Source organism: Diceros bicornis, chromosome 25, assembly GCF_020826845.1.
Source record: "Diceros bicornis minor isolate mBicDic1 chromosome 25, mDicBic1.mat.cur, whole genome shotgun sequence".
In the NCBI taxonomy this organism is placed as follows: domain Eukaryota; kingdom Metazoa; phylum Chordata; class Mammalia; order Perissodactyla; family Rhinocerotidae; genus Diceros; species Diceros bicornis.
The window spans coordinates 19871041-20159398 of NC_080764.1; the positions used below are offsets into that span (position 1 = coordinate 19871041).

General features: G+C 43.4%; 2 protein-coding genes across 3 annotated transcripts; one reads left to right on the forward strand and one right to left on the reverse strand.

Moving 5' to 3' along the window:
• The first annotated feature begins 4302 nt into the window (after positions 1 to 4302).
• On the forward strand, positions 4303 to 62663 carry NT5DC3 (5'-nucleotidase domain containing 3). Of its 2 annotated transcripts, XM_058568545.1 has the most exons (14): positions 4305 to 4548; positions 25902 to 26086; positions 33382 to 33456; positions 33916 to 33971; positions 39762 to 39852; positions 40798 to 40935; positions 43316 to 43376; positions 43768 to 43870; positions 44014 to 44115; positions 46633 to 46714; positions 47794 to 47880; positions 53741 to 53881; positions 59501 to 59565; positions 61820 to 62663. In XM_058568545.1, the coding sequence occupies exons 1-14, from the start codon at positions 4368 to 4370 to the stop codon at positions 62070 to 62072; spliced, it is 1620 nt and encodes a 539-aa protein (XP_058424528.1). In that variant the 5' UTR covers positions 4305 to 4367; the 3' UTR covers positions 62073 to 62663. The 2 variants fall into 2 exon arrangements, with proteins under 2 accessions (XP_058424529.1, XP_058424528.1); XM_058568546.1 differs by lacking the exon at positions 47794 to 47880 and having other exon boundaries at positions 4303 to 4548.
• Positions 62664 to 68579: 5916 nt separating this feature from the next.
• On the reverse strand, positions 68580 to 221571 carry STAB2 (stabilin 2). The gene is made up of 69 exons (XM_058568547.1): positions 221494 to 221571; positions 218331 to 218464; positions 216989 to 217104; positions 206385 to 206470; positions 205460 to 205529; positions 197254 to 197349; positions 191338 to 191463; positions 190178 to 190374; positions 188450 to 188583; positions 181627 to 181760; positions 179818 to 179900; positions 177802 to 177951; positions 176271 to 176414; positions 175644 to 175700; positions 175368 to 175493; positions 170842 to 170895; positions 170451 to 170531; positions 168295 to 168447; positions 165208 to 165270; positions 162422 to 162508; positions 161511 to 161597; positions 160077 to 160188; positions 157451 to 157631; positions 155514 to 155607; positions 154099 to 154257; positions 150113 to 150208; positions 148302 to 148394; positions 145695 to 145742; positions 144079 to 144215; positions 143532 to 143646; positions 141080 to 141157; positions 138377 to 138475; positions 138181 to 138288; positions 134968 to 135099; positions 131753 to 131881; positions 130409 to 130465; positions 129818 to 129913; positions 128747 to 128942; positions 127160 to 127255; positions 120746 to 120791; positions 119679 to 119755; positions 116621 to 116746; positions 114511 to 114584; positions 112764 to 112835; positions 106692 to 106811; positions 105692 to 105739; positions 104790 to 104873; positions 103050 to 103196; positions 102071 to 102211; positions 100939 to 100998; positions 99446 to 99622; positions 97980 to 98069; positions 95745 to 95891; positions 94408 to 94464; positions 93160 to 93286; positions 91647 to 91796; positions 89482 to 89586; positions 87806 to 87913; positions 85886 to 86079; positions 84586 to 84727; positions 80273 to 80406; positions 78521 to 78683; positions 78270 to 78376; positions 76129 to 76248; positions 75131 to 75271; positions 73577 to 73687; positions 72497 to 72625; positions 71324 to 71440; positions 68580 to 68723 (listed from the first exon to the last, which is right to left on the reverse strand). The coding sequence occupies exons 1-69, from the start codon at positions 221569 to 221571 to the stop codon at positions 68673 to 68675; spliced, it is 7647 nt and encodes a 2548-aa protein (XP_058424530.1). The 3' UTR covers positions 68580 to 68672.
• Between the last annotated feature and the right edge of the window lie 66787 nt (positions 221572 to 288358).

Here is a 288358-nt window from a genome sequence, read left to right on the forward strand (position 1 = left end):
AGAGGCAGCCTAACGTAGCAGCCAAGGGCATGGGCTTGGGGATGAGGCCCACTCGAGACTGTTCCACCACCAGCCGGAGCCAGTTACTTAACGTCTTTCGGTTTTCTCATCTTTATAAGTCAATGAACACGCACTAAAAATTTTCTGGAAGGACACATGTTCTAGGAGAAGATTGCACAGATGGGGACTGAGATGGGAAAGATGTTTCACTTTGTATCCTTATACTTTTTCATTTTTGAACCATGTGGATGTGTGTTCTATTAAAAAGAATAAATGATAAAAAAAGACAAGTGATGATAGTTTACACGTTACAGGATTACACAGGCCTGGTAGATGGTAATTGCTCACATAAACTGCAGTTATTATTATAATTAAGACAGGGACACTGGCTGGGTCATCTGTCAGTGTTTTTTGTCGTTAAATACCTGGCAGTCTCTTTATCTTGTATCCAGATGGCTGTCCTACGTGGACTGGCCTTACATTATATTATAATCAATGGTATAAATTCAGCCCCTTAAAAGCAGTCTTGTAAGTGGGTAAAATGAATAAATGAGTACCTCTTGCAAATTAGATTGTAAAAAAAAATATATATTTTTTTACTTTTAACACATTTTAGAAAATCATATTAAATTATTGACAATGGCATCTGGGATTGTATACTGAACACCTATATACCCTTCACCTATATTCACCGATTGTTAATGTTTTTGCCACATTTGTGTTCTTTCTCTCTTTCACACACAAATGCACAGACACATACATACATACACATACTTTTTTCTGAACTATTTGAAAGTTAGTTGCAGATCTGACATTTTTATCTCTAAATACTTCGGCATGTGTCTTCTGAGTATAAGGACATTCTCCTGCATAACCACAATACAATGATGCAACCCAGGAAATTTAACCATTACCTAAGACTGTTATCTAACGTACAATCCATATTCAAATGTCTTGAAGTGTCTTAGTAAATGTTCTTTATAGCTGTTTACTTTTTGATTTCGGATCCTATGTAAGATCTTCCATTGCCCTTGGTTGCCTCCTTTAGTCTAGAACATTTCAGTAGGTTTGTTTTGTCTTTCAACACACTGACATTTTTGAAGAGTATAGGTCAGGTTCTGCCCTACCCTCCCTGCCCCGACGTCCTTCAATTTGTATTTGTCTGACTGTTTCCTTATAATTAGACTCAGGTTAAATGTTTTTGGCAGGAAACCTCAACAGGTGATGTTCCAATGCCACCTTTTATAAATGTTTTTTATCCTTCTCTTTTAAATATGTGAAGCCAGGAGTAATTTTTAAAAATTCTAATATTCTTCTTTTTTTTTTTTAATTTTATTTATTTATTTTTCCCCCAAAGCCCCAGTAGATAGCTGTATGTCATAGCTGCACATCCTTCTAGTTGCTGTATGTGGGAGGCGGCCTCAGCATGGCTGGAGAAGCGGTGTGTCGGTGCGCGCCCGGGATCCGAACCTGGGCCGCCAGCAGCGGAGCGCGCGCACTTAACCACAAAGCCACGGGGCCGGCCCCTAATATTCTTATTTTCAAATATCCAGCAGGTCAATTATTGGTAAGTGCCTCTTGTCATCATGTCATGACTGAGGCAGTGGGCTATCTGTACAGATCACTTGATTTAAGGGTGACCTACCTGGGATCTTCTCATTCATTGATCCATGGAATCCTGCAGTGAGTTCCTCTTCTATGTCTCAAAAAGAAATACGCTTCTGGTTATTCATGTTATATATATGACCTCTTGACAACCTCTGATCTTTTGCAGCCTTCTGAGGGAAACTGAGAAGATCTGGGGCAGGAGATATTGGCCTCAAGACATGATCTAGCAATGTTCTGAGGGTTCTAGGAATGGTGCCTCATTATGGGAGCACTTGCTGAATTGAGCTACCACAGCGCTCAGAGTTCTAGTACAGTGAGCTCTGCAATGTGCATGAATGCAGATAAGCTAAAGAGGGCCGAAAGGACAGACTTGGCACCTCATACAGTTTCAGATAAATCAAAATGTGCTTCCAGAAAAGGGAAAAATGTATTAAGACCCATTATTTCCATTTCTGCTGAGGAAAAGACCCGACAGAAGACAAGAAATAATGATGAAATATGGAATGGCCCAGAAAAAGAAGCATCAAAGAGAAAGAAAGATTATTCCTCTAAGATTTTATCCTTGGGTAAAATGGATGGTGCAGTAAAGCTTTCATGGCAAAGGATTTTGTCAGCTAAAAGCATGAGTGGAAAAGGCCAAACCGCTGCAATTTACTGGCATCTCCTCCCACGGCCTCTTCGCGCAAACAATCCCTGGGAATCCATATCTGAGCTCATCTCAGAAGAGCGGCTTTTTCATAGCCTAGACTACAGTTCAGTTCCTCAGAAGTGTTTTTTTGCAGAGAAGATCTCAGCTTGAAACAAAACTGTTGAAGACCTCAAATGATACAATAAAGAATAAAAATTATCATGGGCTCTTTTGTGTCGAATTTTTTTCTACTTTGTTTAGAATTCTTTGATGAGATATTTTCCTTTAAGACTCTTAGGAGTGATGATAATCAAGGTCTGAGGTTTAGCCCTTTAAACTATTATAATAGATTTTAGCTAAAAAGAACAATTTTTCAGTGATTCACATTTTTAGGATAGGTACAAGAAAGTTGATCTTACAGGGTTCCATAACTAAAAATATACTGAAATAATGTTATTAAAGTTCTAATTGTGTTACTGTTACATTGCTATAGTTTATCTATTTTGAGTTTATGAATTAATTTTCTATGTAAACAAAATTTACAATTGCTCTCACCAAGGCTTTTATATGAAACATAAATAAGAAAAGATGTGAATTGGAATAAACTAAAACCATAAAGTAAGTTTAAAGTACCAGAGTCCATGGATTTGATGTTATATCTGTTGTAAACATTTTAATTGCCTCTCATTTTATCAGTGGTTTGTAAGATATTACCCATTAACTGTCAAGGGTTACTTATTGGCTACCTTCTTCCTTGTCACCCAGCTAAGTCCTACCTACTACGTTAGGAAGCTGAATGGAAGAATGGACTCAGCCGTGTGACCTTATGAAAGTTATTTCACTTCTCTTAGCTTCAGTTTTCTTACTTATAAAATGGGAGAAATTATGGCACCTACTTTTCAGGATTACTGAAAGGATTGCATGAGATAATGCACACAGCAATAAATAGTAGTTATTATTGTCTGTCATGGTCTAACCCAGAGGCCACCTTTATCCATGAAGCATCTCCTGACCCCTCCAGCCCACAATTTAAGCATGCACTAGTGCTTTCGGTTTTCTTAAATCATGCCCCACCTATCTCACATAAGGCAGTATGGTCTGCCAGGCAGAGTGCCAGCCTTCTGAGTTATTCCTGGTACTCCACCCAATGCCCGGCTCAACAGTAACCAACAGTTTGGGAAGTCCTCGCAGTTCAGTGATGCTCAGCCGGGTTCTGGGTGGGCCGCATCCGTCTTTCCTGCAGGAGGCATGTCTGACTCAGTCCACACAGAAATGTCTCATGGTGGGGGTTACTGTTTAGTATTTGGCTTTGGTGGAACCACAAGGCACAAAACAGATCTGAGAGAAGACAGGTGCGCTGGGCCCGTGAGCGGGGTCAGGAGCAAGAGCTGGGTGGCAGTGTGCCGCGGGTCTCCCTTGCGAGGCAGAAATCTCGGGAGGGGCACTGGCCTTCTAGGCTGAGCAGCGGGGGTACCCTTCAAACACATGAGCCCACGTGTGGGGCCTCGGTCCGTTGCCCCGTCACGGGCGGCACCGGAAGGATCCAAACTGGGGATCCGGGGACGTTTCAGACCCGCCCCCGCAATCCAGGGAGGATCTAGAATTCAGAGGCCACTAATGCGGAGTGAGGTTACCTCCTGAAGCCGGGGCCAGAGGCGCACTGTCAGTGCAGCCAGAGTTGAGGGACAGCCCGAGACCACGGAGGAAGGTGCTGCGGAGCTCGGCGGGCGGCGCCGGGGTCACATCTCGTGGCCTAGGGCCGACGACGAGTCATCCCATTCCATGTGGCCTCAGCGTGACGGGGCAGCCGCCCCACCGCACGGCCACGTCCGCGCGCAGCAGGGTCAAGTAGTGACCGCAGCCAGCTCGGCTTTGGCCCCCGCCGCCCCGGCCCCCGCCCCGCCCTTCCCAGGCCCCGCCCCGCCCTTCCCAGGCCCCGCCCCGCCCCCTCCAGGCCCCGCCCCGCCCCCTCCAGACCCCGCCCCCGCAAGCCCCGCCCCCCGACGGCCGAGGGGGCGGGCCGCGCCGCCACGTGCTCCGACGCAGGGAGCCGCCTGCCCGCCAGTCCGCGGGGCTGAGCGCGGGCAGAGCTCTTGCTCGGGGACGCCACTTGCAGCAGGGCGGCGGCAGCATGGCCACGGCGGCGGCCCGCGGGGTCGGGGCGAGGGCGGCGGCGGCGGCCCTGCGGGGCGGCTGCGGGACCGCGGCCCGGGGGCGCCCCTCCCGGCCCCTGTGCACAGCGCCTGGGACCGCCCCGGACAGGAAGCGCTACCTGTGGGAGCGCTACCAGGAGGCGAAGAGGAGCACGGACGGTGAGTGCGGCGGCGCCCCCGACCCCCGGAACCTGGGGGGCCTTCCCGCCGGGCTGCGGCGCCAGGTCCCCTCCCAGGCGGTCTGCCGGGAAGCGGGCACCCTCGGCCCGCGCAGGTCCCCCGGTCGTGACCCTCGGTCGCCCCCACCCCCCACTGTGGGGGACCTCGCCTCTGCAGTGCCATTGCGGGAGACGCGGAAAAATGCGCCTCTAGAAACTTTACAATTCTTGCCTTTCTCCTTATCCGGAAAGCTGTTTTATAAATTCTTGGGATGTTTTAGCCGGCAGTCTGTACTGGAAGCGCTTTGGGCTCTCCCGGGGGGTCCACAAGACATCGCTTGGGAGGCGGTCACCCTCCCGCACCGTTAGGTATTGTTATTAACAAACAGTAATAATAGTAACAGCCCGAGTCCGGCAGGCGGCGGGTTACCCTGGAGCCGGGCTGCTGGGCAGGTGGCGGTGTCCAGAGGCTGATCTGTTTTCCTTCTTTTTTTTTAGGGGATGGGATAAGATTTGCTGTGTTTGAAATAGGAGGGGTCCGGGATAGGAGTGTTCTGGGCTGTCTACTAACCTCAGTGAGGAGAGGATTCCGGGAGTGACTCCTTTGTGGCCGGGTGAACATAAAGTCAGCTTGGGTCGGTTGTTACTAAGGGAAACGGGGAGAGAGGGAAAGAGAACCGAGTACATACTAGTGCCAGACACAAAGATAGTCTCCCTCAATTCTTCCCATACCTCCAAGGGAGGTGCTGCATCCCCATCCTGTAAATGGGGAAGGCGAGACTCAAGGTTAAGGAACCTGGCCAAGGTCACACCTTGACCTCTGGTCTGTCTCAGCCCCTAACCCACTGTCATGTTGCATGCGCTGCTCTGCCTTCCAGTAGCAGCTGACCATTTGGGAACTGGTGTAAGGCCCAGTGATAATCCATTGGTGCTGCTTCTTTCAGGGAAGATTTAGAATCCTATTTGTATACTGATTTTTTTGGGGGGAGGGGTGGAGGTGGCACATAGAAATAGGGAGAGAACATTTGGAGGGAGAGAACTTTTTGCAGGATCACATTTTCCATCTTTTGGCCAGAAGTCAGTCTAATGAAAGAAGGCAAGAGGCTTATTTTCACCAATTGGAATAATTTTCTGAGGGAACTCAAAGTGGCTTGCAATGCAGGATTCTATGAAATAGGGCTTATTTTCTTGGTTTTCCTTGGCTCAGAGTTTCTTTTGCATCAGTTTTTGAAGTGGTTGTGTGGTATGTTGGAAAGAGGACTGGCTTTGGAGACATTGGAAATGGCAGATCTTAGATGAAAGAAATACAGATCATCTAGCCCAGCTTTTGGGCCAGCAAGGCTTTTTTTTTTAATTGAAATTTTAAATTGAGAGAATTACATGCAGTTGTAAGAATGAATTCAGGGAGATCCAGCACACCCTTTACCCAGTTTCTCCCAATGGTAACATTTTGCAAAACAATAGTACAGTATCACAGCCAGGATATTGACATTGATACAATCCACAGATCTTATTCACAGTTCTCTAATTTTACTTGTATGTGTGTGTATTTTGATCTATACAGTTTTATCACATGGAGGTTCATGTATCCAGCATCACAGTCAAGATCCGGAACAGTTCACTGCAAGGATCCCTCATATTGTCTTTAAAACCACACCCACCTCCCTCCTGCTGCTCCCCTTAGCCCTGGGGCATTATCTGTTCTCCATTTCTAAAACTTTGTCATTTCAAAAATGTTATATAGATGGAATCATACAGTATGTGATCTTTTGGAATTGGCTTTTTTTCACTGAGCATAATTCTCTGGGGATTCATCTGAGTTGTCACATGTATTGTGTCAATAGAGCACTCCTTTTTATTGCTGAGTAGCATTCCATGGTATGGATGTACCACAGTTAACCATTGTTTAACCACAGTGAACCGTTTAACCACAGTTCACTTGTTGAAGGACATCTAGGTTGCTCCCAGTTTTTGGCTATTAGGAGTAAAGCTGCTCTTAAACATTTTTGTACATGTGTTTGTGTGAACATACATTTTCATTTCTCTGAATGCCATGCCATTGCTTGGTTGAATGGTAGTTTCATGTTTTATAAGAAACTGCAGGCAAAAATTTTTGCCTTTCTTGTTTTATGGATAAGGTTTGCCATTTGCAGGCTGTGAGACCTGGGGACATCACAAAGGTTCACTTTCCTCATCTGTGAAATGGGGATGCTGGTAGTACCAGCATCACAGGGTTGTGGCCAAGAAAGAGTGAGTCCATCATGGAAGGTGTTTAGAACAATGCTTGATGAATGAGCCAGCTGAGGCGTTGGTGATAGCGATCAGCCTTGGCCAGAGTTTGGATTTTGGTATGTGATCATCCCAGGGGGATTTTGGAGTATGACAGCTTGAGGGAGATTTTTTTTTTGTGAGGAAGACCAGCCCAGAGCTAACATCCATGCCCATGTTCCTCCACTTTCCACAGGACGCCGCCACAGCATGGCTTGACAAGCGGTGCGTCGGTGTGCGCCCGGGATCCGGGCCGGGGAACCCCAGGCAGCCACAGCGGAACGTGAGCACTTAACTGCTTGTGCCACCAGGCAGGCCCAGCTTGAGGGAGATTTTGAGATGTATTAGCTCTGTGACCTTGGTAGCAAGTTACTTTCCTCTCTGACCTCAGTTTCCTCGATTGTAATAGGAGGATAACGTGTGAGGAGTTTTTTTGTGGGCTTGGCACCCAGCAGATGCTCAGTAGAGAGTAACTGTTGTTATTGGTTATTAAATAACTCACTTTTAGACACATGCTTAGTAAGAGGTGGAGATAGGTTAGTTAGCTCTAGGGTCTGGGTCTCCTTCAGCTTAGGGCAGCACTGTAACTAGCTGGGGGGCCTTGAACAAGCCATCTGATCTGTCTGGCTTTGGTTTCTCTGTAGAATGAGGCCACTGGACTAAATAATGTCTGAGTCTTTTCAGGTGGTACAGGTCGGTGAATCAGGTGTCAGGGTGCCCCATCCCATCTTCACGCCCCCAGCACATGGTCCCTGTCTCCCCCCCGAGAGCACAGGGACTTTGGTTTGACTTTTCCTTCTTCACCCTGTCTGGGGCTGCATCATCTCTAGCCCCCTTGAGCTGAAATCTGTACTAGTGTACGCACTGAACTTGTGTTCATTCACCAAGCATTTACGGAGCATGTAGCAGTGGGCTCGAAGGCTGTTGATTCACAGATGGACATGTCTGAGAGGGTGGGGCCCACAGTGGCTGAGCACCAGCCTGTCCCAAGATTGGGACCCATGTTGCCTGGATGAGGAGACAGATAAGTGACAGTCCAGGTTGGGGGAGATAAACAATGGGCCCCCTGGGCTCTGACATCGGAGCAGATAACCGCTCAGGGATGCTGGGGTGCAGGAAACGCTTGCCGAGGCTGACACTTGAGCTGTGTCTGTAAGAATGAGAGGTCAGAAGAAATGTGATATTCATACCAAAACATACAGATTTTTTTTTTTCCAGTTTACAAGAGGACAACAGAATTTTGTTTTCTCACTTCCTGATTGTTGTTTGCTGGCCATTTGATCTCTTGCCGTAATCCAAACAAACCGATCAGGTGTCTTCCCTTTGAAGGTTTCCCAGAATGAAGCCTGCTCAGGGAAGAGATGATTTTTACTCTCTATTTTACCTTTTCTTTCCCACCCTTTTTTTTTTTAATTTTAATTTTTAAAAAGTTTTTTTTTTTTTTAAATAAGCTTTAATTTTTAGATTAGTTTTAGATTTACAGAAAAATTGTGTGGTTTCTCTAAACCCTATACACAGTTTCCCCTATTATTACCTCTCACAAGACTATGGTACATTTGTCACAATTAATGAACCAATATTGATACATTGTCAATCTGTATCAATATTAACTAAAGTCCATACTTAATTCGGTTTTTAACCTAGTGTCCTTTTGTTCTGCAGGATCCCATCCAGAATAGCACACTACATTAATATTTATGCATCCTGTATCAAACTCCGCTCAAAGAAAATGTTCTTTGTATTTTTAGGGAAAGAAATATTAGTTTAGAACCTTTAGGAAAAATTTCCCATAGAACCGCGGTTCTCACCCAGATTTGGCGGGGAGGGGCAGTTCTGCCCCCTCGGGGACATTTGGCAATGTGTGGAGACCTTTTTGATTGTCTCACCTCTGGGAGAGGGGCTGCTGCTGGCATCTAGTGGTGGCGGCCAGGGATGCTGCTAAACATCCTGCAATGCGCAGAACAGCCCCCGCCACCCCAAGGATAATCTGGCCCCAAATGTCGGTGGTGCCAAGATTGAGAAAGCTTATCCTAAAATGGTGAATTCTAAGAAATCATTGTGCGATTATAATGTAAAGGGATGGATATATTGGGGTGTGGTCTATTTCCTGTTATGCTGCATGTTGTGTGCATCTTTTGGACTTAATCTCTGGCCTGCCCTGTGCTCTCATCAAGTAATTATCGTGTCCTGTTAGGTACAGAATGGAAGCGTCCTACTCCTCCAAGAGGAGTTGCTCCAGCCATACATTTGGAGAGCCTGGTGGATTTTTCCCTCCACTTTAGAAGTCATCTCAGAGCCAGGTCTAGTTAGAACGTTTGGTTCCTTTGCTGGGACTATGAAGTTTATTAAGTTGTGGAAAGAACTGTGGGGATTAGTGTGAAGTGTTAGAAGCTTTTACAGCATGTTGAAGGAGTTTTTCAGAGTTCTTGCTTGAGAGCATTTAATACTCAATCAAAAATTATGTATTTAGTAAGGACTGTGTGTAGCACAATGATGTAAGCTTAGCATGTGTCGAATCAGTGTAAAATGGAAACCCCTCCCTCAAGGAACTGCAGTGGGTTAAGGAGATACTTGTGAGATAATTTTTATATTAGACCAGTGTTTCTCAGACTGTGTTCCACCATCTTCTGAGACATGTGGTTAAAGAAATGTGGGGAAGATGTGTTAAGCTTCTTTATAGGTAGGCTTATCAGAGCTGGTGAATCAGAACCTTTAAGAGACGTGGATCTCCAAGAGGGAGGATGTAGGTGTAGCACTTTCCAAATAAATTTGACCATGGAGCCCCTTTTTTGAGGTAATAGCCCAAAATAGAGGTTCTAAAGAATATACTTCGGGAAGTTTCGGAAATATGGGTAACAAGAATGTATATTAATAATACCCAAAGATGCTTGACTATACAACCATGTGCTTTTTCTATGCAACAGGGATATAGAATAATGGAGTCAGGGATCCTTGGCGAATCTGGAGAAAGCTGTGTATTCTGTCTTTAGAAAAATACAGATTTGTACAGTTACACATAGCACAAGTACACACAAACTAGTTTGTGTATAATTTTAGGGGTTTCTGGAGCATCTCAGTCTCATCTGGTGAACGCAGTGCTCACTTAAACCTCTGTTACCCTTCAGGAGAGTGGGAAGGACTGACATGCGGTGGGAGGTTTATGGAGGTAGAACTCATCATGGAGACTGTTTTCTGGATTAAAATTTGCACGTAAGATCCAGAAGTCTGCCTGGAATGATGACGTGTCTTTGGCCTTTTGCTGCTGAGTGTTGAGTGTTTCTGTAACTGTTGTGAAGGTGGCGGGGTGACCCACCAGCAGAGAGTGAGGGGTTGAAATCTAGAATTCCTTGTCTTCTTTCACTGGGGCATCCTGTGGGGCATCAATAGGAAGCGAAAAGAGATAAAATGTAAAAAAGAAGATGAAATGGTAATTTTGTTGCTAGTCTTTGAAAGTACGTAGAATTAAAATTTTTTTTTAGTAGTTCTCAATCTTGGTGGCACATCAGAATCACCTGGGGAGCTTGTTCAAAACTGGAGATTCCGAGGCCCTCACCCTGGAGATTGTGATTCATCGGCTGTGGAGCGAGGGCCCAGGATTCTGTATTTTCACAAGCTGGGGTTGGAAACCAGTGTTTTATTGAGCTCTTGAAGATGTGGAAACACAGATATCCTCTATGTTCTAGAGTTCTTCTTTTGGATTTTGGCTTTTAACAATCTAGTAGACCAGATAGATAGTCTAAAAACCTTTTTTTACAGGATACTCACATGCTGAAAAATGTACAAAGCACATTCTTTTGACGGCATAGCTGAGCTCTGACAAATTGGAGTCACAGGGACTGAACATGAAGAGTGGGGAGCAGCCCTGACGGTGTCACCGTCCTGGGGTGTGGTGGGGCTTCATTGGGTGTGCCTGCTGGGAAGGAACCCACACGCTGCCTTGGGCCCTTACCCGCATGCTGTCTGGGACTCCTGTGAATCTGGGCCCCCCAGAGCGCTGCCCTCCATGCAGGGAGACAGTAAGGACACTCGTCTCTCTTGGCCTCTGCTCTAGGTTTTTCCTGTGTGTGTGGGGGGGGTTGTGGGTGTCTCCCTGTGACCCTGTAATCACAGGCTAGTCCTCACATGGGTTTGGGTTGGAATTTATTCTGTTTGTGTGGTCTGGTAATCTCAAGCTGAGAAATTAACTAAGAGTGGTCCCGGGGTGACAGTGTCCTGGGATTCCTGATAGAAGCAACGGCAAACTCCTCGTGGTTGAATAGACCTTCAACCCAGGCCCAAATGGAGAAATGGTAGACAGGTGAGTTAACCTAAACAGATATTGACAATATAGAAATCAGTGCAAAAGAGAGCAGGAGAGGAGATAAAAGAAAGATAGAAAAAAAAGGAACTATCGTAAAATGTGGTGGTGGAAGTAATTCCAAATATATCAGTAATCACGATAAACTCAGGTTAAAAGATTGTCAGATCAGATATAAGAAACAAAATCTAGCTGGGTGCTGTTTATAAGAGACATACCCCAAAACAAAGATGCAGAAAGGTTGAAATTAAGAGTGGGAGCAGATAATCTTGGGCAAATGCTAACCAAAGAAAATCAGCAGGTGTTAATATCAGACAAATACTGAAATGGCATTGAAAGGAAAGAATGTTTACTATAGGAAGAATTGCAAAGTACAGTCCATGGGCCAGATCTAGCCTGCTGTCCGTTTTTGTATATTAAGTTTTACTAGAACACAGTCATACCCACTCCTTCATATATATATATATATGTATGTATTTTGCCTCCTTTTGTGCTCAGAGTTGAGTAGCTGCAACAGAGACTGTATGGCCTGCAGAGCCCAAAATATTTACTAACTGGCCTTTTGTAGAAAATGTGTGTTGACTCCTGGACTAGAGCTATGCATATATATCATCATGGATGACTCTCACAAAAATAATACTGAGTAAAAAAGGCAAGTTGCAGATGTATACCAATCATAAAAAGGTTTGAAAACACATAAAAAATGCTATAGATTACTTGTAGGGATCCACGTGTGTGTGGTAAAAATCTAAAGAAATGCAGGAGTGGGCCAGCCCCGTGGCTTAGTGGTTAAGTGCGCGCGCTCCGCTGCTGGCGGCCTGAGTTCGGATCCCGGGCGCGCACTGACGCACCACTTCTCCGGCCATGCTGGGACCGCGTCCCACATGCAGCAACTAGAAGGATATGCAGCTATGACATACAACTATCCACTGGGGCTTTGGGGGAAAAATAAATAAGTAAAATTATTTAAAAAAAAAACAAGAAACAGGAGGATGATAAACACCAAAATCAAGGCGGTGGTTACCTCTTCTGCAGGAGGGGAATGAAGGTGAGGGCTTCAGGAGTTAATTTCCTGAGCTAGGTGGTGGGGATGTGGGTTCCTCTGTATTATCTTTATACCTTGCTTTGTGTCTTAAAAACAGCATGATACATTTAAAAGTCTTCTTTTGTTTAGGTGTATGATATTGATGATCCTGTGGCCACAGGAAAAAGTAGCAGAAAGGCTTGAGAGAGAAATATGCCACATAATAATTTTCACATTTTCAGGTAGGAAAGAAATTCCTAAATTAGGAGAGAACCAGAGGGGCCCCGAGTGGCCATAGAGTCCAGTCCTCTGCTGGCAGAAGGAATCCCTTTTCCCATAGCCCTTGTTAGTGACTATCTGGCATCTGCTTGAATTTGCCATAGGATCGCAAGGCTGCCAATTTTGTTTTGGATGGCCTGAGTCACAGAGACTAATTCTAATTCCCCTCCCATATGATGGCTGCTTAAATACGAAGATGGCAATCATACGTCGTCACTGCCTCTCCACTTTGACTTCGTTGTTTTGTTTGTCGATATCCCTTTGTTGATACTTGGTCCTCACCACGGGAAGCCACCTGTGGTCTGATTGGTTCAAAGTGGAGGGAAGCAATCTGTTGTTCCCTGGTGAGCGTCGTACTTCTGTTAGAACACCTTAAGAGTCCAGTGTGGGTTAATTTGTGTGAAGTTTCCCATCAGCTGGATCCTGACTGTGTCATTCCTGTATTGACGAGATCTATTTTAGAGGAAGGAAAAAAGAAAAAAAAAAAAACCTTTTGTAACACTTCTAATTTCCTAAATGTTAAAAAAATGCGCTTAGCCGGTTGAAGAAGAGGAGCACTCTTTCCCCCAATGCTTCTTTATATGCCTGTCACACATTTGCAAGTGCTTCAAAGAAAATGATAGTTTTTATTTTTACTTTTTAAAAATGTTAGATACTGCATGTTATGTAGTTGAGATGGTGCAGAGAGAAGAGAGGCGGAGGTGATTGATCAGGCTGGGTTTAAAGGAAATTTTTGTACTTTAATGGGTTGGTCCTTGGAGAAACTCATCTTTTTCAGTTTACTAGGGTTTTGGGGAACTGTTTTATATAATAAGTGAATGTATAAGATTTTGATATATAAACCTGAAAAAAATTTTAAATTTGTGTTTAGAAATATAACTGTCCAAGTAGATTGGAATGTTCTTTTGCTCCCTTGAGCAGGAAAATCTACTTGAGAAACACAATTAATATGACTATCAACGTTGTTTGAGTATCCATTTACTTAACAAATATTTTTTGAGTATTATCCATGTGCCGGTTACTTTAGCTATAATAGTGAGCAAGGCAGGCATAGCTAGGGTATCAGTTTTCATACTTTTTGCTCTTAGAACTCTTTGACACACTTAAAATTATTGACGATCCCAAAGTTTTTGTTTGTATAGGTTATTCTGATACTGACTGTGTTAGAAATCAAAACCGAGAGATTTTTAAAATATGCCTTTATTAATTTAAAATAATAAATCTGTTACCTGGTAACATAAGTGACATACTTTTTATGAAAAGTGACTAATTTCTAAAATAAAAGAACTTTAGAAGGATGTCATGGTTTCACATTTTTGCAAATTTCTGTAATGTCTGGATTAATAGAAGACAGCTGGATCCTCAGATCTGATTCTGCGTTCAGTCTGTTGCAGTATCAGACATCATGTGGCCTCTGGAAAGCTCTGCTGTACATTAGTGAGAGAACAAGAGTGAAGAAGGCAAATAATCTCTGTATTATATTCTTATCGCTCCTGTAACAAATTACCACAAATTTCGTGACTTAACACGAATTTATAATCTTGTATTTCTGGTGGTCAGCAGTCAATGGGTCTCACTGGGCTAAAACCAAGGCATTCGCGGGACTGCATTCCTTTCTGGAGGCTCTGGTAGAGAATGTTTCCTTACCCTTTCCAGTTTCTAGAGGCTTCTCACGCTCCTTGGTTTATGGCCCCTTCCATTTTCAAAGCCAGCAATGGCCGGTTGGTCTTTCTATATCACATCACTCTGACACTGAGTCTTCTGCCTTCCTTTTCCACACTTAAGGACCCTTGTGATTACATTGGGCCCACCTGGATAACCCAGGCTACTTTCTTTAAGGACAGCTGATAAGTAGCCGTAATTCTGTCTGCAACCTTAGTTCCCCCTTGCCATGTAGGGTGACCCATTCACAGCCTCCAGGGATTAGGATGTGGATGTCTTTGGAGAGCTGTTATTCTGCCGACCAGATTTTAGTATTATTATAAAAATAGTTTTGACCTCAAAGATCCCCTGAAGGGGGATGGGGGACGGACATGGAGGGTTTCCTGGATTATGCCAATCTAGGAAAAATATTAATTGAATGGATGAGTAGAGAAATGGACTGGCATTTATGAAGCATCTGTTATGTGCCAAGCACTCTGCCAGGCATTCGACCTGCATTTTATTGTTTGATAGCTGTGCGACCTTGGACCAATTACTTCTCAGCCTTATTTTCTCATCTGCGAATTGGGAATAGCAGTATTTACCTCATGGAGTTCTTGTGACGTTAATTAAGATAATGAAAAGTGCCCAATGCACTGCACATGGAAGGCATTGATATTTATTCCTTTTCTACTTCCTCTGTATTTCAATGAAAAACTCTTGATAGTTTGCCTAGTATTTGGTCTTTTGATATGATTAGATTTTCTAAGAAGTTTTTCCCTTGAAACAAATTTCCTTTTTTTTTTTTTTTTGTGAGGAAGATCAGCCCTGAGCTAACATCTGTTGCCAGTCCTCCTCTTTTTGCTGAGGAAGACTGGCCCTGAGCTAACATCCGTGCCCATCTTCCTCTACTTTATGTGGGACGCCCCCACAGCATGGCTTGACAAGTGGTGCGTCGGTGCTCGCCCAGATCTGAACCTGCGAACCCTGGGCCGCCAAAGTGGAGCACGCGCACTTAACTGCTACGCCACTGGGCCAGCCCCCCAAATTTACTTTTCTTTAGAGCAGTTAAGTTTGTTTTTTATTAAATGACTTATCCTAAGATTAGGTTGTCATTAAACCATTGCTGTGTATACAGTTGGCCTTCCGTATCCGTGAGTTCTGCATCCGTGGATTCAACCAACCGCAGATTGCGAGGTCTATGATGGATGGTTGTGTCTGTACTGAACACGTACAGACTTTTTTCTTGTCCTTATTCCCTAAACAATACAGTACGTATGACAGCTATTTACATAGCATTTACATTGTGTTAGGCATTATAAGTAATCTAGAGATGATTTAAAGTATATGGGAGGATGTGTGTAGGTTGTATGTAAATACTACGCCATTTTATGTAAGGGACTTGAGCATCTGTGGATTTGGGTATCTGCGGGGGTCCTGGAACCAAGCTCCCTCGGATTCTGAGGGACGACTATAATTTTATTTCAAATGTAGTTGTGTGTAGTTTTGTATTTGGAACTTTAGATGCATACTGAATTTCTTTTTTTTTTTTTGGCTGAGGAAGACTGGCCCCGGGCCAACAGCCGTGCCCATCCTTCTCTATTTTAATGTGGGACGTGGGACGCTTGCCACAGCATGGCTCGATACACGGTGCGCAGATCCGTGCCCGGGATCCGAACCTGCGAACCCCGGACCGCCAAAGGGGAGGGCACGAACTCAACCACTACGCCACCGGGCTGGCCCGAGCATACTGAATTTCTATGGAGCAGTCAGAATTACAGATATTACTTACAGAGTAATGAAAGATGTAATTTTAACTTTCGGTGGAGGTAGTATAAATGTCATATGCATTATTTATTCAGATGAGTAATTCTGTTTGTCGTGGATTGATTTTCCCTGGAGGTGATGCAAAATATCTAAACTAATGGAAGAATGAAAGCTTCTTTTTAGATGAATAGATGCAATAAAAATGACTTTTGAGTTGCTGCTCCTCAGGGGGCACTCCCAGCCCTGTGTTAAGTCCCTCTCATCTCCACCTGTCAGCATGCCATTTCTCCTTCTCCCTCACTGCCTGTGATGTTGCTCACGACAGAGTTGGTGCGTACTATTTTATTTATGTATAATCCCTGCACAGTGCCCTGTATGGTGTCTGGCATATAGTAGGTGTGCACTAAGTGCTTATTGAAAAAATTCCTGCCAGTTGAGTAAGTGGGAAACCAATTTACCAAAATACTACATGCTGTATGATCCCATTTATAGAAAATTCTAGAAAATGCAAATGAATCTGACCAAAAGAGGAACAGCAGTTGCCTGGTGATGGGCAGGGGTGGAGGGAGGGGAAGGGATAAGATTCAAAGGGGTGCAGGAAATGTTTGGGGATGTTCGATATGCTCATAATGTTCATGGGGGTGTTAGCTTCACAGGTATATCCATGTTTCAGACCTCATCAAACGGTATACTTTGTGTGCAATTTATTATACATCATTTGTACCTCAATAAAGCTATAAAATGAAAACAAAGAAATAAGGGAAGGGCTCTGGTTTAGCCTAGCTTGAGGCAGGTGCCTACCCAGGTGGTAGGCCTCCAGGAGAGGTCCAGCATGAGGCCGGTATTCTACCCTGGACCAACAACGGCGGCTGGAGAGGTGGGACAGGGTCCTGGAAGAACCCAGAACTTCTGTTTTTAGAGTTGGGGAAGGGTCATTTCTCATCTAAGAGTTGGGGTGTGCTGGGCAAGGAACCCTATAGATGTTCATCTTCGTTGTGAAAAGGATACCTTGGACACTTGGTGTCTTCTGTTGTGGAGACGGTGGGGGAGATGTAAATACTGCTTCACCCTAGAAACAGAAAGTCCCTATACTTTTTTTCATGTATTTTTAATCTATATATATACTTTTAAAAGAAATTTTGAAACCTAGTTGTTTTCAATCTGTATGTAAACTTTTAAAAGAGAATTTGAAGCCGTGATAAATAAATATGAAATAATTCATAAAATATTTTTAATATTAATGAATATTCATGAAATATATGGGTATTATGAAATATAAGCACACGTTGAGCTTTGGTCAAATTAGGGAAAAACAAATATTTTTAAATCTGCTCTAACTTTTGTTGATGTAGGAACATAGAAATACATTACAAAGAAGTAAACGTGACCTTGAGCTGGTAATCTCGCCTCATCCTCATTTTCCTCCTCTGTAAAGTGGGGATAATAACTAGCATTCGCATTAAGTGAGGTCCATGTGCGTTGCCTCATATGGTGCCTGGCACACAGCAGATGCACATAATTGTAGCCTCTAGGATAATTTGTCCATTGGGAGCTGGGAGATGCACAGAAAGCTTGTTGGTGGTATGTGGGGGGAGAAGGGAGGCTTTTCCTCTTTTTGTGAGCTCTGAAATTCTCTAGAAAAAAATTATTTCTGTCTCCCTTTTTCCTCCCCTTCCTTTTCTTCTTCAGGGACTTCATATCTGTATATTCTTTTTTTCTAGAAGAACAGCTTGAAGTATAGGACGTACACCAAAAAGAAAAATCCTAATTAATTAAAAATGAAATCTTAATGTCTCTAGGATTGTGGTTTGCATTACCAAAAAATTGAACTTAAAGGATTTTCAGGTGCATTTCAGCTTTTCTTACTGATCATATTCTTGTTAGACGTTTTGGTTCCTGAGTTCAAATGTCTGAGATGTACGTCTGCTCCAAAGGGAGCATGTTTTCCCCAGGTTTTGCTTTATTAATGTCACTGTAAGGATTTCTTTGTATATAAATCTTTTTTTTTTTTTAATAATTTTATTTATTTATTTTTCCCCCAAAGCCCCAGTAGATAGTTGTATGTCATAGTTGCATATCCTTCTAGTTGCTGTATGTGGGACGTGGCCTCAGCATGGCCAGAGAAGCGGTGTGTCTGTGCGCGCCCGGGATCCGAACCCGGGCCGCCAGCAGCAGAGCGCACGCACTTAACCACTAAGCCACGGGGCCGGCCCTGTATATAAATCTTTATCCACATCTCTGACTATTTCCTTAGTGTAGATTCCTAGAAGGAGATTTACTGGGTCAAAGGGTATGAATATTTTTAAGATGATCTTGATCCTTATTGCCAGCGTGCTTTCCAGAAAGCTCGAACTGATTTATATTCTTAAGCAGCAAGGAGTGAGGCTGCCCTGTTCCTAGCACCAACTCTGTGTTCTGTTGCTAAAAACAAAACAAGAATAGAACCCCCCTAAAACAACACCTACAAATAACAACAACAATAGCCACAAAAACACCACTGCAATCTGAGAGGGGGGAATGGCATCTTACTTTTATTCCTTAGCCAAGGAACACATGCTTATTATAGAAAAAAACGTAAATGAAATACAGTAAAATCGTTTGCAGTTCCACCTTTGAGAGAGAGCTACTGTTAACTAATTGTTTTAATTTGCTTTTTTTTTAATAATTATAATGGTTGGACATTTATGTTTATTAGCCATTTAATTTCCTCTCTTGTGAGATATATCTTATCTTTTTATTTATTGGATTTGTATGGATTTTTTATATTAAGGATATTAGTCCTTTGCTGTTTATCTTTTAATTTTCTGTCCAATAAATAACCCTTCCCCCCAAATTATTGTTTTTGATATTTTTGGGTATACAGATGTTTAGAAGTTTTATGTTGTAAATCTGTCGATGTTTTCCTTTTGTGATTTATTGTATTGCTTTTACATTTCAAAAGTTATGTTCTATTCAGAGGTGAAATCAATATAATCTGTGTTTTTCTTTTAAAAATGTTTTTAAATAAATTTAACTCTTCGATAGACATGGTGTTTGTTTTGCAGTATGGTGTGAAGGAAAATCTTGACATTCTTTTCATAAAGCTAACCAGTGTTTATTTAGTTAGACGATGAGACTGGATATTCTAGGCAAATTTAATTTGTTGGTACTCAACTACAATATATTGTAGAGAACACAGAGTAGTAGATTACCCATCTTGTTGAAAATAGGGCATATGAAGGAGAATTTAAGATTGGAAAGGAGTATTAAAGTCTAAATGGGGACTGCTTTTGATGCCAGGTTAAAAAGTTAAAACTTGTAGGCAGTAAGAGTTTAAGAACTTTGAGTGGCTAAATATCTTTGAAATGAACTTTTAGTTAGGACTTCTTCAGCTGCAAGCAATAAAAAACCCAACTCAAAATGATTTAATATAAGCAAAAAAATTTTTAAAGAAGAAATTTTATGGGCTTGTGTAATTGAAAAATCCAGAGGTAGTACTGGCTTCAAGCATGGCTTGATCCGAGTTTAGGTGATGTCATTGGGTGGCTTCCGTCTGTCTCTTGACCTTGCTTTCTTCGTATTGGCCTCTTTTTCAGGTTCCTAGAAGTGGCCTCTCACATTTCCAGATTTATATCCTCTTAGGTCCAAGTTTGGAAGAAAAGAATGCCTCTTTCTTGAGATTCCCTTACAAATCCAGAAATTTCCTTGATTGGACTCATTGGTTCACTTTGGCTGATGGTGATTGGCTAGAGGGGGTCCCATGCCTGCCCCAGGCTAATCAGCATTGGAAAGGGAATCCAGGTGGTCTGTTTGACCAGGCCTAGGTCACATGCTCTCCTTCTGGAGTTGTAATGGATCCTCACCGAGACCATACAGTCTGAATGTTGGGGAGGGGCAGATTCCCAAAGAAATTCTGCATACTAAAGAAACAGGAGGCGTATCAGTCAGGTTATTCCAGGTTATGCTGCAGTGACAAGCAACACCAAAATCTCAATGGCTTACTACAGACATCTATAACCAAAGTTTATTTCTCACTCTTGCAAAGTCTACTGGGGCCTCAGGCAACTCTCCAGGGCAGTTGTCCTCCATTTGGTAGCTTAGCTTCTAGGCTTCCTCTATCTTGTGGTGTTTCCATAGCACATGTTTCCATGATAGCTACAATAGGGGAAGGGAGTGCTCTGGTCTGGAAGTGATTCATGTCACTTCAGCCCACAGTCTGTTGGCCAGAGCTGGCCAGAGCCAGGGGTGTGAGGTAGAGGGAGACTGTAATCCTCCCCGTGTGTCTGGAAGGAGAGACAAACTGAATGTGAGTGAGCATGAGATGGCAGAACCACCCTGGGGGAGTACCAACAACCAGTGCCCACAACCATTGCTTACCACAGGCTGCCTTTAGGACCTCAGTTTGTCAGACCCATCCCCTGTGCCCCTTCTGTCTTTATCTGACTAGTTCCTGGGTTAATGCTGAGAGCAAGTAGTATATTTGGTAAACTTTTAGAGCTTTCCAGTGCTGGGTACCCAAGGGCTGAGTGATAACCATGTTGCCTTTCTGAGGACATTGGGAATATTCCTTGACATGACTCAGGCCGTGGATTTCTACTTGGCACTGTCCCCACACGCTGCTCTGTTAGGCTTGAGGCCTTTATTAAGAGAGAGTCATTTAGCATTTCTGAGCATTGAAGGGGATGAAGTACTTGGCAAAAATTGTTTTCCCAAACTCAGATCTTTATGCAGTTTAAAAATATTTCCTTGAATAGGTGCAAAACGTCCAACTTCTATACCTAAGTTCTGACTTCATTTGTATTCTCTGTCAATAGTAAAGATGAAATTTAGGCAAGGAAGGAATTCTTCTGTGGTAGTCTTAAAAAAAAACAATATAGAAAATGCAGTGGCCGTGGAAAGCAGTATGGCGGTTCCTCAAAAAATTAAGTCAAATTACCATATGATCCAACAGTTCCGTTTCTGAGTATATACCCTAAAGAAGTGAAAGCAAGGCCTCAAAGAGGTATTTGTACACCCATGTGCACAGCAGCGTTATTCACAATAGCCAAAAGGCGGGGGCAACCCAAGTGTCCCATTGATAGATGAGTGGATAAACAAAATTTAGTACATACATACAATAGAATATTCTTCAGCCTTCGAAAAGGAGGAAATTTCTGCACATCCTGCAACATGGATTAACATTGAGGACATTATGCTACATAAAATAAGCCAGTCACAAAAAGACAAAAAATACCATAGGAGTTTTCTTATATGAGGTACCTAGAGTAGTCAAAGTCATAGAGACGGAAAGTAGAATGGTGGTTGCCAGGGGCTAGGGGAAGGAGGAAATGGGGAGTTATTGTTTAATGGGTACAGAGTTGCAGTTTTGCAAGATGAAAAGAGTTCTCGAGATGGATGGTGGTGGTGGTCGCACAACAATGTGAATGGACTTAATGCCACTGAACTGTACGCTTAAAGATGGTTAAGATGGTAGATTTTGTTATGAGTATTTTACCACAATAAAAAAAGAAAAAAAACAAAAAAAACCCAGCAGGCTTATGAATTTTTCCTGTAGGTTGTTGACCACATTTCCCAGTGCTCCATGGGATTAGCAGACGAAAAACTGGGAACTGCTGAGTGCCCGTGAGTTCCCCGTCGGCCGCACTGTCCCCTGAGAGCTCGGCTTCCCGCTTGCGGTGGCTGCGTTGGCGCCGGGCTCCGGTCAGAGCCGTCTCTGCACTTCTTTGTACTCATTGTGTAGTCTTGCTGTCATCATCCCTTATGTGCAACGGAATTCACTTTCTAAATGTGTACCCACTCTTGTTTCTGCTGTGGGAAAGTGCGTAACTGACTCGTCAAGGGCCCTTCCGTTCGTGCTTTAGAGTCTGCAGTCTTGACAGGTCGTTTCCCTCTTTGTGAGTGGTTGGCATTCTTCTCTCTTGCCTTATAATTATTCGTTTTCTTCTTAGCACTTTCTTGAAGTGGTTGCATGGGGTGTTGAGATCCCTTTTAAGCTTCTGATATTCCTCCCGTTTATTTTGAGTGATGACAAATGAAACAGCCAGGCTTTCTGGGAATGGTGTTATATGAGTAACGCACCTCGGCTTTCCCTCCAGCGGGGATTCCTGGGCAGCTTTCGGAGATGTGCTGTTCGTGATTTTCCATCGTGGTCGTGTTTCCTTGAGGGCTTCACATATCCTTCTCAGGTAGTAGAAAGGGAGATAGACTTTATTGCCGACACCGTTTCTAAATATAAATTTCTAATTTAAACGGGCTGTTAGAACTTCCCTTGCAAAGGTCATTTGTGAAAGTAGAGCTTTGGGTCACTCTGTAAGTGATCCCGCTTCACTTACTTCGCAAGGACAGGGCCGTGTGAAGGTCATATTCAGAAAATAGCATCCTCTGCAGTGGCCCATGGATTATGTAAGACCAGGAGATCTTTGGTGTCGGATGCCAAAGAGCTCGAGACTGCCGGCTTCTCCCTTCCTTAGGACTAGTTCTTGTGAACCGTTTGCCTTCAAGTTTCTTAAAATGTTACTGTCTGTTTGCTGTCTTCAGATTGGTCTTGTTTGCAAAAGAAAAAAAAGCCAAGGTTATTGTCTCATTGATTTTGACAAAAGAAGCTAATGAAGAAGGGGAATTGTTGGTGTATCTCGACTCTTTGGATTTCCAGTAGACTCTGCCATATCTAGGTTGTCAGTGGGAGAGAAATGCATTCCTTTGCCTGGATATTCTGTGTGGGGATGTAAAGGCTTGGTTTTAAGTTAGTGTAATATGACAGCTTACCTGGTGATCATGCATAGGCTTCAGGGGTCAACCTCCCTGAAATTTTCTGCAAAATCTGTATGTACATTTTTCTGGAGAAAGGATTCTGTAGTCTCTGTTAGGTTCTCAGGGAGACCCAAGCCCCAAAGCTGTAAGGACCCTTCTGAAGTGCTCAGAATACCGCGTTGCGGCTGGCACAGTCCCCTGAATGGAGCTGTCACCCTGCGAAAGTAGTACCTTTTGGGTATTTCAGGTGCTTACCACAGGGTCTACAGTGCTCCCCCTGCCCTTCTGCTCACTTCTTTCTGACCAGGTATTTCACACTCAGAAGGGCAGGGGGAGCACTGTAGACCCTGTGGTAAGTACCAAAATGGTGAAAGATTGACTCCATTTTATTTTGGAAAAAATGCACCCTTCTCAATTGCTTGTTGATTCCCATGATCCTGGGCAAGAGACTTAAGAGCATAGATTCTGGGCCAGACTTCCTGGGTTCAAATCCCAGCTCTGCCATTTAGTGGTTGTGTGTCCTTCAGCAGATTATGTAAGTTCTGTGTGCCTCTAGTATCCTCATATATAACATGGGGATATCATAGTATTTGCTTCATAAGGTTGTTGTAAGGATTAAATGAGATGATATGCTTAGGATAGCATATAGTACATGGTAAGTGCTTAATAAATATTAGATCTTATAGTGGAGTCAGGAGGTTGTCCTTAGTAACATAAAGAGTAATAAAATACGGACAGTTGGATTTTAGTAGTAAGACATCGTTCGATTTTTGGGTGCATGTGTTGGTTATTTTGTATCTATCTCCAAAAAGTCACCTCTTTTCAGCATTTGCCTACTTTATGAGCTGTTTCAAGTAAATTTTGGTGCACAAACATCATAAAAGGTGAAAGAATACTGTCACATATCCTTTTAATAAAATAGGGTGGTCTGTTCTTGTCACAAAATATTAGATGATGAGATTCTTATTAAATGGCTCACTGGATGAGAATATCGCATTTCCTTTTTGTCTTTAGAAATGTATTGTGCAGTCCTTGATCCTAGATTTCCTCTAGGATATGGTGAGTGAAGATTCATAGTTTGAGATTTTGCTCATGTGATCAATTTATCCATTATCGTTAGAGCCTAGAGAGCTGCTCTCGGTCTCTTTGTGTTCATCTAATAATTGTGAAATGTCCTGCTCTGTCAGTTTTATTCCTTTTGCTCTTATGGATGGAAAATTAAAAATTATGAATGAGATGATATTCATTCATTTAGCTTTCCATGAAAGCTAAAAAAAAATGACCGCAAAGATGGTATCTTCAGACCTCTTGTCTGCCTTCTTGAAGACGATGTAATACTTTGGGCAGTGCAATGAGGAACCTGAAGGATGATGTCGTGGTGATGATTTATTTCACATTGCACCATCTTAGACGATCTTCTGTCAGTCTCCTCCTTTCTTAATTTAGTCTTTTTAAAAAATCATAGGTGGGAATAGTTGATGAGTAATGATGAAATCATTCCTACAATGATAAAATAGCAAAATGTTTCAAGATGTCAGAAAAATAAGATCACTAATATCTCATATTGCATTTTAGATTTTTAAAAGGGTCCAGTGGACTCATGGAAATTGTAAGGTAGAATGAGTTTTTGGAAGACCTCCAAGAAAGAATGAAAGTCATGAAACAGCAATCCTTACAAATAGGTAGCAGTGCTCAAAAAAGAAACTCAAAACTGACTTTGGGGGCCGGCCCGGTGGCTTAGCGGTTAAGTGTACGCACTCCGCTGCTGGCGGCCCGGGTTCGGATCCCGGGCGTGCACCGACGCACCGCTTCTCCGGCCATACTGAGGCCGCGTCCCACATACAGCAACTAGAAGGATGTGCAGCTATGACATAGGACTATCTACTGGGGCTTTGGGGGGAAAAATAAATAAATAAAATCTTTAAAAAAAAAAACAAAAAAAAAACTGACATTGGATCCAGGGGACCCTGATGGTATGCTGGGGGTTGATCACACTTTTAATAAACCATCTGAAATAAATAATCTGAAAGGCAAAGATTAACATATGAAGATGCTCATTATAGTGTTATTTTTTTAAAATAGGAAAAAACCTGAATGTATAACATAGAGTAATAGGTTGATTATGGTACAGTAATATACCAAAATCTTATGTACTGGTTTAAAATTATATTCTCAGAAAGTCTGTAATGATGGGAGAATACAATCATGATAGAATATTAAATTTAGAAAGCACAGTACAAAGCTGTGTATACAGTGTGAGGTCAACTATGTAAAATATATAGTCACGTACTGGCTGCATAACAACGCAAATATGACGATGGTCCCATAAGATGAGTACCGTATAGCCTAGGTGTGTAGTAGACTGTATCATCTAGGTTTGTGTAAGTACCCTCTATCATGTTCACACAATGATGAAATTGCCTAACAACACATTTCTCAGAATGTATCCCTGTCACTAAGTGACGCATGACTGTACTTAGAACAATATTGGCAGCAAATACGTAAAACGTTAATAGTTTTTTTCTGGGTTATGAGATGATGTGTGATATTTAAATTATCTATACATTTCTGTATCTTCTAAAATCTGTAACTAGCATGTATTATTTTTTAAATAAAACAAATCTTTGTGATGTTGAAGCAAATATTCTTTTTTAATAACAGTTTTATTAAGATATTATTTACATACGGTATTTGACCTTCATTAAGTAGTAGATAATAACAACAATAAACAAACACATAGGGACAGAGACTGGATTGGTGGTTACCAGAGGGGAAGGGGGGAGGGAGGAGGGTGAAAGGGATAATTCGGTACATGTGTGTGGTGATGGGTTGTAATTAGTATTTTGGTGGTGAACATGATGTAATCTATGCAGAAATAGAAGTACAATGATGTACACCTGAAATTTTTACAGTGTTATAAACCAATGTTACTGCAATAAACAAAAAATTAAAAAAAAAAGATATTATTTACATACAATTCACCCACTTAAAGTCTCTCATTCAGTATATTCACAACCGCTGTTCAGATATCACCATAATCAATTTTAGAACGTTTTCGTATCCCCAAGAAGAAACTCTATACCCGTTAGCAGTCATTCCATTTCTCCCCTTCCCCCCAGTCCTAGGAAACCACTGATCTACTTTCTGTGTCTATGATCTGCCTATTCTAGACATTTCATGTAAATGGAATCATACAACGTATAGTCCTTTGTGACTGCCTTCCTCCACTCAGCGTAATGTTTTCAAGGTAAAGCAAATCGCTCTTGCACTTTAGTTTACTCATTTTATTTAGGAATCATGCTACCCGTATTTGTTGCATGGTATAATGTATTTTTTTCTTTACTTCTAGAATTGGTTCCTTCAATTATGAACAACTTGTTGAATCCAGATGCCATTTTCTCAAACAATGAGATGAGCCTGTCGGACATTGAAATCTATGGCTTTGATTATGACTACACCTTGGTGTTTTATTCAAAGCACCTCCACACACTGATATTTAATGCCGCTCGAGACCTCCTCATCAATGAACATCGGGTGAGAGCATGGGGACCTTTCCGTCATCCTCCCCCTTCCTGTAGACATTTGGAGAACAGCTGTGAGCTGACCTGGTCTCGTGCCTGGCAGATAGACGCCATTTAGTAAAACAGTGCTGAATGAATGAGTAGATTTTGTTCCATGCCAAATGACTCTATCTGAAAGATAGTTTTTTTTAAACCATTTTATTGAGGTACATTGCCATGTGAAAAGCTGTACAGATTTAATGTATACAACTCGATGAGTTTGGGGATAAGTATACACCCATAAAACCATTACCCCCATCAAGGTTTTAAACTATCCATCACCTCCCAAAGTTTCCTCCTGCCCCCTTTATTATTATTATTGTTATTTTTGTGTGTGTGTGGTAAGAACACTTAATATAAGATCTACTCTCTTAGCAAAAAGTATATAATACAATATTGTTAGCTATAGGTACTGTGCTGTATAATAGATCTCTAGAACTTATTTATCTTGCATAACTGAAACTTTGTACCCAGAAGATAGTTGTTTTTTAAAAAAAATATTTAGATGTCTCTTTGACAAAAGACTGTCCAACGCATTACTGGAGATTCAGCTGAGATGTTGGCACGATTGTTTCTTGCAGAGCAGATGTAGTTTCTCCCAGGCCTGATGAAGGGGCAGCCTGTTGAGTTCCTTTTAAAAGGAATTCTTCAAATGATAGGCGGTGTTTTACCCTCATCACTGATTTGAATTGTGTTCTTATGTAAAGATGTTTGAATGTCTTCTGATGCATAGTATTGTCAAGAGCTTATAATAAGGAAGGAAAAAAGAAACACTCAAAATCAAACGTTCTTTTCTCTAGTCTAGTTTGAGTACACATTGCAGGAACCAGGATGAGAAGCATCCTCAGAGGTCGTCTGGACTAGTGCCCTTTGTGAACCCTCCCCTCCACCCCCCACCCCAAGCATCCTGAAAACGGCAGCTCGAATCTCCATCTCAGACTGGAGTGCCTTACTCCTGGAGGCAGTTCTGATTTTTGGGAAATTCTTCCATGGGTTGAGGAATTCTGCCTTCATATAGCTTTCTCCATTGTTCTCTTTTCTTCATTCCTTCATTCCAGTTGTGTAAGCAGATGAATTATGCAGCCCCCTGGTGGAGGCCTCTGCAGGCATCTCGACAGAGAGCTAGGGATGTGTAGAGGATGCTGGGAACAACTTTCTCTGCCTGAGAGAATCGGAGAAAACAACAGAGAAGGTGCTACTTCATTGGGGTCCAGAAGGAGTTTGTCAGCAAAGGTGGACTGGGGTGGGTGGAGTGGGTGGGTGTTGAGTAACCCAGAAACCCAAATCATGGAAACTCATGTTTTATTCTTGACTGCCCAAGTAATGGCCTGGGTATTGAATAGAGCAGCCATTATGCCCACCAAGACTTCTCTTTTCCCGGGCCGATCATTCTTGTTCTTTCAACCATTCTTATTTGTCCTGTTTTCTAGTCTTTTCCTCTTCCTGGTCACCCTCCTTTGTGTGTGCTCTGGTTTATCCCTCTCAGATGTGAGGCCCTGAACTGAAGATGTTACTGCAGGTCAGGTCTGACTAGTGCAGAATAGAGGGAGACCATCACCTCTGTGCAGCCAAAGTTTCCATTAGTTTTGGATCCTCACCATTTGATCCAGTATATTTCCTGATCCCCTTAGCTTTTGATTATCAGTGGATTTAATGAGCAACTCATTTTGTCCTTATTCAAAATGCAGAAATGGCATTTGCCAAAAAATAACCTTCCTTTCTGCCACTAAGCCAATGGCCAGCTTTCTTTAGGAATGGCCTCTTTGCTAGATGTAAACTCATCTAGCCACTTGCCATCCAGCTGCATTTCTCCATTTGTTCAGGAGATTCTCTCCTCTTCCAGTTAACCCCTGATCCTTTCCCTTGGCTGTGAGGATAGATGCAGAATAAGAACTAGGTGGTCCTGCCCTTGCTCTCCCATCTGCCAGCCCACACCATCTCTCCATCACCCCGCTGGGGGTGTTGTGTTGGTGCAGGCATTCTAGTCCCAGGTCGTCTGCAGCGCTTTCTGTGACTGCGATACCACTTATAAAATGAGGGTCATAACACTAACAGCACCGTCTGTTGATTGTCTGCCGGGTGCTGAAAACACAGATTCTAGAGCCTGACCACTGGGGTTCAGATCCTGGCTTTCACCACTTATTTCTTCAGTGATCTTGAGCAACTCACCTAATTTCTCTGGGCCTCAGTTTCCTCCTCAGTGAAATGGGCTCAGTAACTTTCCCCACAATGTTATTGTGATAATTAGATGAGTTAATTTATGTAAACTGCCTGGGGCATAGAAAACACTCAATAAATGTTAGCTATTACTATTGTTATTTCTAATCTGCATGACAACCCTGCAAATAGCTATTGTCTGTTTTACAGATGAGGGAACTGAGGCTTATAAAGTGAAGCCAGTAGTTCAAGGCCACAAGACCAGTGGGAGGCAGAACCAGGATTTGAACTTAGATCTGTTTCCAAGGTGCAAATGCTCTCTCATTTATTCCACGTTGCCCCTTGTGGGACTAATAACACCTTTTGTTTCTACTCTATGGGTTTATTGTTCATATGAAAATAAATATTCATGAAGATAAAAAATTTATGAAATTTGGGGAAAGAGAGACGAAATAGTTCTGGGGAAAAAAGGTACAATCGGTATAATTAGAAAACCTTCTAGATTTAAGATCATTGAAATTTCATTCCCTGTTTGTTGCTTTGATAAAAGAAGTATGTCATCACACTAATTATATCAGGCATATTAATAGAGTCAATTATGCTTGTGCAGATTTTTCTCCTGCTTTGGATTTGAAAGTAATTCTTTCAAGATGCTGCTGGAAGCATTGAGTTTGGTGCCATTTCTCCTGGCAAGACTAAATGTACTTGTAGAGATGGAAAGGCATCTGCTCTTGAGATGCACAGTCATAGAACAGTAAGTTTGCAATTTAGCATCTTCCCAAAAAGCAAATCTAAAAGTTGCAGCCCTTCTTAATTACTCTTTTTCTTTTTTTTTTTACAAGAACAAATTTTTACAAAAATGGAAATAAAAAATATTGGATGGTAACTGTATCTGTATTTTCATTTCTTACGTCCACCAAAGGATACAAAGGGAGGGTTAGAATAGTTCCTGTATACATACCCTACACCTGGTTTCCCCTAATGCTAACATTTTACATTATTGTGGTACATTTATTACAACTAAAGCACCAATATTAATAAATTATTATTCACTAAATTCCTTACTTGATTCAGATTTCTTTAGTTTTTATCTAACATCCTTTTCCTGGTCCGGGACCCGTGGTCCGGGACACTACATTGCATTTAATTGTCACGTCTCCTTAGGCTCTTCTCGGCTTTGACAGTTTCTCAGACTTTCCTTGTTTTTGATGACTTGGACAGTTTTGAAGATTACTTGTTGGGTATATTTTAGGATGCCCATTTCCTGGGATTTGTCTGATGTTTCTCTCTTGATTAGACTGGGGTAGTGGGATTTGGGGAGGAGGACCGCAGAGTTGTAAAGTGCCATTCTCACCAGTCGTGTCCAGGGTTCATACCATTGACGTGACTTATCACCGATGGTGTTGACCTTGATCATCTGGCTGAGGTAGGGTTTGTCAGGTCTCTCCACTGTAAAGTTACTCTTTTCTCTCTTTGCATGCTGTACTCTTTGGGAGAGCATCACTCTGTGCAGCTGTGTGCTCTCTTCACTCATTCAAAAGGTGTCCTGACTCCATCCACTGCTCACCTCCCCCACTGCCACCATCTGGTCCAAGCCACCATCATCCCACCTGACGGTACAGTAGCCTCCTGCCTGGTCTCCCTGCTTCTATTCTTGCCCCTTAGTCTGCTCTCCATTCGGCAGCAAGAGAGAATCTTTAAACATTAATCACGTCATTCCTGGACTCAAAACCCCTCAAGCTTTGCCATCACACTTGGAATGACAGAGCAGGCCTCCCAGGCCCTCAGCTTCCTCGCAGTCTCTCCTCCCACCTGCCCTCATTCTGCTCCAAACACACCAGCCTCCTTGCTGCTTCTGGAACCGCCAAACACGTTCCTACCTCTGGGCCTTTGCACTTGCCATTTCCTCTGCTTGAAAACATCCTTCTGCCCCCAGGCAGCCTGAGGCCTTGCTCCTCTCTCCCTTTTTTTTTTTTTTTTCTTTTTGGCTGAGGAAGATTCACCCTGAGCTAACATCCACTGCCAATCTTCCTCTTGTTTTTTTTTGTATGTGAGCCACCACCACAGCATGGCCACTGATAGATGAATGGTGTAGGTCTGTTCCTGGGAACTGAACCTGGGCTGCCGAAGTGGAGCATGCCAAACTTAACCACTAGGCCACTGGGGCTGGCCCCTCTCTCTCTTTTTCTTTATTTTCAGATCTCTGAACCCTTGTACTACCTTTTCTTCATAGTACTTATCGCTACGAGGCACTGTAGCGATACTGTGTGTTCCTTTGTTTATTTATTTATGGTCTGCCCCTCACAGCAGAATGGAAGCATCTTAGGGACAGAGACTGTGTCGGTTTTGTTTGCTACCATATTCCCAGGCCCTGGCACAAAGTATATGCTCAGTAAACCTCTGACATCTTCACTGAATTCTGCGGTTAAGTGAGAGTATCGTGCTTCATGTGGAATTGCCACTCTGGTGCCGGTCATTTTGCCCAAGCTTCATGTTTTGTGTGGGTTTCGCAGAGCTTGTTTTTATGCCCTTCTGCCCTGCCTGGAATTAGACTTATAATTTAGGCTACTTTAAATATCAAACTGAAACCTCTGAACAATGGATATATTTATGGGCATCTGGACCTCAGGAACTCAGGCAGTTTTGTAATGTAGAGGTTACTAGCTGTGTCCAGAGCTCTGTAATTAGCCAGGAAGAGGGCACACAGCCAAGCTGCAGAACTGTAGGAATTACACATGGGGAATTCCTGGGGTCTCTGCAGTATTTTAGTATTAACTTTGCTTGAAGCTGAAAGGGACCTTTCTGTAGCATTTTCTGGGGGAAACCTTGCTTTTTCTTTATCCCCACCCACTAGCCTGCCCAGATTGCACCTGGAATTAGAAAAAATCCAGGTACTCAAGGAAACCAGATTGGGCCTAAACAAGAAGATTTTTTTTTTTTTTGTGAGGAAGATTAGCCCTGAGCTAACATCCATTGCCAATCCTCCTCTTTTTGCTAAGGAAGATTGGCCCTGGGCTAACATCCGTGCCCATCTTCCTCTACTTTATATGTGGAACACTGCCACAGCATGGCTTAATGAGTGGTGTATTGGTCCGCGCCCAGGATCCAAATCTGTGAGCCCTGGGCTGCCGAAGCGAAGCACACGAACTTAACCAGCACGCCACTGGGCTGGCCCCTCAGCAAACTTATTGAACCCCCTGAGGCGTCACCACTAGGTGACAGGCATCTAGTATGGTGGTTCAGGGTTGGTTCAGAATTGGTTACAGGCTGGGTAGGTGTGGGCTTGGGTGTGACACGGACCTGGTTTCAAGTATTGACCTGGCCACTGTTTTCTTTGTGAACCTGGGCAGCTTCGTTGACTCTGCTCCTCAGATTATGCAACAGTAGAACAGGCATGAAGTGCCCTACCTCCTTCTTGATGAGGTAGTGAGGAGTAGATAAAGTCACTGAAAGTGTCTAGAACAGTGTGTGGAACATGGCCGAGGCTCAGTAAAACACCTCTCTCAAGAATATTTTAAATATCTCCCTCCTGTCGTACCCCTTATTCAGTACTCCCGAGTTTAAAAGGAGATTCCAGAGATGTGAAGTTCCTTGGCCTCACTTTAGTTAGCAGAACCGTGGTACCATGAGTTGGGTTGTGTGTGTGTTTGTGTGTGTGTGTGTGAAGTATGTCAGTAAAAATGCAGAATCGTGCACAGTGTGCAGAATTCTTGGAAACGCCCATGAGTGCAAATGTCATTTAGTGATTTCTTGGCACATGTGGCAGGTGTCAGATAAATGAACCCAAATGTGACATGTGAGTCAGTGCTTCATGCAGCCTGAATTGAAAATTCACCACACGTGGTTCAGCCTGGTGGTTCTGGGACATGTTCTCACACAGGTGTGATCCTGGCTGTGAAAAGTTAGTGTAGTCATGTGAAGAGGTTTCCTGTGTGTCTTAATAGTTGTCTAGGTTTTCACTTAAGCAGTTTACATCATGATTGGAAGATCCTGGTGACATCACCTCTCTAGACTCAGGAATAGGTATTCTGTCCTGCAGGTCTGTGCTCAGAGGGTGGACGGGAGTGGAGAGCAAGGGCAAAGGGCCGAGCCTGACTCCCCGCCCCACCGTGCCCCTGCTTTGTGGCCCAGGCCAGTTGTTTTATCTGGTTCCTCTGATATCCCGTCTGTAAAACGGGCATTGTAGAGCCTGCTGTGCCGTAGCAGCAGAATCGGGGCCCGGCTTATCAGTACTGTTGGCGGGATAGCTGGGGTTCTAATTCTGAGATCTGGGGAGGGAGGGAGGGACCTGGATGTCTGGCGCAGTAGATAAGACAGGGCTGGGATTTTTCCATCGTTTGAGGAATGGCTTAATAATTAGGAAATGCCAGGGGAGCTGAGCTGCCTCCAGAAGTCATGTGTGTTCTCAGACAGTGTTGGAGCAGTGACTGGGAGCCACGTGCTGAGAAAGGGCCTCTCTGGGACCCAGTGGGAGGAAGGCTGTATCGACAGCTGAGGGCCCCCTCCAGCCCTTGGAGGGTGGGCAGCTGCCAGCTGTCCAGATAAGAAAAGCAGTGAAAGCCAAATGGAGGGGGCATCCCTTTGAAAAGTTTTCACCTTGGGTTTCTTCATGAAACCTGGTAGTGGGGCCATCCAGGGATCTGCTACACTGAGGGGCTCAAAATGTAAGATGAATGGATGGTTGACAACATGTTCGGAAAAGTCATGCTTCTAACTGAGGGGACCTTCCAGCTCCTTCTCCTCGGCAGCCTTAGATACAGTAGGAGGAAGTGACGTATTGGAGGCAGAAGTGGATGCCTTTCTGGGGTCTCAGGGATCTGGGAGTCTAGGGGCAGAGGGAAGGGAGGGGAGGGGGATTTAAGAGGAGAGGAATTGGAGGGTATGAGGTATGAGGCCCCACCTGTGCTTGAGCGGATACAGGGGATGGAGCAGGAGGGATGGCTCTGTGGCCAGGAGGTGCTTGGTCTGGAAGCAGAAGGACAAGCTGTGGTCCGCCCCTTCTGTCCCAGGCGCGTCAGCCACCTCGGCCTTTGTGCAAGGATCAGATCTGGACACTATCTTGAACTCAATGCTACATTGTTAACTAAAACTGGTTCTTTTCTTCCTTCTTAGTATCCCGTGGAAATCAGGAAGTACGAGTATGACCCAAATTTTGCAATTCGTGGACTTCATTATGATGTGCAGCGGGTAGGTTTAATTCTCATGTTTTCCTCCAGTGTAACGGTGTTTGGGAATAAAGCGTACTCGGTGCTTTTCTTTGCTGAGCACATAAATTGATTGTAAATTATGTTCTTTGAGCCTGCAGAACTGAATTATTCAAAACATCTTTGGATAAAGTCTTTTTCGAGAAACTATGTATTAGAAAAGCATGACTGCATTTAGCTATTTGGGAGACACTGTTTATTTCCAGTAGTCATTTTTGGTGTTTTGAGGAGGAGCCAGTTGTCATATCCTCTTTGCAGATAGACCATGTCCTTGATGAGGTGCACAATGCTTTAATCAACAAGCAAACCTTTCAGAAACATACGGTGTGCTTATTGTTACAACAACTTACTGTTGATCGGATTTATAATGGCACCAGAATTCTCATTAAATATGCATATTGTTGTACATTATTTACCTGCACATGTGTTTATGTTTTCGAAGGCAGTGTTGATGAAGATTGATGCTTTTCATTACATCCAGCTGGGAACTGTCTACAGGTAAGAGTAAGAGGAGGTAAATTTAATTCACCCAAAGTAACCAAGTGGCTTTGGGTTTTAAGACCCGCTGACTGTTTAGTGATGAGAAGGGCTGTAATGTGTGTTTGTGATTCATTCATTCATTCACTCCTTCCCTCGCACCTTCAAGAACATTTATTGGGGCCTACTGCCACGCTAGATGCTAATGGTTTAGCTTATAAGGATGTCCTCAGGGAGCCCAGGGTGTAGATGGGAAGCCACACAGTAAAGCAGTGACTGCAGTCGGGTGACCGAGGCAATGATGGACATGTGCTCAGACCATTGGGGGCACTCTGGAGGACTCTGAGGGAGGACAGGCTTTCCGGAGGCAAGGGTGGGCCAGCTGAGTGAGGGTCCTGGACAGGAGGTTTGGGGGGGAATACTGGGGTGAGGGAACAGGTTCTTGTTGCCACCGCGGTAGTTGATATAGTTTGTATTAAGACTTTTTTTTCCTGTTTTTTAGAATTCGTAGAAACCCTTAGCTCAGTTAGAAATCTTTGTAACTTTGAAAATGAAGAGTTTTTTGCCTTTTCTAGTTCTCAAATTTGGGGGTGGGATTAGGAATGTCGTTTGTATTTAGATTCATATATTGTATCTTAAAAAATGATGTGTGCATGTCTTAGATTCTTCTCTTACAAACTGTTAAAATTAATATGTATATATATATTTTTTATCAAAGTAAAACATGCACAGTTACAATCAAATAGCATGAAAAATGTCATAGTGGACAACAGTCCTCTGTCCTCCCCTCCTCCCCACCCAACGCCTGTAATCTCTTAGATTGTTTTTTTTTTGGTATTTTTCTTCCTATTTCTAATCAATGCTCATACTTCTATTTCCTTTTTTTTTTTTGGTGAGGAGGATTTGCCCTGAGCTAACATCTGTTGCCAATCCTCCTCTTTTTGCTGAGGAAGATTGTTGCTGAGCTAACATCTGTGCCCATCTTCCTCTACTTTATATATGGGATGCCGCCACAGCGTGGCTTGATGAGCGGTGTGTAGGATCGCTTGTTCAGATCACAGAACACGGCGGTGTTCAGATCCTTACCAGGGATCTGAACCTGGGAGCCCTGGGCCGCCAAAGCAGAGTGTACAAACTTAAACCACTGTGCCACCAGGGTGGCCCCTATCTAGTTCCTAATTTATTAGTTCTGGCCATCGTCCCTGCTATGAGGGATGAGGATTTAGCTCTCTTGCACATGCACTCCCTCCTCCAGCCTCGTCCTCCCAACCTCGGCAAGATCTCAGTATCTGGTTGTTTCCCCATCCTCGTTTGCATCATGACTCTGCAGGGCTTGTTCATTCTTAAGCCAAGCAGTGCGCTGTAATTGTGTCCTTTCTTGCACAGTGTTTGGTTTTTCTTAGATTTAATAATAACTTCATTTTTTCTTTGCTTAGTTTTCTGTGTAGGTATCTCTAGTTTTTTCTAAATGCTCCCTCACAGATATCAAGCATGTATTTATTTCCCAACAATTCAAATGTTTTAAGTAATCTATCACTTTTTTTTTAATTGATTACCCCCTCCTGCGCTAATCTCTCATCTGATTGCGTTTGCCTCTTTCTGTGTTCGCTGGTTACCATCTCCTCCTCTTGCTGCTTTTACTCCCTCGTTTTGCTGGAGCACATCCTCCAGTAGCTTCCTGGTGCCTTCTAGGGCTGAGCCTTTCTGGGGATCTTTGGTGGTTAATCAGTTCTTCTCGTTGGTGTCCCCCTTGCAGGTCCCTGTTCTCAGTGTTGCTAAGTCAGGTGCCTCCTTTTCATCCACTATTTCTCTTCCAAAAATGTGTTGAAATGTCTTGTCTGCCGATGTCTTTTCTCTTATTTCCTTTGACCTTTTAAGCAGTTTATACTTTACTCTTCTACTGTTGCTTTAGTGGTGTTTCAGGAGGGAGAAGAGGTGGTGGTGATGATGAGAATAATAATATTAGTAATACTAAATAGTGACTGACAGAGTTTGAGTCTTGCAGTGGGACAGGCGTTGCTGTAAGGGTTTTGTTTGAGTTAACTCATTTGATCCTCAGAATAACCTGATGAGGTAGATACTATTGTTAGTCCCAGAGATGTTAAGTATCTTGCCCAGGGTCACACAGAAGTAAGTGCCTGAGCTGGAATTTAGACCCAGGCAGTTTGGCTTCAGTCTGTGCCCTTGCCCAGCATGCCGTGTGGCCTCTCTGAAGGTACAAGGGTTAACTGGAAGTCCCTCACCAGATCTTTTGAATCTGTCCTTCCATCCCTGCTTCTACCGCCAGCTCCCTAGCTCAGACACTTACCCTCCCTCTCCCCTGGCTCTTGCGGTTTTCTGTAGTGCGTCCCATCCTGGACATTGTCGCTAGACTGACTTACCCAAAGTATTACCCTCAATAACCCCCTCCTGTCTTCTGAAATCCTAGATGGCTCCCCGCTGTCTAGAGAATAGAGCCCAAGCCTCTTAGGTTTTCAGTCAGCCTACTCCAGACCCTTAGCTTCCCCATTTTCCGTACACAGCTGCCTCACTTCCTGGACTGGTTAAGACTCTTAGTTGCAAGTGACTGAAACCCAGCCCCAACTGGCTTAATCAAGAACGTGGTATTGGCTCCCTAGTTGTATAGTCCAAGGACTGTGCCAGTTGCAGGTGTGGCTGGCTCCAGGGGCAAAATTGATGTTGTCAGAACCCTTTCCATCTCTTGGCTCTTTTCCTCTCTGGGTTAGCTCACTCTCAGGGAAGCCCCTCCATGTGGTGACCTCTGGCAATACCAAACTTCCATCCCCCAACCAGGTCGAGAGGAGAGGGGTGCTTCTCTTCCCAACAGTTTCAACCAGTCTCAGAGGGAGTGGGTTCTGGGCAGGTGAAAGCCACACATATTCCTTTCTTCTGAGTTCTCCTTTCTCACCGCTTGCCATCTCTTCATGCTGGCGTTCATGCAGTGTTCCTTCCTCTCTGCTTCTCGAAATCCTAGCCCTCCTTCAGGGCCGACTTATGGTGAGGCCTCTCCTCACCCCTCAGCCTGAAGTGGTCTCTCTCTCTCCTCTTCTGTGACCACATGATCCTGTGACTCCTAATTGTCTTGTTTTTTCTGTAGATAAATTGTCCATCGTGTTAAGGAGTATGGACAGGGCTAGAGGAGGAGCCAGTGGAGGCGTTTAAAGGGAGGAAGTGTTCAGATTTAGGTCCGGGGAAGGTCGCTGTGGCCTCAGGGCTGAGAGAGGAGGGGGTGTGGTGGGCTGAGGGGGCGCGGTTGTGTGTGCGTGGGCTCTGGAGTCACACTTCTGAGGGTGAGCCCAGGCCCCACCGCTCACATGCAGGTGGCTTGAGCAAGCTCTTGACCGTCTCAAAGCCTTGATTTCCCCCTCTGTAAAATGGGCACGATTCCAGTGCCCACCTCAGGTGGCTTGTCCTGCAGACTAAAGCATGCTTGGAACAGTGCCTGAAGCATTATAGGCTCCCCTAACTGTCACTTCTCTTCCTTTTCCCCTCAGAAGGGGGAATGGATGCGCGAATGGCGGGGAAGAAGGCTTCAGTCTCAGTCTCCCCATTTCTGAGACCTGCTGTGGGTCTCCAGTTCCTACGTTAGGCTGGATTTTATGTTTTGGGCTGTGGGAGTGGGTGCCGCTGGGCGGAGGAGGGGGAGGACTGGTTCTCACTGCAGGCCATCTTGTGCCTAGGTTTGAAGTTCTTAATAGGAACCTGGTGAAAAGCCAGGGTTGTTCCTGTCACAATCACACCAGCAGACTTGGATAGGCTTCCTACACACTGGTTACTGTTCTGTGTGTGGGAACTCATGTACTCTTCTCAGTAACGCCGGGAGGTAGGTGCTGTTATCGTTCCCCATTTTCAAAATGACACTGAGACCCAAAGAGGTTAAATTGTCCAGGTAATACCCCTAGTAATTAAGGGAGCTGAGATTTGAACCCCGGGCCTACTCGTTCAGATCTGTGCTCCTAACCATTATATTTTTCATAACCACACAGGGCAGTGTAGAGTGGTTTTCATTTTGATTCCAGCGCTGGCATGGGCTGCATTGCAGCGTGGCCGACAGTGCGCCCGTCCTGGTGGTTCTGGGTGGTGCTCCCGCTGCAGGAGCTGCCTCCTGCGCATTCAGCCAACTGATTTCGTCGCTGCTCTGAGCTGACATTTGGTTACTTGGGCCTTAAAGATGCAGCTTGTGCGTCCACGTGCCTGTGAATGTGTCTTAGAGGTGGCAGTGGCTTCCGAAGGACTGGGCAGAGCCTAGTGCGCGGGCAGAAAAATAACTCAGCCAGCAGCAGGATTCTCTTACTTCTTCTGTTTCTAAGTGTTAGAGCCTTAGGAGTGTGCACAGCTGACTGCTGCTACTTTAGCAAGAGCTGTTTTCCAAGGTCACTGTCTAGAATGATCTGGTTTAGTCCCAGTGTCTTATCTGGTTTCTGGAGCAAAGATAAAGGGAAGTATAGTGCCTCTTTTCTTTTCAAAGTAGTTGTAACAAGTTAATCAAGATCAGAGGCAAAATATTAGTGAATCCCCTTGGATATTTTTAAAAGTAATATGAGGGTGGAGAATGGAGGAAAGAGGCTGAAGTTATATTTTCATTAAAGTTATATATCAAGCAAAAATGATATGTATTTTGATATTGGCCAGGTGATTTTGTATGATAAGCAGCCTGTTTGTATTAGTAACCAAAATTCTTACTGGATTGTTTATCCTCCCACGGTGGCCCAGTGTGGAGTCTCCATCGTTCATTCTCTGGTTTCCTCGTCATTGGTGTCTGTTTCTCAGGCACCTTCACTAGAGAAGGGGGTTGAGGAGCAGACATCTCCCTTCAGAACACTCTAGAGTGGGCGATCCAGGGGACTGTGAGACCACTGAATCCCACTGAAAACAGCTGGTGGCAGAGGCTCGGGTGAATCCAGACCTCTCTGACTCCAGAATTCATTTCCCCCCGTGTGGAGGAGCTGGTTCTTTTGTGGATTCAGCTGCAGCTCCCGGAGGCAGGGAGATGGCGGATGTTACCTTAGCTTTTTACGGATGGAGAAATTGGCCTTCACTGTCACAGCATTTGGGGTCATCCCTCTCGGAGGTGGTGCCCAGGTTTCCTGCCTTGTGTCACGGGGTTTAGTCCACCCGAGCTACATGCATGACTTTTTCTCCTTCAGCACTGACCTTCTAAGGGTAGAGTATCAGAGGGCAGCACGATCTTGGAGATAGAACCAGCCTTTCTTTCCCTAATGTATTAAGAACATTAAAAAAAACCCAGCCCACCCAAAGCAAGTCGTTAGGAGGCGTTGTACCTTGTTGAGGGAGGCAGTGTGACCTAGTGGTTGAAGAGCCTGGGCCATACAGCCAGAAAGCCTGGGATCCAGTCCTCACCCACCACTTTCTACTTTGGTGACCTGGGATCCAGTCCTCACCCACCACTTTCTACTTTGGTGACCTTGGGTCTACTTTGGGGACCTTTCTACTTACATGACCTTTCTATGCCTCAGTTGCCTCTGCTGAAAAATGAGAAGAATAATAGTGCCTCCTAGGAATGCTGAGAATTAAGTGAATGACTATGTGGAGTTTATATCTGGCATACAGGAGATGCCGTGTAGTGTTAGCTATTATCTTTCCTCCTCTTAGTGCCAATAGAATGGTAGCAGTAGTAATAGTAGTAGCATCTTGCCTGTTGTTTGTAGCAATTACTGGTGGCACATCTCACCTGCTTGTGATTACAACGTCTCGCACCTTGGTTGAAAAGTCCCAGCAGTTGCCAGAGGTCTGAAAATCATTGCCGTCTCTAGTTGAGCTCTTTAACTGCACTGCCTGTGATTTTTCCAGAGGCCTCAGCGTTGTCCCTGATGAAGAAGTCATTGAAATGTACGAGGGGTCCCACGTGCCTTTGGAGCAGATGAGCGACTTTTATGGAAAGGTAATGAGAAATACTTTGTTTATTTAAAGTAGCTTGTCTTATTTAAAAAAAAAAAAAAAAAAGTAGCTTGTCTTTTTCCTTGAAACATGGTCTGATAGATTGAGGATCTTGAACTGCTGGACTCGGACTGCACGTATAAGGGAATTTGGGGTTGTGTTTTGAGAGAGATCCGTATGTTAGAGTCTCCCCTGGTTCTTGCACGATTCTCCCTTCTTAGCTTCTTCCGTCCTACCTGTTGAAGGCTCTTTACACCTTCTTTGTGCCTACCCCTGTTTGCCCACACCTCCCTGGATGTGTCCCCACTTTCTGGATTAAGTCACTAGCTGTCACCCCCCCCGAGACTGAGAGCAGCAAGTTACCCTCCTGAAGGGTAAACTGCTTTTCTAACTTTTGTAGTTCTCTTTGCTCTCGAGATTTTTGCTTCTTGTCTTTTTAGATGCACTCTCTTACTTGCGTTGTCAAAATACGGTGGCAGGTGCCCGGTCAGCTGGTAAACTTGGTGTTATAAATTGCAGGAATTCAGAGAAATGCCCTTTTTCAAGCTGACATATGGGCTGTGTGGGTGCTCCAGTTCAGGGGAGTTACGTGGCTTTTTATGCCATTCCAGGGGCGATAATCTACTTGCCAGCTTTCCTCTGTGTTTGATGAGGGTGTGAGCTGGAAGTTGGACGGGGCACCAAGGAGAGTGGAAGGAGAAGGGCGGTTAGACTTTTGGGGGAAATCGGGGCATGTCTTGGATTTCCCGATTGTGCTTAGAGTGTGGTGTCAGCTCTGCCGTGAACCATAAGAAACAAGGTGAATATTTTTACTTTCTTATCGTTAAATTTTTTTGTCTTGTGGAGTGAGATCCAGCAGTTGACGACCAGAATCCCCCTCGGTAAGTGCAAAGTCTGGCTCTGCTGTGGTGTCAGCCTCCGTTTCTAAAGCCTTCCCCCCTGCCTGCAGAGTTCTCATGGAAACACCATGAAGCAGTTCATGGACATCTTCTCCCTGCCAGAGATGACCCTCCTGTCCTGTGTGAACGAGTACTTTCTGAAGAACAACATCGACTATGAGCCTGTGCACCTGTACAAAGATGTCAAGGTGGTGTTGACAGTGAGGGATGACGATGCCGCATCCCTTTCAGCTTCTCAGCAGAAGTAGCAGAATCGTTAGCCTCCTTTGTAGGTCAGGTGTTTGAAACAGTCCTTCCCAGGGGATCTCTGTTATTTGCAATTTAACTCTGAAAATTGTAAGAAAGATGTTATGTGAGGAGAATTGGAAATCATTCAAATTTGTTGTTACAAGGAGAAGGTGCTCATATTGTTTATCTGGATTTCTAATTCTTTCTGACCAAAGGCCAGGGCCAGTTTACCCGGCCCGAGGGGTGAGTGGTGGCTGAGGTCCAGCCTGTGCCCAGCTCACCCCTGCGCCTGCCCTTGGGGAGGGGTGACTCCTCATACAAGGGTGGCGTTCATGGCACAGGCTGCAGGCCCAGGCTGCAGGCTCAGGGGACTGCAGTTGCCCAGAGGGGGCTTCTTTTTCTCTTGCACACAAAGGTTGCGTACAGGCTTTCCCAGGCCCTGCAAAAGCTGTGCAAAAATCCAATCAGAGAGGAGTGTAGACAAATATAAACGTTTATATGCATATATACACACGTCATTTATATAACTTTTTATATATTTTAGTTTATATTCACATTCACATGTTTATATATATATTCTTTAAGCTGTCTGAACTTTTCTCAGTACTTAAAAATATGTGTATATATTACTTATTTAATGTATATTTCTTTCTTTTTTCTTTTCTTTTCTTTTGTTTTTGCTGAGGAAGATTCGCCCTGAGCTAACATCTGTTGCCAATCTTCCTCTTGTTTTGCTTGAGGAAGATTAGCCCTGAGCTAACATCTGTGCCAGTCTTCCTCTATTTTGTATGTGGGTCTCTGCCACAGCATGGTTGATGAGTGGTGTAGGTCCATGCCCGGGATCTGAACCCGCGAACCCAGGCCATCAAAGTGGAGTGCGCTGAACCACTACACCATGGGGCCAGCCCCAATATATATTTATTTCTAATATAAATTTCTAAGCATGTATTTAGAAATACATATTTGTTTATTTATAATTTATTTAAATATGTATTTTTAAGGATCCATATTTATATACTATAATGTTTTTATTTTATGTTTATGGGTAACTTAAAATTTTGATACCCTGAAACATGGGTTTTAGGAAGGTAAAGGATGATTATACTTTTTTAATATCAGTGTCGTGTTATTTGAACTAAATTTAAATATTTAGTTTCTATTTTCCTTTTTGTGCACAGAAATACTTCATCTTTAAGAATCTTTAAGAATCACTTGTAGTTATGTAACCCTTTGCATTCATGAGGAGAGGTGTTTATTTGAAAATTCAGTTTTTGCTATAAATATTACAGCCACCACTGGTAAACACTTACGTAGAGTATACTATGTCCCAGGCACTGGTTTTTCTGAGTGCTTTATGCATATTAACTAATTAAGTCCTCACAAAAATGCCTTGAGGTAGGTACTATTATTACCACCCTCATTTTAAAGGTGAAGAAATTGAGACACAGAGAGATTGAGTAGCTTGCCTAAGATCACACAGCTAGTAAGTTGCAGAGTCTGGATGTCAAGCCAGGAAGTGTGGCTCTGGCTTGCTCTTAACCACTGCCTTCTGCTGATGTGAAGTTGAAACAAGCCCAGGCTGGAAGGTATTCGAGGTTGAGTTCACAGTCCAGAGGTGCTCACTCTTGGCAGGAATCTCCTACCAATTTTCTAAGGCTTATAGCCCAGTTTTGTCTGAAGCCCAGTCCCCTGCTACAGGCTCCAGAAGGTTTCTGTGTGCCTCCAGGAGTGCCACCTATGTAGTAGACCTGCATAGTGCCACCTGAGAGTGGGGTTGTGCTCTGATACCTGCCAGGTATCAGGCTGCCACACCCCTGGGCTTCAAAGGGATTGGCTGCCCCCTCTTCCTGGTGCCTGCCGTCTGGACCGCGTCTCGGCCTGAGTTATGATCTCTGACAGTTCCTCGCGTCACTGGTAGCACTGGAGAGAGGAGGATCCTGTCATTTGTCTCTGCCTCTTTTTTCTAGATTACAGAACCTACTGTTGGGGTGTAGGGAAGGATGCCAAGGTGAAAAGAGCAATAATTCCCTTTGTTCAGATGACCTGGAATCATTTGTTCATGATACTGCATATAAATTACTATTTATCGTCTGGAGCTTTATTCAGAATTGTTCACGAAAATTACCTCCTCCGAGTGACCCTTTTGAAAATTGCATTGGAAACCGCCACTATCACCATGGAAACTTAAGTTTTCCCTAAGGGGCTGCCTATGCGAAATGGACCAGAATTTAGATTTCCTTTAGTGCTTGCCTTGCCAGGCTTCTCGAGACAGACATCACCAATGCCATTTCAGGCTGTCTCAGCGATACCTTCCCTGATTAAAAACGTCTCTCTCGACAGGACTCCATTCGAGACGTGCACATCAAAGGAATCATGTACAGAGCGATCGAAGCCGATATTGGTATGTACTCGACATTATGGGGAAGATCGGTTCAGCCTTTCCCGTTGCTGTGCGACCCTGCAGGTGTCTTGTCTTCATTCCAGGGACGGAGGAGGGGCTGCAGTACCTCTTCTGAGTGCAGGGCGAGGACCTCGCGTCCTTGCGTCTCAGGCGTCTCCTCCCCTTTGTCTTAATCCTGACTCAAAAGGAGATTCCACCTAGACCGAGGAGGCAGGGTCTTGGTTACTGATGCACTGGGCCCTGCTAGACCACCCCGAACCAAGCTCCCTTAAGGCTTTTCTTCCCCCAAGTGCCCTGGACAGTGCTGGCCCCGTATGCCCCATTGAGACAGCACTTGCAGATCGACTGACCTCATGCTGAGTCTGTGTGTGAATTTTTCTCTTGCTCTTAGAAAAATACATCTGCTATGCCGAGCAGACCCGTGCGGTGCTGGCTAAACTGGCTGATCACGGCAAGAAGATGTTTCTCATCACCAACAGCCCCAGCAGTTTTGTGTAAGTTGTTCTGTGTTCCTTGCTGACTTCTGGCTCACTTATCTTGTATTCCATTTATTTTAACACTTGGAAATTTGAAGAAAAAATTGCAAAATAATTAATCCCTTTCATGTTAGACTAACCTGGCTGACGCATTGTTGCAGGGACAAAGGGATGAGGTATATTGTTGGAAAAGATTGGAGGGACCTGTTTGATGTGGTCATCGTTCAGGCCGAGAAACCAAACTTCTTTAATGATAAGCGGAGGTGAGTGTGTGTCTTTCTGGGGACTAGATTTGATTCATTTGCTGCTGTGAATACCAAGGTAATGTGTTTTGGTGAAATCCAGTTGGAAAATCGCAACATCTGACATTATAGCTTTTGATTTTTAACCATTCTAGCAAGTAATTACACGGAGGGTGGGATCAGTACATAACAGACAGCTTACACCTACTAAAATGGTTCTCGATTTAACATGGGCTACTTCGGTCCTGAATCAGACTTGAAGAAAGCAATTGAGAGCAATGAAAAATGCAAACTTAATATTCCGTGGTAAATTAGATCTCTTGATGCAGATGCATCGGGAAGCATAACAAAACTACAGCAACAGCAAAGCACCTGGTGGGTATCGCTTTAATTAGAGCTCTAAATGGTGCATTTAAAATTGCAGTTGGAGTTTGCAGAACTTCTCTGCAACCTAGGTTTTGCATCAAGTGGTATACGTCTCTATCGAGACTTACAGGTTGTCTTTCTGCCACCGTAGCCTTGGGAGATAGAGGAGCGGGGAAGTTTTGGGTTGTGACGGTGACTGGAGTGTGCTCTTAGCATTTTAGTGGGTGGGGGTCAGGGATCCTAAAATGTCTTTTAACTTGTGGGACAAACCTGTTCACCAAGAGTCGTCCCCCGCAAATGTCAATAGTGTTGAGAGTTATTGCACTAGGGTTGTAAAAATAACTCATAATATTTATAAAATAATGGGCTATCGTTGAAACACTTTTACCCACATTTATCTATTCTGCAGTTGGTAACCAGGCAGCCTTTCCCTCCTCTTGAGTGATTTACAGTATCATAATGCCAGCGCCCTGTAGTTGGTGTTGAATGGGTTAAATTCCTCTTGCGATGCTAAATGCCAGTTTTCCAAGTGTGGCAGTGACTCTTGAAGAAGAGGCAAACCCAAGAACCATGTGCAGAGAGTGAGTGAGAATTGGAGAGAATGAAGGAAAAACTCGGATGTTGATTGAAAGCAGCAATAAATACTGGCTTGCTGCTTTGTCACTGACAAAACGCTCTCCTGCATTTTCTCATTAGATGTCAGGGTGTGGTCAGGAGAAGGGCCCTGTCTCTCCTTTCATCGCAGACCTCCTCTCCTTTGTCATCTAGTATGCACATGCAGAACAGTGTCTTGGACTCATTTCCTGGGGTGCGGGGCGTGGAGAGGGTGTGGGGAGTGGTGTCCAGCACAGCTCTCTCCCTTGCTGCACCTGTTTATGTTGTCTTTGCTCCGGATACCTGGAATAACAGCTGAATGATCCTCCACACATGTTCATCCCTGTGTGATTTATTTTATTTTTTTATTTTTTTGTTTTTGTGAGATCAGCCCTGAGCTAACATCCAATGCCAATCCTCTTTTTTTGCTGAGGAAGACTGGCCCTGGGCTAACATCCGTGCCCATCTTCCTCTACTTTATATGGGACGCTGCCACAGCATGGCTTAACAAGTGGTGCGTCGGTGCGCGCCCGGGATCCGAACCAGCGAACCCCGGGCTGCCGCAGTGGAGCGTGCGCATGTGACCGCTTGCACCATTGGGCCGGCCCCCTCTGTGTGATTTATAATTATGCGGGTCAGAAACAACCTAAAGGAACATCCATATGAGGGGATATTATGCAACCATTAAAAATGATGTATTTGAAAAGCAGTGGGCATGTTTTATGACTGTGAAAAATGATGTATGAAGAATATGTAATCACATGGGAAATTGCTCACAACATCAGAGAAAAAAAGAAAAATCAGTATACACAAATGATTCTCATTTTATGGTCATAAAGAAGAGAAAGATAACAGATATGTAAAGACTGAAAGACCATCTATTGAAATGTTAAGTGTTTATACCTGGGTACTGGAATTATGGGTGACTTACCTTTTCTTCATTATATTTTTCTGCATTTTCCAGATTTTTTGCAGTGAGTTAATATTTTTCTAATCAGGAAAACAATCCAAATAAGTGTTACCTTAAAAAAAAAGACAAACCCTGTGCCCTTTGGACTAGCACCAGCAGGGCAGGGATGAGGCCTTATTCTTATTTGCCATGTTCCATCATAAAATAGTACACCTGGTCCTCTGATTTGTTTTATATCTAGAGTGGCTGGATTTCAAGTACAAAGCAGGGTAAATGGACTGAGGCAGTATTTCCATAAGCTTTTCTTGGGAAACATTTTCTGTATGGTCAAATAAATTTAGGAAATCTGGGTTAAAGGAAGTTTCTTTACAGGAGGGCTTTTCAGAGCCATCAGTGACTTTTTAAGAGGGGCATAGATAGTGCAGAGTGTCTTCTAAATTTAGTTGACCCTCGAGTTCTTTTTTTCTAATCGCCTTTGGACACCGGGGTCCGCGGTTTGGCATCTGTTGTACCAGGCCCGGGAATGTGGGGGTGGAATTTTTGTTGTGGGGCCTTTTCAGGTTTGTGGAGCTCCTCTCTGTTTCCAGTGAGTAACCATGTAGTATTTCACACAGCAGACAGCCTGCATTACTGCCACATGTCATAACATTTCCCGTTTCTGTTGTCAGACCTTTCCGGAAGGTGAATGAGAAAGGTGTCTTACTCTGGGATAAAATCCACAAGTTGCAGAAAGGCCAGATTTACAAGCAGGTATCTCATGACCAATTTATCTTTTTTGTTGCTTTGTGGTCAGTTGTAATGATAACAGCTAACGTTTGTTGAGGCTTGCTGTGTGCCGGGCATGGTTCTGAGTGCTCTGCTTGAATCGACTGTTTATAACTTGGTAGCAGAATTTAAGCTTAAGTCAATATATTTTCAGTGTGCTATATCTAACTCAGAATTGAGCCATTTTTTAAAATGAAATTTAAAGCATTATGTTCATAGTATGTAAAATTTAAGATGCCAGTAGTAAACCTTGGAAATTTCTCTGTAAGAAGCATTTAATCATGTGGCATATTACCCAAATTAGTAATTATTTCCTGATGAGCTTTGTTTAATGCATAATTTTAATATATTTTGTTATCACGTAAAGCTAAAATATTTGAATAAATGATTGAATTACCGGCCATTATTGTGTTATTGAAGTTAGTTTTTTTAATCTCATCCTTTAAAAATTTTTATATTTGTGTAATATTTGTAACACATAAATTATAAAAGAGTACTATACAGTTTTTTAAAAAAATACTGATACATTCCTGGTGGATATATAACAAACTGCTGGATTTGGCACTGAGTATATTTTTTAGGCCTTGAAAGATTAGCTTTGATACAGCCCTTCCCCTTCTAGGCAGTTAGCCTAAGAAAATGAAGATATAGCTAAAACTTAGCTACAAGAATGTTTATCATGAAGTTATTTACAAAATAGATAACAAGGTAAATGTCCAACATCAGGGAATTGGTAAAATAAATGAATCGTGATACTTCTCAGCTACTGAGATTACATGGCAGATTAATATTTATTGATGTGGTCACAGAATGTTAAGTATAAAAAGATCATTACCAAAGAGGTATATACAACATGAATCCTTTTTGAAAAGTACATTTGGCTTAGAAGAATGGCCTGAAAGATTTCACATGAAGGTATTTTTATCTTTATATTTTCATATTTAAAATAAATTATAAAAGCACAAAAAAATTTTTAAGCTTTAAAAAATAGATATTTTGGGCATGGGTTATACAGTTCTCTATCTGTCATATGATATAATATCTATATTCTTCTGTTATTGCAGGGCAATTTATATGAGTTTTTGAAGCTTACTGGATGGAGGGGATCCAAAGTGTTGTATTTTGGTGACCACATATACAGTGACCTGGCGGTGAGGAGCCTTTCTTCCTGTTTCTTTGTTTGGGGACAGATATGTTAGTTCCACTTATTAGGAAATTTATCTTTTGTCTAAGATAATTTTTATGCTTTCATAAAAACCAGGAGTAGGCCACATTTTTTTTATATCTCATTTTTTACAGAGCAGGATGGATCAGAGATGTGAAAAAGATAAATTTTTTTGGAAATGATAGAAATTAGCAATGTATTCAGAATTTCTCAGAAAAATTTTTCCGGTTAAGTAATGGCAAGAAAGAAATGCCAGTGTTCTTTCCTGGTGCTCTTATTATTAAGCATCAGAAACGTACAAATGCAACATAAAAGCTCTTAAACATCAGTTAGGGCTTCTTTTGCCAGCCACTCCCTTGGAAAGAGTATAAAACTGGCATTTCTAGGAAATAGCGATTATGTGAAAAATGAGGCTTTTCATGCCCCTCTGAGTGACCAGGGGAGTGTGGCAGGACTTGAATTATGATTTAATCTATAATTGGAACAAGATGGAGTTAGTCTCATTTATTACCATTCTTGGTTCCCTGTGGAATGAATGTGTATTTAAGTGACCCTAGGTTAAGCTGGGTTGCACAGTGCGCGTGTGTAAAGTCTGAATGAAGCTCACTGTCAGGGAGGTAACCAGAATGGGGTTGTGGTGGCGATCAGGCTCCATTGTTGATACTGCTGAGTATTTTGGCCCACGCTGGATTGGCCTCGTGTATACGCGCGTAAGTCTCTGTCTCTCTTGTGTCTGCCCACCGTCGAAGCAGTGGGCTTTAACGGGCTGTGCAGTAGGTCCGTCTGGGGAGCGTTTTCAGAGCATAGTGCCTGAGCCCCACCAAAGTCGGTGGACTCAGACTGGTGGTTGTGGGGGTAGAGGGGTTGATTCCAGCATCTGTCTGTGGTGACGCTCTTCCCGGGTGATTCCAGCACACTTGCTGTATCATCTCATCTGTCCAGTGGGCTGAGGTCTAATGGAAGGAATCATGGGCTCAGAATTAGAGGACTGAGGTTTGCATCCCAGCTCTTCTCTTTGTTAGCTGTGTGACCCTGGGCATATCCCTCAAGCCCTGATGTCCTCAGCAGAGTGAAATAAGATAATGTATATGAAGTGCTTAGTAAAGTGGAAACATGAAGTGCTACTATCAGGATGTTGGCACCCTCAGAAAGTCTGCCCAAGAGATGTGGCATCATGGGCACCTGCCTCTTGCTAAATGGGGGCTTTGGGTCCTGATGAGATAACTGACTGTGTGCTACCCTTGAGAGACGTGAGGTGACACAAGGCCCTGCGAGGTGACACACATGCATAGGGGTCTTAGCATTATGTGAGGTACCCACAAAGCAATAGTTCTTCAAGTGTGGTCCCTGCAGCATCAGCATCACCTGGGAACTTGTTAGAAATGCAGATTCTCAGGCCTCACCCCAGACCTACTGAGTCAGAAACTGTGTTTTAAACAGCCGTCCACACTAAAATTTGATATCCGGGTAATGCTGGCCTCATAGAATGAGTTAGGAAGTGTCCCCTCCTCTTCCATTTTTGGAAGATTTTGAGAAGGATTGGTGTTAATTCTTCTTTAAGTGTTTGGTGGAATTCACCAGGGAAGCCATCTGGCCCTGGGCTTTTCATTGTTGGAAGGTTTTTGATTACTAATGCAATCTCCTTACTAGTTAGAGATCTATTCAGATTTTCTGTTTCTCCATGATTCAGTCTTGGTAGGTTGTGTGTTTCTAGGAATTTTTCCATTTCATCTAGGTTGTCCAAGTTGTTGGCATACAATAGTTTATAGTACTCTTTTATTTTTTAATTTATTTTTTTATTATTATTTTTTTTTGTGAGGAAGATCAGCCCTGAGCTAACATCCATGCTAATCCTCCTCTTTTTGCTGAGGAAGACTGGCTCTGAGCTAACATCTATTGCCAATCCTCCTCCTTTTTTCCCCCAAAGCCCCAGTAGATAGTTCTATGTCATAGTTGCACATCCTTCTAGTTGCTATATGTGGGACGCGGCCTGAGCATGGCCGGAGAAGCGGTGCGTCGGTGTGCGCCTGGGATCCGAACCCGGGCTGCCAGTAGCGGAGCACGAGCACTTAACCGCTAAGTCATGGGGCTGGCCCTATAGTACTCTTTTATAGTCCTTTTTATTTATATAGAATCAGTAGTAATGTCACCACTTACATTTCTGATTTTAGTAATTTGAGTCTTCTCTCTTTTTTCTCTTAGTCAAGCTAAAGGTTTGTCAATTTGTTAATCATTTGAAGAACCAACTCTTGATTTCGTTGATTTTCTCTATTATTTTTCTGTTCTCTATGTTATTTATCTCTGCTCTAATCTTTATTATTTCCTTTGTCCTGTGATCTTTCAGTTAGTTTATTTTTCTTTTTCTGATTCCTTAAGGTGTAAAGTTACGTTGTTGATTTGAGACCTTTCTTTTTTAATGTGAATGTGTATAGCTGTAAATTTCCCTCTTAGTACTGCTTTTATTAGCTAGCCCTGGGGATCTAGTGGTTAAGATTTAGTGCTCTCGCTGCTGTGGCCTGGGTTTGTTTCTGGGTCAGGGAACCACACCACCCGTCTGTCGGTTGTCATACTCTGGTGGCTGCATGCTGCTGTGATGCTGAAAGCTATGCCACCAGGATTTCAAATACCAGCAGGGTCACCCATGGTGGACAGGTTTCAGCGGAGCTTCCAGACTAAGACAGACTAGGAAGAAGGACCTGGCCACCCACTTCTGAAAAAAATTGGCCATGAAAACCCTATGAATAGCAGTGGAGCATGTCTGCTATAGCTCTGGAAGGTGAGAGGATGGAGTAAAAAGCCCGGAAAGGGGGGCCGGCCCGGTGGCGCAAGCGGTTAAGTGCGCGCGCTCCGCTGCGGCGGCCCGGGGTTCGCTGGTTCGGATCCCGGGCGCGCACCGACGCACTGCTTGGTAAGCCATGCTGTGGCGGCGTCCCATATAAAGTGGAGGAAGATAGGCACCGATGTTAGCCCAGGGCCGTCTTCCTCAGCAAAAAAAAAAAAAAAAAAAAAAGAGGAGGATTGGCGGATGTTAGCTCAGGGCTGATCTCCTCACAAAAAAAAAAAAAAAAAGCCCGGAAAGGGTTCCACTCTGCTGTCTGCAGGGTCACTAGGAATCGGAATCAACTTGATGGTACTAACAAACTGCTTTTGTTGCATCCCATTAGTTTTGGTATGTTGTGTTTGCATTTTAATTTGTCTCAAGATATTTTCTAATTTCCCTTGTGATTTTTTTCTTTGACCTGTTGGTTGTGTTTAAGGATATGTTGTTTAATTTCTACGTATTTGTGAATTTTTCAGTTTTTCCTTCAGCTGTTGATTTTTAGTTTCATTCCTTGGGATCAGAAAAGAAACTGTGTGTGCTTTCAGTCTTTTAAAATGTATTAAGACTTGTATTGTGGCTTAACATATGGCCTCTCCTGGAGAATGTTCCATGTGCACTTGAGAAAAATGTATATGCTGCTTTTGATGGGTAGAATGTTCTGTATATGTCTGTTACGTCCAATTGTCTTTAAAGACCAATTGTTGTTAAACAGTTGTTTAACAATAGATTGTTAAAGTCCTATATTTCCTGATTGATCTGTCTGGTTTTTCTTTTTTTTAAATTTTTTTTTTTTTTTTTGAGGAAGATCAGCCCTGAGCTAACATCTGCCAAGCCTCCTCTTTTTTTTTGCTGAGGAAGACTGGCCCTGGGCTAACATCCATGCCAATCTTCCTCCACTTTATGTGGGATGCTGCCACAGCATGGCTTGCCAAGCGGTGCATTGGTGCTCGCCCAGGATCCAAACTGGCGAACCCCGGGCTGCCGCAGCAGAGCGTGCGCGCTTAACCGCTTGCACTACAGGGCCGGCCCCTGTCTGGTTGTTTTTTATCCATTGTAGAAAGTGGGCTATAGAAGTCTCCTACTATTATTATAGAACTATCTATTGCTCCCTTCAGTTCTATTAATATTTGCTTCATATGTTTTGGAGCTCTGATGTTTGGCACATACATGCTTATAATTGTTATATATTCTTGGTGAATTGACCCTTTTATTGTTGTATAATGCCGTTCTTTGTGTCTTGTAACAGTTTTTGACTTAAAGTCTATTTTGTCTGATATTAGTATAGCCACTCCTGTTCTCTTTTGGTTATTATTTGCATGGAATATCTTTTTTAATCCTTTCACTTTCAGCCTATGTGTGTCCTTAGATCTAAAATGAGTCTCTTGGAGACAGCATATAGTTGGAGCCCCTGCTAACGTTTGAAAACCACTGTTATAAAGTGATAAGACCATTCATTAACTAACGTCAGAAATTATGTGGTCAATGAACATTATCTTTCAAAGGAGTCACCTTGGGAATGTAGATACTTCCAGTGTTGCTGCTGTTTCTCAAAATACATTTGGATGCCCCCTTTGTGATAGATTTGAGAGCCAGTTTGAGGCATAGAAGAAAATTAGTTTTATTATTATTAGTTTATCATCATGTACTTTAGTCTTAGGAATTTTCCAAATGACTTTTTACTTATTTTCAGAAATAAAATCCACCTTCAAAAGTTTGTCACCATTGGGAATATTTAAAAGATTGTGCTATAGGTTTTCATGTATTATAGGAGAAAGAGAGATATTGAAAGGTTTAAAGAAATTCAACCAGTGAAGAAGGTAGGCAGCCTTAAGACTTACAGAGCAGGGATTCTATCTTTAGGTGAGTAGCCAGAGTGAACTTTTAAGATTGTAAACCATATACCACTTCTCTACTTAAAACCCCAAAGCTTTCCTTTCTCTCTCAGAGTAAAAGCCTGATTTTCTACAGATGCTCACAAAGCTCTGCTTGACCTCTCCTTCCCCAGCATACCTCTCTGAGGGCACCTCCTGCCTCTGCCCTCTCTCCTCCTCTGCTCTAGGCTCTCTGCCTTGCTGCTCCTTAGCACCCCCTGCCCCAGCATGTTCCTGCCCCAGGGCCTTTGCACTTGCTGTTTTTTTAGCCAGCATTTTTCTCCTCTCACATATTTTCATACTACCATTCTCCTTCTCTTTAGATCTCCGCTCAAATGTCTCTTTATTAGATGGTCTTCCTAACCACTCTGTATAAAATGGTCACTCTTTCCCCTCCTACTCTGCTTGATTTTTGTCTATTGTATTTATCACCACCTGCCATTGTGATTTACTTGCTTATTTTTTGTCTGTATTTCCCATGAGGGCAGAGATTTGTCAGTTTTTGTTCATTGTTTTATCCTCAGTGTCTAGAACAGGGCCTGGCAAATAGTAGTATTTGATAAATATTTGCCAAATGAGAAAATGAATGACCATTTAGTATGGTGATTGTCTGTCTTAGATTTTCCAGGACATAACTGATATCACATATTCTGGCCTATTGTCAAATCATGGGGTTACAATATTTGGGATGAAAAATGTGATCATGTGTGTTTATGTCGTGTGATCATTCCAAGTCTGAGATTCCAGGGATCTGCGTAACCCCCAAGGCCTGGCACACAGTGGGTGCTCCCGGCCGTCTGCGGATGAATTGAAGGAAGACCTTCAGTAGCATTTCGGTTGAGCCTCTTCCTGCCCCTGACCTAATTGTTACTTTGCAGACCTTGGTTAATGATTCCAGACCCTGTGTTTCTGCAGGGGCTGTAATTCACAGCAATTATTTCCAGAACAGCAGAAACTTTCTTGGGGTGAAATGATCAAAGCCTAGGACTAAATGGGTTTTAATAAAATGTAATTCATTGAATTTGGCTTGGTTAATAACTAACCGTTACAATTAAAAAGTAGTTCAGTGAATATCTGTTGCGTCTGGAAAGGGTGGTGAAATGGTTTAAATTCCGTTGAAATTAATGTTGACTTTTTGTGATCTTTGCAATCAGGATTTGACCCTGAAGCACGGCTGGCGAACTGGTGCTATTATCCCAGAATTAAGATCTGAGCTCAAAATCATGAACACGGAGCAGTACATTCAAACCATGACCTGGCTGCAGACCCTCACCGGGTTATTGGAGCAGATGCAGGTTTGGGATTTTTTTCTCTCCTACTTTTTCTTTAAGCCTGAAGTTAGTCCACTGGTCAAAGTAATTTCAAATATTCTCTGTTTAATTGTAATTATAAGGAATGAGGCTTAAGTCATCCTCAGTAAACTGTAGAATAACTACTGGGGTTATTTTGCCCCTAAGAGACTTTTGCCAACTTCCCTGAAGGGACCTTTAAAAATGCCCCCAAAAGCCATTTGGAGAAAGAGCCTGTGGAAACGCAGGTGTTTACCTTCCTCTATCAGTGGAAATCCGGTGTCCTTACGTCCCCACTGAAGCCGTGTAGGGAGATGTCCTGTGGGGTAGTGGGATTCAAGAACCTCTGCCAATGTTTGGATCTGGGCCTGCTTCTGCTGTCAGCCTGCTGTAGGACTGCTCCATTCTCAGCCTCAGTTCCCCCATCTGTCAAATGAAGGGTCCTGTGGAATGAACACTTCAGTCTAGGCACCATGGCTTAATGGAGTCTCAGAGCAAAAGTCGAGATCCCTGCGTGCAGCCTCCATTTGATTTTGGAGATAATACTTGCAGTTTGCTGGCTCATTGGAGTGCAGTGGCAGTTTTTTCTTTCTGTAAGTTATGTGGCCCATTTTGGACAGGTGGTGAGGAATGTTGTTTTTAGCAGTGATTTCCAGGCCCGTGGAAGCCGCCCCTCTGTTGCAGCGGTGTCCTTCCAGTCTCATGAGACACCTTGCTTTCTCACTTGGTTCAGCTGGCCTGGCCTGTGGCCATCTCAGTTTGAGTGCCGACTGAGGACAAGGGGCATGGATGTCCGCTCTCTTGGCTAAAACACCTGCAGCCTCTGGCCTGTTGCCCACGGCCTGCCAGCCCCTTTGGGAATGGCCAGGGAACTGCCTTGCCTGGCCCAGCTGGCACCTGTGTGGAAGCAGCTGGCAGTGAGCTCAGGCAGAGCTGCCAGGAGTGGCAGGCCAGGTCCTCACTCCGGGGCGCACACATTCCCGAGCGTGGGGCCCCGCACGTCCCCCGGGCCTTGCTTCCAGCGTGCTCTGGCTGCATTGGCTCTTGGCTCATCTCTGACAAGGGCTTGTTCTGTTTCTCTTACTGTGCTTGTCTGTGAGATGACTTTCTAAAAATAAAAGGCATCCATTCTGCGTTTGAGTAGCTTCGAGTCTGCGCATAGGTCATACAGTAATAATAGTTACTCTTGATGTGTCAGGCATTGTGCTGAGTCCCTGCTCTACATTATTCATTTAGCACACATTATTCATTTAACAGTGACAGCTGTCCTGTGCGGGTGGGTGCAATGTTTCCACTGTAGAATAAGGACACTGGTGTGTGAGAGGTTAGGTAACATGTCCAAGGTCAGAAAACGACAAAGCGAGAACTTGAACCTGGGCTTGTGTGATAACGGAGTCCATCCCTTGAGCACTACACTGAAGTGCTGCCCTGCTGGGTGGTTTAGAGGTCTCGGGGGTAGCCAGAAACTTCTTTCCTTGGGTGCAATCTCTCTGTGATGCTGGTCAGAGACACAGATGCAGCCTCCATGTGGATGGTGTCACTACATGTTAGCTGTGGGGTCAAAGTTTTTGTTTTTCCTCTTTCTGACCTTTATAAAAAGTTTGATGATTAAGGAGTGTGTGTTTTAGAGAATGGAAGTACGGAAAATATCTCTGTGATTTATAGAATTAATTATACAAGGAGTAAGGTGAAGGAAGGAAGAAAAGGGAATTAACATTTACGTTGCCACTTCATTTTACGGGAGAAGAAACTGAGGCTGAGAGATGAATAACTTTTCCAGAATGCCCAAGTTAGTGAACAGCAGAATCAGGCTATTCAGAAATGAGAACTTACTGTGTTCCAGATACTAAGGGCCTTACATTTGTTTCATTCTCACAGCAGCTCTTTGAAGGGGGCACTGCATCATCCCCATTTTACAGACGAAGAACCTGAGGCACAGGGGAGAAAATGAGCTGCTCAAGTCGGGGGTGATGCTGGGACTTAGACCCAGGCCCCCTGGCTCTAGAGTCTTCACGTCCATGCTGTGTCACCTCTGGTGCTAACACTTTCTACAGCATTCTGTCTGGTTGGAGTCACTAGGGTATAGAGGAGTGTGGCTGATAGTTTAAAAAATATCCACATGAATGTCATTTCTCACATCTGCCCTGTTCCCTTTCCACTCTCCGCACGCCCCCGTGTTCATCTGAAAAGCTAGAAATTATTCCAGTGATCCTGTGTCACATGTGTCTAGAACTCCCCTTTGGAGATGATTTCAGAGCATGTAGCACGTTATTTGGACTATTTTCTGAGGAGAAAGATTTGTCCTCGGAGGTTGGGTTTGATTTTCTTTGTAGCCAGCAGAGTGTCATTTGGAGCCAAGTCAGATGAATTAAATAGAAGTATATAATTTTTGGTTTTAAGAAAGTGGCTATAAAGAATGATTTGTTAACGAGCCTTGAAGTGCACTCCAAAGTGAGTGTGGTTGATGGTGGCAGTGCTGGTTAATGGTAAACTTTTGCGAAGGCCCGCAGAGTCAATATGTCAGGCTGTGCGGGCCATCTGGTCTCTGTGGCGACCACTCAGCTCTGTACTTGTAGCACAAAAGCAGCCGTAGACAATATGTAAACCACTGGTTGTGGCTGGGTCCCAGTAACTTGATTGGTGGAAACTGAAATTTGAATTTCATATCATTTTCACGTGTCATGAAATTATTATTTTGATTTTGTTTTCAACCACTTAAAAAGGAAAATCCATTCTTAAGCTCAGAGGTGGATAGAAAAATGGGCGGTGGGCTGGATTTGGCCTCCCCTGGTGTAGGCTGTTGGGTTGGCCAGACTGTAATTTCCTGCCCACACAGGGGTGGGAGGGCCGGTACGGTACATGTAGCCAGTCTGCACATTTGTAGACTGTAGCGATGAAGAGCCGAGTATGCTGATTAACCGTGGGGGCTAAAGCTGGCTGAAGTGTCTGTAGGATCAGCCTCTGGTATGGGCTTCCGGGTAGTCTTTTCCGATGCAAACTACCCACCCTGGAGTGCATGGTTTCACTTAAAGATTAATCCAAACTAATTAACACATACTGTGTTGGAAGTATTTTAAAGAAGATTTTAGACACCTAAGGCTGTTGTTTTCCAAAGTTTGGCTTTGTAGGGGAAACAGCTGGAGAATGGAGTGGTTCAGGGAAAATAAATATATATATTTTTTTTAATGGGAGAGACTTGAGCATGTTTAAATGCTCGTGGGAAGGATCCAGGTGAGGAGGTTGATCGTATGGGAGAGATGATGAATGATGGAGAAAGGTTCCGGGAAGGGAGCCAAGCGCTGGGTGGGCCTTGGATGGCAGGGCCTGAGGTGAGGTTGGCTTAAGGCGTACACCCACAGAGCTCAGACATCTCTCCCCTGGGGATGCTCGCTGGCCCCAGATCTCTGGGGCCTTCCTCCTTTGCATGTCTCTTTAGCAACCTTGGACTCCATCATCCTTGGCTGCCCTCGGATTCAGGACTTGTAGGGAAACAGGCAGATGTCAGAGTGGGGCTGACATAATATCTGCTCCATCACTGGAAAAACCTTGAACTGGGAGAGCCCTGGGGGCCCACTTGAGGGGCAGGAGTGGAGAGGAGAACTCACTTGGCCTGTGGCAGCTAGTTTCAAAAAAGAGAGAGCAAGTAGATTAACTTTGGTAATCCTTATCCTGGTCACCAGTCTAAATTCCCCCCGCTTGCAAATACAGGCCAGAGTAAGGGAGCAGAAGCTTCTCCTTCATACTGGACACAAGTGCCTAGTTCATGGGCCAAGAAGGGTGTGTGGGCAGAGGTGGAGGGAGGGTCCCTCCCACAGACCGACATCAACCCCATTCTGTGCGTCATCACGTTGTTTTCTCATGGTCTGCTTACCTGGGTACGCCCCCCACCAGGGCCTCCATCTTGTCTTCTGTTCTATCTTCAGCATTTAGCACAGTGCCTGTCACATAGTAGGTGCCGAATATATATATGTGTGTGTGTGTGTGTATGTGTGCATATGTGTATGTATATATGTGTGTATGCATGTGCACATGCATATGTAAATATATGTGTATATATGTGTGTGTATATGTGTGTACATGTATATGCACATGTAAATGTAGGTGTATATCTGTATGTATATGTGTATACACGTGTATGTGTATATATGTGTGCATGTATATGCACATGTATATGCATATGTAAATGTATGTGTATATCTGCATGTATATGTGTATACACGTGTATGTGTATATATGTGTGCATGTATATGCACGTGTATATGCATATGTAAATGTATGTGTATATCTGTATGTATATGTGCATGTACATATAGATACATGTGTATATATATAAATTCCTTGTGGCACTCTACAGATTTTTGATCTGGTAACATACTTTGTGGTACCTAAATTCTGTAGTGAGTAATTTGTTGATTTACAATGTGACAGCTAATTCAAATTATGCTCACAGAGCCTATATCAACACCCTCAGGAGAGCCGGACCAGGCTTCAGGTGCTCCAGTAACACACAGCCAGTGGTTGTTCAGTGGTGGCTGCTTCCTGGTAGTGGAGGCAGTGGTGTTAGGCGAGAAATCCAAGTTACAAGCTCTGTTGATATGGGCTTTGTCTGAGTGACAGAGGCCTTTAGCGGGTGACCGTGAATCAGGCCGTTGAGCTGGGCAGACGTGATAAACAGAAGGGCCTTGGCTCCCAGGTCAAAGCAGATGGTTTGCTTGTTTGGAGTTTTCCTCCGGGTTCTAAGGCTGCCCCCGTGACCGTGAGTCGCAGGGAGCCCCACCTGTCCCCTGCAATCGTGTGCACCTCTCACTGGCGTGAGTGCTTCTGTTGAGCCACGAGAGCCTGGGAGAGAGACTGTGAGATTCCATGTGTTAGCTTGTGGGCAGCTGTCATTTTCTGTTTGCCGTTTGCTCACATTCAGCCCAACCAGAAAATTCTCTGCTTTTCCATCGGGTTGAAGTGCTTCCAGCGCTTTGCCTTTTATAAAAACAATTTATTTTTCTTTTAAATGCTTTAAAGATAATATATTAAAGGAAAAAAATTAAGATCGATTATAATCCTACTACCATTGCACAAATTAAAGAAAAATTTCCACATTAATTTCCAAATATATGCACATATTTTTACAGGCTTGCCATTAGTTTGCATTTAGAATGTACTGTTATACCTGCTATTTCCACTTAACTGCCATTTTTATGTTTATACATGTGAATATATAATATGTGTAATAGTATGTTTTAAGTATATGTTTATATATGTAATCCATATGTGTAATGGATACTTACACACATATATTATGCGCATATATTTTATGTGGATACATATGTTTATACAATAGCCTTTCGTAATGCTTAATATCTCTAGTTTAATATGGGCCTTATTTAATAGCTTCATAGTATTCCACCTTAATTTGTTAAACCATGTTTCTAATGTTGGACATTTAAACTATTTTGCTGAAGAAAGGAGAATTATAACTGGGAAGTCTGAAGATATATTATTTCATCCAAGTGCCTACCTCTTAGACCTGAATGAAATTCCTCCAAGAAAATTGCCTATTAAAAATTTCTCATTACTTAATGAGTTTATTCACAACCAGAATACTCTCAATAATTAGCTTGTGTCCTGCAGGTTCACAGAGATGCTGAGTCACAGCTGGTTTTGCAGGAGTGGAAAAAGGAAAGAAAGGAGATGAGGTAAGAGAGGCCTTTTTTTTTTGTTTTGTTTTGCTGAGGAAGATTTGTCCTGGGCTAACATGCGCTGCCAATCCTCCTCTTTTTTTGCTTGAGGAAGATTAGCCCTGTGTTAACATCTGTGCCTGTCTTCCTCCACTCTGTACGTGGGACACTGCCACAGCATGGCTGGTAAGTGGAGGAGTTCCATGCCCGGGATCCAAACCTGTGAACCCGGGCTGCCAAAACGGAGCGCATGGAACTTGAACCACTCGGCCATGGGGCCGGGGCCAAGAGCGGCCTGTTTTGAATACAGTGAATCCACCACCCCTTCTGTCTGTGCTCAGCTCACAGCTTCCCAGGGCTGGCCCAAGGCATATTTCAAAACATCCTTTTTTAGCTCCCAGGTATGAATGTGATACCCCACCCCCACCTCTGCCCCCCTGTTATCCAGAACCAGCCTTCTACTGTTAGTGATGTGTGACATTTCCTTGAGGCAACAGTGACCTCCATGGCACCTCCTGCCCTTGGTTAGAAGGCCACGGTTGAAGGAGCTTGTCCTTCCCATCCTTCCTCCCTGCCTGCTCCACTCTCCCATTTGGGCAGCTGGTGGCCAGTTGTTGGTAGTACTGGCCGCACCGCGTGGCTGCTGGGACAGCCGTGGAGGTGGGCTCTGAACGACAGTGAATTCTTGGGGCTCCTACCACCCAGGTGCTTATTTGTACCCGCGGCTATTTCAGGAGTGTGTGCACACTCAGTATCAGAATGTTTACTAGTGAAGAAGGCCCACTTGCTGTCAGAAAAGTTTGGTGGGTTTGCGTCTTAAGGGAATGGCTCTTCAAAAGAGGCCTTGCGGACAATCGTGCTTCTCTAAGAGGATGCTGTGTATGTGGACCATTGACATGACCATTTCTGCTCTTGTGCTTGGCTCCCCTCCCCTGGGCACAGCTGTCTCTGTGGTTTGGAAGTACCAGTCACTGCCTGGGTCTAGCCTCTGAGCAATGGACAGCCTGATTTGGGGGGTGGGCATGGAGAAGGGACAGACTCCATCCCTCCCAGCTGTATTGAATCAATCCTTCCTCCTCCCTCTCAGGGGTTGCCTGTTGGGGACCTATCCTAACTTGATTATTATTGTAACATTGGTATAAAACTGTTGGGTGAGAGGCTGATGGGAAGAAGGCATATAATGTGATTTGACTCCAGGCGCCTTGCCCCAGAAGGCTAGACCTGGGTCCTACACTCCAGGGACCTCAGGTTATTAGATGAAGGAGCCATTTCACCCGTCAGAGATTTTGTTTTGGATTCTAGTCTTGAACAACTTCAAATCTCAATGAGATTTTTCAGTAAAAGTTTAAAAACCATTTATGTTGCTCAACTCTCCAACCTAATTGAGTTCTTTTAATTTCCTACTTTTTGGTTGTCGTAGCATCTCCTGTCACTATATGATGACAGACTACTACCAACTAGTGGCTTTTATCACACAGTCGTGTAAAGGATTACATTTTCTGCTGTCTTTGTAACTGATCGATTAACAGTCAAATGGTATTTATCCATTTTGCTGGAATATTCTGTGTGTAGGGGTCCCAGCCATCCGATGGTGTGCATATCCTGTGTGTGTGTGTGTGATGGGGTGTTGATTTACACACAGATGCATGCATACATTCCTGCAGGGGCCTAGAGCCTGGGGTGGGGTGAACAGCCTTGCAAAGTTCTTGTAACCTAGGCTATGAGGAAGCAGTGAGGTGTGTGAAGCTGTGTAACAGATGGTGGAGATTTATATACATTGCTCTAAAATAATCCTTAATTTCTCAGACATCAAAGTACTTTAGAGTTTACAATATGTTTTTATTTCACTTACCTTACTCAGTTCTCACTGTAACTTTATAGAAAGGGGGTCTTGATCCCATTCTGTAGATGAGGGAAATTTGGAGACTCTGAGAACACTCTACGTCTCTCTGTGTACCTTCAGAAGCAGCACGTGCCTCCTCTGTTTTTGTTTGGAAAATGTGGTGCACATATTTAGAGGGCATATACATTGAAACCGGAGCCTTAAACACTGTTCTCTCGGGCTGCCTAAGTGGGAAGTGTGATCAGAGCCATTTTGATGGGCGGATGGACAGACTTTTCCTGATTAGATGTTGGGGCTGCTCTAGGCTAATTTTCCTCTCCAATGAGTCCTATAAAAATGAAAAAGTGATTTTGATTTCAGTAACTTTGTTTAAAAACAAGTCTTTTTTGAATCGTTCTCTGTTGCTTCGCTCTTTTCTTGCTTCTTCAGAGAAATGACCAAAAGTTTCTTCAACGCCCACTTTGGAAGCTTGTTCCGCACAGACCAGAACCCCACCTACTTCCTGAGGCGCCTGTCGCGATTTGCCGACATCTACATGGCATCTCTGAGCTGCCTCTTGAACTACGATGTCAACCACACGTTCTACCCCAGGAGGACTCCACTGCAGCACGAACTCCCCGCCTGGTCTGAGAGGCCCCCCACCTTCAGACTCCCCCTCCTGCGGGAGGCCCAGGCCAAGTAGCAAAGTGCCCACCTGTGGAAAAAGCCAGAAACAGTGACAGTTCCAGATTGGGCGGACATGATGGGGTTGACTTAGTGTGGCTATGGGTGTTGCTTCGGAAAAGATACAGATATGCCTTTTGATATTTATTTTGTACATTATGAGAATACTCTCCCGGTGGTGAAGACAGAAGCCAGCAGCCCCCTGGTCACGCCTTCCTGTACATGCAGGGCTGAACGGCAAGCTTCATATTGAAACTGTGATCAGCCTTCTTGTTTACTAAGGTACTGTGACTGGTGTCAGTTTTTCTGGAATAGGTGAGACTTCTCGATGCCCTCTCTGTATTCCAGCAGGTGACATTTTGCTTGACTCCTCCGTGGAATGTCCTGGGCATTTACGGGCCGTGCATGGGGAAGTGCAGGGCCACGGTGATGTGCAGTGATAAACTGCCTGCAGAAAGCCGATGATTTAGTGAGGTCTACGATAGCAGAACACGACAGTCAGTAGCAGGATGATCCCCAAACAGCAGCGGCTCCCACATCGTTCGGCATGAGGGCTTTGGGATTCTGGAGCATCACTTGAAAGGAGACTCAGCCTCCTGGAAAGTCTTAGTGAGAAAGAACAAGAGATGTTGCAGGTCCTTGGCCCCAAATTGTCCTCAGTATCCGCTTCCTGTATCCTGCCCCACCCTGGGGAAGGACAGAAGGTGCTGCATGTGCTGGGCGGGTTCACTCTTTTCCTTGGAGAAGGAGGCGAGGAGAGAAGAGCTTCTGGTTAAATTTCCAGCTAGTAGAACAGACATTGTAGAACAAGGCTGCGAGAAACGAGCAGGTCGGAAGAGCCAAGGCATTTGTGGTGGGTTTCCCTGGAGATTCTTACACCCGAAAATGCCACCCATGTTGGTTTAATGTGCTCATTGGAGGGCAGAAAATGAAATAGAAAAAAAATGTCCTTGTAATGAAATACCATGCCATGACCCACACTGGGTTGTGTTGGAATCTCGGTAAACGTATGCATCACCAGAAACTCTCCCTGTCTGGAGGGCAGCTGTTAGCTGCCTGCCTCCCTCATGGACATCAGCTGAGGAGACGTGCTTGAATCAGTGCAGAGAGGAGGGAGGTGGACCTCTCCGCTTAGCCATCTCCCACCTCTCCTCCCCTCAAATTTCTTTGCTGCCATGTTTGTGTGGCTATTTTTGGAGTTTGGATGCTTTTCTTTAGGTGTCTGTGTTTAAGGTGGGAGAGGATAAAGGGCATTCAAGCTAAGGGAAAAAGAGTTGGAAATGACTTAGCTAACTATTTCTTGTTTCTTTCTCAGGACAGTGAAGTGACACATGTCCTTAAACCTAAAGGATGGCAGATACAGGAAGGGGGCTGTGCAGAGTGCTCACTTATTCAGCAATGTCAATGTGTAAATGTATCAGAGCCAGCTATTAATGAAATGCTAGCCTGGCATTCTATAGGCTTCCTTCCAGAATGTAAAAATTGAGCGAGTGAGTTATATAGCATGCTTTGTAATGCCGCTCATTATCATGGGATTTTACCTGTGATATTTTCGTGTATTTAACTCTAATAGTGAAGGTGACCTTTTAGACCCAGTAGACCCAACTAGGCCCCTTTTTTCTTCTAAATTTTATTATAAACACAGTGGCTCATTCCTTGTTCGGAATGGGGTGGGCATTTTGTTGGCTATTTGTTAGTTCCTAGGTGTTTTAAGTATCAGAGTGTGTTGCAGACTGGCACTTAAGGGGTGCGGGGGATGCTCAGAACTGCTCGGTGTTGGGGTCCGCAAAGGAGACGCTGGTGCTTTTGTCTTACGGTTTCTGCTTTGGAGAGGCTGAGTGAGGAAGTAGGTATTATTTTTTTAAAAATTTCTTAGATTTGATCTACTCAGATATTCATTGGATATCTCCTAGGTGCCAGTTACAAGGTGTTTTGTTTACTCAGGAATAAAGTAGAACTACTTTTAAAACCTGCTTTCATGTATGGCTAGGTTAGGTGACACAAGCCTTAGGGGAGAAATACATTTTCTGGGTATGAATAATGAATTTTACAATTTATTACCAATTAAGGTTTCAGTCTCTGGGCCACTGAACATGGCAGTAGGATTGAGAGCTGCTGTGTGGCAGAAGCCTGGCATCTGTCTCAGCAGGGCCCACCAAGCGTGCGCCTGGCAGACTGCAAACCCATGCCAGAGCCAGCAGCGCCGGGCAGGACGGCCATCTCCATGTGAAGGACAGAGGCATTCTCCTTGTCTCTGCTCCATCAAGATAGATTTTAATGTGTTGCTGCCATGACTCTACTGGGATTTGGTGCACTGCACTGGGCATTTTCTTCTTTCCAGTTTGTTCTCTGGTGTGCACGTTGTTGAAAGCATATTGGTATAAAGGAAGTGAGTCTATTTTCTACCACTTAAAAAATCAATTTGGAAAGTGAACAGAATAAAATTAGTTTGCACGTTGAAAAATATTTTCTGTTTTTAGCGTTGGTTAGACTGATTTTCTAAGAATTATGTGAACAAAAATTCATAGTCCAGGGACAGTCCATGCCAGCTGGTTTTATAGATGAAACCTGGCTTTTATAATATTTTAGGAGTTTGGTTTAGAGCTCCCACGTTCCTCCTAACATAGCCTCTTTTTTCCTCTTTTAAATTCTCTTCAGCTCCGTTTTCTGCTATCACCGTGTGACATAAACCACCTGTTACTAATTTGGGCATATCTCAGACTGAATTACTGGTTGCTTTGAATGCGTTGGCCCTCTTAATTATTGCAAAGGAGAAGTGAGGAGTCATCTTTCCTCTGAGCTAATTTAGCTTTGAGTGAACTGAATGGCGTTTCCTCTCTCTTCCACCCCAAAGGCCTTTGAAGCAGTAGAGAGTGCGCTAAATAGTGGAATTGAATTCCACTATGCCGAGTGCTCATTTGCTGCCAAAGACCCACTTGGGGGCCCTTGTCTAGAATGCTCCAGGACTAAATGTGGCCAGAGCCAGGGCTGCTGATTGCTCGATTCAACTACTAGGGAGCTTGTGTTTTGCCCTCTTCATATCGATTTCCTTTGGTACCAGTTTCCTTTTTTTTCTCACTAGTGTTTGGGAATTTGGCTCCAAGTTCAGCTAACTTTTAACACCACTAGTGGGTTAAGGAAAGCAAAGGGAGTGAAGTTTCTCTAATGCAGTGTTCAGCCCTGTAAAGGGCCAGGTGGTAAACATTTTCGGCTTTGCGGGGCATATTCTGTTGCTGCTACTCTAGGAACGGGCACAGCTGTGTTCCGTTACAACTTGATTGACAAACACAGGCTTCAGGCTGGATTGGTCCTCAGGCCATAGTTTGTTGACCCCTGCTTTAGTGGGTTGAGTTGGTGGCAGTGGCAGGATCACCCTGTTGAAAGCCTGTAGATGAACACCTTACCGTTGGGTGCAGATGGAAGAAAGAAGCTCTGTAGGTAAGTGCCCCATCCCCCAAGAGCTGCTCTCTGGGCCTATGTACTTGTGTGGCCAGTGGTAAAATCCTGTGTTCCCGGCCCATGGCGTTGCTGTCCTTGTGTGTAATTGAGCCGCCAGGCTCGGGCACTGGTTGATATACCTCTCATTGCACTAGGCTGTGATGGTGCTGGTAGTGGGTGATGGGCGTGGCTGCCCAGATAACCTTCAGGACAGAAGGACTTACTCCCCTAACTCCTGGGGGCGCTGCTGGCTGACCGTCCGCAGCTGCTGGCCCTCTTTGCGAGTTCCCCTCTGAGGAGGCCCTCGGACAAGGTCACGCCCGCTTCCTGGAGCAGCCGGAACCTGTGACTGCTCAACTCTGAGGGCCCAGCCCAGCTCCAGAGTCCCCGGGATCAGCTGAGGCCTGTCTGTCTGCATGGCAGCCCAGCTCCTCCCCCTTCCAGCCCTGCCTCCTTCCCTCTTGTCCCTTCCCTTCCCAGCCGTTGACCCCAAGAGCACTTCCCTGTGAACTTCCTGCACGTGAATCTCCATCTCGGCGTCTTTCCGGGGAACCCAGCCGGCAACAGTGCTTCTGTATTCTTCTAGTTCTGCAGGCTTGAACTCTGACTTCAGAAACTGTTTTCTAATTATTTAGCAGAATGACAAATTGTGCCTGTATGACATCAGGCACAACAAATGCAAACTAGGTAGACTTACTATTTATTCTAAATGTGAATTTGCTATTCATTTTGAATGTTGATTTTATGTCATATGATATGGAACTTATTGCCAAATAAAAGTTTGAATTCTATCATCCAGTTTTATTGTAAAGCATCTGTTTTGTGTGCTTAAGTTAGAGGCAAAGCCATATCAAATCCTAATATGCCCAAAAAAGAATATCCCCATGAGGAGGGGTGAAAGATTTGTGGTTCATTTCTCTGCACCTCATCCCATCACCCCCAGCAAAGCACACTTGCTTGTGTTCAGAGCTTGAAGACTGTGCAGTTGGTGTGAGCTTAGCTATGGGTGCGCAGCAGGTGACCCATCTGGAAGTTCTGTTCTCCCAGACAGTTCTCTCCTTGAGAACGAGAAGATGGTGATCCACAGGTTTGTCTGCAATGGAATTACCAGGAAAGCTGGAAATTGGAGGCAGTATTTTAAGGGAAGAAAATACTGAATTAGGAGTAGATGCTGTGAAGTCAATTCACTACTGGGTTTTGGATAAATTTAAAAGTATTTTGAAGAGTTTATTTTTTTTAACTGTTTAAATGTGTGTGTGTGTTTCAATATCTAAATATCCTTGACCTCTCATTGTGTCTGTCCCTTACTCTCATTCACTCCTCCCACGGGTAGCCTGCTGCTTTTCCTCTTAATCATGTGCCTTTTTGTGCCTGTGATGGTGGTAGTGGTACTCCCTAGGGAATCCGTCTTACGTTCTTTTCGGGGAGCGATTTCCTGGAAAGGCGGCCTTGCTCCCATCATGGTGTGTCGTCCTGGAGGAGATGGTAAGCTGTTCCTCTGCCTGAAGCCGAGACTTCTTCCCTTTCCTGGAGGTGTGAAAAAGCTTACAGGACACTCTGGGGCTTCCAGAATTTTGGACTGGGCTCAGGAAAACCCCGATGAGGTGGAATGAAGATATTTGGGCCATGAGGGCAACAGAGAGGAGAGTCTGAGATAGCTCAACCCAGCCACTCACTTCTCTGTCCCCAGCAGCGATTCCCAAGCCTGGCCAGTACTACCCCCGAGGGACAATTTGGAAGTGTGTGGGTTGGGGGGCGCTCAGTTGTCACTGTGACGGGGAGGGCACTTCTGGCATTTTGAGGGCAGGGACATGGTGTGGTAGACATCCTGCATTGCGCAGTGAAGAACTCTCTGGAGCCAACATATCACCACTGTAAAATTCCAGAACATTTTCATCACCCCAAAAAGAAACCCTGAACCTCTTAGCAGTTAATCCCATTCCCTGCTTCCCCAGTCCCTGGGAACTACTAATCTACTTTCTGTCTCCATGAATTTGCCTATTTTGGAAATTTCATATAAATGGAATCATACAGTATATGGTCTTTTGTGTGTCTGGCTCCTTTCACTTAGCATAACGTTTTCAAGGTTCATCCATGTTGTTGCACGTATCAGTACTTAGTTCCCTTTCAGAGTGGAATGATATTTCATTGTGTGGATATATAATTTATACAAATTCACTATATGATTTGGTTATCCATTCATAAGTTGATAGACATTTGGGTTGTTTCCACGTCTTGGCTATTATGAATAATGCTCCTATGAACATACATAGTATATAAGTTTTTGTGTAGACCTGTTATCATTTCTCTTGGATATATAACTAGGAGTGGAATTCCTGGATCATATGGTAACCTCTATGTATAAGTTTATGAGGAATTACCAAACTGTTTTCATAGGTGGCTGCACCATTTTACATTCCCACCAGCAATGTATGAGGGTTCCAATTTCTTCACATCCTTGCCAACGCTTGTTATTGTCTGTCTTTTTGCTAATAGCCATCCTAGTGGGTGTGAAATGGTGACTCATTGTGGTTCTCATGTCTTCTTAAAATAAGCACACAAATAAGCAAACAAAACAGAATTAAGAAAGAATTCATAAGGCAGATGTTGGCTAATTGAAAAGGCCCTAATGAGCCCTAATAAGTGGATTTTACCTTCAAAGTTTGAACCGTGCTGTGGCAGACAATTTTTGTTTCCCAAAACACTAGATATATTCCATTGACTTTATTTCTGTTCCATAAACATTTATTGAGCACATTTTATGTGCCAGACACTGGGTTGGGTGCTGAGATACAAAGATGAATGAGGCAGGTCCCTGCCCTCGGGAGCTTACAACGTTAACAGGGAAACAAGACAAGGTCACAGTTACTATAGTGTTGGGTAGAACATATTAAGTGCCACCTAACGGTACACAGAGAGGACAGCAGAGGGTCAGAGGAGGGAGACCAACCCAGAGGGGGAAGACCCTGGGTTGGTGGATGGATTTAAGATGGTCCTTAACCCACAGAAACAAAGCAATCCCCCAGATTAACCAGAGAAGATGAGGTATGGCTTCTGAGTGCTTCCTACTTTAAAATGTTACAGGACCTTACATTCCCCAAAGGCAAGTGGTGCTGAGGATTCACAGTGGACAGCCTTGTTGAGGCCGTGAGTGATGGCTGACTGCAGCAGGTCTGGGCCCTCACAGGGCCCCCAGGGGGTCACTGCTCTCCAGCTGCTGGTCTTCCAAGTCCTGGAAAAGAGAGCTCTGTGAGACACACGGAGAAGGCACAGGAACTTCTGCTTGCCAAATCTTTCCAGGTCAAGTGTTTCTTGTGGCCACTGGTCCGAGGCCTTGATGAGGTTCAGGACATGCTATCCCAAAATATGGCACCTGGGCCTATTAAATATCTGAAGCTGAAGGAATTTTTAAAAAACAGAAGCAGGAAGGTCACTCTGACCTATTCCTGCCGCCCTTCTTCCCTGAAATGTGTTATAAAAGTCCCATGTGAAAGGTACCCTCCTTCTACCAGGAGGAAAGATGACACTCATCATCGGAGATGGGGAATTTGGGGCCAAGAAATCTGTACAGAGAAACCTTGTTAAACTCACCTTACCTTCCTAGTTACTTCTTCACCATTGACTCCCCCAGCCCACACCTCTTTGTCTTGTCACTTCTTCACAGATGTATCGTTTGTCTACAAGGTATAAAAGCTTCCTGCTCTGGTCACTTCTTTGGTTCTTTTTTCTCTTGTGAAGGCTCCCGTGGACATGTAAACATTCAATAAAATTTCTACGCTTGTCTCCTGCGAATCTGTCTTTGTCGGTTTACTTTTCAGACCCAGCCAGGGAGCCTAAGAGGGTGGAGGAAAACTTTTTCCTCCCCTACAGCCTCAATGCGATTCTTCCCCAAGTGCCCTGTGAACATGTGTATGGTGGGAGGGTTCCATCATGCTGCTGTCTCATGGCTCGTGTTGCGAGGCGGGATGGTAAGGTGGTCAGGGCCTCTTGTTCTGGGAGAGTCTCTGTTGGAAGGTGTGTGGCCCTGGATAAATCATTTCAACTCTGCTATAGTTTTCTTATCTATAAAGGGTCCTAAGAATATCTACCTCACAGGGAGGTGGTAAATTAGATAACTACCTTGAGGAAAGTATAAGCACCCCACAAAAGGTGGCTATCACTATGATTACAAAAAACTCCTTTCGAGTTGAAAATTCATCGTGAACCAGGGGCGGCTCTTGAGCATTTGAGAAAGTCGAATCGGAAGCCATACTCCAGAGGCAGCCACCCGAAGCCTTCCACTGTCTATAGCTCTGATCAGCACAGAAGCTGTGTTAATTAGCATAATGGATGTGTTCAAGATGTCTGGATTGGCTACAAATATTGTGTAGTCACCCCATCCTTCAATGTAAAAGGCATGAGAACCTAGCACATTACTGTTTGGGATGGCATCCTTGGCTTAGGATTCCTGTTACTGGAACATTTTTGCCCTCTGCTCTGACTAGAAGGTTTAGCTGACTCCTGCATCTCAGACACTCCCTCTCCTGCCTCAGGAGAATCTTCCATGCACGGGGCTGAGAAGGCCTGGAGAGCAAGGACCAGGATGGATAACTTTTTTCCCCCTGCTTTTTAAATGAGGTTGGTTTCAATTTAGTAATGCTTACAGAAATAAACTATTAGTTAATAAATGCAATCTAGCTGAACTTAGCCGTGCAATTTGAACCGGAAACTTTTACATGGGTTTGATTAAAAAACAAAATAGGATTTATGATCTGGTTCTTTTGCAATCTATTGCAACTATATTAAATCTGCTACCACAGGCACTAAGAACCACAAGATATTTACGTTTGGTTCCCTGCAGAAAAATAATAACATCTATTGCACTATACAAGCTTAAAAGTGGTGCAATAGAATATTCTTAATGTTCCAGTGCCAACTTAATAAAAATTCAATGACCATAATATAGTCTTGCGTGGGGAGGGACAGCATAGGTACATGCACAAAACAATTACAGCAGCCCTCTGGCTTTGGTTACTATTGCATGAGGGTTCTAGAACCACACTTGCCAAGATTAAAGTAATTCCTGGACCTGAGTAATGCTGTCAGCTCAGTCTTCTGAGGTACAAAAGGACACTCAGCGTAACAGCTATTAATTTTTCTTATTTTTATATAAAAGGAAGAATTAAGTTTTATCCCTAGCTTCTCAGTCCAGAACTGGTAATAAACTACAGGCAGGGTGTACCTTCCACATTCAGTATGAATGGGGTACCCTCCCACGGGGGCCCCCTGGGGTCAAGTCACTGGAGGCCCCTTCTAAGCTCAAGGATCACTAACTCTAGAACAATGGTCCTTAGAAGACCAGAGCGGAATATGCACTTCTAGATATAAAAGACCTCATCAAAGGAACTTACCCCCAAAAGCGAGAAGCAGCTCTGACAACAAGCAGAAAAATTTTGGACAACAGTGTAAACACAAGTTTAAAGCATAGCTAAAGGAAAATTACCTTTTTAAGGCCTGATGTCCTATTTTGCATCGGCTACCTCAGAAACGTTTGTGGCAGAATTCAGCCCAAGATTTCTTCTGCTTGTGACATGTCACCTGGTCGTGAGGTTGGGGGTGGGCAACCTCTGGTTCTCTCCTATCTGTAATTGATGGAGGCTTCTGCTGTCCACCCAGAAGAACCCAGGAACATGCAACAGCCACGTGGCTTCCTCAGCTTGCAATACCAGCTTTTATGTTTATTGCCCCCAGACATGTTCTAAAAGTGAGTTTTTCTTGGTGCGAAGCTTTTCACTGAGATTTGCTGAAAGACATCATTCCCCTGCACCCCAATTGATAAAAATGCAAACTCACTGAGAAGGGGTCATAGGAAGGTTCTGGAGGTGCTGAGGTCGCGCTCTCATACACGGGGTTCGAGATATTCTCGGGCTGCTGCGTGCCAAGAGGTGCAACGTCGATATCCTCTTCCGACTGCATGGAAGGACAAGCACAGGGCTGAGAACCAGGGTGTCCCCAAGGCAGCAGTGGCTCATCCAAGATGGCAGGTAAAGCAAGCCGTGCACCCACCTCCACCTCCAGGAGCCTTCTCTTTTTAACAGTCCTTGATTGAGATCTGATTTGCATATAACAACATGCACCAGTCTTAAAAGTGTTCAGCTCGATGACTTCTTACTATGTCCACCCAGGTGTGACCACCACCCAAATCAGCACAGAGAGCATTTCCATTGCCCCAGGAGGTCTCATGACCCTTGCCCACCAATACCCAATCCCATGCAGGTGACATGTCCAAAAGCCTGGAGTGGTTTCCTTGTCCTTGAACTTAATACGGTGTGTACACTTGTGCTAAAAATGATGCTTTGAGACTTGTCCCTAGAACTTATAAATATGCAAGTCTTCTGCTAGAAGGGTGAGCTGCTACTTGGGGACTCTGGAGTCTTTACCAGCAGGTCTGGAGGAGGCAGCAGGAGGAGAGGGTGTTCAGGAAGGAGGGGAAATTAGATAGGGAGGGTGCTCAGCTGCTGCGGAACCTGTCCCAGGGTCACCCCATGTCAGCCAAGTCCCACTGATCTGGACGTGGGCTCAGTGGGTCAAATAGGGGGAAATGTGTTTCGTTGGCTGCAGAGTGAGGCCTCTGGCTGTGCAGGTCCCTGACCTGTGCCCCCCCCTCAGAGTCAGCCTGGAAGCACAAGCCAATCACAGTGGGCACTTGTCTCATGAATCCTCCAAGGTGAGCGTGCTCCTGGGCCCTGGTGCCTTTGCCTCCAAGCCAAACCCTTGGCACAGAGGCTCGAGGGTCCATGTTACTGCAGCCCATCACTCTTCTCACTAAACCCTGTCTCTACCAGGAACAGGGGCTGGGAGCTGGCACTGCTGCCCCTCTTAGGGGCAGAGACCCCATGCAGGAGGCCGGAAGTGTGTGCTAAGCACCCAACTCCTGAAGCTTCCAGTCAGCTGAAGTAGCCCCGAGTCAGGGGCTGGATTTCAGAGAGGACCCCAATACCATGTTCCTATTTTTCTCTCTCTTACCTCAAAACGCTGGAAGCCAGTTGTTCTCCGGTTTAGTCGAAAGTAAGAATATGCACCCAAAGCGATGGCTCCAGTGACCAGGATGACGGCAAAGAATATCCCTGTTCCCAAGCCAGTGTGGACTGAAGTCTGAACACAGAAAGGGCAGGGGCTGGTACTGAAAACTGATGACTTCCCAAAAGAGGTGTGCTTTCTAGAGCCCACCGCATTCTTGCTGGCCTGGGGCATCTTGAGGCCAGTTGGGATAAAATAATGATGAAATAGTTAACATGTATCTATCTAGACCTTGCACTGCCAGGGTCTGTTCTAAGCCTCTTACCTAAAATAATTCATTTAAATGTATCATAGCCCAGAGACAGGGACAGTTATTATTGTTTCCATTTTTTACGGAGGGACTGAGGCACAGAGAGATTAAGCACTTGCTGAATATCACACAGCCACTGAATGGTAGCGGTGAGCTTTAAAGCCAGCCTGGCTGTGGAGCTTATGTGCTTAACCACTATGCTATGGAGCTTTCCAGCAGCCAGCTGTCCTCACCCCTCCCTCACACTGTTAGAACAAAATTAGCATACTAAGAACACCACTACCACCAACAGCCAATCAACCAACTCTTACATGGCATGTACTTTGTGCCAAGGACTGCTCTAATTATTTTATATTTATTGACTCATAGTCCTCCCAAGTACCCAGGAGGGAGGCATTATGACCCCCATTTTGAAGATGAGAAAAATAGGGCTCAGAGGTGTTCTGGGACTTGTCTGAGGTCACACAGCTAATGACATGGAGGGGCCAAACCAGAGCTCAGGATTTCTCACTCCCTTCCAGTGGTTTCTCCATTGGCCCATCCTGCCCCTTCCTTTCAACAAATATTAATGGTGACAGGTGTTGTGTTGCTAATGCACAGGAGTGGGGGGTGGTGAACCGGGGCCAGGCATCCCCAAGGCTAGCTGCCATGGATGGGGGAGACTCCTTCAGTCTCCAGAGGCGCAGGGTGGACAGGGCCTCCAGCAGCACTTTACTGCTTGGGGAGTGGACATTGGGGCTCCTCCTGGCCCCTCACCAGGAGCCCTGGATACTCACCATTGGGGCAGGGGGTGCTTTTAAGGGCCTGGAAATGACATGAATGATCCCATTGGAGGCAAGGATGTCCCACTGCAGAATGGCTCTTCCATCGACAAACCTGGTCTCATTCTAGGGAAATGAGAAGAGGATTGATGGAGATCTGTGACCATCTGGCTCTTTCTCCCCAGGTGGGCAGCCCTTCCATGGAGGGAAGGTGCTCAGTTTTCCCAATGTCCTGGAGCCTGGGTTTCAGGCTCATCTTCACTCACAGGCAGCACAGGACTTCTGCTCACGGTCTGGACACTCCAGAACACGTTAGTTGCCCTTATGCCAACAAGCTGATCTAAGAGCTGCAGCGAACCTAAGGGGTCATTCTGTCCGGCCCACTTGTCTATCAGATGAGGGTTCAGAAGGAAATGGTCTGTCCAAGATCACCCAGGTAGTAAGTGGCATACCCCACGCCTCTGGAGTCTAGATCTGCTGCTCTGAACATCACACCACACTGTTAGAAAAGGGATTTTTAAGGGATCTAATCCCTTGCTAAACAAAGTGTGATCCACTGGCTTGTGGTGTGGGCAATCACCTGGGTGTTCATTGGAAATGCAGAACCCAAGGCCCCACAACCCACCTGCTGAATTACAATCTGCATTTTAACAAACCTGCAGGTGATATAAATGCCTGGTAAAGTTTGAAAAGCATTGGTCTAAACTACTAATGTTCAATAAAAGAAATCATTTATTGCCGGTAAAAATTAAAAAATAATACTCATTTAGCACCTGCTACACATCAGGCACTATTCTCGCACATCGCAAACCTTGAATCACTGAATCTCCATGATGGTTGTCATGGCCATCATTACCACCACCACCACCACCACCACCACCACCACTTCTAATATCAGGACCACCACCATCATCACCACCATCATCATCATTATCAACATCATCAACATGATCATAGCCATCACTATTGCCACCACCACCATCATCAACATCAATAGCATCAGCATCATCAAAATAATATCACTATTACCATCACCATCAATCACCACCATCATCATCATCACCACCACTATATCATCTCCACCACTATATCATCACCACCACCATCATCATCAACACATTACCATCATTCCCATTTTTTGTATGAGGCAATTGGGACACAGAGAAGTTGGATAACTTGCCTAAGTTCCTACAGCTAGCAAGTTGCAGAACTGGTTTTCATACTAGAATCATTTGACTTCAAGGCTCACATGTCACTGCCTGGGATAGACTGACAATCTGACAGAAACAAAGGTGGAGAATCAGACAGCTTTAAAATGGTTTCCTATTTAGTTCCTCATTATTAGCTTCCGGGGCTGGTGGTCACCAATAGCTTATTTCCCAAGGAGTACGGCTGCCTGATAGTCAGTGTGGTATGTTATGACGTGCAGCTAATACCATCCCCTATCTGCAGGCTTAGAATGTACTTTCACATTATAACAATTGCCATATATTAAGCACCTACTGTATGCTAGGGGCTTTGCATGAATTATCTCCTGTTCTCCCAATGAGCCCAGAAGACTTTTCATACCCGTTGGCGCTGGTCCTGGCTGGCGGTGATGAGCAGCTGGCTTCCCAGCCTAGTTCTCAGGAGGGTACCATTGACAAGGTCGTTGTAAAGAAAGATGCTGACCTTGGCGAGGTGGTGCTCGATGTCCCGCCCAGACAGCGTCTGAGAGGAAAGGAGAAACATAGGACTGTCTTTAAAGGCCAAGCAATACTTTTCTTTTTAGTGATAAAGAGGACACAGAAAAAAATGTCACTTCTGATGACCTTGGCTTTTCTGCCTCCATGTGGAGATGAAGAAATGTCAAGTCTTTCTTTGTCTTTTTGTTGTCTGGGTTCTGCCAGAGGCTCACTTCTAGCTAGGATGGGGCATTGAAAGTCATCTTTATGGTCTAAGCAGAGCTTCCCAGTGTGTCCCAGGACAAGTGGGTCCTGTGTGACTAAAAGTGGGCAGAGGCACTGCCCCCTCAGCCCTCAGGTGGGGTAGGGCCTGCAGGTCAGCCATCTGTGGGTGGGCTGAATAAATATGACCAATTCCTCTGTGTGCCATGACATGGAGAAGGTTGGTGTGGTAGACTGATGGCATCAATGGCCCGGTTCTTCACCCTTCTCCTTACCCTTTGCCATGTAACTCTGAGGACCTTCCAGTCTGACTTTGGGCTCAGCCACATGACCTGCTGGGCCACTGGCATGTTAGCCAGTGTGACCAGATGGGCTTGAAAAGCGCTGGCAGGACTGGGCTTGCTCTCACCACTTTCTACCATCGCCGAAAGAAGATGCCCGGGCTAGCCTGCTGGAGGACGAGAGCCCTGTGGAGCAGAGCCCAGCAGGCCAGCCCATCTCGGACACGCGAGCATGCCTGGCCAAGCCCAGAAGCACCGCCAGCTGATCTGCAGATGTGTGTGCTCCGTAAACGCGTAGCCACTGAGCTTTGCGGTGACCTGTGACGGCGCTGTGGTGGTCGATAACCGATGCTGTCTGCAAGTGCTAGTCTAAGACCCAGACGCCAGGGACCCGACTCACCTCATTTTCCCGCAGCCCGCTGTTGTGCGGCACGAAGAGGGTGCTGCGGGTGGACAGGTCAGTCAGGCGTTTCAGGAATGCCCGGCCGCTGGCTGAGCTGTTGGAATAGGCCAGCACTTCCTGGGGAGGGGGAGGAAGGGATCAGATGGGCCAGCCCTGGTGTGTGAGGACTGGGGTGGCTGGAGAGGGTCACAGGACACCACCCGTCTGGGCGTATTCCTGACGTTAGCCCCCACCCAGGCTGCCACTCCTCTGCTGTTTCTTCTGACTCCCCCTGTGTGGGAGAGTTTTAGGAACACTTTTCCCTTCCTCACGAATCCTATGGTCCTAAGTCACAGCCACATCACAGACCATTCTCAAGATGGCAGCCTGTGCAATGACGTGAAAGGTGAAGTCAAATCTTGAGTCGCCTCTTGTTAAACCCTGCAACGGCCCCCACGTCACTCAGAGGAAAAGCCAAAGTCCTTACAGTGGCCCATGAGCCCAAACCATCTGGCCACTGTTGCTCCTCTGACCCCGTGTCCAGCTGTCCTCTCTCTGGCTCACTCTCCTCCAGCCACACTGGCTTCCTTGCTGTCCCTCAAACTTGCCCGAAACACTCCTGCCTTTCATCCTTTGCCTGGCTGTTCCTTCTGCCTGGAATGTTCTTCCCCCAAATCTGCATGCTGACTCTCTCTCCTCTGTTCACACTTTACTCAAATGCCATCTTCTCACTAAGGCCTTCCCTCATCACTCTGTGCAAAATGGGAACCCTGTGGGGCCCCTCCCCTCCCCATCCCACCCCCTGCTCTACCTCCCCCCCCACAGTATATATCACCTTCTAGCATTCAACATGATTTACTTATTTATTCTGCTTATTGTTTATTTTTTTCACTGATATATCTCAGCACATAGTGAGTGCTCAATTAATACTCACTGAACACATTTTAAGAAATCACACTATCCAGTTCAACTTTGTCATTGTGCAGACAGGACTACTGATGCCCAGAGCAGTTAATTAATTTGCTGAAGGGCACACAGCCAGTGGGTTTTGTTCTGATACTGTCTTTTCTCTGAAATGCTGTCACAAGCCAAGCTCCCACACAGCAGAAGTGTTGGTTTGGATGTTTATCTCTAGAGTATTTACAGCAACTTTGATTTTTAGACCAGTTAGATGGATACCTTGGTCTGTGGACAAAAACTTATCATTTTGGGGTCCTTTGTCTAACTTCTGCTTTGATCCTGCAAGCCCTATACTTATGCCCAGTCCCCTCTCCTTGGCTGTGTCCTTGACCTTGCTAAGCCTCAGTTTCTTTATCTACAAAATGGGAATAATAGCAGAAGTGACCTCATAAGAGTGCATGAGGATTTATTTCTTCTAGCAAGTATTTATTGAGCACCTATTATATACCAGCCACAAGGCAGAGAAAATCCTTTCCCTTATGAAAGGGAAAGTCCCATTCTGTGGGCTGAGTCAAAAGTGCTCTGACAGACTCAGGACAGTGCCCAGTGCAAAGTCAATGCCAAGAAATGTTAGCTCTGGTTGTCATTATTATTAGCTCAGTTCTTTGATCAGCCAACACCAAATGCTTCTCCACTTGGGGCTTTCTCTTCATTGGACATAATTGTAGAATTCTGAAGTGACTTTAAGGGCAGTGCAAAATGCAGGTTGACTCCATGTTGATAATTTGGCTCATTGGGTGATCACCAGGCAGGCTTAGCTATTGTGTCCCACCCTGTCCATGCAGACAACAGAGCATCTCATTCCTGCAGATCAGACTCTTAAGCTGCTCTAGAAGCAAACAGAAATAATAATACTCGCTAACACTAATATAGCATGTTCCATGTGCTGGCCACAGGTCTAAGTGCTTTACAGATATTAACTCATCTATTTATCACAATGACCCTATGAGGTTGGTGCTATCATCATCTCCATTTTACAGATGAGGAAACTGAGGCCCAGAGAAGAAAGGAACTTGTTTAAGGTGATGCAACAGGTAAGTGGCAAGCCCAAGCTTCAGATTCAGGCAATGTGGTCCAGTGTCTGTGCTCTTAACCACGAATGTGAGTCTTTGCCTTCTCTCAGGGACTCACCTCTCTAATACCTGCTTTGAAGCAACTCCTCCTTCCTGGAGGCGAAAGCAAGCAGACACGGGACTTACCGTCAGGAAGTTTGTGAGGGAAGGCAAGGACATCAGGACCTGCAGCAGGTTGCCACTGCACGAGAAGCCGTCGCCCACATAGCCCACCTTGCAGGTGCAGTTCACATCTGGAAGGCAGGAGCACACAGGGGCCCACACCAGTGAGGCAGGGGCCTGGGCTGCCCCAGCTCACCCTTGGAGGTTGGTGGCCAGGCTGAGGATGGCTCAGCAGCTGCCTGGCCTGGGATCTGGAGTGGAGCTGGGGCAGTTACCTTTCATCCGGTAGCAGAAGACATCCCACATTTCACTCTTGTTTCTTGGTCCGTAGTCCACTATCCCAACGGCTCCAGAGCCACAGTTCTGGGAGGAGAAGGCTGTGGGGTAGGCGACCCGCCCACTCTCGAGCCATCCTGCTGAACAGAGGTGGTACTTGGCCTATAGGGACACAGATGTGGCCACAGGTCAGCTGCAATTTCATATTTGTTGTGGGGTCATTCGGTTAATGTCCGATTCCCCCATCAGACTGTAAAATCCATGGAGTCAAGGGTTATGGCTCATTTTGCCTATTGTACTCCTGTGCCTGGAACATAATAGGTGCTGATTAAATTTTTGTTGATTGAGCCGTTGGATAGATGAAAGTGGTGCCCTCTCTTTCTTGCAGGTGAGTGAGTCCCTCCCTCTCATTTCTCTTCTCTTTGCTCTTGAGAAAGGATGTGCTGTCAGCCATTTACCCCTGGGTGCAAATTCTTCTGCTTACGGATTGATAGAACTCTAATTGATCATCACCACCATCATTCCCATCACCATCATCATCCTCACCATCACCATCATCCTAACACTTATTGAGAGCTTATTCTGGGCCACTTTCTGTTTCAATGGCTTTTCATGTGTCAACATCTTTAACCTTCACATCAACCTTTTGAGATAGGGACTTTTAAAAAATCTCTATCATATAATTGAGAAAATTGAGGCAAAGAGAGTTAAGTAACTTGCTTAAAGTCATACAGCCAGCAAGTAGCAGAGCTGAGATTCAAACCTATACAATCTACTCCAGAGCTCTTAATCTTAAAAATTGAGTTCCTACTGTGTGCCAGTCACTGTGCCATATTACTTTTAGTCCTTATACAAATATGCCAAGTAGGACAGAGGTTTCAATTGCTTGATCATGGCCACACAACCAGCAAGCAGGAGAGCAGAAATTCAGACCCTCCAAGATGCTGGGTCTTGGCATCAAAAGCTTTGTTCCTTGGTATAGAAACGTCAGGTCTGAAGAAATGTAGAGAGATTTGGTAGTGATGGAGGTTAGAGGAAGGGCCCTAAAATCATACCATGTAGACCTTGTCTACTCCCAGTGAGCAATCACTAGCAGGTAACTCAAAGGTGCTGGCCTTTCCAAATGGGCAGGGCTTCTTTAGAGGCCATGAGAGTAGCCCTGGCAGAGGTCCATTTCTTAGGTGGCTGTGGCTGAGAGCTGGGGCAATCCCCATTTAATCCCTTCACAGCCCCTCAAGAAACACAGAGCTCCAGCTATTCCAGAGAGACTCGACTGCTTTGTGGTGTCAAGGAGAGCCTAGGCTTGTGGTTATTGATCTCTTTCTGGCTTCCAGCTGTGAGGTATGCACTCCCAGTCTGTGCCTCTGCCTTGATGGTTGAACGTCATGAAAGAGAACAGACTTTTGGAGTCAGGGCTACATTTGAATATTGGATCTGCCACCTCTTGGCTGGGTGACATTGGGCACATTACTAAACCTTTCAGAGCCTCGGGTGCCCTATCTGTAAAATGGCAATAGGGACTCCTACCTCCAGGGATGTTGTAAGGATGGACAGTAATGTCAATGAAGCACCGACACTGTGCCTGACACATAGTAGATGCCCAATGGATGTGATGGATCGTTATTGCTCCAGGAGCTCCCTGCGCTCCTCTCCAGGAAGGCAACAGCCTAAGTCTCCCCTATGTTAAGAAGAAGCTGCACCTCCTCCCCTGGGGACCCTGCCTGCACCTGTTCCACCAACTGGGAACCTACCTTCTGGGCATAGGAGAGCTGGTTGTAGGTTGCTATGGTTGCAGCTTCGTTGGCACAGGCCTCTCTGGCTTTGTCAAAGGTCAACTTGTACTGGCCCAGCGGGGAGCGTAGATGGAACACTCCAACGGTGGTATCTAGAAGGGAAGGAGAGGAATTGTCCTTGTCAGCCCGCCAGGTGGGCAGTGCTTCCATCAAGGGATTTTCAAAGTGGAAGGCCAGCCGTATCCGAGGGTGTCTTGGGAAGTGACCCTCCTCCAAGATGTGTTGAAGCCCGTCATTTTAAATATTTATTTCTTTTCTAACTATAAAAATAGCACGTGTTCATTTTAGAAATCTGGGCCACACAGAAAAGTAAGAAAAGAAACAAAAAAAAAAAATCACCTATAATCCTACTCCCTGGGAATAACCATTATTTCATAGCTAGTATTTTGGTGTACTTCCTTCCAGAATTTTTACTTTATTTTTTGTAACTTTGTCTTTTTTTTTTTTTTTCTGAGGAAGATCAGCCCTGAGCCAACATCTGTGCCTATCTTCCTCTACTTTATATGGGACGCCATCACAGCATAGCTTGACAAGCGGTGCATCAGTCCGCGCTCGGGATCTGAACCTACGAACCCCGGGCCGCCGCAGTGGAGCGTGCGCACTTAACTGCTGCGCCACCGGGCCGGCCCCTGTAACTTTTTTTTTTTGATATAATTTCAAACTCTTCCAGTCTTTTTTCCTATTCATTTACATGTCATATATATTAAAAATGTGGCAGTATACTGCAAATGTAGTTTTTAGAAATCTTTTTGTATAACAACATTAAATCATGATTATTTACCAATATTATAAATTTTCTCTGGCAACATGATTTCCCCCGATTCTTATAATTGAATGATTTTTGTGAACTTTACAACAATGAAAAAAATACATTAAAGTGAGTTTTTGCCAAGGACTCTGTGTGTTTTATGATCACCACTATGCCTTTAAAAAAATTTTCTAGCCATTTTCCCACTAAGATAATGGAAGATTTTTATCAATTTTTCCATAGCTGATCTTTTTTAGCTAGACAATTGAACACAGAGACCAGAAATATAGTTCAAGAATCAAATCACATTTTTATATGGTCAAATTCCTTATCAAATGCCACTAAAAGGGCAGTTTCTATACCAAAAAAGAGCTAACTTGAAGACTTTCTTTTATAACCATAGCTCAGTAGTGCATTCCATAGGTCATATGATCTTGTCAGTCTATCTGAAATGCAAACACTTACCAATATAACAGCTTGGGGAAGGATGAAAAGAAGTTTTTCCCTTGTCTCCTTGCCAAGACAACACAATTCTTAATAGTGCATTTAAGTGGATGTATAACAGTATATTTGATCATCCTTTACTGTTACTTATATGTTGTTGCTAATTTTTTGTGATGTTAGGTAATGCCAGGATGGTATGTTTATCTTTATTCAATTCTTAGATTGTTTCTATAGGATGTGCTCCTTGAAATGGAGCTACCAAATCTAGGCATGCATTACTTTCAGGCTCTGAGCACACATTGTCAAATTGGTTGCCGTACAGTCTGTGCTGGTTTGCCCTTCTCTGAACCATGTGAGAACAGGCACTTCCTCTTGAGTGTGCGGTGGCTGTAACCATGCCCACACGGAAGGCTGGGGCATTAACCCAGTGCTGTCCTGTCTTGTAAGGGTAACCACTCAGTTACAACAGAAGGTGGGTCCAGTGTGATGCCCAGTCACTTAGTATCACTACCAACATTTTCTTGGTATTCATAAGAAAGGAGAAGAGAAAAGCCCCCTGGAGAAGATGGATGATACTCCATGAACTCAACAGATTTCCACCTGTCGGTGAGCTCTGGGAACAGGCAGAACTGGCTGAAAGAATTGTGCCCTAAAGAAAAAAACCAAGCATTTCTTGACTGCATACTCCTTGAAGCAAATGACTCATAAATCAACGTCCCTGGTCCCCATTCTAAATAGCAACTGCCTATCAAATCTCTCTGCTTGGAAGTCCCACCATCATCATGAACATAGAATGTCCCCAACCAAGCTTTCAAACTTCTCGTCACCTTCCCTCCCATCTGCTTTGACCCAACACCACCATTGGGTTTGGTCTCTTGAGATGGAAACCTTAAGTTTCCTTCGTCTCATTCCTCCTCCCAGTAGAGACCCTGTTACCTTGGGGTCATAGCCTTGATATGATGCTCTGTCTCCTCCTCATTGCCTCGTCCTTCTCAGTCAACCCTTGAGAATTCTCTGCTGTCCATGCTGTCCCCCAGGCAGAAATACCTTCCCAGCCCCTCAGTATTTAGCTCAGTTCAAACATCTCTCAAGTCTCCACCACAGTCTCAGGCCTCTATTCAGCTTCTCTGAGGACTCCCTCTCCCATCTTACCTGGAGATCTTTCCCCTCTCTGACTATTCTTTAAAATTTTTTTTTTATTGTGGCAAAATATACATAACATGCAATTTTCCCTTTTGACCATTTCAAATATACAATTCAGTGGAATTAAGTACATTTACAGTGTTGTGCAACCATCACCACTATCCATTTCTAGAACGTTTCCATCATTCCAAACAGAAACTTGGTACCCATTAAATAATGACTCTCCATTTCCCCTCTCCTCAGCTCCTGGTAACCTCTATTCTACTTTCTGTCTCTGTGAATTTGTCTATGATAGGTACCTTATATATGTGGAATCATATAATATTTGTCTTTTTGTGTCTGGCTTATTTCACGTAGTATAATGTTTTCAAGGTTCATTCATGTTGTAGAATGTATAAGAATTTCATTCCTTTTCAAAGCTGAGTCATATCCCATTGTGTGAATATACTACATTATGTTTATCCATTCATTTGTTGATGGACATTTGGGTTGTTTCCACCTTTTGGCTATTGTGAATAAGGCTGCTGTGAATATGGGTGTACAAGTATCTGTTCGAGTCCCTGCTTTCAACTTTTCTCTATTCTTTCTCTCTCATTTCAGTTGCACCATCAGCATGAGATAAATTGCTGTCTTCTATCTTATTACTTTCTTTTCCTGGTCTTATTAATTAAAAAAATTTCTCCAACTACATTGGGAATCTCCTTGCAAGGAGACAATGTCATATATCCTACATGTTTCCCCTGCTTATATACATCCTCTATCTCATCCCCAAAAGGGATTCGAGGTGTCTCAGGACTTTACATATGTTATGTACTGAATGTTTGTGTACCCCCCAAATTCATATGTTGAAATGTGATGGTGTTAGGAGGTAGGGCCTTTGGGAGGTGACTAGGTCATGAGGGTGGAGCCCTCATAAATGGGCAGAGCCTTTATAAAAGGGGCCCCAGAGAGCTCCCTTGCCCCTTCTGCCACATGAGGATACAACGAGAAGATGGCAGTCTGCAACCCGGAAGAGGGCCCTCACTAGACCCTACCGTGCTGGCACCGTGATCTTGGACTTCCAGACTCCAGAATTGAGAGAAGTAAATTTCTGTTGTTTGTAAGCCACCCGGTCTATGGTACTTTGCTGTAGCAGCCCCAATGGACTAAGACGGTACACAACAGATGTTAAGTCAATAGTTATTGAGATGTATAAAAACTGCCTCACTAAAATTACCATGTCTGTAAAACAAACCTGACCCAGTCAGAGACATCCAATAAATCTTGATCCGCCATAATATGCGGTGCTCTGAATTGCTTTCTGAACCACTGAAGTCCCTCCTTGCCCTGGCTCAGAATTATGATTGTGGGTCCTTTATGGCTTTCCCCCATCAAATTTCAAGATGTCCTATCTTCCGCACTCTGCACTTCTACTTGGCTTTTTACTTTATCGTGTGTTATGATTCTTAGTTCTGTTATACCTGTGGGTTTATTAGAAGCCCTTCAAATCATCTTTGGAAGTGAATGGGATGTATGCCAATTAATGTGCTTATGTGCAATAGGATATGTGCCAATCAAAACAGCTGCTAAGAAATTGCTTCTGCACGTGGCAGGCACTTCCTCTTTGTTATTGAAACCCTAAACTATGCTCCTGAGATTCAATTCCAGTCAACAGGTGCAGGGGTTACTAAGCAACTTGGGGAAAGCATGTATCAGGAAGATTCATGGTAGTTGACCTTTGAGCTCCCTCCTGGTTCTGATGGCTCGGGGTCCAATTCTGGGTTTAGTCCTTCCCTCTATGACAGAAGCCTGCTGCCTCCTGGGTGCTGGGTCCTGGGCAATGATCAGGCTGTTTGGACTCGGTTTGTAATTTGTTTTTCCTTTTGTTCTTGCACAGGTCCCTTCCCTAAGCCGGAAGCCCAGGGGCTTCGGGCCAGCAGTGCCTAGCCACACTGACCCTGGAAGTGGAGGTCGGCACAGTCGGCATCGGCGTGGCACTGCCCGTTGTCCTGCAAACAGCGGTCAATGGGCAGCTGCTCCGGCTCACAGTCCATCCCGGTTCCCACGTAATGACTTTTACATTCACACTTGTGCTTGCCCTGTGGGGAGAGTGGGAAAAGATGACAAAGCCCCTTCTCTAGGATCCCAGGCCCCCCGAGTGCTCTGCGGGCCGCCATCCAGCATAGGAGATGCTCAGAAAGACCAAGAAAGATGCCTCTCCTGTCCTGTGGGAATTCAGTTAGTGCTTCGTCTTGCTTTTGTACAGGTTTGTGATGAAACGTCATCCTTTACATCTCAGCTCAAATGTCGCTCCTCAGAAGGACCCTTCCTAAGCCCCCTAAATAAAGTAGCTCTCCGGTCCCTTCTATCACATTGGCCCAATTACTGTTCTCCACGACTCCTGGTGCTCTCTGAAAGTGTCTTGTGCATTTGTTTCTGCAATGAGTGTTGTCCCCTCCCTCTGCTCATATATAAGCTCTTTATTGTTACACCTTGGCACCTGCAACAGCACACAGTGGGTGCTTGATCACCATTTGTTGAATCGATGAATGATCTTGTTTAATCCTCACAACAATCCTATGAGGTCTGCATTATTATTAGGCCCACGTTGCAAATGAGGAAACTGAGACTCAGAGAGATTAAGTAGCCAGCCCCAGGCCACACAGCATCTAAGTCCAGGAGCTAAGACGCAAAGGCTGTCTGACTCTAGGTTCACGTTTATAACCATAACAGACATTATCGTCCACCATCTTCTCTACCCAACAGATAAAAGAGCAACAGGGCACTGAGTCCATTCTAAGAAGACTTGAGTGAGTGCCCAACTTGCACTTTCCCTGCCACTTCTTACCAACTCTTTTTGGTTTAATAAACTTTTTATTTTGAATAATTTTAGATTTATAGAAAAGGTACAAAGATAGCAGAGAGAGTTCCCATATATTCTTCACCCAGTTGCCCCCAATGTTAACATCTCACATCAGCATAGTACATTAGTTACAACCCAGAAATTAGAGTTGGTACATTACTATTGCCTACACAATAGACTTTATGTGGATTTCCCCAGTTTTTCCACTATAGTCCTTTATCTGCTTGGGACATAACCTTGTTTTTAGCCCGCAGACCTGACAGGAAATAGACTGAGGTGGGAAGAAAGCTTAGAAGAGGCTGAACGGTAAGCAGAGCCCAAGGCAGGTGGAGAAGCAAGGCTGAGTGAGGCACGAGAAGCTGCTCCCAAACTTCCCGAGGGAAGGGGCACTCACCGGGCCGGTCATCCTGCAGGTGGCATGCTCGTGACACCCACCGTTGAGGCCGTCTGCACAGGGGTCTATCTCCGTGCAGCTGTGGCCATCTCCCTTGTAGCCCTTCGAGCAGCTGCAGGAGACCTTCGTGCCCTTCTGGGAGCACTTGGCTACCTTTGCACAGCCCCCGTTGTTCTGTTTGCAGAAATCCACAACTGCAAGAGCAGGGGACAGAGGGCTCAGTTAACCACCATCTGTGTCACTGGGGCTTCAGATTGGGGGCATAGGTCATCCTAGGACCAGTGGCACTGGGGGAGTAAAAGGCCCCAACATGTCGGCACCTCTCTCCCTCTGTGTTGGCCTTGGAAACACTAATATCCTGTGGCTAATACCCTCACGGACCAGGCCTGGTGGCCCTTGTCCTCCTCTGCCCTCAGTTGTCACATATGTTTAGGCTTCACTTTGGTAGTTTTCTGAATGAGTTTGGGAGTTTACTGTTAGGACAGTTGCCTATGTGTGTGTATGTGTGTGTGTGTGTGTGTGAGTTAGCACACAATTGAGCACCTTGTGGGACAGACATTGTTACCCCCATTCTACAGATGAGCAAACTGAAACTCAGGGAGCTTATCTGAACTGACAAAGGCAAAACAGCTATCATGTGGGGGGCCGGGACTTAAACCCAGGTCGGTTTGGCTCCAAAGCCTGTGCTTTCCCCACTGTGTCTGCTGCCTCTCATGAGCTTTGTTTTCACGGCCTCCCAAATTTCAGCCCAATAATACGCTAGCTCTAGCCTCAGGAGTAGCTGGAGAGCCATCTGATTCTCTTGCCTGCCTTTTCGCTGGAGTCATGGCAGCCACTTGAGACCCTTAGAGAATAGACATAAGGGCAAAAGGCCTCACCCTAAGGATGGCAGAGCAGAAAGACAGAAGCTAGGTCTTTGCTGCCATTGTTGAGCGCTGACCCACTTCTGGACTGCCCTGTAGCAGATTACAAAACAGCAGGTATAGCAAGATCTCATTTTTGTAAAGAAAGTCTATATCTCTATATGAGTTTTTATTCATGAAAAAAGTTAGAAGTACTTGTGGCCAAGATGGGTAGCTTTCCCCAGATACCTATTGTCTTCTTTTTCTATAGTAATAGATTTTTAGCTGGGCTCATGTTGCCCAGCCAAAGACTACATTTCCCAGGCTCCCTTGCAGCTAGGTGTGACAGATGATGTGGGTCCAGCCAATGGGATGGGAGCAGACAGGATTTTAGCAACTTCTAGGTGTATCCTTACAGGGAAGGAGGTTTGCCTCCTTCTTCTCCTTTTCCATCCCTGCTGCCTGGGATGTGCTTATGGGAGTGGCCATCTAGGGCCAGGCAGGTGAGCGATGGCAGAGCAACAAGATAGAAGGAGGCTGGGCCCCCGATGACCTTTCAGAGTGAAACCCTAGGTTAGCCCTGGATGCCTCCATTCAAACTGTTATTTGAAACAAGAATAAGCATCTAAACCTCTGCCTTGTTTTATGTCACTGTTCATTTGGGTCTCTATGAGCCTGTGTGGCTGAACCTATATCCTAACTGCTAAAGACAGCCATTGCAATGTTCAGAATGGTTCTCACAGAGTGGTGAGTCTGTGTAGGTTTAATTGCCATTGTTTTTTCAATACTGTAGTGTATTTTCTGAAATTTTTAAAGTATGACTGGATTACTTGTAGAGTTACAAAAATGCTGTAAAATAAAGTGCCTCACAGTTTGCAAAGCAATTTCATGAGCTGGGAGGTGGGCAGGTCAGATGTGAACAAACCCATCAAGGAAGCTGAGTTGCAGAGAAGGTGGGTATTGCCAAGTGGCCCAGGCAGGAAGTAAAAGGGCCAGGCTGGAGCCCAGGCACTATGACAGAGTCGAGCTCTGCTCCTGCAGCATGCTGGTATTTCACACATGCTCGGAGGGGACCCACCTGTGCACGTTATTCCATCTCCTTCATAATTCAGGTTACATTCACACGTGTTGTTCTCCTTACAGGTGGCATGAGCAGAACAAGGAGGTGTGCACACTGGGGGTAAAACTGCAAAGAAAAATGTCACCATTCGTCCTGCACGCATGCCGTGAAGAGTTGGGACCCACCTAAGGCGTCTTCCCAAGACTCTCTGACCTCCACTGTGTTTCAAAAGTGCCCCCTTGCAGCGAGAGGATGCAGGTGACTTGCTAAGGTCCCTCCCAGCCTGGAGATTCTGAGATTCCAGAATTACTCCTTTATATTATGACATTGTCTCTGCAATGTTATCCAGATTAAAATGCAAACATGTTACCTTTAGGGGCAACCAATTAAAACTTTATACCTCAAAATTTGCTAGCAGAGATGAATTTGGCAGATTACCCTAAGGGCATGGGGTTCCAGATGGAGATGGTTAAATTGGAGGAGAAGTTCCATGGCCTTCTGAGGGCACCAGTGGGCTTGGGAGAAGTCTGGAGCTTTGGTGGTTGGATGGGGCTGCAGGGTCAACAGGCAGCATGAAGCCATGGGGCGGTAGGGGAGGAGGAGGGGGGAGGAGGAGGAACTGAAGTTAAGGGTACTATCGGAATTCTGGAACTTCAAGTTGCTAAAGCCCATAGGAAGAGCTTAGTCATGCCCTTCTGACCCCGGGGAGGATGAAATGACAGTGATGCACATTGGATAATTCAACCTTCACATCTCAGACCTTCCACCAGCACACAGGGCTTTGGGTACGAGAGAGGCCTCAGAAAACTGACTGCTCAGTGAGGATCAAGATTCTGACGACGATGATAACGGTGACAATGATAATGGCAGCTACTCTTTGTGAGCACCCACATACACTGGGCATGTCAAAATACCACCTCTGACCCTCACAACAATCCCCCCCTGCAAAATGCGCACCATGCACTCCTTTTTACGGATGAGCATGTCTCTGAGTCTCAGAGAGGGTGGGTTATCTAACGCTGTTTGTCTAGTAAGTAGCAGAATCAGGGGTCAGATCCTGGTTTTCTTTTTTTTTTTTTGGGGGAGGAAGATCAGCCCTGAGCTAACATCCATGCTAATCCTCCTCTTTTTTTTGCTGAGGAAGACTGGCCCTGAGCTAACATCCGTGCCAATCTTCCTCCACTTTATGTGGGACGCTGCCACAGCATGGCCTGACAAGCGGTGCGTTGGTGTGCGCTCGGGATCCGAACCTGGGCTGCCAGCAGTGGAGCGTGTGCACTTAACCCCTACGCCACAGGGCCAGCCCCCAGATCCTGGTTTTCTACGTGTGTTTTCTATGAAACCACTTGACCTCTGTGTCAGTACACATCTGGGCCCAGGACCATGATCCCGAGGGACCATTCCTGCCCAGTCCTGTATTCTTTGCCTGAGATGGGTCCTTCCACAATTGCAGCCGACCACATCGTGGTTTCATGGGTTCACGTTAAATCTTTTCATCTAACTTTCCTTCAAGTCGCCAAACCTCTTGAGGCCTGGGGCCACACATCCAAAGCATCTTTTCCTCGTGGAAAAGGGAACACCTGCTTTGCTGGTTTTTCCAGGTGTCAGTCAGACCCCCCAAGCTCAGCTGGATGCTCTTAGCAGCGACCACTGCAGCATGGTGCTGCCGGTGGCTGACCGCTCCCATGACAGACCTGTCTGAGTGTCGCAGAAGCGGCCCGTCCACCCTGTTTCGCAGACGCACTGACCGGAGCCCGCGATCCCGTCATCGCACTCTCCGTGGTCCGAGCAGCCACAGGCTGTAAAGCAAATCGGAGTGTGATCAGGAATCGGTGATCAGGGATTGAAATCCAGTCAGCCTGCTCGCTGACCACCTGCTGGCTGTGTTGTCGGTGTAGGAGGCACCATCCTTATGCCCTAGTCATTCGTTCATTCATTCAAACATTCAAAAAATAGCTTATTCAGTGGCTATCGTGGGGCAGACACTAGCAGGCAATGAGGTTACAGTGGAAAACATTAGACATAAGGTCCCTCTTCTCATGGAACTTATGGTTTAGGAGTAACTGGCTATTGAACATGTAATTATAATATGGTGAGTGTTATAAACACAGAAGTAGAGGGTGTCATGGGTATGTAACAGAATAGAAGGGGGAGAGAAACTCATCTGGGGCCTCCTAACGAGAAATCTAGTTAACAGTAAAATCTTCAAGAGATGTAAAATCTTCCACTCCTCGCCACCCCCAGCAATACCACCCCAGCCCAAGTCACCACCAGTGCTCACCTAGGTTGCTGCATTAGCTTCCCCCAAATCGGCCCTGCTTCTGCTCTTGCTCTGCTACAGGGCAGCAGGAGTGATCCTTTCTTTTTTTTGTGTGTGTGAGGAAGATCAGCTCTGAGCTAACATCCGTGCTAATCCTCCTCTTTTTGCTGAGGAAGACCGGCTCTGAGCTAACATCTGTTGCCAATCCTCCTCCTTCTTTTTTCCCCCAAAGCCCCAGTTGATAGTTGTATGTCATAGTTGCACATCTTTCTAGTTGCTGTATGTGGGATGCGGCCTCAGCATGGCCAGAGAAGCGGTGCGTCGGTGTGCGCCCGGGATCCGAACCCAGGCCGCCAGTAGCGGAGCGTGCGCACTTAACCGCCTAGCCACGGGCTGGCCCTGGAATGATCCTTTCTAATCTGCTCATGACACTCCTCCATTCACAATCCTCCATGGCTGCCCATCACACTTAGAATAGATGCTGAAGACCTGTCTCTGGCCAAGAAGCTCCTATGTTATCTGGCCCTTGGTGACCTTCGGATTTCATTTCCTTCCTCTCTTCCTCTTCTTTGCCCCTCTGCTCAGCTGCCCTGGCTTCTGTGCTATTCCTTGCATGCCAAGCTTGCTCCTGCCTCAGGGCCTTTACACTTGCTCATCTCTCTTCTAGGAAAGCCATTCCTCTAATCTGCGCTGTCCAGTACAGTAGTCACTGGCTACACATGGCTATTTAAATTTAAATTAGTTAAAACAAAAAAGTCAGTTCCTCAGTCACACATTTTGAGAGTCCAATAGCCATATGTGGCCAATGGCCACCATTCCTGATGGCAGAGTTATAGAACATTTCCAGCATCGCTGAAAATTCGATTGGATAGGGCTGCTGATGATATCCCCATGCCTGGCTCCCACACCTCGCTTAGGTCTCTAGTCAAATACTCCCTTTGTGAGATGTCTTCAAAAACAGCGCCTCCTTTCCTTCTCCCTCCTCTTCATCTGCTGCTTTTGCTTTATAGCCTTTGTAACTATTTTTGTTTCTGCAGTTTTTATCTGTTTCCTCCCTTTGAATGTACATCCCTTGAGAGCTAGGATTTTGCCCCCTCCCCACACCACTGTATCCCTACAACTTAGAACAATTCCTGGCTTTTGAGCAAGTCCCTTAAGGCCTCTTTGTGCCTCAGTTTTCTCATCTGCTAAGTGGGGATAATAATAGTATCCACCTCAAAGGGTTGTTGTGAGGATTATATGGTAAATCTCCGTGCCTGGCACAGTGTAGGCACTCCATAAATGTTAGCCAGCAATATTCATAAGGACTCAGTAAATATGTGTTGGTTGAATGACTGAATGACTGAATGTGGTTCAGCCACAGCTTGCCTTGGTGGCTGCAGGGGATGTGAGTTTCACTTCCAGAGATGAGGCTCTTTCAGTGGATAGAAACTGGGAACACATCCAAGGAGGGGAAAAGCATGCAAGGGCAGGCAGATGGGAAGTGGGTGGTCGGGAGAGAGGGGAACAAGGATGCTTCCAGGTCAGGCGGATGCTGTGGATGGGGACAGGGAACACACAGCTGAACGACAGGCTAGCACAGGGGAGGGGGCCACATACGCTGACAGTCAGGACCGAATCTCCCTGGCCAGCACAGCTCACACGCAGTCCCGTTGAAGCCAGTGTTGCATTTACACTCCCCCGTGGCCGAGTACTGATCGAGGCAGACACCCCGGTTATTACACGGGGTATCCGGTCCTCCAGGGCAAGCTGGAAGAGATGAGACAGCCGTGACTCAAGAGTGTCCCCAGACCCAGAGAAGCTCAGCACCCTTGTAAATGTGCTGCTAACCCGTCCTCAGCTGTGGGTTCTGACCTCCATTAGCCCAGAGGGACGGTGGCCCTGGGGACACACCCACATAGTGTCACTGGATGTTTAGGGCAAGCCACTGACCTATGGGACATGAACTTAAGTGTATCTGATAGGATTCTATCTTGGCAGGGCAATATACTGAACCGTGCACTGTTTCGGGGGGTCAGGAGACTTGGATTTGAGTAGATCTGGGCTAAATAATGAACTTGCTCTGAGCTTCAGTTCTCTTAGGTCGAGATGATGACGATGATGACAGAGTGCCCACTTGACCTATAGCACATCGCGACTATGGGCATCAAACGAAGTACTGTAACTGAGAGCATTTTGAAAAGACAAAGCACTGAACAAATATAAGAGGTGGCCCTGATTTTTGTGAATGGTCCACATTTTAGTGATGCAGAGTGGAGGCTGGGTGATTGCGTGGATTCCCAGCCCAGAGTTTTCTCAGCTGGACCAGGAAGAATAGAGAAGTATGCGTGGTAGTTAAAACCATGGCTTCTGGAGACACACTGTGGGACCAGGGTCTTGCTTCTTATCCTCTCTGTGTCTCCATTTTCTCATCTGTAAAACGGAGACAACAAGGGAATCTACTTCCTAGGGGTTGTTGCAAGGTTTAAATGTATTGATATATATGGGAAGTAGCACTCAATAAATGTGGTTACTTAAAACAAGGCATGGCAGATGGGAAGGGCCATGGTATTTGTTATGCTCCTGTTTTTGATGTATTATTGGCCAGAAGGTCTATCTAGATACAGGGGTTTCGGGATGGGCCTAAATGCCCTTTGGGAAGGAGGTAAGAGAGGGAGGGCGATGTTACACATCCTACAACAGGAGGGTTTCAGGAAAGAATGGCCCACACATATCATATTAGTCTAGCATTCTGCCAATTCTATTAGATTTAAACTCATTTAAACTCACGTGCTTATCAGTATCATGGACTAGCGTCAAAAATGAAATGTGGTGTTTCTAGCAACATGGGAAATGTCTTAACGCTATAATGTTAAGCAAAAAAGCACGACACAATTAGAATCTATGCACAGTAGAATCTCAGTTCTTTAAAAAAACAAAATACGACAAAAGAAAAAAGTAGAAAGCAAGCTACACAGTTCTTCTGAATGATTGCTTTTGGATCTTATCTGAGCGGAGTCATCAGGAGCGATGCAACTCCCCCTCTCCCCCTTTACAATTTGAGTACTCCCCAAAGCTGCCCAGTGATCGCACAATCCTTTCCGAGTCGCGAGGCGGTAAGAGGCGCCCTCACCCTGACAGTCTCGCCCGAAGTAGCCCTTGCAGCACCTGGGGAGCTGCATCACCAGGATGCACTGCTGCCGGCAGCCTTCCAGGTTCCTCTTGAAGGGCAGGTTGTACAGACACTTCTGCTTCACGCCCTAAAGGAAGAGAGTGAACCATCCCTCGCCTTCCACCGCGGGGCCGGGGCTCTTGGGCTCTAGTCCGCCCCCAGTGGAGGATCCCGGGTACTGCCCAAGTCGAAAATGACGCTCAACGGCTGTGAGCCCATTGCAAGAAATTACAGGCGTAATAGGTAAATGAATGGGGGAGGGGGCACGGAAGGAAGATTTCTCCCCAGTCTTAAGAGGAAGGTCTCGCTGATCCTTAGAGCTGTTTGCAAAAGTTGTGGTTGCCTAGGGAGGAAGTGGGGGAGCGGTAGCTTTCTATGGCAGGAGGGGTCTGCGGCAAGGCCCCCAAATCATCAGTAGGGCGGTTATGAGTTACGTTTTATTTTGTAGGGGTGTTTTTGTTAGAGGTTTTACTACTGGAGTAGAGAGAACTTGGCTTTGGAATAAGTAATAAAACCAATATTTAATAAGCACTTACTATGTGCCGAGCTCCTTACCCACATTTTAAAACTTACTTTTCCTAATAACCACACACAGAATTGTTATTAGCTCCATTTTACAGAGGCAAAAATGTAGAGATTATGTGATTTGCCACAGATTACCTGCTGGAATTTGACTCCGTATCCGTGAACTCCAAATTTCATTGGCTTAACCACTACTCTTACATTGCTTTCTGGGCTCTAATACTACCTTTGCTCCTGATTCGCTGTGTGGCCTTGGGCTGATTTCTTATCCTCTCTGAGACTCATTTTTTCATAAGTGGAGGTAATAATAGCCTCCTATGAATGTTATAATAAGGAATCGGGATAATGTATAAAGGGCCCAGCACAGAGCCAGGGACACGGACAGCAGCCACAAAAATGCAGCTATTATTTTTATAATGAAAATTATCTTTGAAGTCCCTTCTAGGTCTATAATCCCATGACATTTCTATACAGTCCTAGAAGGTGGGCAGTGAGTTGACAGGTCGCCTGGGCTAAGAATGTTTGTTTCTCACCCCATTGGCCTGGTTGTTGAAGAATGACATAAATTATACAACACACCCACAGATGCACACACATGCACACATACTCACACCTACCAGAAGACTGGGGTCTGATAATGAAACAAACCTATTGTTCTCCAAATGTTATCACTGCATTCATAGTTACCTTTGGTTTAGTCCATCTTGGGCAGCTGGGAGTAGTGAAACAGCTCCCACAATCCCCCTAGTATGCAAGAAAAGAAACACTTAGAAATCACGAATATTGGGAAACACAAGGAAATGCCCGTGGTTAACGCCTTGATGAGTTGACTAACACCTTAATTAATCTTGAATAAGATTCTGGCTATGATCAAGAATTTAAAAGCAAACACACGGCAACTTTGCCGTGGAGAATTCTGAAGGTCTGTCTTGGACCTCGGCTCCTTGGTTTAATTCTTTGGGGTGCAGAGTTCCCTCTTACACAGAGCTGGACCAGGGCCGTGTCACACGGGCATAGTCACAGTGGGAAATGAGGTTGCAGTTGACCAATCACACTCTTCAATCCTTAATTCTCTATCTATACAATAGGGAGAATAATTGTTGCTGCTGTTTCATCTTCAGGGGACTGGTGAGGGAAAATGGTTAACTGAACAGATGTGTGTGAAGGTACTTTGGAAGTTAAGAAGGCCACAACCTCCATAGCAGAAAGGACAACTGGTTTTTCATCTCCTACTTTGGCTGATTGGTATCTGAATAATTTGGGATATTTATTGAATGCCTACAAGTTGCCAGGTATCAAAATCAACTGGTGACATACTTTACCATGTAAGTCACTTCACCTCTTTGAGACTCAATTTCCAAATCTCCCTAATAGAGTTGACGATAACTACTTCTATTATTGGATTCTTGTAGGGGTAAGATGGGCATTGAGCCAGGGCTGGCTCAGGGGTAGTACTCAATAAATGGTACTGGATGGATGAATGAGTGTGAAATGTGAAAATGCCTCATACAGGGCAGGGCCCAAGACAGAAGTTCAATCAGTGTCGTTAAATGAATGGATGAGTAAATGAATGGAGGTGTGGGTGGCATATAATGTTAGATTGAACCATACGAAATTGCTACACTCTGTCAAATATGGCAGTTTCTTATGGTTTAAGCTGGCAGAAGCTCAAAAAATGTTTGTTGAATGAATGAGTGAATGACTGAATGGATGGGTGTGTTGGAAAATGACTGTTAGAAGAGCTGGCACATGGTTGGTACCCAACAACTGTTTCCTTAATGGCGAGGGAATGAATGGATGCACAGGTGGGTGGATAAATGAGAATGTGCAAGGCCTGTATAGGGCTAAGCAGACACTTGTGGATTCTGAGTATGAAGAACACCGTCATTTGGCCCTCAGCTCTCTTGGGTCCTGGGCTCACTGAGGACCAGCCCTCAGTGGTTTCACAGCAGGGTCCATGCTGGGTCATGTGGGCTGTTCTTTGCCCCAAGGTTCTCCACTACAGTATTGATTTTAGGACTGACCGAGATGTCGAATGTGGCGAAAGTGTCACAGCGACCCCCCAGGGTGGGATCAATCAGTAGACAGTCAATGCCGTAGGCCACACCCAGGTCAAACAAGAGCTCCCGCTGCACAATTCTGCACCTTTGGTCGTTCAGGAAGAGCTCGCCCTGAGAGACAGAGACAGAGAGAGAGGGGAAACAGTCAACAAGCCTTCTCAGACTTCTCTTCTTCCATATAATGTGGCCAGCACCTCAAGATTCAGAAAGAACTAAGAATACAAATATATAGACTAGCAGACACCCAGCTTGTGGGATGTGCCAAGTACTGTTCCATGTGCTCTACCTGTGCAAATTCTTTTACTCCTCACCACAACCCCAGGATGTAGCACCTATTACTAGTATCCCCATTTACAGATGAGGAAACTGAGGCAGGGAGAGGTTAAATAACTTGCCCAAGGTCGTGTAGCCAGTAAGTGGTGGTGCAGGCATTTGTACCCCGGCAGTCAGCCTCCACGCGCACACTCTTGGCCGCTCTGCAACATTGCCTCTACCAAAGTAGAGATAGTGGCAGCGGGGGTGACAGGGTGGCACAGGGAGGACCTGGCTGTGGTTCAGGATAAACTCTGTTGATGTGGCCACTTCATGTGCATAACTCAGTCTTCTTATTTAGTGCCAGCACTTAGCCTGGCACAACCTTCTTTCCAGGATATACAAGTGATAGGCTTTAGCTTTATAATGATAATAATAACTTCTTTTCTCATGTACTAGCCATTGTCTAAATTGTGCTTTAGATACATTATGTCATTGAATGCTCGCAACAATTTTAGGGCTTTCTTCCATAAGGTCCACCCAGCTAGTAAATTGATGGATACATTTTTTCCCCCCAGGAAGCAAAATGCTTTTAGAAAGTTCTGTGAAAAGAAAAAAGATAAATCTCAGCATCTATTGATGGGATGGACACAGTGTGATTCAGTGGAAAGAACACTGGAAAACTGGTGAAATCCATCCACTTCCACTTACGTGCTGCGTGACTGTGGGCAAGTCACTGAACTTTTCTGAGCTTTAATTTTTTTCACCAGGTAAATAGGATTAATGATTCCATCGCATAGAGTTGTTTTAAAGAGCAAACTGAATAATACATTGCACACTGCTCTGGAAGCTATATTAGCACACAGAAAGAGCAGTGACATTCTTATTATACTTCTTCGATAGGTGTCGACTTTGGTCTATGGAGATAGTACAGCTGACCCAAGAGTGTAAGTACATTGGGATAACTTTCCAGAAGCTGGATTGTAAAGCTGCTAACACTCCCTCATTTTCAGTGATAAATTTAATGCAATTCCAATCTAAACACCAAAGGGATTCTGGCTGGTCATAGGATGTAAACAGAATGTTGTATGGGACTTTTCAGAAGGTCCCTTGACAGGAGTCAATGCAGCTGGGATCTGCATCCCTTTTGCTCTTCCTCCTTCCTACTGCCTGGAAAGTGGACATGGTGGCTGGTGCCCCAGCAGCCATCTTGGACCTTGAGGTGACTATGGGGCTGGAAACGTGTGCTGCAGAGCAGAAAAACAGAGGGAGCTCTCCCATTGAGCAATCATACTATCTCTGGATTGCCTACCTCCAGATTTCTTTTACAAGAGAGAGAAACCCTTATATATTTAAGCCGCTGTTATCTTGGATTTTCCATTATATGCAAGATATATGATGTAGCGACTATTATCCTATCAGACCCTTTCATCATATGGAATTATAGGAAGGTAAAATTGTCCAGGAACTAGCCAGGGAAGGTGAAAATTGCAAACTGTGTGTTTGTTGGCTGATCTAGGTAGGTGGAGCCCAGAGCTGGCTCTGACTGCCAAGAGAAGGCTGAAGGGGAGGCTGCAGTAGGGCTGGGAAGGAAGGAAAAGGAATGACAGTGTACTCCCCCACTTCAGGGAGATGTCTCATGGGAAGAAGTGCTCTACTAAAAAAACTAATGAAATAAAAAGAAAAAAGGGGAAAAAAAATCAACCGCAAGCTGCTCTCCACAAGTGTAAGGGGGGCTCCCTGCCACCTGCTAGCAGGGCATGGGCTAGCCAGGATTTCTCAGATTTCCATATCCAGTTACTTACTCCTGGGGGAAACAGCCTTGAAGGCCCTGAGAGAAAAGAGCTTGCTGTCAACAGGGGAAAAAATGACCCTCTCCTTGAGGAGCAGTGGTTGGGGGGATGCTGTTAATGGGTTCCTGACTCCCACCTGGGCGACAATACTCACAATGTCACGGCCAGCTCCGCACTTCACACTCAGCTCTGAACCTTGCAGGGTCTTCCAGGCAGCAGCTCTGGGGAGATCCACTGTTGAAATCTGTGGAGCGATGGTGCCACATTCAATACCCCAAATCTGGGCTGAAGAAGGGCCCCAAGGAGCTTTGCCAACAAACCCAATTCAGATATAAGTTATCCAAGAGTTCTAGTAATTCCAGCTTTAAAATGACCGTAGCTATAATCAAAAGGAAGGATGGTCATGGGCTCTCTAGGAAGGTGGAGATTCTGTCTGCAGGGAAAGTCTCTGCCAGCGGGGCTGGTTTCAATCACCCTTGCATCCCCGCTCTATGCTTGGGAGTACATGGGAGATGCTGTCTTGGTGCATGAAGCCAAAGGCAGGGTCAGTGGGTTAGGGAAATAGTATAGGGCATGTAGGGCACCGCTGTGGGTTGAGTTGTGTCCCCCCAAAAACTTTATTGAAGTCCTGACCCCCTCAGAATGTGACCTTACTTGGAAATAATGTCGTTGCAGATGTACTTAGTTAAGAGGAAGTCATACTGGAGAGGAGTGGGCCCTTAATCCAGTATGACTGGTGTCCTTATAAGAAGAAGAGAGAAGAGGAGAATGCCATGTGAAGACATGGAAACACACAGGGAGAAGACAGCCATGTGACAACGGAGGCAGAGACTGGAGGGATGCATTTACAAGCCAAGGAACACGAGAGATTTCCAGCAACTACCAGAAGCTGGGAGAGAAGTATGGAACAAATTCTCCCTCAGAGCCTCCAGAAGGAACCACCTTGTCAGCACCTTGATCTTGAACTTTCAACCTCCAGAACTCTGAGAGAATAAATTTCTGTTGTTTCAAGCCACCCAGTTCGTGGTAATTTGTTAGGGCAGCCCTAGGAAACTAATACAGGTCCGATGGATTAACCAGAGTTAGGGCATTTGGCATTCTCAGATTGGATAGACTCGCTCCTGGAGAGAGACATGGCTCCTGGTTGAGGACTCAGAGCGATAGAGTTTTAGCAAGAGCTGCCATGTTCCTACAAGATCCTGCTTCTCTCATCACAGTATATTGGTTCAGGGTGAACTGATCACAGCTGGATCGACCAGTTCTTTGCCTAGAAGTTTTGGAACTGGGAGAGAAAGAGTCCATCTGGAGAAACTTGGGAACCGCTATCAGCAGCCATTTTGCCACGTGAACTAGGGAAGAGAAATGCTGATGTGCAGTACACGAGAGGAATGATGGATGCTCTCGGGTACCGGTTAGAGTTAGAAAAAAAAAAATGGCAGGTCATAGAACCAGAACCAGATGTGGTATACTGCAGGGGTCATTTAACCACGGCCAGTCAGAGGAGGACTGGGCAGGGCAGGGGATGCTCAGGTCTCCGAGGAGCCGGAGACACACCGACAATTCCTGGAGTTGATCACCCCAGGGCATCACTGTACTCACTTCTGTGTGAAAACAAAATACCTTGGAATCTCGGATCACGTGGAACTTCAAATACTCCTTTAGCTTGTCCTTGTTATCTTGGTTGAAGAGGAAATCCTGTTGTTCTTGGGGGAGGGCGTGGAGGGCTTGGTCGGTGGGCCAGAAGAGAGTGATGGGAGTGTGGATGGGGTCAGTGATGACGCTCAGCAAGCCCGCATCCTGAAACGCAGGGAGCTGGTCACGTACGTGGCAAAGCCCAGCATGAGCAGAGGGTCCAGTCTGAGGACCAGAGGCAGCTGGGGGCCCCTCTGTGCCCGCCCCAGGGCTTATTGGGTCTCTGAGTGGTTCAGGGGTTACACACTCCAGCCATTGGGACTCTCATTTTCTTAGAAAAGCAAAACAGAAAGTCAAATTCTGGGCTTTTGTTAATAGGAAAATTAGCAAATACCTTTGTTTTTTGCTACTACTCCTGCCCAAGTATTTTAATTTCTCGAAGACCCTTTTAGCATTTTTCTCATATTTCATTTAAAAAAGTGAAACCTATCTAATATTGATATACTTCTGCATATTTATAGGATTTCTAGATCACATAGACCCAAAAAGGAAATTGCCAGATGAATGGGGAGGAATCATTTTGAGAGCCTTCTATAACCTGGGTGCATCATATACATTTTTTTCTTGTAACTTTTCCAACAACCCTATGAAGTAGGCTTTATTAGTCCCTTTTATTGAGCCCCAGAGAGGTTTGCTAATTTGCTATAAAAGCCTGGGTTCAACCAGAGCTGATGCCCAAGTGTGGGGGTGACTATAAGGTTTTGGGGGTGGGCAATAAAGATTACCTTGTCTGTAACATCCTTGGAGATTTTCATTTTGAGCACATTGAAATCTCCATTTCTAAAAGCCTCCCCAGAAAGTCTTAGCCCCAGACCATTTTGGAAATCGCTGGTCTATGCAGAAGTTTGTAGACCGTGCTATGGGGGCGCTCAGGGTTCTTAGAACCTTCCTGGAACGTCTTGGGGTAAGTGGAGGACAGGGGGCCTGGGAGGACCTGCTCCTCCCTGATTCTCCTCTGCAATCTTTGCTTGGACATGAAGTTTTTCTGCTCAATTTGTGGGAACTGTCTCTCAAGTCAGAAAGATATGGTTTTAAGTGCAATGTCTACCTGTTTCATAGGCTCCCCCGCTCTCCACCTCGCTTCCCCATCTCCATGATGGAGGTGATGATCCCAGGTCTGAAGTGCCTGGTTCAGGGAATGGCACCCCCTAATTCCTTTCCCTTGCTCCAGCTTCAAATACTTCAATTTCTAACTTGGCCAGTGTACACTATAGAGCTGAACAAACCATACCCCATTTTGGGAATGGAGTGGCAGAGAATGACTTTGCTCTCTAGAAAGTTAGGATTTCCCCACACGGATCCCACAACAGCTGGCTAGTGCCCCAAACGAAACAAAACAGAAAACAAACAAAAAACCCTCCAGAAAACAAACCTCTTTAGGCAGGTTATCCCCTGAGGCAACTTTTCTCCTACATTTTTACCTGTATTAAGTTGCTAAATTTGCTGTAGCCGTGGTTTATTGCCACTGTCGTAAGATTTTGCTGCAAAGATAATAAGAATGGGAATGAGATCGTTCCTCGTACAGTTCACAGAGCACTTTAAGAAAAGTGGCAGTTGCTGTAGATATTGGCGCATTGGTGCCCACTCCAGCTCCGTTGTACCCATCCATGCCTTTCTGCATTAGAAAGGCTGGGAGGCTGAGCACTACATTTTCCCAGACTGCCTTGCAGCTAGAGCCCCATAGGTGTTACAGGATCCACCAAGCAGAAGCGCTTATGCAACCGATTGGTGGAAAGATACAATGTTAGGTGGCTGTGGCTGCTAGCGGGGAGATCAGATCTTCTGACAAGCACAATGGTGGAGGCATCTGGTGTCCAGACTCTTGTGTCCTAGGTGGTGAGGCTGGAGAGAGGTGGCACCGGCAGAGCTATGACAGTCGGGACAGCCCCACGGTGAAGTCAGGTGTCCTTCCTTTGCAGGTACCCCTGGGCTGCTATGTTCCCAGCTGTGTAGCACTTGAATTAGGCTCTCTGGCCTTCCAAGAGATTTGATGGTGTACTTAATATCTTAAGAAATCCTTTTGTTTTAAGTTAGGTATAGTGGATTCTGTTGTTTGCAATGAAGATCCCTGGCCAATACTAATACATAACAATAAAAGTTAGAATAGTCTTTTCTGTCAATTGAGAAAGTTTTATTTCAGGTTTAGGTTTAGTATTATTTATGTATCATTTATCTGTCTATTATCTATCTATCTATCTATCTATCTATCTGTCTGTCTGTCTGTCTGTCTGTCTATCTATCACCTATCTGTCTGTGTACTTATTATCTATCTATCCTCCATCTATGTAATTTCTCCATCTTCCAAATCTGTGCAGGACCATCTGTCTTCACGGACACCAAAGAAAAATTTACAAAATCCATTTATCTATTTAAAATAGACTTATCTACTTACTTTTTACTAAGAATAATATTTACTAGGCTTTTAATAGTAGCTTGAGATTGAAGCAGCAAAATTAAAATGTCTCAAAACAATGCCTCAAAATCAGAATTGAGATAATAAATGATGAGTATTATAAGTCACTCTGCAGGGAGTAGGACAGTGAGTTCACCCACCAGAATCCTTCCAGAGGCATCTTTAGGGGTGATTAGCAAGTTTTGGGGAGACAGCAATTTGTCTATGATGTGGATGATTCCATTGGTACTGATGATATCACTGGATATGATCCTAGCTTTATTATTTATATACACCGTGTCCTGAAATCAACCAAAAAAGAAAAAAACGAAATGAGCACAAACAAAAATAGATACAAAATGGCTTTTTTTCGGAAGGCTTCACCAACCATGTTAAATCATCACGAAAGTGAATGTTTAAGTAGAGCTGTGGGCAAAATCTGAAGATCCAAGTTATTTGAGCACAGGTTTTATTATGATTATAAAAAGAAAACTGAGATAAGATGTAATTTTCACCTGGAGAAGTTAATAGCAAATAATCAACCAAAATAGTCATTTCACTGTGATTCTCAAATATGAAATAACAAGCAGATCGAAACTGGCTTCTCTTTCACCTGTGTTCTCTATACCACCAACCCCCTCATCTGTCCCCACCACACACTTTTTTCCCTTTGAAAGGAATTCCACAGCCACCATCTGTTTCTCTGTTGTGGGGTGGGAGGGGACCAGCATGGTCAAATGGCTTTGATCAAAAAGCTTTGATCAAGTGGCCTTCCTCCCTCTCCAGCTTCTGACCAATGCTGCCAGAAGCAATTCTCTTGACCAGATGAAGCTGCCTTGCCTCTGAGTTTGAATTCCAGCTCTAATATTTACTTGCTGTGTGACCTTGGACAAGTTACTTAACCTCTCTAAGCTCAGTTTCCTGATTTGTAAATTGGGGAAAATAATAGTATCTACATTACGAGATTATTTTGAGGATTAAATGAGTTAGTACATATCAAATACTTAGAATAGTACCTGGCAGATAGAACTCACTCAATATGTGTCAGTGGTTGTTAGTATTACTGGTGTTGCTCTAGGGAAGAGGAGAAGAGAGAGGGCCCAAGGAAAATGGGCACCTTCCTGAAGTGGCCTCCTTTACCTGAGAGATGGAGATGACAATGGGCTCCCCTTGGAGAGAAGTCACATTCGGGATCAATTTCAGGTTTTCCAGAAGCAGCTGGTGGCAGGCGATCACATGATATCGAAGAACCTGGGGCATTAGGCCCTGTTTGTCCCAGTCTTTAATCTGTCATAGAAGATCAGAGGGTCCCAGCCAGAGCCAGGAGCCTTTTGCTCCGACTCTTTCTCTTTTTGCTGTCCCTTCCTCCACCTTCCCCTGCATTGCTCTCCCCACCGGGACCCTGGGAAGCAGGCAGTCAGGGTTGGCTTGTGGTCAGGGTGACAGGATAGAAACTGTCCAGACAAGAGGGAGAAAGTGGCCCTAGTTCTTTCCTGCTTCCGTTGTATAATCTCAGAGAGGAAGAGAACTTGGACCTCTGGTCCAGCATCTCACAACACAGGTGGCAAGGAACCCAGGTCGCATGAGATGCTACTTGAAGAAAGAGTTTTCTTGTGAAAAATGTTGGGAAACACTGCATAGTACATCCCCCTCTTGGGGAGTTCCCTGGGCCAGATTTAAACCTTTAGCATGAAAAAGATCACGATGCTTCTCCATTTGTAAATCAAAATGCAGACAATATTAACCACCAAGTCGGTGTAATAAAAAGCCCACTAGGTTCTCATTGTTTCATGATAACTCCTTGGATGCTTTTTTAAAAAAAAAAACTATCAATGTCAAATTCTTTAAAAAATTATTTTTGTGCCCCTGCTTTGCCCCAAAATGTGTGCATAGAGAGGCAGAGTGTGCGGTGGTTAAGAACGTGGGCTCTGGAGTCGTGTGTGAGTCCTCGTTCCTCCGTTTGCTGGTCATGTGACCTTGGGAAAGTTACTTGTCTCCAAGTCCTCGACAAGTATTATCCGCTTGGGGATAATAATAGCATTCAGTTCACAGGGCTGTCATGAAGACTAAATGCATTAATCTAGACCAGGCAATAGAACCAGTGTTTCACTCGATAGATGTTTGCTACATTATTATATATTAATGGGAAATCCAGCATGAAGAGTCCCAGTGAATGTTAGAACAGTAAAGGCTTTGATAAGTCCTGCAAGAAAAGAAGCTATTTAAATCCCTTTAATCCAGGGCCGGCCCCGTGGCTTAGCGGTTAAGTGTTCGTGCTCCGCTACTGGCGGCCCGGGTTTGGATCCCGGGCGCGCACCGACTCACCGCTTCTCCGGCCATGCTGAGGCCGCGTCCCACATACAGCAACTAGAAGGATGTGCAGCTATGACATACAACTATCTACTGGGGCTTTGGGGAAAAAAAAAAAGGAGGAGGATTGGCAATAGATGTTAGCTCAGTGCCGGTCTTTCTCAGCAAAAAGAGGAGGATTAGCATGGATGTTAGCTCAGGGCTGATCTTCCTCACAAAAAAATAAATAAATAAAATAAAATAAAAAGTCCCTTTAATCCAGCATTCTCTTGTTTTTTTTTTTTTTTCTATGGGAGGTTTGTATCATTTAAGAATTGTTGGTCTTTTCCAATCTCCTACCCTATTCAGGAATGTCCTTTGAGGGTCTCTGGCCAGTGATTACCCCAAATCCACTTGAATGCTTCCCCTGGTAGGGGTCCTGATGCTGGGAGGCAGCCCCTTCCATTGCTAGTCAGCTCCAGCGGGGCCTAAATCTCCTGCCCAGAAACGTCTCCAGTGTTGGTTCCAGGGTGACACCCAAAGACTGTTCCAGTCCCAAACCTCTTCCACTTGCCTTAGCTTCGTGCTTACCCGGGGTTCGTCATCAAAGGCTGCAGATAAAGGTGCAAAAACGGTGAAGGAGCCTGGACCAGCCAGGTCTCGTACAGAATGCTCCTGTGGGAAGAAAGGCGGGGCCACATGCCATGTACTTAACATAAATACAGGCAGGGGCTCAAACAAATGGCAGAGAGTGAAAACTGGATGGCGAGAGCTGTACTTTATTTAGTCTTAGATTCAAATTCCTTCAGTTTCTTTGTCATTGAAATAAATGTTTATTTTTATCTGTTTATAAAATTAACATGTGCTTATTGTATTGAAGATTTGCAAACATAGCATAAAGAAGAAAATAACTACCCATAATCCCACCACCTAGAAGTAACCTCTGTTATTTTCAGGTATTCCTTTCCAGTGTCTCTTCCACACATAACTATTTTACATAATTGGGAATACAAATATAAGTAATAAGATGATTTACTTAACCGTTCTAATTGTCTCCTTGCCAGTGCTAAGATCCTATGGTTACTTATATTTTCTTCTAGATTTTATGATTTTATTCTTCGAGATTTTTGTCTTTTATTCTTTAATATCTCTGGAACTTATTCAGATGTAGGATGTGCAGAAAGATCTAACTTAATATTTTCATATAAAGAGTTAACTAATTGCCCCAGTAATGCTTTTCTTCATTGGTACGATGGCAGTTTTTTCTTATACTACATTCTGATATGTTCAACGGGCCAGTGTGACACTCATTCCACTCCTTCACGCTGCCCGCCTGAGCCCTGAGAAGTTCACAAATGGCCAACACAGAGCCTAAGGCCAGAAATGCAGGTTCCCAGCCTTTCTTCTACCCTCATCAACTCTGGGCTACAGGGTTATCCTGCATCTGGCTTGAGATCCAACTCTTGAAGCTAAACAGACACACATATTCTTACCAGCAACTGGAAGAAATATTGGGAAGTGTTTGGGTTCTTGGGAAGCTCCTGGAAACAAAAACAGGGCAGATTCACTTAATGTCTGTGAATGATAGTCAAGAACAATGTGAGTTGTTGCAGGACAATTTCTCTAAGATTGAGAGAATCTACCATCCTTTTAACCGGAAATCTGCCGCGCTGGGCCTTTTTCAAGCCCCATCTACAGGCTTACAATTGATGTTCAGGATGACTATGTGGACATACTTTGTGAGTTCCAAAACCTTTCTGGAGTCACCATCTGATTTATCAAAGAAAGGCTCAGCCATTTCCAGAAGCATCTGAGCTTTAAGAACATTTTTAACAGTTCAAATATTTTTAAATAATATGGTTTATGGCAGATTTAGTTACTCTATTAACAACAATATTTGATCAGCCAGAATGCTCTAGTCCCTCTTTAAACCAAATAACAGAACGTGCCCTTTATGATAGGTTGAAATCTACAAGTATCATATGGCCTCATCCTCTATGCCCAGTGCAGATGCTCGTGTGCCTGCACACACACACACACACACACACACACACACACACACACACTCCAATGGCAATCCACATCACGGCAATGCCTTTGATTTTGTACGCCCTGTGCCCTTTACACACATTATCTCATTTAATTCTTATATCCTATGGGGTTGGTATCATTATTTTCTTTTACAGGTTAAGAAACTGACACATAGAGAGTTGATGTAATCTGTTCAAAGTCACATCACTAATTGGCAGAGCTGAATTCAAACCCAGGTGAATTCTGACTCTGGAACCATCCATCTGAAGCACTACATTCCAGGTCAAATGAATTCCCATGGGTAATAAAATTTCTTTTCATTGCCGATTTATATCAAAACTGCCTTTCACATTTTTATAGAGCTTTACATGTTACAAAACTCTTGCACATTCCTTAGCTACCTGGATTCTTAGCATGGTGAGGGAAGTAGAGTTTACTTCACAGACACATGCCTTGCCTTACCTGATAGATGTTGCCACGGCAGGTAAACCCATCCCCAATATAATTTGGCTTGCAAGTACAGGTCCTTTCTTCTGATCCACTGTGATTGCAGATAGCAAATTCACTACAGCCGCCATTTTTCTGGTAAAAATTCCAAGGGGTGGTGGATGGAAGTCAGACCAGTTAGTTTGCCAGCTCTGCCACTATTCACAAAGCAATTCTGTGCTGGAATTTTTCTTTTGTCTCACTCTCTGACTGACTGGTTTGCATTACTTGCCCTTTTTCTGAACTTGCTTTCAATTCCCTGCAATTGGAAGGACCTCTTATTCATCTAGCCTTATATTCCAAGATGGCAGGTCCTTCCGAGCAGATCCCCAGCCCCATATAGATAAGCCTAGAGTTGCCAAATGAGGCATTTCTCGGCACCCGAGGGTTGACTAGAAAGGCACCAATCTTGTGTGACGCTTCCCAGCTTTAGGCTAGAGTCTGATCCCATCAGAGCAAGGGTAACAGTCATCAGCTAGAAGGCAGTTGGTATAAAATGGAGTGAACACATGGTCCTTGTCCACAAACAGTTTATAAGCTGTGGAAGATGGGAGAGACCCGACATATAAACAAAGCAAAGTACAGTTCAAAGCCGACATCCATGGGAACACCAAGAAGGGCTCTGCAGCCTAAGCAAAGATTCTAGGTGAGGAAGGAATACAAAGCACAGAAAAATAAATCTGATAGGGACGAACAGAGGAGCAGGTCAATGAGCTTAAAGGCTGGCTGTAAAATCTTCCTTCCCTTTCAACCTCCATTACAAAACTATTTGTGGAGTCTGAGATTTTGGCCCAGGAGGGACTTACCGCCCCAGATTCCTGCCTCGAGCTGACACAGCTCAATGAGCTATTCCAGAAAGCTGATTCTTGCAAAGCCATTAACCATGTCCTAGGGGCCCAGATCTTCCAGTTAAGTACTCTGGATTTTACTTGTCCAATACCCAGCATGCTCAAGACCGCCAAGATGAATCCCCTCTCATCCCACATTCCAGTTTATCCCAGTCAGCAGCAGAGGTCTAGCCACCCAAGGTTACCTCCTACCACACGGACACTCCCCTCCATGTTGCTCTATACACCCATGATCTGACCCCATATCCCACCTCTTACCGCCTTCACAACCCTTCCCCTGCCTTCTGAAACTTGCTGCCATTAGCAAACTCCCTACAGTCTCCACTTGTTCCCAGAAGTCTCTCTTCGCCTCTTACTGAAGATGTATCTATCTCCTGCAAATACTACTTTCCCTGTGCCCTCAAGAGAAGCTGTTTACCCCCCTCGCACCACACTTCAGTGTCTGGGCCTGGGATAGCATCTTTCTTACTTCTCACAGCCACTTCCAAACCATTTCTACTCATTCATCCTTTACAAACCCCAGCTTTCTCAGAGCACAAGGAATCTCCAATCTCGCATTCTTCTTCTACGGTCCTGGCAGTGGCGCCTGGATCACTGACTTTCCCTCCATGCCTGTCGTCATCCTTGGCAGTGTCAACATCCATGTCAATGGCCTCTACTGCACCTGCCCCCACTCCACCTCTGCCACCACCCCCTGACCACCCTTGACTTTGGGTCAACATTAAAGTGGGCCACTAATGAAAGCTCTATTTCAAACACCCTGCTCTCTCTGACCATCATCTTTTATCATTTCCACTTACCTATTTTCACACTGCAACTCCAGCCTCCAATGACCCAACCTCCATTGACCCACAGCCTACTTCTCTCTCACCCACATTCCTGCCCACTTGGCCCCCTGCTCCTCGCTTTATCTTAGCACAGCCCAGGTGGCAAGGCAGAGCACTGCGAACCCCACCTCGCTTCTCTCTCCCTCCAACACAATGGCTTGGCAAAACCCTAGCCCACCTGGGCCACCTCTCTGCCACCTCTGGTCCCATCCTGGCAGAGAATTGCTGGAAAAAGTCACATGTATGTGCTGTCTGGACTCCCTTCAAAGTTATGCATACCAACATCAACACTTCTATACTCTTCCAGTACATGTACTCTGAGTACATGTTCTCCTCAACTCTTAGTCACTGCCCCCTCAATCTCAGTTGATGAGCTCAACTCATACCTCATGGAGGAAACAGACAGAGATTGACAAGGGCCTCCTCCTCTTCCTGTCCTGAGGTTGACCACCTGGCTGGGCCTGAACTCATTCACTCTGCTGTCACTCACTATTGAACAAATGAACTAACAACTAACTGACTGACTGACTAATCCTTTACATACTAAGTGTCCATCTCTTCCCTCTAAATGTAAATTCTTTAAGGAAAGAGACTTTGCTGCTTGGTCACTGATGAATTCCCAGTGCCCAGAATGGTGCCTGGTATCCAGTGATGCCCACTGACCTGACTGTGTGTCACCGTGTGCAAGGTTTCCCACTGGATGTTTAGTCTCTGTCTCCACAGAACTAACAATTTATTTAGAATGGCTAGACGTAGACATTTTCAAGTTAATTCATAGTAAAGAGCCGCATGAAGTAGGTGTCCATGTGTGACTTATTAACTCAATAATTGACTGGCTAACTAACTAACTCATTGACCAGCTAATTAACTAACTGCCTGACTGACCAACTAATGGACTGACTGACTGACTACCTACCTACCTACCTACCCTACTGCCCCCGCTTCTATCTGAGGCTCCCCTCTCCACCTGTGGGCTCTGCGTCCCATTCCTCCATTCCTCTCACCCACTCATGTACTTTTTCTTTTTTGTTTTTTGAATAAGACTATTTTTCATTTGGGTATAATGAACATATAACATTATATTGGTTCCAGGTATACAACATAATGTCTTGATATCTTATATATTCCAAAATAATCACCACAATAAGCCTAGTTACATCCATCACCACACATAGTGACAAATTTTTTATTGTGATGTGAAATTTTAAGATCTACTCTCTTACCAACTTTCAAATATATGATATTATTAACAATAGTCACCATGCTCAAAAGATGCCAAAATCCTTACTATCATTATGATTCCAAGATATCCAAAACTGTATTGATCTCTCTTGGGGGTTAATAAGGTCCCCATTCTCTGGCTGTGAAGGCACAGGCTGAAGGATGATTTGGTGTCAGTGATTCGGGGATTGGTTGGACCTGGGACTAGTGTAGGGGGAGGGAGGGTGAAGTGAAAGCCTTATTACACTCGATATGTTCACAAGGGTCATCTCCAGAGTGAGATCTCTGCCCCTGGGAAGGAGATGGAGGTTGTTAAGGGATTAACCACATACATTCATTCATTCACTTCTGTACATATGAATCCTAGACTGGTTATTCAGTAACAGTCTGCATTGAAAATCTTCTCTGTGTGATTTCCCTACACAGAGTGAGTTACTCTTTTGCATGCATAGAGATGAGCCATGTTTATGCAATTGTCCTTTTATAAAAACTCAGGTTGTAGTTTTGAGCTTCACATTAATTTATTCTCTAAATTCAAATTATCCAAAACTTTCTGGGCGACAGAAGTTACTCTCAAATCTAATTACAGACATACTATTGTGCTGCATTTGTACCTCACCCATTCCCAGGTCTCTAATATAGAAGCCTGTGTTCACCCCCATGAAACTAACCATTGACATACAATTAGATGAGTCCTTTCTGCACCTATCTTGTATGTATATGATTTCTTATTTTTTAAAAAATTATATTATTGAGGTCACATTCGTTTATAAATTGTGTAAATTTCAGGTGTACATCATTATAGTTTGGCCTCTGTATAGATTGCATTGTGTTCATCACCAAAAGTGTAGTTTCCATCTGTCACTATACACACGTGCCCCTTTACCCCTTTCGTCCTCCTCCCACCCTTTCCCCTCTGGTAACCACCAATCTGTTTTCCGTTATCTATGTGTTAGTTTGTTTGTTTATCTTCCACATATAAGTGAAATCATATGGTATTTGTCTTTCTCTGTTTGACTTATTTCACTTAGCGTAATACCCTCAAGGTCCATCCATGTTGTCGCAAATGGCATGATTTGGTCTTTTTTATGGCTGAGTAGTATTCCACTATGTATATATACCACATCTCCTTTATCCATTCATACATTAATGGACACTTGGGTTGCTTCCAAGTCTTGGCTATTGTGAATAATACTGCAATGAATATAGGGGTGCATATATCTTTCGAATCAGTGTTTTCACGTTCTTTGGATAAATATCCAGTAGTGGAATAGTTGGATGATATGCTATTTCTATTTTTAATATTTTGAGAAATCTCCATACTGTTTTCCATAGTGGCTGCACCAATTTACATTCCCACGAACAGTGTATGAGGGTTTCTTTTTCTCTACATCCTCTCCAACACTTGTTATTTCTTGTCTTTTTAATAATAGCCATTCTGATGCGTGAGGTGATATCTCATTGTAGTTTTGATTTGCATTTCCCTGATAATTAGTGATGTTAAACATGTTTTTCATGTGCCTGTTGGAAAAATGTCTGTTCATATCCTCTGCCCATTTTTTGATTGGATTATTTGTTTTTTTTGTTCTTGAGTTGTATGAGTTCTTTATATATTTTGGAAATTAACCCCTTATTGGATGTATAATTTGCAAATATTTTCTCCCAGTTGGTGGGTTGTCTTTTCATTTTGTTGATGGTTTCCTTTGCTGTGCAGAAGTTTTCTAGCTTGATGTGGTCCTGTTTGTGTATTTTTTCTTTTGTTTCCCTTGCCTGAGGAGACATGGTATTCAAAAAGATACTGCTAAGCCAGATGTCAAAGAGCATACTGCCTATGTTTTCTTCCAGGAGTTTTATCTCTTACATTCAAGTCTTTAATCCATTTTGAGTTAATTTTTGTGCATGGTGTAAGATAATGGTCTACTTTCATTCTTTTGCGTGTGGCTATCTAGTTTTCCTGATACCGTTTATTGAAGAGACTTTCCTTTCTCTATCGTATGTTCTTGGATCTTTTGTCAAGGATTAGCTGTCCACTCATGTACTTTTCTCCTGTGACAATCTACCTTCTCTCCTTCAGTGTCAGTTCCCTTGTCTTTTTTGGATCATATTCATCAACGTAAAAACATGCCTTAATATTACTCATCTTGCAAGAAAACAAACTTCCTTTCTTCTTGAAAAGAATCCAGTGGGTGGTGGCAGTCATGGGTACAGAGGAAAAAAAGAGTGGCCATGAGTTAATGACTTGTAGCTGAGTGTCAGGTACACGTGGGTTTATTGCATTAGTTGCCGAAACAAGGTAGCCATTTTGTAAAAATGGAAATGGCCACTGAAGAACTGTCGCGAAAGTAAAGCTGGCCACAGGCCTAGTTGTAACAGCTCCACATCCCAGCCCCTCCTTCTGCAGCTTCTTCCTTAGTGTCCCTACACAATCATTTCATGTGGGGACATGTTTTCCTGAGGAACTCACCAGACCAACATAAGGGGACAGTGGGGACCTCGATTGGAAAGGGAGGGCTTTCATTACGGGGTATCTGTGCCGTTCTCATGCCCACAGCTGGAGGCTCTCAGATGGGCAGCGATATGAATAAGGGAAGTAAGCTATATGGACTGGGCCTCCTCTGGGGATCAGCACCTTGTGGGAGAAATAGGCACCACAAGAAGTGGTCAAGCTTGCAGCCTTTGAGTCAGACAGATGTGGGTTCAAGTTCTGGCTGTGCCGTGTGCTCGCTCTGTGATCTTGGGCAAGGGCCTTCACTCCTCTCAATCTGCAGTGGGTCGAATTGCGGTCTCCCAAAGGTATGCCCAAGTCCTAAGCTCTGGTATTTGTGAATGTGACCCTGTTTAGAAAAAGAGTCTTTGCAGATGTAATTAAGGATCTCGAGATGAGATCATCCTAGATTACGTCCACAAGCATTCCTACTAGAAGAGGAGACACAGACACAGAGGTGAAGGCCACGTGAAGACAGAGGCAGAGATGGAGTGACAGAGGCAGAGAATGGAGTTTCTCCAACATTACGACTGGAACATGAGGGAGAAATGAGCTCATGGCCCAGAAGCAGCTCCGAAGGAGATCATCCCTCATGCCCCATCCCCTAGAACAGGGTGGGAGGCACCCTAGGCCTGACCTCAGAGGGCTCGGCTAGACCCACACTCACGGTTAGGCAGGTGTTGATGAGCGTGCAGACCTTCCCATCTCCAGTGTATCTTGGCAAACAGTTACAGACGGCCTGTCCAGGAGGAGAAGGAAATGGGTCATTTCACAGATAGATTCTACTGGCCTCAAGCTCGAATTCTATAATGGTAATGGTCATGCTAGAAGATTCCGTATTTGATATTGGTAATATCTATTCTCTAATGAGAACTGTCTTCTTACATTTGAGCACATTTGGCACACTTTGCTCTAGTACTGGCATCTCCTACACATCCTATCTCTGCTGCCAAGAGACTTGATTTTTTTTAACTTTGTTACCTTATTTGGTCCTTTGCCTTCCTGGCACTCACCTCTTTTCTCTCTTTGGTTGGTAAAGGCTCAGTTGCAAGGAAGCTAAGCTATGGCCCACTCCCCTTCATGCTCAGTTCTTGCTCATCTACACCAACGCTCAGTCCAAAGGCCTCAGTGCAAGGAGATGGCAGAAGACTCCTTTGGAGCCAAATGAGTTACACACATGAAAACTGTCAGTCAAAGCCACTGTTTGGCCAGGGAAGTCAGCTGGTGGCTTCCAGTCGAGGGAGGGGACACTGTGTAGTTCAGGAAGTTGGGGACTGTCTAGTTCACCTCCGTGTCACATGTGCTCTACTCAGGAGCACCTGGCACAGGGGTGAGTGGGACTAAAACCCAGCTACCCTCTATTCACCAAGCTGTGTGCCCACCGGAAGGGGCACCTGCTTCCGATGCATCCACCTGAGGGGCGGCTTTTCTAATCCACACAAAAGCCTTCCACTCAGGATGAGTGGCTCTGGTCTCATGTCTGCTTGTTAGAACTTGGACTCATGGCGGGGCCAGCCAGGGCCAAACGGCAGGTTCTCATTGCTCCTCGAGGCTCCTCTTCCATCATCAAGGGCCCTGATCTTGGCTCAAACCTTTACCAAGATGCCCACGAGCTGCCCCTCCTGGACTAAGGTCCTGTCTCAGAGATCAACCCCGCGTCCCTCTCACTGCCTTCTGTGTCTAGAGGAGAACTTGTAGAGGCCCTGAACACTGAAAAGCTTATAGGTTTTCCCGACCCCGTTTGTAGTGTGATATAAGAACTCTACTGAGCCCCAAAATATGTATAAGGTAGCCCAACATTGACTGTTCTGGTTTTCCCTATGACTATATATGTAAATATTCATGCACACACACACACGTCTTTCAAAATAAATATATTTTTTTCTTATTTTTGGGTGCTTTAGACACTTGCTTGACCTGCCATTGGGACATCTGGCACTGAGGTCTCTGAAGGGCTCAGCAACGTCAATGGAACATTTACCAGGAACTTGACTTCATCATCCAGCGTCTGATGTATGTCGTTTCCTGCCTGACCATTGTGCTCATTCACAGAGACTGATGGAGGAAGAGCTGGGATCCCAGAGCCTCCAGCTTCCCTGCCTGTGACTTTTCATCCCTCGACCTCTCCCCTCCTTTGTACTGGAGCCCTCACATTTCTCCCACCTCCCCAAACCTCCTCTTTAGGGAGGAGCTGCAAGTTTCCCTATGGTAGGGAATATGTGACTGACAGAGGGCCTAGAAATATTATCTTCTGCTGTGGCACATGCATTTCAGAGTCTCAAGCCAAAGAAAAATTGTGGAATTCTGGGCATCAGAAAGCTAAAAGAAAGGTCCTCTTCCCCTTAGGCCTGGGTCTAAGGACCCAGGAACTTGCTCCTAGGAAAATGTAAGCCACCCGGGGAGGTAGAGCTCACCTGGTTGGGTCCTGTCTGCGTGCACTCTGCATTCTTGTGACAGCCGCCATGGTTCTCCAGACACGGGTTGATCTCTTCAAAACAAAAAGCCCACACCTGGCATGAGAATCAAGTCTCATTCTCAAGCACAGACATTTTGAGGGACCAGCCAAGACGGCTAACTGACCGAGGGTGTCAAAGTGTGATTCAGTTTTCTGACAACTCTGAAGTCGAAGTAACCCAACAGGGAGCGTACCAGATGTGGTTTCTCAAAATCCACTCCTCTGGGATGGGACTGTGCCAGCAGAGGCACAGTCGGTGGGCTTGAATCTGTCCCTCTATCAATTGAATATGAGTGTTTGCAGCCAAGGACTTGGAATCATAGAATCTTGGAGTCCAACCCAACATGCTATGAATGAAGAGATTAAGGAATTGAAAAAAATCGTTTGCAACCATCACAATATAATTGGTTCAGGGAAGAATCATCAATAGATGATAGATTTAGGAGGGTATTTTGATGAGGAGCAGGATATTTGCTTGGTGTTAAAGTGTCTCCCCACCCATCACTTACTGGTAACAAAGGGGAAAAAAGTAACTGAACAGTGGAAAATGAGACAGCACCTTGACCAAGTGGCCAAAATTAACATCACAAACGAGAGGCAGGTGGAAATTGCAAGCCTCTAGTGTGATATCCTAAGAAGGATGCAATATCACTTGTGTGATATCGGGTCTGGAATGCATAATCTGAATATAATCATGAAAAAACATCAGACAAAGCCAAAATGAAGGACATGCTATAAAGAAAAAAAAAAAAAAGTTGGGGTGGTGGACTATATTATTCCAAAACGTCAATGTCATAAAAGACAAAGCAAGGGTGAGGAACCATCCAGATTAAAGGAGACTGAAGAGACACAACAACTAAATGCAATACCTAACCCTAAACTGGATCCTGCACTAGATGAAAAAAATGTCAAAAAAGGACATTATTGGGTCAATTGATGAAATCAGAATACAAATGATAATTAGACAAAAGTATTATATCAATAATAAATTTACTGAAGTTAACTGTGCTGTGATTATGTAGGAGTCTATCCTTATTCTCAGATATACTTAAGTATTTAAGGATAAAGGGAATATTATATCTATATAGCTTACTCTCAAATGGTTTAGAAAAAATGTGTATATACATAAATAGAGCAAATAATAAAGGAAATGGGGCAAAATATTAACAATAAGTGAATCTAGGTAAAGTGCAAGTGGGTCCTTTTTTTGTGCTATTCTTGCAACTCTTCTGTGTGAATTTTTTTTTTTTTTTGGTGAGGAAGATTAGCCCTGAGCTAACATCTGTTGCCAATCCTCCTCTTTTTGCTGAGGAAGATTGGCCCTGGGCTAACATCTGTGCCCATCTTCCTCTACTTTATATGTGGGACTCCTGCCACAGCATGGCTTGACAAGCTGTGTATAGGTCCATGCCTGGGATCCGAACCTGTGAACCCCAGGCCACTGAAAGGGAGCACCCAAACTTAACCACTATGCCACCAGGCCGGCCCCTGTGAATATTTTTTTTATAGCTAAAAAGTTAAAATTCAGACAACTTACTATGGCATACCTTTATAGTAGAACAGTGTGTAGCCATTAAAATAATGATTTGGAGGTATACTTAATTTCAGGGAGAATTGTTCTGTCATATTGCTAAGCATACTAAATACTATCTATCATGAGACAGAAGTTTTGTTTAAAAAAGTATGTGTACACATAGCAAAATGGGGTAATACAACAATAATGAGTGGTTATCTCCAGAATTTTTTCCCCAGCATATACGCATTCTCTAATATTTCTATAGTGAGTATGTGCTACTTGTATAAAAGAAGAATAAATATTTAAAAATTCAGTCACCATCATAATGTTTAATTCAAAAAAGCTTTCCCCTTTTCTCTTTCCAGAGGGATTTTTGGACATCACACACCTTCATACCCCTCCAGTCACATTTTCACACCTTCCTGCCCAGATAAACTGAAAGATGATCCCAGCAGTGGTATGGCCTGATAATAGGAGCTCACACATCAGGATCATTTCACAGGGCTCTGACTCTTAAACCATTGCCACTGGATGGATGAAGGATGGTACCTACCTAAGCACACGATGCCATCGCCAGCATAGCCTGTCTTGCACACACACGTCCGGCTTCCTGGGGTGGTTCTTTTACAGTGAGCCTTAGTAGAGCAGCCTCCATTGCTGATCTCACAGGCATTGATTGCTATAGAGGAGAGAGATGACACAGAACAGAGGAGAGGGAGAGGGGGAAGAAAAAACCATGGGTGCATTTTTACTTGAGTCATTGAGAAATGGAAGATAATTCAAAATGGCAGGCATTGGATTAAATATGGATAATTCAAAAGCCTGCAAAACACCAGATGCCTTCACTGATGAATTTACCAGATATTTAGAAAAGAATAAGAACCAAATTTTCACAAACTCTTCCAAAAACTGGAAGAGGAAGGAAGACTTTGCAATTCATTTTCTGAGGCCAGTATGACCCTGATATTAAAACCAGACAAAGATATCACAAGAAAACTAGAGACCAATATCCCTTATGAATATAGACATAACAATTGTCAAGAAAATACTTGCAAGTCAAATTTTGCAATATATAAAAAGGATTATATACCATAACCAAATGGGATTTATATAGGAACGCAAGATGGTTTAACATCCAAAAATTGATTAAAGTAATACGTATTACATATGCATATATGTCCTATGTGCGCATATTACATATGCGTACATATTAGCATATCAATAGAATTAAAGACAAAAACCATATGATCATCTCAATAGAAGGAACAAAAGCATTTGATGAAATCAACACCTTTAATGATAAAAACACTCAACAGACTAGAAATAGAAGGAAACATCCTTAACCCGATAAAGGCCATCTATGAAAAACCCACAGCCAAGGTTGTGCTTAATGGTGCAAGACTGTATGCTTTCCCCGGTGATCAGGAATAAGACAAGGATGTTTGCTCTTACCACTTCTTTTCAACATTGTACTGGAATTTCCAGCCAGGGCAATTAGGCAAGAAAAGAAAAGAAAAGGAATCTAGATTGGCAGAGGGGAAGTAAAACCATCTCTATTTGCAGATGACATGATCTTGTATATGGAAAATCCTAAGGAATCCACTAAAAAGCTATTAAAACTAATAAACAGTTCAATAAAGTTGCAGGATTCAAGATCAATAGACAAAAATCAATTGTATTTCTATACAGTAGCAATGAGCAAACTGAAAACGAAATTAAGAAAACAATTCCATTTACAATAGCATCAAAAAGAATAAAATACTTTGGAATACCTTTAACAAAGAAAGTATAAAACTTACAGTATGGAAACTACAAACATTGTTGAAAGAAATTAAAGAAGACCTAAATAAAGGAAAGATGTTCCATGTTCACTCATGGGAAGAATAAATATTGTTAAGGTGACACTATTCCCCAAATTGATCTCCAGATTCAATGCAATCTCCCTCCAAATTCCAGCTGACTTCTTTGCATAAACTGACAAGATGATCCCAAAATTCATATGTAAATTCAAAAGCCCCAGAATAGTCAAAACAATCTTGAAAAAGAACAAAGTTGGAGGACTCACATTCCCTAATTTCAAAACTTACTACAAAGCTTTAGTAATAAAGACAGTGTGGTACTGGCATAAGAATATATATATATAAAATATGGAACAGAATTGAGAGTCTAGAAATAAACCCATACATCTATGGTCAATTGATTTTCTACAAAGGTGCCAAGATGTTTCAATGGGGGAATGAATAATCTTTTTAACAAATCTGAGACAACTGGATATCCACATGCAAAAGAATGAATTTGGACCTCAACCTCACAACATATACAAAAATTAATTCAAAGTGGATCACCTGGAGTGATCCAAGTGGAGTCCCAAGATCCTCTTGGAGTCCCAAGGCATGTGTTTGAGTCTTGGCTTGGCCTTCACTCATCATCTGACTTTGAACAAGCCACTTAATTCATATAAACTTCGAGATCCCCCATAGAGGTTTGTTTACAGGTTTGGGGACTCACATCTGATAATGTATATGAAAATGTTATAGAAATGTTGGTTGTTCCCATAATAACTTGTATCTTTTGCTTTTGCCATTTTTCCCAAAAACAGAGGGCAACAAAAACATCCCAGTTATTTGTCCTTTCCAGCTGTTTTCACTAGCATACTGTACACATCCTACTGCAGGAAACATCTGGAACCAGGGTCAGGGTACCTGCACACTGGGAGAATGCCCGGGGTAAGATTGTCTAGAAAGCAGGTTGGTGTGATCATTGTTCAGCTCTGCCACAATCTGGCCCAAAGCCTGCCCAGATACCCTGCTCAAGAGGAAAATGATGCTAAGCATTTCCACTGTTCTGGCACCAAATATGTGTTGGGCGCCATAAGAGTATTAGCTCACATTTACTGAGTGCTCTGTGCCAGGGCTGTTCTAAGCACTTCCCAGACATTAATCCAGGTTATCATCCAACAATCCAGGGAGGGAGATTCTCCTATTATCTGCAACTTACAGACGAAAAAATGATGCACAGAGCAGCCAAGCAACTTTCCCAAGGTAACACAAGTTATAAGCACTTAAGAGTCAAATCCGGGAGTCCAATGCTGGGGCTGTTTTTAACAGCTGCATCATTCTGCCATTGGGCACAGAGAGCTCATTTCATCCTAAAACCCCTCTGCAGAGGAGGTAGTTTTGTGTTTACTTTGCAAATGAGCGAAGAGGGCTCAGAGCAGCTAAGAGATCCACCCAAGGCCATGTGGGTGGTAGGAGGAAGACCCAGGGCTCAAGCCCTTTTCTTTCCCATTCCAGAGTCCCCACGCCCAGGCCACACCCCCGGTCAATCAAATCAGTGTTTTTTAATGCTCTCCAGGTGATTCCCATTGTGGTCAAGGCTGTGAACCACCATCAGAGAGGAAAACAGGAGCAGATGAGCCTGCCCATCTCAAAACCAACATGCCCTATCCATGAACAGTTGGTTTCCTATCCCCCGGGCACAGTCAGCTGCCCTGTTACTTCTAGTTCACTGTCAACGGTTGGTAGCAGCTGCCCGTTCAGTCTGCAGGGACACAGATCTCTCAACAGCTTGTGCTAGCCTCGTCACCCCCAACAAATTCCTTCTTCACTTGCCTGTGCAGACGGTCCCGTTCCCTTGGAATCCTGCCGCACATTTGCACGAGGCTGTGCCATCCGGATTGAGAAGGCAGCTGCAACGAGACAGGGCAAATGCTGTTTGTAGAAAAACACACGACACCCACACCCCTTCATCCCCAGCATCCCAGCTCCTGCCCCCATGAGGCCCTCGAGGTCCATTCCTAGTACGGCCCCGCCACGGGCAGCTAAAACTGCAGCCATTCATCTTGCAAACTACAGAGCATGTACATGCAGGCATCGGCCCAGGGGTCAGGAGGGTGGCTACCAACCTTTGGAGAGCTGTGCGTCACACATTACTTCACGTAACCTACACAATCTCCAACAACTCCAACAAATAGATATTATCATTATTCTCATTTACAGATGGAGAAACCAAGACTTAGAGGCATTAAATAATTGACTCAAGTTCTTGCAGTTAATGAAAATGACAGAGGCTGATTCAAATTCAGATCTAACTCCAGCTACTGGGCTTTTAATTAATTAACCGATTAAGCCCCTCTGGGAGTTAGGAGTATGGAGTCAAGTAAGGCTTGGCTGAGAATGGGGAGTAACGTTTGACGAATGCGAGGCCCACTGGGCTCCTTCTGCCTCTCTGAAAGTGGCTTCAACAGGCATTTTTGCCGACATGCCAGGTAACTCAGATGCCAGCTTATTCAAAAGGCTGGATCTGGCAAGTTGATGGTGGCTTTTTCTGAGATTTTTTTTTTTTTTTGCTGAGGAAGATTAGCCCTGAGCTAACATCTGTGCCAATCTTTGTCTATTTTTCTATGTGGGTCACTACCGCAGCATAGCACCCGAACCCGCGAACCCGGGATCCGGACCCACGAACCCAGGCCGCCAAAGCGGGGCGTGCCAAACTTAACAACTGGGCCCCAGGGCCAGCTCCCCTTTTCAGAGATATTTTTAGTTTCATACTTAAATGTATCCTAAATTGTCAGAAACGGTCTCAGGAAACTACTTCCTGGAGGATAGGGCCTGGAGTGGACACTGTTGGGAAAGAATCCCCTTGGCACCGTCCCCAAGAGGGGCTTGGAGGGACATACTTGGCGCTGGTGTGGCACGTCCCGTTGCAGCTGTCCTTTGTGATCTCTGGAAAAGAGAACCAGCGCTGTGTCAGCCCTCTTTTACTAAACCTCACTAAGAACTTTGTTTGTGCTCGGTGCTAGGAAAAGGTTTACTTCCTCGGAAGTAACTGGCATGCATCATGCGAACTCTGGAAAACTACGTGACCATGTAAATCCTTTTTTACATTGGCTGCCAGGAAGCTCAGAGCCCAATCTGAAGGACCCATATACTGGAGTGTCTCCTGTGTGCCAGGCCCTGTGCCGGGCGGTGAGGATGCAGGGATGAGTAAACACAGTGTCCTCCACTGGGGCCTGGGTGTTGATGCACGTCCCTCCCCGGGGCTTGATTTTTTACTTTTATTTATATTTCCTATGTTCGTTATTCTTTCTAGTTTTTCATCATTTTATTATGGAGTGATACAAACAAGCAAGCACCTAATTATGACTAATATTAAGACTTTTTTTTTTTTGCATATGCAGAAATAGGGCCTGGCGCCCAGCAGATACTATCTATTTGATGAATTAATTCCTAAATTTTCTGGACATAACACGGGTTCGTGATCTTGGATGCCCAGCTAAGAGGTATTTCCTGGCATGAGAGGATCCAGAAAGAAATTGTTAGGGATGAGGAAGGAGTACCCTTTGAGGAGGATGCTCATGCTAAGAGCTTTTGGGCTAGAAATCTCATTGGGCCTGGCCACGTTGCACAGAAGGTCCTGAAACAGACCTGGCTGCAAAAGTGGTTTGTTTTGTGTCAGAGGGAACAGTTATAGGCTCCAATGGGCTGGAGTGGAGGCCATGCAAATTTGTGTCTTTATGTATGCTATTCCTTGAGCCTGGAAATCCCTTTCTCTCCGTTCTCTCTCTATTGAAATAACAATCATTTTTTAGATCCTCTAAATCTGCTCTAAACCTTTGAGCCAACTTGAATTAACTGGTAGTGACTACACGGTTTGCTCCTTTGAGAAGAATGTGGCGCCCCATCTGGCCTCAGAGGTAAGGAGTGCAATGATTGATTAGTGATGTCTGCCATGGGCTTGGGAGTGGGGAGTTTGCACACGGACAAAGGAATTGTCTTTTTTGTTCTAGTCTAGAGGCTCTTTGCTCTGCACTCCCATACCACTATTTTTTGAACACTATTGAACATTTATTTCCATTACTAGGCTGGAAGCTCCTCTTGCAGGGTGTGCACTGGAGACCAGGCTGGAAAACTGGGTGAGTGCCAATTGGTGAATAGCTTTGTACTCCACCCTGCTAAGGTGTTTCTCCTGTAGGCAGTGAACTTTCTCCTGTAGGTGATGAAGAACCATAGCAGGTTGTCAAGTCCTGGGGAGGGGATGGGAAATGTGATCTTATCTATTGCTATAGACTGGATGTTTGTGTTTCCTCCCAAATCCATACGTGAAACCTAATCTCCAAGGTGATGGTATTAGGAGGTGGGGCCTTTGGGAAGTGATTAGGTCATGAGGGTGGAGTCCTCACAAATGAGATTAGCGTCCTTATAAAGAGACCCCAGATACAAAATCAACATACAAAAATCAGTTGCATTTCTATACACTAACAACGAAGTAGCAGAAAGAGAAATTAAGAATACAATCCTATTTACAAATGCAACAAAAAGAATGAAATACCTAGGAATAAACTTAACCAGAGAGGTGAAAGATCTGTACACTGAAAACTATAAAACATTGCTGAAAGAAATTGAAGAAGACACAAAGAAATGGAAAGATATTCCGTGCTCTTGGATTGGAAGGATTAACATAGTTAAGATGTCCATACTTCCTAAAGCCATCTATAGATTCAATGCAATCCCTATCAAAGTTCCAACAACATTTTTCACAGAAATAGAACAAAGAATCCTAAAATTTATATGGAACAACAAAAGACCTCGAATAGCTACAGGAATCCTGAGAAAAAAGAACAAAGCTGGAGGTATCACACACCCTGATTTCAAAATATACTACAAAGCTATATTAACCAAAACAGCATGGTACTGGCACAAAAACAGACACACAGATCAATGGAATAGAATTGAACGCCCAGAAATAAACCCCCACATCTATGGACAGCTAATCTTCGACAAAGGAGCCAAGAACATACCATGGAGAAAAGAAAGTCTCTTCAACAAATGGTGTTGGGAAAACTGGACAGCCACATGCAAAAAAATGAAAGTAGACCCTTACCTTACACCATACACAAAAATTAACTCAAAATGGATTAAAGACTTGAATGTAAGACTTGAAACTACGAAACTTCTAGAAGAAAACATAGGCAGTACGCTCTTTGACATTGGTCTTAGCAACATACTTGCAAGCACCATGTCTGACCGGGCAAGAGAAACAATAGAAAAAATAAACAAATGGGGCTACATCAAACTAAAAGGCTTCTGCACAGCAAAGGAAACCATCAACAAAACGAAAAGACAACCTAACAATTGGGAGAAGATATTTGCAAACCATACATCCGATAACGGGTTAATCTCCAAAATGTATAAAGAACACATGCATCTCAACAACAAAAAAACTAACAAGGCAATTAAAAAATGGGCAAAAGACCTGAACAGACATTTTTGCAAAGAAGATATACGGATGGCCAACAGACACATGAAAAGATGTTCAACATCATTAACTATCAGGGAAATGCAAATCAAAACTACAATGAGATATCACCTCATGCCCGTCAGGATGGCTATAATTAACAAGACAGGAAACAAAAAGTGTTGGAGAGGATGTGGAGAGAAGGGAACTCTCATACACTGCTGGTGGGAGTGCAAACTGGTGCAGCCACTATGGAAAACAGTATGGAGATTCCTCAAAAAGTCAAGGATAGAACTACCATATGATCCAGCTATTCCACTGCTGGGTATTTATCCAAAGAACTTGAAAACACCAATGTGTAAAGATACATGCACCCCTGTGTTCATTGCAGCGTTATTCACAATAGCCAAGACTTGGAAGCAACCTAAGTGCCCATCAAAGGATGAATGGATAAAGAAGCTGTGGTATATATACACAATGGAATACTACTCAGCCATAAGAAACGATGAAATCCAGCCATTTGTGACAATATGGATGGACATTGAGGGTATTATGCAAAGTGAAACAAGTCAGAGGCAGAAGGTCAAATACCGTATGATTTCACTCATTAAGTAGTAGGTAATAACAACAACAAACACATAGATACAGAGATTGGATCAGTGGTTACCAGAGGGGAAGGGGGAAGGGAGGAGGGTGAAAGGGATAATTCGGCACATGTGTGTGGTGATGGGTTGTAATTAGTATTTGGGTGGTGAACATGATGTAATCTATGCAGAACTAGAAGTATAATGATGTACACCTGAAATTTATACAATGTTATAAACCAATGTTACTGCAATAACAAAAAATTAAAAAAAAAAAAAAAAAAGAAACCGCAGAGACCTCCCTTGCCCATGTGAAGACATGAGAAGTCAGCAGTCTGCAACACAGAAGTGGGTTCTTACCAGAACCCGACCAGGCTGGCACCCTGATCTCAGACTTCCGCCCTCTAGAACTGTGAGAAATGAATTTCCATTGTTTATAAGCCATCCAGTCTATGGTACTTTGTTATAGGAGTCGGAACTAAGACATCTGTATTTTGGAAAGTTCTCTCTGGCAGCAATGTGAAGTGGAGGGAGATGGGAGATGGGGAGAAGGCAAAGAGACAGATCACAAGGCTGCTGGTGAGAGGAGGAGCAGGAGGAAGGGATGTGGGGGGTAGAATGATTTAGATATGGTAGTGAGGGAGAGGGCGGCGTGGAGGCTGACTGGGTAGTTTCTAGATTGGGTGAGCAGTAGGGGTGGGGATCTTTCTTCACAGTAGATAAAGTGGGAAGAGGAGTGAGTCTGGTGGTCTGTCCTTGGCGCTGCTTTCTTCTCCTTCATAGTTTGAAGCTTACACACTTCTCTCTGCTCAGGGATGGCTCTTGCATTTGTATCTCCAGCCTTGACCTCACTCCTGAGCCTTACACCCACAGATCCCACTGCCTGCTCTACTGCCACTGTCCGGACCTGAGAACGTCTCTCCCAGACTGCACACTGCTGAGGGCGGGGGCCACATGCTCACTGCAGTGTACCTAGCGCATTGCCAGCGTCTGGCAGGAGCTCGGCAAGTATCTGATGGATGAATGAATGAGCTAACGACTCCTGCGCATCTCCACTCAGATGCTCTCTGGCACCTCAAACTCAACCTCCCCCGATCTGAACTACCCCTAGCTGTCCTCTTCCGGAGTTGGCCTACTGTCCACACAGTCAGCTGCTCCCTATTCATTCCTTCCTGCGTCTAGTCACCGTGTGCTCTCCATTCTACCTCATCTGCCAATCAAATGTCTCCATTTCTCCTGCCACAGTCAGGCCACCGCCTTAGTTCAGACTTCCATTAATTGCCTCCTGAAAACTTGCCACAGCTTCCAGACTGTTCCCTGTCCCTTTAAATGCGGTCGGTCCTCCCATGCACCATGCTCTTATAAGCACGTAAGTGACAGCCATAGATTATCCATGGCTGTCACTTAAGTGCTTATCTATTCTAGGTATTCCCCTAGATTGTCTTCCTGTTTATGTGACTCCATTGTTTCCTGCTCCCCTCTCCCAGGCCCTCTGGGCCCCGGCTCTGCACTGCAGCATTTGATATCTGCTCTAGGATGTCTCCTTGGCTTGGGACCATTCAGACTTCTGACTTCACCTTTTCAACCAACTCTTAACTCTACATTCTCTTGATTTTAGCATCAACTGGAGCTCTGAGCAAAGACACTCCCTCTGACAACCCCGCATTCCGGGAGCCCTCATTGGGCTGGCAGGTGCCTGCGACTCCTCCCCAGCCCCTGCCCCAGGAGAGGGGGAGTCTCTGATACCTGCTTCTAGGGGTAGTCTCTCTAATCCAGTGTCAGAATGATCTTTCTAAAATGCAAATAAGATCCTGTTGTTGCCCTGTTTAAAACCTTTCATTGGCTTCCTATTGGCTTCAGCAGAAGGTCCACCTCCTTAGCCTTTTACCATCAGACTCCCACCTACACCTCCAGCCTGTTCTCATTCAATTTCCCTCTTTGCCCCTATACTCCTCTCCTGCTATCCCTCGGATCCCTAAATGTGCAGAGCTGTCCCACATCTGTGCTGTTCCACGTGCTTTTTCTGCCTGAAATTCTGTTTCCTCTGATCACGCTCACCTGGATCACATTAGGAACCATCAGCGCAGTGCTGTGGGGTTGGGGGACATGGGCCTGCTCAGACCCTGTTGCTGGGAAAACAGATTGATAGAATCTCTGGAAAACAACTTGGCAATAAGCAGCAAATCCTCCCCCCAAAGTGCCAACTTCTGATTCAGAAAACTCATCTCTAGAAATAGGACTAAATGAATTAATTAGACAAATGCAAAAAGATGTATATAGGAGATATTCATTGCAGCATTATTATGATAAGATAAAATTGTTTAAAAAAAGTGTGGTACAGTCATATAATGGAACATTATATGGAAATTAAAAAAATGATATTTATCTATATTTATTCATATAGAAAGATATCCATTATATAAGGTGAAGTGAAAAAGTAGGTTACAAAACAGTATATAGAGTATGATCCCAAACACATATGTTTATATACCTAGAAGGGCCGGCCCGGTGGCTTAGTGGTTAAGTCCGCACGCTCCGCTACTGGCTGCCCAGGCATCGATGCACCGCTTCTCTGGCCATGCTGAGGCCGCGTCCCACATACGGCAACTAGAAGGATGTGCAACTATGACATACAACTGTCTACTGGGGCTTTGGGGAAGAAAAAAAGGAGGAGGATTGGCAATAGATGTTAGCTCAGAGCTGGTCTTCCTCAGCAAAAAGAGGAGGATTAGCATGGATGTTAGCTCAGGGTTGATCTCCCTCACAAAATAAATAAATAAATAAATAAATAAATAAATAAATAAATAAATATATACCTAGAAAAAGGTTGGAACACTAACATAAAATATTAATGATAGTTCTTTTCTGCCTTGGGAGTATGAGCAATTTTTATTTTCTTCTTTTCTTTATTTTACAAACTTTTTGCTGCAAATAGGAATCACTTTGATTGCCAAAGGAAGTAATAAAGGTGTCACTTCTATTTTATTTTATTTTTTTTGGTGAGGAAGATTGGCCCTGAGCTAACATCTGTGCTAGTATTTCCTCTATTTTTGTATGTGGGATGCTGTCATAGCATGGCTTGATGAGTGTGTGTAGGTCCACGCCTGGGATCCAAACCCACGAACCCTGGGCCGCTGAAGCTGAGCACGCTGAACTTAACCACTACACCACCAGGCTGGCCCCTGTCATTTCTATTTTAGAAAGGAAAAAAATGTAGCTGCTGAGAAGTGAGGCTAAGAACAGATCATTAGGACTGAGGGGCTGGCCCTTACCACTGTCACATTTCACTCCTCGCCAGCCAACATCACAGTCACAGGAGCCATCACCCGAGGGTCCTTGGTTGCATCTCCCGTGGACACAAGAACATGCTAAGTGGAAAAATGCCCACAAATGGTCAGATTTCTGACTTGTGCTTAATAACTCGTTTATCAGTTACTATAAAGTTTCACTTCAGTGCACTTAATTCTCCAACGCGGTTCCAGAGAATTGTTGTCTTTAAAGGAGGGCTGGATTCAGAGGAGGCAGGGTCGTGGGCGATAGAATCGAGCAGGATAACAGGGGGATCAGGTCGTGCTTCAGCCGAGACCACAGCTTTGGGACTGTGCAGCACTGCGGGCCAGTGACCCAAGGAGGGTGAGAGTGTCCTCAGCTAAGGTTATTTGAAGACCCAGGGTTATGGGGGACCCGTTGGGATGGAACCACATTTGTTCCCTAAGAGCGGACTTCAGAAAGAAGTCCACTAGGTGTAGATAAACCTGGAGTGGCCCTGCCTTCTTCCACAACAGAGAAATGCCGATTCCTTTCTTACACAGCAGCGTCATGAGCCTCTTTGAGAACTGGATGTAAGCTCTGGATGCCTTCCCCAGAAAAAAGCATTTAGCTTTGGGGGTTTGCTGGACCCCAAGAAAGTCATCTATGGAAACTTAGGTTAGGAACTCCCGCATAAATGCAAGCAGAAAACTCTTCCAAAAAACATAGAACAAATCGGTACTATAATTCCAATTATATCTTATATAGCCCAGTTATAATGATTCAGTTATATATTGATTTTGTCTGGCTTGGACTAGCTGATGAGAAAACAGCGATAGCCAGGTCAAATTTACAGTTTTTAGTACAGGGTAGAAAAAATGCTTTGTCCTCTCATCATGGATTAGGGAACCCCTCCTCCTAAGTCAACCCTCTCATAGGTGTGTGTCCCTGGGCACAAGGAAATCCGGGTGAGAGGATGCAGAGGACTCGGCTCAAACAGATCACGATTTTTGTGAAAACAGCTTTGAGTGTTGCTGAGGGTGAATTAACAGAGTGATCTTCACATTGAGGACAGCATGATTCAAGAGCAAGGCTCTGGAGCCAAGAAGGTGTGCATGCAAATCTCAGCTCTGCCTCGCATCAGGTGTGACCTTGGGGGAAGTCATTCAACTTCTTTGCCTTAATATCCTCATCTGTAAAATGGGTACAACAATACCCAAGGCTATAAGGTTCTGTGTGGATTAAATGAGATAATGTGCACAAATGTGCATTTCAAACTATCAAGCAATGTCCAAAACTGAGTGTAACCATAAGGACCAGTGCTCACAGGCAAATACAGAATCAGTGGTTGGGGTGGGGAATGTCAATGAACAGACTGGGGGTGGGTTGGTAGGTCCAGGTTAGTGACTGAAAATGTTTGGAAACACTGCCTAATGCAAATTACACAACACAGACATTCTTGTAATTCACATGATAATAGAGGTGGGATTCTAGCCCACCTGCTGAGACCGGCCCTTTAGGGAGCACGTGGGGAATCACTCTTTTCTTGCACATTCCTGGCTGGTTTCGGGAGCCCAGGAGCCTGCCTGGGTGGGGAGGAGAGTGCGCACCTTGGTCGCAGTGGATGCCGTACTTGCCCTCAGCGCAGGTCTCGCAGGCCGTCCCCCTGAAGCCCTCTCCACACTCACACACGCCCGTGCCGTTCATTCCGTCCAGGCAGATCCCGTTTCCAAAGCAGACGTTCTCCGCTTTCCCTGGGCAGGGCTGGCACTGGGGACCGAAGAAGCCGGCACAGCACTCTCTCGTCTGAAATGGAAGGACAAGGCTGGACCTGCACTTCCATCTTCTGGTTTTGTCCAGCCGCGGAGTAGAAATCCCGCTGGTGGGACTGGATGTGTGCTCTAGCTTTGACCTCAGCTGGAGGGGTGGGGAGGAGCCCTGAGAACCGGATGAGGCGAAGCAACTTCCAGGGTGCTAGGAACAGGATGGAGGCCTCCGCCAAGGAGGTAGGAAAGAGGGAAAGGAAAAAGGCAAGTCAGAGAAGAGGATGAAGAAAAGTGAGAAAGAAGGGGGGCCGTAGGGAGAGCCCTGCAGGATGTCTGCTTGGCTTGGGTCTGCCTTTATTCTTGCGTGCCTTTAAAACACAAAAGCTCCTGCTGCCACACGCTCTGCAGCTTAAGGGCCAGAGCACCTCGCCTCTGTAGGATAGGCAGAGGCCATGTCTAGTCTTCTGGGAAAGAAGCAGTACCGAAAGAATTTTCCTGCAGCCTCCAAAGCAGCAGCCCAGAGGTGCTTAGCTCTGGGGTCCTGTTTTCTAAATGACCAGGTGCACTTTCTCTTTCCTTAGGAAATTGGCCCTTTCCTCCATCTTTTTGCTTATAAGCAAGCTCACAGGGCATTTCACCCTGTTGTGAGAACATGGAGGTCCTCCTAGCTTCTCAGCCCCTCAATTTCCTCATCATGTAATTGACTAGTGCAGCTTTTACCTATTTGCTGACTTACAGGACTGTCCTGAGTTGTATTGCTCCCACTGCTACTTTGAATGACTGATAATGAAGATAACGAGCAGGAAGCAGAGGCGGCAGAAAGAATCCATGCAAAGGCATTTAAAGTATAACATACGATTAAATTTCCCGATGTCACTGCAATAATTAGCAGGATGGTTAAATCATCATACTCACAATGACAGTCTTCACACATTTCGGCTGGCACCCAATGAACATGGATCGCTTGCCCATGAAATAAACGGTATAGATACATTTCCTCGTCTCTTCACCCTATGAAATAGTGATGATTACATCAGCTGTTTAGTTAAGAAAAGTTTTCCAACCTCTAAAAGCAAGTAGGTTAGTGATGCGTGGCTGTCTCTCCGACTAAAATGTTCTGGAAAGTGAGGGAGATGGTTTCTTGGAGACGCTTCACAAGAAAGAAAACATAGAAACACACTGTTGGCTGCCAGAACACCAGGTGGTAAAATCCAAGTAATTATGCCACAAGATAGTACTCTGTAAAAAGAAAAAAGTGAAAAATCTCTTCCTGCCTTGTGCATCGGTTGAGATGAACCCATTTCTATTTATTTATTAATCAAAATTTCACTTTGGTCCAAGGATTCAAGACTTTAGAAAGATGTGTACAACATAAAAGATAAAATTAAATTAAAAATAAGTGAAGGGATGAGGGCAGTGAAAAAAAGATATGCTTGAGATTCGTTTAGTTATTTGGACCTCCCTGGGATCTGGAAACTGTTTTATCAAAACAGACAAAATACTTACAAGCGGTTTAGTTCCAAGTGGGCAGATGGGCTGCTGGGGACACTTCCCACACTTTCCCTTGGTAAAGCAGAGAGACAAAGAGAACATTTCGTGGTTATTACTTTTAGTGCAAAATGAGGCTGCAAATATTTTCCAGACCTTGGAGCTGAAGATTTTAGGATATAGAATTGAAAATCAGAAAGATATTAGAGAAGCTCATCTGGTCAACCTCCTCAATGTTCTTTGAGACAAGCACTTCTACTACTTCCGGTCTTGGATGTTAGAGCATCCAAGCTTTCCTCCATAATTGTCTTCTGATGCTAATAATCCTTTAATATGTGGAGGCATTATCTCATTTAAATCCTAATTCCATTAACAATGACCCTCATTTATTGAAAATCCATTATTTAGTGAATTGGGCCAGATTCAGAGACTAAGGGGCTGTGTCACACACAGTGCCCAGCCATGGGAGCACATGGTCCAGCTGAGGGGTCAGGGTGGAGATCATATATGCTACCACAAAACAAAGAGCACAAGTTAAGAATGACAGACACTCTTAAGTGTGATCTGTTCCTAAAACAGGAGGAGGCCAACGCATCTAGTTCTTAATTTAGTGCCTACCGGAGAGTGGAGTATGGTTGTTCAGAGTTTTGGCTCTGGAGTCAGACTGCCTGGATTTGAACTCCTTCTCTGCCACTTGCTAGCTCTGTGAACCTAGGTGCATTACTTAACCTCTCCGTGGCTCATTTTCCCCATCTGTAAAATGGGGATAGTAATAGTTCCTACTTTGTAGGGTGTTGTGAGGATTACACGGGTTAATACTATAAAATGTTCAGAGCAGTGCCTGGCACATAATAAGAGCTCAATAAATGTCAGCAGTTATTACTATTACTGAAAGATCCTCCACCATCCCATGGACTGGAGTGAAAAGTCTTCATTACTGCATCCTATATTACACTGAAATAACCCATTTCCATATTTTCTCTCCTAGTAGACCAAGCTTGGCCAACACCTGCCATAGGTGCACCATAGGCCCCTCCCCATGCCTGTGCTGGGCATGGCATGTTTTCCCTTTGAGGAAGACCATGGCTTCAGAATTCTGCTCGAAACAACCTTCCAGGCAGCCTTTCCCAGGCACTCAAGGTACAAGTTATTGCACTAGATTGTGAGTCCAATGAGGGCAGAGGTCATGTCTTATTTGTCTTTGTAGAGCTACAGCTGAGTATGGTCCTTTGCACATCAGAGATGCTCAGTGGTTTTTGAACTGAGTTGAAATACTCTAATAGATGAGTATTATGCTTAAAAAATTACAAAAAAATAAGCCAACATTCTTTAGTTGCATTACTGGCTTTGGATATAACTTACTCGTAAAATAGTAGTGTCGTTATTATCACATCTATTCTTCTGGATTTCCAGAACTTTCCCCAAGCCATGGATCACTCCCTTGTCAGTGGCTACATTGGTATAGTTTATTGGAGCCTCATTTACATAGAGCTGTGAACAAGAAGGTTAAATGGAAATTTTTATTGCAGTGATTTTAAGAGAAATGTGGAAGATGGGGATTGGAGGATATCAATATGACAACAGCCTAGGAGATATTCCAATATTCACCTGGAAGGCAGCACATTGTGGTGGAAAGACCTCTGGCCTAGGAGACGGGAGTCTGAGTAACAGTCCTGAATCTGGCACCATCCAGCTGTGTGACATTGGGCCAGTTGCTTTTCCCCTCTGAATCTCAATGTCCTCTTTTGTAAAAGGAAGAGGTTGTTCTAGATAATCTCTAAGGTTTCTTTCCATCCCTCAAATTAATTGGTTTATGATTATTTGAAAAATTGTAAATCATGATCATTATGTTAGTGCTTATTGGCCAAATGGCTCCATGGACGAGCTCAGCTGTGCCGTAGATTAGTGATCCTGAAGGTGTTGCTTTCCAAAACCAAGACGTGGAGAATGAAACTCATTAGCTTTTTAGCACGTCTCTCCTTCACGGTTAAGTTTCAAGCAACCCTCAGAAAGGCTAAGTGACAGTTATGTAAGAATAAAAATAACTAGCTTTTTTTGCAGTGTTTTAGAGTTTGTAAAAAGTGTTCCACCAGATAACACCATTTCCTAGTGTGCGGAGACTGCTCAGAGGTCTGCGTTACCCTAGTTTCCCTTGAGACTTCTTTGGAGTTCGTGGTATGTTTGTATCCATCTTGACCTAGCGTGTCTGTAAGCATCTAAGACATGGGGGATAAGTCAGTATTTAAATGCTGCCAACACAAATTCAGTTTTGAGTTGTAATTTGTTTTGTTTTGATTTTTTTAAGGAAAGGATACCTTGATGGTTTATTAATGCAAAATAAGTGACGTCATTAATTCATTCATTAATATAACTAATATAACGGGAAACAAATGGCTCCCTGAAAAATTGGGGTGGTGTGTGTGTATGACTGTGTATGTGTGTGTGTGGGCGGGGGAATGGTGTGTAGCAGGACTCAGGTTGGGAGGAGGGGGAAATTCTTTATTATATTAAGCAGATGTCAAGTTCATATCCAATCAGGGTTTAAAAATGTTTAATAACATCCCCCAAACTCCCCACTGCAGCAATATTACAATGACTCTACTAAGTGCTGTAATTTGAAGTTGCACTGAATGTGAAAGTCCCTTATGATTCACTTGACTTGGAGTCAAGTGAATTTCCACTGGATGTTGGGATAAATCATGGCTCTGCTCTACAGAGGTGTTCCAGGGTCTGTGTAGATTTGGAAAACTAGTAGGGTACCTTCCTGGTGGTGTCAAATGGTGATTGCAACACAAATTTCCCGAATTCCAAGATGCTGAGCTATTTTAAAATATCAAAATGGCAGAACTTCTGATGCGATAATACTGTTGATTTGGCATTATAAAAGTGAATCATTTTCATTGTGAGATGTATCCAGAGACTTATGGGCTGCATTAAAATTTTGGTTGGAACACAAGTCTACTCACATAGAGAGCATCTTTCTACATCTCCATTGTCCTAAGAGAAAGTACATGAGTTATCGATATAAGCAAAATCTTGATTGTAAGATAGAACTATTTGTTTATTGTTAAGATAAAGCCTCTGTTATAAGATTGCTCTAGATTGAAGAATTTCCAAACAAATGGAAAATGAAAATGACAGAAATTAAACTGATTCAACTAACTGCACTGGCATATTCATCTCTACATGATGAAGTAAAAGATGACAGAGATAAAAACAAAAACAAAAAAGGTAAGCTCTTTATCAATAAAAAATTGCTTTACCTGGAAAAATAAGAAAATGCATTTAAAAGGATCCCCTCAAAATTCTTACACAATAGGTGAGATTATTTGTAGGAGTCAGAGGAAAATGTTTGGAATTAGATTGTTCCCTAAGTAACCAAGAATCAGAAAGATTTTTTTTTTTCTACCCAAGCAGGTTAAAGAAAATGTACACAAAAATCCACTTGTGATTCAATGATGATGCCACTGAGAAAATTGTTTTCAAGATTGTACTTTTTAAAAAGGACCAAATATTATTATTGATTAAAAATTTCGGGCCGGCCCCGTGGCTTAGCAGTTAAGTGTACGCGCTCGGCTACTGGTGGCCCGGGGTTCAGATCCCGGGCGCCCGCCGATGCACCGCTTCCCCGGCCATGCTGAGACCATGTCCCACATACAGCAACTAGAAGGATGTGCAACTATGACATACAACTATCTACTGGGGCTTTGGGGGAACAAAAAAAGGAGGAGGATTGGCAATAGATGTTAGCTCAGAGCCGGTCTTCCTCAGCAAAAAAAAAGAGGAGGATTAGCATGGATGTTAGCTCAGGGCTGATCTTCCTCACACACACACACACACACAAATTTATGTGATTAAACTTCCTTTATTTTAACATAGTGCATAGTTTATCTTAGTAGTTTGTTTTTATTATTTTTTATGAGAATCTATATTAGAGTTATATTGTGAGTTTCTTGCTGAATTTTCATAGATCGATCTGCTTACTTGGTGTTTGAAATAGATGAATACAATTTTATATTTTAAATATTTAGTTTCATTAATTCTTTTTTATGAATTCTAAATACTTTTAAATATTTAGGGGTTGCATGAGATAAATACCGGAATACCAGTGTGGGGGTCATTTGGTCCTAAGACCACAGTCTCTACAATCTAGCAATGATGATAATGTTAATTCATTTGGCTGCTGGATCCTACATACGTCATTAGGCTCCTTATAGCCTGGAGCCAGTGCCACTTCCTGGGAGTTAGGTTTTGCTGTCAGGTTCCCTTTCACCTTGGAGACTGCTTTGGACTGTCTGTTGGGTTTGTTAGGAATCTGTATTGAAGGGCACCTGTGACTACTGGGATTCAAATACCATGATTAGCAAAGCCACACTGGTTATCCGAAGGCTGGTGACAGGGAAGGTGAGTGGGAGCTCGGCAGTCTGGCTCAGTCATTACTTTCTGGTGCAACACAGACACTTGTCTTTTGTTGACAAGGCTTAGGAAGCATGGGGGAGATTATTCCAATTCGGAAGTGATGATGGATGATAGGAGCTAAGACCCTCATTCCTGGGTTTTAAGTAAAAGGATTGCACCTGGTCATCGTGGAGGAAGAAGCTGACGAGGTAGGAGAAGCCCAGCATGGTCTCCCGGTGCATGCCATTGTGTAGGTCATTCTTCAGCAGTTTCTCCTCCAAGACCACGTGATACTTGAGTATGTCCTCCTCCTGGACAACACACAGAACTGAAAGTCAACCCATGGGTCAGCCAGTCCTCAGTCACTTACTGGCCTGCTCCAATGAGCCAGGCACTGTGGGGATTACAAGAGCAACAGTCTGTTGAACTGAAAGTTTTGACCAGGTGTCAGGGAACAGTAGATATTAAATACTAAATTCAAGACACATCACCTTGGAGAACTTGCAAATTTTCCACGTACGATGGTCAAGAACTCGTTACAAGACCCTAAAACCCAGACTGAGGGCGTGAAAGGTTAGGGGAGGATTTTGAAGATGGTTTCTTTGGAGAGAACTGCTGTGAAGAGAGAGTCCCCACACCCCACCTGCCTTTCACTTCAGGGTCATGAGAGGAAGTCTGATGGGATGTTTCAAGGAGCTTGATCTGTGTCCCCGGCAGATAGGGTGGCCTGTGGGACTGGGGAAATCTCATGCCAGGGACAGCTGGCAGGCTGATCCACGGTGGAGTGGGGAGGACAGGCCTGCACTCCCAGCATGGGCTTGGGACAAGAGTGTACGTGTGTCCTGTGGACCAGATGTGAGGCCATGTCTGAGAGAGCTGGCGCCTGAGGTCTCATCCTGGGTGGCTGCCTAGAAGGGCAGACAGGCCTCCCCATGGGAAGACTGGAGGTGGGCTCTAGACGCTTGGGGTCTGAGGAGGAAATGACTGCAGGAATAGAGTGCATACACACAGAAGGAGGGAACTGCTGTCAGAGACCACCAGTGACCGGTGGGGTCTCTGAAGAACCTATCAAAGTGTCAGAGAGAGAGAGAGAGAGAGAGAGAGCAAGCTTTGAAACACTTGCCAGGCCCCAAGAGAGAAGTGTCATCCCAGGACAGTACCAGTTAGACAAGAACCTTTCTACCCTCTTCCCGACCACCAACACTCCCACCCCTCAACTTCAAACCTGGTGAGATGGAAGCTGAATTTAGTGGGATCAGGAAAGGGGATAGAAACATCATATGAGGAAAGAGAGAAGAGGGTTAATTAAGTTATTGTCTTTCAGCTCCAAACACCCCCTCTACACTCTGCTTTCTGACGCTGGGGCTGGGATAGTAGTCTACATTTCTGCCAGGGCTCCTGTTAGGCTCTGCCAGTGGAAAGTGCTAGAGGGAGACTGTGAACAGAGCAGAAGAGGGAGAAGGGGTCTCCTCTTCCGGTTTGCTCCCTGTTCCTCTGGGCATCACTCCAGCCGCGCTCCTTCATCCCGACAGTGGCAGCTGAATCCAGACGGCGGTTGCCTGTCGCTCACAGACCAGCTGTATCACGCCCTCCCCACCCCCAGACATCAGCACCAGCTGGGTGATGCCCTCTCTTAGAGGTCTGGAGTCTTGGACTCCCAGGGACCCTCCTTCAAGATCAGAGGCACCAGCTGACCTTGGAGTCAGCACCCCCTCCTCAGAGATCTGAGTTAGAGCTCCACGGAGCTCCTCCTCTTCATTTCTAAGTTTTAGTAATTCTTGCCTCTTCTCTCTGTTCTCCCAGCCTTTGGGGTCATAGATGCTCCCTGCCGTTGCTACCTCTGTGCTTCCTGCAGTTGTTATTTCTCTTTTTTACCTTTCAACTATATTTATACAGCTTTATATCCAATAAGTAATTCATAATATTCTCTCATGTGGTTTCTGTCTCCTGATGGATCCTGGCTGATTCAAGGACCAAGCCCCCTCCTCCATTTCCTGCCTGGACAAAGCCCCAGCATGAAACAGTGAGGGGAGAAGATTTAATTGTAAATTCAGTTCAATAAATGGATTAGTACAAGGGGCTGGATTTTTTTTTTTAACTTAATTGAGAACTGTGTCTGCAACTTAAAGTGATTATAGGACTTTTTTGGGAAGCAGAAAGGCTATGGGATTGACTGAAATTTACTGCTCATTCAACATGCCAGTTACAAAAATCTGAGACACCATCCCTGCCTTCATGGAGTTTATAGTCTGGTTGGAGAGTTAAAATCCACCCACTGATGAAAAGACAATTCATCAGACCAGGGATATTTGAGTGCTGAAGGGGTTTAAAAATGGTCTGAATTCAGGGATTGTCTGCAGCTTGGGTGGCCCAGAGTCAGCTTCCCTGAGGAGGTGAGACTGGACTTGAAGAATGGGTATGGAGGATTCAGGAGGTAGTGAGGGATGGAGGGCAGCCTTCCTGATTGAGGGGGCAGGGTGTGTGTGTGTGTGTCTGTATGTGTGTGTGTAGATATTGAGCAAAGGCACCAAACATGTCTTTGACTTCTTTAGGGTCTATGAAACCATCACTCTGCTTAGACCATGTGGTTTCTGCAGAGAACTGGTGGGAGACAGCAGTGGGCCCAAGGATGGCTTAGAGGGACTTCAAGTGTCAGTCCTCATCTCAGTAGCACCTCCGTCTCAGTCACCATATGTAAAGATATAAGTGAAAATAGTGTGCTTGTTGTGCAAACACAGCTTCAAATGTGTTCTCTCATTGTAGGGCTGGGGACTGGGGGTGGGACAACCCTGGGCTCCTTCTAAATGAAAATTCTGGAGCCACCACTGAATATAAGATAAATTGCAGCCAGTTTATGGGGGACTTAAATACCTGGGGAGGTGGTTTGGACTCAGTCCTGTGAGAAATGGGGATCTACCCAAGAGTTTGAGCCAGAGACTGGCATGATTGGAGCTTTTTATTATTTCACAAAATCCTTTGATAAATTGTGACTATTTAGCCCCAGATGTTAGGAATCAAGGAACATAGAGAGGGGAGAATAAGAGGAAGACAGAGACGATCCACTCCCTCTAGGTTCCTGCTGCTGACTTTCCCTGTATGGGACAGGGCAAAGCGAGGGAGAGGAGGCGGGCAACCATGAGGATCCTCCCAGGTTCCTGGGACGCCTGCATCCTTGTGTATATGGGCTCAAGTGTGTGTTTCCAGGGATACGAACTAAATATATGAGCAGCTCTGGCACAGGGGAGGTTCGTGTATGAGAGAGTCTGCATGATATTGGTAAGGAGGTTTTAATGAAAGAGTGAAATGGTACGTGATGGATGGATTGAAAAATGTTGTGTGTGAATTTCCAGAAAATAACCACAATTTCTGTGGTTATTTTTGCTGATACCTACTAGAGTTGTGACCTTTTTCTCCCGGACGTAATTCTCAATGGCGTCGTTGTTGGGTGCGAACACTGTGTAAGCATCAGCAGCCTCGATCGCACTTGCCAGATTATATTGCTGGGATGGAAAGAGACAAGAATGTGTGAGGGATTTCTGTTCCTAGGTAACCTGAGCAAGTGGGTCGTGCAGAGAGCGTGGTACTTGCAATGATGTAGCCCCGGAAGATGGAATAGTCAGGCATCTGATCCAGCCGGGTGAGCAGGCTTGGTAAGGAGCCACTTAGACCTCTCCGAGGAACCAGAACCTGGGAAAGGAAGCCCCCAAATTCTGTTAGCATGTGTTGGAAGGACTTGCTGCGCTCTAGTATGTAGGTTCATGTCACATAACAACGTGCAATTATGAGGGCCACTGCTAGTGCAGAGAGTGCCTCTGCAAATTTAAAAAAAGTCATCCTTACCTCTGATAATTTGCAATACCAACAGAGTGCATAGCTTGAGGAGAGAAGTGGTTTGAATTTCAGACCCGCTCCACCCTTATTAGGTCAGGCCCCCTTATGGAACCTGCACACCTGTTCGTGACCGCCCTGACAAAGGCGACCACCATGTCCTATGGACAGGTATAGAAGGACCTCCTTCGGGAGCCAGTGCGACCCAGAGGCTGAGCAGAGAACTTGAATCGGTTGACGTGTGTCCGTGAATCTTAGTGTTCACATAACTTCTTCCTCAATCCGCTGACTTAACCATGAGGATCCTCAGTTGTCTCATTTGGGAAGTGGGGGCAATAGCACCTACTTTCTTAGGGTTGTTGTAAAAATCAAATGAGATAATGTGATGCATGACACTTGGCACAATGCCTGGCACCTAGTGGGCTGTCAATTATTCCAATTATTACTGTACAGAAGGCAAGGTGCTAGGCTGATGAGGGACACAGAAAAGATGCAACTCCACCCCTTCAGGACATGCCATCATACAGGGGTTCAGGGCCTATTCCCTAAGGAGGAACTATCAGTATATGAGGGCACAATTATGCCAAATGAATTCTAGACCAAGAAATCCCATGGGATTTCAGAGAGGGGAGAAGGGAAAAAAGTCAACATTTATTGAGGTCCCACAAGGCAGCAGATATTGAGAAAGAGCGTGTTGTTTAAGCCTCACAGGGGAAGAAAAACGAGGCTCGGAGAAGTTATGTAACTTGCCCAAGGTCACACAGCTAGCTAAGTCCCTGAACTCAGATTCTGTATGACTCTAGAACTTACCCTGTTGACACTATGTCAACTTTAGTAATACTGGCTGCAGGGATCAGGGAAGGCCTCACAGAGGAAGTGGGACTTGAACCAGCCCCATGATAATAACACACAGTAAAAGAGATGGGTTGAGGTGCCATTCCACTAATGAGGTTGTGTTCATCAAAAATGTAAATAAGGGGCCAGCACAGTGGTGCAGCAGTTAAGTTGACACGTTCTACTTCGGAGGCTTGGGATTCCCTGGTTCAGATCCTGGGCACAGACCTACTTACCGCTCATCAAGCCATGCTGAGGCAGTGTCCCACATAGAAGAACTAGAAGGACCTACAATTAGGATATACAACTATGTACTGGGGGCTTTAGGGAGAAAAAAGAAGAAAAGAGGAAGATTGGCAACAGAGTAACTCAGGGCCAATCTTCCTCAAAAAAAAAATATAAATAGGAAGGAGAGGTAATTTTATGTTTTTTTGAAAAAGGTTTTTTAGGACTTTGGAGATCCAGGATTTTAATTTTTTTTTTAATTTTTATTTATTTATTTTTTTCCCCCAAAGCCCCAGTAGATAGTTGTATGTCATAGCTGCACATCCTTCTAGTTGCTGTATGTGGCACGAGGCCTCAGCATGGCCAGAGAAGCGGTGTGTCGGTGCGGGCCCGGCGTCCGAACCCGGGGCGCTAGCAGTGGAGCGCGCGCACTTAACCGCTAAGCCACGGGGCCGGCCTGGAGATCCAGGATTGAAGAAGAAAAATACTCTTGATAAGTAACGTTACTTTGCATTATATGAAGGTGTAAACCCAGCAGAGTTCCCTAGAAGTGATGAATCAATTGCTCAAAAAATGTTGTGTCTCTTAATACCTCTTGATAATACAAGAGAATTGCAAGATCTTTGCAGGATAATGTACCCAGGAGTCTTACAAATAGCCTCTCTTTTCTGAATGGAAATAGTTGACCTTTTCTGTGACTTAAAATCAAAAAATGAGTCTGTAAGTACCAGGTGAGAATAATTTTAGTTAAAATGCAATTAGTTAATTGCCTTTTCTAATCTTCCACCTGTTAAAAATTTCCAATATACCCTAAATTCTAATTTTAAATGAAGATCCTACTATAGTAACTGAAAATTATAGGATAGCTTTAAACTCCATTTCCCTTTATACTTTATTTTCTATTTCATACCTTTGAATACTGTTCAATTGTGTCTTAGAAGAAAAGGAAATTTTCACCACACTTTTTCTACCCTTTTCCAGTTTTTTTCTAAGGCCTTCTCCACCTCATCTTTTTAGGGTGCAATAATGCAGAGAGGGGAGTGAAAAAGTGATACAAAAGCACTTGCCTCTCCTCCAGTTCCTGATTACATCCCATCGGGACGTATGGACTTCCCAATATTAAGGTTCTCATGTGCCTGGTAAGATGTTCCCATAAATAAGAAACATATGCGGCCACACTTTATATAGGGCCTGTTGCAGAATATAGGCTGAGTAAATGGTAACTGAGTCCAATTGAATTAATAGAGCCTGTAAATGGTTTTAAAATAACAGTATGAAGTGCAATATAGGTTACTTTTATATTAAGGCTAAGTATTTTTTTTTTCCCGAAAAAGATGCTGTACACGAAGATAAATAACAAAGGGAGAAGAGATGCTACATGTGTGGGAGGATGGAATTCGGTACCTTGTTGATGATGTGTATCACTCCATTTGTGGCTGCGTTGTCACCATCAACAATGGATGCTCCTTCAATTGTGATATTCTGTAAATAAAAACCGGGTGGGAAGGTGAGTCAACATACAGTACACCTAGGGATTGAAATTATTTCTAGATTTTCCACTTTTTGAGCAATGAACTTCTCACTTTTGGACCATGATCCACAGTTAGAAATGTCTTTAAATTGTGACCCATTAGACATCACACACACACATACACAAAATCAAAATGAAATAGTACTTTCTTCTACAATGTGGGAGGCAGCTGATCATGAATTCTATTCCACTCTATTCTATTTCATTGAAAAAGTATGGGTTGAGGCTCACTAAAGTGACCCTGCTGTTTGAAAAACACGTAGACAGTTCCCTCCGTCCTCCAAAATTCATATGATGGAGTGCTAACCCCCAGTACCTCAGAATGTGACCATCTTTGGAGATACGGTCTTTACAGAGGTAATCAAATTAAAGTGAGGCCATTAAGGTGGACCCTAATCCAATATGACTGGTATCCGTATAAGAAGAGGAAATTTGGACACAGACAGCTCTACAGGGAGAAAGCCTTGTGAACATGAGAATGGCCACCTACAAGAGAGCCTGGAACAGCTCCTTCCAGCCCTCAGAAGGAGCCAACACTGCCACCCCTTGATCTTGGACTTCTAGCATCCAGAACTGTGAGACAAAAATTTCTGTCTGAGCCACCCAGCTTGTGGCACATCATTATAGCAGCCCTAGCAAACTAATACAGACAATAACTGACTTTCCTGCCCAGAATCCAGCTAATTTTCAAGAATATTAATTACATGGGGGATGGAGCTAAGTAAAACCCTATCTACCCACCTACCTAGCCACCCACCAACCATGACACCACTGGGCTCCCCACCCCCTCTGGTTTCTCTCCTCGTCTCCCCACCATTATCCTTTAATTAAATTCCTCCTGGGAACCTTAGGTGCAGAGGGGACTTGTCTCACCCTGAGCAGCTCCCATATCAATCAGCAAAGGCCCTGAAGAAAACATCCCTCGCCACCTAGCACATCTCTTTTGCTTAAGGGGAGACATTTATATAGGAATGAACTCATTGAAAATGTGTCTTTGGAGGCTGGCCTGGTGGCGTAGTGGTTAAGTTCACATGCTCTGCTTTGGCGGGCCAGGGTTCGCAGGTTCAGATCCCTGGTGCAGACCTAAACACTGCTCATCAAGCCATGCTGTGGCATCCCATATACAAAATGGAGGAAGATGGGCATAGATGTTAGCTCAGGGACAATCTTCCTCGAGCAAAAGGAGGAAGATTGGCAATGGATGTTAGCTCATGGCCAATCTTCCTCACACACACAAAAAAGTGTCTTTGATGGTTAGCTCCTCCAAATCAGAGGTCTTGATAGATTTATCTTTGAATCTGTAGAGCCTGGGAGAAGCCTTCCCAGGGTGGGTGTTCAATTAATGCTTGCTAAGAGAATCAATGATCTAAAACACTGATGGAAAATAACCCCATCTTCTGATATATGTATGTAATGCGCTAGAATCACCATAATAATATATACGGAATCTGTGGGACCATATGTAACTATTTAATGTTTTCTAAAAGGAATTATCTGACGAAGCACATACATTTAGGTAGTAGTAGGCATAGATCCTTTTCATAGTGCTCACACTAATGAGTAGGAAGGTGGAAATGCTTTAGAGCTATAACTCTCAAACATTTTTGACTGTGGCCCATGGTCACTGAGGTAGGAGTTCTCACTTTCCAGTAGAATCTTCATTCTTGTCTTGTGCAACTCATAGAAAGAGTTTTAAAACACTGCCATGTGCAGCAGGGCAGCCAGTCATGGAAGACTGGAAGACTGACTCCAAGTCCTTGACACACTGTAGTAAGTGCCAGAAGGCGAGCTTCTACAGGGCTCGGCTCTTCCTTGGGCACTGCCCTAACTCCAGCACATAGTAGGTGCTCAACAAATCTTTGTTGACTGACCAGCCCTAACTTCATATAAAACTTTAGTAATCTATAATGACTTAATTAGTAGGTTACCAGTAGCCAGCTCTTAGTTAACCAGATATAAAAATCAAAGTTGTGAGCTTGCACAGCCTTCACCCAGAGGATTGAAAGACTTGCATTTCTGGACCAATCTGGGGTCTGTCAGGAAGAACCTGTGGTCAGCTAGTGGGCAGAGGGCCACATTGTATAGGATCATTGCTACAGAAAACTGTGTGTGTATGTATGTATGTGTGTGTGTGTGTGTGTGTGTGTGTTTATCAATATATGTTGATAATTGTTAAGGCCAGATGATGCCTACATGGAGGTTGGAGATTCTATTCTTGGTCTACTTTTTGCTTATGTTTGGAAATTTCCATAACATAAAATTTTAAAAGTACAATATGAACATAGGTGACATGTTTCCATTAAACAAATTACCGTGCTCCCTTACCCCATCTGCCTTCTCCAGGTGAAGGAAGTTGCCCTGCAAGGATGTTGCCAGCATGTCAGAAGATGACAAAGCCTGCAGATCTGCCACTCCGTACGTGCCTAGTAGAGTATGGTACCTAAAACAACAGTCCATAAGGGCTATAATGAAATATCAGTGCATGAGGCAGTATCACTGAATAGTTAGGAGAGTAGGTTCTAGAGCCAGACCGCCAGATTTAAAATCTCCCCCTGTAATTATCAGCCATAGCACCTGGGGTTAGTTACTTAACCACCCTGTGCCTCAGTTTCCACATCTATAAAATGGGAATAATTATAATGCCTATCTCACAGGGTTGTTGCAAGGATTAACTGAGTTACGTGTAAAGCAATTAGCACAGAGTTGGCTGTCAGTAATGTTAACTATTACCAACCTGGGGGAAGGAGGTGAGGGGAGGCCTAGAGCCTGTTCAGTTCCACGGATCTGAGGGACCATGTGGCTTCCCTTCATTGAACTTCGTTCACACTGATGCCAGTAAGATATCATGAAGAATAAAATACACAATACCTACCTTACTAGGGCTGGAATATTGCTCTTGGACAACCAGAAGGCTTTCTCCTCTTGATCCATGTTCTCAATAGCTTGTTGGGAAGGCACGAGGACAGTGAGGTTGGAGGCGGCCGACAGCATGGGTTGTAGAGAAGCGTTCTGAATCACAGAAGGAGAAGAAAGTGGCCCGACTCATGTTAGGGTACAAACAGGGCTGACAATGCTTGGCAGAGATAACAATCTCCCATGTGATGTAATTTCAGGGGTACTGGGAAAGTCCTAGGGACCCTTTTCCCAAATCTATCCCACCCACTGGCTGATGCCTCATCTTCCTTCTGAGACTCATTCCTTTTATTTAAACATGTAAGCCTTGTCAAAAGGCAAATTTTCATGATCAGGTCACATTTTGAGTCATTATCAGTCATTTACCCTTGAGTCTAAATGAAGAGTCAGAGAATAGTCTTGATAGGATCGTGTGTGTGTGTGCTTATGTGTGCACATGTATGTGCTGAGAACCTTGAGAATCCTTGGATGCCTTTGGAATAAGGAGGGTGGGAAGATTATAGGAACAGTTTCAGCATGGGAGAGAGACTGGAGGCCCGAAATCAAACTTTACCTACTTTCCACTCTTACTCAGAGCTAGTTCTGGGTAGAAGCAGTGGTGTGCTTATGTTTAACAACTGGCTCTCCAGGAAAAAAAAAACAAAAGCTCGGTTTGTAGTGTTTGCTGATTTCTGTGGCGTAAATACCCCCACCATGGCTGATCTCAAGCTACCAACATAACAGCATTGAAAGTGGAGCTGGGAAAGATGTGCTGTCATCAGCTAGGACGAGTGGGTCCAGTACACCACTGGGCAAGCTTATGCATGTGGGGTTGGCCTATATGGAAATCAGCATGCGCAATAGGACTCTCGGTCCCTGCTGTTCCTTGTGGTGGGATCAGAGAAGCTGTCCTGGCATGGGTGCTGGGCAGCTACCTATCTTGGCACGTGTCTTTTTAAAGGGAATAAACCACTTGTTGTGATGGCTGGCTGGGCCAGGCACCTTGGTCCACTCAGGCAAAGATGACAGAGATTCAGACAACTGAGTAGAGTGAGGATTGGATTCTTTGTTCTAGAACTTTCCAGGGGAGAGAGAAAAGCTCCTCTGGGCGTGTTGGACTGAGAGCTAAGCACACGTGAAGTATCCCACATTGAATAAATCCCAAATCTAACTTGGTGAATTACAAGGATGGATTGTAACATGGATTATGTCAACGTTTTCAAAACACCTCTGTGATGCATGAAGCTATACATAGATATTTGAGTTGGCTGAAAAGCTGACCACCCCAGCTTATCCTAGACCAGAGGTTCTTAGCCCCGGCTGCGTATTAGAATGACCTGGGAAGATTTTAAAATACACTTACGCCCAGAGCAAACCTCTGACCAATCATATCAGTGTCTTGGGGTGGGAGCCCAGGCATGGCTATTTAAAAACTGTGTTCCACGTGATTCTGAAGCACAGGCAGAGTTGAGAACCACTGCACTAGACAATTGCCCTCCCTCCTTACCAGTTGCCTTTTCAGTTTTCTGTTATATACCTTCCAAATTTCTAAAATTATATACATTCCCGATCCTAAATTCTAACAAAGGTACTCACATTTAGCCACTGGTTAAATATAGCTGCCGCGGAGAGAAATGACAATTCCTTATTCACATCGTGCAAGGGAGGGAGGGAGAGACAAGAGAGAAGGGGAGAGAAGGAACAATGAGAAGCACAATCACAGCACATTTCTGGGTAGCCTACACTTAGCTTCCCGGGCTGGGCTCATTTTCCTTGCCAGCCTCGCTGATGCTGACATGAATGGGTGCCCAGCTATTGAATTCCCATGTTACCAGAGCTGAATATTGCTTTCATGCTTAGTGGCTCCATTATCTTCTATATTCGAGGTAATCCCAGAAACTTCAAATGAAACCACAATCTAAAACTCTCCCAAATCAGAATTTAGCTTGTAAGAACATGGCCACCCAACCCTAAGGAGGGTCACTGAGCTCAGTAAATAGCCCTCTTTCAGAGACAGTGTTGAGTAGAGGCTTGGAAAACGGAGCCAGACCACCCGGGTTTTCGTTCTGGTTCCGCCATTTCCTAGTTTCTTAGGCAGGTCACTTAATCTCTCTGGGCCTCAATTTTCTCATCTGTAAAATGGGGATAATAAAAGCTCCTACTCATAGGGCTGATGTGAGAATTGGAGGAGGAGTTAATGTTTTTAAAGTGCTTAGAATGGAGGCTGGCACGCAGCACATGCTCAGCGAGTTTCAGCCACTCTGATTTTTAATTTATCCGCCATGGAATTTATTAACGAACATACGTATTGAACCATCATGACTGGCACCAGGTCGGAGTGAAGGGAGGATATAAGACATGAAAGGGAAACGATGGCTCCTGCTCTTATACAACTTATATCACCAGCAGTGCCAGTAGATCAGTGACGTTTGGAGGTGCGATTGAGTAAAGAAAGCTCTGGACTTTGAGTTAAGAAGGACTAGGTTCAATTCCTAGGTCTGCCATTTACCAGCTATGTGATCTTGGGCAAGTCACTTAACCTCTCTGAGAACTCAAGTCCCTTATCTTAAAAACAAATATGATGATGCTTGCTCCTGGGATTATGAATATTATATGCGTTAATGTATGTGAAAACATTTTTTAAACTATTAAACACCATGAAAATGGCCATCACAATTATATGCAAATTTACATAAAGACAATAAATCGCAGAGCTGTCTCAATTCCTTTTTGAAAGTACTTGAGGCTATTAAGTAAGTTAGTAAATACCTGGTAAGAGGTACATTAGTTAGTAAATGGATAAAGACAGGAGCTGAGATGGTCGTGTAATCCCCTAAGGGGCTGCTTTACAGGAGAAGAGGGCACTTTTCTGAAGGCAGAAAGCCCAGAGGCTGGGTCTGTGGGAGAGGGGACCAGAGGCAGCATGGAGCTGGGGAAGCTACAGCTAAGCTAAAGCTAAGCTAAGCTATTTGGAAGAAAAGTGAGTTGAGCTTGTGTGAAGATGCCCGGAGTGCCAGGCCTAGGATCTGGACTTCGTCTTGTTTTCCGTGGGAGGAGAGGGACACTGTGAAAGCAGGGTTTTAGAGTTTTAGGAAATGAGGCCCATGGACAGTGCAGAGAAAATGCTGGGTCTACCCTCCATGGTCTGGGGGTCAGGAGATAGCTCCTGGGCCCCACGCAGTAAGTAGAAGGAACAGTGTGAAGTGAGGGGTGGGAAGGACCCTGAACAGGCAGGGAGGCCAGGGGTCAGATGCTGCAGCCAGCCCAGGGGAACAAGGACCTGGGAGAGGCTCTAGTTTGGGCAGGTGGCTGTCCTGGGGATTGTGACGCCAACAGTTTCTGTTGAGAGGAGGTGCAGGGACCAAGCTGCGATGAGTTGAACAAAAAGTAAGTGATGAGAAAATTCATCAATTTACTTTATTTCTCATTTCAACAAGCCTTCATACACAGTGGGAGGGAAGTAGGGAACAAGACAAAGACCTGCCCTCAAGAGCTTACAGTCCAGTGGTGGGGGGACAGACAAATGTACGGGCAATGACCATTCGGTGTGATGTGCACAACACGGATAGAATATTCTACACTGATGGTTACATGCATGGGCTCAGTGCTTAGACGGCTGAGGGACCTTAGGCAAGTTTACTTAGGCTCTCAGTTTCTTCATCTATAAAATGGGCATAATAATAGTATCAACCTCAGAGGGCTGTTGTGAGGTTGAGGTTTAAATGGGGGCACTGTTGCACGTTAAGGGTTTAGTAAGACGCCTGGTACGCAGAAGGTGTTCACACACACACACACACACACAAACACACATGCCCCAGAGAGGGGTAAGCACGGGATGCTCCAGGCACCCATAGGAGGCACACAACCCAGACAGGAACCTCCAGAGGGCTTGGCAGGGGCCAATTATTTTCTCATTTGGGAAGTTTGGGAATGGAAAGAGGTAGAAAGGCAAGAAAGGGAAGACAAGACTGCTTGGTATACAGAAGGTACCAAATAAAAGTTAGCTCCCTTCTAGAAAATTTGTGACCCACAGAGCACATATGCCATCTGTGAGAAGCAAGCTGCTTCATATAAAATCTCCTAGAGCAAATGATTTGTAGGGCCCTTTAAAGGCATCCTAGCTAAGAGTGTTTTTTTTTTTTTTTTTTTTTTAAGAGTTTTGTCTTTATTTTTCGGTACTGGAGTTCATCTTAGATGACTTACCACGGCTGCATTTCCATAGCACAGAAGGCCATCTCCTTCATAGCCCTCTCCACAAACACAGCTCCAGACACCAGAAGTGAACTCACAAGTTGCCTGATAAAATGAAGAGGGAGGAAATGGTTTGCTTTCCTAACTAAAGAATTAGATAGGAGTTATGTCCGCGAGACCTCAGGCAGGATCTTAGGTGAGAACTGCAGATTTGGGGCTGAAAGAGGGTGGGAGTGACCTGCAGACCCTTCAGGGTTGCAAAGAAAGGCTCGTGTCTGCATGTTTGGTGCAGCTCTTATCTAATCACAATTAAATTCTTTCTCTTCATCCCTGCCAGATTTAGCACGTAAAAATACAGGACACACAGTTACTTTGAATTTCAGAATAAGTTTTAGTATAAGTATGTCCCATGTAATATTTGGGGGCATTTTTTAAAATTTAAATTAAATTTAAGAAGTTTACCACAATTTTACTTGTGGTAAAAAAGGATTCATCGTGTATCTGAAATTCAAATTTAACTGGTGTCATGTATTTTACCTGGCAACCCTATGTCAGTTCTTCCAAGCTTTGGAATTTACATGACATTGGCTATGTCAGGGCTTGGTTGGGCTTAAATTAAGCAGGAGAGTTGGGGCTTGTTCACTTTATGAAGTGCTCTCATGATTCTTGGGTAACAGATATTTTGGGGGCATCTCCCTCCATTTTGTCTTCTTTGAAAACCTGCCCCCTATACACACGCTAGAGGTGGGCCCTGGCAGCCATGTTCATAATATGTTACTCTACTCCCTGGTCATAATTGACTGGCTCGTATGTGGATATCTGGATCCAGCTGGGCTGGTCAGAGCCTTTCTCCTGTGATTTGGAATTGGGACATGGGGAGCTGATAAGTTAGCAGGTATCACTGGTGGTGGGGGATGATGTTACTCTAACAACAGGGAGCTGTGTACCCCAAGATGCACAGAGAAGCGTTTAAAGTTGGGAGAGAGAGACAGAGACAGAGAGACAGAGAGAAAGCAAATACACAGAGAGAGGCAAAATGAGAGATGGCATTGTCTTGGAGGATTAGGAGAAGAAGAAGCCTTGATCCTGGTGTCTTCAGGTCCTCATTCTGGGTGCTTGGGAAGTCTTGGGTTGTGTTTCCTGCCTATGGAGCTACTCTGGGGTTCTCCCAACAAATTCCTTTTGTGCTTAGGTTGATTTGCGTGGATTCTGTTACTTGCATCCAAAGCGCTATAACTAAGGTGTCATCTTCATTGGTTCTGATTTTGGGAGCTTAGTGGACGTTCTTTTGAAAACATGAACATGACCAGCTCTAATATCTTTGCTTATTCTTCCATAATTTAGGCACAAGGCACAACCTACCCTTGAATGGGCATTTTCACCAATTCTTTGGGTAAAATTTTGTTATGACATTCTAAAGGGGAGTCTAGTTATCCTTTAAACTATCCCGTTGGTTTAGAGTTGCCAGATGTAGCAAATAAAATATAGGACACCAAGTTGTAGATGAATTTTAAATAAATGATAAATACTTTTTAGTATAAATTTGTCCTATGTAGTATTTGGGACATACTTGTGCTGAAGGATTGTTATTTAGTTGAAATTCACATCTAACCAGCAATCTTGTATTTTATTTGGCAATCATATGTTGGTTTTTCCAAGCTTTGGAATGGAGTGAAAGTTGTAATAACTACTCACATTCTGCTTAGAGACTCCTCTCGGGAATAAGAAAGATTTTGTTCATTAGTAGGCCCAAATATGAAATAACCCAACCTTCTTTCTCAATTAATTTTTTAAATAAGGATAAAAGAAATCAAGTAACTCACCAGTGGATGACATTTCCCAGTTTGTTCCAAGCATGAACTTATTGGTTCACAGTCAATCCCATTGCCTCGAAATCCTTTCTTGCACTCACACTCATTCTGTAATTCCAAGAACAGAGTCAACGGGGATTATTGAAAACAACTTCCTTCCATGCCTTGCCCTCACGTGGCACCGAAAAATGAACTAGGGAAGCCATAGCTGTTTGGCCCTCCTAGAGAACAGCGTTCGTGTCTTTTGTTTGTTATACTTCGGGTTCCGGAGCTGTTGGTCTCTACATTCTATGTTACTGTTTCCCAACCCGATAGTTTCTAGGTACTTTCTTTTTGAATTCATTACCCCAGAAGGACCGTATGGAGAGGTTCAGAGAACTTAGACCCTAAAGAGCATCACATTGGAAAAATTGGCTCCTCCATTTAAGAGGGAGAGGTAAAGTAAGCCATGGCGTATCTACTTGGTGGGGATCCATGCACAGGGTCACTGCTAGCCTATAAAGCACTTTGTCTAATTTAGACAGGCCTCCCCTCTGACCAGGTGAATTTGTGTAAGGCACCACTTCTACATGGAAAACCTACAGAAAGTGGCTTAGCAGGTGGACAGCATCTTCATGCAATAAAAAAATCCCCCTTCCTCTGAGAAGGTTTAGGCCCACACCAGGGTACATACCTTGGTGAGCAGGGTGCAGGCTGGATTTCAGCCCCCATTGCCCCACAGGCTGGGTACTTTGTGCGGTACACAAAATACACCACAGAAGCAGTGGCCCTGATCATACAGCTACTAAATATGATGATGATAATGGGTTGTGTGACAAAATCGGGAAATGTTTGTGTTAAGTGCAGATTAGAAACCAAACAAAACTGTAGTTGATTGCAAGAAAGTAAAGGAAAATAAAAACCCATGCATTAAAAAGACCAGAAGGAAAAAATATATCAACGTATGAATGGTGATTGTGGGGGCTCTGTGAATGATTTTAACTTTTTTCTCTACTTTTTTATTTTTCAAAATGGCTTCCATTATTAAGCCTTATTTTGACATTTAAAATAAATTAAAAAGGAGTAATCTCTTCAAAAGATTAAGAAGGCAGGTATTGATGGACTATTATGGAACCAGCAATGAACCTTTAAGCTGCTCTCAGTTTAGAGAGCATAACAAAGCATAAGTACGTACAATATAAATAAGAAGAGTCCAGTCTTACTAAACGCTGGAAAACATGAGCTATTATAAGTCTTACGGATAAACTGGCACACAAGATGCTTCTGTGATGAGGACCATTTGCTGTTCAGAGGAGGGGAAATGGACTGGGAATGTTCTGGAAAGTGGGACGTGGCTGGACCTTGAGAGAGGGTGGGAAGAGTGGGGAGGCCATTCAAGCTGAGGGCAAATGTCAGAGAAATGCACAGAGGTGGGAAAGCAGGCATGTATGCTTCTAGAAGGGTTATTGAGGGACTGGTCTAGAGAATGGATATGTGCATTCCAGAGGTGATACAATATGACCTCATTAGGTTGTAGGAAGAAAGGAATACAACTTCTATTTACAAATTTTTATCTTGAAGTGAATAAGTACTATTTGCTATGTATGCTTTTTAAGAGAAGTCTGTATATCTTATATACAAGTATATGTATACAGACACACTTGTATACAACTTTAGGTGGTAGGGCAAGACCTTATAAAAAAGAGTATTTAATCTTCTCCATCTGGTATTGAGGTAGCACTTCTCTGCACACCCAACCCTGACAACCTCCTGACATATTGACCCAAACATAGTTTGTTTTTTTAAATAAACATTCATGGTAATTAGGATTTGTGCCCGTTTGGAATATCGAGAAGTTTTCAAGCCAGCTAGTAACTACTGAAGGAAATCCTACATATGGTCTATTTTATTTCATATATAACACCAATAAAAGACCTTTCTCTTCCTCCTTCTCCCCCATCAGGATGATTTTCAAATTTGTCTGCTGAAAAGAAGATAAAACAAAGAGGGGATAGATACTATTATGGGTTGCATTGGCGCTCCCCGCCCCCCAATTCGTATGTTGAAGTCCTGACACCCAGTACCTCAGAATGCGACCTTATTTGGAGACAGGATTGTTATTATGTAATTAGTTCACTTAAGATGAGGTCATACTGGAGGAGGGTGTGTCCCTAATCCAATATGACTGGTGTCCTTATAGAGAGGGGAGATTTGGACACAGACATGCACACAGAGAGAATGCCATGTGAACATGGAGGCAGAGATCAGGGTGATGCGTGTACAAGCCAAGGAATGCCAAAGATTGCCAGCAAACTACCAGGGCTGGGAGAGAGGCCTGGAAGAGATTCTTCTTCACAGCCCTTAGAAGGAACCAAACCTGCCGACACCTTGATCTCGGACCTCTAGCCTCCTGAACAGTGAGACAATACATTTTTGTTGTTCTGTGCCATCTAGTTAGTGACACTCTGCTATAACAGCCTTAGCAAACTAATACAGATACCAAGGAATTTTTTTTCTTTCTCAAATGCAATCTGGCAACCCAGGTGAGTCAAAAGTTAATGCAATTGCTTGCCAAATGCTTGGCGAGGCATAAGACTGCAGTGAGCTTTTTCATGATCAGGACATTTCCATGGCCGCAATCCTACTACAGTCGACATCACCTCCCCCAGAGCTGATTAATTCCTAAGCAGTAGCTTTCTCTGCCTCAGTCTCCCTTAAATGAGGTTAGGTGAAAGTGATCAACAAACTGTAGAGTGCTACAGACAGATAAAGTGTGGTGAAAGGTAGTGACTAAGAGGGCAGCTCTGGAGTCAGACTATCTGGGTGTGAATCTCACGTTATGGTTTATTTTCTGTGCGATGTGAGCAAAGTATTTAGCCTCTCTGTGCCTCAATTTCCTTTTCTATAAGATGGAATAATAATAGTATACCAACAAAAGCAAAAATAAACAAGTGGGACTACATCAAACTAATACCTTCTGCACAGCAAAGGAAACTATCAACAAAATGAAAAGGCAACCTACTGAATGGGAGAAAATATTTGCAAATCATATATATGATAAGGGGTTAATATCCAAAATATATAAATAACTCATACAACTCCACAGGAAAAAAAACTAATTAAAAAATGGGCAGAAGATTTGAATAGATATTTTTCCAAAGAAGACATAGAGTTGGCCAACAGTACATGAAAAGATCTCAACATCATTAACCACTAGGGAAATGCAAACCAAAACCATAAGAGATATCACCTCACATTTGTTGAATGGCTGTCATCAAAAAGACAAGAAATAACACACGTTGGCGAGGATGTGGAGAAAAGGGAACCCTTGTTCGCTATTGGTGGGAATGTAAATTGGTGCAGCCACTATGGAAAACAGTAAGGAGTTTCCTTAAAAAAATTAAAAATAGAATTACCATATGATCTAGCAATTCCACTTCTGGGTATTTATCCCAAGAAAACCAAAACACTAACTCAAAGAGATATCTGCACCCCTATCCATGTTCATTGCAGCATTGTTTACAATAGCCAAGATGTGGAAGCAACCTCAGTGTCCACTGATGGATGGATGGATAAAGAAGATGTGGTATACATACACAATGGAATATAATTCAGCCATAAAAAAGAATGAAATCTTGCCATTTGCAACAACATTGATGGACCTTGAGAACATTATGCTAAGTGAAACAAGTCAGAAAGAGAGAGGCAAGTACTGTATGATCTCATTTATCTGTGACATCTAAAAAAAAGCCTCCAAAACTGAGCTCATAGAAACAGAGAACAGATTGGTGGTTGCCAGAGGCAGAGGGTGGGGGTGGGCAAAATGATGACAGGGGTCAAAAGGTGAAAAAAAAATAGTACCTGCATCATAAGTTTGTTGTGACAATTAACCCATTCTTACTGCTACAAATGATAAAAAGTTGCAATAAGTTCTAGCCAAAGCACTTCGGTGTCCAGGGCGGGAAAAAGCCACCGCAGGAATCCTGGGTCCTATTTACTCCCTGCCATGTCACACCTACCTGCCCGGGGCCTACGTACAAACATGTCGCGTTGTCGTGGCAGCCGCCAGCGAGGGGCAGCAGGCAGTTGTTGATCTCTGAGCAGTCTCTTCCGTCCCCGGTCCATCCCTGCTGGCACACGCAGGTGTGGGTCCCCGTGCCAGTTCTGATGCATTCTGCCTGCAGGAGGAAAAGAAGAAGCAAAACCTCTGAAACCTCAGTCCAGCCACATGATTCCAAAAAAGGATTTCCAGAGGTACATTCTAGAAACACATATTTGCATGGAGTGCAATGGAAATGATTAAAATGCACATTTCTGTTGAGATCAATGGAAAAGATGAGATGGTTTAAAGAGCAAAATTGCTTGGAGTTGGCCAGCTAATGATCACCACCACTAGCATTGCTGTCATTTATTGAGCAGGGACTGTTCCTAATGTTTTGCAGGTGTAAGCCATCATCTTGAGGAGGGTACTGTTATTATCTCTGTTTTACAGATGAAGAAACTGAGGCTCAGAGGAGGCAAGTAACTTGCCTAAGGTCACACAGCTGCATAGAAGCATGAACCCAGGTCTATGTGATGCTGGAGCCCAGGCTCCTAACCACTGGACCAACTCCCATGCCTCTCAGGATGACCACACCAGGAGGCTGAAGAAACAGGGTGAGAGCAGGAGAGGTACAAGCTAAGCTGTTGACATGAGGCTGTCTCAGTGGGCGGGGCTAGCAAAAGAGGAGTCTGGCGGGCTACGGGAAAGCATTTGCCTCTGAGTTAGTTCATCCTCAGAGCCAGGGGCAGTTCCTGAAGGGGTTTCAGCATGGGAGAAACATGATCTGACCCACTTCAAGCCACTCTGGCTGTGGGCGCACAATGAATGTCTTGTAGATGGGCAAGAGAGGCAGCAGGGGGACCCATCATTAAACTGGGGGTGATAAATGAAGGTGACTAGGGCCTGGTGATGGTGGTGATATTAGAAAGGTATTAGTGAAAGCAGTGGGGTTCAGGCTACACTCCTGATAATAATAGAATTGGGGCAAGTCACATAACACCCCTGAGCCTCAGTTTCCTAATCTGTAAAATGGGGATGACACCACCTGCTTCATTGGGTTGGTGAGGGGAGCAAACGAGATCACGGGCATTAGAGTCGCTTGTAAGCTGTAGTGTTTGGCTCAAGACTTGATTACTAACGATCTCAATGTCTGATTCTCAGGCTGGGTTTTTAAGAGCCCAAAGCCCTCCACACGTGGGGATCTGGGGCACACCCACCATATTGGATTTAAGAAGTGGAGGCTCACACGGGGCTCCCGGCACCATCTTTAAAATGCAAGGTTCAAACAAACGTGCTTCATGAAATGAAGTTATCAGACACCGCCTTTTGGAGAGCCTTCCCTCAGGATTTCCTAAAAAACTAGGGAGCTTGGAAATGAAGACCAACACTCACATTGTGGCTACAGCCCCCCAGGGTTGATCCCGCACAAGGGTCCATCTCTGAACAGAGGCTTCCGTCCCCTTCGTATCCTGCTTTGCAAACACAGCTGCAAAGAAGAGTGAGTGCATGAAATCAGGCCCAGAATGTAAGCACCAAGCCCCCAGAAGGAGGCCAGCTAGACAGGGGTGAACCGGCTCATGGCTTCACAGCTTGCCCTTGTCAGGGAGCCAGAGTACCAAGGTGGTCACGGGCACTTCTGGGGTCTGCAGTCAGACACACCTGGGTGGGAATCCAGGCCCCACCTCTAAGCAGTCGTGTGACCCTGGGTGAGCCCCTTAACCTCTGGGAAACTTTGTTTCCTCATCTAGAAAATGGGTCTAATCATACCGCCTCCCTCATAGAACTGTGGTGAAGATTCCATGAGCTAATGCATGCAGAGCGGTTACCAAGGCCCTTGCACACACCTGTACCTTATCAACCTCGACATCTGGCAGCTTTTCTGCTCTTACTGGACTGGAATCTGCCTCTTTATAACTCTAGTTCTTTTCTCTGGTTCAGCAGAGAACAACTTTACCCTCTCTTCTATGCGAATGTTCTTAAAATATTTGAAAATGACAGTCAGGTGAGATCTCCCCTCTTTCTCTTCTGGTCCTTCAGGTTTCCCACCCCCCCGCAAACACAACATTCTCAGGTGCCCCATTCCGTGAGCAGACATAGTTTCCTGGCCCCTTACCCTCTCAGACACTCCTTTCACAATGTTCCACTGTGATACTTCTGCTATTAAATGCAGGCTGTCTGTTCAACCAATATGTGTTGAGTGCCCTCTGATAGGTGCTGGGACACCCTGTGGCTCCATCATGCACCCTGTCACTACTGCAAATTCAGTCATATGTGCTTCACAAAAATTTAAGAAATATATTTTTCGTGCATCAAGGCTCCTAGAGGAAAAAAATACTTTATTTGGTACCCAAAGGAAGAAATGGGTTGATCCATTCAAACACTGGTTGACTGACCTAAGGTTATATGGTATAGACAGACCCATGTCGAAAGTCCTTTGGGGGTGATTTAAGAGGTTTTAAGGGTAATTCTGATGGCTTGTGGTTTTTGCCTTCTGCTCTGGTGTATCTCCTAACTCCTTAGGAAGATGCACTTCTATCTCACAATTGTGAAAGAGAAAAGACAGTCCCTGGCCCCATGCAGCCTACAGTCTAGTGGGGCAGACAGACCACAAACAGCTAAGCAAATAACTGTGTAATCACAAATTAAGAAAAGTGCTGTAAAAATAGGACCAGGAATATTCCAGGCCTTCTCCGCATTTCCCAGGATATTTTTTGGTGGTTACTGCCTTTGAACCAGATATGCCCAGAGACAAAAATTTCCTCTGACATTTCCTCCCACCCCCAGCCCACTGCATATGTTAGAATTAAGGAAACAAATGGTGATCCAATGACCAAGACTCAATTTCTTGTAAGATGCATTTAACAGCGAAGTTATTAACAGCCTTAGGAGGTAAATGTGTTTTTAAAGAGTTGGAAAGTTGGTGGACAAATCTTTACCTTTCATAAAAGCCAATGCTGGAGTGATGATGATAATTACAGTTTTTATGACTGAACCCCTATGATGTGCTAGCCCTGTCGCTTTTAAAGTCATTTTTTTCTAATCTCCACAATTGCCATGCTAGATAGGCAACATCACCCTTATTATTCTGATGAGGAAAGTGAGGCTCAGAGAGGTTAAGGAACTTGCCCAAGGTCACACAGCTGGTACATTTCAAAGCAAGGAGTGCTGCAATTTGAGCCCAGCTCAGTCTGAGTTTTCTCCACAAAAGCCACAGTGGTGGCTGGAGAGAACAGGTCTTAGTTTACAAAGAGTTTAGATACAGGTTGGGTCTGTCGACAGGTAACACAGTGGCCGTGGGCCGTCAAGGGTGGTGCCCCTCGCAGGCCTACCTTGCTGTCCCATTGCTGTATTCACAGGTGGCGTGGATGTGACAGAACTGCACGTAGGGCCCGCAGGCTGAGGTCTGCCTGTGGCAGAATCTCCCCGCGGAGCCCTCTCTGCAGGTGCCGAGGAGGCAGGCCCCGTCACTGTCGATCCTGTTGTCACACGTGCCGTCAACGCACAGACATTCTGAGAGAGAAGGAAGAGGGACACTCAGGGCTTAGGGGACACGCTTAGCATGGGGGCACACGGGTCATGGAGAACAGGGACCACCTCCCCTCACGCCCCACTCCCTCCTGTCGGAGTAGAACCTGGGGCTGAGCCAGGGGAAGGCTCTGGAAGCTATTTCTTAGCATCTCAAGTGCTTCTCAGTGTCCCTGAGAGAGCACTTGGTGAGCCTGGCTGTGCCATCAAGCATGAGAGGAGCTTGGTCTCAAGGCTGCTTTCTATGTATCCGTGTGGGGTGTGGGGGGAGGGGTGGGTTGTGATGGTGGGAAAGAGGCCCAGGAACTCAATTTCCATCTACTGTGTGGCGGGAGAGTTTAGTCTGGAAATTTCTCACCTTTTCACGAGGACATGCTGGAATAAATAGAAGTGATTTCTCATGCCGGCATGGCCTCTGGCGTGTAGCTTATACATTTATTCTTCACTCTCTGTCACAGCAAACCAGTGATAACTGATGGCCAGCATTTGCACACTGACTGTTCTAGGCGTCAGGCCAGCCTTTTGCCTGTACCATCTCATTAATTGTCACCAGCCTCAGGAGGTGGGTGCTTGCACCACTGCATTTTCCAGATGAGCAAACTGGCTCAGAGAGGCGAAGCAAATTGGCTACTTGCTGCTAAGTTCCCAGACAGGGACTTGAACTCAGGCTTTCAAATTCCATTTCTATTAGTGCCCATGTGTAAACACAGTAGACCACTATTTGAACTGGCATTTCCACTTGCCTGTTATCATTTTAAACCATAGCTGCTTACTTTGCTTTTGATTATAGGTATTTAAGAATTGCAGCATCAGACTCAGGCTCCTATGCACACGGGAGTGAAAAGAAGGAGACGGAGATTCTCCAAGGCAGATGGCAAGGATTTGGGGGCTCAAATACAATCAGAAAGGAAGGAATCTGTGGTTTTGCTCCAGAAGGGACTGATGGGAGAGAAATTCGTGTGGGTGCTTAGAGCCAAGGTCCAGGAGAGAGAAGAGAAACACAGCGAGCGGGGCTGGAAAAGCTAGATTTAAAACAAAAAAAGACTTTTCAAAACTTTTACGTAAGTCAGGGCTTAATTTGCAAGGAACAGGACCCAGAATGAAGAGGAGGCTCCCTGTGTGAGATGTGGGCAGCCACAGACCAGGCAGGAGAGGCGTTCGAGCAGGAAGCCCAGCACCGCTGCCCCCAGCCTTGGCAGCCTGCCCTGCTGGCCTCGTAGAAATGCCACAGCTGGCAGGCTTTGGAATAGACCCTTATTTTTTTTTTCTTAGAAACTTTATTTGGCAAAAAGAACATTACACTAGGATCAGCAGCCCTGACTCTGCTGTGCTGGCGTCACGTCCATCTTGAGGGGTAGTTGTGAGGATCAGACAAGGTAAGAGGGCGGAAGGGTTGTGTGTTTGTAACAGATGAGTGGAGTTAGTGATTATAATAAGAACTGCTTCCTTTATTGATTACTTGCTAGGTGCAAGCTCTGTGCTAAAGCCCTAAATTATGATCTAATAATCAATAATCTCTGATGTGGGTAGCACTATTATCTTCATTTTATAGATGGGGAAACTGAGGCTCAATGAGAGACTTTTTCCAAGGTCATACAGCCGGTAAGCTGCAGAGAGGGGATTTAACTCCAGGTTGGTTTGACTCCACAGCAAACTCTGATCTACTCCTTTTATTCTATCCTCTTGGAAATATACATCTAAATATACATACAAATAAGCACAAATATACACATGATGTCATTTTAAAGATCACAATGCATTTTCTAAGATTACATAACAGTGTTTTTTCAATGCCTATTATAGAACTTTTGACATGTTCTACAAGCTTTATGACATTTTTGTCACTGAACTTAGAATAGCAGCAATGACAATAATAGATAATAATAACAGCTAGTGTATTGGTAGTGCATACTAGGTGCGAGGCATTGTTCTAAGGCAAGTGTTTTCCATTTATAACCTGTACTAACCTTACCAGGTAGTTATTATTATTATCCCTATTTTATAGATGAGGACACGGGGGCCTAGAGAGACGTAGTAACTTGCCCAAGGTCACAAATTTTGCAAAGGGAGGGGCTGATGGAAGAGGACTGTTTGAAAGGTAGGGAGTGAGTCTGTTTCTTGATATGGAACTGATTTCAGATATGCAGGAAGCCGTAAGAGACTGGTTTTCAAAGTGTGGGCCGTGAACCAGCAGTGTAGGCATCCCAGGGAACTTGTTAGGAACGTAAACTCTCAGATACCACCTAGGCCTACTGTCTCAGAAACTCTGCAGGTGGGGCCACAACCTGGCATGTGCCTAAGACATGCCCTGTGATGAGGGCATACACCAAGCAAAGGGGCACATGCCACCAGGCCCGCACCATCGGCTTGCTGCAGTGCAGCAGGGGTGCTGGCTGAGGAGTGGAGGGAAGCTCTGGAAGGGCAACTTACTTTTGTCGCACTGGGGTCCGTATTTATTGGGGTCCGAGCAGAACTGACACTGGGAGCCTTGGAAGCCATCCTGGCAAACGCACGTCCCATTGCCACCGAGGCCGTCCACACACTGTGGGCAAAGGCAGGCCCCATGGGCCGTTAGGACAACACACACCCGTCAAGGAATCCCAGATGCTTTCATTTCGTGGCCTGACTTCTTTCAACCAGATTCAGTCCTGCTTAAAATGACCCTTGGGACTCCTTGCGGAGAGTGGAGTTGTGTTGGTATCAGGTAGGAAGCTAAAATACGACAACCTTGGGGGTCTCGAGCCAGGATTTAGAACTTTAAGGGAAGTCATTCAAGGGGGGTCACAATGGTGAACTGGAACCTCCAAACAATGACCTTCAGAATAAAGGCTGGCCTTCCTCTGCAGATTCTTGCTTGCTGGGATCCGTGACTTCACACGGCCGTGTTTCTCCCTTCAGTGGTAAGCATTTTGCCTTCCACCTCCCCAGCTGTTTCCAGGTTAGATTTGTGCTCACCACCTGGCTACAGGTACCAGACTCATCCTGTTCTCTGCACCTGCCTGGTGTCCCCACTTGTGGCTGCACAGTTTTTCCTTCCCCTTGAAAGAGGCATATTCTTTTTTTCTTTTCTTTGTGAGGAAGATCAGCCCTGAGCTAACATCCATGCCAATCCTCCTCTTTTTGCTGAGGGAGACAGCCCTGAGCTAACATCCGTGCCCATCTTCCTCCACTTTATGTGGGAGACCACCACAGCATGGCCTGACAAGCAGTGCGTCGGTGCACGCCCGGGATCCGAACCCGGGCTGCCAGCAGTGGAGCACGCGCACTTAACCGCTATGCCACGGGGCCGACCCCAAAAGAGGCATATTCTAGATGTGGCTTTCTTAAATGCACAAATCTATAATTTCCTGTATGAACCACACCTACTTTTACCTTCATTTGTTTAGCTCCAGCCTCCAAGCTAGATGAGTTAAGATTTGGCCTTCACATTTCGCTAGGTTCTATAGATGGATTAAATAAAGCAATCACTCGAAAGTGCTATTTTTTTTTAAGCATCATAAAATCTTAACCCTGGGAGGAATCTTGGAGATCAACGCAGGCTAGCCCAGCTATCTCCCACAGGAGAGCGGTCCAGAGAGCCTTCCTGAGGTGGCCAAGGTCATGCAGTCAACAGCAGGAAAGCAAAGACCAGGAGCAACATCACTGGACCACCTCCCTCCCCACCCCTGTCCCAGCCCAGATTCCTTCCACTGCAGACACCTGTTTTTTCAGTAACTGATCTGTTTCTCTTACTTCCTGGGAATAGCGGCTGTCATTGTATCACTTCTTGGTTTAGTGGTTTTAAAAATTATCTTTTGATTTGACTTAAGGCAAGTCAACCCCAGCATTCATGAAAAAGTGCGCATCAAGGACTGTCTTTGTCACCTGTCCATTCCCCGAGCATGGATTCGAGAAGCCTCCTGGACACTGGTTGCAGTCGGGCCCGTAGAAGCCTTTGCAGCATTTTGGTATCTGAGAAACAAAATACGTGTTGCCTTTGAAACCCCAAGCAGAGTGCCAATTCCTCAAAGGAGATCTATTTTAATTTCCATTATTGTCATAAACACCCTTAGTGCCCCCAGTGAGCTTGAGTCTTCCTTTTGAATACGGGGCATGGCTAGTGCTCAGCCATCTGTTCACCACCAACCTACTGAGGGCCGACCTCGGGGGCCAGCCCGGCTCTGGCACCATGGGAACAAGACAGACGAAAGCTCGTGCTCATGGAAGCTATGTTCTAACCAGTCAGGGAAGAGACAATAAGTTAAAAAAAAAAAAAGAAGAAGAGAATTTCAGAGAGCGACACAGTCTCATAATAAAGTGGCGTCAGGTGGGGACAGAGGTTGGGGGAGTCTGGGCGTCACTGTGGATTAGGTGGTGATGGAGGAGGTGACAGTTGAATGGAGACTTGAAAGATGAGTCAGGCCCAAGAAAACCTGGAAGAGCCTTCCAGGGGAGGGAATGGCAAGTGTGCACACTCTGAGGTGGAAATGAGGGGAAGAGACAGGTCAGAGACACGGCAGAGGGTGGGCCGTGTGGGGCAGCCCAGAGTGCGCGCTCTATGTTAAGAGCAATAGGGAACCACGGGAGGGATGGATTCAGGGAAGGGGGTGACCTGGTCTCCATGTAGAGACTCCACCCTTCAATTTCACTGCAGGAAGACATTGCCAAGGCCCACAGACAAACAGTGACCGCACAGACCCTGGGGCCCAAGAGTGGCGCTGGAGCTGCCCAGCCTGTTGGCTTCTGTCTGGGCCTTGTAGGACTGGATGAGGGCCCCGGCCACACATGCTCCTCACCTTCACAGTGACATTACAGTATCTGGCACAGCCACTCTTCAGGCTCCTTATTCTGCCAGTGTAGACACATTTGTGTGTGAAGAGTGCCTGGAGGAAAGCCAATGAGAAAAAGCATTGCAGTCTGCATTTCGAGGTCCTCTGGGCAGTGCTGGGCTTCTACATACACTAGACATTCTAGTTCCATTTTATGTAAGGAAAGAGCACTAGACCACACCAGCACACGTGGGTCCCAGTCAGAGCTTAGTCACCCTCTTTAGGCCTGTTTCCTTGTTGGTAGAATACAGGCCACGGTTTGCACAACACAGAGCACACGTACCTTTACTCCCTGTCTCATGCCGTGGCAGACATTGCTAATCAATCAGGGACCACTTTCCTGTTCATCCTGGATGTGGCTTAGCCTCCCCTTCCAATCTATAGCCATCCCTAAGCTCCTCCTACATAGAAATTTTGGGGCCAGTAAAGAGTCTATCTCTAATTTGTAGAAAGATCCACCAAACACAATAGCAGTAGTCTGAGTTTTTCTCTTAGGAGTATGAGTGTGTAGGGGGGAGCAGATTTAAATGCACTTTTCCATGATGTAACCCCTGATGCCTGTGCATGATTATCTAGAACTACCATTTGTTGAGAACTAACTAGGGTTACACTGTACATGTGAGGTCATCAATCTTCATCTCCATGTGGATATTTTTCATCCCTTTTTTATAGATGAGGAAACTGAGGCCCAGACAGGTTAAATCATTTTTTCTAAAGAACGCTGCTAGTAAGTGGCAGGTCCAGAGAATGGGTCTCACCACCTACTGATTTTAGGATATCATAGGCAAGTCCTGTAGTCTCTGTGGGCCTCAGCAGCCCAATCTGTGAAATGGGACAAAAATGCTGACTCTCAAGTTTTGTCCTAAATATTTAGTCCCTGACTCAAATTTTGTGTTAGATGTATGTTGATGTAGAGTTTATCCCTTCATTTTAGGGTCTTGCTCAAGAAGAGAGCCATGAGAACTTCATGGGCTATAAAATCCTAAAATCTTACAGATATAAAGGAATTCTGGGGTCATTGAGGAAGGAACATTCAGCCCTCTTGTTGGATCTCATGATAGTTAACCAAGTGTAGATCATGGGAGCCTGGGAGGGGCCGTTTTGGGGCTCTTTTGGCTCCAACCTGTGTGTCTCATTTGTCTTCCTCCTCCTCCTTGGCCAGAGGCAACATAGGAACATGGTTCTGCCATGAATCAGCTGTGCAATCTTGTGCAAGGTGTTTTATATTTCTTTGCCTTAGTTCCCAGATTACACAGTGATTATGATGATAATATACCTATCTCATAGGTTTGCTGAATAAAGCATTTAGAACTATGTCTAGCACACACACAGTGATCACTGTGACGCTAGTCAACATGATCTCCTCTTTTTTCCTCCCTCTCCATATGCCCTGGTTGACAGCATCCCGAAGGACTCAGGGGTGATGGCTTCATTAAGCAAAATAAATATCTGAACACCTGTGTCTATTTAATTTTAATGTTTTGCTTTATTAAATGCTTCACAATAGGATTGCGTTAAAGAGCCCATCACCTTCCTGAGTGATCTATCCCAGGGGTTAATGAAACTCCTCATTGGGATGTTCTTTCTTAGGCAAAATTATAGGCAGAAATTTCTATCATCAGTTTTACTTAGAACACTTAGCTTTTACCATTAATAGAGTACTTGGCATATGAACTATGAATTATTGTACAACTGTCTGTTTTCCTTTTAGGATAGAGCTTCTCAAGACAAAAACAAAACAAAACTGTATCTTATGCATCTTTATGCCCCCAGAACCAGCACTATAGTCCTCAATAGACGTGTGTGGAATTCAATCCAACTTGAAAAGGTTTTGATGGTCTTAGTGTCATTTTCTTGATATTTCTTGTCTTTGTCTCCAGAATAATGCTTGGGAAGAGCAAATATGAATGGAGAGTGGCAGAATATGCCATCCCAAATTTGCCACTTTCGCACCAAGATTATTTTGAGCTAAAGGCACTTGAAAAACATCAGATACAAAAGGGATGCTCTGATCTCCCCTTTTCTTTCTTAAAACAGGAGATAAACTCCCATGTGAAAGATGCCCACCCTGTACCATGGGGAAAGAAACAGCCTGTCACCAGAGAGCCGAAGCTGGGAAAAATCGGTACAAACAGACCTTGTTGAAATAACTGATCTTCCTATAGCCTTCCCATACATTTTAGTGACTTTTCCACAATTGCCTCTCTTTATTTAACCTACTGTGTCAACATTTACGTTTTGCCACTTCTTGGGGTCTTCATTCTCCTATGGGGGCTCCCATGACATGTAAGAACTGGGGTGCTTTTCTCCTGTTGATCTGTCTTATGTCAATTTAATTCTGAGGCCCAGCTGGAGACCCCGAGAGAGTGGAGGTAAAGTTTGGCCTGCCCTACACAAACACTGGATTTTATTTAAGAGGGAAAAGTAGAGAAGGAATGAACCTTGACTGAGTGGCTTCTTGCTTTAGGTATTGGTCTTGGGTTTTTATCTGTACTAAAGCTGCTGTTGTTGTTATTATTATCACCTACAGATGAAGAAAATAAGAGTAAGAAGGCTAAGCAACTCACCTAGGGTTAATGAGCAAGGATTCAAACATTAACTATCTACCATTCCCCATATCGTAGGCTAAGAGCTGACCTTATATTACCCCAGTTGGAATTAGTATCTTTCAGGAAGGAAGGTAGAAAGGAGGAGAAACCACACCAGTGGGGTGGGCTTGGGTGATGTGTGATTTCACGTAGCTACACACTCACTGTGGGCTCGGAGTTAGCAGGACATTTGCTCCAGTACACGAGCGAACAGCTCACGCAAGTGCCCTGGAAGAAAAGACAGCGGATCAGTACAGGCGTCCCTGTAAGAGGGGCACGGGACCACGCCATCTGGCCTCATGCTTCCTCCCTGTGAAGGGGGTTCCATTAGTCTAAAACTCCTGGCCTCTCTCCCCACCGCCCTCCTCCCCAGAGAGAAGGAGTGAAGTCAGTGCCGGTGGGTTTGGGAGAAGGAACTGAGCCTGCTCAGAGCAGTACCTTCCTCTCTCTCCTTCAGAGTCGGATTGTCTACAGGCCTCAGTCTTCTGACCGACTCTCTCTGCTGTGCAGAGAAGGACCTGCCCCTGAGGGAACACCGCAGCTGTCCACTTGTGTCAGGGACAAAGTATTAACAGTGGCCACACACTTAAGGCCTTCTTCGTTCTCCAATTAGCTTAGCTGAACGTTGACTCTCTGCCTTTCGGTCTCCCGTTCTTGCTCTTTTGGTTCTGAATTCAGGAGGAAGGAAAGGGGTGTGTGCCTCCAAATCTCTCCAGGTCCGTTCTCTGACCTTCTCTATTGGGCTCTGTGCTCTAGCAGGTAGACCTTGAAGGATGGTCTCCCGGCCTCCCTCGCCAGCTTCTTTCTGGTCTTGACCAATGTGAGGCACCAGCAGGATACTGGTGGGCAGGAAGAGGGCAAGGTCAAGGCATTTCTTCCCCGCTCCCTGTCTGCTTGGGCACCATCCCTACAGGCCTGATGGACCTCACTTCTTCCACTCTTTCAGCTCTCACTGGGTTCTGGTACCTCCAACCCCTCTCGCCGCCGACTCTCTGGTTCTGGGGTGGGAATGGTTTCCTACCATTGCTTCTTCTTGGATGCCCCAGCATAACTTGCTGGTTTCCTTAGCCCTGCCCATCCCTCTGTAGTAGCTTCATCATTAAAATCTCTTCATTTGAACCATTGGGATAAATTCTGTTTCCTGCAAAGACCCTAACTAGTACAGAGAGTTATTAATTAAACCTCTAAAATCCAAACATACATGCCCAAAGGCAGCTTTGGGTTTAGCCTGGTGACAACTGAGACTTCTAGAAGGTACTAGCTGCTCCTACTCTTTGCTAGCCCTAAATACTTTCCAGAGAATGCATTTGTCCTTTCAATAAATGTAACCAAAACCATCCTAAACCATGCAGAGAAGACAGATTTGACTTTAAACCCAGAGAAAATAGTAAAAGAAGACTCCATTCTAAGGCAGCTAATGGGAAGCTCTTTTCCTTGTGGAGCCAAAATTTGCGTTGTGGCTCAAACCCACATCTTGATTCTTTGCTTTGGGGAGATGGAGAACAAGCTTTTGAACAACCTGGAATAAAGTAACCCTACCACAAGGCAAGCAGTTAGGGCTGCCCTTGTCCCTCCCTAGACTTCCTTCCCTGAACTTGAATGGCAGCTGCTCAGGGTGGGGGAGCTCTGAAGGAGTCTAATTATTGACTCCTATTGAGTCTTTTCTGTAGAGGCCCTGTTTTCCTAGTATCTTAATCTTTGGGATGAGAGATGAGACTATTCTTAGCTGGCCTGTTCTGATCTTCATCCCAGTCCAAGCCAGGTGATATGCCTGCCAATATTTTTTTCAAAGAATGAACCAAATGTAAATCATGGCCAGGGACTGGCTGGGAAAGTGACTGAGGTTCTGCCCCTCTTAAAAGGGGTGCTGAGAATTGAATCAAATCCCCCAGATGGTATGTGACTGGCATGGAGGACTAGTACCATCACAACAGCCTAAAATATCTCAGAGTCGTTACATCAGTTAAGAAATCTGGAATCAAAAGAATCAGCCACAGTCCTGTGCCAGGTACTCCACTAGCTCTTTCCAGCCTTCATGACAAGAAGAAGAGGGATCAATGAAATAAAATCTACAAAATGAGGCCATTATTCCCTGTTCAATGCCCATGTTCTAAGGATATTGTGAGAACAATCACTGAAGTGTCCTGAAAAGAAAGACCCAGACCTATTATTGCTGCAACTTTGGGGTTATGGTTTCCATGGGAAATAAAGATCACATGTACAGCAGTGTTGAAATTTGGGGTGCTCTGAATAAAACTGGCTGAGCCAAAAAAAGTTGCTATGGAAACAGGAAAGCCCATTTCCTGTACACAAGCTCATAGGCAAACGGAAAGTTTGGTATTTGAAAAGAAGTACAGAAAGATGGTTGATTGGCCAGGCCAGAGCATCTACCTGAGAAGCAATTGTATTTTAAGTCCCTCTTCGAGAGAGTAAAGCCATGGGCCTGGAGCAAGTGACAGGAGAAGAAGAGGCAGGAGTCTGATCCTACCTCTTCTGGTGTAGTGGGTTGAATAGTGTGCCCGCAAAACAAGTTTCTTGTTCCCCCAAACCTCAGAATGTGATCTTATTTGGAAATCGATGCAAACTGATTTGGAAGTTTACAACTTATTTGGAAGTCTTTGCAGATGTAATTAGCCAAGATAAAGTCATACTGGATGAGGGTAAGTTCTAAATCTAATGTCTGGTGTCCTTACAAGAAGAGAAGAGGACACACAGTGACACGCACAGGGAAGAAGACCATGTAAAGACAGAGGCAGAGATTGGAGTGATGCAGCTACAAGACAAGGAACGCCAACGATCGCCAGGAGGCATCAGAAGCTAGGAAGAGGCCGGAAAGGATTCCCTCCTAGAGCCTTCAGAGGGAGCACAGCCCTGCTAATACTTTGATTTCAAGCTATTGGCCCCCAGAACTGTGAAAGAATAAATTTCTGTTGCTTTAAGCCACCTAGTTTGTGGTCATCTGTTACGGCAGCTCTAGAAAACGAATATACCTGGGCAGCATCTATCACTGTGGAAATTCCCCAAGGAACCTGGTTCACATTCCATGAGCTAGGACCTCAGGCTTGCCTGCCTCATGAAGATAGAAACCCCTCTGGAATGAGGAGGGAGCAGAAAATGAACAAATTAGCAAAGAATTTCAATATCCTCTTTTCCCCCAACTGAAACTCTCCTTGGCAGCTTCCTCAGAATTGTGAGAGGAAGGACGTTGTCTCCTCTGCGGGGCTGATCGGGGGACCTTATTTGCTTTCTTACCAGTTTTATCTCTCTCTTTGTTTCATCGCATCTGCGGGGCAGAACTGGGACGATGGAGGGAGGAACGAGAACTCCAGTCAGTGTGTAAATTCGGCCATTTTTGGCAGCGACTTCAATTTCTTCCATTGCCACACCATTTGCCAGAAGCTGTCCCTGGAAAGAAGCAATGACATCTTTCATTCTGCGCTGCAGGAGCACCAGCCATCCTTAGGCGAATCTGCCTGGTGGTGGCCTCTCTGAAAAGCCTTCAACTTCCCTTAACTTTTCACTGAGTGGAAGATTCTATTAGAAGGGCTTGGCTGACAGGGAAAGATGAATCTGTTGAATGAAGTTTTGACTGACAGCAGGTAAGGATGTCCTTGCAGAAATGGTCCTTGCAGATGCCAGACCGTAGAGGGGGTGTAACTATTCTAGCTCTACAATATATTTGCTATGAGACTTTGGGCAGGCTGTTTCACCTTTCTGTAGTGAAATGGGGATCCATTCATTCAAATACATTTATTGACCATGTATTAGGCTTTGCTTTAGGTGTTGGGGGTACACCAGTGAACAAACCCAGACAAGTTCTGCTTGTGTTGCAGGGGAGGGGGCAGAAAATGAACAAATTAGCAAAGAATTCCAATCTCCGCTTTTCCCCCAACTCTGCTCCACCGGCACTATTGATAGCAACTCCATCCTTCTGGTGGCTCAAGTCAGAAGCTCACGGGTCATCCTTGGCTTCTTCTCTCTTCATCTCCCATCCAATCTATCACCAAATTCTGTTGGGTCTACCTTTGAAATACCTTCAGAATTCCACCACTTCTTACCATGTCCCTGCTACCACCCAGGTCTGAGTCACCGTCATTCTTCTCGGGGTTATTGCCACCTCCTCCTCACCAGTCTCCCAAAATGTAGGTCTGACCACATCACTCCACTGCTCAAAATCCTCCAATGGCTCCTCATCTCACTCAACGTAAGAGCCTCTGTCCTTAGCCTGAGTTCTTAGGCCATGCATGACCTGACCCCCCCTCTCCTACTCTCTCTCACCGCCTCGACCTCCTCTCCTGCCTCTCTCCCTTTACTCCCTCTGTTGTAGCCACAGTGACTTTGCTGTTCCTCAAACAGGTCAAGCGTGCTCCTCGCTCTGTGCCTTTGCGCTTGCCGTGCCCTCTCTCTGGAACGCTTTTTCCCCAGATATTTACACTACTCCTTCCCTCATCTCTTTCAGGTCTTTTTTCTTTCACATGTTTTCTTCTGCATGAAGGATTCTTGGGCACTTTATCTAAAATGTCAGCCCCATCCCCAATGTCTATTCCCCTTCCTCGCTTTGCTGTTTTTCACCTTAGCACTTACTACTCTTTAAGATATGATATATTTTATTTATTTAATTTCTTTATTGTCTAGCCTCCTATTTACTAGAATGAAAGTTCCATGCAACCAGGGACTTTTGTCTGTTTGCTCGTCAGTCTACGTTTAGGAACTGGAATGGTGTCTGGCATAGAGTAGGCACTCCATAGATATTTGTTGAAAGGATGAGTGGTCATCATCATCACCATCAACAGTGAACCAACAGGAGACATAATCTCTCTGCTGCCTGACTTTTGCTGATATTACAACCCCAGGGAGCTAGCTGAATAATGCTGCCTTCTTTGAGTTTCTTAAATAAGTCTTGTTCCCTCCCACCTCAGGGCTTTTGCACATGCTCTCCCTTCTACATGGAACTCTCTTCTATTCATGTCTGCCCAAGTTCACCATAGTCATCCTTTGAAGCTTGGCCAAAGCATCACCTCCTCCCTGAGGACCTCTAGACCCCCAGATTTTCTCAGTCTCCTCCTGTTGTCTGCTCTCACAGCCCTCTTAACTTCCTCTTTGTGGCACTTATTACAATTGTAATTAAATAATTAACTGGTCATCTAATTAGTTGTTTAAAGTCTGTTTTCCTTGCTGGGATGTAAGCCTGTTTTTTTCACTGCCTTATCCTTGGCATCTAGTTCAGACTCACACATGTAGTTGATCAGCGGATATTTGCTGAAAGAAACAACAAATAAATGAAATAATTGTAAAGATTTTAAGCTTTACAATTGAGTTAGCAGAGAGGTAGGATAACCTGATGAATAATCATAAGCAGAGCAAAAATGCATGTGAGTAATGATAACAGTAGGAGAATTTTCACCTACATTGTTGGTGGTGTTAAACTGTATGATCTGGTTGGCCATGCTCCTAATGTGAGGGGTTGAAACGAGAGTGGCCACTTCAAGCTGCAATGAGAAGAGAACAATAGACGGAGACATTTAGAGCACACACAGAGCCCTGCTTTCATAAAGTCCCCACTGGAAAAAATAGCCTGAGATGTTATGAAATAAATAATGGGAGCTTTGATGTCATGAGTGTTTGTGGCTTGGAAGATTTCTTTGATAACGGGCTCATTATTCATGGCTGAGGATACGCTTGAGGGTACAGATAAAGGACAATGGTCACATATTTTCTAGCACCAAAATATTGCAATATAAGACTAAGTCAGATATCTTGAAAGCAGAGAAAAAATAGGCCAGGAAACGTGGGGCTAACCTGGGTAAATGGGACAATGTGGTATCTGATGAGTTCCAGAAGCTTCCGAGATCCCTGCAAAGGAATCAAAATACTTCTTTAGTTAATGAAGAAAGTACAACTCTCTCCTTCTTGTGGGAATCTCCTCAAATGACTTCAGATGCTTAGTCAAGAAAAATAAATCACCCATAATCTTTTTATTGGGAAGCCCAGGGTGAGAAAAATCCCATCACCCAAATAGCTAGCATTCACCCAATTCCTACTCTGTGGCAAGGGCTGTTCTGAAAACATATGTACATCTCATTTAATCCTCCCAACAGCCCTGTGAGGTAGGGACGACTATTGACTCATTTTCTGTGTGATAACACTGAGTTTCAAAGACATGTCCAAGGTCACAAATCTAAGTTGAGATATAAGCCTAATAATTAGCTCAAGCTCTCAGTCACTCTGTTCCATCACCTCTCTGAATGTCTAAGGCTACTTTCTGGATTTCCTATGGCAGCCTCAGTTTATGATTCATTCTCTCCATAAATAAATGTCTGCTTGTCAGACCACATACTGGTTATTTAGGAACATACAGTCCTTGTTAGTAATCTCTGGTCAGGACACTTTCTCCTTCTTCGCTCCCATGATACATGGTCATCTCCCCTTCAAAGTCCTTCTGAGATTTCTCATGCTTCAGAAAACTGAAGCAGCCGTGAAGAAATAAGAGGGTCTGGGGACTATAAACAGAATGAGCAGTGCCCATGGGGGTGCCCTGGAGCGAATGCACAGAGTCGAGGAGTCCGAGGACCACTCTCTCTGGGGGAAGAAGGAAGTGGTGGCGGTCTGCTGCAGGTGTCTGCAATCTCCCAGCTGAGTCAGAGCTGGGAGTTACAAGCTTCATAGCCCTTGAATTCTTCTACTTAAGTGGCACAGCCACAGTCACTCTGGCTCAGAAAAGTGAAGGATCACAAATCAAGATCATAATAACCGCCAAGAGGTTGACCATTCTAGAGACATACTCCAACAGCATGAAGTCCAGGTGGGAAGAAAGCCTTGCTGAACCTGAGTTCTATTCTCCCAGACTCCTCTCTGCCTGTGCCCTTGGTCTCTATGCTAGGGGAGTTGCTTATAAGTAGAGTAACCGCATATCCTGGTTTGTCTGGAACAACCCTCATTTACACCTATCATCCTGGTAGCGCCATTCACTTTCAGAAGCATCTTGGAGTAGATGATAAACGGTATGGCCACCATATCTATAAGCCAGTAGCACTATGTGCAGGGCAGGGTTACCAATAAGAAAGTTGAAGTTGACCACCTGTTAGCCGGTCCTGGAAGCGATGCTTTCTGCAGCCCTGGTTCTGTTCCTATGTGACTGTGAGCAAGCCACTTAACCTCTGGGTGTTAACTTCCCCTCACAGCTACTTTATGACACCCAGAAGTGAGGACTTGCAGGCAGAAGCAATGCTATTACAAGCTTGGATGCTCAGTGGCAGAAGGGGTGTGAAAAAGTGGGGACTGCTGGTAAATGTCAGACCAAACTGGATTGCAAACTCCAGGAAGGCAGGGAGTGGGTCTGTCTGGCTTATTAATCACTGTGTCCCCAGCCAGCACAGTATGGGGCATATGGCAGGCCCTGCATAAACATTTGTGCCAATAAATTAAAAAGAGGTCCTGGTCCACTGAGCTGGACCTCAGGAACCTGAGTTCTCATCCTGGTTCTGCTTCTGTGTGACCTTGAGCAAGGCACTTAACTCCTCTAGTCTCAGTTTCACTGCAAAATAAGGGGATTGGTATGGATCCCTTCCACCCTCTGATTCTGTAGGAAAGACTTTACCAACTGAATAATCTACTCCAAAAGCCTCAAGAATTAATTGGCGTTGGATCCTTTTTACAAGAAACAGGAGAATGAAAGGGACAAAGGAATTGATCAGCCTCACTCCCACCACTGAGTGTGCCTGCCGCCCTATCTGCCTAGTGGCTGTCCCTCGGTAAGAATTCAGCCCAGGATGGCTCAAGGCAACAGGATGTGCTTCCGGTGCTGTTGTTGAAGAGCCTTGTGGTGTGGTGCACCCTTTACATTACGAGGACATTCACTTCCTGCTTGCTGTTTTAGGTAAAAACAACAACAACAACAAACAAGACTTTTGGTGCGAGAGACAGAAAGAGAGAGTTTTTCTACCAAATTGTGAATATGACCTTGAACTCTGTAAATTCACCTCCCTTTGTCCCATTTTACTTGCAAGGTACTTGTGAATTGGCAAGGGCCAGTCTCTTGCTGGATTTGCCTTTATTTCTGTCTAGTTCAGTGATGGAGTTATAAACTGGGGCTTGTAATCAGTAGCTGTGGTCTCTGCGGGGATGGGATGGCTTGGGGACTGAAATTTTGCTTCAGGGAGAAACAAAGCTACACTGGAAAAGAAACATGGCATTCCCAAGTCAGAATTCAAAACCATTCTTCTAATTAAACCAGTTTATTTTCCATTTCATTGGCATAGTCGATAGGGACTTGACTGTCTCCAGCTGAGGTTCTTCCCTAAAAATAAAGCTAAAGGATGCTATTAAGATGGGTGGAGAGACAAGGAGCTTCCCATAAGTCGAGAAATTTTAACCCACACAGGCTCTGGATCTCAGAAAAAGGCAGAAATGATCGTTCCACTCCTCACCTAGAAATTGAAGTGGAAAAACAGTTTTTGACTCAGAACAAAGAGACTTGAAGTTGTATATTTGTTGTGGGCAGAAGGATACTACCTTTGAGAGAAAGGAGATTGAGATCCAGGAGCAGTGGTGTGCTGATAAATCAATTCTATGGGGGGAAAAATAAGCCCTGATTTATAGTGTTGGTCAATTTCTATGGTGTAAATCACCATAGGCTGATTTCAAGTTACCAATGTGATCTCATTAACAGAGCTGGGAAGAGAGACACACAATCTTATTTCCAGAGCCTGAGTGAGCCAGCTCCAGCCATCACTGGAAGGAATTAGAAGGGAGGAGACAAAGAAGAGCTTTCTGAGCAAAGATGATTGGCAGAAAAGCAGGGAAGTTAATTTTTTTCTATTCTAGTTGAAAGGTTTTGTTTTAATTTTAAGTGTACCTGATTAGGTGTCTGAGAACTCCTTTATTATTATTTTCTTAAAAATCTGAATCAAATTAGAAGCTATGCACTCACAGAGGCCATATAATCTCAGGATTTTAATAATTTCCCAGGGGAGCAACATCACTTTTTTAGCTTTAAAATTAAGTATGAGTGTGAGTTCTAAAGAGAGGTAGAACAGTTTTTCTGCAATAGCTAGGTTTCAGAAAACTTGAGCGTGAATCATATTTTTAAAGTAACATCCTATGTTGAAGACGCTGGGAAATCTAGCATTTTAAATAGAAACCTGTGGAAAATCCTTTAATATGTTGAACATCTTTGTAATGTAAGAGATTACCTTCTGATTTATCTCCTCGATACATATTTTTTTCATCCAAAGTTCTCTGAAAGCAAGATATCCTTGTAGATATCTGAAAGTATTCTAGAAAGGGATCTATCCATGTGAACCTCTAAACCATACAGGCAACGAGTTTCAGGGTTCCAAAAACAGTATGGCCTGGGCTACCGGAGTTAGAAAGTTGGTGCTTACCAAAATGTCTATTCCTGGGCCTCATTCTAGTGCCATTACATCAGAATGCTTGGGGTAAGGTTCTGGAATCTGCCTACTTAATAAGCTCTATAGGTGATTTCTAAGCATACTAAAATTTGGGAATCACTACCCTAAAAGATCTGGATCCCCCCATTTGGTATAATCCACACTGATCTATATGAGGTCACAGGTAGTCTTGCCCCATTGCCAAGATGGCAGCATGATTTCAGGGCTTTGGAAGAAAACTTGTGGCCCTTCATATAATTCCACCATTTGACATTCTAATGAACAAAATTCCATAATCAGCTATCCTACTCTTCAGTTTAAGGCTTTTATTTCTGGGAGAGGAAACATTTTAAATGGTTTTAGTCACTTACACCCTAGTGTGAAGGAGTAAAAAATCTCCTTTCTAGAGGAGAATGAGAGAGAATTGAAGGCTTATAATATATAAGAAGAGGGTTATTATGGAGAGAGATGAAAGCAACAGAAAGGAAAGGCTGGAGCATCTAAAAATGACATTAATTCATTTTCAATTTAAACCTAGACCTGGCCCAGAATCATCTAGTTTAGACTTCATTTTCTAAGTGGTTTTAGAGTTGCAGGGAACTTAAAATACTAATTTTGCTACTGAGAAATATTAGAAAAGCCAGGAAAAATCAAACCAACCATTTAGACCTGGAGTTGCAAATAAATTTTATTTCCTGTGCCCAATCTGATTGACTAGTCATAGCTACTTGGAACTCTATTGAGGAGATTGAAGCCACCTCCAGGCTTATTCCAGAGAACTGTGATTGATTAATGATGTCTGCCTTGGTTGTGGGAGAGTAGTTGGTGATATGTGTGTTACTTATTTGCCATCCCTAGTTTAGAAAAAGCTTGTATGAACACAGACTGAGGCGGTGATGCTGACATGATGCCATCAGAGTGATTAGGATACAATACCTCTGGAGAAAGAAGGTAGTCAAGAGTGCCATCCTTCATGTTATTCAATGCTTCATTACTTGGAACAAAAATGGTGTATGGTCCACCAACCCCATCTTCATCTAAGGCATGTCCCACATTGGTTTCCTGCATTTAAGAAATGAAATTTTGTATCTGCAACCTATCTCAGACAAATATTTGAAATAACCCTCAGCAAGTGTTTATAATTGACACCCTGCTAATTTTACAAAGGACTGGGCATAAAACATTTTCCAGAAATTCATGAAAAGTACATACCTCTAATAGAGATCTGAATGTGCTGTATCTTGGTTGAAGCATTGTCATTATGGTTTGCTAAAAAGAGACATTTTGCTTACAAATCAGTAAAAAAGTAAATAAATAAAAATAAGGTAATTTAGGAATTAGACACCCTAACATTACAAGACTGATGACAGAGTTTATGTGTAAGTGTGGATAGACATAAAAAGACCTGGTCAACATTATACAAATGTTTCCTGTCGTTATTGAAATAGTAGTTCAGCCTTGCATGTCCTGAAGTAGACTTTGGCCATCATCAAATAGGTCAGAGGGAATATGTTTTATGCAAGTGAGGACCGCCCTCCTCCATAAAGCATGAAGAATAAATTTTCACTGGTCACTGGACTGAATTGTCAAATGTGGTCATAGCAAAGGTCGCAAAATCAAAATCTTTCCTACACCTGCTGCATGCCTTTCTCTCTGCAGAGGTACCCAGAATTCTATTGAAAACAGACAAATTATCCCATCTTCCTCTTGGTTGGGGTCCTAATATAAATAAAGGACAAACACATAGGGCTGGCATGCATTTTCTTCTTGGATGTGACCCTCCAGGGAACAAAGGAAGATGGATTTGGGTTGACATCACTATTACCTGAAATATCTCACCTCAGTGTTGCTCTTAAATGTAGGCGCCATCTTGTCCATGGCTCTGTCGAGGATGTGCAGGAGGCCATTGGAAGCAATTATGTTCCCTTCTATAATTTTTACCTTCTTTTTGCCTCCATAGAGTTTAAGCTTTAGTTGATTGTCCTAAAATACCAAGGAAAAATAAAATAAAATTAATGTGGTGTCCTTGAAGGAGTGAGCACTGTGGACTGGAGGTCAGGAGTCCTGAGTTCTTGGGTTCTGCCATTTATTGGCTGTGTGATCTTGGATAAGTCACTTAACCTAAAATGGGGATGATGATATCTGCATGGTTGACTTCATAGGGTTTTCATTAAGACCAAATGAGATAACATGTGAAACTGCTGATGACGATCACATGCTAAATGTGAATAAGGCATTATAAAGCTCTTCCCCCGTAGAGTACAAGCTCTAAAAGAGCAAAACTATTCAATTTAAGGCAAATTCATTACCTACTTTAGTGTTTTACACAGAGAAGGCACATAATAAAAAATATTTATTGAATGAATAATTGAAGCTAATTCCTTCTTCCTCTCATGTGGCTCCAACAAGCTACAGACTTAATAAATATTGTTGAATGAATGAATGAATGTCTTTGCGAGAAGGGAAGCCACATCTTCCCCTATCTATCTATCTGTCTATCTATCTATCTATCTATCTATCTATCTATTTATCTATCTATCTTCTGTCTATCTATCCATCCATCCATCCATCCATCCATCCATCCATCCATCCATCCATCCTCACATACATAGTACAAAACAATGGTTAAGGATTCAGGCAGACCTTTGAATCCTGGCTCTGGTACTTACTGTATGACCTCTCAGTTTTCCCATCAGAAAAACCTATTTCACATGGTTGTTGTGAGTCTTACAGAACGTAAATAAAGATTTACCCCAGTACCTTGTGTGGAGTAAGTGCTCAATAATCTATTTACTGATATTTGTGAAATGCAACAGTATAGGCAATATTTTTCTGTCGATTAATCACTTGCGCTCCAGCTCAGTAAAGTCACAAAAAGAGTTAGTGAAAGGGGAAGAAGGTAGTTTTATTTAAAAAACAAAACAGAACTAATGGCATTCAAAGAGATGGAATGTTAAGTAGGAGAGGATGGATAAACACCAGCAATCTAAAATAAACACAATCCATTTCCTTTTGTAAGAGGAATGCTGATGTGGCTTTGTGCTGACGCTTCCAGGAAACAGGTTTACTGCAAAGTTGCTCCTTCCTGCTAGCAGTTGAATGACACTTGCCTTGAAAACTAATTCAGACCAGAGCAAAATCCAACACTTCATAACCTCCTTTCCGTAACAGTCCACCCCCCTCCTACTAAACCCTTTCTGGTGTTGCTCTCTGTTCCTTCCTACGTAGCAAAGTGCTTTGACAAACAAGGAATAAGGAAAGAAGTTCTCTGTAACCTTTCACGACCCCCAAACACAAGGAGAGACACGGCTGTGGGCGTTGACTCAGTGGACAGTTTCATTCTGGGAGTGACAATGGGAGAAACCCTTACCTTATCACCATTGAAGATTTCCCCGGACTTCCCAGTCAAGGTATAGAATGTGTCTATGTTACTCATGCACTCGGTGTTCATCTGCCCGGCAATTATGTGGAGTTTCACAAAGTACTGAGCAGCCTCGTTATCCATCAAAAGCTCCTTCACCTGAGAAAAGAGAGCTGGTTCCTTCAGTCTCCACTGTTGTTTGAAGGAGAACACGAGGTTTGTGGTTCACGCTATGGCTCGTTGAGTGTCAAAGCCATCAAAGCCAGTGCATCCTAACTCTGGTCTGGGCTCTTTCAGATACAGATGACTTTCCTGGAGCGCAGCTGCTCTTGCCCAGGTCTTAAAGGGAGCAGAAATCTGGAGAGGGGATATCCTCAGACCACAGGAGGTAGTCTAGCTCAGGAACAGACATAGTGGGGAGAGCACAGGGCTGGGCCCAGAAGGAGCAAGGAGGGTGGCAGGCACCCAGGAATCATCTTTTTTTAAAATTTTAATCATATTTTTTATTGAGGTCACATTAGTTTATAACAGTATATGAATTTCAGGTGTATATCATTATATTTTGACTTCTGTATAGACCATATTGCGTTCACCACCCAAAGGCTGGTTGCTGAGGAATCATCTTGAGCTCAGGAAGTAGATGGGAATGAAATGTGAACTTATGTGAAAAGAGAGGGTAGAGTGGACTGATGGAGCTTTTGAATAGTAAAATTAAGATTTTTGAAGTCCATTGGACCAAATCTACATTTTGTCAGTATTATATTGCCAACAATCAATCAATAGAGACTTGTTACTGACTCTGTGTAAACTTAACCCATATATTAAACAAGATACCACAGGCAAAGTGCCCAGCCCAGAGGCATTCAGTATTTACTAGTTCTCCTTCTCAACAGGACATGTGAGTGCATCTCTGAAGATTAATGATAGATTCATCTTGGACACATGAATGGTGGTGGCATATTAGGGTGAGAGAGTCTGGAACTTACTGGGTTTTAATTTAATGCAGCAAAAATCATTATCACAAAATCTCTTGGATTAACATAAACTAATTTTATACAAATCAATATGTCCGTTAGCTACATTAAACCAAATATAACTATCTCATTGATGCCATTGCGATAGGACGCCTCCACCGGGCACTATGAGTTTCATTTCCACTAGACGACAGTATCTCTCAGACAACAGCTGCTCACACTGAAGAGAACAATTTTCTTCTGTTTTTCCCTATCACTGTTACCATTTATGATGATTTTAAAGAAACAAATATCTAATCAATACCTTAGTTTAATTCTTCCTGCAGGAAGTGATAGGTTTTGCATTATGCAAATCTTATTTATCACATGACTACATTTAAGAACCCTGAGAGATGACCCTTGAAGGGGTAATGATTGGAAGGGGGCATCAGAGGGTCTTGTAAGGAGCTGGTAATGGTCTTGCTGGATACACAAATACATTCATGTTGTGACAACTCGTGTTGTGCACTTAACAATTTGTATACTTTCTGTAAGGATGTTATATTTGACTATTTGTGACAACATGGATGGACATTGAGGGTATTATGCAAAGTGAAATAAGTCAGAGGGAGAAGGTCAAATACCGTATGATTTCCTTCATTAAGCAGTAGATAGCAACAACAATAAACAAACACATAGAGACAGAGATTGGATTGGTGGTTACCAGAGGGGAAGGGGGGAGGGAGGAGGGTGAAAGGGATAATTCGGCACAGGTGTGTGGTGATGGGTTGTAATTAGTATTTGGGTGGTGAACATGATGTAATCTATGCAGAAATAGAAGTATAATGATGTACACCTGAAATTTATACAATGTTATAAACCAATGTTACTGCAATAAACAAAAAATTAAAAAAAAAAAAGAAAAAGAAAAAAGAAGTTTACCAAAAAAATCACCATTATCATCAGTAGATTTAATTTTAATGGAGGTTTTCCACTTTAAATAAAAGAAGGTACTGACTACTAAGGTTTGTTTGCATTAGCCCCTCTGTGTAGGGTTATTTTAGATACTTACATTGAATCCTTTCAATCCCTTGTCTGTTGGCAACAGCACAGTGAACGGTCCCAGGTTACTTAGTGGCCAGGCATAGGCTTTGTCTTAGGAGTCAAAATACACAAAGAGAGAAGACAACAAATGGGTCAGTGGCACATGAGGAGTAGAATTAGGCAATGGCCTTTGTGGTCCGCTTAGGCCCTCTGACTCAAGAGCTTCTCTGAGCTTCTCTGTTCTAATTGGTATGTGCAGGCCCTTGGTAAACTGGGAAACTCTCTAAGAATGTGAGGCACCATGATGCCATGGCCCCCAAAGGTCCCTCATAACTGTGTGACTTTCCTTGCAGCCACAGTCTTGGTTTCAAGGATACCCTGGAATGAGATGTTCTGTGAGGGTCATGTGACAAAATCCTCAGACAACGTCAGCAGGTCCCTGACCCTGTGCCGCATTTTCTGAGCCGTCGCCATCTCTGTCAGCAAAGATGCAGCCCTTGTCCCATCCAGGGCCAACTCAGAAGAGCCTCATGCTTCATTTAATGCTCTGCTATTGCCATCTTAAAATGCTTAATAATTTTTGAACAAAGGACCCCTGCCTTTCCATTTTGCACTAGGCCCTGCAAGTTATGTAGCTGGTCCTGTTTCCATGCCCCTGGAGAAGCTGTGACAGCAGGATGGGTTCTGTTCTGTGCTCTCACAGAGTAGGCAATGTGTAAGCCTACTCACACTCACTTCTCATACAGCCCTTCATGAACGGGGCAGGTAAATGGTCGACCAGACTTTGTCCAGGGAAACAAGCCAGGGTTCAGTCTGCAAAGGACACTCTCTCCCTCCTCATTTGGTATTCTAAGAGTTCTTAGAAGACGGCTATGAGGAGCCTGGCAGATTGCCCCGAGCCCTGAGCCGTGCCAGTAGTGCTTGACTGCCTGCAGGATGTCTTGGAAAGAGCAGGACATTTACGCAGGATGTACGTTAAGATTTATGCTGAGAACACAGCATTGACCCATGGCAGACACTCACTTCTCTATCTATGCTCTTTCTAGGAAATCATTTTTGATCTCTAGTAAATTCTGGATATTGATATTTTAAGGCTTCTGTTGACTGGTCAAGTCTGTGTTTTATTTTCTGTCGACTTGCCAAATTTGTGTTTTATTGAAAATCTTGTCTAATGCTGCGATCAGCTATAATACTTCATTCTTAAGGGAGTGTGGGGTAATGACCTCCAGGGGGCATTTGGACATGGAGGGGGGTGTTTTAGGCTGTCACCCTGCCTGGAGGCTTGGGGAGAATGTGTCACTACAAACGATAGTGGTTGGGGAGTTGATGATGGTGAACATCCAGCAATGTGTGAGATGGTCACACGCAATCAAGACTATTCCCAAAATTCAAACAGCACCTCTACTGAGGAACGTGGATACTACCTCAGGGTCTCAGTCGCTCTCTATTCCCAGTATGACCTGCCAATCTCGTTTCACATTTGGAGGACCCAAGGTCAAGGGAAAGGGGATGGTCTCCATCTTCACATCAATAGCTGCCCTATGTCACTGTTGTTGCAGAACTGTTAATCTATGGGGGCCCCAGAATCCTGTCCTCAGCTCTCTGCCTACTAACCGTTGCATTGCTGGATCTCTTGGCCCTAACTCCTGCCTGTCTCATGGAAATAGCTCTCTGTCCTTTCCCTCCCACCTGCGTGGCCTCTCCCTAAAAGGATTGATCCCAGTAGACAAGTCTTGCCTCGCCTGCCCACCCTTTTCTGAAGGATTGTGTCTTGCAGATGCCCTTGCCTGAAAGAGGGCTGTCCTTTATGTGGAAATCTGCACCCATAGCTGCGTACCGAGGAGGGAGATGAAAGTGGTCAGCCTTCCTTGCCATTTTCCTCTGGGTTCAGTGTTTAATTCTCTGAGTCGCTCCATGATGTTTCCATAACATGTTGAGCCATCACCCACGTAACCTTTCTGGCAAGTGCATCTACAGAGAGGGTGAAAACACATTCTCAGGGTCTCAGAGCCACTGAGTGGTGAGAGCATATATTCCAACTCCCTCATCTGCGTCCTCTTCTGCAAAAGACGGGAAAATGATGCCAGAGTGGGCCAAGGACAGAGCCAGGAGAGGAACACAAACACAAGGGAGCATTCCTGGTGCAGGGCCTGACATAGTAGGCCCACAAGAAATGGATATTTAATAAATTATGTGTATCTATGTACACTAGATATCTTGCAGACTCTTCAAAGTGCGGTTAAGAGACCGTGTACATCAGAATCCCTTGGTGTGCTAACCACAAATGTAGAGTCTAGGGCCCCACTGCAGAGCCACGGAATCAGACTAACCTACTGAAGGCAGCCTCAAGTAAAGATTCAGAGCTATTGATCTGCTTAGAATCCTCTTCCCCCTTCCTTCCTTCCTGGCTGAGATCTCTGCTCAACTGTGCCTTCCTTAGGGAAACCTTCTTTGATCATCCATCCTCCTCAACCCAATGTAGATCAGGTCCCCCTTAGTGTGTACTTTCATGGTACCACGTAGCTCTTCTCTGTAGCTCCAAACCCAGTTGTGATTTTATCCTAACCTGTGTGGTTATTTTATTAATATCTGCTTCCCCATCAACTTTGAGAAGAGTGAAGGCAAGGACAGTGAGTGTATTTACTCACAGGATCTAGCACGGGGCTTGGTCCATAGTAGGTACTTAACTAACAGTTGTACAATAAATAGTCACTGAATTAAAATAAATATAGAAACAGTGTGAGTCACAGAAATTTTATACAATAGTTTAGTTTCATAAGAAAGAAATAGAGTTAAAGATGCAGTTAAAGATGCACTAGCAAGAGTGTGCTGGTAAATGTTGAACGACCAGCTCTCCGGGGGAAAAAATCGCCCTGATTTGCAGCATTTGCCAATTTCCATGGTTCATACTTCCACCTTGGCCAATCTCAAACTACCAACGTGATGCCCACCAGCTTGCAAAATTCCTGAAAATGTAACAATCAGCTCTTGTGAAGTAATGAGTCCTGCTCCCAGCACATCACTGCTCCCTAGCAAAGATGAGTGGACAGCTGGCTGAAATTGGCAAGATGCTGAGAAAAGTAACATTCAGCAGGATCCTGGAGATAAGTGAGGAACCAAACAGGGTAGGGGAAGAACATTTCAGAGAAGAGAGAGGCAGGGATGCTGTGGTCATACCACACCACAAGTATAACTCGTGTTTTGGAGAATGTTGCAAAGAACAATTATACACTCATTAATCCAGTCGTGTTTTTAAATATGTGCCCATGGCGAATAGATATATATTCAACACGTGTGCTAAGCAAACGTTTCGGAGTCTTATCCTCCTTGCCTGGATTGCCGCAATGACTTCCTAACTGGTCTTTCTGCCCTTAGTTTTCCTTCTCTCAAATCAGTCCTTCACACAACCCCCTAGTGGTCTCTCCAAAAGGGAAATCTGGCACCTCGGTGCTTAAAACTTGCACCAATTCCTTTCATCTACAGAATAAGATGTAAGTGCTTAGCATGGCACGCAACGCCGTCAAAGGGGGATCCTGCTCATGTCTCCTGCTGCTGCCCACTGCAACTTCCAAACTGCCTGTTTTAGACTGTGATGCCCTCCTCAGGCTGTGTGCCCTGCCAGGAATGCTCTCCCAGCCTCACCTTACAGCTCAGGTGTGACCTGCTCTAGGCAGCCTTATCTGACCTCCTAAGCCTCCCCTGACAGGAGCATCCTGGCAATACCACCATTACAACCCTTTCCACCAAAATGACCTCTTGCCGTGTTGTCCTCTTTGCTAGATGGGAAGCTCTCCTAGAACCTGGGTCCCACCTTATTCCTCGTTATATTCCAGCACCTGGGACAGCACCCCACTGTTGAACTGATTATTTTCTAAGTACCTACTTAATTCTAGGAACGTTGCTAGGTAAGAGGGCTATAAAGATGACAACAACAGATCCTTTGCCCTTTTAACATCTCACATGCTGGAAAAGGACCTGAAAACAAATAATTTATAGCAACATGATAAGGCCACATAACCTCCTTGAGTCCCAGTTTCCCCATCTATGAAACGGGTTACTAACACCTTCAGGGTTGTCGATAGAAGAGATAATGCCTAACAAACAGCTGGCGCAGTGACAGACACATAGAAAAAGGGCAGTACTTGGCAGATGACAATGACAACAATGGTGATGATGATGGAGATGGTGGCCATGACAACAACAGTAATGTGGAGGGGCTGGGATATAATAGGACAAGTTCATAAACAGCTAACTCAAGTTCCATAGTGAGCGCCATGATAGAAGCTTGAATATGATGCTATGGGCACGGAGGAGGAAGTGACTAATGCTGCCTGGGGAGACGTGGAACAGGTTTTAGGAGAAAGCAACATTTAAGCTAATTCTAGAAAGATATATATAAGTTTCGCAGCCAGACAAATGATTGGGAGATCATTTACTGATTGAGCCTTTGGGGTTTTTATAGAGCAGTTGCTCTCAACCAGGGCAATTTTGCTCCCCCTCCCCCTCCCCCGAGACATTTGGCAACATCTGGAGATGTTTTTCATTGTCACAATTGGGATGAAGGTCCCACTGGTATCTAGTAAGTTTACGTCAAGGATGCTGCTAAACATCCTACAACGCACAGGACAGAGCCCACAATAAAGATTTAGTTATCTGGCCCCAAATGTCAATAGTGCTGAGGCTGGGAAACCTTGTTAGAAGGAATCTCTAAGGCAGACCTAACCATGAAACAATAGTCTATTTAATACAAATACAATCACATAACGGTTTCTTATGTAAGCATCAACCTCCTCTGCAAGTATTGTGCTACAAGAAGGTGAATTTAAGGAGGTAAAGAGGGAGATTGGTAACTCTTGGAAGTGATACAACAGTCATTGTTGAAAATTAATCCAGCTCTAAGTTACTAAGTTTCATTTGACAACAACTCTGAATAGCAAGACAAGTACCTTTTACAAACTACTAAGTACGTTTCTCTCTAACGTTCCCTAAGTCGTGACGAGGCCAATGATCTGTTTTGTGTCAAGTGACTTGACTTGTCTTTTCTAAGGATGGCAGAGGAATTGTATTTTAATGGACTCAGTGCTGAGTGGAATGTATGAGACATAAACATTTTTTTATTTTTATTTAAAATCTCTGCCCAGAGTCTGAGACTTCATGAGACCCTTTTCTGACTGAAATGTTCTCAGTTGGGCTGTAAAACGTTCACAGCATTGTCTCTTTTGTTAATTGGTTCTTTGTTAGGTGTAAGGGTCTCCTTCTGTCTTAAGGCTTTACAAACACCCGTAAGCCATTTGTATCTTATAAGTTATGGGATGGAATTAATTCCATTTAATGATGGGTGAGATTTAGTTAAATTATAGGGTGTCCCCAAAGTCTTAGTATGCTTGCTTCCTTCATTTCCTCTTTGTTCATTTCCTTCCTTCATTGCTTCATTCGTTCCTCCAAACTCTCATTTCACTGTTTTTATGGGTGCCAGAGGTTGTAATAAGATGAATAAGACATGGACCCCCAAAGACCTTACATTCTAATTGGGGATTGAGATCAATAATGATAATAATAGCTAACATCTATTGCTAGCTCCTATCCTAGTTACTCACTAGGGGTCTTCTTATGGTATCTTATTTAATACAATATTCCTATGAGGTGAGTTCTGTTATTAGCCTCATTTCAGATGAGGAAACTGAGGGACAGAGAAGTTAAGTATCTCACTCAAGATCACACAGCCTGTAAGTGGCAATGTCTGTGTTCATCAACACTGTGCTGTGTACTCATCATAGTTCCGAATGACAAAGGTTGGAATAGAAGCACTGAGGGAGGAGCATCTGAGTGGACTGGGAGGACAGAGGAGACATCCTAGAGGTGGAGATGCTTGAACTGAACAATGAAGAATCAATGCGTTAGCCTGATTCAGAGGAGGTGGGGAGGGAAGAATGCTGTAAGCAGGGGGAACAGCAAGCGCAAGGGTATGCAGTTGGGAATAGCAGGGCATGTTTGAAAAGCAACAAAGAGTTCGGTAGAACTAGCGCCAAGGGTGTGTTCACGAGAGTGTGGAGATAGTGTTGGCTCATCCACACCTACTGCAAGCAACCACCCCCTGGCCATACCCTGGTGGGGATGGTCCCAGGAAGAGCCTGTGCAGGTCCTGGGAGCTGGTTTGGAGCCCTTTGGGCAGAGAATTATGGGGTTCTGGGTACCCGAGTGTGGTCTGTGAAGGGGGCTCAGGCTCTGGGGGAGCATGTCCTCTTGGTCCTCCAGACTCCTTGTCCTGATGTAGCCAGTGGAAGGCCAGAATGGGGCCCTCTAAAGTGCAGTGCCAGGGAAGAGGCCCGTGCCACCCAAGTCTAAAGGTCGGACTGCTGGAAACACATCTGGAAGTGGCCGAGCTGGTATTTAAACCCAGGTCAATCTGGGAAAGCCCATGCTCTCGCCTCTGCACCATGTTGCCTTGGACACGGTTCTTGGGAAGATTGTTCACGTCATGGAATCCTAATCCGTACAAGTCTTATACAAACATTGAATAACATCAGTGTCACTAACGTTCCAAGAGGATCTGGATTTCAGTGTTGTTTATTGTACATCTGTACAGTTGGAATATAAATCACATGTTTTTCAATATGTCTGCTCAGTCACGTCCATTCTTTTCAGCTGAATTGAACCAAATAACAGAGAATTTTAACAGACATGGAGCTCTTTGTTCTTCTTCCTAATAATTCAAATGGAGCTTAGAGTTTAAAAGCCTGCCTACATACATTAACTTGTTAGCTCTTCCCAGGGAGATATTCTTGGTCTCTAGCCCACTTGTCAGGTGAGAGAATTGTGGTTCAGAAAAGTTACATGACTTGTCTAAGGTAACCCCGGTAGTGAGTGATGGAGCCCACATTTGAACCCATTCTTCCTTATTGGGTGGTCTTCCATGACTAATGCAGTATGATTTTGAATATTCTGCATAAACTGACTGCCATATTGAGGAGGCATAAAGGAAATATTTTTTATCCTAGGTGAACTAAATGACCTGAACAAAATTATTGATGGCCCCATATTTTATCAATGTAACTTAGCTAGCCTGGGCCTCTTTCCAGCTGATGACAGTCAATTTGGGGGGAGGGGAAGGATTGGGGAGGTTTGTGAGTGACACACACAGCCCTAAAATTCATTGTTAATTCCACTGATGTTCTAAACACATGTTTTAAGGCAGTTTACATTGTTCTAATGTTCTAGTTTCATTTTTTGATTTTATCTTTTCAAATACAAAGGAAAGAAAGTGTTTAAAGTATTTTACTGAAATTTTCTCAGAGGATGGTAAAAAGTGTGTAAGCTGGCTTGTTTGGTTGTCAGTAGTACTGGAATCTGTGTTTGAGGAGAGGATGTGCCTGTATACATGTGTGTTGGGTGCATCTGTGCCTATCTGCATGGCTGTGGTGTGTTTGTGAGTGTGTTCACGTGTACGGGGTGATTTCTGTGCACCAGGTTCTGCTCAGAGATTGATGGATTTAATCCTCATCACAGCCCTGGTTCTCCCCATTTTATAACAGAGGAAGCATCAGTTCATAGAGGTTAAGGTAAGTGGTAGACGGGATTTGAACCCAGGTGTTCTGACACCCAAGGTCTTTCCACTCCACCCATGATGAGTATGGATCGACTTATTTGATAGAAGATGATTATCATAAAACTTATCTGGGCAAATCCACATATTCAAGACCCAAAGGCATGGGAAATAAAAGGAATGAACTTCAAAGAAGGTAGAAGGGGGCTCCGGAAGCACAGAAACTGTTTAGTGATTACATGGTTCAATGTCTGTTATGGTTTTAAGCTCACAAGGGCAGAATGAGTGCGTCACAGATGCTGATGACAATGAGAACTGAAAGTGGCACTGAGATAGAAGCCTTGCTTTGGGAGTCAAAAGACTGGGGTTCTAGCCTCAGTTTCACCCACTAATTACAACATAATACATCTGTAAAGCAGTTTCCAGAAGGTTCTCTCACATATTCTTCACAACAATGTTATGAAGTAGACATCACTGTGCTCGTTTTTTATATGGAGAAACCGAGGCCAGAGAGATGGTGTCACTTTCCCAAGGTCATACATCTGATAGACACCAGTCCAGAGACTCAAACCCAGGTCTTAAAACTCCAAATACCATCCCTTCCCTCCACACGAGCTGCCTCTGCCTCAGGAATTTTCACACAAGTATTTTTACTCATGATAATCCCCTTCTTTTGAAACCTGGAGTCCAGGAAACACTGTAGTGTTTTTTCACTTTCTCCAGTCTTGTTTTGCACCACTAACAAGCAATATTTCATGGACAAGGAAACAGGCATATACATTAGAGGTCAAACCCCTGTAATCGCAACAGACATGTGTTTTCCCAGTGACAGTGGCTTCCGTCTCCCACGCTCTGACCACTTAATACCATGTTATCAGGCCAGGTCGATAGTTCAGAGTGTTTTAATGGTCATTATAAAGGAAAAAATTTTGGAGTGATTCATTGATTAAACAAAGATTTTTTGAGTACCTACTATGCTCCTTGCATTGTGCTATGTGGAGGTGGGATGGATACAAGGCTGAATAAGACACATTCCTTGCCCTTCAGGAACTGCCATCATTGACCAGCCACCACTTTCATCACTTGGAAATATGGTGGTGGAACTGAAAAGACTTACTTGGTTTGGCCTGGTGCGATGGTGGTGCAGTTTGCATTCCTGTGACAGGGGTTATTAGATTCACAGATATCGGTCACACTGCACCCCACTCCAGGTACAAAGTTGCGATAATGTTCCTTACACTCACAGTGAGACTTCAGTAGACAGGGAGAGAAAGACAAATGGGGTTCTAGTTAGTCACTTAAGCGAACATTCTTCTTAAGTTCATATCTTTATTCTGTCATAAAAATTAACTTGGGGTACGTCCAAAGTGTGGGCTTAAACTAGAAATTTGTCAAAGTAGCTAGAACTGGAAATCACATCTATATATCTCATAAGTTTGGAAACTCATATCTCTTCTTTGTCATTTACCTTTTCAGTTTTCTTGTTTGCTAACCCTGGACCACCCTGGCACCATAATGCCTGGTTTTAGATTGTCTACAAGTGAATAGAGATTGAGGTTCAGATGGGAGGTATTATTGCTCTAGAATAAGCAATATTCTCCAGACAACGGGGAATGTCTGGAGACATTTTTGATTTTCAGAATAGGAGAGGGGGACAGTACCACTTGAGGCCAGGGATGCTGCTAAACATCCTACAACGCACAGGACAGCCCCACACAACAAAGAATTATCTGGTCCAAAATGTTAATAATGCTGAGGTTGAGGGACCCTGCTTTGGAATAATGGAATAATGAAAGCACTGCTTCTGTGTGAACAATAGATGGTTTCTAAGACTTGACAATCTGCCTTGGGACCCATTTTTTAAGAGACAAAGTATATTTTTAATCTCATTCCCAGGGTCCTAAGACCTTGATTCAGGCTGTAACATAAGGGACCTCATTTAGAGGGAGGGAGTTCAGCCCTTTGCGTGTCTTGCAAACCTGCCTTGGAAATTGATAGCAGAAATGTTGTGTGATATATTCTTTTTCCTCTGAGATGAGGTTGGGTGGCTTCTCTGAAGGAACTCCAGGAGCATTCCCAGGGGGTGCTGATTAGGCTGCTGGGGACCCATGACTCTGTTTGGGGCAGGCACTGAAGCCTTTCCTCCTATCCAGGCAGCAATAGCCTTCTGTATGATGGATTTCCTCCACTGCACACTTGACGTGCAGTTATGGGTGTAGTAGGCATGCACTGAACATTTGATGGATGAATGAGATATTAGGGAAAGGGCTCTTTCAACTGGACTCCTCAGCAAAGGTCTCCTGACCAAGCTGAATTTTAGCAGTCAAGGTCATGATGTGATTTAGAGGGGCAGGGTCTCACCCTAGAATATCCTCACTGCTCTCTACGATCTCTCAGTGCTGCCTGACATTTTATCAGCCTTCATCCCTTTGACACAGAGTATTTTTGGATTTGAGTCCTCTCTTGCTTTGAAAAGACATTAGAGAGAATGGAAGATTGTGGGTGAAAGTCAATTACATATTTACTGAAGACTTGGTTAACAGTTAATTTGTTAATCTAATTTGAGTTGTGTGTATATTTTGTCAATCACCAAATAGGACTGTGATGGAAGAGACAGTTAAGTTTGGGGAGCTGGGAAAGTGTGAGTTCAGAGGATGGACTGGGGAGGGAGCACACTGAGGTCAGCCCTGAGCACAGGGAGCTCTCTACGGAGAGGAAGCCCAAATTGAGCACTGAAAGGGACAACTGGGAGGGCACAGAAGACAAATTATACCAATGGCACAGTTCTAACTTTGGGGAGTGGTCCTACTTCTATTTGCACCAGTTCCCTGCATCATTAGCTCACCTGTCCGGGTCCATCATATTTGCACACCGTAGACTTTGTAGGGCAGTTTCCAAAGTTAGTTTGGCAAGGGTCCACTGGTAAGCACACTTGGCCATCCCCACGGTAGCCTTCTTTGCATGTACAGCTGTGCCGATTTGGTCCCAGGTATGTGCAATGAGCGTGAAGGTGGCAGATATCTTGTAAACATGGATTGATGGCTTGAGAGGCAATGACAAAATAAGAGGCAGTTACCACACTCAGGGATGGAGAAGGAAAACTAACTGTGAAGGGATTGCAAATCACAGCTCATCAAAGCCACAAAGGCACTTCAATAGTTTTAAGGGAGAGAGTAAGAAACATTTCATCTTACCCTACCTGATCACCCCCCACCTACCAAACACATTTACGGCTATGAGAGATTATAACTACAAATAGTGTGTTGATATATTATTATGCCATGTTATATAAGGAATTAAATATAAAATAGCATGAAAGAAAGCACTAATGCTTATAGAATTTATAGTATGTATTGGGCCCTGTTCTAAGCATTTGCCATACATTAACTCAGTTAATCCTTACAACCCTCCAAGGTGGGTACCATTATTATCCCCATTTGATAGATAGGAAAATGGAGGCAGAGGCAGGTTAAAGAATTTGTCCAAGGTCCTGTAGTTAGTAATAGGCAGATCTGGGATCTGAACCCAGGCGGTCTGGCTCCAGTTCCACGTTTATTACTAACATACAAATACAACCTCTCACAAAGCAAATGAGCATGAAATGAGAAGGAAGGAAGGAAGGAAGGAAGGAAGGAAGGAAGGAACGAAGGAAGGAAGGAAATTAGGGAGAGAGAGAGGGAGGGAGGGAAGGAGGAAGGAAGGAAGGGAGGAAGGAAGGAAGAGAGAAGTACTACATTTTATCATAATATTGATTCAGGTTATATAAAATAAAAACATGTAGAAATCTATATATGTGCTTTGATAATAGGAGAAATCACCATTTATTGAAGAGCTACCACATGATGAGCATTTTACTTAGCACTTCTTAAATATTCTATTCAACTGCATAGAGAGAAATAGAAGTGGTCATTGTGTTAATATTAGAGAGGTTGTGTTTTTTTGTTTTTTTATTGAGTGACCTAAAGATCTCAATTAATAAACTAGCAGGATCTAAATTCTACTCACGCTCGCAGTATTTGCCATCGCCTTTGTAATTGGGAAGGCATTTGCATTCCAGTTTTGTTCCATCTTCGTTGGAAGGTGAGCATCTGGAATTTTCTGGGCAGAGCAAGGCTGCACATTCAGGGATGGCTGCATAGGAAGAGTGTTGAGGTAACTGCATTAGTAGAATAACTAGCTCTAAAAAACTCAACAAATGCAATATTCCCTATTTACTAAAAAGTAATACAGATTCACTGCTAACAATTCAAAAAATACAGAATGTACAAACTAAAAATTAACTTCTTATATTCACTCTCCCATCCCACTCCCAAAACAACCAGTGTCAACAACCAATATAATACATTCATTTATAAATTTATTTATATGATTTTTTAACAAAATGGAATCTTGTTAAAGTATTTAGGAACTTGATTTCCAATTTAACAATTTAATTTAACAATTAAACTATTAATTAACACCTTTGGAGAGGATATGGAGAAAAGGGAACTCTTATACACTGCTGGTGGGAATGTAAACTATGGAAAATAGTACGGAGATTCCTCAAAAAATTAAAAATAGAACTACCATAAGATCCAGCTATTCTACTTCTGGGTATTTATCCAAAGAACACAAAAACACGAATGCATAAATATTTATGCACCCTTATGTTCATTGCAGCATTATTCACAGTAGCCAAGACTTGGAAACAACCTAAGTGCCCATCAAGGGATGAATGGATGAAGAAGATGAGGTTATATATACCCAATGGAATACTACTCAGCTCTAAAAAAAGAAGGAATCTTGCCATTTGTGACAACATGGATGGACCTTGAGGGTATTATACTAAGTGAAATAAGTCAGAGGAGAAAGTCAAATACCATGTGATCTCACTCATAAGTAGAAGATAAAAACAACAACAACAACAACAACCAAACACACAGATACAGAGATTAGATTGGTGGTTACCAGAGGGGAAGGGAGGAGGGAGGGGGGTGAAAGGGCTGACAGGGCACATGTGTTTGGTCATGGATGGTAATTAGTTTTTGGGTGGTGAACATGAGGTAGTCTACACAGAAATTGAAATATAATGATGTACACCTGAAATTTATATAATGTTATAAACCAATGTTACCTCAATTAAAAAGTAATTTAACAATATATTATGGAGGTCTTTAAGGATCTGCTTTAATCTCTAATAACTGCACAGTATTTTATAATATAGACGGGACATAGATGGCTGTTAAAAACTATAAAGAGTCTGACATATTAGCCAACTTGCAAAGCTAACAAGTTGGGCTGACACAATTTCGTGGATGCTGGTAGAAGATATGAAACTCTTGGGTCAGAGATGAAGGACAGTTTATTACTCACATCAAGAGCAGTAGCCAGAGTTTAAGCATATTTGCACTGGTTCTTCCAAGCCCCAATTCCCACAGGGCAATGCAAAGAGGGTCAAATTGAGACCTGAACATGCGGTGGATTTTATTACAGGAGATGAGCCCTGATCTTAGGGAACCAAAGTTTTTAAAATAATAGGCAAGATATTAGTTAGGGCCCAAACAGGAGACAAATATTTGAGCAGAGAAAGTTTTAGTGTAAAGACTCATGAACAGAGAATTGGAATAATGGGGAATTGGCTCACGACAGTTAAAAAGAATTCTAAAGAATAAAGGAATAGCAGAAAAATAAAGAGCAACCACTACCCTCAGGCTGAGATAAGTACCCAAGGTAAGCCCTCTTCCCTCCTGAGCTGAGATCCAGATGTCACCGGGAAGGGCATGGCCTTGGTCACTGCATGGTGGAGAAGGTGCTCAGGTGCCTTGATGGTGAGATTTGCTGGAAATCTTTCCTCTGGGGCTCCAGGGAAGGTCATCCACAGGGAGGGGCCAAGCCTCAGGACTCAGTTTGTGCCTGGGGAAGCTGCTTGCCACTGGGTGCCAGTGGAACCAGGAGCTAAGAAGCCACCCTCTCAGAAGTGTAGTGTTCTTCTGTGTGTGGCTTAGGCTGGGGCAGTTTCAGAGGCCGGATATGTGGGATGAAAGTGGGGTGGCAATCTCCCCAGATGGCTGGTCCTGCAGGGCCTTTGGTGTGCATGGGGCTGAGAGGGTGTGCAGAACAGCATGCCCCTGGGCTGGGGCATGGGCCTGTGCTGTCCAGGGCTCCTGGCTAAGCTGCCACTGCCTGAGTCAAGCAGTAGACACAGTATGCTGTGGCCAAACTCTGGAAGAAGCTGAGCCCTGCAGGCACCTAGCCATGGAGAAACTGTATAGGGCTGAGCAGTGGAGAAAAACTATGTTCTTCAGGAGCCTGGCGAATGAACCAAACCAGAAACAGAAAGAGAAAACGCTTCCTCCGTCAGTGTCCCTCCAGCACCATCTATTGATAAGCCTTCGCATCTTGCTGGCTGGCAAATGAGAAATATTTACAAAGCTCACCTCCATTGTCACAGAGCAGGCAAAAAGGGTGAATTTGGAGCTGAGAGGCACTCCATCAATAGCCAGCACAGGCAGTAAGCATGCCTGCACTTTGCTCCCGAGGGAGACCCTATATCATCCAAGGCTGTTCGCTATGCAAACATCCTTGAAAAGATGTTGGAACAAAGGGAAGTCAGTGTGCTGCTCTCAAGATGTGTGCAAATATGAGAGATTCGTGGAGAATTGTCTCTCAACAGTGGCTATGAATAAAAAATTCACACAGAATACTTCCGTCCCTTCCATAAAGTAGGATTGTTGCTGGAAGTGGCTGCCCTTTCATGATTACATTTTCAACCCCTCTTTGCGTCCAGGTGGGGTCATGTGACTAGTTTACATTAATGGGGGATGTTGAATGGAAGTTCTATGTATTGTTCCAAGCAGGTGCTTCTCCACCCTCTCTTCTTCCTTCCGTGGCTCAAAGCAGAGCACTCTGAGGTGATACAGAATGGCAGAGGCACAAAATGGAAAGATCTGGATCCCTAATCACCACGTGGTGGGACGCTGGTGTCAGCCAGGAACACCCACATTGGACTGTTACATGACTAAGAAACACACCCCTGTTGTGTTAAGCCAGAAGTTCCCTAAATTCTCAGGTCACGGTGCCCTTAGTGTCTCAATAATTTTTTCACGGCCAAAAGAAATATCTACGAAGTCCATTTATTAAGTTGTAAGAACCAAAGAATTCAGTAGCTATTTATGTCATGAGAACTTAGTAGCCATTTGAAAAAGTAATATGGTTAATAGAGAGATAAATATTTTTATTTACTTTTAAATAACCATATTTACTTACTGTTGGGACATGTGAACTTGTTGGACACTGTGCAACTTCTTAACACTTGGAATCAGATTGGAAACTACCACCCTCATTCCATTCGAATGATTTTTGCACACTTGCTTTTTATCACAGAAACCACTGAAAACGCAGCTTTGTAAAGATATGATATAATTGAAAGGAATGTAGTGCTACCTAAGGTTGAAAGCGTGAACTAACTCAAATATCAGTTCATACAGCATTCTACAGATGTATCACCGTTTCCCTCAACAATTTAAAATATCCCATAGCATCTCTATGAGTTTGATGTGATACCTTAGGATGCTTTGGTGCAGTTTTGGAACCATAATGTTAAGCCATTACATTTTTGGGTTTATTTCTTACAGCAGCTAGCATTATCCTAACTCGTATAGGACTTGCCATAATTTATTCAACCATTTCCTATTGATGGGCATCCAAATATTTCCAGCTTGTTTTGTTCTTACAAACAGTACTGTCATGAATTTCTTTGTACGTATATTCTTACCTACTGGTGCTTACTCCTCCCACCTCCAGGTAAATTCTGGAATTGGGGCTGGAGCAGCAAACAGTAAGCATACCTTAACATTTAATAGATAAATTTCCTTCATAGGTTGTAGCAATATATATCCCCACTGACAATACTGTAATTTTTCTCACACCCATGAATAGATATTATCTATCTTTTTAATCTGTGTAACATAGTGGGCAAAAAACCAAAACCAAACCAAGTCAAAACCTCCAAAACTCCAAAATATTGCTTCATTATGGTTGTAATTTGCATTTCTGCGATTCCTAGTGGGGTGAAGCACCTTTTTTGTGTTTGCTGGCTAGTTTTCATGTCTTCTCCTGAGAATTAGCTGCTCCTTGGCCAATTTTGAAACTGGATTCGCGGACTTTATACTATCATAAAAACTTTTCTGCCATGGGGATTTGCAGATATTTTTGTCCCATTCTATTGCTTATCTCTTGACTCAACAGAATTGTTTTGTCATTTGGAGGCAAATCTGTGTGTGTTCTTTCCACTAGGCTGGCTTCTGGGCTGGGTCTCCTGTCTTATTACAAAGGCCTTTGCTCATGAGCCCTTTGGGCGATGACAGGAGTGACTGCGGAAGGAGGCTGACTGACGTCTGCAGAAGGGGTCGTCCTATCCACTTGCATTTCATTCTACTGTTGATTCACATTGGTTGTTTGCATGTCTGTCTCCTCCACAGAAGAAGGTAGAGGCTATATTTTATGAATCCTCCTTACTACCACTGCGCATAGCTCCTCCATGACTTTCAATAAAGTGTTTGAGTTTGTTGAATTTGAATCTTGTCCCATCCCTTCATGTTACAGACCAGAAGAGTAAAACCAGAGCGTAAGTTAAGTGAGGCTAGTGTCAAAGGCAGAATGTCCAATTTCTTAATGTCCGAGCTCCAAATTCACCCTTCATCACCAGCTCTGTGACAACGGGCTGGATTCTCAACGTTCCTCCTTTACAGTGATGTAAGTTTGGCCAGTAGAGGGCGCTGGAGGGCCATTGCAGGAGGACAGGGTTCCTCTTCCCCGTGTGGTTGTGCAGCGTTGTGTGCTTCTGCTGGGTTTGCTTGCTGCTGCTTCGCAGTCTGTCGGTGATGTGAGTGTTTGAGGACATCCAGTGATGCTCTGCCCAAGCTGTGCACCCAGAGTGTACAGTCCCTCAGTGACCTCATGTCCTAGGTCTGGACCCAATGACCACTTTCCTGCAGCTCTCCCCACACAGGCACTGCACACTACAGTTTTATCACCCACAGCACCCCAACTCCCTCTGTGCACTTGACCACAAGCCTCAGCTCACCAGTGCCCTGGAGGCTTGTTCCCTGCCTGCCTGGTGACTGTGATCTGATGCTGGCTTGGGCAAACCAGTGGACTTCTCCTCTACCCAGTGGGCTGCCATCACACCTTCTCCAACAAGATTTGAAACCAGCCTGGGGATGGCCACCCCCTTTCCAAGTTTGTTCTTTCTTTGTTATCCTCCATCAGCCCTAGGTTCACTTTGCATTCTTATAGCCACTCTCCTAACATAGCTTACTAATTCTTTATATTAAACTTGCCTTGTTTAAATCACCTTGAGGTTTCTACCTCTTGATTGGACCCAGTATGACTGACTGTTTAAAGAATTTCCCATGGATTCAAAGGATTTGAGTTCCAGCTCTCTCTATTTACTAGTTTTGTGACCTTTAGCCTTGGTGGGCCTCTGTTTCCTGTGAATGTGCTCTGCCTTTGAGACTTGTAATTGAGAACATACCTTATCTCCCTTACTGGGTGGCTAACTTGTTGCAGTGGCCTCAACTGGTTTCCCAGCCCCAATGTTTTCCTCTCCATTCTGTCCTTTACACTGCCACCAACTTGACCTTCTGGGAACATAGCTACAGCCATGTTACTACACTGCTCCCAAACCTTCTGTGACTTCCAATCTTCTACACTATCTCTTCTTCTCTCCTTTTCTCCCCTCTTCTCTTCTCACATCCCCCTCCCTTCCCTTCCTCTTCTTTTCTTTTTTTCCTCTCTCTTTTAAATTTTTAGTTTTCTTCCAGCAAAACGTTTGATGGTGCCTCACCCAGGTAGAGCCCCGGTACACGAATACAAAATTGAAATGCATACATCTGTGCCCATTTGATCTGGTGTGGCATTAAGGAAACTAGTGGTACTCACGCTGGTCACAGTTGGGGCCAGTGTATGCAGAGTAGCACTCACAGGTTCCGTCACCACCTGTTCCACTGTTGCATACTCCATGCACACAGCTGCACACTGCAGACAGAAAAATGGGGGAATTTTCATTACCTGATATAGACTTTTTCTAAAGATTCTGGAAGCATAACGTTTTCAGATAGTGTTTATTGAGAATCTGCATGATGAGATGGGGAAAACCATGGGTTTGAAGTCCTAGAGACCTAGTTTGAATCTTGGCTTCATTTTCCTTTTATTAGTTTCAATTTATTTATGTATGACATGTGGATAACGATGCCTACCTCAGGGGATTTCTATACAGTTAAATGAGATAATATATATAAAGCAGACCATGCATATCACGTGCACTGGAGTTCTTTTCTCTACTTTCAATCTAGTTACTTCATCTTTGGATACCTCAAAAAGAGAATTAACTTAGTTTCTCGTATACACTTGTCACATTTAAAAGGGAAATGCTACCACTGACTCAATTGCTATTGGTAGCAGGAATCTATGTAAATAAATCCTATTTCCCAAATGATGGGGCAATGCAAGTATAAAAAGAAATTCAAAAGGGCAGAGAATAACTATGCCATGTTTTCTAGCTTGAAATAGATGACTCTTCAGCCCAGTGACAGATTATTTCAGGAATGAGATGTGAAGAGCGTTTAGAATAAATGGTCAACTCTTTAGCACCTAGTTTGTGGCTCGTTTGTAGCAAGATTTATTATCTTGCTGAGTTACCAGCATCCTATGCCCAGCCGTCTGTGAAGCATATTGTATTAGTTTTCTTTTGCTGCTGTAGCAAATTTCTACAAACTTAGTGGCCTAAAACAACACAAATTTGTTATCTTTTAGTTCTGGCAGTCAGAAGTCTGTAATGTGTCTCACTGGGCTTAAATTAAGGTATCAATATGGCTGTTCTGGAGACTCTAAAGGAGAATATGTTCCTTTGCCTTTTCCAGCTTCTAGAGGCCACCTGTATTTCTTGGCTCATGGTCCCTTTCTCATCTTCAAAGCTGGCAATGTCAGGTCAAGTCCTTCTCATGCTGCCATCTTTATTATTCCTCTCTCTTCTGTCTTCCTCTTCTGCTTATAAGGACCCTTGTGATTACATTGGGCACACCTGGATAGTCCAGGACACTCTCTTACCTTAAATCAACTGATTAGCAACCTTAATTCCATCTGTAACCTTAATTTCCCTTTGCTGTATAACCTAACATATTCACAAGTTCTGGGAGTTAGAACATGGCCATCTTTGCGGGGAGGGCATTATTCTGCCTACTGCACACGTATTCAATGTGTGTAAGCCAACTTAATATTGATTCAGATGAAACATAATTAAGAAAACTCATTTGCTTAAAAACCTAACCAAATACCAGAAAAGCAAGGATTAATAACATTTAAATGTATTCCAAACATCTAATAAGCCATAAAATCCTTTGCAATTTTTCCCTGTTGTGTCTCCTACCCCAAACCCCTGCTCTTCATATCCACTGGAACTGTCTTTGTTCAGATGCTTATTGTGTTTTGCCTGGACTATTGCAGTAGCATATTACCTAGCTTTGCTGTCCAGTTTCTCACCTCTCCATTCCATCCATTTCATTTGGTCAGTAACGTCATAAGTGTGATCTTCCCCCAAATATCTCAGTGACTCCCAATTGCTAACCAAATGAAGTTTAAATTCCTCTGTTTGGAAAACAAGCCTTTCTCCAGTTTGACTCCAACCTGTTTGATTTTTCATTTTCATCTTCCACCACTTTATTTCATACATTTTATGTCCTAAGCACATGAGATGACTCACTAGTTCACCTTCCTTCCTTCAAAACACGTATTAAACATCTACTACATTCAGGGTGCTGTGCTTGGGATTAATGAGGCAAAGTCCTTGCCCTCAAAGAGCTCATGGTCAAAGGGCAGAAGAAAGCAGCCATCACAATGCAGGGTGATAAATGCTAGGACATGATGGGCCCAGGGCAATGGGAGTTGGCCAGGAAGAGATGGATGGGGCCGGCCTAGGAAAGACCGTGCTGGGTGGAAGTGACAGGACACGCATCCTGCACTTTCACACCTCCAGGTTTTTGCCTCTGCTGTGCTTCCTCTTGCATGCCAATGGAAGTCCTCCTCATCCTTCAAGGCCAGCCATTGACCCCACAATAGCAGAATCTGTGTCCCTCTCGGCTCGAACAGCACTCTCTTTGTAACTTGTCCACTATCACATCCCACCGCAACTAATATAATTTTAGCAATGCCTCAAGCCAAAGAGCACCAGGATCACACCAGTGGTCAAACAAAGTCAGCAGCAAGGGCGAGCGGTCATGGAAGAAGAAGCAGTATCCACGCGCGGCAACCAGGAGAGGCAGCTGTTGGGTTATTGTTATGGTTGCCCATTGTCATTGGTTACTTCTCTGTTCAGACGTGATGATGCAGTGGCCTAGTTTTTGCCTTGTTCCAGCACACATATAGCGAGTCTCTGATGGTGATAGCCTGTGAAATTGTTTATGCGCAGCGGGGCAACCCCACAGTCCAGCCGGGAGCAATGAGGCCAATGACCAGCCGACAGCTGTCAGGGCTGCTTTCTTCTTTCTCAATCCCCCTCCCTGCTTCTCCCCACAACATCTTTTACAGTGCTTTATAACAATGCCAACAGCTGCACAACTCAATTTTAAATAAGGACAGTGTCCGGCTGGGCCGGGATTAGGGTGGGGAGAGTGAGGCAGGAGAGCACAAGTGCAGAGTTGGATCCTGCCTTTATTTAACAACTTGATGTTTTGTTCAATAATATAATTTATTATTGTCACGGGTTGAGCTGTGTCCCCCAGAAGGATGTGTTGGAGTCCTAACCCTCAGTACCTCAGATTGACCTTATTTGGAAATAGAGTTGTTGCAGATATAATTAGTTAATTTAAGATGAGATCATACTGGAGTAGTGTGGCCTGAATCCAATATGACTGGTGTGCTTAGAAGATGAGTAGAAGAGACACAGATGTAAGAGGAGAAGATAGCCATGTGAAGACAGAGGCAATGATTGGAGTTATGCTGCCGCAAGCCAAGGAATGCCTGGACCTCTCAGAACCCGGAAGAGGCAAGGAAGGATCCTTTCTTAGAGGCTGTGAAAGGAGCATGGCCCAGCTACCATGCTGATTTTGGATTTCTAGCTTCCAGGACTGAGACACTAAATTCCTGTTTTTTATGCTACCCAGTTTGTGGTGCTTTGTTACAGCAGTCCTAGAGAACTAATAAAATGATTTATAGTGATTATCGAAGTTTTGATGCCTCCTTCAATTTTGCACCGGAGGCATGTCCTCACTCTGTTCACCCTAGAACTGGCCCTGCTTCCCTTTATTGGGTATTTACTATCTATCAAGCATTTTGCCACATCCTTTACATGCCTTATCTCATTTGTTGCTTACAGCACCCTGTGAAGTAGAGCTCATTAATCCTGTATTACATATGAAAATGGGAGATAACTAGATCAAGTACTCATGCAAGTAATTGAAGAATTGAATCGGATTAGCAATTGTCATCCTCCCTCCAAAACCCAATTTGCTACTGTTTCTATTTTAGCAAAGCACTGTGATGTCCATCTACGGCTGTAGCTTCTTGGAACAGACGAGTTCCGGAGAGAAGTCAAATTGGTCATGGAGATAATTGGGGTGAGGAGGGATGTCCTACGGGCTCAGTGGAGAAGACTCAATTCAGTTCAATTAAAAAATACCTACCCAGCTCCTACCTAGCGGCAGGCGCTGTGTTCGGCACTGGGTATATACATATGAGTAATTCACAATATCTAAATTCAAGGAGCTCACAGGGTAGTGCCGAAGCCAGACTCTAAGTGATACAATGACAGTGTGTGTGTCCTAAATGTTGTCATGCAGCCAATGGAAAAAGACAGGGAGGCAGAAGCGAGGAGTTGAATGTGGCTCAGCCCCTGCTCCCAACCTAGAGGCTAACAGCAAGAGCTGTGCTTGTGGCTAAGCTTCCCCTCCGGGCTGCGTGGTGTGGGTCCACGGCCCTGGCGTGAGCCTCTCCCTGTGTCCTGTCTTCCGGTACAGTCTCTGTGCTGGATTAACTGACCTGGCACCAACAGCTTTCGGGAGCCTCTGACATGCACTGCAGGGCTGCCAACTGTTGCCAAGAGAATGTCCTTGGGAAGGAGAAGTGAGTGGCAGAGGGATTCTCAGATGGTCATTTAAAGAGCCCTCCCTATTTGTTGAACTGGCCTCAGCAAATTTCTAGAGACACAGGAAACTTTGGGTATGTGACTTTAAAGTGGTCAAAGCCATGCCGTTCGGGTCAGGGGGACAGTCAGCGAAGACCCCGGTGATGTGCTCCTTGGCAGGGTAAGCTGCTCCCTCTCCCGTGTTCCTGTAGCTTCCCATGTGTGCTGTGTACACTGGATCATAAGTGTCACCTGCATTTCCAGCTCCTTGGGGACGGGGACCTGATCTCTCCCCTCTTTGGGTCCCCATCACCTGTCAGGCGTCTAATGCATGGTGGGTGCTCCAGGGGCATAGCAGTGCAGTACCTGGGCGCCCAGACTCTGGGGTCAGACACCTGGAGTTAAATCCTGCCTTGTCCCCCTAATAGCTGCATAACCTTGAGAAACCTCTCTGCTTCTTTATTTATAAAATGAGGAACTCAGCTTGACGAGTTGTTGTGAGGATCCAAAGACATTATGCATGTCAAGACTCACACACAGCAGGCGCTCAGCAAATGCTAGCTACTGTTATTAACAAAACATGATTGTGGGATTGATTTGGGGTTGCGTTAGAGCAAATTTGCTTTGCATCCTGTCCTAACCGGGGTGAGGCACTGAGCAGGCTAGGCATTGACAGCAGAGATGAAAACCCTTGGCTGATGCAGCTCTAAATCGTCTCTAAACTAATCAACAGTCGTGTGGGAGATCGCTCAGGGAGCAGGTTCAAGTCAATGTTAAAAATAAACTGTGGGTAATAGAGCTGTCCTACTTACAGGCAAAACCGCCACCTCCACCGGACCAACGCCTCATTAGATGAAGCAACACTGGCACCCAGTGGATGCCCAGCTGAAAAGGCTTGCAAGTTTCCCTAGTCCTTGCCAGTGGGAAATGACCAGCCGTCACTGAGCCATTCACCCATTCATTCACTCACTCATTCATTCATTGGTGGCTTGCATACTGTTGGATTGTTTTTGTCCTCACTTAATACTTGCTTCTATTGATTGAGTGCTTGTGACATGCTGCTAAGAGCTTTGCTATGTTGTCAACCCCGAGAGGTAGGTGTCACTATTCCTGTTTTATGGGTGAAGAAGGCTTAGGGAGGTTAAATAGCTTGCCCCACGTCACTCGGCAACTGGCGTTGGTTTCAGACTCAGACCAGTCTGATTTCAAAGCCTGGTCTCTTAGCCGTTATGTGCTAGAGCTGCGCTATCTGATATGGTAGCCGCTAGCCATGTTTGGTTATTTAAATTTTAATTAAGTAACGTGAACTAAAATTTACAATTCGGTTCCTCAGCTGCACTAGTCACTTTTCAGGTGCTCAGTGGCCACATGTGGCTAGTGGCTACCGCACTGGACAGCGCAGATATAAGACATTTCTATCCTCTCACGAAGTTCTATTGGATGCTAGAACTTAGTGGTTTTTCTCCTGGGTCTCAGTTTAGGTTTCCAATTTCCTTACTTAAAAATTTAGGTTTCTAAACCATCTTTCTCCCTTTCACTTGCCCTTTCTCCACGGCACAAGCAAGTGTGAAGGGAAGCCACTTTATTTAAAAATGTTTGGAATCTCCATGTACCTCTGTGCTCATCAGCAACCAACATCAGTTTCTTGGAGGCAATGTGGGTCCATTTTCATTCTAAATTTTCACCCCCAAACAATTACTCGGCTTTCTTGAGAAGTAAGCAATGCTGGATGCTATCTTTTTTCTTTCCCATTTCAATATTTACCTAAAATATGTGGTTTAAATTCTAGTATTATGGTAGGGAAGGGCCAATTTAGAAGGCATGTTATTTCTAAACAGTTGATTGATTATATTTTAGTTTACTGTCCTTTAATATAATCTATAATCTTAAAAACATGCAGAATACCAACATCTGTTTTAAATTTGCTTTTGCTAACACCCTTATGAGATAATCTTTTATGGCGTGGTGGGTGAAGGAAAACACAAGATTGGGGGACACTAGAGAGTAATAGGTAACTATAATAATAAATGTAAAATTTATTGTGCACTGATTATCTCATGAAATCTTCACAGTAACCCTAAAGAAGACAATATTATTTCTACTTTTACAGATGAAGACCCAGACAGACAGCGTCAACTTAAGGTTCCCACCATTAACAGCCTTGTGGCTGAAACTCAGTTTGAGTCTAAACTTGGAGCTTTAATCACCTCTACATGAGGCCTCTCAAAACCATGCTTCTGGGTCAGGACAACACGGCCGGAGCGAATTAGATCATTCATTCATTAAATCATTCACTCCGCACTCACTCATCTATTCATCCGGCCAACAGAAGTGCAGTGTATGCGTACCAGGAAGGCAGCACTGTGGAAGGTACTGGAGATAGAGAGGTATAACAGTGCCTGCTTTCAAGGAACCCATGGATTAGAATGAGACAAGACCTCTGCTGTTGTGATGAAACTTATCACAGAGTGTGCAAACTTATGGGGGTGGGACGTCTATGTGTGTGTAAGTTTTCTCACAAAAAATATTTGAATCAATACAGTGTCGACTGAATTTGATTTTTCCATAAAAGCCAGAGCTGAGGTGGTATTGGAGAAAGGCCACCAGACATATCCTTTTTTGGGAGACCATGGATCTGGCAGACACTGTCCCTACCATGCCTACATTCTCTAGGCCTTTCCAATCCCGTGCATTCCAGTTCGCTATCAGTAGCCTGTGAACACTTCCCAGGAAGGCTGCTGAGCACTCACTGGGGGCTGGAAGTGCCAGGGAATTAACAATCCCCCCCGAGTGACCGCATGTATTAGATTCCTATTGATGCTGTAACAAATTGCCACAAGCCTGTTGTCTTAAAACAACACAAATTTATTGTCTTACATTTCTGGAGGTCAGAAATCTAAAATTACCGTGCTAAAATCAAGGTGTTAGTAGATGCATTCCTTTCTGGAGGGGAGAATCCCTTTCCTTGCTTTTCCCAATTTGCAGGGGCTGCCCACATTGCTTGGCTCATGGCCCCCTTCCATCTTCAAAGCCAGCAAGGGCTGGTGAGTCGTTCTCACATTTCATCACTCTGACACTGCATCTTCTGCCTCTGCCTCCCCGCTCCATTTAAGGACCCATAGGATTACATTGGACCCACCTGGATGATCCAGGATAATCTCCTTATTGTAAGATCAGATGATTAGCAACCTTAACTCTACCTGCCACCTTAATTCCCCCTTGCCATGTAAGGTAACATATTCCCAGATCCAAGGGATAAGGATGTGGACATTTTTGGGGGAGTCATTACTCTGCCTACCACACCATGACTCCCTCTCCCCTCAGGTCAGATGACTCCGGGGTGAGTGCTCTTCACTGACTCCAGAGCTCCCCAGGGGATTAAACTCTGGTCGTCCACACTGGTCTCTGGCTTGACAACATACCCTTTATTTCCCCATGTCACTTTCTTCACGTTTCTTGGGGTCACTTCCCAAATATGCTACTTGTACTGGGTTCAGGGTCTACTTCTAGGGGGAACCAAAAATAAAAGGATGGACAAACCAGTGTCAGGTTTGTTGTTTGTTTGTTTAATCTGCAAAATGGAACCAACAATCTATGATCCCCTCAGGTATTTGTGAACTCCCAAAGGAAGGGACAGATTAAAATGTAGTAGGACATCTGGGGGAAGTCGAGGCCCCTGGGGAGAAGATGAGCGCTGAGACTGGGATCTGGAAAGACCTCAGGGAGAGGCTGAACAGGCAAGGAATAGGTGAATGTTGGATCCTGGAGCCTGGAGAGAGGGAATCGTATGCCCCTGAGTTTGCCAGAAAGTTTTACTGGTGCTGAAAACCCCAGGAAACACTGTCTCTCTTTTCAAAGGTTGCATTTTATCAGATGTGTTGTCAATCCTTTGTTCTTCCTGTAGACTGGTTATATACAACTGCTCAGTGTTTTCCCCTCAAGAACAGTCTCTCTGGGTCTTCAGCTGTGTAAGCTATGTTTGACTTTCAACTTTTACACATGCATTTGATTACACAAAATCAGACATACCTGCTGAACAGCTGGGTCCAAATAGGTTGTCATCAGCACAGGTTTCACAGGCTGTTCCACCAAACCCTTCCTGCAGAACACCCCAGATAGATGACATTAGACCCAAGTGACCTGTGTTACCCAGGCAGCCCTTGCAGTTCTAAATGATGGTCTGGTCAGTGTTTGTTTCTCAAATATATCTTCCCTTTGTGCCTACCCTGAGGTTCCTTCTTTCTATTTCTTCCTTTATTCTTTGCTGTTTTTATGTTATAATGCATACACTAATCCCTGCATCACTTTTTCCTGAGAGTCTGGAGCTCTTCAGAAGAAAGCTGCCTTGTCAGCCCAAAGATATAAATACAGACCAAGTGCTAACAGCCACATCATAATTTCCCCCAAGAGTGAAATGAAAACGCAGTTTTGCATTTCTGAAGACAGTTGAATTCAATCCTCTTCAGAAGGATTTCTTTGTATTTAAATCATCTAAGGCTTGAAGCTTTCAAAAAGTCACTTTCATGGGATAACAAAGAAATTCTTCTATTGGCGGACCCAGTGCTTGACCACAGGTGCTGAGGACAGCACCCAAGAGCAGTCTGCTAATAGTGGTGATTATTAACAGTAACAACGACAACAAAATTCTATAGCCTATATAGTTTCACAAAGTATTATCTCATATATGATCTCATTTCACTTTTTTAACAAGTGCAATCACATAGGTATTTTTATCAAACCCATTTTACAGATGGGTAAACTTAAGGCTGAGAAGTTAACTGACTCACTCAAAGGTCTCCAGCCTCTATGGTCATTTTGTTGCAGGTCACAAACTCTTTTTACTAATATCACTACTTCTTAGGGACTCCATCTAGTATGTGTATGTTTAAGGAGGGGCGAGAGTTAAAGAGAGGGAGTAGAGTCAGGGAGAAGGAGAACACGATTCTGAACTTACTTGGCAAGAGCAGCTTCCATTTCCTTCCATGCCATCTGCACAACTGCCCCTGCCGCTGCAGGGGGACTTTGCTCCTCCTGGGCACTCTAGGGAATCAAAGATCTCAGAGTCATTCATTCATGACCGCCCACAAGCATTCTGCAAGGATGCATTGAGCATCTACTATGTGCTGGGTAGTGTGCTAGTTGCCGAGGCTAAGAAATAATTGAAGACCCTGCTGGCATCATCAAGGTTTACATAGGGGATGTAGTCAGGTGCTGTAATAGATGGCATCAGGCTGTCTACCATTTGTTGAGTATCTGCTACACACTTGACAATTATATAGTTGAATATTCCCATCGCAACCCTCAGGGGTTGCTATTGGTGCAGGTTAGCAGATCAGGAAACTGAAGTTCAGAGAGGTCACATAACTTGCCCAAGGTCTCACACTTTGTAAGTTGCAAAGCTGGGAATTTAGCTCAGCCCTTAGCACAACTCCTAAGTCAGGCCTCTTAATCAGTGTGCTAGACAGGGTATTGAGGGAGCCCAGAGAAAGGAGCTATTGATGCTGCCTTGGGGAGTCTAGGTGACATCCCCGAGCAGGAGTCATTTAAGCTGGAGTTTTGAAGGTTTGTAGAAGCTGGCCATGGTTAAAAGGGAAGGGAATATTTGGAAGAAAGAACAGCAAGTAAAAGTCTCAGAGTTGTACAAGGACATGGCCTGTTCTGGGAATGATATAAAGTTTTGTAGGGCTGGAACTTGGGAGTTGGGGTATGGGAGAAGTGGTGGTTGATGAAGGCCAATTAGGATGGTTGAGGCCAATTAATGAAAAGCTTTGTGTGGCAAGCAAAGAATTTAGATTTCATTCGAAAGCTGATTCCGAAGAAAGATGGGTTTTGCACTTTTGGGCTGTGCTAGACCCAAATCGGAGCCTTTGTAGACATTAATAGAGGATTTCACAGTCATTCATTAAACAATAAGGGAATCCCTACTATGTGCCAAGCATTATATTACATGTTACGGCAGAGGGACATTTAGCTAGAAAGTCAGATATTACAATACCCAAAGTCAAATAGACGATTCATAATAATGGTAAGTGGCAAAAGTTTAAGATACTGCTGTGATGAGGATGAAAAAAAAATTCTGTTTGTTTTAATCCTTGCTGCTGTTCTACACTTTGAGGCCCGAGTCAACATGGATGTAATGCTGATTTGGATGAGTTCTGACTGCTAAAATAAGGGATCTGGACCAGCGAGCACCCAGCAGAAATCACGCAGTGGCCATGAAATGTGTTCGTGTGAATGAGGCGGGATCAAACGTTATCCCAAATTAAAGTTAGCAAGGCAAACGCTTTCCACAAAACAGCAAATAATATGGAGTTCTAGATAATGATGAAGGATGCGTGTATTTACAACTCACAGCAAGCCCCAGATGTAAGGTCGTATTTTTAATCCCATTTTCTAGATGAGCAAGCCGAGGCACAGAGTAGTAGAGTGACTTGCTCAAAGTCCTGGCAAGGAGTAATGAGAGACTCACTTGCCCTTCCTCTACCAGAAGTGTCCACCTTCCCGCCCTCCCTCCACAATTACCCCATCAACAAAGACCTTTGTCCAAGGCTCTCCTGTGCCACAAGCTTGCTCTGCCATATATCTTCCGAGAAATCAGCATCCATAGAAAATGAAAACTAGTTTTCGGAAAAAGAGACTTCTAACCACAGAGAAGCAGTTGTCCCGAAGAGACCCTGATGGCTCACTTAAATTAATAGGCTAGTTCTTTAAAGGGACATTTATAACACGCAGGTACAGAGAGGTGAGAGAGTCGAGTTGCACACCTGTAGACTGTGTTCTCTCTGGCTCCTGTTTCTTTCCTGCATGCAGAATGTTAGTAAACTATGAGCTCTAGATTACGTGTTTTGAGTCTGTGGTCTTTTTTCCACAACAGTGGCAGAGCCAGGCTTCAAGCCTTGGCAGATGCTCCAGAGTCTGGTACACTGTTCATCACTGTGCTCTATACCTATCAAGGATGGCTGTACGTCAGAGTCACTGCCCAGATAACAGAAATGTTTACGAGGTGAGCAAAGGAATAGACACACTGACATGTAGCTAATATTTATAAATCACTTTGAAAACCAATACAATGGTTTGGGCTGCTCTCACCAGCTAGGGCAGTGGCTACGCAAGATGCTAGACTTTGCAATCAGAATGCTCTGGGTTAGAACCCCACGTCAACTCTTTGCCAGCTGTATCCCTTTGGGAAAGTCAACGCCTGGCTCTGAGATTCAGTTCAAGTGTCTTCCTGCAGGTTGTGGTAGGGACTGGAAATATTGGGTGCTCAATAAATGGTGGTTGTTATTATTAGAGTGGACACGCCCCATCCTCCCCAGTTTCTGTTCTTTCAGGTTGGCAATTTAACAGGTACAATACTCAGGGAGTAAATTATTGGGTACCTGTTTGAATCAGGACCATGTAAGGTCCTGGGTAGACAAGATGAGCACACGTACCTGGTTTCTACTTCTATGGTCCTACATGTTGGTGGGGAGAGAGTCATGGATTAGCAGACAGCCAGATAAATACTGGTTTACAAACTGGGGTAAGGGTTGTCAGGGGAAGAGCTCTCATCACTCCACCTACTGGAGGTTACCAATATTTACCAAAAACAAACTAATCCTGAACAGCCTAATGGACCTAGATCTGGTCTCAACAGAGGGCAAGAGGCAGATCATTGAGAAAGGGCCTTGTTAAAGATTGTGGTCTTTGTCTTAAAAAGAGCAGTGAGAGGTGAAGATGAAGAGGAAGGGTGAGGGCCTGATCAAGCAGGTACCAGTATGCACTTTGAAGCTCATCTGAAGACCAACTGAACCACTTGAGTTCACAATGCTGAGCAAGGGGTGCCAAAAGAGTGTTTCCATAGATCATTGACTATCACATCGTTCTTCTCCCAATTCCTTTTGCTGTTAGGCCCTTCTTGGGCTGAGATGGTATTTTGGAAACTAGGCCCAACTCTGAGCAGGACCAGGAAGATAAGGTGACAGTTCTACCATGGTTTCCCTCTCTTGGCCCCTGTGCCTTTCCCTAGGGCTAGGTGTGCAAGGTGCTCTCTGAGTGACCCTCAGCTTGCCTCCTAGGCTAGCTCAGAGGGACACTGGGCCTCCTCCGCCCTGAGACTCAGCAACGAGTGCCATCATGCAGAAATGCCCTCCCAAGCATTTTTACTGTTGCAGGCAATGACTGCTGAATCCCGGTCTCCCATACTTGCATTCTACTGAATAGTTTCCTCCACGCATTGAGCCAACTCTCCTCCCATCTGCATTCCTTCTGTCCAGCCCCAGCAGACTACTGCCCTCTGCCCCAGACATGCCCTTCCCTCCACACTTTGCCTGTGCCCTTCTCACACACAAAGATGCTCTCCCTGACTCCGCCTCTGAGGCAGACTCGCCTTTTCCATCCTCTGGGTGTCCCTTCTGTTGGCCCATGCCTTATTATAACATACAGAGCAGAAAGTGGCGCAGAGTCATCTATTGTAAATACAGCTGTGTTGTAGGCTACAGACTGATCACAGAGGAATTGGGGAGCTTCCCCCATCCAGCTCCCAAGAGTGTGACGTTGTATCCAGGAAGTGGTGGCCTCCTTTTTCCTTAGCGGATGGTTAGCAAGCCTTTCTTTTTAAAACTTTAGGCAAGTTCCTCTATGGATGATTTGCTGGAATAGCTGTTTCTAATCACCTGGGCGGGGGGTTGTTACACAGGCAGATTCCCAGGGCCCTCCTCTCCAGGAATAACAGCCATGAAAATGCACCTCTCAGATCTCTACTATGGGATCATAATTTCCCTGAAATCCACCATCCTCTTCGTGAAGCCATGCTTCCTATGACTGCTTCCAGTCGGTGACTGAGCACAGCAGGGATACTAGGGCAAGCCTGTTCCTACAAGACAGAGGACGTTGTTGAGTGACTTTGGCTGGAGGACTCCCCATCAGCTTTACCAATTGTTTTCAGAACTACATGTAGTCTAAGACTTTTCCATCTAACCTTTCTTGGTTCCCTTTCTTATTCACAAGGGTTAGATCTGTATCCTTGTCTGCTAGATCCCCTTGCTTCTCCTGTCTTCTTTCTCATTTTCCATCACAGGAACTTCTTTTAATTAATGACTTGCATCTCTAGCCCTGTCTTGGCATCTGCTTTTCAGGGGACCTGGGCTAATACAGCAGGGCGTAGAGAGCCTTTGTGCAAATTAGAAAAAGCCTCCCCGCCCCCACTGCCCTTGTGGATGTATCCCCACAGACACCAGGCTTAGCAAAGAGGTGAAACTAAAATAAATAAAGAGATGGCCCTTCCTCAGAGTGGACCATACACCAGAGTGTATGGCTTGGTGAGCCATGGATGGGCTGGATTTCAGTTCATACTCACCCCCTTGGCCAATAAGACCTTTTACAATTTTACGCAAAATCTGGTACTTCACACCTGCTGAATGGGGATCTCTGGGTGTAAGAGTCAGGAATATGCATTTTGACAGGCTTGACAATAATTCTCTGCTGCACATTAATGTTTGAGAGCCATTGGCTATGCTGGAGGAATTAATGTGGATTGTCCTAGAGAGGGGCAAGGTGAAGGTTTTTATGCTACCTAAGCTGCTAGGAGACGATCAGTTGATGGGCCTTTGCACGGGGATGGTTGTGTGGTGCATGAGCTGTGCACAGGGCAGGGTCCTTGGTGCTTTAGTGAGGTTCTGCTGTGGATGAGCTTAGCAAGGAGGCAGTGCCTGGACACCTATGTGGACCAAGACCTGCTTCAGAGGAAACTGCAGCACTGAGCAGCTGGTGGAAGGCCAGTGTCCTGTCCACATGGAGCTTATGTTCTAGCTTTTCATTAACACTGGGAACACAGGATCAGAAAGATACACTCCCTGGCTTCAGGAAGATCACAGTCTAACTCCTTCATTTAGAAATTATTTTTCATTGGAAAATAGTGGGAATGAGAGAAGGGACATCACTACTAATCTATTTACAGACAGATCATAAGCAGATATTATGAACACCTTTATGCCAATAAACTCGACAATATAGAGGAGGTGGACAAATGTATTGAAAGTCACAAACTACTAAAGATCACTCAAGAGGAAATAGATAACCTGAATATCCTTATATTGATTTAAAAAGTTGAATTTGAAGTTAAAATCCTTCCACAAAGAAAACTCCATGACAGATGGCTTCACTGGTGAATACTACCTCACATTCAAGGAAGAAATACCAATTATATTAAAACTCTACTAGGAAATTGAAGAAGAGAGAACACTTCCCAGCTCATTCCATATGGAGAGCATTATTACTCTGATCCCCAAACCTGACAAATACATTACAAGAAAAGAAAACTGCAGACCAACATCCCTAATGAACATAGATACACAAATTATTAAAAAGTCTAAAAGGAAAATTAAAAAATTCTTAAACAAAATTTTAGCCAACTGAATCCAACAGTATATATGAAACAGATAATATGTTGATGTCAGTGCAGTAAGGTAAAAAAAGACATAAAATGCATACAGATTGGAAAGGAAGAAATAAAATTGTCTCCATTCTCGGACAACATGATTGTCTACAAAGAAAATTGAAAAGAATCTCCAAAAAGTTATTAGAACTAATACATTAATTTAGTAATTTCTCAGGGTACAAAAGTCAATTGCATATACACGAATGTCCATAGCGGCTTTATTCTTAATTGTACCAAACTGGAAACACACTCAAATGTTTTTCATTTGGTGAACAGACAAACAGACTGCGTACAGCCACATAATGGCGGGCTATGAAGCATTAGAAAGGAATGAACTACTGATCCATGTAACAATATAGATGAAACTCAAATGCATTATGCTAAGTGAAAGAAGCCAGACAAAATGGTACATCCCGTGTGATTCCAATTATATGACATAAAGGCAAAATTATAGGCACAGAAAACAGATCAGTATTTGCCAGGGGTTGAGAGTTGGGGGATAACTTGACAACAAAGGGAATTTAGGGGGATGACATAACTGTTTTCTTTCTTAATTGTGGTAGTTGTTACACAACTGTTTCTGTTTGTCAAAGGTCACATAACTGTATACTAGAAAGGGTAAATTTTACTGTATGTAAATTATGAGAAGAGCAAATGAAAAAAAAATTATTAGCAGATCATGTGCCTCGATGATAGGTTTGGAAAAGGTGATCACTGTCCCTGGGATCTCACTGTAAAACCACACTGCCTCTCAGTTGGTTGGAACTAGAAGGGAGCTCAGTGTCATGGAATCAACTCCAGGCAGGAACAGGCATCAGCTAATGGTGGAAGCAAGTCTTCCAGGAGCAGGCTAGTGGGGGGCAGGCTGCCCTCCCAGCAGGTGAGTTGGGCAATACAACTGGGTAATTTGAGAAGCAGGAGAGAGTAATGGGCTAGAGCCCAGGCTCTATAGTGAGACAGCTCTTATCTCCTAGTCTGGCTCTGCACTTATCAGCTGGCTCTCTGGACAAGCTGCAAAACTCCTCAAGGTCCTAGGGTCCTCACCTGGGCTCTCAGGTACAACTGTTTTTCCTCATTAACCTGTGAGCTCCTTGCAGGTAGGGATGGTGATTATGTGCAGCATACAGTAGGTGCTCAATAAATGATTGATTTTTATGAGTTGGCCAACCCTGGAAGGAACTTTGGAAAAAAGGTAGCAGGAGTGTGGGGGTTTGGAGAGTCCTCATTTTATGTCTTAAATCAAATGTGTTAACAGTGTATGAAAATGACTTGTTTGGTTTTTAAATAAAAATTTTAAGGCCAAAGTGTAAATTTCTTTTATACTTTTCAAATCATTTTCTATCACCTCAGGCCCCCATTGAGAAAAAAGATGGTAAAATTGACATTCTCAGCAACCACACTTGAAAGAGATATAGAATTTGCTATAAGGGCACATTTCTGATGCGTTGTGAGGCTCAAAGAGCTGATAAGGCTATTTTACGTCATTATCACATTTCCCTTTGGTCCCTGCTACTCTGGTGGTCTCTTGCCTTGTGACTTTCCTCCTGCAGGAGGCTTACCCATTATAAGCTGTCAGCAAATCATCAGCTGTTCCGTTTCTTTGAAGAAAGATAATAAACTTCCTGATCAGCAAGAGGCCAAGGCCCTCCCTGTATCCTTATCTCCCAAGGAACTCGAGAGGTGTCTAGTCCATGTCACCACTTTTGTTTAAAAGCTTGGCTCCCAGTGCTAGGCAGAGAGTATGTGCTGGAATTCCATTTATAGCTCTGGTTGGAATTGTCTGCTGGGAAACTGACGTGAAACAGGGTCCTCACGTGAACTCAGCATTATTTGTCACTCAAAGCCAAAAAGGACATGCCTAACAGAGCGGTTTCAAATCCATATAGTCTGTTATTTGCAACCTGTGCAGTGAATGGCAACAAATATACAACAGGAAAGAAAAAGAGGTCTGAAAATGCAAACAATGATACAAAAAATAAATGTGCATCATTTGATGATATTGACCTTGAAAAGAGAATCAAGATCATTTCCCATTGAAATAATCAGATTGTTTTGGCCACAATTGAGTTTATGTGTAACCCTGTCGCCCATATTCTTTTTTCATATTCTTTTTTCATTACTTTGAGTTTTTGCACAAATCTATTAATGTTCATAGTGGAATAAAAAGAACTTTCATGTTTAAAAAAATCTATTTCATCTCAAATATAATATGGGTTGTTCAAACGTGGTTAAGGTGCAAGGTTAAAAATATGCTTTTATGCTAATGAGAGAAGACTTCCTTCTGTATGCTGATTTGATAAAGCAGTATAAGTTTTAATGAGGGAGAAGCATATTAAATCTGGGTCTAAACACCTTTCTTATGTCAAGATGACATATTTTTTTCCCCAAGTGAGAATTCATGCCTTAGTCTTAATTTTAGAAGAGGACGAGTAATTTTTTTTCATCGTGCTTTTCTGTGTTTTCCAAGTTTTCAGAATTGACCATAGAGTTATTTTCTAATTTGAATAAGGTACTTACTGTTAAAACAGTTTTAGAAGTAACCCAGAGGTATTGAGTTGAACTGTATCTGTTGATGTATTAAAAAGGAAGTGGATGCCACACTTGCCTTGGAACGAAGGCCATTCCAGAACTTGTGCTTCCTCAAAAAGAAGGATGGACATGTCAGCAGTTCTGAAATGGCCTTATCCTTGCGGAAATGTAAAGCGATAGTCAAGATCCCGCTTGTCATCACTGCAAATGTGAGAGGTGAAACACACAGCCAAGTAGAGCGTTTATCTCTTTCCTGAACCAAAGGAAGGAAGCCTTTCGAGACATTTAGTGTGTTTGGAAGATGAAGATAAAGGGAAGGACCCTTTTTGCCTGAATGAGAGGACAACAGAAAGATTGTCCAGGCATTGGTTTTCACGTTTTGCTTCTCTGGCCTCGAGACCTATCAGAAGGAAATGCCTGAATGTTCAAGGAATCTTCTCAGACTCCTTCGATAGTAGATGTGAGCCTTGCCACATTTGCACACAGTACTGGCGATGGCATGGATTAACGGCCTGAAGATTTGGAATCCCATTTGCCTGCTCATGTTTTACGAGTTACCCACTGTTTAAAAAGGGCTTGGAGACTTGGTATCATTTTATTTGTCTTTTATTATCAGAGGTCTATTTTGACTGTGATTCGCTCATTCATTTATTCATAAAATGTTTCTAAAGTGCCTTCTTTGTATCATACACTTTGCCAAGTACTTTCACCTATATTAATGTTTTAAAATCTCTACCATAGTTTTGTAAAGTAGGACTTTTTACTCCCTTTGACAGCTAAGAGGACTGAGGGATGAGCAGGAAGTAACTTGCCCAAACCAGCGATGATGGAACTAGGTCCAACCCTAAACCTTGGTGGCAGGCCCAGTGTTCTTGGCTCTCCTGACTGTGGTCTGTCATTTGCGATGTTGGACATGCTGACTTTCGTCACTGCTTCTTGGACAAGGCCTTTTCTTGTCTACGGTGTGTCTGATTAATAACCCAGCATCAGGTTAGTTTTTGTGGGTTAGAGAGAGAAAAGTAAACCTAAAAGTTCTTTCTATTATTTCAGGATGTCTATAAGAACTGGATGTGATCATGACCATGTTTGGTGCTAAAAAAGTTCTCGAAATTTAATCTCTTGATTCTGATGTGATAAACTCTTAGAAACATGCAGTGCCAGCATGCTGGGTGAAGCTGAGAGCAGAGCAGTTGACAGAGAGAAGGGCTGGGGTGTTCTAAACCGAAACCTTGGCCTTTCCAGAGTAAGGAGCATATTCCAGGCATTGACTGGGAGGGCTACAGGCACCTACCAATCAAAAGAGAAATTAGAAACACATTTGGAGGATCTCTCTCTCTCTCTCCTTTTTTTTTTTTTTTTTTTTTTTTTGACAAGTTCTGCTCCAGGCAGTGGGACAGAGTAGAAAAAGAGCAAGGTTTGGTGCCAGGCAGCCATGAACTTGAACTTGCTTTATCACATACGAGCCCAAAGGAAACTGGCAAGAGATAAGCTTCAAATCTCTGATTCCTCATGGGCAAATGCCTAACTCAAGGATGCGTTTTAAGAATTAGATCAGATAATATAGGCCAAGTACCTCTCTAGCACCTAATGTCAGCAATGTTGAGTAAATGGAAGCTATTATTCATTTAATCACTAGTTAAAAAAAGAAACAGGAGACAACATTATGCATACAATATGGGCTCAGCTATTTAGAAGCCATATGGAACAAAAGACCAGAGAAATAAGCCAAACTATTAAGGGTTTCCCACGTGCGACAGAATACAAGTTGCTGTTTTTTCTTTCTTTATACTTTTCTAAACTTTACAAGCTGAGTACGATTTGCTTATATTATTTTAATCAGGAAAAAAACACAGCAAAAGAGAACTAATCTTTCCCCTTAAGTGGATCCTTAAGGAGATGTTTTCATTACATCTTAGAAGATGGAAAACAAATGGTAAATTCATGAATTAAAATGGCTGATGTGTTACTATAAAAAAAGGGATCTACATAATTTGCTTGTCATAGCAAGGACTCGGTCACTACTTGAGTGTTAACATCTTTAATCAGGATAGAAGTTCAATTTTAGCTAAAAAATGCTGTGCATGACCACAGGAGTCTGACTATACCATTGACTCTGAATTAGTTTGTAGTTTTTCTTACAATGGAACCTGGTCATTATAGAGTTTGATATTGCATCCAAAGAATTAAATTTTTAGAAGATTTAATGATTATTTTGGTTGCCAAACGATAACTACAGTCTTTGAGATGTTGTAACGAAATTTCTTCTTAAAGAAAATCATATTTGGGGTCATAATAGCCCAGCATTCTTACTTCCTGTCCATGGTCAGTTATCTTTTTTTATAAAAGTGGATATCCTTTCAATTGTCCCTTTTTCTGACTTGTAAAGAAATTCTCTTAAAGAGAGATCTCTAACTGGAGGAAAGCAGATTTCTTCATAAAAGCTGACAGGGCAAGAAAGATGTTCTACATATAGAATGAAATGGAACTTTCTAGAAAAAGATGCTGACATTCTCCTTTTATTGGGCTCCCTTCCTCTCAATTTTCTGTGAAATGGGACATTGAGAAGTTTGCATCAATGTGCAAGAAAATTGTTGCTGTCCAAGAAAACTTACCCATGCAGTCTGGACCCCAGTGGCCTGGACAGCACTGAGGCTGGACATAGTCCTTCCTACAGATATGGCGGCATCCGGGGAGATACAGTGAGGACGTTCTGACCTCAAAGGTGTACCTTGGAGGGTAAAGAGAGGACGTTAGCCCACGATCAGAGCAATGCAGTTAACTCTAGGCAGTGGGATTGCACTAGATTTTTATTTAGGTCTTTCCACTGGCTTATCTTATAAAATATATAGATTGAACATATTTTGCTTTCTAGGTAGAATAAAACTTAATCATGATTTATCTTTAATTGTAAGAAATGGATGAAAAAAATTAGGGGACGATGTAAACAATGGTGAAATATCTTAAATGATGTCAGAAGTGAAGTTAGTAGATGAAAAAAATGATGTTAGTACCACCTTGGCCATGAAAAAAAGTAGGCAGCACAAAAAGTTCTCAGTAAAGTTGCCATACAGATTTAACCTTGAAGCCTAAATCTTTCTGATATACTTTCTCAGAGAATTTGGTCACAAATGTGTGCCCACTTTGGTAATTGAGGGGTGCACTGCTGTGTATACTTGCTAATTCCAGATCAGTTAATGTTGGGAAACATCTATTGAAAATGATGACCTTGGGTTTCAGAATATAGTGCAGTTACATTAAGCAAATGTGAATTTAAAATAGTGTGATATAACATAAGGTTTAATTTTATACAAAGTAAGAAATAGTACTAATCCTTCATTTCTGAATTAAAAATGAACTCACTGAGTGCTGTCTAATTTTTAAATTAGCAGACTGAGTAAATTAAACATTGTGTTTGCACTTGAGCTGCATGGCTGCATCCATTAGCTGGTGAGCAGAACTGCTTGTCATCATTTGCAGGAATTAGTCTTGAATTATGAGAGTTTTGAATCAGAAGAGGATTTCAGGAAAGCAATGCTCATATAAATGCAACCAAGCAGTAATTCATTCATCTCCCTCTTTGGGTTCTAGCTAGTATCACGATCCATGGCTAGTTAGTAAGATGACTGTCAGACCCAAGGCTTTTAACATGTTCTGACTAGAACCTTTTTAAAATGAAACAAAATCAAGATTTTCAAAATAAAGAAGGGCAAGATGAACGGAAAATGTTTATGTGTAATGCAGTATAGTCAATTTTGTATTAAAATGTGAATCAATAATAACATGTTTTTTAGACTCAAGGTCATAGTTGTGAGTAACCTAAGTTTGGGCTCAATGTAATCTTAAAGTAAGAGAAAATCATGGAAATGCATTGTAGTTTTTGAGATAGGAAGTTTCAGTTTGGATTCACAATCCCTTGAGTTCCAAGACTCAGCACACTTATTTTCTCACGAGTACCTGCAATCTCGAACCCCTATGGAGCCATTGGTAACTTTGGTGTAACCATCGGGGCACTTAATTCCAAAGTTGAGTGAGCAGGATTGGCACTCAGTCCTAATTATAAAGAGAGACTTCTTATCACATCTTTTTGCCTGTGAAAATATAAAAAGAAAAAAATAATCAAGTTCCATCAGCAGATCCTTGGTTGACCAATCTTCCACTGGCTTCATGTCAATGAAATGACAGGGATGGCAATAAAGTTGATTGGTAATGACTGGCGGGCTGCTTTCAATCTTATGTGGAAATGGTGTTGAGATCAACAAGCAATGTCTGTCACGGCTGTGGGCAAGAGAAGAGGCTGCTTGTACTGCCCATCTGCCATCACTGATTTCAAGTTTGGAGTCCAGCAAGGTAAGATAATGTAACTACACACACACATCCAAATGGGAAACCTGAAGCATATTGCAGAATACACTTTTCAAATGGGAAATTGTTAAAGCAGGTTATTCAAGGTCAATTGGTCATAGATCAACAGGCCTTAAGGATATTCTTTCAGCATCGATTCCACACGAATATCTAGTCTGAGTGCTAAATGCCCCGGAGTACACAGTTCCTGCTCCAAAGATGTTTGCAATCTTTTGATTACAATCCAGCTAGAAGTGGGCTCCATGAGATCTTTTTCTGTTTTGTCCTGTGCTGTACCCTAAGCATTTGGAACAGTAACTGGCATGTAGTAATGCTCAGTAAATATTTGTTGATTGAATGAATGAATTGTAGGACATCAGACAGACACACTATAAACAGTCAATTAGCAACATCAGGAGGCAGAGAATTAACTGCTAAAATGAATGACGCAGACCCATTTTGGCCCTGTCTTCAGGATCTCTCATTGTCCAATGATGCTGGCGCTGATTCGCCCAAGTACATTTCCTCCCCTTTCTCAAGTTTCCTTCATCTCCCCACCAAGCTTATGATGAAGCAGCTTTAAACAACGAATTGAGACTGAACTTGGAAGTCAAAAGACCTAAGTTTGGAATCAAGCTCTGTATCTTGCTAAGTGTACAGTTTTGAATGAATTCCTTAGTCTTTGCCATCGTCTGTTAAGCGGAGATATTGATAAACACTCTTCAGGTTACCGAGACCTTTAAAAGAAGTAACAATGTGCAGATTGCCTGGTACAGGATCTGGAACATTGTAGGCAGTAAACGCTAGTTCCTGTAATGCTTCTCCTTCCCCACCTCTGTGTTTTGCTTGTTGCCTCTCCTGATAGGAATGTTCTTTTCCATTCCCTTGACTACCCAAACCTCATATCCCTCAAGGCCCTGTGTAACACCACCACTTCCATAAAACCACACTCATCTCTCTTCCTATTCTTAACTTCTACTCTTCCTATGGTTGGCCAGTGGAGCATATTTGTTGTCTTTGTTGTCCATTTAAAAACCCCTTGCAGGAGAGGACCATGTATGCTTCTTCTTTGTTATTCTGTGGGCCCAGCACTAGGTTAGGGGTGGTGGGGACATCGTAACTACCTCTAAGTTCATTGAAATATGTAAAACTGCATACGAAGAAATCTTACATATACAGAGCAATTTATGGTTATGCGTACTTCCAAAGGCATCATCTTATTTATCTCAACCACACTAAGGATAGGTAGGGCAGGTATTATCATCCTTATTTTAGAGAGAGAAAACTGAGCGAGGGGAGGTTTAGTGACCTGCCCAAGTTAAGTTAGTGGTTTTCTGATTCCTTGATTAGCTAGTTCTTTTCCCTGCACATAGAAAAACAAAATCTGTTTTTACTGGCAGTTTTCATTGGTGATCGTTGTGAACCAAAATAGCACTGGAATGTTCCTTTTGGAATAATAATAAAAGCCACCCTTAGATATAGTTTGAATTAACTCCCTTTAATGGTCATGACACCTCTACATTTTTTTAAGCAGGATTTTCTTTACATGAGGGTTTCCCATTTGGGTAAGTATATGGGGTGACATTTCTTTGTCTTTTCTTTCTTAGACGGCCAGAATTAACATTCTCTTTTTAAAACTCCCTTGACTATCAATTTTCCTTTTCAAATGGAAGGGCTCATTCTACCTCTCATACAGTCCTGTCTTGAAAAATAAACTTAGCTTTAAATATCAGTCAAGGCCTGATTTCTGTACTAAAGTAAGCACTTGATGATGATGATGGTGGTGATGATGATGAGATAATTACTGCTGTTTGTGGAGTACTGTCAGGGGAGAAACAAGCTTAGGGAGGCTAACTTGCTCAGGGTAGAACAGCTAGTCAGCTGTGTAGCACAAGTGACTGGTCCTCGGAAATATTTGTTAAGCAAACAAATGAAGGCCATAGTTCACACTCACCCCTATCTAACCTCAGAGCTGGAGCACTTACCCATTATGCCATCTTCCAATGTTTTTGTGAAAAACATTATCAAAGTACAGCCAACTGGAGTGAAATAGATGTTGATAAAAATTTGCCTGGCACTGATGCAGAATCATATTTAACTTTTATTATTAGTAGAGCAGAAATCATATCTTGTGAAATGCATTTTAAATAAATCACTCGGATTGCCTCTCACACACCCTTCCTTCAGTCTGGCATTGGTGCAGATCTGATACTGAACTTGCTCTATGATGACAGCTCGTGGAGCCTGTTTGAGAGGCTGGTGTGTTGATGTACTTCATAAGGCCAACCGATACAACTGCCCTGGCTACTTTTACTACAACTTGTATAAGGTAGAGGGATGAATTCCTGATGTGTTTTGTAATACCGTGTTTCTCAACCAGCTATCACCCGACCTGGAATTCCCCAGAGCTTCTCTCTATGTATCTCTCTGCAGCCACTGTTATTTTCTACATTCAGAATGATGCAGTGGGAGGTATTCGCAGTGATGAGACTACTAAAACAAACAAAAAAAGGATACCAAAATCCTCAGTGGAAAGAGGAATGTTAGCAATAGAATCAGAGATCACAACAATGGCATTTTTGCACAGGAATGTAACCAACAGGGTTAGCGCACCTACAGAAAGATGGTACATCTCTAGGATCTATTCTCTGTAAGCTTTCTCTTTATTTTATCAAGTCTAGCTAGTACTCTTTAATCATGACAACACGGAAAGCAAAAAGCTTTTGAACACATCACGAAAATCAACAAATAAAAAAAATTTCAAGTCTCATCTTACCTGCTCTGTAGTTTCAGGCGGGGAGCAGAAATTTTGTACAACCAATCCAAGAAAGAAAAGTATTAAATTTTGTAGCATGGTGAGGAAATATTTGCTCCTTCTCCGTGCCAGGTACCTGTCAGAATTATTTAGCTATTTTAACTTAATTTGATGAACTCCCAGTGAATTCTTTCTCATTTCAGTGTTTGCTTTTAAATCCTTTCCTCTCTTTTTCCTGGATTGAAACTGATGATATGTGAAAGCTGCCTCTAGACAGGAAAAATGGCAAATCCAGTGGTCGTGGTGAAATCGGCCACTCTCAACTGTATATATGTCCTGGCTGAATGACAGGATATCCTGAAGGGGCTGAGGCAGAGACGTGATCCGGAATTTTTGTGCCTTGTGAAACTCCCAAGACAAGGTCCTGCCTCCCACTGCTCTGCCCATTCCGCCGCTGGTCCTGCCTACTCCCGAACCCACAGCCCTGCAACATTTGCACAACCGCACCATGGAAAACTGCAGGCCTCTCTCTGTGAATGCAAAGGTCCAAGCTTGCCATCGGGCAGTATCTGTGGGATGCCCATAAATGGGCACAATTCCAGGCACAGAGGGAATTTTGCAGAAGGCCGGGTCCTTGACATGGAAGAGGGTGTGGCCTCACCCAGCATGGTTGGCAAACTCTTCTGCAAAGGAGTGTCTCTTTGCAGATGCCGACAGTTGGGTTTTCCACTCATCCTTTCCCCTTTTCCACGTCACTTCAGTAGGAAATGACCGAGACTATAGTTCTCATTTTACCCTTCAAGGCCCAGATCTAATGCCACCTCTTCAGGAAGGCTTCCTGTCCCGCCCCTCCCATACTATCCTGGAGACCCTCCCAGCATTTTGCACACATGTTACGAAAGCCCAATCACATCTGTCACAATTCGTCTGTCTGTATGTCTGTCTCCTGTGCCCAATTGTGAATTCCTTGAGGACAGGAGCAAGCCTTTGTCTCTGTACCCCCACAGCCTAGAGTAGAGGCTTGTATTTGAAAATAATAAAAACCAGTAATAACAGCCAACAGTTTTTTCAAAACTTACTATGTGCTAGTCACTATTGTAGACTACTCCACGGATTAACCTGTTTAATCCTCATAACCCTTCGTGAAATAGGATTATTGTCCCCATTTTACAGATGAGGAAACTGAGGCAGAGAGGTTAGGCAACTTTTCCAAGGTCACACAGTTAGTAGGTGGGGATCCAGTTTTCAAAATGTGTGGCTCCAGAGCCAGTACTATTAACCACCACCCTCTACTGCCTAAACAAATGACTATTTAATGCATAAATAAATAGCAGGTGGTACTCCAGTCCCATTGACATGATGAAAAATTGTCAGGCCCGGAATCAGAAAGGATAAAGTCCGGCCTTATCAATAAGACAGTCTTACGAGGGTACATCTCATGACACTGAGTTAACTTGGAGACTCATGCAGTTATAGAGACTAGTTTTGGTTAAATCATCCTTCTTTTTCTGGAAAGTCTTTCTCTCTTTGAATTTTTGAAACAACATTGCATTACATTGATCAATAATCTAAGAAACTTCCAATACAGACAGGCCCTTCAGAGGCTAACCCAGAGTTCTGAATGGGAAGATGCCAGATGAGAAAGTCCTTACAATCCCTTGGTTCCATGGGTTTCAACCCTGGCTTAGAATCTTGGAGAAGTTTAAAAATTTTTTCTGATGTCCCGCCCTACTTCGGAACAATTAGATCAGAACTTTTGGGGGTGGGGCACAGAAGGAGTATTTTTCAAATCTTCCTAGATGATTCCACTTGCATGGGACTGTTGCTTGAGGAAAAATGAAAGATTATGTGTGAAGCCAATGAGATTTTGAGATTTATCTGTTACAGCAGCTGTGTTACTTTAACTAATACACCAGGGAAAGAAGTTTGAAGCTTCTTTCTGATTCTTTTCTCTCTGAAGGACATGGATAAATATCTGGGGCTTGGAATGGGCTAGATCCTTGGGGAAATAATAAAATGAACCTATATTTGCATTTTCTATATAGTTCTGGGAGATGCTGCAGGGGTGCTGGGGAAGAATTCTCTCATCAGATAATTTGGAAAACTCTGCCTCTGATGTCCATTTCTTATGGATTGACCATGCTCATTAGCCCATTAAAGGTTCTGAGAATTCCTGCAGTAGAACATAGTGTAACAAAACCAAACAAAAACAGTTCAACTTTGCTTAAAGTAGCATTTTCCAATTTTTTTAGACCAAGAGATGCTTTCTCTCTTTGCAAACTACCCTTAGAACCTCCAGATCTAGTGTTTTATTGATCTCTCTTAGGGAAATACTCTCTTAGGTAATACTAGACTTCAGCAGATGGAGTATTCTATTTTTCAGTTACCAGGATGAAGAAGTTAGTCTGCCAGTGGCCATGGGGACTCCACAGACTGGGACCTGTTCATATACTTTATTGATGACTTGCATTAAAAAAAAATATATGTATATATTACTCACATAGCTTTATTTAGAAATTGAATAGTTTTGTTAATTAGTTTTGTTTCTGTTACGCTCATTTGATTGCTATGAACAGAGGTTTTTCAAGTTATTTCAAATCCCTAACACTGCCTCCCCCAAACATACTTGCAATCAACAAGTGCTTATAATGGTTCCAAGCAAATAGTGGGTGCTCCATCACTCTTAACCATTACTATTATATTATTAAAACATGCTAATGTCATAGACCACAGCTACGCAAATCTCTACCCTTAGAGATCTCTACACTTAGCCCAGTGTAGCTCTGTGGCAGGTCTGGATTTCCTCTGTCCTGGGCTGACCCAGTTCTGCTGATCTGTGTCCCTCATTGGGTGGGATGTCTCTTCCTTTACGGCTGTCCATATTCCTTTTTGTGGATTGTTGTAATCTCTCTAGCCATTCAAAGTTGTTTTGTGACAAGGGTTTTTAATCAACAACATTTCCCAGGCGATTTGCTCTCTCCAATATCCCCTACTGTGCAGTTGGCACTTACTTAACACCTGGGCATGATTTTCCTCTCCCCAGGGCTGCTCTCTGCTCTCTCACCACTTCCTTCTTATGTCTTTCTTGATTAGCACTCACCTCCTTTGCCCTGTGATCTGTCCTTAGTGGTGGCAACAGGAGAGATGATAGTTTCCTCTTGAGTGAGAGGATTAATTTCCTGATTGGAGTCTACAGAGACTTTTCCCATATTGGAAAAAGCAAAAGAGGGGTTGGGACATTTCCTGGGTAACACTGTTGAGCATCCTCTGTGACTGCAGTGTTCTGGGTTGTTAGTATTTAACCGCATCTTTCTCTACAGCATATGAGTTACTGAGATTTTAGTCGTTGGTCGCTTTGACTAATAAAGCATTTCACGTGAGCTTTGAGTAGCATTCCAGGAAGGGAGAATGATCGTCTTCACCATCACCATCATTAGCACCACCATCATCGTCATCATCACAAACACACATATATGTAGTTTTTACAAGTGCCAGATACTCTTAACCTTTAACTCACTTAACTTATTTAATCTTCCCCACAAGCCTATGACATAGACATTATTATTATCTTATTACTGTCTCCATTTTGCCATGAAGAGACCGAGGCAGAGAGAGGTTAACTTGTCCAAGGTCACAAGACTAGTAGGTAGTCGAGTGGGGATTTGAACCCAGGCAGTGTGGAGCCAGAGGCTGATGCTGAGGCATCCATATGACCCGCTTTGGTTCCTGAATCTTGAGCAAGGTCCTTCTGGACCTTGTGAGATGACTGACAGGGCTAGAGTTTATACTTCAGACATAGAACAAACCTAACTGTTTACATGGGGATCAATTGTATCTTTTGCCTTGCAGGGGAAAAAAAGGCCAGAAATTGGGATCAAAGGTTAACTTTCTGGTTAAAATTTCTTTTTCATTCTCTCTGCAGTTTTTTTGCTAGACTGAGGAAGGAAAAGATCTCAGAACAGAGGCTAGGTGTTGATCTTTCTTGAGCAGCTATCTAGGAAACTGGAAAAGTTGCTTTGCATAGTTTCAACAGATCCAAGATCTTCTTGAATTTTTCCAAATGAAAATGTTGCTTTGGGAAGTAAAAATTTAGAAAAGGGAGAATAGTAAGTCCCTGAAAACTTTCCGTAGGAGACAACAGTGGGAACTATTTGGGAATGCTTCCCACCCCTACCAGGACCCCTTCATGCCTAATGTAGTCCTTGATAAAATATAGATTCTGGCCAAGGTAGAGCAAACAGAGCTACCAAAACAGCTTTCAAAATCTCAGGTCACAATTTCAAGTAGTATTAAAGGTAGTCTCCTAGTAGGAGAGATGGATTTTCTGCCCTGGCCTGTGGATTTCAAGCTGAATAGGCATTTTAGTGGAATCCAATTTTATTATACAAATAGCTTGGTGTTAGATTCACCTGAACATTCTTTTTATATATTCATTGGGCAGAATTCTTGGCACCTGAAACATCTTGGCCAGAGTACAAAATACTTTCTTCTCTCCCTGGCATCTTATTGTAACATTGAAGCAATTCAACAGCTATTTATATTCCAGATATAGAAATGATTAAAAAGGAACCCACATTCTTCTTTGTGTTGTTAAAAAAAAAAAACTCTTTCTTGTACTGATCTGCTGAGCAATACTGAATTTCTTTTCTTTGCCCTTCTCCCTTCCCCGCTTTGGGTAAGAATATCTTGCATTTTTCTAGATCAAAGGACTTAACAAGCTAAACTGAGAGTAGTCTATCATTTAATACCATGTTTCAAAATAACCTCTGTTTAAAAAGTCTTCAAGTGAGAGTCTAAATAATACTTTATTTGCCCTGATTTATAAAGGTAGCTGTTCGAAATATCTGCCTTTCCTTTGATTGTATAGACATAGGTCGCGTCTAACAGGATGGTTTTTTTTCTTGGTTGCTATCACGCTGTAAATTTTACTTCTCCATTCATTCATTCAACAAACATTTATGGAATGCCTGACTCTCTGCTGGGCTCTGAGGACACAGACGTGGATAAACCACATTGTATTGTGCATTATAGCTTCCACCATACTTTTGCACATATTATCTCACTTAAACTTCATTACAACCTCGTGAAATAGACTGGGCAAAGAGTAGTATCTTGATTTGGTAGATGTGAAAATGAAGGCATAAAGGAATTGAATAATTTATTCAGAGTCAATAACTTAGGATGAACTAGTAATAGATGCCAGGTAATCTTACATTAATCATATGCTTTGCCTGTTATGATAGACCATGATTCTGATATCTGATGCCTAAGCTAGTGAATTGATTACCCGTGGTTCATCTACTTGAGTCATTAAAATGCTGAAGTGAGGGGCCGACCCTGTGGCGTAGTGGTTAAGTGCACACGCTCTGCTTCTGGCAGCCTGGGTTCAGATCCCAGGCACGCACTGATGCACCACTTGTCAGGCCATGCTGTGGCGGTGTCCCACAGAAAGTGGTGGAAGATGGGCACAGATGTTAGCTCAGGGCCAGTCTTCCTCAGCAAAGAGAGGAGGATTGGCATGGATGTTAGCTCACGGCCAGTCTTCCTCAGCAAAAAGAGGAGGATTGGCAGATGTTAGCACAGGGCTGATCTTCCTCACCAAAAAAAAAAAAAAAAGCCAAACTGAATTGGGAGTTGTCTATTTGTTGTCACACTGAGACAAGGCCATGGCCACAGAAGTCCTGAAGAATGACTCTAAAGAATACGGTTGAGATTCATACAACAGACATACTTGGGCCAGAACTGAAATGTTGGGTCACTGATTCCCACTGGTCCATTGCATGGTCTGCTGATCTTGCCGTCCATGGAATGGCACAACACAGGCAAACTGGATGGATGGTGGCTTCCTAGTCTGTGTGAAAGGACTTGCCATGCTCTAGGAACGGGTAGACCACCAGCTCTACAGAGCACACGGGGAAGCACACACCCGCCAGGTACAACTCTACCTTAGTGACTTGTATAGGCCTGGAAAGATCTTCCCCTAAGGAGCCACTTGACTAACTCCTTCACTTCCTTCAAGCCCTTGTTCAAATCCACCCTCTCCATGAGACCTGTGCAGACTGCTCTTGAAAACTGAAACACGCGTTGCTCCCACCTCGGCACTCTGGCTGCTTCCTATTCTGATTTTCTTTTTCCATGACATGTATCACTTTCTGCTCACCCTACAGTTCGCTTGTTTATTATGTTTATTGTTTGTTATCTGTCTCCCCGGTTAGAATATATGCTTATTAAGGACAGGGATTTTTGTCTGTTTAATTAACTGATATATCTCAAATACCCGGAAGAGTGCTTGATATATAGTAATCATTCAATACAAATATTTGACAGAATAACTCACCGAAGTGAAAATTTCTCAGCGATATAGAAAGCAGATTAGATAATTCAAGTAAAATACCACCATCCTCAAAAAGACATTTATTAAAACATGCTCTTCTTTTTTATAAAATCCCTGAGCCACTTACAAACTCAGTTCTTTCTGCTCTCAGAGCCGCTCAGCTCTGCCAGAGCACCCTCCTCTAAGGGGATCATTCTAAAATCTTGTTTCTTGGTGAGTTTTTCCACATCTTATTCTATTGGATTACTATTCTGATATCTGGGAAATCAAATTTTTGTAATTTGTGTTAAATATTTTTCTATTTCTTAAAAATGAAGTGATTTTCATCCACAAAGTCCCAGACTCTTTCCATACGTGATGAGTACTGGTTCAGAAAAGAGAGTTGATTGAATACACACAAGGATCTGGCTCCAATTCTCCCTTAAACCATTGATCTTAACCTTGAGCAAGTCCTTTAGCCTCCATGATAAAATAAGGGGGATGAATAACACGATATTCACTCTGTTTCCACATTTACAGGCTTGTACAATATTTCTTTTCGCACTTATCATCCTAAGGAGATTTCTCCCCCTCCAAATTTCTTTGAGCCTTGAACATTTTGGTGGCTGGCTTGAATGCTTGGTGTGTCCTAGAGGAATATAGATAAATTATTTTCTTCCCCAAGTCATCTGAATTGCTTCAATCCCTCAAAATTACTTTCTCAAAGGAAACATAGACATATTCTAGGATTTTGATGAAGAAAGGGTCACGGGGATATACTTAAGCTAAGATTTATTGCTATGGTGTTATTTTGTCCAAACTATTGCATCAGCCTGCAGAAGCAGATATCTGATTGAACCTTATGAAAGAGTCACTCTTTTGGGTCAAAAATGTACCATATCAGCAACTTCATATGGTGTATGTACCCTAACATGTACCTGTTTAGCACTATACATGATTAGAAAATAGTCTAAACTTTTAAATCTTCCTAGAGAGGCACCCTTTTGGTTCATTGCCGTTTCTCAGGGACTGAATTTTCTAGGAAGGTTATTATTGTGAGTATCAGACACCAGGCTCAAGAGACTACCGGTTTTGGTTGGAATGTTAGGTCTCCAGGTAGCACGTACATTGGGGTTCAGGCATTGCCTCTCTGTAATGCTTCCCATCCTACAGAAAGGGATGAACGAACAAATGGATAAATGTCCATGCCTTCACCTGGCCGGGAACACCCGTCCTGGTTCCTCTGCATGGGGCTTTGAGAGGGTAGATAAACGCACCCCGTTGTTATTAGGAACTGACAGGGCAAAAGGCTTTCCTGCACACTCATCAGATCCTGGCCCTTTCAAGAGTCAGCTTTCCCGAGCAGAGGATGTGTCCCAATACATGTCCTCCCAGTCCTTTCCTTTTCCTTTGTTAGTTCAAATCTTTTCATGTAGCAAACTTTCTTTTTTTGTGATTTTGTTTTTCCTTTTGGTGGAGGCCAGTCAGCAGGTCCGGCTTTAGGCAAAATTGTAGAGTAGGCAAAGTTTCTGTTCACTTTCCCACTCTGCTTCCCTGTCAGCATCCTCTCTCCCGCCGTTAGTTCAGTCATTCAATCAACCAGCATGTACTACGTGCTCACCATACCCAGGGCACCTTTCTGGTTAGGATGTTATTTCATGATAACGTCCTAATTCTTAAGTAGGATTAAGGATTAGTTAATTAATTATTTGGTGTTTCCATAATAATTTTTGGTATTTACATGATCATAGTGAACATTTATCCACCCAACTGCTCAAGAATTATTTTTGTTTCTTCTCTTTTCCTCACTGCCAATATCAGCAATTCCTATCGATTCTACCTTCAATGGGTAGAATCCTATCATGAATCTGACCACTCCACTTCATCCCCATCACTAGCACCTTAGTTCAAGCCACCATCATCTCTTGCTTACATAATTGTAGTAGCACCCTACTTGACCTCCCTCCTTCCACTTTTCCCCCCAAAATCCATTTTTTCAAATAGCAGTCAGGGTTATCTTTTAAATATGTAAGATCAAGCATTCCCAGCTTAAAATTCTTGAATGAGATGCCATCACACTTTTAATCAAGCACCAACCTGCTGCCATGGGTCCTACCTGATCTGGGCTCCCGTCTTCTCTCTGGCCTCATTCTGAAGCTCTCTCTAACGCACTCTGCTACCCGCTCCTGCCTTTAGTCTGTGTCTCTGACGCCCCAACTTAGTTTCCATCTTTGGCATTTGCAGTAGCTGTTCCCTCTGCCTGAAATGCTCTTCCCTCTGATTTTTGCATGGTTGATTTCCTTCTTGTCATCAGTTCTCATTCAAACGTCACCTCACAGAGAATCCATTCCTGATGACTCAAGCTAATGTGGTCACCTAGCCACTCCAACGCATCACTCCATTTTAGTTCTCCACATAGGCCTTATTCCGTGAGATAGTATCTTGTTTGTTACTGTCTGTCTTTTCTCCACTGGAATGTAAGCTCCATGAAAGCAACTTTTCATGGGCATTTTCCCAGTGCCTAGAATAGTGCCTGATACAGTAGACAATCAATAAATTATTGAATGAATTCATAAGTATTATGTGCTTCGTACTTAACATGTACTATCTTATTTAATCCTTTCAAAATTCTTAAGGGGAAGTTACTATTGTTATCTTTGTTTTACAAATCAGAAGATGGAGGCAAGCAGAGATCTTTAAGTAAGGCTGGCTATGTAACTTGTGGGGTCCAGTGCAAAAGGAAAATGTAGGGCCCCTTGTTAAAAAATTACTAAGAATTTCAAAACAGAGATAGCAAGGCCAGGTAAAGGTGTTTTGGAGAGTTAGGAAAGGCATATGAAATAGGATTGTCAAGGTAATCCTCACTGAGGAGGTGAAATGTGAGAAAGAATTAAAGGAGGTGAGGGAGTTTGCTAAGTGGATATCCAAGAGGAATACTGCAGGTAGAGGGACCAGAAAGAGCAAAGGCCTTTAGGTGGAAGTGGTAACGGGAGATGGAAGGTAAATGGCCTTGGTGATTCTGGGAGATATTGGAGGGTTTTGAGGACAGGAAAGACGTGATCTGACTGGCATGAGGAAACCATCCTCCCACCTACTGTGCGAGAACCTTGGAGGAGCAAGTGAGATGACCTCTCGGCTGGCTATTGCAACAAACCAGGTGAGAGATGATGGTGGCTTGAACCATGGTGGGAGCAGTGGAGCTGGTGAGAAGGGGTCAGATTCTTGATAGATTTCACAAGGAGGGCCAACAAAATTTGTTGATAGCTTGGATGGGGGGTGAGTAAGAAAGAGAGGAGTCAGGGATGACTCCAATGTTTTTGGCCTGAGTAATTCAAAGAATGAAGTTGCTATCCACTGAGATGGGAGGGTGTGAGTAAAGCAGGGCTTTGTGGGGGATATTTAGGAATTCAGTTTTGGGTATGATAAGTTGAACTGGCTATTAGGTATCCAAATGGAGCTGTCAAGGAATAGTTGTATAAAGAGTAGAGAGTGGAACACTGAGCTTCGGGAACACTGGCAGTAAGAGGTACAAAATGTCAAGGAGGAGGGATAGCTCCCCTGTGTCGCATGATGGCGACAGGTGGAGTATAGTAAGGACCCATGCTGTGCCTTTGGACTTAGCAACGCGGGGCTTTTTGGTGAACTCGACAAGAGCCATTTCAGTGGAGAGGTAGGGAAGAACGCCTGAATGGAGTAGGTTTAAGGAAGAACGGAAGGAGAGAAATCGGAGATGGAGTAGACATCTTTTTCAATGAGCTGTGTAGCCAACGGGGAGCAAAATATAAGGCAATAACTGGTGATGGTGGGCTTGGAAATGAGTCACGGAAAGATTTTTACAAGATAAGAGAAATAATAGCATTTTTATATGCTCATGGGAATGCTCCAATAGAAAAAGAAAAATTGATGATGATCACGGTTAATTTGAATATTGAAAAACCATCCCTATCCATGTCATATTAATTAATTCACTACCTGATGTTGCTGGGATGTATAGATACTGAAGTAGTTGTGGTTACTTCTGGCCTGTAGACTTCTGTTTGGAAGCCTTCAAATGTTACCAACTATTCCTACTGTTTGTATTCCAGATTGAAGGGAGGTGAGTTTTAACAAGGCTCCACGACAAAGGTCAAAACTAACATACACACACACACACAAACACATCCTACATTGTCTATCTTAAATAACAATGTGATACCCACAAACCAATGACTTAAGCCCCAACTCCGCCCATCTCTCACTTTAACATTCCCACTCCCCACGTTCCCTACTGGAGCCCCAGCCCCAGGGTTGGTCCTTGAGAGATGGAGTCTTCAGTGGCCCGGGTGGCCTATGCTATTCTCCAGGACTTCTTGCCTGGGGCACTTTGCTTGAGTGAATTACCTTTGTTGGAGATGGAGGGAGATGTGGAGCTGTCATAGACTCTCAGACAAGACCCAACAACCATCTGAAATAAATCTTTCCCAGCTTCTTATTCCAAGATGTGAAAATCACTAAGCCAAGCGCATTCTCCAGGGTTTTAGTTTTAGCTCTCCCATTAACGAGCGGTGCAATCTTGGACAAGCCACATAACGGTGAGTGTCTTTGGTTCCTCAACTGGAGTCCACTCTGGTTTTGACTTTTTATCATTCTAGCTTTTCTGAGTCTCTAGATCTGCTGCAGAAAATTTCTTTTCTTTTTTCACTTTCTTGTTGCTTCTCTCTCTCTTTAGTTGAGGACCACTAACCTAAGAAAAACACAATGCAAGGATACTTAAATTAAAAGGCAATTCATTTTCTTTTCTTTTTCTTATTGTGGTAGAGAATACATAACATAAAATTTACTATGTTAACCATTTTTAAGTGTACAGTTCAGTGGCCCTAATTATGTTCACATTGTTGTGCAGCCATCACCCTTATTCATCTCCAGAACTTTTTCATCATCCCAAGCTGAAACTCCATACCCATTAAACACTAATTCCCCATTCCCTTCTCCCCTCAGCCCCAAGCAACAACCATTCTACTTTCTCTCTCTATGGACTTGACTATTCTAGGTACTGCATATAAGTGGAATCACAGTATCTGTCCTTTTGTGTCTGGCTTATTTCACTTAGCAGAATGTCTTCAAGGTTCATCCATGTTGAAGCATGTGTCAGAATTTCCTCCCTCTTTAAGGCTGAATAATATTCCATTGTATGTATAGTCAAATGCCACATAATGATGAACTGCATAATCTGCAGAGATTATGCATAACTGCATAATCTCATAAGATTAGTATCATATAGCCCAGGTGTGTAGTAGGCTATACCATCTAGGTTTGTGTAAGCACACTCTATGGTGTTTGCACAGCAAAATTGCCTAATAATGCATTTCTCAGAACATATCCCTGTTGTCAATTGATGCATAACTGTATACACTGCATTTTGTTTACCCATTCATCCTTCGCTTGGCATTTGGGTTGCTTCCACCTTTTGGCTATTGTGAATAATGCTACTGGGAACATAGGTGTACAAATATCTGTTTCAGTCCCTGCTTTCAATTCTTTTGGGTACATACCTGTCAACCTAAATAAAGAGATAAACAAGGCAAGCTCAAATTATCAAAAATTGAGTTTATCTGGGAACAGCAGAGGAATTGCAATTCGAGAAAAGCATGCTGTAGCAAGCTACTGGTGAGTTTGTTGAGGGTTTGGGGTGGGCTGTATTGATGGGAAAGGAGTGCAAAGAAGGAAAAGTCCAGCCAGAGTCCAAGCAGTAAGTTCATTGGCTTGAGGATGGGGAGAGATTCTTGGTGGATATTCATTGGTCAGGAGATAAATCTCAGTCTTCAATAAATCAGGCATTTATGGGAAATCAGTCTCTCAGTTCTTAAGTTCCATTCTTCTGAGGGCGCATGCATGAGATTGTCCATTATATATCCTCTGGTTCCATTTGAGATTGAAATCTCTTCACATACCCAGAAGTGGAATTGCTGGTGTTGGCTCATAACCTTGGGACCTTCCCAGGTGAAATCTGAAACAGACCCCCGTACGTAGAGGACAAGGAGGGAGGAAGAGGAAGGCAGATCACTCCGGATTGGTAGGTGGCAAGTTTAATGAGCTAGGGAACTTACACACAAGGCTTCTCTTGGGCACCAGAATCTTAGAAGTTTATATAGAGGCCTTAGGAGGGTTCAGTCACGTATACTGTCTGGATGGTCTCAACTAGCTCAAGACTGTGTCCTCGGGGCAGCTGCAAGTGCAGGGAAGGCAAATGGAATACACATGCCAAGGACAGGGGAGGGGTGGGGAGCCTCCAATTGCCAGAGTCCAGCTCATGGGTCAGTTAGCGGTCATGTCCTCTCGATGACCTCTTCCAACAGCTGGATCATCTGGTAATTCTGTTTAATTTTTTGAGGAGCTGCTGTACTGTTTTCCACAGCAGCTGCACCGTTTTATATTCCCACCAGCAATGCACAAGGGTTTCAATTTCTCCTCATCCTTGCCAACACTTTTTAAAATTTTTTTGATAGTAACCATCCTAATGGATGTGAAGTGGTATCTCACTGATTTTGATTGCATTTCCATAATAATTAATGATACTGAGCATCTTTTTATGTGCCTATTGAACATTTTATATCTCTTAAAGAAATATCTGTTCAAGTCCTCTGCTCATTTTTAAATGGGTAGTTTTTTGTTGTTGAGTTGTAGGAGCTCTTTATATATTCTGGGTATTAATCCCTTATCATATATATTATTTACAAATATTTTCTCCCATTCCATGGGTTGCCTTTTCACTCTGTTGGTAGTGTCCCTTGATGCACAAATTTTTTTTAAATTTTGATGAAATCCAATTTATCTAATTTTTCTTTTGTTGGCTCTGCTTTTGGTGTCATATCCAACAAATCACTGCCAAATTGATGTCATGAAACTTTTCCCTTATGATTTTTTAAAAAGAGTTTTATAGTTTTAGCTCTTACATTTTCATAATTTGGTATGTTTATGTCTTTGATGTAGGAAAAACTTTCACTGAAGCTGTTTCTTAAAGAACAGAGAACGTTACATTTTATTCGATAAATACCTTAAATAATGAAAATATTTCAGTTGAATATGGCCAACAATCAAGGGAGCAAAAAACTGAAAGATCAAGAGGGTGAAAAGTGTGAGACAATGAGGGAGGAAGACAGAGCAGGAGAAGGAAGTGGAGAAGGGAAAACAGGGAAAAGAAACCTCTGGTAGTTGACAAGCAAAGATCTGATTTATTAGTCCTACTCTTAAAAATTATACCCACTGCCAGCATTTGTTATCATATAGTGTATATTTTAATGATTATCCGAGTTTTGCATGCATTGAGGTTATTGAAAAAAATTATAATGAAAAAAAATCACTTCTACATGTTTTGGGACACAGATTAGGTAAAAAACAAAAGTTAAAAAAAATCTAGAGTCCTTCAGTCATGGCTCATTTTGTGGTCTTTGGTGGTTCTGCTCTAAAGGCATATGAACCACCCCAAGAGTCCACACACTACCAGAACAGTCCAAAAAGGAGAATCAATGGGATTTTAGCAAAAATAAACACAAAATTTATATTTTCTTCAGTGTCCTGTAGATTTAATAAAATTAACCAAAGGAGTTGCATCAGCAGACACAGGGCAAGCAACCTCTTGAGGTGAGAGGGCACACAAACCTGGGTGGGGTGGGAGGGAGAAGTTGAGCTGCAGGTACCTCAAGTTCCTTTTCTTCTCACTTCCCTTCCTGCCCAAGAGGAGTCAGCAAGAGACCGACTTATCCTGTCGCAGGATGGCTCTGCCTGATTTTAAATGTGTTGCTTGCCCTTTGCTGTCCTGAGAGAGGTGCCTTCTGGAATCGCTGAGGGCAATTTCCCTTTTAAACCCAAGACACCTGGGAGCCACTGAGGATGGTCTCAGAAGGGAAGAGGGGTGGAATGCGACCGCTTTGAAAAAATGGTAAATGTAGAGGAAAAGGCGGGGGGTGATTCTGTCCGTGAGGAGAAAGATGCTAGAACGAATCCTGATTCTGTGAGCCTGGGGTTGGCTGATGTTCTGGAATTCGGCTCGGCGTGTGAACTGAAAAAGCCACTGCCTAAAAGTGGTGACCCTGGGAGCGCAGCAGGCCCCCAGCTACAGCTGACACTGGAATGGACGTCCCTCCGAGAGCCAGACACGACAGCCCGCGCGGGAACCAGCACCAGCGGGCAGCACGGCCGCGAGGACCCGCAGCGTCTGTCTTTAACAGTGACCCCGTGTGGCGGCGATGGGCAATGACAGTACCTAGACAAATTTTCTCCCAGCCCTAGCGTGGGAGACTTATGGACCCCCGCCTCGCCATTTTGGACTGTTCAATCCTCTGGGAGTTTGTGGACTATCGGGAGACAGGCTGGGGCGGAATCTTCTAGAAAGAGATGCTAGCTTTCATGTCAAATAAGGTTCATGGGGCTTTGCCAGGTGATTTGAGAAAATAAACAGTTGCCTCTGATTTGTGGAGCACTTCATGCTGGTTTCATTTTAGTACTGTGAAAGTGGCATTTTGGACTTTGTACTTGGGTCCCCTCCTGCCACCTTCCGAGAGAAGATTTTTCAATCACAATAGGTAAAAAGTACAACTTGGGACTTTTGATAGTTTTGGCTTGTGTGTATCTGGTTGCCAGTGCATGATACCCCTAGGGTCCAAAAAGTTCATTTCATCCAGGGCGAGCTAGTGGATCTGTTTTGGGTAGTAAAAGAATTTGCTTTTCCCCCCAAATCCACGCCAATTAAGAGAGGAGGAGAGACGGACATGGAGAAGAGAGGCTGTGGAGGAAAAGAGACAGAGAGGAGAGGCTAGGGAAGCATCAGGTGGTGAAGAGGTGATGGCTTCTTTGGGGTGAGGGCAAAGGGAGCAACACAAGTCTGGCACATTGCAATAGTAACAATGGCAAGTATTCTTACAGTCTTATTAAGTGTTATGCACTTTTCTCAGCGTTTACGTAAATTACCTCGTGAGTCTTTAACAATCCTATGAGGTAGGTACTATTATTATTCCTTATTTATCGATGAAGAAACTGAGGCACAAAGATGTAATGTGCCCAAGGGCAAGTGGCAGAATTTGAGGGTTCAAATCCAGGCAGTTTCGCTGCAGATTCTTAACTCTTGACCTCTTTCTTTGCTCCTTCTTTGCCATCAACAGAATTGGGAGGAGAGGAGGGCAGAGTTTGTTGATTGCCAACAATAATGATGTAACTTACACAATTTTAGTAGTAAGTGAAAGAAAACCCAAGTCAAACTGGCTTAAATCAAAAGGTAATGTATTGGTTCACATATATGAAAAGTCCGGAGATAACTCTGGCTTCAGGCATTCAAATGATGTCCCTAGTATCCATGTCCTAGCTCTGCTTTTCCCAGGTTGGCACCATTCTCAGACTGCTTAATGGCCCCAGGATTTCAGGCACACTGCCTCTCCATACCAAATCAATGCGAAGAGAGAATATCTTTTCCTCAGAATTCTCAGCAAACCTATCTTCAAGCATCATTGGCTCGATTAAGTTAAATGTCCATCCGTGGCAGACGCTGACTCACTGTTTACCAAATCGAGCATCTCTTTCTTCTGTATAAACAGCTAGACTACATTTCCCAACATCCCTTGTGGTTAGATGTGGCCATGTGACAGAATTCTGGCTGATAAGTGTGGGTAGAAGTGACACAATGCCCATGCTTCCTTTCCTTTCTGGCTGACTGGAATGGAGATGACCCCCAGGGTGACCTTAGAGCCATGTGTTTAAGATGGGTGGATCAATCAAATAGAAAGAGGCTGGGTCCTTGAATTACTGCATGGAGGAAGGTCACCCACAAATTAAGACGCCATTCATGTGAGCAAGAAATAAACTCCTATTATGTTAAAGCCAATGTGGCTAGAGGGATGAGATATATGTAAATCAATTAGGATCCATTCCTGAGATTAAGAAAGAGGTCGTTAGCTAAACCATATGGCTGAGAATGGGGAAGAGGTGGTTTCTTGGAGAAAATTCAGGTTCCTGGTAGTAGAAGGCAAGGGAGTTGCTGGGCCAGTGACAAATGATCAGGGCAAGCTATGGAGCCAGGAGTCCAACTCCAGATCTCTTAACCAAGAATTTTATCAGGTGTTGACCTTATTACCCAGTAGCCTTCTGGGACAGCTGGTTTACCACATCTTGAGGACCTGCCTCAGTTCTTCATTCTTCTACTCTTGCTTACCCCCCCCCCCCCCATATAATGCCCCTTAGCACAGGCCAATGTGCTAAGCTCTGTGGGTGAAAACAGAGATCAAAGATGAGCCTGGGCCCGCACAGAGCCCCCGTCCCAATGGCATTCACATTTAAGCTAGGAATTTTGACAGAAGTCTTAGCAGACAAGTGTGTTCAAATAGTCTAGCCTAACCCAAACCCTAGCCAAAGCTAAGCTCAAGTTTTTATCTTGATTTTGTTTTCAACATGACTGTGCTCATTGATCTCTCTGAATGTCAAAGTCTACTTTTCTCATTGCACTCTGTAGAGTTTAAAAGGATTGGGAATCAGATGCATCCTTTTCCTTTGCTACAACTAGAGGCAAATGCACCATTTTAGAGTCTGCCCCCTTTGCTCTCTAGTCTCTAGATTATCTCAATATAAAGTTCAATGTATTTTCTGCTACTACCAGCTTCCTCCCTCCCTCTCCTGCTTGAATAGGGCAGAGGATGGAACACTTGGAGCTGACTGGCAGAACCCAGTACTGATGTGTCTTGTCTACAAGTGATATTTATGCTCTATTCATTCCCAACAATGGCTCAAACAATTCCCCGGACAATAATAGAGCTGACACATGAATATGAAGTGGTTGTGACTTCATGAAGACCTTGATAGGTCAAGACCAACAATAAATTAGCTGCTTCCTGCATATGCACTGATTTAGTTCATTCATTTTTTTCAACAACCATTTATTGATGACCTACTATATGCCAAATGCTGTTCTAGGCCCATTCCCTTCTTTCTAGCCCGGGGGTCAGCAAACTTTCCCTGTAAAGGGCCAGGGAGTAAATATTTTAGGCTTTGCAGGTCCTAAGATCTCTTTGGCAGCTACTCAACTCTGCCATTGTAATGCAAAAGCAGCCACAGACAATGTATAAACTAATGAGTGGGGTTGTGTTTCAATAAAACTTTATTTACAAAAGCAGGCAGAGGGCCGGATTTGTAACCTATGCTAACCATACTTCATCTCCATCCCTTAGAAGATTTCATCTTCCTTTTTCTCCCAAAATGGCAGACCAAAGAAACCCATTAATTAACCAATGGGTCAAGTTCATTGAGATCTGGTTCCAAAGGTTCTGTAGTTTGTTTCTTTTTCAATAATATTAACAACAATGTGGTCAACAACCACAATAATAATAACTGACAATGATATAGCACTTATCATGTACCAATCACTGCTTGTAATCACCTTCCAAATAGTAACTCATTTTCTCTGACTTAGTAGAGAAAGAGATTAAAGCCCAGTAAAGAGGAGGTTTAGAAAATAGTGTATATATATGTACATATATGTACACACACACATATTGTTTTTGGCTATTATTTTCCAGTATCACATATATTTGGTAAAATAATACCTAATATTTGTTGAGCTCTTACGAGGTACCAGATGTCAGGTTAAGTGTCGTCCATGCATTATTTCACTCAGCCACCCAATAGCCCTTTGAGGATGGTATGATTTTTGTATCCATTTTATAGCTGAGAAAATTGGAGAAAAATGGCCGAGTTGAGTAATTGCCAAATGGTTCAATAACTTGTCCCATCTAGCAAGTATGGACTTGGGACTAGTTTATGCCTCCAAAGTGTATGCTCTTAATCACTTTATCATAATGATCTGCTTGGACTAGAGGAGAATTAATAAAATCCACCAAAGAGTAACGTTGGTTTTACTATGATTGTATTTTATTTATTTATTTATTTTTTTGTGAGGAGATCAGCCCTGAGCTAACATCCGCCAATCCTCCTCTTTTTTTTTTTTCTGAGGAAGACGGCCCTGGGCTAACATCTGTGCCTATCTTCCTCCACTTTATATGGGACGCCGCCACAGCATGGCTTACCAAGCAGTGCGTCGGTGTATTTTATTTTTAAGTTAAAAAAATCTCCATTAATGGTGCAAGGTTCTTAGATGGCAGAACACAAGATGGCTGTGTCTCGGGTGCTTTGGTATTACGATGACTGTCATTTACAAACACAGTGCCCAAGAGGCCTCATTGAATCAACAGTACAATGGGCTGCACTCAAACGTAAGTGCAGCTGCTCTGTGGAGGAATGTCGCCTGTGGGATGGAGCTGGCCTTTATCAGGCTGAGCTGAGGTGGTGCTGGGCAGAGGGCACAGGCTGCTGCCGCTCCACCGTGGAATGTGGCCCTGCGGCCAACAGCTGACAGCCACCCTGCTTCCCTGGGAAGAGGTGGTCTTACCCATAGATTAGATCTTGAAAGCTGCCTCTTTTTGTTGTGTGGCTCAAAAGAGTCGCTCTGCTGGTGCAATTGCTGTCAACAAAAGGAAGCTCTATTTGAACAGGAGGAAAGCAGGCCTGCCTTGGGAGGCCTGCTGAACAAAGTGGGCTATCCTCAGCGTAATATTGGGTATGAATTTGAGAGCTCAAATTCTCCTGGATTTTGCAAATAAGGGTTGTACTGGGTCAGGCACATGTTTTGAGATTATTCTTGGCCTCCACGTAAGCAAATTGATTTGTGGATGATTGCCTCTTTCTGGTGGAGTGGCATTTAGTGTTATGTGGAATAAGAGAGATTTCTCTCTCAACTGAGTTTAAAATGATACAAACAAAGTCAGCCCCAAATGACTTTTTTCTAGATGCTATAGCAAAGATGATCAGAGAAATAGTGGAAATGATAATGATCAGATTTTAGAAAATCTGAACTTTAGATTCAATTCTGTCCCAAAGAACTATGTAAACTTGGATTGGTCTTTTCAGCTATTGGGGTCCCACCACCTTTATCTGTTAAAAAATGGGGTTGACAGAGGCTACTTTTAAATTCCCTTCTAGTTCAAAAATGTTATGACTACATATAAATGACCTTAGAAAAATTCTTTATTGTTTTAAATATTGCTACAGAGAAATCAGAATGAGAGAGGAAAAACAACCATATATTTTCCTATATTTAGCAAGATCTGTGGATTGAAAATGGCCATAAATCTCAGGATGAAGTGGGAGTAAAAGATGGAACTAAAACCAGTTTCCCTTTGTAATGGACCTGTTTCTTTTTTGTGTGTGTGGCCTACTACGCATTTTCCTTCCTTCTATTAAGAGTATTAGGGTAGCCAGGGTAGGGTAGCCAGATTTAGCAAAAAAATTACAAGAGACACAGTTAAATTTAAATTTCAGATAAACAACAAATGGCTTTTTAGCATAAGTAAATTTAACTGGGCGTCTTGTATTTTATTTGGCAACACTGCCTCTGGAGAACCAGGTCTTTGAGTGACAGGATTTCCACTAGACTTGGAGCCATGAGAGGTGACCATGGAGTCCTAGAGGCCATGCCTGAGAGAAGCCAGTGTGAGGAGAAGCAGAGTTACAAGATTAAGAGGACGGAATGGGCCCTAATCATACTGGGCCTTAACAATAAGATCTTTAGCAAGATCCACCCTTGGATTTTCAGTTATTTGAACCCATAATTAATTTTTCACTTAAGATACTTTGAGTCATGCTTTCTGTCTCTTGCAAATGAAGCTGTTCTTATGGATCTACTCCTAGTATTTTAAAATCTTCTTTCCCAGCCCCTCCTTGTGGAGAGCAGAGGAAACAGGGAGAAGGGATCAAATGTTTGTGGTACGTGCTGGATCCCGACTGCGCATTGTCTCATTTAACATTCACAACTGTCCTCCAAGTAGGAGGTCTTATTCTGGCTTTGAGGATAAGGAAGATGAGGCTCAGAGATGTGAAGTAACTTATCCCAAAGTAACATGCTTTCAAGTGAATAAGCTGAGAAGTCAACCAAAGAATGACTCAAAACCTGTACTTTTCCTAACACACAACATTGATGAAAAGAGAAAGAGGCTGGGGGCATGATGGGGGCAGTCAGAGAGAGGTGCTATCCAAGGTGATGACTTAGAAGGGGAAAATGACACTGAATGCACTATAGAAGACTTCTACCACCAATGTGTCTTCCTTCTGGAGTGCCCCATTTTGTGTTTTCATATCTTGTGGTTCTTGTAGAAAGGACAAACAGATGTGTCAGGGACAAAAACAATAGCTAGAATGTGACCCATTTGACAGGAGTAAGAAATCCTGAGATATGCAAGAATGTCTGCTGTCTTGTATTGATTTGTTAAGCAAATTGCTCGTAAAATCAAAACCCAGAGACTGAACCTCACGAGATGGACTTACTTTTTATGAGGAGCTGTACAGAAGTACGTGTTATGAGATGGAAGTCTGGAATACGGGTCATCACCTGGTCCCTGGTCTTTACTTCTCCTTACATCCCTGCCTTTTCCCATATGACTGTGTAGTACCCTCCCTGCTGGACTCTGAGCTCAGGCTTGTGACTTGCTTTGGCCAATGGGATGTCAGCAGATGTGACGCAAGCAGAAGCCTGAAACTGCCTTCAGTGCTGGGACTTGATCTCTGGATCCTCTGCCATAGCCGTGAGAACATGCCAGGGCTAGCCTGCTGGAGGATGAGAGACGAGTGGAGCAGAGCTGAGGCACCCCAGTAGCCTCAGCTGAAGCCAGTTTAGATCAGCTGACAGTCAGCTGACTCCCAGATATGCGAGTGAGCTGAGATGAGGTAGCAGAACCCCCAGGCCAAACCCCAGCTGAGCTCAAATGTGTGATCAGTAAATGCCTATTGTTGTATGATGGTGAGGTTTTGTGGTTATTTGTTATACAGTGAAGACTCACTGATACACGGACCTAGGGAATTTCATTTCTGTCCCAGCCCTTAAAAGTCAGACATGTTCTTAGTGCAACTGGGACCTCCAAGGCAATTCTAGATCTTTTCTAGGATAGACTGTAATTGACTGTGGTATGTATGGTAACTATGGTGACTATAGCAACTGACAAGGGGACCAGAGAATATCTGGGATTAGTCCAGGATTTACAGTCCTGGGGTTGGACCAGAACCAGGTTGAACTTGAGGCCGGTACCCCAGAGATGCACCTTTTGTTGATTCACTGCTCTGTTGGACACACATACCTGTGAAGTTTTACTTGTTCAAGGGACTTGAAGAGAGTATGGGTGCACATGGGGAGGACACACTTAACATGAGAAACCAGAGACTGACTGCCGACTCTTAGAGGAGACTGTCAGAATAACCTGTTGATCAAGCAAATCCAAATGCATCGCTTATTGTAGTCAGGGAGACCCCTACATTGCCAGTCCTAGTAACATCACAAGAAGGGGAAGCAGTGTGTCAAACGTAGGATATTTATAGTGTTTTAGGGGTCTGGTTAATGTGGGTCTTTCAAGGCAGGGGCCTGACTGACAATGGACACACTTTGAGATATAATGATGTAGGACTGATGCCCGCAGTGAGGTGAGGTTCGGAAGTGAGCCTTGAAGAGTAAGCAGTGGTTTGATGACCCAGTTGGACAGTTCCGAGAAAAGACCTGTTTACCCTGATGTGGACTACTTAAATAGTCTATTGTTAGGGTAAATGGATTTTCAGAAAGTTCCTGGAACAAACAACAGAGCTATTTGAACCTTCATCTTCCTGGACAACGAGTTTCTGAAATAGTAAAGTCACGTTGGTGCCAAGTGTGGGAGAGTTGGGTCATGCTAGCGGAGACAGTAAGCTGTGTTGTGGTGGACAGATTCTATTCTCACGAGTCAGTAAAACCTGTGCTCTCACGTGTGAACTGGGAAGTTCCGTGACTTCTCTGAATGTCCCTTGTTCACTAGTACAATGAGGAGAATGATAGTTCCTTTGGCAAAGTGTTGTTGTGAAGACTGAAGGAGATAAAGCACGGGATGTGCTAACACAATGCCGGGTATACAGGAAGTGCTCGATAAATGGGAGCCACTTCCGGATTCCAACTGCCAGAGAAGCAAATGACTTAGCAGCCGTTCTGAGGTGTGAGATTTTGGTTAATCCAACTGCTGGAGCGAGAAGGGAAGAAAATACAGCAGCCCTACATGGAACAGAAACTCGGGCATCAGCAATTGGGTTTTCATGGCATGAGACATCTGGATAAGCTGAAAAGGTGAAAATTAAAACTAAGTACTTATAGCTCCACAAAAAGAGACTTGTAGTATAATAAATTGATTTTGCATAGCCTGACTCAGAGATCTGCAGCAGAACATCTAATAATTACTTGTTTTAGAGCCTCCAGAAGGAATACAGCCCTGCTGACCTGTTTTGGACTTGTGATGGCCAGAACCATAAGATAATAAATTTGTGTTGTTTTAAGGTACTATAATTTTGGTAATTTGTTTCAGTAGTAATAGGAATCTAATATAGAGGCTCAATACTTTTTAAAAGTGTAAAGAGGTCCTGAGACCACAAAATTTGGAATGTATTGTTCTAGATCATCTGTATCAATGATACAGGCAGAAGACAATGAAGTAGAAGTGGGGAGAAAGGCACAGACGCAGCAGGGCCCATGTTGCCATAGTGCCTAGGACCTTGTGTTCCATTTTTCAAAAGGGTTGGTGTGGTTGTCTGTTTTTTCCTTTGTTTTGTTTATTATTTTAAGCAGTGAAACCCTTTCTTCAAACTGGAAGGAAGCCCAGTGTACAAAAGCCACATACCTGGGCTCTTTGGTTCAAGTAAGAATGACAGGAGCCCTTCCCGTCCCACAGCCACTGAAGAGGCCCCTTGGAGCACGGTGTGAAGACTCCTGCTTTAGGCCAAGGTCTAAGGACCTAAAGTCATGTTAGCATTTTTGTGCCTACTCATCACCCTGGTGAAGAGAGGATTCAAGGGAGATGATAAAGCATGGAGATCTTCTGGAAGACCGGATAGGGCTTGAGTTAGATAAATGAAGTTTGGGATGAAAATGAGGTGAATGGATTGAGGAGTATTTCAGGTTGAAAACCAGTCATCTTTGTTGATTGAATGCTGTGAGTGAGGGAGAAGGGTGACTCACAGTGACTCCCCAGATTTCTATCTTGGATGACTTTTGGGAACAATGACAGCAGCTAACATTTATTAAGATGGCACCACATGCATACACTTTACATTATCTTGCTGAATCCTCACAGTGACTCCACGAGTCACTTTCACCCCCATTTGAAAGATGAGACAATGGACTGGGCCATGGAGTCCAGTAAAGAGCTAGTAAATAGCTGAGCCAGATTCCAACCCAGGCAGTCACCCTCCACAGCCTGCACTCAGCCATTTCTTGTCCTGTTGGTGACTGACCCTCAAATAGATAGTGGCTGTTTCTTTACCCTTTTGGGGTCACAGACTACTCTGAAAATCTAATGAAAGCTACACATCCTTGCACCAGTAAAATGTACACACAAGCATGAATTTTACATTTTAAACATGAATTTTCCTTACAGCTCCATGGGGTTCTGGAAGTTCATCCAAAGATCCCTAGAAGTTCATTATCCTCAGAGTAAGAACTGGTACTTTAGGATAAATTTTATTATCCCTATTTGATGGAGGAGGACACTGAGTTTTGCCAAGTTTAATGGATGTCACTCAGCTAGTAAGTGTCGGAGCCTCACCTTGTACCTTAGGCCTTGATTCTTTTCCTCTTCTCTAAGCTGCTTTTTCCTGAAGGTAATGGGTTCTGTTCCAGGAACATTTAAAAGTCCAGAAGTATAAACTTTGCTCTGCTACTAATTTGCTTGTGACTTTGGAGAAAGTAGTACCCTTGCAGTTTCTCATCTATAAAATGGGGACAGTAGTGACCAGTGCTACTTAACTCACACGGTTTGAGAAGTTATAAAGGACTTTTAATATTGCACAAATTCAAAGTCTATCTTGCAGATAAATTCTGCATTTTCCATATATTACTGCAATAAATTCAGGAAGTTATCTGAAAATTTCAGTTAATTTGAAATATTTTAAGGTATTTTTTTTCCAGTGTTTTGACTGGCTTGCTGCAATTGTGTTATCCAAGTAATTATATCTGATTAAGCAAGCTTGAGGTACTGAGAGATGATTATGGGTAACAATTGTCAATAATAATTACCTTTGCTATAGGATGTAATGTAAAGCCCAGATTCCTACATTCACTCATTTATTTATTTGTCTGTTTACTATTCGTTTCTTTAACAAATATACTTTGAGCATCTACGATGTGCCAAGCATCATGGTGATGTCCTGGTGAAGAAGACTAGCTGATGTCCACCCTTATGGAGCCCCATTCATTGGTGAGGAGAGAACACAACCACCTTGAATCACACTCCTGCCTGTTCTTCCACTCCCCCCTAACTAACTGGCTTTGGTTAAGCCTCTCACGTTGTTGTGCTCAGGGCCATCACAGGGCTCTTGGGCCTGCTGTTCCCTCTGCCCTGCATGCTGTCTTTGGCCTTGTGTTCAGGTCCCCCAAGACTATCCTTGGGCTGGAAGATTTGCTAGAAAAAGTCACAGGACTCAGAAAAGCTGTTATACTCATGGTTACTGTTTATTACAGTGGAAGGAAACAGCTTAAAATCAAAAAAGGGAAAAAGTTCATGGGGCAGAGTCCAGGAGAAACCAGGCAGAGGTTTCCAGGTGTCCTCCCCTAGTGGAGTCACACGGACAAACTTCATCCACATACAATGTGTGACAACATGAGGGAAGTGGTGCCAACCAGGGAAGTTCATCCAAGTGCGTGTTCACACTGTTTAATTGAGGGTGGGTACATAGGCCTGCAGGGCCTCTACGACCAACCTCAGCTACTCAGACTCCCACCTCCCAGAGCAAAAACTTGGTGTTCACCATAAATCATGTTCTTAGCATAAATTATCTGATCAAACTGGTACCCTGTGGCCCACGGCCTCAGGCAGACAAAAACATTCTTATCAGGCAGGACATTTCAAGAGCTCAGAGCTCATCTTCCAGGACCAGTTCTGAAGATAGGTCCTTCCTGAGAATGTGCAGAATTTGAACAACCCAGGTCTGCTGAGTTAACCCTTTCCCGCATAGACCCTCAGCTTATTTTTTCTTCCTTGAGGATGCCTTCCCTAAAAAGGCCAAATTTTTCTAGTTTGAGCTCTCCTGGTACCCTGTACATAACACTTCTCACCGTGCTAGCTTTAAAATTGCATATGTTATCATTTGTTTGATGGCTCTCTCTGTCACTGGACTGTCCCCCAGATGATGGTGGGGCTGTGTCTGTTTTTATCACTGTATACCTCCCACACCTGGCAGGGGGACTGGGCCAGGCACATAAAAGGGGCTGAGTGTAGATTTTTTTGAATGAGTGAATAAACACAGAAATGAAACAGCACTTGTTATAGGTCCTGTGAAGGAAATAAACAGGGTGCAGTGCTAGAGAATGACATAGCAGGCTACGTAGGGGGGTGATTTTAGATAAGGTAACTGGAGAAGACCTCCAGGGAAGGAGATCTGAAAGATGAGGGGGAATCATATACACAAAGTGTCTAGGCAGAGTATTTGAGGACGAGGGAAGAGCAAGCACAAAGATCTGGAGGCTGGGAGAGGCTGGGTCCATTGTAGGAACAGAAAGGAAATTGAGGTTCCCGGAGCATTGTGAGTGAAGAGGATAGTGGCTTAGAATGGAAGCTGGAGAAGTCTCGCAGGCCGAGAGGAGTTGGGATTTCATTCTACGTGCAAGAGGAAGCTACTGAAGGTTTTCCTGAAGGGAGTGACACTGATTTATGTTTTTAAGCGATCTCTTTAGTTGCTGTGTGAAGAGCAGATTGGAAGAGTCAAGAGTGCAAGCAGGGATGGACTGGTCAGGAGCCTTTGTGACTGACTAGCAGGTGACGGCCAGTCTAGCAGGAGATGGCGATGGCATGGACCAGGGGAGGGGCAGTGGGAATGGAATATATGATATAAGATATATTTTGGAGTTAGCACTCACCTCTAGATGGCAGGTGGATTTGAGGTTGAGAATAACGGCGGAGTTCTAAAGCTCTGTGTGCATCTCCTTGGAGGAAATGTGGCAGATGTTGAAGCCAAGCAAGGCCAGTTTAACGTTTAGATCGTCTCCTAACATTCAAGTGAGATCGGCGGGCAGTTCGGAATGAATTCTTAAGGAAGACAAAGTCTTCAGGTTATGCTGTGTGGTTCTGAATTGCTTCCAGCTCAGTATTTTTGCAATCTGTCTTGGTTTGGGTTTCTCAAGAAGCAGACCGTCAGGCAAGGATGCAGGGGAAAGTGGTTTATTTGGGAGGTGATCCCAGGAAATATTGGTATGGGAGTAGGGAAACGAGATGGGAAGGGAAGCATCAATGGTGGAGCATGTTTAGTGCTCTGGGCATCTGGGGCTTAGTCCTGCCTGAGAGTCACTGGTCAGAGAATCCCAGCCAAGGATTGGGGCGCTGGGGCACGTATGCCTCGACTCCAGTCAAACACTGCTTGAAGGATACTCCTGGGGGCTTTTCTTTCCCAGCACTCTACCTTGCCATGTGTCCCAGGGGAAACCCCCAGGCAAAGAGGTGCAGATGTTGGCCAGTTGGGCTGAAATGCACTGTAAGGGTAAAACCATTACAATATGGTTTACATACTGTTACAACGGTAAAACCAAAAAATGGTGGGGCCTGGATAACTTTTATCACACAGTGGAAATAACATCAGAAAGAGCAAGTACTGTGGCTTTCTTTCAAAGGAGTAGATAATTATATGTGTGAATATAGACACTTTAGTTTTGAGCTTTTCTGAGTTAAAAAACGTAAAAAATTTTTTTGTTAACCTGTTTTTTGACATGTTTTCTGTGATTTCTAAACTTTGTGTCCTTCCCTGTGCTCAAACTTTCTTCCTATCATTTTGGTTTTCTCCTTGCCTGGCTCTGGATGAACTCAAATCATTTCTTGAAATTAAATACTGTTTCTTTTGCTCTGGGACGCTGTATTAGTTTCCTAGGGCTGTCGTAACAAATTACCACAAACTGCATGACTTAAAACCAAACAAATTTATCCTCTCACGGTTCTGAAGGCCAGAAGTCTGAAATCAAGGTGTTGGCAGGGCCATGCTCCCTAAGAAGGCTGTAGGGGAGAATCCTTCCTTGTTTCTTCCAGGCGTTCCTCTGCTTGTGGCTGTGTAACTCCAGTCTCTGCCCCCTCTTCACATGGCCTTCTCTTCTTCTCCCTCTGTCTCTCCGCTGTGTGCCTCTCAGAAGGACACTTGTCATTGGCTTGAGGGCCGCTCTGGATAGTCCAGGATGATTTCATCTTGAGATCTTAATCCCATCTGCAAAGACTCTTTGTCCAAATAAGCTCACATTCACAGGTTCTGGGGGTTAGGATGTGGATATTTTCTTTTTGGGGGCCACCATTCAATCCACTATAGACCCTTTGAGGTTTGTTAGTTTAAACCCTCTGGTATTCACATGGGCCAAAAGTTCTCCTCTAAAAGTAGCTAATGTATATTTTTCAGGATTGCATGACCTCTCCACGACCAGGTTACTTCTGTTAGGCTGCTGCTACTCTGCTCTTCCTCAGAACTATTCTCTAAAATATAGGTGGGCACTTTCCAAACAATAGAAGAAGGCTTTGATGAAGTAACACTCAAAACTAACCTCTTGGAGGATGATGCCATGGTTAATTTTATGTGTTAACTTGACTAGGGTAAGGGATGCCCAGAGAGCTGGTAAAACATTATTTCTGGGTGTCTCTGTGAGGTGTTTCTGGAAGATATTAGTATGTATTTGGATGGATAGACTGAGTAAAGATCACCCTCACCAGTGCCAGTGGGCATCATCCAATCTGTTGAGGGCCTGAATAGAAGAAAAAGGCAGAACAAAGGCAAATTCACTTTCTACTTGAGCTGGGTCATTCATCTCCTTCCTTTGGACATTGATGCTGCTGATTCTGGGGCCTTTGGACTCGGACTGGGACTCACAATATTGGCTATCCTGGTTCTCAGGCCTTCAAGTTTGGACTGGAAATACACCACTGGCTTTCCTGGACCTCCAGCTTGCAGACTGTGGGACTTCTCAGCCTCCATAACCACGTGAGCCAGTCCCTCATAATAAATCTCTTTCTCTGTTTCTCCATATATCCTACTGGTTCCGTTTCTCTGGAGAACCCTGACTAATACGTGTGGTTTTCTGAGTTCTTACCCTGATATTCGTTATTACTAAGCCCTGATTTTTGGGCTGTTAGAGTTCAGAGTTGAGTGATACTAAGTGATTTCAGTGTTGAGATGTTCACAGCTTGGCAGAAATAACAAAACGATAATAATAGATATTATTTTTGAGTGCTTATAATGTTCCTGACAATACGGAATCAAGAAACGTTTAAATATCCCCATTTGCAGATGAAGACTGAAACTTAGAGAGGTCAAGTAACCTCTAACATAGGATCCTGACAGGTGACACAGTCAGCCTTTGAACCCCGGGCTGTATGACTCCAAAGCTCCATTCTTCCCACCAGTACATGTTGTATCTCAGGGCTGTACCGACACTCTGTTAGGGTGTGTCTTCTGGTGGTAGTAGGAGGTCCTGCTGGTGCCCCATCCACATCTCTGGGCCTCACCAACAAAGTCTGCTCTGCTGCACACAGGACAGACGAGAAGTGTAGAATTTGGGGAGGGGGTGAGATAAGGGCAGGAGGGGGCATTAACCACACCCCCCCGAGTAGATCTCAACCAATGACTGGTGAGAGTTTGTGTATGAATACCCTAGCTTTCTGGAGGTATAATTCTGAGATGTGTGTTCCTACACCAGGGCTTTATAAGCCTTCATGTGCATACAAACACTTTGGATTTTGTTCATAATCAGATTCTGAGTCAGTAGGTCCGAGGTGGGCCCTGAGGCTCGATGTTTCTAACCAGATCCCAGGCAATGCCAGTGCCGCTAGTGTGCTTTGTATCAGCGCTACTCAAAGCAGGATCCTCACATCAGCAGCACTGGCAGGTACTGGAGGCTTGCTAAAAATGCCAGTTCCTGGGCCTTACCCCAGACCTCCTGAATCAGAATCCCTGGAGGGCGGGACCCAGGTACCTGTGTTTTAACAAGCTCCCAGGTGATTCTGCTGCCCACTCAAGTGTGAGATGCACTGCTCTATCCTGTTTTTCCATTTCCCTGCAGGGTTAAGCCCTCAGTGGTAGCGGCCTGAAAAGCACCCAGTATTCCAGCCTTATCTGACTTCTCTTCTCTGTCTCACCTCCCTAATTCCTTAAGGGCATTTCCTATCACCTCCAAAATGAAGTATTTGCACTTGAATCCTGGTCCCAGGGTTGCCTTCTGGAGAACTCAAACTAACATAGCAGTTTATCTAGCTTGTGTGATTATTGACCTTCTATCATGTCTCAGCTCATTTAAGATGCATTTAGCTGAGTAGCACAAAACTTTTATTTGCAACTCTTGGGCTACAGGCCAGACTTCAGCCCTTCCTTCCCCATCACTCATTTTCCTTCCTTTCCTTTCAAGGCTACTCTTGATGTTTATTTTGGTCAAATGTCATTTATATCAGGGGTGGGCAAACCACGGTATGCTGTTCTTGTAAATATAGTGTTTTTTTGGAACCCAGACGTGCCCGTTTGTCTAGGTATTGCCCATGGCTGCTTTGGAGATACATCCACTGAAGACAGAGACCACATGGCCCACCAAGGAACCCTCTGGGGTTCCTCTCTGGTCCTTCACAGGGAAAGTTTGCCAACCTCTGACCTATATAAAAAGAGATGGTTTGCTTTACCCTACTTCTCAACCTCTTGCCACCCTAACTGGCAAGGCCTTTTTCTGTGCCTTCTTCCTAAGGGATTTGTTGATCCTGTGGCCTCAGATTGATGTAAAGGAAAGAGCTCTGGATTAGGAGTCAGGTCACCTGGCCTGAGTCCAGGGTGCGTGACTTTCCACCTGGGGGACCCTGGGAAAATCACTTCCCGAGAGCTCAGCTGTCTCCTCTGTGAAACGGCCACCCTAGATCAGTGTTGTCCAAACTTTCCTGATCAGAAGAACCACCTGAGACACTTAATTAAAAACAGATTCTGGGCTCTACTCCTGACCATAATGAGCATGTGGACTAGGGTGGTGCCTGGGAATCTGCACATCAGCCAGGCAGCAGAGGAGTTCAGGAACCACTGACAAACTATTTCCACTGAACTTTGGTACTAACATCCCATGATGCTATAAATAACATTGATGAAATGGTTTTCTTCTGGGGTATACACATTTTGTGCATAAATATGCTTCATTCATGCTGTGCTGCTGGTGAAGAAGCTGAGAATATGATTGTCTTTTTGAACCTTTCAGGAGGAGCATGGAACAGCCTTGAGGATGCAATTCTTCCTTGTAGACTCTGTTGCTCCAAGAAGACTTTTCTTTGTTTTAAGGACCACAGAACTATTTATGGATGGATAACTAACTGAAGCCTGAGAGTCCTCTGCTTTCTTCCTTTTTGCTGTCAGAAAGAGAAGAGAGAGGATTAGAGCAGTGATTCTCCACCAGGGGTGATTTGTGCCCCACCAGGGGACACTTGGCAATATTTGGAGATACTTTTGCTTGTCACAACTGTGTGTGGGGGCCAGTGCATCTAGTGGGTGGAGGCTAGGGATGCTGCTCACTACCTGACAATGCACAGGACAGCACCTATAACAGAGAATTATCAGCCCCAAATATCAATAGTGCTGAGGTTGAGAAACCCTGGGTTAGACCCAGGTGCTCACCAGCAACAATTCTGAGGGTGTAAGTGGACCCAGTATTTGTACGGAATGCCCAGGGTTCCTGGCAGTGTCCCTTCCATGAAAGCTTCCCAAATCTCAATTGATCCCCATAGTGACATCTCTCACCTTTCTCTTGTAACAAGCACTTACCTCTTTGAAGGCACCGATCACACTCTATGGCAATTACGTATTTGTCTTTCTTCTCTGCCATATTCGTCAGGGTTCTCCAGAGAAACAGAACCAATAGGATACATATAGATATATAGAAAGAGACGTATTATGAGGGTTTGGCTCATGCAATTATGGAGAAGTCCCACGATCTACTGTCTGCAAGTTGGACGCCCAGGGAAGCCAATGGTGGTGTTCCAGTCCAAAAATGGCAGAAACAAGGAAGAGATTGATTCTTGAATTCTTGAGAAGGGGAGCTATTCAGGAAAACATGCAGCTAGAGCATCTCACCTCATACCATAGTAAGTTCTTATGTGTTAAAATTTAAATATAAAAAATAAAATCATAAGTGAAAGAAAATATGTATACAAATATTTAAGTCATTCTAGAGAATGAATTTCTAAGAATTAAAAAAATGAAAGATTAAGAAGACCATACATAGTTGTCATCATAAATATTATTAAGGGCAAAAATTAAAAAATAACTGCAACAAATATAACAAGTGTTCATATCCATAATATATAAATTAATATGACATTAGTAAGAAAGCACTAACATCCTAATAGAAATATGGGGCAAGGAACAGAGAATTTGCAAATCTAATACCATGTTATTTGATAAATATAATATTATTTGATAAACACACAGAAGGTTAACTTTATTAGCTATCAAAGAAATATAAATAAAAACAAGGAAATATAATTTTCCAACTATAAAACTTTAGCAAAATTTAAAAAATAATAATTATTTTAGCAAAGGTGTCATGAAGGTATGAACTTGCACTTAGCAGAAATATAAATTGTAACTACCGTTTTGGAATGGAATTCATCAGTATAGGCTTGTATCAAGAATCTTGAAGAAATGAATAAACTTTGACCTAATAATCATACAAACATGTTCATATCAGGTTTATTCATAATAGGAGAAAAAGGGTAGGGAATAAATGTCTAACAATATGGAAATTATTAAATATACTAAAAGTATACCAGAGTGATGGATTACTTTACAAATAATGGAAGACTATTTCATGATCTGAGGCAATGCCTTCAAGATAATTTTAATAAAAAAAGACACAAAACTCAAAACTTCTGGGGAACCTAGAGCCCTAGAACTTCAAGTACAGTTTGATTCCAAGTTAAGTAAATATATGCTCTTTCTGTAGATATTTGTATGTATATATGTGCATACAAAACCAAACAGGTGGAGAAAGGATTGAAATAAAAGGAAATCCTTCAAAATGTTAATACTGTATCATCAGTGGATGAGATTATAGGTAATTTGAATTTTCTTTTTAATACTTTTTTGTCTTTTTGTTGCAAACATTTATTATACTTATATGTAATAAAGAGTAGTTTTAGAAAGAAAGTTCTGATATTGTAGAACCATAGAATTAGTAGAATATCATGTCTGAGAGAGACATTTGCCATTTTTCAGGTGGCAAAACTGAGGGTCAGAGAGTGAAGTAGTTGCCTAAAGTAAAACAAGCCTTCAGCAGTGCTTTTAGAAATAGCTTTAAAAAAAAGAAAAGAAAAAGAAAAGGTGCACCTTAGGGCCTCATAAGACACCTGAACAGCAGCTGAAAACTCCAAGAGATTCTGTAATTTGTATGGATGTCATTTGTATAGATGGCTTGAGGATTGGCATTTCAAATGATCCAGTGGGTAATAACTGATATAGAAAGGACTGTAATTCGGAGTGAAAAGCTGGGTTTTAACATCGATCTACCATGTTATCTCAGAAAAATCCACTTAAATACTTTTAATTTATGGATTGTTTGATTTGTTTTGTTAATCAACAGAAGTCCCTTCTTCCCTTCCTTCCCTTCACCATTCCTTCCTCTCTTCCTCTCTGCCTTCCTTCACCAACACATAAGGAAAGTCATTTATCTGCCAGGCACTGTGCTAGGAGCCAGGGAATTGAAAATGACATAAAAACAACCTACACACCCACACACGAATAAGTGCATGTAAAACCGATGGACTCTGAATAAAGTCTGTGGATTGCACTGGTACCATTGGGCGAGGTTGAGAAGTGAGCCTGGGACCTCCTTGTATATTCTCCCCACCCCCAACTTCCTGGGAATCTGCAATTATTTCAAAATAAAAAGTAAAACAAGACAAAACAAACAAAAACAAACAAAAAAACAACCAAATAACTGTAAGAAACAGACTCGTTTTAAAAATGATTAAGGGAGACAATTTAGGTGATACAAACAAAACCTTATTTAACACTTCATGAAGCGAGCAGTCTCCGTTCGAAGGGCCCAGAGAACTGCAAAATGAGGCAGAAAGCAGGAAGCTTTTATAGGAAAGGAATAAGGACCAAGGAAGAGAAAAACAGAAAATGAATAAGGAACAAGGAAGTAAGTACAGAGCTCAGAGTGGGCTTGGCGTTTGGAGGTTGGTTGACTGGATAGATTGCGTTTCTGGTCTAGTGGAGCATTTACAGGGACTCGAAAGTTATAAGTTTCTGCTTGCTGACATAGTACCCTAGGCAGGAGCGGCTCCATCTTGGGCCTAGAAATTTATTTTAACACATGTGAACACAGTGTGATAGCAACAGAGAAGGAGGGACTGACTCTGAGATTTTACAGGTCTTTACGGAGCTGTAAACAAAGGGTTTGGAAGCTAGTAAAATGAAATGTGACACTTGATTAATATCATAGACATTTTAGAACTGGAGGTGTTTTTGAGGTTTACCCAGAGTTTGAAAATTGTCAACATTTTACAATAAGGAAAGAGGGGTCCAAAGAAGTGAGGTAACCTGCTGCGGTTGCAGGACCCTGACGTGACACTGGTTTGAGTCGTGAAATTTACTAGGTGTTGTGGTAGTTGACACTCATGAGAACTCAGATTCTCTCCTTTGGGCTCTAGGATCCTCAGAAGTTTGGAGTTCACTGGTTCAAACCAGTTTTCCCCACTGTTCCCAAAGGCGTGTTTTCAGTACGCTCGCCACGAGGTGGCAGCAGAACATAAGCCATCCCCATGAGAGCTCTTGCTGAGACCCTGTGGTTGGCGATCAGGGAGTCATCTCCACGTTTTGATTGTGTACCCTGATCAGCACCGCTATACTAACATTTTACGTACATTATAAAATACACCACCAGATAGAATTAAAAGATGATGTAGAGATGAAGTAAAAAAGTCACTTTGATGTCTTCATTCTATCATTAGCTAATACCTAAAGGCGGCAGAGTATACACTTAGTGTGAGGTTCACAGTTGATAGTGGATATATGTCCATTTTGCAAATGATCTTGATAATTTCACCTTCTTTGGGATTACTTCCTGTCAAGTCTCATTAGGTGGCCATTGTTTTTGCCTCATAATATGGCTAATTGGCTGGTATGAGGAATAGTGCCATTTCCTTGTTGTTGGCGAGCATTAGTTTGAACCATGTTACGTTGCTGTTTTTCTTATGTAAAAACTGAGCAAATATTGTCATTTTCATGTGGTTTAACTTATAGCTGCATTATTTGCATTATCTTCATTCTGCATTTTCTTTGGCAGAATTTTTTTAACCGCTTGTCCATTTTTGCAGAATTGATGACCGAATTGATATAACTCATCCGCCCACTAACTGGGCTCCCATCTGGACTATGTCACCGTACATTCAAGGTTGCGGAGCCTCCACGTTGTGGAGCTCTTGCTCCTCACTCAGGATTCCTCATGTACCTTCTGTGACCACAGACCCTCTGACAGCCCCCAGGTGAGGGCCTGGTGACAACCCAGATTAATAAAACCTTATTTCTTTCTGATATTTTCAGATAAAAAAATATGTCGTTTGAATGTGAACTTTTTGTGACAGCAATGATTATCTTGCTGTCCAACTTGCTCATTTTACAAACAAGGAAATAGGCCAAGGCAAGGCTATTTACATTCCTTCTTTGGAGGAATGTGAAAATTCGGTTTCACACAACGTTGAACCACATTGGGCCATGTGACACCACATCAACATGCTCTGCTCTGCCCTGAAAATGGGACCGGGGAGAAAGCTTTAAAAGAATCGCAGTCTTGGATTCTCTGTTAGAGACCTATGTTGTCACAGGGTACAAATCTTATTCCATTGTCCCCAAAGGTCCAGGGACCTTCACATCAGCACTAAAATTAGAGATTAAGCATGTGGGACCTTTTACAATTCCAACCTTGGAAGAAATTGTGCTTAAGGAAAAGTTTCCTGAGTTCTTCCAGCCCCTGAAGCGGGTCACATATTTTTATGCTTCTCTAGGTTATAAACTTCTTAAAGGCAGTAGCCATGTCCAATTTGTTTTTCTGTCCCCCGGAGTGGTTGGTTCAGTGTCTTGCATCTAGAAAGTGGTTAATAAATGTTTACTGAGGGGGTTAGAATTTCCACATGAGACATTTAACTTTAAACAACCACGACCTACATTGAAAACTGTATCTGTCAATGTGCAGTTGGGCACTAGAGAGGGCTTTTCCCTTCTGAGCTATATTTTCAGTTCAGTCCAGTAGAACTTTCTACAATAATGGAAATGTTCTATAGTTGTCCTGAGCTGTCCGATGCACTACTTGCTAGCCACAAATGTCATGGAACACTTGACATATGGCTAGTGAGACTGAAGAATTTAATCTTTAATTTTAGTTTAAATTTAAATAGCCATATGTAGCTAGTGGCTACACATCTGACAGCACAGAAAATTTAGATGATAAATTATTAAGTTACAGTAGCTCCAAACTTCAACATTCTTCATTTCTCCTATAATGACCTTCTTCAAAACACCTCACCATTTTGTACCACCTCACCATCAGGTAACTGTTCTATTTTCTCCCATGTTCTTTAAGATTCCCAGGAAATGTTCTTTCTCCTAAGTGTTTATTTTGTTCAACCCATCATCTAAACAACAAAATTACAAAAAACCTAAAAGCAACTAGGAAGATAATAATTAAAAAATAGAGTTGATGCTATTATCCCCTTAGGGATGTCTCCTGGGTCCTTCCAGAGGGAGCAGTGACAGGACCATTTGTGACAGGATCAAGCTCAATGGGACTCCATTGAGGGGCATTTAGGGGCAAATTGGTAATTGGATTTTTTAAAAGAAATATCTATGTAACGTCCTTTGCCAATTAAAAGGTTAATATTGAGTCATTACGTGCTGAGTTTCCTGGATTCAAATTCTTGGATACACACTCACCAGTTTAACTCCTACCCATTCTTCAGGACTTGGCTTCACCATCACCTCCTCAGGATGACTTCCCTGATCTCCCTCACTAATTAGATTTCCCTAGGATGCTTTCTCTCAGCATTTGAACCTCTCCTCACAGGGCTGTTGTAAAGACAAACAAAATAATGCACAGCAAGCACCCATTTAGTGCCTGACACATAGTAAGTGCTCAATAAAAACTAGTTGTCCCTATTCCTATGCTAGGGGCACTGTATCCAGGAGAGTCTGAGCTCTAGTGAAGTTCATCAATATTGAGCTTTGGGTTTAAGAATCAAAGCAAAATTATAAGCAGATGAAAGAATTCCAAGGACACAAGTAGGCCAAGGTGGGTACTATGGATGGTTTGGAGCGTGAGTATAGAATAAGGCAGAGGAAGTGGTTCAGGACTGAGTCTGGGAAAGAGAAGGGATTGCTGTGGGTCCATTGTAATTCAGGACTCTCTAAGTGGCAATTTAAAGCATATGTGCAAGATCATCTGGTCAATCCCTCTATAGTTGGTCAAGGTAACACCTAATCCACTAAGACATTTGTCTGTTACCTTTTAGTCCTTCTCCATAGACTTATTAAACTTTTACATGCTTGGAAGAATATTTTGTTGTACATTTTATTAACTTGTATATTTTCCCTCTTTTTATAGTACTTTACCACTTATTTTCTCACACCCTGCCTTTGCCATTCTGAAGTAACTACTTCTGTATGTAGCCTTCATACATCTTTCTCTGTGCTCATATACATATACAAACAAATATATTTAAAGGTTTTTTATATTTATTTTTACAAAAATTGGGTTATGTTATATATATTTATTTGCAACTTGCTTTTCAAACATCATGTATATCCAATATCTGCTTGAATTGTTCATAAAAAACCTGGGATGTGTGCTAGATTTGGTGTCTGTTCTTACTCCCAATTTAAAACAAGCCAGTTTTCTATTTCTGGAAGAGTGGTAGGTAAGAAACTCTCACTTATCCTCCCAGGGGCATTCTCAATTGCAGAATAAAATTAAAAAAAAAATTCTAAAATGCATTAATGAGCCTTTAGGAGGGAAGGAATCCAAAAAGGTAAACATATTGCTAAAGACAATTTCATTCTGAGGACATTTTCTGAAACCCTAATGAAGTTTAGTTTTGATTGTAATGTTCCCTTAAGGATGGGAGAAAGGAGAAAAACTAGATTCCACCCAAAGTGGGAAGCATAAGGGAGACCTCAAATATAGCTGGGACCCCACAGGCCCACAGAGGCTGAGTGTACATATAAGGGTAAACCAAAAATAAAGCTGCCAACCCCTGAGCAGAGAACAGCAAGGAAAATGGTCTGCCTTGAAACTTGGTACCAGATAAAAGAGAGAAAAACAATCAATAAGTGGACTTTAAACAATAGATTAGACATAGTAAAAAAGAGAATTGGTAAATTGAAAGATAGATCTGAAGAAAGTATCCAGAATGAAGCACAAAGAATCAAAGAGATGAAATATATTTAAGAAACATTAGGAGACACAAAGGATAGAGTGAGATGGTCTAATATTTGGAGTCTCTTAAGAAGAGAAGGGATATATGAGGGAGAGGGAATGTTTGAAGAGATAATGGCTAGGTATTTTCCAGAACCGATGAAAAGCACCAATCCTCGTACTTAGGAATATAATCTATCTCCAACAGGGCAAATAAAAGAAATACACACCTGAAAACTTCACAGTAAAATTTTAGAATCCCCAAAGAAAGAGAATAAGCAGCCTGAGAAGAACAGTCTTTCTACAAAAGAATGGCAATTGAATAGAACCGACTTCTGAACAGCAACAATGAAAACCAGAAGACAGTGGAATTTTGTGAATGTACACAGAAAATAACTGTCAACCTGGAATTACCCATCAAAAAATCTAATAGTCAAGGTAAAATAAGGACATTTTAAGGAAGAATAAAACCAGAAATTTTGCGACCAGTGGATTCTTACTACAGAGAATTCTAAAAGGATTTACTTGAGGCATTCCCAGATGGAAGGTTCTTAGATGCAAGAAGGATAGTTAGTGAAAAAGTTGTAAATATACTTATAAATCTAAAACAAGCATCGATTGTATAAAACATTTATGGTGATAAACCAAGACAAATACACAGAACAACAATAGCATGCAAACTAGGAAGTGACTGACTGGATTAAAGTGTTTTAAGACCTTCATATTGCATGGGAATAGAACAAATATATGATTCTCTCTAGACTTTAATAACTTAAATATGCATGCTGTAATTTATATGGAATCTTTAAAATAATAGAAATAGTGGTTATAAATTCTAAATCAGTAGAAGAAAAAGTGGAATAAGAAAAAAATAAATCCCACAGAAGGCAAGAAAGGAGAAAAATTAAACACAAAAAGTGAGACAAATAGAAAGTACAAAATAAGTTGGAAGAAGTAAACCCAAATATATTTGTCATTGGAAAAAAGTAAATGGTAAATACTCCAGTTAAAAGACAAAAATTGTCAAACTGAGTTTTAAAAAATATAGCCATATGCTATTTAAAAGAGAAATTTAAAATGTCAGGATACAGAACAATTAAAAGTATAGAAAATGATATAGTAGGCAAATGCTAGTCATAAGAAAGCTGGTGTAGCAATATTAATAACTTTAGAATTTAAGGCAAAGAACACTGTGAGAAATAATGAAAGTTACTATATAATGAGAAAAGGTTAAATTCATGAGAAAGATATAAAAATTCTAAGGGTGTATTTGCCTGGCAACATACCCTCAAAATGCATAAAACCAAAATTAACTACAAGGAAAAATTGACAAATGTAACTCCATATGAAGGAGATTTTAATACTCCTTTCTCAGTAATTGATATATCAAGTAGACAAAAGCACTGATAATATAGAAGAATTGAAGAATGCAAATAATATACATGATCTCATATATAATAAAGTATGAAGAGAAAAATTAAGTCTTGGAAGATTACATTCAGCATGTCACGTTTTTATTAAAGTTAAGAAAAATTAACTGTAATATATATATACACAAATACATCATAAGACTGTATTTAAAAAAGTAAAGTTATGATGAAGTCAAGATTTAGTGTAATGATCATTTCAGATGGCAAGAGACATGGGAACAGAATTGGGGAAGCTCATAAGTAAATGTAACTTGTCGATATTCTAGGTCATGTATTGGATGGTGGGCTGATAGGTGATTTCCTTATTAAAATAATAAATAAACAAGAACCAAGGATAATATTAATCCAATTCTATGCAGCTGAGTATCCATATCTATCTATCTCTATCTCTATCTCTATATTTATAGTTATCTGGAAATGAACTGTCAAGTTAAAATTCTGGCTCTGCACTCAACCTCTCTGTGTCTTAGTTCTCTCCTTTGTAATATGGAGGTGATAATAATTGTACTTACCTTATCACATCGTGGCGAATATTAAATGAACTATTATATTTGAAGTCCTTAGATCATTGTTTGACGTGTATTAGGGGGTCAGTAAATGTTAGCAATTATTATTATTGCTTCTGAGAGAGAAAAGAACTTTTGGACGTCCTGACTTTTTGCTTCACTTTGATTTATTCGTATGCTTCCTTGCTTCCTTCTCTTCTAAAGTGATTAAAGAAGGATTCCTCCACCTCTTTAAGACCCACTACTTCCCTCAAACTCTGAATCTTATCCTTATCTCCATTACCTCAATGTCCTCATCCTATAAACTTTCCTGCTCTCTCTTGCTTCTCCAATCTCTTTGGATAAGTGTAATTTGGGCCAGGAAAACAGACACTACACTAGGTATTTGAAGCAGTGAGGGATATAATACAGGAAATGGGAGGCTCACAGTTGGAAGGGCTGGGTGTGGAGGAGGGTGAAGGTCAGGAAAGCCATTTCCAGCCTTCAGGAAAACAGAATATCCAAGCCATTCTTTCCATCGGAGGCAACTTTCCTTCCTCGTTGATAAGTGACCTCTATCAAACTTTCAGGATTTGGCTTCTCAATCCCTACTTCTGGGACAATTACTCTAAAATATTAGCCTTCCTCTGCCTCCTAAACTCTGGCAGAGGACACAAGACCCCTGAGTCAGAGACAAAGAAAGGCTTATTACTCACAGAAATAGCAGTTGCCAGAGTATCATCATTTTCTTGCACTGGTTCCCCAGGCTCAATTTACACAGGCTGAGGTAACGAGGGCCAGGTGACGCTTGCACATGTATGGGTTGTATTACAGCAGAGAAACCCTGGGCTTAGAGAATCTGAATCCTTTATAATGAGTTGCAAGCAAACCTGCCTGAAATTTACCCCAGAGAGAGACATTATCTTTATTGTACTGGACAGTAAACAAACTTGCCCTTTCCTCTGGAGGGAAATACCATTTCTGTTTTCCAAGGTTGTATGCTAAACAAACACTCTAGAAAAGATAGTCTGAGCAAAAGGGCAGTTAGTGCTTCTGCTCACAAGACACAGAAATTTGAGAGACCCGTGGAGAATTGTCTTATACCACTTATCACAGGTGATTGTAATTGCTTGTTCATTTGACATTTTCTCTCACTGTGCTGTAAGTTTCTTGAGGGCAGGATACAGTCTCTTTCTATTGCTTTATCCCTGTGACAGTGACTAGTGCGTAGTAAATGTGAAGGAAATGTTTGTGGAATGACTGAATGAACACCCTCTGTTCTACTTGTGACACAAGGTTGGGATCAGTGCTCCATGTCCTGCTCTTCTTATCCAGGGCTAGAGCAGTGCCTGGGGAGCAGTGCTGGGGGTTCTCCTGATGGGTCACGGGTTCTCTAGGTCACACTTGGACAAATATTTGGAAGCACGATTGCAGGAACAGGAAGATGATGGCAATAATGAGATAACCCAACATTCTCCTTCTCCTTTTCTCCTCTTCTGGAGCATGTAAGCTGGATGTACAGAGCCTCAGAATAATTGCTGTGATATTTATTTGAATCCTAACTCTATCTCTAGATTGGTGACTGGCAGATATTTCTGGTACAAGAAGAAACTTTAAAGAGCCCTCATACACTGCTGGTGGGAGTGCAAACTGGTGCAGCCACTATGGAAAACAGTATGGAGATTCCTCAAAAAATTAAGGATAGAACTACCATATGATCCAGCTATTCCACTGTTGGGTATTTACCCAAAGAACATGAAAACAACAATGCTTAAAGATACATGCACCCCTGTGTTCATTGCAGCATTATTCACGATAGCCAAGACTTGGAAGCAACCTAGGTGCCCATCAAGGGACGAATGGATAAAGAAGATGTGGTGTATATATACACAATGGAATACTACTCAGCCATAAGAAATGATGAAATCCAGCCATTTGTAACAACATGGATGGACATTGAGGGTATTATGCACAGTGAAATAAGTCAGAGGTAGAAGGTCAGATACCGTACGATCTCACTTATTAAGTAGTAGATAATAACAACAACAAACACATTGAGACAGAGATTGGATTGGTGGTTACCAGAGGGGAAGTGGGGGTGGGGAGGAGGGCAAAAGGGATAATTAGGCACGTGTGTGTGGTGATGGATTGTAATTAGTATTTGGGTGGTGAACATGAGAACATGATGTAATCCATGCAGAAATAGAAGTATGATGACGTACACTCGAAAATTATACAATGTTATAAACCAATGTTACTGCAATAAACAAACAAACAAAAAAAAGAGCCCTCAAGGAATTTTGATAAAACAGTAACATCCACTAGAACGTAAGCTGCATGATGGTAAGTATTTTTGAAGATAATAGATCCTTAATGTGTTTTTTTGACTGAATTAAAGAATTAAATTTATTGAACACTCACTATATGCTCAGGCATGGCGCTAGGCACTTAATATATTATTTAGTTTGCACAACAACGAAGGAGGTACTATGTTAGTCCCATTTTGTTGACAAAGAAACTGAGGCTTAGAGAAACTAAGACTTGTCTATGACCACACTGTTAGCAAATGCCTGTCTAGTGTTCAGACCCAGGCCGCGACCCTACCCACAGCATCTCTCTGCCCATAACGTGCCAGTGTTGGAGGGTTATCACTAATTGAGAAGGATGATGGTAGAATATTAACCTGTGTTGTGCATTTTCAGTGGATCATTATCTGATTCTATGATTTGAAAATCTGTAGCTTGACAAGTATTGTGTGATTGAGCAAAACCAAGTTGCTGATCTTTGAACCTTTTTGCCCTGTGAAAATGTCAATTTCATATATTTCAACCTCAAATACGTGCCGTAAACATCATCTCAGAAAACGTTGTTTTCAAAAATGTAGCTTCAGAAACATTAAATACCCAGAGTACAGGGTGTGCTTTGGTGCCCCAAACCACGCCGAGAGCCAGCTTTACTGTCTACTAGACCCTGAGGTCATCCAGGGGACTTTGTCGTGGAAAACGGAGACAAGGGAGGGAGTGGTTCTTTACTAGGACCCATGAGGACCAAAAGCACGGTGGAAAAGAGCAACAATGAAAACCACAACAGCTGCTGAAGACACCGAACTAGTGAACATCAGATTAGCTGAAGAGTTTTTCGGGATATTATAAAATATTAAACTTCATACTGTCGGAATGAACTCCTCACTGGAAATCTGAAGGGACAATTCAAGAAAAGTCAAGTTCCCCAAAACAAATTTGCTGTTTTCTGCAAGGACAAATCACCACAGTAGCCAGTAAGTATAGTAATTACTGAGTTAGAGGACATAACCAGCATTGTTGCTCAGAGCTACTATTCGAGGCTAAATATTCATTTACATCATTAGGATTATGAAATGCAGCCAGAAAGTATTCAGGATCTCTCTCTGTTGGCCGAGTCAGTCTGAAAGGAATCGCGTCCTGTCGAGGACTGAACTGAAGGCTGAACTTTGGTTTGATTGGCATTGGTTCCAGTCGTGCCAGCAGCCACACAATTCCCCGTTGTCTTTGTGATCAGCGCTTCACCTTGCCTGTGGGGCAAGAGTGTTTGATGTGACCTCTCTGGAGACTCCGTTCTGTGTCTCGCCCCGCTGTTAGCGGAGGCTGCCAAGCCCAGATACCACTGTAACCGTGCCGGCCGTCGGCCCTCATTTTTCTGCATTCTGTCACATAGCTAGTAGGTCACACATACTAATGATAATTTAATAAGCATATCATTCAAATGGCAGATGAAAATGTTTGATTTTGCCATGGAGGTCGTAGATCTGAAAGTCAAGAAGTTTCTGTGTCATTGTGTCGGGAGTTCGTAGAGAATTAAACAAAAATGAAAGAGAGCTATTTTGCTCTCTTATTAAATTTGCTTTCATTTCTTCCATTATTTGTGGTGCATACTGCCAACTGAATACATTATTTTTTTCCTGATAGATAAAATACTCTTTTACAAGTTTATTGTATAAAATGTTTTAAATACAAAGTAAGTAGAGAAAAGAAAGTAAAATTCTCACCATTCAATGACAACCTCAATTAACATTTTGTACATATTTTTAATCTAGGCATATAAGTAAATCCATTTATAAAACAAATTGGCGTCATACTATACACACTATTGTATCAGGCTTTTTTCCACTTCGTATGTTGTAAACATTTTTTCATCTTGATGAATATTCTCTTACCTGGATTTTTGTGGCTGCATGGTATTCCACGATGCAGATGGGTGTGAAAATTGATGGGGCTTTTCGCACATGGGTGTGGAGGAGAAGCACTGGGCATTAGGGTTGGGAGATATAGCTCTCAGCCTTAGCTCTTTGAGGGCGTCAGTTTGCTCACTATAAAATGGGAATACTCACATTTGCCTGGCTGCCTTGTTGTCATGAAAGTTAAGTGAGTTTCTGTGAAGCATAGGGCAGGATATGCTAGGAAAGGATTCTTGTTTATATGTGTGTTTATGGGCCATGTGGCTAACACTTCCCAACTTCCCAGATAGGTCATAATACTGGAGTCTGCTTAGTAATTTGGTTTTAAAAATAGAAAAATAGGGGCCAGCCCCGTGGCGCAAGCGGTTAAGTGCACGTGCTCCTCCACAGCGGCCCAGGTGCACACCGATGCACTGCTTGTCGAGCCATGCTGTGGCTGTGTCCCATATAAAGTAGAGGAAGATGGGCACGGATGTTAGCTCAGGGCCAGTCTTCCTCAGCAAAAAAGAGGAGGATTGACATCAGATGTTAGCTCAGGAAAAAAAAAAAAAACCAAAAAGAAAAATAAACCAACCAAACATCACAACCCAAGTTATGTGAAAACTTTAATCCCACAATGCCACATAATGCAGCTTTTGAAGTTTCCATTAAAATAAAACTTTTAAAGAACCAGCACACTCTTTTGGGGATTTGTCTTCTTTTCAACAAAGAACTGTATGGCTAACTCAAGCTCCTGTTTGCAAATATGGTGAAGGCTTTAGTCTTCAAACAAAATCATTGATGGGCTTTGATATAGGGTGGGAATTCAGGGAAGTCTCTCATGTTCCAGGAATTAATATGTTTTGATGAATGCTAATTTTGAATAGTTCCAGGTTAATAGTCTTTTACCTAAAATGTAGTGAGAACGACTTGCCACTAAAACCACTGAAATCATGAGCTCGGAGAAAATCCAGGGCCTTCCATATTTCTAGTTCCAAAACCCACCTCTTCGCTTTCTTTTGACAACAGAAAATCCAGTTTAGACAAACTGCTCCCAAGGTAAGCATCGCTTGACCATGTCTTACTGCCACAGACGGCCATCCAGGATTTTCCTACGTGGATTATCCTAATGTTCTGACAAGAGAGTAGGGCTGGCAAGAAATTGTGCTCTCTTTCCTACAATATGCAAAGTTTTAGGTCTCGTGTTGATCACAACCCGGTGGTGCGGGGGGAGGAGTGTTTATAAAAAAAAAAAGAAAAGGAAAAAAAAGAACTTAAACTCTTTACATTGCTGCCCAGACTAAAAGCCAGGGCACCATTCTTAACGTTAATAAGAAACTCTCTTGTAGGGAATAAACATATATTAATTTCCATTTCAGAGAAAGACGATTTTAGGAATAGGTTACACATCCTTCAACTTGGAGGAGATGAACTTGACAGACTCTGCCTCTTTATTGTTACAGTGATTTTTCCCCTTTTCTTTTCAAAGTAAGTCCCCTGGAACTGTTAGGCGATGTGGGAAAATATTGTGACAAACAGGCCTGTTTACGTTCGTGGTGGGGGTGACTGTTCTGTTTGCATGGCTTGTTGTCTCTGCCCCTCCTTTTCATGGTTGGCGGTTCCCCGACAGCTCAGATTCCTCTGCTGACATCTGTTATAATGAGAGCTCTGACGGGAATAGATTTGCAAAATGATGGGCTCACAATAGGAAGGGAGCTGTTCCCCAAACTTTCCTTGAGATAAGCAGATGGGATCTGAAAACAGAGCATTTGAACCGATTAGGTCGAGGTGAACGCATTTATTCAGCGCACACTCAGCAGCCATTCTGCTCCCACCCCCACCCCACCCCAACTTCTCTCCCTACCCCCTCCGCCCCTCACCTCCCCCGGTTAAGAAATAGGAGGGTTTCCGATGGCTTCCTTTTTTGGCCTCCTGAACACTTGCCTGGAGACAAGCCCTTCCAGTTCCTAAAGCAGAAGCATGCTGGGTACTTACCTTGTGCCAACCGTCTGAACAGCAGAGAAAAACCACCCCTCATGCCTCATAAAGAGAAGCTGGGGCAACACATGGGGCTTTCCCACTCATCACAAATGATGGCTGTTTGTGCTAGTTAACCTTTTTCAAGCCTGGGTCAGCTCCTGCTGGGAGGCAGGGGCAATCTGGAGAGAGTGAAAGCCTGGCAGACCCCAGAGTCGCCAGCATGCCGTGGCCCTTCAACACAGCCACTGCCTTTGCAGAATACCAAACGATCTCGCATCACGCTCTTCATAAGTCAGCCGGGCTCCATGTGCTGGTGACAGTTTGGATTCCAGAAGAGAATGGCCTCCAGGAAAACTCTGCAAACTCCTGATAACTTTTATTTCCTGGCACAGTTTACCTTCTCTTTTCAGAGGAGTCTCTGAAAAGGATGAAATTGAAGTGGTCCCATCCCGGGCTTTATTATTTTCAGGATCTCCACTAGCAGTGTAAATAGAAGACTTTTTTGTACTTTCAAAGCCTCAAGTCAAGTCAGTAATACACGTTCTATAACTTGTGTCCTAAGCGTATTGATTGGAGCAAAACAAAGACAGGGTGATTGTAAGAAATACATTCCTAAGACCCATTCTATGGGTCTCTGGGGAGAACTTTGACAGTGTCAGAGGCATAATGCTATCTAACGTAGTACGAGGAAGAAAGGTAACCATAAACGGAAATTTTGGAAGTGGCTTTTCAAGGGGAAAAAAGCAGAAGTTCAGAAATGATGGGAGCTCAATGCCCAAGTGAATGGCTGGTTTTGCCTCACCACTGAAACAGCCACATACCACAAAAGGAATCAGATTTCTGCAAATTGCAGGTTGAAGTGATCAGTGGAAATGCATTTATTATAGCTGCCAGGGTTCTGAAGAGCAGGACTCATACCCTCTGGTACACTCCAGAGAAATGCAACAGTCTGTAGAGCTCAAATTCTCGAATCTCCCATCCCTGACTGTCTCCTGCTCCAGCTCAGACCTGTGGGTTATAGTGCTAACTCAGCACAGTCTGTTTATAAGGTGGGCTTGTTCAGAATGGGTGTTTACCTGGCAGCGAATATGCTGAGAATGGAGGATGAGCTGAGGTACAGATGAAGTAGTTCATTAGCCACAAGAGCAGTTAGCAGTGAGACTCCAACACCGAGCCACCACGGCATTTCCATGAATAGATCAACAAAATCTAACATTTCAGGTATTACATTCTGAGGAAATCCACCTTTGAGGTATATCCTTGTTTATTAAGAGAAATCATAGGGGATCCACTAGAATGTAATACTTGTGGCCATTAGCAGTGGTAAAGAGAAGAGTGTAATAAGTGGACACAAAGGATGGGATCTTGTGCGACTTTTCATTGGGATTATTTGAAACTAGATACATGTAAGGGCTAGGAATCATCTCTATTTTAGGTTGTGGCCTTCGTGGAAGCTCTCAGGTACTTGGAGGATAGGCATTTACTGGTTTTCATAAGACCATGGGATGAAATATTAAATCCAGGTTGCACTGATGCTTCTTTAAGGTACAGATTCTCATAATCCTTTGGAAACGTTAAATAGTAGAAATAATGTTGAGTTTTGGGTCCAGAAAATTTGAATTTCACTCATTGGCTGTGTGACTTTGAACAAGTTGCCCTATAGACTGAATGTTGTGTCCCCCTAAAATTCATATACTGAAGACCTAACCCCCAATGTGGTAGTATTTGGAGGTGGAGCCTTTGGGAGGTAATTAAGTCACGAGAGTGGAGCCCTCATGAATGGGATTAGTGTCCTTACAAGAAGAGAAAAGAGAGAGATGATCTCTCCCTCCACCATGTGAAGATACATCAAGCAGGTGGCTGTTGCAGGCCAGGAAGCCAGAGTAGCTTCAATATGCTTAAAAAAAGGGTCAAACTACGTTTTATTCTGCCTGAGGATTATATTATTTCTTCTCGAAGTTAGCTTAGTAATTTTATCATAAGAATATTATTATAGATGATCATTCTTCATTGAGGACTAAAAGGTGTAAAATGGAAAGTTCTGTATAGTTGAAAGATGAAACACACTAGGGTGGCTGGTGTCTTGCAACTAGCATAGGTGGTTAAGAGGGAGTCTCTTAACCACTGCCAGACTGCCAGGGCCACAACCCCAGTTCTGCCTCTTACTGGCTGTGTAATATTGAGAAATTATTTAACTACTTGATGTTTGTTTCCTCATTTGTAAAGTGTAGCAATAATAGCACTTACCTGATGGGTTTGCTATGAAGATAAACTGAGTCAATATACACAAAGTGCATAGACCAAGGCCAAGCTTGATGTATCATCATCATCACCATCATCACCACATCACAGCTTTGAAGCCAAATCTTTTCATGCATTAAGATGAATTCCTAGAGGAGCTGAATTGCTAGGTCAAAGAGCATTTGCCACACTGCTTCTTTAAGACTCAAGAACTTCATCTAATAGATCCAGTAGTTAGTTTAGCAGCTGGGCCAGTTGTGTTTTGCGACTAGCATTCCTTGGATTCAGGCGAAGGCAACCTTGATCAAAACCAGATGCAAGTCCTGTGGTACTGAGCATCCCTTGGCACTGCGGCATCGTTGGTGTCCCTGAAAATATTTCCTGGACATGTCCTGTGACTGTCCTGGCACTTATGTTCACCCATGTCCTGCCTATTGATGGATCTGGGAACAGTACTTTTGTTCATTCTGGCCCAGAGCAGCCATTCATCACGAGACATGCTGTCAGGGAATGTCCTGGGCCATAGTGACACATAAGTATACTTAGCCAATCATACATTTCAAATAAATCAAAGTTGGTCTGGTCCAGCCTTATGTTGTCACTGGGCCGACAGTCATTCTGATAAGTGGCAGGGTTGATGGCTGCCTGGGTTTACTGTGTTTATTCACAGGTGGCATTATGAAGAGAGAACTTGCCCAGGGTTAGCTGTCACTCAGTGTGAATGATGGAGGGTGCATGGGGGGAAGGGAAGCATGTCTCCCTGGTTTTGAAACAAAAAGGGCAACTTGGAGAACAGGACCACGCATTTCTCTTTGGCCCCCACTCCGTGCCTCAAGTAAGCATGCTGGACATGATGGGTCCCTGTTCTTGCCAACTTTTTTGATCCCCCTCTATAGACCCAAATTTTCCTCCCTGGCAAAAGGAAGGGATTGGGATGGCTGGAGAGACTCAAATCACTGGGCTTGTCTCCTCTTTCATCTTTCTTTGTAGGTGAGCTAAAGGCCGAGAACAAACAGATGATAAAATAACAAGAAATCCTTGAAAAAGGAGAGGCAGAATGGGTCTTAGGGGCTACGAAAATAAGCTAAAAGAGAAGGTCAGATTCTGTTACACTTTAAATCTGCTTAAGCTGAGCAGAAAGACAGAATAATTGAATTAAATTGGCAGAAGGAAAATTTTTTGAGGAGCAGGGGCTGGGTAACGACTATGTTTGCCCAAAGTATATAGCAAATACCATGTTCCCAAGCATGCCTGTTCAATGAGTGAATGAATGAATGAATGAATGATGGTGACAATAAGGTCTCATGGCCTAGATTATGGTCTTAGCTCTGTAAGATACAATCTCTGTGGCCTTAGGCAAGTCCCTTACACATTCTGAATCTGTTTTTTTACCTTTAAAATGAGACTAATAGTAGTTTCTTGCAGAGTTGTTGAGAAGTTTAAGATAATATGTGTAGGCCCTCAATGTATAGAAGCTATTATTAAGCAATTCTTGTTTTATGTTGATATTACTTAAAACAGAAGTTGTCAAGCTTTTGGGATACGGGCATCCCTTGGTAATGTTAAAGTAATGTGCAGATCTCTCTCATGTTATGACATGTACTATTGACAGAGAAAATGCATACTGGCCAAAATCAGTAACATTTTTGAATGAATTTCTATTTGATTGATCACAACAGCATCTGCATACACAGGTAGTCAGGTGAAAATGACAAGACATTTATTCTCTCCGCAGACAAGGCACAGTGCTCATATAAATTATTATTGTGGGCTCTGCAAAAGCCCCACTGACCTCCAGGTGACTGGGAACCGCCATCTGAAAGGACTGAACTCTGACTATAGGTGGGGGAGAGGATTAATTTATCTTAGCTACTGACACTAAGCTAAGTTGGATGTAAGAGACGGTCTCCCTACACAAAGATGGCCCTTCAGACTAACCTCTTACAAAGTTGGGGATTATTTTTCTCTTTGGGAGTGATGGGTTTGTGCTGATCTAGCCACAAGAGCCTGCTAGATACCATCTCCTTTCATAATCCTTGTAACAATGGGACTTGTTTCCAAGCTGACCCGTGGAGGCTAGAAGAGCAGTCAGCGGATTTTTTGTCCCCCTATGCACTCCACAATCAAAACCATTGTGAACTTGTATTTTAGCAGAGCCTTGAGATGAGGGCTTGTGTGTAGGCAGCCTGTTTGGGAAAGTAATTTCAAGGTGTTGGGGTGGGATGGTGGCTAGACAGAGTAGACCTGGGAAGGAATGAAAGCCAATTGAAAGGTGCTTCATTAGCTGGTTACTGCTGAGAGCAACAGGAACACAGTCCTATTGGGGACCTTTTAAGAGCTGTGTAGAATGCACCTCAAAATTGTCCCCTGAGATATGAAAGAGTGGGACATTTTTTTACTGGCTCCCATCTTCTGATGGTCAAGGGTTTCCACATGGGGTGTTAACTACCTTTGTCTTCTGGGTTTGCACATGAGTCAAGATGGCTGGATGGAGCTGTGATGGAGAAATGCGAGAGATGTAGATGCGGCTGAGGTACAAGATTACCAGGTAATTCCTGAGCACAGCTGGTGCCATAGCAAGGGCTAGGTCGAAAAGGCGGCCAAGAAAATGGGAGTTGGAATATTAGAAGCACCCAACCAGTGACACAAAACAGAACCAAGGGGGAAATGGAACTGAGGTCAGGGCTGGTCACTCCATCAACATCTGTTGAGCATCGTCTCTGTACCACACATTGTGTTTATTGCTGGAGCTAGAAGGTTTAACGGAGCACAGTGTGTGCAATAGCCTATAACCTATAGTACAGAGAGAAGTGTGACATGACAAAATAAAGGTAGGGTTTACTGCCTAAGAGGGGGACAGGTGACACTCTAGTGGGTGGAAGCATAAAGGCCTTTCACAACTGGGAAGGGAGTGACTGACTAATTCCTTCTGGAGTCTTGAGGGAAAGATTCCCAGAGAAGGCAATACATAATTAAGCTGGGTCTTGAAGGATGAATAGGAGTCTGCCAAGTAGTGACAGGGATGAGGGGCACTCACACAAGACAGAGAGATGTGAAAGCATGTGTGGTTTGGGCATGCCCACGAATCCTTCACATTTCCATTTTTTCTCTCAAGGGTTCCTGGCTCAGCCCACTATTTCAGTTAGGTTTTTTTGTTTGCTTTACTTTTGATCATAAGAAATAGGGAATTATTCTGGAGGGGTTTTTGTTGTAAGGCGATATGCAGGAAATCAGGGAGTACATATAGAAGGGTCTTTCATAGGCCAGAGATGATGAAGTCAACCCTCTGCCACTGAGGTCCAAATAGAGTGAAATCTCCTCTGCTTTTCCGACCTCCAGCCCCCTCTCTGGGACTGCCTGTGCCCAGGAATTGTGGGTGGTTTGTTCCCCTCATAAGGCGATACAGGCACGTCAGACATCTCGGTTTTCCAGTCTTCCGTGATCCCTATCTTGGGTCTTGCAGCTCCCTTATATTCACCACTTATTCTCCACGTTAGTCAAACGGAGTCTACCATTTGTCACTTTGAGGAATGTCTGGCCCACTTCCTCAGTTGCCTAACCCCTTTTTACTTCCAGTCATCCCTCTGTGGTGCCTGTCTCTTGCCACCACCAGACAGTCCAGTGTCCTTTGCCTTCTTCCCTCCTCTTCCTGTACCACTGCTCTCAGAATGAGACCTCATAACCATCATTTCCGTCTCAACATGGGTCATTCAAATCCATGATCTAGTCAACCTCATTCCTCATGGCTGGATCTTGGCATCTCCTCGACTTCAGTCATCAGCGAGCAGGTGTGTGTGTGTATGTGGAGGGGCCTGGTTGAGGGGGGAAGGCTTCCTGGGACCTTGGAAATCACTCAGCTGTACAGTTGCTTACTCCGTTAAAGCACGAAGCCTGTTCTTATGCTCCTTAACGTGTGGACATGAAGTTTATTGTGTGTCTATTCCAGTGCAGGCTTGTGTCCCATTTCTAAAAACGTCATGACATCAACTCTATGAGAAACTCATCATTCCTACTTTGTGGACGAGGAAACAGACTCAGAGGGTGAAGTAATTTGCCCAACATTACATAATTACTAAATGACTGAACTAAGACTCGATTCCAAGCATTAAAAACGTACCTGTTGAAATGAATTAAATTACTATCTGCTTAGTACATGATACTAAGTACCTAGTACAGAGAACTTGGTGCTTAGGGACAGCGTGAAGGGTAGACTTTAAATCTGCTCTCAGTACACGACTGAGAAGCAGACTCTGGATCTCAGAATGGAGGTGGGTCCAAATCCAGATTTTAACTTAGTAGTAGTGTGATCTTGAGTAAGCTGCTTAAGTAAGCCTCATATTGTAAAGCTGGGAAGTAGGATGTACAGGGAATAATAAAGATATCAGGCTGCCTAGAATAGAGGGATTGGGGGAAAGAAACATGGATGAAAAAAGTAGATTGAGATACATGTTGGACTTTTTTTTTTTTTTTTTGTAAGGAAGATCAGCCCTGAGCTAACATCCGTGCTAATCCTCCTCTTTTTGCTGAGGAAGACCGGCTCTGAGCTAACATCTATTGCCAATCCTCCTCCTTTTTTTTCCCCCCAAAGCCCCAGTAGATAGTTGTATGTCATAGTTGCGCATCCTTCTAGTTGCTGTATGTGGGACGCGGCCCTCAGCATGGCCGGAGAAGCGGTGCGTCGGTGCGCGCCCGGGATCCGAACCCCAGGCCACCAGTAGCGGAGCGCACGCACTTAACCGCTAAGCCACGGGGCCGGCCCTAGGCTTTTGCTATTTGCAGCTGCCCATCATCTTTGAAGATTCTCTGTACATTTTGATAGTTTCTCACCTTATAAGTCCTTTTCCAGGTGGAAGGCAAAAACCTCATGTCGCTGAACTCTCTGGCACCTGGGAGGCCCGTGTGTGACAAGTTCTGCCAACTGGGCCCACCCATAGGAGACTTGATTCAGAAGACAGCAATGGGAGGAACTGGCCCTACATGGGGACAGTCAGTCTTCTGGGCATGGTGGAGCAATGGTATCCACTTCATCTGGAGCAGCGGTGGAAGTTTCTGGTGTCTGGTCCCAAGCAGGGATGCTGAGTAGAAGTGGCAGTGATGTCTCACTAGAGAATTCCATGGACGCCAGATGGCTTCAGGTTCTGACTCCTTGTCCCTCTCAAAGATTCTCTGAGCTACCTTATGTAACTTTTAATAAATCCCTATTGTGCTTAAACCAGCCAAAATAGATTCTGTTGTTTGCCACCAAGAACTCTGACTGACACAGCGTTAGACTGTGACGGGCCTGTGAGCCAATTTAGGCTTGGAGTTCAAAGCAACACCTGTGCATCTTTCTCATGATTCACAATTTCTTTAACCCTTATATCCTGACAGAAGTGTTTTAATTTCTGCTGAGCCTTCAATGGCTTTAAACTATTTCGACTGCCTTTTGCTTATATTACTCCAAATTTTTTTTTTTTTGCTTTCTGATTCATCGTGATAAAAAAAAAAAACAAACAAAACAAAACAAAACAAAAACAAAAGAAAAAATATGAAAGTATAATCCACAAACATGCCATTAATTTACGTCTTTTTTCGGGAGAAACTATTTGGAATTATTTTCAATGAATTTTCTTTCAAATCTTAAAAATGTTCTCCGTGGCTCTTTATTCTTTCCTCTGAGCAGGGTCTTGCTAAAGGCTGTCTTTAAAAGCTAAATGCTGGGGATGGGAGGTTGATAGAGAAACCTAAGAAACATGTAATCCAATTTGGAAGAAAAGGCATTCCCATGAAAAACTTAATAATTCAAAGCATAGCTCAAGGTAATACATTGCCCAAAGGCCAGCCTCTTTTGTGCCACTGGGCTGTGTTGTGGGTATCTTTTAATCAGAAAATATCAGAAAAGAAGTTTCAGTTCATTTAACTCTCCAACCACTCATCTGAAATGGTCTATTTAATTTGTGGGTCATCTATCAGGTGGATCATGTCACTCTTGAACTTCAAGCAAGCTGACTACATTTCATATTTGGCATCGGCAAAGGCTGTTATGTTGTCATCACTGTGTGGGGAATGGACTGGTTGAGCAGCCTGGTCTGAGCAGCCTTGTCTGACTGCTGTCCTGGTCTTCCCTTGTGGTCCCCTTAATAGCTCGGTGGCTGGTTGGTTCTCTTCCAAGAGTTAGTTGCACCATGGCATGTGCTTGTGGCCAAAGCTGAGAGAGAAACTGTGCCCTCTATTAAATCTGGTAAATACCAGTTCATGTTAAACCGATAAGTATGTTTTCTCACTGCTTCTGTCATTTGTTTACCCTCCTATTGTAGAGCCTTGTTTTTCTTCAGACATTTAAGCCTACCTATTTATAAAAATGCTACTTGAAGTTGAACATGTATTAGATTGTCTATTTTGCTCCCCATCAGGCTTACCTCCTAAATTCTTTGTACGTGGAATTTTTGTTTTAGTCCCTCTTTGAGAGAATACCAATTTGTATGGAAACAAAAACAAATTTCCATCTGTCCTAACTTTCTGTTTTTAAACATCAAGATAAAACATCAAATGATAGTAGTTTCTTTCAACAATCACCTACCCACAGGTTGGTTATATTTTGTCTTTTAATTATGATGATAAAATATTAAATAGCTCATCCAGTTATTTATTTCTTATGTTTGCAGGTCCTCTATTAAGGTTTTGTTGCAGTATTTTTTTTAAAGTTTCTCCAACTTTTGTTAAAACAAGATTCCAAGGACTCACTGTACTGTAACGTATGTCTATAACCAAGCAAAAAGCTCACTGCAACACACATATATCCACTCACATATCTTTCTTTACGTGATGTTAGTTAGAGCACAAATATAAAATACTATTTAGTCTGTCTCTAAGTGAAATCATTGTTGAGTTAAAAATCCAGAAAGCATTCCTATTCTCCACATAAAGTGGAAATTAATAGCCTGCCTTTCTTTTTTTTAAAATAGATTATGGTTCCATTGTGCATAAAACATCACATATGATAGTTTGCTTTCTTGTTCCAATGAAACGTTTCTTTTTATTAAAGACAGTTTGCATATACAACTTAGCATATCATTAGAAAGCAGGCAGTTTGAAAACATAATATTTGTAGTTCACACTTTTTTTGGAACCACCCCTTCTATAGCAGTTAAAGGCCTTGATTTGCACTTCACTGATGAGGGGCCAGAGCACTGAGGGATTTAGCTTTTCAAGCTCAGATTCAACTCCAATGTGCTGGAATGGAATACAAAGTACTGCTCTGCATTCATTATCACTTAATTATACAACTAGTTGGGTTTTCAAAGGCATTTTCCTCCCCAAAGCAAAATCGGTGCCAGGTACTTTTGTTTCCCTGGAATGACATTTTCATATTAAAAAAAATTTTTAAGTCTTCCTTCTGTTGCAAACTTAGGAATATTCTTATGTCACTTTTTGTCCTAATGATCTATTTGAGAGCATAGACCACTATTCCTTTTCTTTCCCCCCAATAAGTTGTTCTTAAATGTAAACGGCAACTGTAGTCTTTACTTTTCAAATGATTAGCCAAAGAGGAAAATAATCAAACTTGGTTTGTGCTTCTCTGATTTCATATTTATCACAAGTTTAGGAGTCACTAACACAGTAACTAAGAACAATGAATCTTTAATTCTCTAGACTAGGTTTTGTCAGCCCTGGCACTATTGATATTTGGGGCTGGATAGTTCTTTGTTGTGGGGGCTGTCTTGTGCATTATAGATCTTAAGCAGCCTCCCTGGCCTTATCCACAGATGCTGGTAGCACTCTCTCCCCTCCTTCCCTCCTGCCAGTTGGGACAACTAAAAAGCTCTCCAGACATTGCCAAATGTCTCCTGGGGGGCAAAATGGCCCCTGACTGAGAACCTCTGGTCTAGAACTATAAGGGACTAAAATAATAATTACTTATGCACTACAGTTTTGAACTCTTTCTCTACAGGTATATTTGGGAGTTTTTCAATACTCAGTTTTTCAGTTTAGAGCATATAGTAGACTTCTAACAGGCTGTTTGGATTTAGAGGTTTTTAGACTATTTCCAACTACAAGCTAGTGTAGAATTGCCTAGGGACAACCTCTCTCAGCTTCTATCCTTGCTCCCCTCAACTCCCACCTATTTTCTATACTGCACTTGGACTGATCATTTCAATGATATCAGATCATCTCTCTCATTTTTTCAAAACTCTCCAATGGCTCCCACCTCGCTCAGAGTCAAAATAAAACCTTTACAATGCCTAGGGCGCCCTATAGGATGTGGCCTCCCTCGTAACTCCAACTTTACTTCCTATGGATCCTCTTCGCTTGTCCCAGCCACACTAGCCTCCTGGCTGTTCCTTGGCCCTGCCCTGTGCATCCCACCTCAGAACTTTTGCATTTGGTCTGCCCTCTTCCAGGAACACCTTTCCCTCAGGAGCTGTGAGTCTCGCTCTCCCACTCTCTTCTGGTTTCTGCTCAGACAAGAGGCCTCCTCTATCAACCTACCCTCCACTCCCTATCCCCCTCATCCTGCTTTATTTTTCTCCAAAACACATGTCACCACGTGGCATAGTACTTATTTTCTGTTTTCCTCCACTGGAATGCGAGCATCGGGGAGCAGACACAGCCTCTTGTTCAGAGTTGTGTACCGGTGCCTAGCACATTGACTTGTCCAGCATGCATTTGGTGCTCAATAAATACTTGTTTAAGAATTGAATAATGTTTCAGTTAATAAATTTAGTTCAAATGGGTTTTAGTTCTGTCTTGATTTTCTTCCCAGATTACAGTGATATTCCAAATTAGAGTGATCTGATCTCCAGATCCAGAGATGGACTATAATCCATCCTCAGAGAAAGATCTCACTTCCTAATCTCAGGGTGACATCTTTTTTTTTTTTCTGGTTATTGTTATTGAAGGGAAGGCTGATCATAGAGTCTGCTTTTATTCATTAGGACATTTCAGTTGCAAGAAACAGAAAACCAGACTCAGATGGGCTTAAGCAAAGAGGGGAAGGTATTTGCTCATGTACCTGAAATCCAGGGGCACATCCGTCTTGAATGGCTAGATCAGGTATGAAGTCATGTCCTCAGGAATCTTTATCTTTCTTTCTTCGTTCTCTCTCTCTCCCTGTGGCTTCATTCTCTTTTCAAATGATGGCAAGAAATGGCCAAATGGAGCTGCAGATTTCCCTTCCAGCAGCTTAGCAAACCCCGTGGAAAGAGAGTTCCCTTTTGCTTAGGGTTCATGCAAACCTCCTGACTTTCCTTGGCCTGGCTGGGGTCACACGTCCTTCTCTGAACCAGTTACTGCACCAGTTCTGGGACATATTCCCCATTGGACACATGGACTGAGAGTGGAGGATGAGCATTTCCCCAAAGGAATACAAGCAAACTCTTACCTGAGAAGCAGGAATGAGTGCTGGGCAGAGAGGGCAGTAGGTGTCTACTACACTGCTCAGACCAGATTCACCTCCACCCTAACAACAGCAAACCTTACAGATTCCCAAAGTCTCATTGGAGGGCAGGTCACCTGGGCCATTTGCTATAAATTCCATAAAAGGAACCAAAATATCACTGAAAATGTAATGAGAGGAAGAAAACTGAATCTACGAGTACTTCTCAGGAGAGTACGATAGTGACGGGAATGAAGGTATGGCCCATCCACTTGGGAAGCTGCCAAGACTCCCAAGCAGCAGACTCAGATATGAACATTCTTATTTCCCAAATGGCTCTCTAAGGAGACTGGGTCAGGGTACCTTCAGGGCTTCTGTTTTGCAGAATAGATACAGCACACTTGAGACAAGAGCTGACCTTTCCAACACATACAAGCGAAGCCAGGTTTGTCATTGTCTCCCTCCCCACAAAAAACATATAAGTTAAAAAAGTATATTTATATGTTTAAAGGCTTAATGTAAATGTAAATGAACTTGAAAATTTTAAATATTTTAAAGAATATCAGTTTGAAAAGGTATCAAAGCATTGCTGTACCAGGAATGTCACATACTGGCCAACTTGGAGGCCAAGGAACATTGGTCTACCTGGCCCTGCTTTTATTTACTTGTACAAACTCTTCGAAGATGCACTAACACGCCAGTGGCTCTTTTGAGTAATTGAATGTGTTTGTCTATGCCTCTAGAGAGTGTGGGAGTAGAGTTAGGAGAAAGAAGCACAAGGGAAGTTGAGCAATGGAGTGAGCCATCTTGGAATACCTTGCACCCCTAACTGAGGGTTAAAGGGTGTTTTTATAGTGTGACAATCTTTGTTACATCTCAACTTTATACATATATACACACACACACATATGTTATATACACACGTGTTATATAATTTTATTTCATATGTTTTATATTTATATAAATGTATATTATTATATTATAAATTATGTAAAATATAAATATAACTTTATTAAATATATATAACACTTGTTTTGGTTCTCTTTGACTTCTTCGACTTTCCAAACATCACTGGGATCCAACTGAAGGTCACAATGAGACTAGCATCTAGGGTGAATGCAATTCTCTTCTCTTCTCAAAGGTGTTCCAATCCTCCCCCTATTTCTTCTCTGGGGAATTTAAAAATTAGAGCTTCACCTGTGAGTCTCTTAAGAGTCAGGAAGGTCAATCCTGTCCCCTGGCCTCACGGAAGGGAACGTGGACAACTCCCCAAAGCGGCCAGATAATGTCTTTCACTTACCAGCTTGGGAACCCAACAGCGTGCAGTCTCTTGATAGAAGAGGGGGCTGGACCTGATATGCACGGATGGGATACAAAAGAGAATTGCAGTGTGTGCAACTGAGATTAAGGATGGGCCAAGAAGCAGATTGCAGCCATTTAAAGAAGGGGCCAAAACATAAGATTATTGATTTCATGTGAAAGTTTTCTGTTCTCGAATGTCTATGATCTGGCCTCTCTCTCGAGCCTACAGCACAAAGGAAAGGAATCCAGGACAGGATGGCACTCAAATTTTATCACAAATGAAATGATTGCTTCAGGGGGATTTAAAGAAGATTATATCTCTACGTCAGAGCTCCCCGGGTTCAGAAAGTCTGAAGGTCTAAGATGAAACGAGATGTGGAAATTGTTGTTATGTGTTCAGGGAAGAAAAGAGACAGACTCTTTGTTAGGATTTATTATATCCCTTATGTGGGTGTGACCTCTGAATGCTAGCTGGGTTGCGCTGCTCAAAACAGGAATTCAGAATAGAAACGGGAGTTGGTTAGGGTCAGTGTAGCCACGCATAATATCTGGTACCTGCTCTCTTCAGAGTTGATGCTAAATTGGTTCAGGCGTCGAAACTCACTTTGATTTACCATTTTCTTTTCTTTGCCAGTATCATCTATATTTTACACCAGGATGCTTTTTTGGTTGTTGTTTAAATTGCATTTTCAAGGCTGTCTATAGATGTTCAAGCTTGGCTCAGGGGCTGAGATTTATTTTTTCCTTTGAAGATTGCAGATTTGGAAATGTTCCAGGAAAATAGTTCTTCCTCGAGGCTCTCAGTTGGGTGGTGCTTAACTCCAGAAGAAGTGAGATACTTTACAGATTATTCTTGTATCCTCCTCGTTCTCCTCCCCCCCCCCCTGATTCTTCAGCAACAAGCATTGCATGATGGGAGCATAAGGTAGTTTAGGGCTGATAACTGCTGAATGACACAGACAGGAAGGGGCATGAGGAATCCCTGGTGTGAAAAGATCACTCTAGGCATACAGCTGCTGTGCTGAGCACTTTATAAGCATTATCTCATTCTGGCGTCAGATGGGCTGGGTTTAAATACGATCTCAATCACCTATTGGCTGTATGAACTTGAGCAAGTTACTTAACTTCCTTATGCCTCAGTTTGCCTCATCTATAAAATGGGAAAATAATAGTAGCTACTTCAAAGGGTTCTTGTGAGGGTTGACTAAAATATTGCATGTAAAACACTTAGCACCTACCTAGTACAAAAGCATTTATAAATATTAGCTATTATTATTATTTCTTAAATGATTACCACCTTTTTGTAGATGAGGGAATTGACACTTAGAGAGGTCAAATAATTTGCACAAGGTCATGCAGTTGGCAAGTGGCCAAGCCAGGACTTGAAACTAGGTGTCTCTGCCTCCCAATGCTCAGGTTATTAACTCTTCTCTATCACCTTGCCCTAAAGGAACTTACAGTGCAAAAGGGAGGATACATGTATTTATAAGTAACTAATTTCCAGAAAAAAAAAGAGAAAGGTCCTAGGAGAGATTCTGTCTAGATAGAGATGAAGGACATTTCAGAGAAGAGTGACATTCCTTCTTAGCAGTATTTTGGACAATTGCAATTCTGTCAGTCTTACACTGACTGAATTGTATTTCCAGTTATTGGCTGTGGGCTTTCAAATTCGGTTGGGACAGTTTTTCCTATTCAAGCGTTAAATTTGGAAGCATACCATGGAAATGACATCCCCAAGGAGTTACAATTTTTCTAAGACAAACTCAGAAGCTTGTAAAGCTGCTGGGAAATCATTTCTCCATGTTTCCCACGTTCACCCTGGCAGGAAAACAGCCCCTCCACTCACAAGATTGATTAACTTTTGCGAATTTTATGATTACTTTCCATTCCTTTTCCTTTAGTCTTTGTATTTTCATAACCATTAAGATTTTAATCTTACAATTCTTCTTGACATTAGATATTTTCCCAATAATTCTTAAGCCTCCACAGATTCTCCAGATTTCTTTTTAACCTGTGTCTGTACATTTTTTCATTCTATTAGTTTATTGAGTTCACCTCTAGGTGTCCATCCTTCACTTCACTTTTTCACTAGAATGATCATAACTTCTTCAAATGGATCGGAGGAATTTTTGGCTTCATACCAGGAATTATAACCCATTATACCATAGACTGGGGTTCCCAAACTGGTGCACGTCAGAATCCTCAAGGGTAGCTTAATAAAAATCCAGATTGACAGGCCCTACCTACCACCAGGAATTCTGATTTGGAGATCTGGGGGTGATCTGGGTTAGGTGACAAAGGGATGTGACAGAGATAGTTGAAGGGAGGCTGGTAGGAAGGGGGGCTGCTGTTTTGTATGCATGGCCAGGGAAGGCCTCTCTGAGGATGTACAGCTGATTTTTGCTGAGAACAGAATGATCCCAAGGTGTAGGCTCTATGCAGACCTGGGAAAGAGCATTCTAAGCAGAGAGAACAGCAAGAGCACAAGTGGGGTGTGTTTGTGAAGGAGAAAGGGAAACAGTGTGACTAAGAATGAAGAGTGTCCAAATCTCGTAGTCCTTTAAGGGTCATTTAAGGAGTTTGTGTTTTATTGTAATTGCACTGTGTCATGATCTGATTTACATTTGTAAAAGATCACTCTGAACATTCTGTGGTGCATGGCATGGGGATAAGCAGATTAGAGGCTATTTGGGAGTCTTGTTGAGAGCTGATGGAGATTATGTCTAAAGGGGAATGGAAGGATGAGCAGGAGCCAGCTGAGTGAAGGGGGTGAGAGTGGTGTGTTTCACGAAGAAGCAAAGCAAATGCAAGGCCCTGAGGTGGAAAGACTGTTCTAGAAACTGCCAGAAGGTGAGGGAAGAGTTGCAGGGGAAGATGGAGTCCAGATGACATGGATTCTATGGATTATCATGGTAAAAATTGTTGAGCATAAAACATCAGCCAGGGTGGGCTGAAGGACACTGACATCTTTTGAATGACTTTCTCTGAGGATAGATTATAGTCCATCTCTGGATCTGGAGATCAGATCACTCAAGTGCATAGGCACTTTCCAGACGTTAATAATGCAACCTGCTTTGATTTTTCCAAGAGAATCTAGAAAATTGGATTTTTGTTTCCTATTTTTAAATGTTGGCAAGCTAGGTAAAAAAAAAATTTTTAACCCAGTGTGAGCTAAAGAAAAGATGTCTGTGGGCTGGATTTGGCTTGTAGCTTCCAGTCTGTGGTCATTGAGAAGCATGACAACCAAACCAAATGATGCCTTTGTGCAAATTAGGGAAGGTCTCCTTCTCTCTGTACTTCACAGGCATCTGTTGGAAAACTGTCATATTATATATACATATCAGTGACGACTTTGATGAACATGGCAGTACTAGAGTTGCGCAATATATAGTTTGCACGAGTTAGCAGCCTTATCCTTGAACAATAATGTAGGCTGGGAAGAAGTGACAGGAAAACATGAAGTAGGCAAGGGCAGTGGTGTGCTGGAGCCAACTATCACTGGTTCATCAGAGCTGATTGTGCACATCTTTTTGCAATTCTGCAAAATTGTGTTACATTGGAAGCTTGAAATCAACCATGGTGGGAGTATTTACACCAGGAAAATTGACAAATACTACAAATCAAGGCTTTATCTTCCCAGAGAGCTGGTTGTTAAACATTTATGAGGGTACCACTGGACATCATCCCATGGAGGCCTTGAATAACCTTTAAGGATTTGAATTTTAGACTGTAGGCAAGGAGGAGATGAGATACCGACCTAATGAGAACTTCTTTACATTCCTGGCCTCTTCCGTCAAAGCTCCGTCCACTTCTGACCTCACTAAAACTTTGTTTTCTTTTGAAGAGGTGACTTCTTTTGCATCCTCCTGGAGTGGAAGCTGTTCATGCTAGCTCATCCATGTCTAGGCACAGAGGAAAGAAGGGAAGATCATACTTTTGTCCCCTTTTGCCTCTTTTAACCATTATTCTTCTGATCTTCAATAATCCCCTCTCCTTCAACACTTTTGGTACGTTGCTCAAACATCCTTTGCCTGACCCTTGAGTGGAATTACTGCTGATTTCCCCAAATGAGAGCTTCAGCGCCTCCTTCCCAGCCTTCCCATCCGCTCCAAGGGTCAACAGCTTCCTGGGTGACTCGATGCTCACATGGATGATCCGTTAAGCATCCTAATTTCATGATCTCGTAACCTCACCAATGTCAGGGACATTTCACCTCCGCTTCACTTCAGATACACTCACCCACAGTCGCACCGTGGACCGCAAGCCAACTCTGGAACTGCCACGTCTTTGAAATGTGGTTATGATGACACTTTTTCTGCAGGTTCGAGGTAAAGATTAAGTGACATGACGTACGGAAAGTGTCTAGTAAATGCCTGGCATACAATAGTATCCAACAATTTTTTCTTTCCTTGCCTTTTTTTTTTTACTTTTCAAGACAGAAACACAATTTTGAAACCCTGGTATTTCTTCCCCCTTTATTTTGAAATATCATTTGAATTTGATGTAAATGGCTGATGCTTACATGGTCAACTTTCTGCTAGGTGACATCCTTAGGACTCTGTGTTCTCTCCCGCTCCCGGGAGCTGCTGGCATCCAATATTATTGGTGGCAATTGTGCTAACATGCACAACACAATACCCACCCTTTTAATTACAGAACATTCTTGCAGGAAAGTGACACTGATTCTCATCTGATTAATATTTATAGTTTTTACTTTTGGCTAAATGCCAGCTATCTTCACCATGTGAATTTCCTCAGCTTCGCAGCTCCTTTGCTGCCTCCCTTCCATTAGCTTATTTGTGTGAGCACATATCTTTGTTTTCCTCAGCCCAGGAGCGTCATGGATTCCCTAAATCACAAGCTTTCTACCCATGAGGGACTTTTAATAGGCAATTGTATCTACACGTAAGTGAGCAATGATGAATTCTGCATGACTTTTAAGAAAAACACTTGAATACTTCCATTTCAGGGGATGCGGGGAAGGGTCATGATTCACCATAATTTTGATCATTGCTCAAAACTGATTCCTCTGGTTAGTAAATTAAAGGAGTATTAGATATCTCTCATCTGTGTCCTTCTTTTTGCTATCTTTCTGAATCTTCCCTTTGCTCATCTTAGGATCCAAAAATCTGTATTCTGACATATGAGCCATATTTTCAGCAGTTACTGCAAAGGTATTTTTTTCAACAACTTTTGCAAGTGTGGGATGTTGGCCACAGTCACGATTACAATGAACAGTTTGTTATATGCTATCATTTAAAAATATCTAAATTCAGAGGTACCAGAGGTGAAATTACTTTCCCTGAAGCAGGAAGACCATACATATTAAGGATTCTGTCTTCAAAATCTCTTGTCTTCTTCCATTTCACTACCAATGTCACTGATCTAATGTAAGTCCTCATTATTTTGTGCTTGGACAATTTAGATAGTATCCTAACCGCTCTCCTTGACTGCTTTCCATCCAAACTCACACTCTCATGTCTAATGACATTCAGTGATGACCCACTGCCCCTGGCTCTGGTTTTCAAAGAGTGTTCCAAGGGGCATACCAGGGCGCTCCAGCAGTGCCTAGATGGTGAGGCTGTGGCCGGAGGACAAGGTGTCAGGTCCTATCCCTGCTTCAACTAGGCAGCTCTACTTGCATCAATTTTAGTACTTTTGGGTTTCATGCAAGATTCTGTTTAAAAACAAGTGTTCTACTTTTGAAAAACTATTGGTCATTAAGACAAAATCTACATTCTTGGCGTGATATTCAAATCCTTTCTCCACACGTCTCTAGACAAGCACTCCATCTTCCTCTTCTCCCTTGTATTATTTTGCTCACAATTAGTTGCTCACTCATCATTCCTTAAACACATATCTCATGGAGCCTTGGTTCATGTTGTCATGTCTTTGTCTGGAATATCTTCCTCCCTTTATCTGCTTGGAAAACACACCATTCATTCATTCAACAACTATTTATTGAGCATCTGCTATATGCCATGCCCTATTTTAGGTGTTGGGGACTCCTGCTAATTCTTCATGGCACAGTTTATGACATCTCTGTGATGCTCTCCAGGCACAATAACCTGATGCCTCCTCTATACTTCCTTGATACTTTGTCATACTGATATTATTTTCTAATTTTATATTATGCTCTGATTTTTGTGTGTGTGTTTCTCTTTTTAAGGAAGATATGCATATCTTATTTACGGATTTTTTTTTCTCTCTTATAGTATTTGATTGGTGCTTAATAAATATTTACTGGGTAAATAAATAGTTTTTTTTTTAAAAATCATTTTACCCCGACTGAACAGTGAGCTCCACGAGGGCAGGGATCTTTGTCTAGTTTGCCTGACACATGGTAGGTGTTCAATGATTATTTGTTGAAGTATCTCATCCCTACTGTGAAGCCAGCAGCTGTAGAAGTGGTAGTAGACTAGATAAAGGGCATTTTGAGGGGTTCTTAGTGTAGAAAGCTAGGGAGATTGAGCATGCCCCGGGCATCTCCAGCCTTTGTTTGTACAGTCTTGGGTTGGTCACTTAACTTTGTGTTTCAATGACCTTGCCCAAACCATAGGTAGAATGGCTGGACTCAAACTCACCCCTTCTTGAAGTGGGGATGACGCTATGATTCTCTGTATTTGGAAGTACCTTGTGAATCAAAGAACACGGCTTCTTGGAACTCTCAACTTTAGTTAATGAAAGTCACAATTAAAAGCAGTTTGGATGGGTAGATTTTCTTTATCTTTTGAGCAAGTTTATATAAAAGAACACTCATTCTTTTCCATTTTATCTATAAGGTCAAAGCACATGGATATTTTGATAGTTAACTTTTTTCTGTTGCAGATAAATGACAGGAGGAAAGTGATAACTTAGTGGGACTGTCATTTGCTGCATGGTAACAGTAAATTAAAAAAATGATTTTAATCATTGGATTAGTCTAATTCATGGTGTTCACATCTAGAAATCATAAAAATAAGGGAGAAATTTTACTTGATGATCATGAGATTTTAGTTGGAGAAGACACACAGGATCAATATCACAAACTTGTATTTGGTGTAACTTTAAATGAGGGTTTTGTTAAAGAAAAGAAAAATGGAGTAAAAGACAGGAAAAAATTTGAGAAGGTTAATGGACAATTTAATAATTTCTTTAACACGAAGGATTGATTTGAAAAGAGGGCAATTTCTCTGCTTCTTCAGAAAGCAGAACTGCAGGAAACGAGTTTGAGTTGCTAAGTTAGTCAAAGAAAGATTGTTGATTCCCCAAGAGTTGCCAGGTCCTGGAATGGGATCTAACAAGAAAGATTCCGGACCATCTTGACTCAGAGATCTTCAGAAACAAGCTGGGATTTTACCCGGCTGGAAATGTTTCACATGTGGGTCTAGGGGGTCTAGCCTGGGAATGGGTGAATCTCAACTTTCTGCTGCTTCTGTTATTCTGCAGAGGAATAACAATAATTATTCCAGAAAGAAAAAAATATATACAATACGAGTTTTGATTTAAGCTTAACTCTGGTTCTGTGTAGTCTATGGAAAGCTTACCAGGGAGAGTAACCGTTCCCTCTCTGTTTAAGGGCATGGAATGCTCCGGCGGATATGACTGACCTTTGTTGGTTCAGCTTGACCAGGGGGGGTGGGGGTGTTGATGCGGAAGGGCAAGGGACAGATTTTCCTAGAAGTTTCTAAACCAGAGAACACGGCTTTGGATCAAATGTATCCCAGAGTGGACACTGTTCCCATCTACAGCCTAGCTCTGCCCCCTACTGTTGGCTGCATTACTGATTGCACTTGTTTAAACTTCTTTTGAGTGCCAGGAAGAGGAGTAGGTGGAAAGGAGATTTCAGGGGAATTTTATCTCCAGAACTACTCCCTCCGTGGCAAATCAACCCGTTTTGATAAACCTCAGGACGCAGTTCCCCAAAGAGCAGGTGTCACTCTGAGTCGAAGGCTTCCCTAGTCTTGGCGTTGGGCGGCAGACCGGAATGTCGGATGAGAGGCGTGGAAGTGATTTGTGACTTGGGTGGCAGGAGCCGGGGAGGTTCCATCCGTGATGCGGGCCCCATTGTGGTCGCCCAGCGACGGCAGGGCGCTCAGAACCGCGCTGCGCGGCGCCCCCAAGGAGCAGGCTGGGTCAGC

What these genes read in the sequence shown, in the direction of transcription:
- NT5DC3 (XM_058568545.1), top strand. Translation starts at nt 4,368, where the DNA reads ATGGCCACGGCGGCGGCCCGCGGGGTCGGGGCGAGGGCGGCGGCGGCG. An exon ending in ACATATACAGTGACCTGGCG is followed by an intron (nt 47,881 to 53,740) that starts GTGAGGAGCCTT and finishes CTTTGCAATCAG; the next exon opens with GATTTGACCCTGAAGCACGG. An exon ending in AAGGAAAGAAAGGAGATGAG is followed by an intron (nt 59,566 to 61,819) that starts GTAAGAGAGGCC and finishes TTGCTTCTTCAG; the next exon opens with AGAAATGACCAAAAGTTTCT.
- STAB2 (XM_058568547.1), bottom strand. Translation starts at nt 221,571, where the DNA reads ATGCTACAAAATTTAATACTTTTCTTTCTTGGATTGGTTGTACAAAAT. An exon ending in AATATTTCTTCCAGTTGCTG is followed by an intron (nt 104,874 to 105,691) that starts GTAAGAATATGT and finishes TTCTTCCCACAG; the next exon opens with GAGCATTCTGTACGAGACCT. An exon ending in AATTTAGCAACTTAATACAG is followed by an intron (nt 99,623 to 100,938) that starts GTAAAAATGTAG and finishes CCTGCGTTTCAG; the next exon opens with GATGCGGGCTTGCTGAGCGT.